We start from the raw sequence: 288,358 nt of genomic DNA, 5'->3' as shown, positions 1-288,358 counted from the left end.
ATGAGTGGGAAGAAGAGGTAAACAGATGCATGCAAATGAGGGTGTGGATGGTGGGGGGGTTAAGGGGAGAGAGGAGGGAGGAGGGAGGGGAAGGCAGGGGGATGAGTGTTCGTCTCCTGATAAGGGTGTTTGTATTCCACTACTGGGTGAAAAGCAGAGAGAGAGTGAGGGGAAGAGAGGGAGGGAGAGAATAGAGGAAGTAGAACAGTTGACTGACTCGGACCGCGATTTCTGGAAGATGGTCATCCACTGGTAAGATGGTGGATATGAAGGTGGATGGATATGAAAAATAAAAATGGTTCAATCACTCTTTGAGTTCCTCTGTTGGGAACTTACCTTCACAGAAATGGAGTTTCTCGTTATAGTAGTGATGCTCCAGGGGATTGCCTGGAAAAAATTATAAAAAAGCCAGTTGAAGGGTTAAATTTGGAATTTTTTCAGTATATGAAAACAACATGGTGTACACAATAAATGAGTATGTCTATGTGATGTAGATAATGAGGAACAGAAAAACAAAGATGGAGCTCCACCATCCCCCTTTAGCTCCAAGAGACCTTGTTGGCAAAGTGTAACCCATCACCGTGCCTCATGGCCTGGTCACTGTGAGCAAGAAAGTGGCCCGTCTGGTGGCCGGCCTCTCTGGCAGGCAGGAACACCTCCTGGATTAGTAGTATTAATCAGATAAGGGGGTGAGGGGCCAGACAGGCCCAGACATGGGCACCTGCTCTGGGGCTGGGGGGAGGGTGTGGGGGTGGAGTGGTTGGCTGCAGGGGACCCTCGGAGCTGCTCCAATGAGCCTGGGTCTACCTCTAGTGGGGAGATGTGGAACTTTCACAGAGAATAAAACACACATCACAAGAAAATGTTCAGAGACAGCAATACACTTAACTTCATATCGATTTCAATGATGTGGATATCCAGAGCGACAACACCAATCCATCTACCAATCAATGTAGTCTCACTGACATACACAGAACTGTTTTGAGAGAAGGGTTTATTCAACTGTAGTGCTGTTGAACTGTCATAAAGAGGTGTTACTTATTGATATAAATGAGGTGGGCAAAATAATAGACACCTGTCAATATACTGCTATACACCATAAACTGCAGCCTCCAAAACAGTTGAATCTACAGCTCTCTAAAACGGTTTCAACAAAACAATACATTATAACCTTCACAAAGGTAGAACGTATGGCAAGACTGTTATATTAGACATTAGTTTTAGCCAGGTGTACCTAATAAACTGACAACTGAGTGTATGTACAAGTACAAGTAAATAAAATTCTTAACCAGCTTCTTACTATGAGGGATTGATCCAACCATACTCACACTGTTCTGATAAAGCAGATAAGCTATTTTTGGAGCATTAAACTCTTAATAAAGAATGCTTACCGATTTGTTTACTTGCTTGTTACTTAGAAAATTTTATATTTTATGTTATAGAGACATTTTCAGGGGCTTTAAATGCTATATAAACTGTAGGGACTTTTGCGTAATAAGAGCCAAAAATATTGAGGCAGTATATTGTTTTGAAACAATATTTCTGTCTGAGCGCGCACACACACACATACACACACACGTTTTTGTTGACTAGTTTAAGATTAAGATGTTCAAAGTGTCCATTTAAAATATCAAATGAACAAATTTGAATCTAATCTACTGTATATGCAATCATATCATGACCTGAACTATCAATGCACCACTGTGTGAATATTTTGTGATACTTTTGGATGGTGATTCTCCCCTGCTCTGTCTCTCCCATCCTCCTCCTCCCCCTCTCCTCCCTCCACTCTGATATCAAGCCACACTTTAGTAATCCTCCAAATGAAAGGATTTGGAGCGAGAGCATTGTCTCTCCACTGAAGATTGGAATGAAAGAGAAGGCAGCTTCAGATGAGAGAGAAGGGAGAGAACCCCATGATGAGAGGGAGAGAGGAAGAGACATACTGTACACAAAATAAGAAAAAAATAAAATATATATGGTGAGAGAGAAAACTGAGACAAAGAGGAGGAAATCCATAAATCCAAAGAGAGGCGGAAGCATCTGAGACAGGCACAGTAACAAAAGGGAAACTTGAAGATGGAAAGAAAGAGACTAAAAAGAAAAGAAAGATATTTACTGTATGTTTTTAAGAAGAGAGAAAGAAAGGCAAGAGAGGGTTTATGCACTTTGGTAAATGCATTATGCCACAAAGTGAACTCCCACAGAAATGAATGATATAACTCAGCTTCGATGAAGAAAGCTCTGCATTTACTCTAAGCTTGGACATTCATCAGGTGGATACAAGCATAACTCCAAATAAATGATAATGTTCCTCGGTATCTTTATATGTGTAAACAAGCAACTGTTTGGTAACATGTTCATCACCATCATATAGTATCATATTAACCTATTAAAGTGATAATATACCAATGTTGTGTTCAGAGCTTGTTGCCAAAAGAAGAAAAAAAATAATACATGCAGGTTTAAATAAATGTTACGTAAAACAAACACCTTATCAATTAAATATAGTTCTTCCTCTGGTGTTGCAAAAGGTTAGTTCTCATAGCATGTTTAAGTTTAACCATACTAGTCTGGGACATGGGCTGCACTCTTCATAGTGAACAGTGCACACTGGTAGTGTATACCATACATTGACATTTGTAAAATGTAAACATTTTAACTGTAATTGTGGAGCGCCACCTTGGGCATGTTTTGGTGATTGACATTCGTACAAATCTATTCACCAAAGTCAAATTTTTAAGGTGTGGCACATAGATGAAGATGTAGCAATCCTCCTCGGTCCACTCAGTGTAAATTTCAAAATGCTTACAAGATGCATAATTTTCCTTTAAAAAATGAATACCAACATAAAAAGTGAAACGTGAAGGAAGAGATAGCTCGTCCCTACACTGCTAGGACCGTGGGGGAGCGATTTGAGCACTTTCTGATGGTAGCGGAAGCTTCCAGGCCTGAGGCAATATGAGGCTGGACTACATGGGGCCTCTTGCTATGTGATCTAGGAGAAAGTCAACAGTTTAGTTTCCCTATCGCTGTGTGGCAAGACCCCAGGTCAACAGGAATACAGGGAGTGTAAGAGATAGAACCATGGAGTCCTAATAACCTGTGTGTATGTGTGCGTGTGTGTGGCATGTGCATGTGTATATAAGGCTTTAGGGTGCAAATCCTACATACTAATAACCTCTGTGTGGACAAGTGTATCTGTGGCTAACAGGTGTAAGACACTGAAATACTCCTGACCAATAATTTGTGTGTGTACAGCTTATGGGAGCATGGAAGGTGGCAAAAAGCCCTTCCTCATATATAAGGAAATCACATACATTCCAAAAACAAGACAAATGCAACTTATCTTAAACACAAACAGACCTCCAATATAAACACTATTTACCTGGCTCTCCTTTATCATGGTACTGATAGGTGCCAATATCTGTATCTGTGGGGCGAGAGAGAGAGAGAGAGAGAGAGAGAGAGAGAGAGAGAGAGAGAGAGAGAGAGAGAGAGAGAGAGAGAGAGATGAACATCTAGCTGTCAGGGAAAAGCAGGAGACAGATCAGCAATTTCGCACCGTGGGATAAACAATCGCTATCAGCCAGTGGCCTGTCCCGTCTGCCAGCACCACAGTTTAGATAAGACTTTGTGAGGGAGGAGGAGATGGGAGGGTGGGCTGGGGGGGGGTCCAAGCCAGAATGGAGGGTGGGGGAAGGGGGGGCATTAATAAAGACAGGAGTGCACCTTAAACCATCCCACCTGAGGGACGGACTCTGATTTAAACATATGCAACATATACATTTAAAAGTAGACACACACAGACTCAGCAGGCAGCTACAAAACATATGACCAACATACACCCAGCAGGCAACAAGCAGACACACACAAGCAGACACACAAGCAGACACACAAGCAAACACACACACACACACACAAACTGCTGAGCCGAGCCGTTTTTGTCAGTGTTATTCCTGCAGGCCCAAAACCATAAGCAGCCTGACTCAGATTCGCACAACACATCGTTTCTTTATCGCTCCACTACTCTTGCTGCCACTGCTGCTGCAGCTCCAGAGGCCAGGTCACACTAATACAACAGGAGAGCTGATGGCAGACACACAAACACAAACACCACTGTTAGAAATGGCTTGATGTCACTTTTTCCATTTCTGACATGGATAGTGATTTTATAACCTTGAGTATCTGCTGAACTAATATTTTTTTTCTATTAAACAATATCAAAGGTGTTATTAAACCATTTGATTGAAAGCAGGTAATTCTGCATAAAGCATCTTTAGCATTAAGATTAAATCAAATGACCGTGTAATTTCAAGTGTCACTTGTAGTGTCAAATTGACTAAGAATTAACATCCAATCCTACAATTTAGTCAGGGGCGGCTGTGGCTCAGTGGTAGAGCGGTTGCCTGCCAATCGGAAGGTTGGTGGTTCAATCCTTGGCCCTGCAGTCCCATGTCCTTGTCCATGTGTTGGACAACTTGGGGTTCAGTGTCCTTGGGCAAGACACTGAACCCCAAGTTGTCCCTCTAAACATATCATTCACAACAGCCCTCCTAAACAGTTAGCAAGTTAAACCTAATCCTAACTGTAATCCAAATTCGGTGCAGTCTGTAATAAATCCTTAACCAGTCAAAATATTTTTTCTTCACAATAATTTCTGTTGAGGTCTTCTTGTGCAAAGCAAATAACTCATGAACTGTTATGCTGCTCTGTGTCCAACAGTAGAAGGCTGTGAGATGTCTTCTGTGGTGTGCAGCTGTACAAACGTGATTACCACATGTAGAGCATACAAACCACACAGAAAATATTTGTTTCAAAGCATTACACAGTAGATGCCATTTATATGAATCCATATTTTTGTTTTTGAGGCTGATGTATATAATGTAAAGAAGGTGGTGATAGGGAGCGTCACACCTCAGCGACCAGGCCTCTTCGCTCAGATGTATCCATCCACAATTTTCCAAGATAGTAGAAGAAACACACAGCAGGAAAAAACACAAACAAATAATATGTCACCATCACATGGGATATACACTCTGTTGTACCTGTGTATACACATAAACACACACACACACACACACACACACACACACACACACACACACACACACACACACACACAGTCAGTCAGCCTCCGAGAGACACTATCTTCGTCTAAAGCTCAGCAGACTGTGAAAGACAAGACAGAATGGAAGGGAGGAGAAAACAAGAAAATGGAGAAACAGAGCATTTACGTCTGACATCAGAAGATGGACTGATAGGTGGCGAGCAGGAAAACTCCAGAAAAGTCAAACTTACGCCACACCCACTCAGCCTCACAGGGAAGCATTGTCACCAGTTATCATTTCTCAGTGTATAAATTATGGTGATGTAGGTGGTGGAATGTGCAACTGACTTAAAGGTGCCCTGCCACACATATTGTATTACTTTGTGGTGATGTCTGAAGTTCTACCATGGACTCTGTAACATTTTTAGTGGAAAAAATCCCTTGGTTACCTTGTTTCAAGCAATTCTAGTTTGGTATAGAAAGCCTGCAGGAAAACTCATCTCGATTTCTGCCAGTTCTCATTAATATTCAACAAGCTAAGCTGTTTGAATTTGATTGGCTAACAGCTAGCCAATGAGAGCCTGGCTGTCAGAATCCTTTACCCAGCGCAACTGGGCGAGCTAATGAATAGTAATGAGCTCAGGCAATATGATGTCAGACTGACCAGCTTTTGTAATTGGCCTGATTTCTCTGCCTATTTCTTTTCAGTGGCTAGAGCTGACGAAGGAGGTAGCAGTTCATTTTCACATTCACAACATAACACAAACACATATGGACCTAACATATTTCAAAAAATACAAGGAAAAACAGTTTTGTGTGGCAGGGCACCTTTAACATAACTGATCCATGTGCGCCGAAATATTTTCTTTAAGTAGTGTACACTGTACAAAGAAAACAAAAGAGATAATTGATAGCTGTGCTTCTGGGAAAGTCCAATTAAATATGAATGTGTCTAGCATCCTTGAAAGGGGCTCTAGGAATACTACTGCATAAGATAGAAAAATTAATTGTATAATGCCTTTTGTGGCTTCGAGGGATCTCCAGTCAGCATCAGTTGGGGCTGAAGACTACAAGTTTGAAAATACAAAACATCTGTCTATCTTTAAACTATGTGCAAATGCAGTTTAATGCAAAAACAATACAAAGAATGTCATAGATAATGCAATAAACAGACACCGATAGCATGAGAATTTAAAAGAGCAAAAAAAAGACGAGACGAGAGTGAGAATTGGTGTTGACTGAGAGTCAGATTGATAAAATAGATATAGGTATGTGGGGAGAAGGTGTGAAAACAAAGTGAGTGATGACAGAAGGAGCCAGAGCAAGATGGAGTGAGAGGAAAAAGAAAAAGGAGAGAGCGAGACCGAGAGAGAGAGAGAGAGAGATAGAGAGAGACAGAGACAGACAGAGAGAGAGAGAGAGAGCGAGCGAGAGATTGAACATGGTGATAAGTGCTACCTTTGACTTGGAGTGAGCTCTTGGTGGACCACAAGTGCAGCTCAGCCAGGCAAAACGCCATCTGACGGAGGAGTGTAACCCGAGTCTGCAGGGAGGGAGTGAGAGAAAGAACAAATGAAAGAAGGAGAAAGAACCAAATAGAACCACAGATGCATATCTTGACAAGACAACATAATAGATCGACACAAATAGGCCTAAGAGTCAAACAAAAGTATGCATGTAGGCACACTTATATGACAGGCAGTTACTACCTGACCACGTACCTAAACTGGAAACATCTGCAATGTTCTGTAGCAGTATTTAGTTTAAAGTATAGCAGAGATGACATAGCATGACAAGTCAATATTCCTTTTAGAACTAAGTGTTAATTGTGTACAGTGATCATTATATGACAACATTGGCAATGCAAACAAACCAGATCAACATTCATCAATGGAGCAGAAAAGTATTATTATTATTATTATTATTATTATTATTATTATATAATTTTTGTATAATTATTATTAGAATTTTCACTCATTGTTGAATTTCAATCAATTTTATTTTCAGTCTAGGGCTTTCCTTAAAAAGTGTGACAACTGTGCTGCAACATAGTAGTTTGTTGTAGTACCACTTCCTGTACCTGTTATACCTGTATAACTAGTAAATTGGAATTACAGTAGTGGTTATGCTCTACAGGTTTGAAAGCACATTTTGACCAAAAAAACTAACTAAAAACAACTTAACAGAAAGTCAAACAGACAGACATGCACATGAACTCAGACTGACACTGAGAAAAGGTCACGGGTTGCGATGTTTGAACCTTCATTTGCACATCCCAGGTGAGCAGTGATGGACACACACTTTGGAGCTGACAGCTAAGACAAAGCAAGCAGCATTCCCCACACCAGTTAATAAACACAGGACGGGTCTTTGACAAGCTCTGGCTATCTCCGCATCTTTATTAGAGACTTTATTGTTCAGTCAGTTAACTTCTGTTCCTGGAGGGTTAAGCTTTTGCTGTCTTACGGTCTTCTCTGTTTGTTATTGTATGTTGCTGGTGTATTTTGTCATCAACTCCTTACTGCTATTACCTTTACTACTATTACCACTTCTATTAACTACTAACCAATGCTACAACTGTTCCTAGCACTACCACAACTGGTATGAAAACTAGAGCATCACCATTACTGCCACTATCACTGCTTGTTATCCTACTCCTTGAACTAGAATTACTGCAATGACTTCTAGTGCAAATACTACAAGTGTTACCACAACCCCCAGCACACATTTTAACACATCTGTTCAGTACAACATGCATCTACACAATAGAGTATGTTACTGACAATACATTTGAACAGAAATATTGTTTTTAATAGATGTCTAGATTTAAAAATAATGTGTTGTCAAAAATGTATTACAACAATTAAAAATACACCACTACTGTAGTCTTTAGCTGCAACTAACACTGCTGATCGTACTATTACTAATGTTACTACTATGTATGGTGCTATTGTTGCTACCACTGCATATGGAAATGTCTATTTGTATGTCAACACTGAAAAAAAAACAGCTGGTCAAGGTCAATTCTGGGGAAACGTTTCATCACTTGTATTAGATCATCTTGACTAGGACTATATTTTTTATTTCCCAAAATGCAATCTGAAGCAGGTTTGACAGTGAAGATGAACCTAGCATGATTTAAATTGCTTAAACTGCATACATAAAGAAGGTTTCGGAGGTTTGAGAAAACAGGTAAGAAGTACATTTCCCCAAAAGCAAAGAAATCTTTCAATGTTTCTTTATTGTCTGAAGCGTGAAGTGTCTACCATGTTGAACAAAGAACGCACACTGCTTTGAGAATATTATGGAGTGATAAACCGTCAGATAATCCACTCTGTAAATTGCCTCCTACATTGGATGGACTCAGATAAGCATACAGTAGCATGTATATGAGCGTAGTACAGTATATGCTCCACACAGGCCAGTGGAGAATATCTGTATATTGCAGTAGTATTGCTGTGCAGGCCATTCATTTCTCTATCTGTGCAGCTAATGCTCTGCGTCACTCCATCCTCTTTCTCTCTCTCATATTTTCTATCTTTAACGCTGAGAGGGGACTCTCTCTTATCTTTCCCCTCTTGCACCTCATGGTATGGGGGGGAAAAAAATAAAATCAAACCCCAAAACTACAAGTCCCAACAAAAATACACATAGATAACACTGGGTACCATGGAAACACTCGGGCTAGCATGGCATGGCAGCAACGGCGTAACGAGTTAACTGACATAAGAGGATTCTTTTATCCTCTTCTAACCAGCTTTTTTTTTTTTTTAGAGGAAGTCAGCCCTTTTGGAGGGAAAACCTCTTTTCAGCCAGCTTTCATTTAGTTATTGCCAGTCTGGCTAACCTACAAGTTCTTGAGACATTGTTCTGTGCAGTTGATGGGGTCTCAGGGAATTTACAGCAGAATAGAAGAAACAGAGGTTGACATCGATACAGAAAATACGGTAGCAAATGGGTGAGTGTGTGCTGGACAAAAATGATGTGCGGGTCCATGAGCTCTGTTGCCACATGTACTGTATCAGGGCAGGCGACACAGACATTAACAAAGGACAGAGAGAGGGTTTGTTCAGGACGAGGTGTTCTCGATATGTACTTAAGAGTTGGATTTCACCCATTGATGGCACCCCCACAACAGCAGACAGATTTATCTTACATTATATTGTGCTTTAGTTATAATCCTACTTTGTTTACATTCCTTCATTCGCTATGTGATATAGACAAACAGTGGGAAGCACACGTCTGTTTCCATCAACAATCTCGACAAGCATCCAAAACTTATAAGAGAAAACACAAGCAGTCAATCATAGTTCTTGCACTTTATCATGCACTCAGACTGAGTTAACTGAGAGTCCAATATTTAGTTTCAATATTGATGACTAAAAGTATGAAGTTTTGGTTTTTTCTAAAGAAATGGCTTGTTTTTACATTTTGTTGAAAGCTGCAAGACTGGTACAATGACTGTCCTCAAACATTTTCATGCACACACACTCCACACAGAGACATACAGTACACACACTCACACAGAAGCATGTACACACAAGCAGCATGCTGCACAGGTCCTGGACAGCTGCCACACTCATTCTGATTTCTGGCTGGGGTTGCTGTGGGTTACCCGTCCCCCCGCAGAGCTTTGTGGGGGTGTACAGCCAATGTACAGAGGGATGTGCAAAGGTTTGGGGGGTGTAGGTTATTGTACCCTGTCTTTACACTAGTAAAGAGGCTTCTTTAACATCAAAGAAGGGGAGGGAAAACATACGACTCCTCTTTCAAAGACAGTCCACAGGAACTATGACCTTGTCTGCTCTCTGCATCTCTTTCTCTGCTCTTCTTTCACTGTCCCCTCTGGGTGGTTACTGAGTGTGAGAGTACGTGTGTGTGCGTATATGTGTGCAAAGAGGAACAACAGCAACAGAAAGTGTCTTTGTATGGGTGTGCTTTGATATGTATGTGTGTGTGTGTGTGTGTGTGTGTGTGTGTGTGTGTGTGTGTGTGTGTGTGTGTGTGTGTGTAAAAGAACTGTCATTGACTGCTTGTGTTTTCTCCTATAAGTTTGGATTCTGGTCGAGATTGTTGAGGGCAACGTACGTGTGCTTCCCACCGTTTGTCTATAGCCAATAGTGAATGAAAGAATATAAACAATGTAGGATTATAACTAAAGCACAATATAACATAAGACACATCCATCTAACTCTAAACTGCAAAGTTGCCATGCCATAAGTATTTATGACAGGACTCCCGTTAACCCCTTATGTCTAGCATAAATACTACAGATGCCCCGAATCCAGGATTCGGCTTCGGCAGAACATTGGGCTTTTTGACGGGGGAATTTTTTTCCCACCAAACCGAACCCTACGCTTGCACTACGCGCGTCATGCTGGTCGACATAATGACGCCGCCGTTGATTACGGGAAGGCGTTTACGTAGGTGGACCTTTCAATGCAGAAAAATGCAGAAAAAGTGTTGTTTGGCAGTACTTTCAGTCAAAAGAAGGCAATTCAAGTCGAGCTACATGTTCAATTTGCAATGTCGATAAACAATACACAACATCGCCGCTGTTAAAGGAACACGCCGACTTATTGGGACTTTAGCTTATTCACCGTAACCCCCAGAGTAAGACAAGTCGATACATACCCTTCTCATCTCCGTGCGTGCTGTAACGCTGTCTGACGGTTCCAGCATTAGCTTAGCCCAGCACAGATCCTGCAGGTAACTGGTTCCAACTAGCCTACTGCTCCCAATTGTGACAAAAGTGACAAAATAACACCAACATGTTCCTATTTACATGTTGTGATTTGTATAGTCACAGCGTGTACAAAAAAACAACGTAACATGAGACACAGCCATCTTCTAACAGTAAACAAACCAGGAACTATATTCTCAGACAGGCTTGCTGCGAGCATATCACTCCGCCCAAGTACTATATTCTTCCACTTGAGAATATAGTTCCCAGTTTGTTTACAGTTAGAAGACGGCTGTGTCTCATGTTACGTTGTTTTTTGTACATGCTGTGACTATACAAATCACAACATGTAAATAGGAACATGTTGGTGTTGGCTGCTGCACGTTAGCTAACGTTAGCTTTCTAATTTCACCCACCCAACATGCATTCATCATACACTGGTTAGCAAAAATTTGCCAAACAAAATTGTCTCTCATCTGGTGATAGCGATTTGCTTTCCTACGATGTGAAAAGGGTGTGTGAATTCAACATTAATGTTGTTATATTGAACTATTTTAGAGGCTGTGGACGTTGTTGACTTCATTAATGTGTTTACTGTGTTAATGGACTGAGGATGGGAGTAGGATTCGGTATTCGGTTGACGGATTTGGCAGAATCTTAACCAGTGGATTCGGTATTCAGCCTAACCCCAAAAATCTGGATTCAGTGCATTCCTAATAAAAGTACCAAGTATCAAGATTTCAACCATCATCGACCAGTGGCTGGGGACTGGTAACTGTTTAACTGAGATAACGTTGGGGTACTTACAGTAGTGTAGTTTCTGTTGCATCAGATGTGAGGTCATAAACAAATAAGTTCAAATTTGGCAATTGCCCCAGGGTCTATTAGGGCCTTGGTGCAGATCTGGAGATCCACTGCAACGAGAGAGACCGTCCTGAAATGAAGGCAGGTTCTCAGACATTTTGTTTGACATCTCAATAATCCTATCTCACAGATACGCACTCTCTCGCTTCCCATTTTTCACTCTTTTTTTTTTTCACACACACGCCAGAGGCAGTGTTGTCAGTTGGTGCAGTGGTCCCATCACTGTGAGAAGAGTGATGTGGTAAATTACAGGGTTAAAGAGCTGCCATAGGGTGACTGACATAAGGACATCACAGCCTTGCCTAATTCCCGTGCCCTCAACACACACACACACACACACACACACACACACACACACACACACACACACACACACACACACACACACACACACACACACACACACACACACACACACACACACACACACACACACACACAGTAAGTTTGTCAGTTTTTCCTTCCCCTCTCTTATTTTTCCTCATGTTCCTTTACTTATCATCCCCCTGCCTACTTGTCCCAGGGCTTTTGTCTTTTTCTCCCCTCTTTCTTGTCTTCCATGTTTTCTGAAGTACCTTCCATTAGAAATACATTAAGCTTTCTGACCTGTCCGCAAGCTTTCACACTCTCTTTTACTGGCCATTTTTTTTAAATTATTTTTTTAAGATTGTTTTGGGGGCTTTTTCCACCTTTATTCAATAGGACAGCTGTAGGTGAGAAAGGGGAGAGAGAGGGGGAAGACATGCAGGAAATTGTCACAGGTCAGATTCGAACTCTGGACCTCTGCATCGAGGCATAAGCCTCTCAGTATATGCGTGCCTGCTCTACCACTGAACCAACCCGTCCACTTTTACTGGAAATTCTTACTCTCGTAATTCTTTGTCTCGTCTCTCTAAAAAGGACAGTATTTCAGTGTTTCTGCTTTTCTCGTTCTCTCTTGCAGTTTTTACTCTACTCTTTATTGTCTCATCTCTCTCAAAAGGACACTGTTTGTACTTTTTCCACAACCTTTATCTCGCAGACACTCTCTCTCTCTCAGCTACTGCCTGGTCTTGTTTTGACTCTTGAAGAGAAACTTGGCAAACATGAAGGACATACAAAAAGCGACCGGAAAGTATATCTATATAGAGAGAGATAGGTAAGGTAAGGCAGGCCGTGAGTGTGTAATTGTGAGTGCATATTTTCCAATCTGAGGTGCCTTGGAGTTCCTGCCAAGTCTCAATCACAGACTACACGAACACATACGCTCATGTATTCAGTGAATTCACTCAGGTACTCAAGTCAGTCCTACGTCCAATCTCTTAAACTTCTGATATGTGAACTCATACGGAACACAGCCACATACGTATGCATGGAAGGGCAGATACAGTATGATGCATACACCCCTATCTTATAACGGTGTGATACCTGAGGAAATGTACACATGCACACATTTACATACATATGAAACCATGCCCACAGACTCACACAAGCTCTTATCTTCAGTGTATCCTTGAGGGAGAAGTCCTCGAGCTTCCAGTGTCATATCAGACCAAAGAAAGGTGAGCAAACTCTGAAAACAGCATGCCTCTGAAGAAAGAGTGAGATAATGAGGAGTGAAAAAACGGATAAAACAAAGAATCCAATCCCTGAAAGTAGTCTAATGTACATATCACATGAGGCCTGTGACCACTGAGACAACAGATAGGATGTGTGTCCGTGTGGTAGAGAAGAGACTTCAGCAAATTCTCAAGAAAAAAAAAAAACCTACACATAATGATCACTTCACTCATGTCAGAAAATATTGATAATGCAACACAAATTTTGTTACTCTTATTATTATTATGCTTTGTCTTATTTCTATTTTGTGAATAATCATGCTCTTGGTTTTGAAACTACAGTTCCCAATATGCTCCGGGGACGTAAACAGGAAGTACAATGTATCCGTGGATGTACAAAGTACTATAGCTGGATGACTTTGAAAAAAAAACGTAGAAAAGTGACGATTCTTAGGCAAGCTCTCGAATTATAAAGGAGCTTCTAAGCTCTTTAAGTTAAAAACATGTCTATATGTTCAGAGTTATGACTCTTTGCCTCACGTCTTTCCCCTTGCACCTCTGGTGTTAGATAGAAATCTGAAAGGATGCAGATGAAAATTCCCATAAAACGCAATTAATCAGGGAGGAGCTACGCAATCTTAACATTGTTCTTCTTTTAATGACACTTTGACAATCTTAACAAGTATGAAGAAAAATCAGTATGACTTTTTTTTACTTTTACACCACTGGCTATCCCAATAATTACAGTAAGAAATAGTCCCGGGCATAACTTTTGTATTAAGATGGGAGACAAGAGTGGGTACCTTGTGTATCCTGCACCTTCAGATAAATTGAAGGCCCCTAACATGACATGGCTATCTACACTGAAGATGATGATAGAAAATCGTTGATTTCAAAGTTGTTGTTTTTGTACAATAACTCATACAGCTGCATCAATGCTCGTCACCATTTCTTTGTTTCTATTTTCATGAATGTAGCTAGCTATGTGCTGTAGGAAGATGACGTTCCCATTCTTAATCCCGCCTACTGAGGTCCAATTGGTCAACTGTTTCTCCAACAAGGGAAAACCGCCGTCAATTCATTTGCAAATTATATCGCGATATGTTGAAACACAATTTCCTAATCGCAAAGGCTGTGATTTGGTAACGTGACTCGCGAGAGCAAAGCAGTCTGCGCTCCGCAGAGAAAGCGTCAACTACATGATGTTACACACTCCTGTACAGTTAGGTGGCAGTATGCACCTAAAAGTTGTTTGCAATCCACCATTAAAGAAGAAGAAGAAGAAGAAGAAGAAGAAGAAAGCACCAACTTGGCTAACGCTACGCCGTACGTTGACCTGTTGTACAATGGCCTCAGGCTCGACAGAAACTTTAGTCCCAAATAGGAACAGTATGTCACTTGAGTGAGAATATTAAGATGATGCGCAGCTTCAGGTATTGTGCAAAACCTGTCTTGCTAACATTGCTACCCATGGATGTAGTTGCTACCTCACGGGGTAACACTACGAACCTGTATCAGCACTTAAAAAAACAACAACACAAAGCCATCTACGACAGTTGCATGGCTAAAATGCCGAACACCAGTTTGTCAAGTAAGAAAAATACCACCCGACAGGCATCACTCACCGAAATGTTTGAAAGCGTAACGTTAACTCCATGTGAACGTACTTTAAAAACGGAACGAGGAAATGAATCAAGCAGTAACAGAGTTTATCGCCAAAGACATGATGCCCCTTAGTACAGTCACCAAGCCTGGATTCACGGATAAAAGATGTAATTCATATCAATTCATGCATCACCTAATTTCATCATCACATACAGGCCTGGCCTCCAGGAAAGAACAGTTTGTTTAATCTATCTAATCTTGTGTTGTTCATACTATACAATGATTTATTGCTTGTCTTTGTTGAATAATGCAGAAGACAAAGATCTTGAAAACTAATCGCATATATTAAATCACAATCGCAATATTGGTGAAAAGAATTGCAATTAGATTATTTTCAAAAATCGTTCAGCCCTATTGGGGTATAATAAACACTGTAGCCTCTAGGCGTCACTAGCGGGCTTAGTCATGTTCTTGTCAAGTTCTCTTCTTTTCCACCTTCTCTTCCTCACTGTCCGTCTCTCAGTCACTCCAGTGACCTAAGGCGTTACTGAACTCAACACGCTGAGAAGAGAAAAAGAGAGGACAAACTGAAAACTATTTTCTTCAGAGTACACACACACACACACACACACACACACACACACACACACACACACACACACACACACACTTCTCAACTGTCCCGTTACGAGACACAGACTTTGGTGTAGGACAGTGGAGGGTGGGCAAAGTGGCGCCAGGCAGCAGGTTTTCATTCACACACACACTTAAGAGTCCCACAGGAGCCCATTCAGCTGTCGGCAGAAGAAGAATAGAAGTGATTGACAGGCAGAACAAAATGAGGTAAAGGTAATACTATTCAATGGAGGTGACAGGTACAGTCACTCTGTGTGTGTGTGTGTGTGTGTGTGTGTGTGTGTGTGTGTGTGTGTGTGTGTGTGTGTGTGTGTGTGTGTGTGTGTTTTACAGAACGTGTCAATCAGCAGGAAAATGAAGCTCGAGTGACATGACCGCTAGGCATGGAACTTTATCGAGTGATGTGTGTGTGGGCGTGTGTGTGTGTCTGTGTGTGTGTGTGTGTGTGTATGTGTACTAGTGCATGTAAATGTGTATGTGTAGATCACTTAAAACACCATTCCAGTTTTGGAGGGCATGTGGAGGTGAGGAGTTGAAAAGTTCAAATGTCCAGAGAAATAGTGCAAGAGAGACTCTTTTTTTGGTGCTAAAACAGTCTCATAAGTATTTGCAACTTGTAAAACACAATGCACAAATGAATGCAGAGTGATTTGTATCCGTAAATCTGTGTTGTATCTGTGCCTCTAATTTGTGACTTGTGAAACACAATGCAGAAATGAATGCAGAGCGATTTGTATCCGCAAACACAATTTATGCGTTTGATTCCTTAGACAGTCCCTCCAGGATTTTGCGATGTCATGATCGCGCCAATTCACGCAAATTCAACCAATCACCGTGACTTTGGTGTGCAATTTTGACCAATCACTGCAACTTTTCCGCAAATTTGACCAATGACCTGAGTTTCCCGCGACTTCAACCAATGCCAGCAGTCCCACGTGCCAGACTTTACGTCAGTATAATGTGACTCTGAGAGCCACTGACCAAGCGGGAGTGAGAGAGCTTGTTTCTGATATGAAGACGAGACTCGAACATCTCACATTTACCAACAAAAGTAGACCTACAGTGAAAGACCGTGCAAAACATTTCAGACCTCCTAACTGTATACATTTTAACATCAATACGCTGTAACGTTTTTTCACTCTAAAGTCTGCGGCTAACAATGTAAAGATCAACAAGCCACTGACACATATGTTCAAATTTGATTCATTCAATAAATTATTATTTTTTGTCTTAAATAAAAGGTACTTTATTTGTCACATACACGTACGTACATGTAGCGAAATTCATTCTCTGCATTTAACCCATCCCTCAAGGGAGCAGCGGGCAGCCAATCACAGCGCCCGGGGACCAACTCTAGCTGCCCACCAGCCTTTTTCATATATGATACCAACATTTGCAGCATCCTGAGCCTTTTTGGTAAGGTTACTAGGAAAACTCAGCCCAGAGTAGTTTTATTCTCCCCGAAACAAGTTTCCTTTTTATTTTTAAAGAACTATACAAAAAAAAAAAAAAAAAAAAAAACGTCTCCCGAAACTTCATTGCAACAAACAATCACAATTTTTTAGAAAAGCTCCCACAAAATCAGGCATTTTGGGCAGCAACAATCTCAAAAAAAGGCCACAAAATCCTGGAGGGACCACTTAGATCGTCTAGTTTCATATGATACCAAATATATTCACTAGCATCACTGTTCAAGCTGTACAAGAAGGTGAACATTAGCATGCTCTAAAATCTAGCATTTTGTCACTGCCGCTATAACAACATAAAGCAAATTGTAAATGCACTGCAACAATGATGCTGAAAACATAAATGTAATTTAATGACAAGTACCCACACAAATAGAAGGAGATTTACAAATATATGTACATTGAAATACGAGTTACAAATTAGACGCACGAACACAGATACGCATTTGCGGATACAAATCGCTCTGCATTCATTTGTGAATTGTGTTTTACAAGTTGGAAATACTTATGAGACTGTTTTAGCACCATATATTTTGCCCCATAACGAAACACCTTAAATAAGTACTTTTTGTGCTTAAACCAACTAAAATGCAAAGTTTCACAATATGAACGTGTCTGGTTTAGAAGATGGAAAACACTCCTGTGGGTCGTTCATGTATGAGAGGGTAGGACTAAATGACGTTTGTCATATGATTTGGAGGACTAGTTACAACAAAAAGAAAGACAAGCAAACTACAAACAAATTTTAAAAAACTGCAGTGTACATACCAGTGAGGGAGGATCGTAATTTTGTAACTATTGCAATACAGAGAATCTACTTTTCTAGGACAAACAAGTCTGTTAGGCTGCAACTGATTGTCATTATTGTTTAATCGGTTGATTATTTTCTCAATTAATTGATTGTTTTGTTTACAAAATGTCAGAAAATGAGAAGAATGCACATTACAACTTCCTAGAGCCCAAGGTGGCATCTTCAAGTTCCTTGTCCAAAATCCCAAAATATTCAGTTTATTATCATTAATGACAAAGAAAAGCATCAAATCCTCACATTTGAGAAGCTGAAATAGATACACATATTTGCAGATTAATTTTCTGTCAATCAACTAATCAATTCATCCACTAATCGTTTGAACTCTGTAATTACATTTGAGACGGTCATAGTACTTTTCTAGCTAAGGACTTATTTGACCATCCTAAAAAGTAAAAAACTAAAATTATTACTTTGACATTTTTTGTATTCTTCATGACATATCCGTCTCCTTTTATAGGCGTGTATGACTATCTTTGTTTTTTTCCTCAGAACATTATGTGTTTCTGAATTGTACTACTTCATTGAAATTAGGATATCAATTCAGCAGCCAAAAAGAAAAGAAAAAAAACAGAGAATGTAATAATCTTGCAGCCTCTGTGTGTCCCTTTGTGGGACAAAGGGAGGGAGAGAAAGATGGACACAGGGAGAGAGAGAGATGAGTGGAGGCTCTTCTAAGCAGATGTGTAAACGTCATTAGAGGAGGTAATGGAGGGAGGAAGGTGGGAATGGGGGTGGGGGGGTGAAACTACTCCAGCAGAGGTATTTACCCATAGCCTGGAGCAGAAACACAAACACAGCCCCAGTAATGACTGAGACAGAGGGGCAGGGAAAGATAGAGAAAAAGAGATGTTTAGTAAGGAATCAGGTCTTGATTAGGCAGACAATTAGTTGAAAAAAGACAAGCAACGTGAGAGAGGCAGACCTCTGGTTTAATCCAGAAAACAATATGTTTTACAAACCAAAATGTCCACATTTAGACCGGATGCCACTAAACCAGCGATGGTTGTCTTTCACCCCTGTTCAGCTAATAGACCTAATCCTGGCAAGTGTTTCACTAAAAGCCGAGTGCATCTGCCCTACAGCAACGCCCAAGGGCAGGAAAGACAATATTTCCAATCGCTGGCTGACTTCAAAGAGATTCTCGGGGACAATGTTCCTCTCTGGTGTCTGTCCCCTGTCACAGCGAAGGTGACGCGTGTCACACTGACCGTGGTTTTGTTTATGTTGTTGGATTTTCTTCTTTTAAAGCTGTTTGGTTCCCTGTTGTTTGCCCCTCACCTCCCGACCACAAACACACGTATAAAAACGGTAAACCCACACATGGACTCACAAACAAACACAACTGATGAAATACTGTATGTATATTTGTGTGCACTGTGCAGACATGCACATTAAACACACAAACATATGGCTCAAACAGACAAAAACCAACACTAAGTCCAAACGCTTGGTATTAATTAAATGCATATACACATACATATGCACACCAACTGGGCGCCTCGGTGCATCACCTTGATGAGTTCAGGATAAAATGGTACAAATATGTTAATCAGAAAATACTTTCCCCCCCCCTTCACGGTGGATCAGAGGGAATGCAGCTGGGGCGCATTGTGCGTCTGCATATCTGCAGTGTTTATTTTATGAAAATGTCCTCTAGCTGTATTTTTAAGAGTGTACACACATACAGAAACATACAGCTTAGTTAAAGCTTTTCACAATTGGTGTACACAACATAATGTGCACTTTCAGACACACACACACACACACACACACACACACACACACACACCTGTCAAGGGCTCAGGAAGACAGGGTCCTTTAAAGTTGTTGTCAGATGCACAGAGCGAGATGGACCCTGGCAAAACGAAAGGTCACGATAAACGTCCCCTAGACTTCTCCGCGCTCTTATTTCCCCGTCACACACTCACACACGCGCTGTCTGTCACCTCCCAGACGAGGCCATGACACCTTGGACACCTCTCAGCAGGCAGTGCCTCCATCTCTCTCTGACAGGTTGACGTGGCACAGAGTGGTCGGACGTCGATGGCACTCTGACCAAGAAGTTTGTTCTCTTTGCTGTGACCTCAGAGATGGATGCTGGTGTCATATCTCCCTTTTCCCCCCTGCTGCAGTACTCCCCTGTCTGGACTTTAAACCCTTTCTAGCGTCTACGCTCCGCTCTTCTTTCCTTTACCTTGCAGTTGTCTATCACACTTCATCACTGTCGTGTGATCTTGGGTCTGGGTGGTGGGGTTTTCCAAAGTTCTTTTCTATTTGGGGATTGCTATAACCTTCCAATGGAGATTTAAACAAATTCTATCACAGCCGCTAACAATTAATTTCATTATTGATGACAATAACATTTCCAGGATACAGGATTCTGATGAACATATGGGCTGTTGTGAGGAAACTGGAAACCCTTCGGTTTAGTTTTCCTCATTGTTCTCACCTCTCTACACTCTACCTGCTGAACCAAATGCCAAAACGGTTCACACACTGTAAAAAGAAAAGGATGATTGCATGTCTCTTTAACAAAGTTTGAGACACATCGGGGAAAAGTTCTTCCTATCATTTTCGCCTGCAGTAAGGGGGCAGTCAAGCTGCTGCTGAGGTTTGAAATTAGAAGAATGGAAGCACAAAATGAGACAATGAGACAATCACACACACACACACACACACACACACACACACACACACACACACACACACACACACACACACACACACACACACACACACACACACACACACACACACACACACACAGCTGTGCGTGGAAACAGCCCAGTCCTGCCCAATACTCCTTAGAGAGGACAGTCATTGTAGAACTTGTGTCCACCAACTTAGACACACTGCTTCTGTCTGTGTTGTGCTCCAGTTGCCCCAAAGAAGATCCTTGTTGCCTTCACTTTGTCAGATACACATACAGATCTCTCTCTCTCTCACATGCACAGAGAGAGAGAGGGAGAATAAGGGGAAATTCTCCAACACTGATTTTTGCTGTTATTCAGGACAATAGCGGGGCTCTGCCTCAACCGCTGGGTCAAGTCATGTCTTGTCAGACCCTGTATCCTCTTTCCATTGAGCATGACGGTTACAAGTACCACAGGGGCCTGCACTGGGCCTGTTAAACACATTCACCCTGCAGTTAGACCTGTCTGACTTAAAGAGAACAGGCTCGTCTTTCACATCAAAAGACCGTACAACCTCACCCCACGCCTACAATTCAAACAGAGTTCACTGCACTTAGGTAAATGGTTACAGTTGACTGTAGGAAATAAGAAAAAAAGAAAAATAAGGGCTATGAATTACTATGGATGGATGGATTCCTCCTCCTTTCATGTATTTTGACTTTCTCGCCAATCAGTGTACATCTAACAAAATGTCAAACAGAAAAGAAGAGGAAAAGACTATATTGTTACATCTACTGCCCACCTGCTGTGATCAGATTTCTTTCACTATTCTTTCTTGTAATGCTACCCAAAGTTAATCAGTACTTTAAAAACACAACAGAATTGTCTCCGAAGAAATAAGTGACAATGTCCCATGATTTTTCTCTCACCCATAATGCCATTTGTACAGTTAGTAATCTTCATTAGAGGGGCTCTGTGTGACAAGCACTTGGGAGCTTAGCAGTTAAAACAACACACCCCATTAAAACATCATCTGGAAGGGAAAAAGATTGCTCACTCAGAGGAAGTGATTTTGACAGATGATGTGCAACAGTTGGTTTAAAAGCCCACGTGTGTTGCTTTTGCAAAATTCACACCTTACACAGACTGCACTTGAGTTGATCAAACAATAAAAGTACATGTTTTTACATACATATTGAATAAGGCTGATCAGAAATTAATAAACCTATTTTAGAAATAATGTCCACCCACCACGCAGATACTGAGGGGTCTGGGCCTCAACAACTCTCACGTACTTCCCTGCCCTGATGTCACACATTTAAACACAACCCAGCATGAGACTAGCCATGTGAATCTCTTTCTATGTATGTGGACATGTGTGTGATGACGATCAGAGACAGTGTAGATGAATTAGTGTGGGACCACTGTGACAAATTTCCCTCCAATGTGTGACAGGCCCTTCACCGGACCACACCTCCCCCTCTACTCCCATACATGTACATAGGCTTAACGTCGTCTGGGCGGGCCGATCCCACCGGCTCACTGTCGGCACGGCAACGAGCACTATCCTGGCTAACATCTGCCGCGCGACCCGGGGCCACTCAGAATGGGCCTTAATCCCCACACAGCCATGTTGTGGGGGAAAACATTCTTTCCTTTTAGCGAGTGCAGACAAACAGGGACAAGCTGTGTTGCTGGTAACTTGCAGGCAACCGGCCTCTTGGTAGGACAGGGAATGTTGTTGGTTGCGTGGCCCCCAATTGTGCCACGGCCCATTATGGCTGTGCAGAGGGGCGTGACTGCCAGCATCGGCAGTGAGTTGCCGTCACTGGTCCAGTTGGATGGATTTGGGTTTTGAGGTTAATAAAAGGTGGTGCGAGTGAGCTAGGTGGGGTGGGTCGGGAGAGGGGGGGCCGGGTTGTCAGCCAGCCTTGTTATGCTAAAACAGTTGCATTGATGAAAATGTGAAGCACCTTACACCCTCTCCGATGTGAATTTACTGCCACATCAACTGGCAACTGGCTGTGGAACCTGGATACTGTTGCTGCCACATTTTTGGTCATCCTTCAGTGAGTTTTCAAAAAGTGTGTGTTGCTGTCAACAGCAAAGGGACTGGAGAGTGAGCTTTCAGTTAGGACAGAAAATCAACATGTGGCAGTTTGGTGCCCCCTTGTGGCCACTCGCAATAGAACAGGTGCTGTAGGAGCACACAAACACATTCTCACACAGAAACACTCTTATTTACACATACAGATACTTACACCAAGAATCATTCAAAGTCATAACACGACAAGTGAACAACTCCTCTCCTCCCTGAAACAAGCCGAGCTATGATCCTTCATATTACTGTGTCTGATAAAGATCTTCTTTAGCGGTGGCGCACAGAGGAAATGAAGACACAGCCCCATCAATCAGTCCATCAACTGCTATGAAATATGTATTTGTCCTAATATGGAGTTTGATTCCATCAAACCCATTTCACGGACCATTTCCCTATGCAAACACCTTTGGAAGAAAGAGGGAAAGAGAGAGTGGCAGAGTGTGGTTGAGGCTCGCTCAGAGGAGGAAACACACCTCCAAGGATGGCTCGGTGTGTGTATTGTATGAGATTTAATTGAATAGTTCTGCATCAGTGCCAGGAAGTTAGTTGGTGTGTTTGCAGAGGTCTCTGTTATTTCTGATTAAGGGCTTGGTTGTCTTTTTTTCCCCCACAGCAAAGCCAATATTGGCTAGAAACAAAGTCCTTCTCAGGTTTCAATCACAGACAGTCAGAGAGAGAGAAACTCAGAGGTAGTAGGTACATCACGGCAGATTGGAAACACTCGTACGCCTCCAGGCCTTGTCCTAAAAGTGCCAGAGCCACACAATAACAACAGCTCAAATGGATCTGCTGGCTATTTCTGGAAGCAACGAATTCATGATATCTCAGCTCAGCAAAGATGTGCTCTGCTTAGTGCAAAATGAAAATGGGGATTGGAAAAATATCTTTCAATAGACAACGAAAATTATTAAAAAAGCTACCTCATTACCTCGTTGAGTGATTAGATACAACTTTGGTGATAGAGGAATTCAATAGCAAAGGCCCATCCCATATCATTCAACTATCTGTGTAAGAATTTGGTTATAGTAGGTCTGCTATGGATAATAAGTCTGTTTCAACATGACATGATTGTTTCAGATAGATTACACTTTTTTTAAGCAAAATGAGCACACAAATTCTCAGAAAACTGCATTAATAATGCTAAAAAAACACTTCTTTACAGATGTATATTTTTTTGTTGTTACAGCACTTGGATCTGAAGAAAAGGTTGCTCCGGGTTATAAGAGAATTTAACAGTGTAGAGTATTATTATTATAGCCTTGCAAAAAGCTGATGATCCCACTCTGGTATACTGTACCATTAACATTTGTGTTAAACATAGCAAAAGGGAGTAAAAAATCACTCGGTTACCAAATTTTTGCATGAGAATTTGAACTGACAACCTTTCACTCACAAGCCCAGTTCTTAAAGGCAAGGCCACGGCTGCAGCAACAAGTGTTTTTGGAGAGTCTTCGCTACAAATCCATCAACACCAGCTTCCAAGTGCTATGTTGAGTGACATCCAAGAATGACTATGGTTAACTACAGCCATACACTGACACCTAGTGTATTATTATGGTTACTGCAAATAACAGCAAACGACAGGACAGAGACATAGGCTCATTTTACAGTAAAGGCAGCTACTGTCTGCATTACAGTGTAGGTAACACAAAAAGGAATACGAATAATCTGCTCCATCTGATCTAAAGCGGCATCAACTAATCAAAGACAGGAACATGACTAAGACAGATATGCCACAAAGTAAACAGGGTGATGGCACAGGGATACAGAAGTTGAATGTGATGGGAGATAGCAGTGACGATGATGTAATTATCTGTGTTTGTGCATTTTTTATGTATTTATGTGAGCGCGCTTGTGTGAATGCAACCTGCTATCTCACCGTGTCTGCCTGTACACTATGAGAGCTATTTGGTCTAGCAAGGCAGATAAGAGGGTGATATTGAGGCCGGTGGGTGTGCTGGCTATCTGCCTCCCAGCTGCCAACGTAACAGGGTCACTCAGGTGCACTCTGCAGGGACAAGTGGATGAGCAGAATAGAGGAGATAAAGTAGGAAAGGACAGAAAGGGTGGAGGTGAGGGAGGTGAAATGACAAGGGAACAAAAGGAGGAGGAGATGGAGTGGACAAAGGACAGAGAGAGGGGTCAGCAGAGGAGACAGACACTGTACAGAGAGAGACGTACTGCTGTTCATGCTGTCGTGAATTTTCACAGCTCGGAGCGTGACAGTGTACTCTGTTTGTGTGTACATGTATGTGTAAAATCCAGGCATTGCTGAGCTCCATGTGCATGCGTGTGTGTGCAGCTCAGGATTTGTGCATTGTGAACTTTGCCCACTCCCCTCGCTTCTGTGGGGCTCCAGGTTTCGCCTGGTTGGTGGGACAAAACACCCACAATGCCGATTGTTTTCACAGCACACACACAGAGGATCAGGCCGGCATGGCAAACTGGCACCAGATATTATCATGTGTGTCGCTGCTGTTTTTGGTTTCATTCGGATTTTCTTTTTACAAAGACGAAGTATGCCTAATCCCCTCATGTCAACCTGACTACAGAGACTGCCAGAGAAAAAAATAAACATTGGAGTCTAACTTGTCAATTAACAGTTAACAGCAGCAACAGGCTCTTTCAAATGTACGCTTATGTAAAGCCTGAACTGTCACAAGTCGTTTTAATAAAAACTTTAGGGGATTTTAGTCACCTGAAGCAGAGCGCACTGAAAGGCAAATTAATATTTCCAAGATAAGCAATATTCTGACAGAGCAAGCCTTGCCCTAAATCAGCAGATACAATCCCAGATATAAAGCTCAGTTTGGGCTCTCAAAGATATGGAATGGCCCTAAATTCATGGAAGGCTGGAACCACATACATTATACAGCTATATGTGAGTCATTCATTGTTCATTTCCCTCAGCTAGGATTGAATACATTTAGAAATTTGTGTTCTCAGAGGAGAAATAAAGACAAAAATGTGTGCCACAGTGATACTTAATAACCAAACATTACTAAACAATAACCTAGATACATTTCATGATATGAGTACTATATTGAAACCGGGATTTGAACCACCGAAGGACCCATTCTGCTGTCTGTCTTGTCTTGTCATGGCATGGCAGGCTATAGAGAGAAGTACTAAGAGAGTGATCAGCACTGGTCCTGCACATCATAAGAATAAATGTAATGCAATCAAATGGCTTTGACAAAAGATTAACCTCACGGTCACATTGTTCTTTTAATCTTCCCTCACTCGTAGATTTTTCTATTACGGATATCTCACTTTTGACAGGTGGCATTGAAATACTTTTACTCCTCTAAACCGATCTTTCCCACATTTAGTTTGCAATTTAATTCCAGCATTTAAATCTAAAGTTTTCCATAACTTTAAACTTCAGACTAGGGCGCCGGGATAGCTCAGTTGGTAGAGCAGGCGCCCATATATAGAGGTTTACTCCTCAACGCAGTGGGCTCGAGTTCAACTCTGACCTGCGGCCCCTTTGATGCATGTCATTCCCCCTCTCTCTCCCCTTTCATGTCTTCAGCTGTCCTGTCAATAAAGGCCTAAAATGCCCAAAAGAAATCTTAAAAAAAAAAACTTCAGACTAAAAATTTCTAAATGGCACAGTGAAATACATGAAGCAACCAATACATAAACTGAATATTTTGTTTGAGTTTTAAAATAGCGCTCTTTGTTTTGTCCAAACATTTCCTGTAGATAATCTTACAGCAAACTGTAAACACAACATTGTCTAATATTAACTCTTCTTTACTTCTGCATTGGTGTCATCGACTCCTGAGAGAAATATCTGGCTCCTTAGATGCTAAATGCGCCGCTATGTCCACCAGCTAGTTGCTTACTTTGCTACCTGCCCAGCATCAAACAGCAGAGAGTCATACTGTGGGTTTATCAGAGTCCCCCCCCCGCTCCCCACCCCCCTGAAAACAAGGTTGATGAAAGTGAACAAAACAGTAAAATAATGAGTTAAAACGCTCATTGGAGCTGAGAGGGAACTGCAGAGATAATTCTCTGTGGGATGGTCACAGCAACACTGTCATTTCATAAGAATATTGATTAGTGGAACATTAAAAAACTTTTGAGGCCTGGAAAACATGTTAACAATGTGATCCATTTAATCTAATTACTATATTAGGATTGTGTTGGCATGGTAGCCTTGATGGTGTAATTTAGTTGCATAGAGAAAAAGGCCGACATACATGGAAAACACAGGTTACTTAGATTACCACTTAGCTAACTGCCAGATACGAACAACAATTGTTAAGAGGATACCAATCTCCCCACACCTCTCTGGGCTGTGGATGAAAGGTTTCACTCACTCATTGCAGATCAGTTAAACAAAAATCTAGATAATCAAAAAGAAGTATATAAAGCCTATTTCAAGGCTCTTCAAATCAATGAAATATACCCAGAGTGTGATCACACATCACTATGCCAGCCAACAGACAGCTGTGAGCACATGTACATGTTACGTAAAATGTAACTGGAGAGGAGAGGAACACTGCCAGGCTGTGGCAGCTGCTTCAAACATCTCTGAATCACGCTTTCACACGGAGCCTTTTGAGAAGGGAAGGGTCTGTGTCAGCCCCTGTCACTGGCAGGTGGACACCCAAACATTAGGGCCAGAATGGGGCTTTGGATGGAGAATTGGATGTGGCCCTGGTTTATTTTGTGCCATTAGTTTGAGAGAGTACAGCAGAATATTGGGAAAAAAAAGGAGAAAAAAATTACGAAATAAGAATGTTATCTTTCACATGGCAGAGACAGAGTGGCAAATAATAGATCTAAACCTGGCACTCTGTGTTATTACAGCAGCACTGTCATTTAAAACCAAATTCTACATATCTTATAACTTAAGGCTTAAAAACATTTACTATTTAACTGTGTTCCATCAGTCTGCAATCTTTAAAACTTTAGTTAAAAAAGTAAAAAGTAAAATCGCAGCAGAGGAGGGATCTCTTTCCCTGGATCGACAGACATGCAACAGATGTCATGCAATGAATAGAAAAATTACAGAAGTCAATCAGGATACAAAATATTTGTTTAGGGCAAACCATTCTGAATGAAGTATTGTGGTGCTGCAGAGACATCCCGGCCTACAAATCCTATTCTACAGACTAAAGAAAAAAAATCATTGTTTGGTACAGATCCTCGCAAAAATCACACTATAATCATTTTAATTTTGATAATTTTCAATGAAAATGAGAATAGTGATACAAAAATGATCATTCCCTCCAATATGGTGAATCATATCGCAATCGAAATATCAGTCAAAATTAATTAATTAGATATTTTCCTTATATCGTGCAGCCCTGGTAAACATATAAAGAATAGAACTCATGAAGATGTCAAGCAGCAGAAAATGATGCTCATGCCACAACCACCAATACTTACAGAAGAATCTGTATTAACCACAATATCATTTGGCACAGTGTCTTAACCCTTCAGCCAGCCAGCCATCCAGCCAGCCAAGCCCACAGGAAGATCACAGTCTGATGCCAGCCAGGTAAAACACATCCCCACTGATTTCTGTTCAAGTCATGTAATGAGCCTGTAATGATGATATTAAATATTGATAACCATGCTCACCTAACACTGGGCCTCTATAGGGGTCATCTCAACTCAAAACAAGATAGAAAAGAAAGAAATACTTTACACCTCTCTTGCTGAAGAAACAAAGATGAGGAGACTGCTTTGAAAACAACAGATTAATATCTCAAAACGTGTGATGAAACAATAAAGAGATATTGGAAGTATTTCACTTAAGGATATTATAAAATGCTTTGTTAAGTCATCATTTATGCTTCTGGGAAACTGAAGATCCAATGACTTATTCATTTTTTATTGACTTTTTAAACCACTTTGAGAGCAAAACATAAAAAGTTCAAACAAGAAGCATTTTAAGTGAAATCCAGACAGGCATCCTATGTTTGACTGCTACAAATCATCCCCACAATATCTGACATTCTCATACAGATAGCTAGAGGAAGAGGGAGAGGACAGACAGGAAGAGATGAGACAGGTTAACGTTACTCACGTTATCAATAACTTACCTTGTTTTTTTCAGTCACGAAAACGGCAAAGATCTTCGTGCTCTGCCCCCCTTTCTTTTTCTTTTTTTTTTTAACTTAATGTCAACTTCAAAACATAAAACGTGCACTGCAAACATACAGTTTGCAATTTTCGTTTGATTAAAGACGACACGTGAACACCAGACGCTGTTTGCTCCAGGTAGCTAGCTAGTTAGCTTTATCCAAACTTAACAACCAGCTTTGCACTGAAAACGTTTACATTCAAACGGGTTAATTTCATCTTGATAACTTAGCTGTGTTAACGCCGTTACTCGCTGTTCGGTCAGTTAACTGTTGGTCTTCTGTGTATCTTATAGTAGCCTAACGAGTGGCTAAGCTAAAGTAACAAACAAACAGTACTCTCGATGCTAGCTAGCTGGCTCTAGCTACCGCTTGATACAGGTCGCTAAGCAACAACAAGCTGTGGCTATGCCATAGACTGTGGGCTATGCTTAGCTAACCAGCTAACGTTAGCTTAGCGAGGCGGTCCTGTATCAGCCTGCAATGCAACCGGTTGGCTCATTAGATAGCGATATCGTGTAGAAGCCTGTTTAAACAGCCTATGTAATAGTACTATTACCGATAGCCACGTTTTATTTAACTATCAACTGGATAACTTGTTCTTTTTGACTACTTCTTTAAGGACTACATTAATAAAAAAATAAAAACTACAATTACCGGATATTCAATCTGCCGTCAAAGGGTTGCAAGTGTCGTGATCAACGGAGGAGTTAAATACGAGTGACCTCCGGGTTGAGCGAGAGAAGTGGGAGAGAGAGAACAGTCCAAGCCATCGTGTGAACATGGTGAGTAAAGCCAACGGATATATCGATTATTCTTGTTTAATCATGCATGTATAACGCAGATAAAACCGCAGTTATTACAATTCATCCAGTGAGAAATTCACAAAGTTGTGCAAAGTTTGTTAAAATTGATTTTAACCATAGCTACTTGTCGTCTGGCTCGCGGCTTGGCGTGTAACCAACTCTCTTAGGACTCATAAGGTTGTTTTATTAAAAAATCTAGTCAATACTCGTGTCATATTCATGTAACGCTTTGGTAATGTAGCTAATACTGGGGATTGAATCAATGCTGTTGGATGAATGGTAAAGATGGCGGTGAACTTGGTAACCTAAGTATATCCTGATTTGAACAGTGAGTCCTGTATGGAAAGCACAGTCTATTTTTGATGTGACCCCTTCTGCTTTAGTAAATCCTGTTGACAAGAATAGACACCCAGGCACCCACGTGCGCTGGACAGTTAAACTGTCCTCTCAGTGAAATCAATGCTAATAGTAGTAACATCACTGTTCTTTGCCGTGTGTCTTGCAGTCTGAGCCTATTAGAGTTCTGGTGACCGGCGCTGCTGGACAGATTGCCTATTCCCTGTTGTTCAGCATTGCCAAGGGAGATGTCTTTGGCAAAGATCAGGTAAAGAAGGGCTTTGTCTTTCTCCCTTAACACACTCAATTCCCTAATGTCATTACTAGACAGTGTAAGGGCATTATCAAAAGACATACACAGTACTCAGGTTTTCCTGATCATACTGTATCTGGGGGTGACATTGAACAGATGTTGCCCCTGTGTGAAGTGATCAGATTGCACTTGCTCATCCGGGAGCCCTGGAACAGCAAGGATCGTCCTTGAAGTCAATGATATGGATCTCATACCAAGGCTCTTAGGCCAACTTGGAAACCACTTGATCCATTTGGCACATGCCACCGTAAGTGAGGCCTTCACACTCTGTTCCAGAGACTACTAAGTCCCCCCCAGAGACAACTAAGTCCCCCAACTGACATGGCATACAAGGGAATTGGGATTTTTTTCCCGCATGTTTTTATTAATTTCATACCATTCATCCCTCTGCCTACTTCCTTCCCTCCATCTTCTGTCAGCCAGTCATCTTGCTCCTTTTGGACATTACGCCCATGTTGCCAGTCCTGGATGGTGTTGTCATGGAGCTGCAGGACTGTGCCCTCCCACTTCTGAGAGGTAGGAATTTAAGGGTGGGACACTCACGTAAAATAACATTACAATATATATATATATATATATATATATATATATATATCTTACAGTATTGATACACTGGCCTCAGATATCACAGTTTTCCATAAACATGTAGACTATGCATTTTACTTTAAAATCTACTGTTTTTGTTTGTAACATTTAGTTATTATTATATTATAGTGTATATATTCCCGTTTTAGGGTTATAATGTCCTGTTCATTAACACAAATAAAAAGGTATCATAGATGATTGTCTTGCTTTTGATAATGTCATTTTTGTGCACAGAGTAACACAACACTCTTCCTAGTAATGGTAATAATAATATGCGTATGCTTCCCACCCCAAGTAAACGTAGCTCTGGCCAAGAATGTGCCATCATCATGCTGGCATGTTTTGTAAAGAATAAAGGCCTGTGCATAGATTTCAGCTTTCTGGAGCCTCTAAATGTAATCAGGGCAGCAGTAGCTACAATGAGATGCTGGGGTAAAGATGTGGTGGATAGTTTAATATGAAGTGCTTTACATTTATAAATGCATTAAACTTCTGCATGGTTGGCCCCAGAGCCTTCACTTTTGAAAGGAAGGAGCCAGGGCTAAATTCGTTAAGCATCTCAAAATCACTCCTTTTCTACACAAACTCTTATTTATTTAATTGTTTGTTTTCTTTATTTGAAGTCCTATTAGATGCGACCATATCTTGTCTACTTCAATAATTAGGCAATGCTTTGCCACTGATGGTGGTCCACTCGTGATCTCCTGGGGTAGCTGAGCATCCTATAACACCCAGGCCATTTGGCCACATCAAGGACTGTTGATAAATATGGGCACTGCTGGTTTCCGTTAGGACTTTTGGTGTCATCACTGTAACCGATGTCATCAGTCGTGAGGCGCCATTATGTGCCATCTCCATTGTGACCTGGAATTTTTCCTTTGAATTGGTGCTGTCCTTTGCTTTGTTTGGGCAGGGGCTGTGAGAGGCCCCTATGTTAACCAACTGTGCTGCAAAGACAACGCTTCATACACTGAGATGGGCCCAGCCATACTGTAAAATACTCACACATGGGATATCTCCAAAGTACATTTCTCAAAATGGTATGCCTGTATGATTTAGAAAGGATAAAAAACTTTTGAAAAAAGTTTTTGTTTTAACCTGAGATGTCCTAGTGATGTATTGTCAGATGGACCACGTGTACATACAAGACTTTTGCTTCCTACTTTGTGTACTCTGGTGTAATTGTTTTAGAAGTTGTATGAAGTTTATTGTTAACTTCAGGAATTCCAACTGAGAACTTGTTTCTGTACTATAGTTGAGACGGACCAAACTCACATCCACACTACTACGTTTAAAAAAAAAAACTATCTATCTCCGTCCAAGACACAGCACTAATATGAGCTCACCAGTTACACAAAGGATCGTTACAAACATGCATCGCATACTTAGTTCCTGTCATGTGGGAATCTGCCCAGAAATCTATTTGATTTTTTTTTTGTTCTAAATAGTAGATGGTGACTTATGAATCTGTTGAGGTCTGGCAGAGTAGTTTTAGATGCAAAATGTCATGAAACTATATAAAGTATATAAACATTCAACCATTACCAGTTATGATGTCACTTTCTCTTTCCACAGATATTGTCCCCACTGACAAGGAGGAGGTGGCCTTCAAGGACCTGGACGCAGCCATCTTGGTGGGCTCCATGCCCAGGAAGGATGGCATGGAGAGGAAGGACCTGCTCAAAGCCAATGTGGCCATCTTCAAGAGTCAGGGCGCCGCACTGGAGAAGTACGCCAAGAAAACCGTCAAGGTACTGACACGCAACTTCATTTGTAGAGCCCTCATGTTGGCATTTTTAAGTTTATTTTCTAATGCTCAACCATATCTCTTTTTGCCCTTTATGATTTTAAGCATATTACAAGTTTTCAAGTGCCTCTACTCTGGTAAGAGTAAGATATAAAACCTACAGCTACCTTTTAAAACGAGCAAATCTATAGGACTATTAGTGAGCTGTAACAATAATGAGTTTACGTTGGTTGAGTTAGATCAGATGAGTCACTTAGGTTGTATTTTAAAATGTGTGTGTGTGTGTGTGTCTGTGTGTCTGTGTGTGTCTGTGTCTCTTTCAGGTGCTGGTTGTGGGAAACCCTGCCAACACCAACTGTCTGATTGCAGCCAAGTCTGCTCCCTCCATCCCCAAAGAGAATTTCTCCTGCCTCACTCGTCTGGACCACAACAGGGCTCGCTCTCAGGTGCGTTCCCTTACGCTCCCGTTTGTACTTGCAGTTCTTTTCACTCTTTTCTTTACAAATTGGGCTCAGACTTTGAGCTGCTACGTTGTCAGTTCTTTGTCTGAGCTGATTGCGAAACCCGATTTTGCTCTCTGTTCCTGTAGGTGGCAATGCGCTGTGGCGTTCCTGCCACCCATGTGAAAAATGTGATAATTTGGGGCAACCACTCGTCCACCCAGTACCCAGACGTGCATCACTGCTTGGTCAACATGTCTGGTAGCGAGCTCGCCTGCTTTGACGCAGTCAAGGATGATGCCTGGCTTAAAGGAGATTTCATCGCTGTGAGCTAAAGAAGATTTACTGTAATCTATAGGACTGTGAGATACATTTTGCATTTCTACACAGTTCCTGTGGCAGCCACTCAAAAAGTGCACAGTTTGCAAAAATAGGAAGGACAATTACAAATGACAGTGTTTCAGAAACACAGACTGAGGTTTATTTGTTGTTTTTTTCAATTCCAGAGATAACTGCTGCAGACATCTCTGCTTTTATCTCAAAACCTTGACAAATGAAACCAACATTAGCAGCACAACTCATTAACACAAGCTAGCCCTATAAGCTCAGTTCTTCTGCTCACATTCCCATTGACTGCCACTACGTCTTCATGTAATGGTCCATGTTCTTGTATTGCAGACAGTGCAGCAGAGAGGCGCTGCAGTCATCAAGGCCAGGAAGCTGTCCAGTGCCATGTCTGCAGCCAAGGCCATCTGTGACCACATGAGAGACATCTGGTCAGGCACCCCCGAGGTAAACCGCATATTTATTTGTGCTGTAGTTATGGTGTGGGGATGTTTGTCTGTTGCCACATTCTGTCAAGGAACCATGCGTATGCATGGCTTCATAAATCTGACAAAAACAGTGTAAATGCATATTTCTGTGTTTGTGCTCCCACAAAAGTTTTAGTCATGAATATACACAAACTTTTAGGAGTTTGTTTTGCGAACAAGTGAGATAGTTAATATTTCTGACTTATGGCTCTGTGCAATTTTAGTGTTAACTTTTGTATTATTGAATACTCATTTTGATGATGGTGATGACAAAATATGCAGTTTTAACCAGTTTTTCCTTTTTTTTTTTTTTCCTTTCTTTCAGGGTGAGTTCATCTCCATGGGTGTATACTCCTCTGCCAACTCCTATGGAGTCCCAGAAGACCTCATCTACTCATTCCCTGTCCAGATTAAGGTGAGACTGATCTGACCTTGTGTTCACTCCTCTATCAGCCTAATGTATTGAAATCAGCTAATAGCTAGCAATCAACTACAGTGTGTCTGTCCTTAAAATGCGAAACAGTGTGAACATATGCCATTGAAGCATATGTTCCAAAATACAAAATTTACGAAGGTTTGCTGTTTCCTCAGGACAAGAAGTGGAAGATTGTGGAGGGCCTGGCCATCAACGACTTTTCCCGAATGAAGATGGATGCCACAGCAGCAGAGCTGATAGAGGAGAGAGACACAGCTGTGGCTTTCCTAGGAGTATGACTAGATCCTGCAAGGCCACCCAGCCAACACTTAGACAGACCCAACACTCCAGACGCACGCCTGTGACGAAGCACTCCACCGACCCCTGTATTACTGTGTGTGTGTCTGTGTGTGTCTGACCTTACACAAACACAGTGAGTAAGTGTTTATGAGTGTAAAGTTGGATTTCAACTTGTGCGTTGGGAGGCTACGGTGTAGAAACTAATCCTATGCACATAGCCACCGGAGCTTTAGCTACGTTAAGGTGCACCTTTTAAAAAATGTACACCACCTATGGAGATGTAGACAGTGATTGGCTAGCCTGGGTTTCCTTCACAAGTTGTTGATACCGGTACAGACATATTGTGTTTACTTTGGCGATACATGAAGTCTCCTTTTCAGTAGACATCAAAGACACCTACAGAAGGGGCACTTTACACTATGACACAATGGCACAAGTATAATTCCACCTTAAGTGTATAGTATATACTGAAAGTCCACCAAATTTGTTACCAGCTATTTTTTTTCTCTGGTTTTAAGTAAAACATGGATGGTTGTTACATAAAATCAATGATGCACTAAGTCCTTGAACACTGGAATGGATAACGTTTAAGCTAAACAATAAAAAAAAAAAAAAAAACTGTAGTAAATACAGTGTAGTTGTGTTTTTTTATGGTTTTACATTTGTTTTCTAAGTGTGTTTGTTTTGCAGGCACATAAATAGGTACAATGGGCCTCATTCACCAATATCTTAAGTTATCTATAAGTTTTTTTCTTAAGTTCTTAAGAACGTTTGGTGAATGAGGCCCAATGTAGTTAAGTTGTGATACTTCTATCTTTATGTGGCACAGAGGCTGAGTGATTAGCACTGTCACCTCATAGCAAGTATTTCCAGGTTTCAGGTTTTCGGCCTGCTGGACAATTCCTGTGTGTGTATGTTTTCCCACATTTCAACGTCCTGCATGTTCGGTGAATTGGTGTCTAAATTTGCCATAGTTGTGAATGTTTTTCTGTATCAGCCCTGTGATAGAGAAATAGATCATATTTTATTGTCCCTGTAGAAAAATTGGTCATGGACTCTGAACTGCAGTTACAAATACAATTAATACAATATACAAGACTGACAACTTCACAAACCTGCATTAGATTAGTAGGGATATACAGGTGGATGGTCAGACAGATGTCCAGTTTTTCTCAATGTTTGGACCAGGATGTACTATGCAGGCTGGAAGGGGTGGAGTTTAGAACCATTACATTCTGTAATGTAATCGCAGTCTGTAACGGGTATAGAAAATAATGTCCAGTTGTTTAGTTAATGCTTATAACACTCAACTACATGGTAATGAGAAGTAACGTAGTACTGTCATTTACTAGCAGGAAGTATTTCAGACATAATTCTGCAAAAAAATATTTTCAATAACCAAGGATTTGATAACATAGCATTATATCTAACAGACATATTGTGACCTGTATTGTCAAGACCTGGTAAAAGTTCTTTGCAGACCGTTAATACTAGTAGAATACTATGCATCAGAAGCTGAGGTACAGCGCAATGTCACAGTTTGACCAGGCAAGGGCAGTATTACCCAGCAGCACAAGGGTCGATTATGTATCATTTGTAATTAGTTAAATTCAAGCTGTCATTGCTGATTAAATAGGTAAATCATTAAAGGGGCCAAATCTACCAAAAAACAATCACCATTCCAACATTAATGAGGTAACTCTACTAGAATGCTGAATGTTACGCAGTCAGTGAGAACTACTTTATTTTATTTCGTTGCAATATTAAAAAGGCACGACATATTCAAGAGAAACAGATACAACAAACGAGAAAAAAAACGAGCGAAAAGGAAATCACATAACCGAGATAAATAATAATGAAATGTGTGTCATGTGTCATATGCTTCAACGGGAATAAAAAAAAATAAGAAAAACACAAGTGGTCAGTCAGTAAATACAGATATTAACGCAGATGTAGGGCTTTTGGAATTTTACAACCTTTTTCGTATATTTTGTACCATATTATTTTGTTTAAATTTGCAGCAAATATAAGAGTATGTTTTGGGAAAAACGACATTTGTGTATAATATTGGTGGCCAAAATAATGACATTATTATTCCAAAACTGCTTCTCCTTCCTCCAACTCCAAATTGTATATGTTCGTATGTTAGAATCTACTTGATCACTATTAGTCATCCAACATTAGTGTTGACGAACTGACCGAAGAGCCGGTTAAATCAACCGGCCGGCCCGCTTGAGTCTAATGTAACCGTGCAACCGGCCGGCCCGCTCGACTCTAATGTAAGCGGTGTCTTGGTTCTCGGCAAGTTTGAGTTATTAACCTTATTAACTTATCTGGTGCATCTTAGAGGATTGTGTTCACGGCAATTCACACATTATCGATGGGGAAGTACAGTACATCACATACAAATACACGTCATGTTATCTTGGTAGTTATGTTAAGTTAAACGTTAGAAAAGTGAATGTTGCTACGTGGTAGCTAGGCTAGGCTGTCACAAGGAGACCACGCACCAGGCTACTGAACGAGACCGTAAGGACCGTAACCGAGGCTACTGCACGAGTCTATATTCAAACGGGTGTCTAGTTTCTCGGCAAGTTTGAGTTATCAACCGATAGCAGAAGCCTTTATGTCTCGTGCATTTAAGAATTGTGTTCATGGAAATTCATATGCTACATTACCAAGGGGAAAGTATTAGGCCTATATCCCATAAAAATACACGTAATGTTATCTTGATAGATATGCCCCCACCGCCGAGGGCACGCGAACCGGTGACCGAATCTATTAACTCGTAAAAGAGTCGGTTGTCCCATCACTATCCAACATTGATAGGCATCCTAAAAGCACTTAGCAATCTACAAGACAACGATGTTCCATGGTTTCAATGTCTGACTAAAGAAAGTACAAACATTCAAATCCAAGTTAAACTTTTGACGCAAAAAGTCATTACACGGGTACATCAGGTACATTTTATTATTTTAATACATCCATTATACATTTCCTGTACATTTCCAGCATTCTTTAACCCGGAATTGTCAGAAACCATATCTCACGTTGCAGAAATATATTGGTTGTCAAATCTGCGTCACGGGAATACAGCTTTTTCATTGGCTGCCAGCTTCCTGCAACGTTCCCATTCGCCCCTTCCTGGAATGGCACTGTTGTGTAAAATATCATCAAACTAACTACCATTTTTTTTAAAGTTTATTTGAACCCTTTTCAGCGATGTCGAAGGGAAACAGAATCCTGGGGTATTAAGGCGTATACCGGTTAAAAGCAAATAAGCAAAACATATTATACCTCGCTGTCTCCTCTGCGGGATTGCTGTGGTCCTTCAGACCCGCAGGACCAGGCCGACCCCATCGACTTTTCTTCCGCCAGTATCCTACTGTCACACAGTAAGAAATGATTTTAAATCTAATAACAGTTGATCACTTTGCCTCTTGACATTATCAAGGTATTCCCAAAGCGAGTGGTGTCGATCGTATCTTCAAGATAGCTATTAGCCCACCGGCTAACGGTTATTTTTTTTATTTTTATCGAAAGCGGGTCTTTTTTCCCCCGTCTGGCGTTCATCGCACCGTCGTAGACATGAGTTTTCTTTATGTATATGAAGGGAGCGCACACTGAATGCAGCGTAACTCTCTTGTTTCTTGAGCACAACCCGTCCACCCATCCATCATTCCTTTCATTTCCGCAGCCTAGCCTCTGGAGTTCCCCGTACGTCAAGCAGGTCATGCGGATGGAGTCACTCGTGTATGCATCTCACCGCTTAATAATTTACGTTTATTGGCAGTGTAAAAAGAGGCTGAAAATCGCCGACTCTGTGGCAATACGCTGATCCAAATGAAAGCAGGGGGCGAGGCGAAAAGAAAAACATAACGAGAGGTTGGGAGTCACAGACATGAATTGTGACGTGGGCAACAGTATTGGGGCTGGAAAATGAGAGGCAGGCACCGCAAGCAATAAAAGATCCTCCTAGACCAGATACAGCTTCATGTTCAGGGACGGCATCTGGCATCTGTCCATGGAGATAAGTGTGACTGTCCTTGTTTTTATTTTTCTAAGTACGTGAAGTAGAAAGGACGTGTCATCCTCCAGAGCTTCAGTGGTGAATTGACTGCACAGGCTGTACACCTCTGAGTAAATGAACAGTTGGCTTTTTTTTTTTTTTCAATGGCACTTCGGCTTTCACTTTGAATCCCCTCTGGAATATTTAACTCGAAGCTCAGTTTAGGATTAACCTTATTATTTAACCGTATGTATTGCTGAACTGGTCGCTACGTTACTTGGCATCTGAAAAAAAATGGCACTTTATGTAGAAGGTAAGTAGTGTTGTGGAGGGTGTATTCAACTCTTAACTTTAGATGTACAATTAGCCTAGATACATTGCCTAGCCTACGTCTAAGTGGATTTAAAGGACCATACCTGTGTTTTTTTTATTTACCAAACCATCAACATTAATGTGTGCTGCCAGCCCAATTTTCTAATCTGTTTTTAAAAATGTATTCATACTGCCTTCCATACAAGCACTTGTGTATATTCATTTCAGTAGCCTACAGTAGAGAGAGTTTGCCTCACATACCAACTGATCCATCACATGTGACTAACCGTGCCATACCACACTGTTTCATTTCTGTCAGTTTAAAACACTGACTGATTCCTTCACTTAAAGGATTAAAGCTTGACTTTCTGAAAAGTTATTGAATGCAGATTATAGTTTTCCTTACATTATCCTTTTTATTACTACATGACCATTTTGCCAACTACATACTGTATCTTTTGAATGCATTGGAGATGGGTAGTAAACTCTAAACACTTAAATGATTATGTACAGGATGGGAAATCTGTACCTGAACACACCATGCTGAAACTGACAAATTCAATACAAATATTTGTATGGACCTTTTTTTAAGGAAAAAAAGAAAAAAGAAGTGAATTCTGGTCAAAGTTCTCCAGTTTTCTCCCTGGATTTATTTCACTACTTCAGGCTTATATTTCATCAGCTACCCTTTAGTTTTTTTGTGTTTGTACTTTTTCTGTTATAGCATGGATATGCTGTCTAATAAGCAACCAGCCTGCCAGTAATTTACACGTTACTGCCATTAAAAAAGCATTCAGCCCTCAAGAATAAATCTGATGTGCCAATGCGAGTGGATTTTGGGGCACAGTTGCAGGTTATTTGACTAAATTCTGAAACAACCACTATTGCTTTTAAGTATTTAGAAGAGAACCAGACCTCCAAATTGTAGCTGTCAAGTTGACTAACTACCTAAAGATGCGATAAATCGATTTACTCAATCAATAAACTGTAATTTCGATTATCAGTAAATCATTTAAGCGGAAAATGAGGTAAAAACTGCAAACGTGATGGATACAGCTTTCACACCATAGGCGGTTGTGATCTGCATTTGTCATTATCACACGTTTATAGACTAAAAAAAACAGTGAATTGATTAGTTAAAGTAGTTAGTCCATTAAAACAATAAAGTAATGGATATAGATTCCAAAATGCCCTTGATGACAAACGCTGGCATGTGGCAAATTCCTTTTGCAACTGTTGCCAAATCCGTGGTGACATAGATATGGCTTGTCTTGCCATATTTAACCAGAAATACTCTAAAATACTTTTACTTTTTATATAAAGCCAATAGATGGTCCTTAAGCTACTAATAAATAGTGGTATGTTTGTTTGATAATTTTATCCAGCGTCAACCAGCATGTCTTATTTATTACTTATCTTTAAGGTCAGCCACCTGGCTTTGCCACCACACACTTGCATGTTGTAGGCTAACTAGTTTTTTTACTTTAAGTTTGTATTTTTTGAGAATGTGCAAACAATTTAGCCTTAGGTCTCATCAAAACATTAATCTCACACACTACAGAAATCAGAACAGGCTCAACAGGTTCATTTTGTCACATTTCTTTTATCTCATCCAACCTGCGATTACACTACTTACATTTTGTCGAAGCCGTTAATTGGTCAGAGTTTGCCAGTCATGTTGGACAGCTGTGGTGACTACAGAGCTGTTGAGGTCTTTTGCTTGCTTTCATTTATTTAATTTTTTTTTCAGATCTCTTTATTGAATTTTTCCAGGACAAGCACAATATACATTACAGCAGCACCCCACAAACTACGAGGTAGCAGCACAAGAAATGTCCAGATAAACAAGCAAACCATTGCAGAACCAGTAATGAAACATGGAAAAACCAAAATCAAAAAGGAGTGGTTAAATTGTAACGGAAAAATAAAAAATATAACACCTGAACTAACATGGCAACAACAGAGATTTGGGGAAAAGAGAAAAGGTGGCGACACACTTGTGGCAACAACTCGATAGGACTAATCAGGCACATGAGATGTGCAATCAACTCACGACTGCTGGGTTTTGCTTTCATTTTTACCATGGCCTGTTTGAATTGGAGTTTAGAGGCCAATACTAGATTTTTTTTTTTTCTGTTGATGGACTAGTTGATTAAGCTTTGCAGCTCCATATTAATTTTTCTGTACTTTTTCTGTAGTACAGTTTAGGACTTCTATTTTTCCAGCATCTGTGATCCAAATTAGTCAGATTTTTAAGATGTATAAGAATATCAGTAGAACTTCAGTTATCCAAATATTTAAAAAAAAAAAAAAAAATCCCTTTTTATAGCTGTGTTCAGACAAGGATAAAACGGATAGTTTGAGTTAATGGAATGAGTAAAGAATAATTTTGAGGATCTAGAATATGTACAAATTCATGTTGCTGCAGTGTTAATCCTTGCCCCATATCTTCCACTAATTCGCCTGTTCAGGTCTGAGTAAAGGAGTGGCCAACGGAGAGATGGCTCAGTTCCAGGAAATGATGCGGCAGCAGCTGGAGAGCTCCATGCACACTGAGCTAGAGAAACTGCTGGACACCACTACAGGCGCAGAGAGAGAGGTACACTAACACACCCTTTCTCTCCGACCATCTGGTTGTGATTTAGAGGGTGATTGGGTCATGCACAAGCACTGGAAAAACACAAAAGTGACACATACTGTAGCACAGTGCCAATGAGGGTCCCACCTACATGCTTACAGACGCACACACATACATAAAATGTACGTCATAAAATTGCAATAGGCGAGGTTTTTAAGCAAACATCCATCTGTTTTATCAGCCTGAATCATAATATAATGCGTCATTAGAGACTTCCAGCCCAACTGGACACAAAATGTATTCTGGTGTTGGGAGTGGACCCAAATTAATTATGACCTAAGAAGAAGACTTTTGTATAAAGCAATCAACAACATTCAGACAAAGATGTCACAATAAATTGCTGAACACAAACCTACCAACACACAGGCTTTGACTCTTTTAGACATTAACCAGGCACTCTCAAACTGCCAGCAATCACAAAAGATGGAAATGATACACAGAAGAAAAAAAGGGTGCGAGGGGTCAGTCGGTCACACAGTACTTCACACACACACACGTGTTCAAGTGTGTTCACAGTAAAAGCTTTTGTACTTGCACTAAGCACAAGAAGTTATGCAAGCCAATAAGCCATGAAAAAAAGCAACCCAAGACTTAGAGTTGCAAACCACTAGATTTTATAAATAAAACACATAAAATCAAACAAATCATTATAAGGAAGATTGCAGAGAAAGACATAACCTTATAGTCAAATATTTAGGATGGCATATTGTAGACCTTGTTCAGATAATCTGTGCATTTTGAGAAGCAAGCTGTAAACTACTACTATCTTTCTGGACAAATTAAAAAATTTCTGATTGGGCAAAATTGTACTTATGACTGAAAATTTCAGCCCGCCTTTTTAAAATGTATGAAGCTTAAAATAAAATCCTTGTGTTTTTCAGGTGTCCAGGAAAGACTTTGAGGGCTTCAAGAATCTTTTCCACAGATTTCTGCAGGTGAAGGGGCCATCAATAGAGTGGATCAAGATACAAAGACCTCCAGAGGACTCGGTGAGTCAAGTTTGTGGAGGTTTTTTGTGTGTTACTGTGCGCATGTGCTGTAAATGAGAGAATAAGAACATTAGGTGTGTTTGTGGTGAGAAAGAAAACCCTGGATTTACATCCCTTTGAGCCCATATAAGAACTTGTTGTTTGCCAGTAGCTCTTCATGTTTCTGCATCTTATGAGTGTATTCTCGAAAATATTTATTTTTAAATGTGTGTGTTGTACACACATTATCTTTGGTATTGTCTTGTCAGAAGACAAAAAGCAATCCCTAATACACCAAGAAGTAATTAACATCCAACACAAAACATGAACAATCTCTAACCAATGGGCTGCGTTAGTGGAGGGATTTTGCTACTGGTACAGATGAGATAACCATCCAGGAATACCAGTTTGAGTGATACACCCACAAGTTTAAAGGCTTATCAGATGCTAAAACACTGCACTAAAACTATGACGCAGATCTTTACAACACTGGAAAGTTGTCAACCATTTATGCTCATTCTTAGGATTAAAAGATAAACAGAAGAAGGACGCTAATGGACACATGTTAATTGAGTTTAAATCAAGTGTTTTAACAGTGCACACAATCAGATATTGACCTTGCAACACCTTTTGTATTTAAAAATATTCACCATTAAGTCCCCCTTTTGTCTTGTATGGGCAGCTAAAGATGTGGTGCACCAAGCAGGTTAAAAATGCGAAATGAAAGCAACAGTATGCAGCTTTTCACCTTGAGTCAGTCGTGTGTTAGTGCTCCACTTAATATGTACAACTATATATCAGCTTACATCAGGCTGCACCCACAGCAATAAAACATACAGCCTGACTGAAAATATCCTGGACCACACTGAGAACAGGTAAACGGAGGATTTGTGCTTGGTCAAGATATTTTTTACAAACAAGGGTAATATCCTATTTAATTACCAATGTTTCATTCAGAAATAGATTTACAGTATATAACCAACTGGAAATGCAACTTAAAAAAGGACTGGATTTCCTAGAAGGAAGTATGTTCCAATGACTTATTTCTATGAAATGGAAAGGTGACTTATTGATAAAATCATGACGTCAAAGGCAATACTGTTAATGTATTATTATTATTATTATTATTATTATTATTATTATTATTTATTATTATTATTATTATTTATTATCATTATTATTATTATAACCTTTATCTATTCAGGGATGGCCATTGCGCAAATAAAAAGAAAAGAAAAAAAATCCCAAAATTACAGTACATATAAATAATATGATCATTAAAACAATACCAAAATTACAATAGGTAAAAACATTGATGATCGAACAATCCAAAAATTACAGTACATATAAACAATAGAATCAAATGAGAATCCCAGATATAGGCAAATAAGAGGGATATTAAAAGCAAGAGCAGTCCCTATGTAACGCATCACCCTGAATGTCTCAATGGAAGCCAGTCGGTCTAATTTGAGTGAGTCCCAAAGCCTGTTTTTAATCTTTTTGATAAAAAATACAATGATGGATAAGAAACCGCAGAGTGCTATGATATACCGCATCAAGCAGCTTCAATGTGGCAGATTAAGCATGCATGTAAAGAATGTCACCACAATCAAAAACAGACATTATGAGTGATTGCACCACAGTTTTTCTACTGAAAATTGAAAAACAAGACTTATTTCTGTACAGGAAACCAGTTTTTCTCCTCAGTTTTTGGTTAGATGTTCCACATTAGCCACACTGTATTGTTTGACCAAGGTTTCAAAAACTGTGGCCAAACAACACAGTTTGGAAATTCAGCGGTAATTATTTAACTAACTTGGGTCACCACCTTTTTATGTAAAGACACAACCTGAGCAGATTTCCAAACACTAGGGATTGTACCAGAAGTAAGGGATTTGTTAAATATATGACAAGTCTGCGGGTCACCGGTACGTTTTTTTACTCTAAAATTATTATAGGGGGCATCCTTCTCGCTTAGTGTGTGCTCAAGGTTCACAAATGCTATGTGCCACTCAACCATCTCAAATTTGTGGATCTCTCTGTGTGTATTTAGGGTTTGAATAGTATAATAGTAAGTCCATGTGGAGGTATTAGAGGCAGTTCTCTGGAATTGGAATTGTTTTGTTAGCGTAAAGACTTAAGTATTACCTAAACTAGTGATGCTTTGTAAGAGTCACTATTTTTCAAATGCTGGCTCCTTACTTTCCAGTAACCAGACCAAAGCCATGTTTTTCATTATGGCCTGTCGAATACTTGACTCTGGTTTCTGAGTTTTACTTGACTCAGACAAAAAAACTGTAAATCATTCATCTGTTTTATTGAAGTACTATAAATTACACATTTGGCTCATGGTAAATTCTTTTATTATGTGGTTCATTTTCAGATCCTAAGAGTCTTTACTGGGGCAATTGTAAGCCAAAATCTCCAATGATGTAGACAGAAGAGTTTGAAGTGTTATTATCTTACTTGTGACAGGTTAAGTTAAAGATAAGCTGGTAACCAAGTAGTATCAGTCTGTCTCTTTTGAAACCCTTAACACACCGGAAGCAAGTGGTGCATTGCGTGGTATTGTTTATTTAAAGCAAAGAAGCACTTTAATCTAGAAATAGTAAAGTGAAGTATTTTTTTTTTTTTGCATCAAAGCTGCAAGTAAAGCTGCTAACCCTGTTCAACAAGTTCTTATCACTTGAATTAGATGACGTGGGATTCAGGACACCTCGACTGTTACAGCACTTCCTTGTCGGCTCAGTTGCATGTTAGAGGGAACATCGTGTCCATTGTTCTTTGTGTCCTATTTGTTCCATGCCACTGCCATGTGGAATATTGCTGGATCGGACAAAGTAAAAGCAAGTCATAAACGCATACTGCTCGATGGTGGTAATGCTGTCGGAGGGATTTGATTCCCACTATAGCCACCAATAATACAATGACCTCCTCTGCGCATTTTAGGAGTTAGTGACAAGAATGTCACATTAAAATAAGCTGCGCTTCTGACTGCGTGTGGTTATCCCTCTGGATGTAGTAATCAAGTCAGGAGGTTTAAGGCAGGCCATTTTTAGAGCCCTTTTTCTAGCCCCGTCCCTAGGTGGGGGGAGCAGAGTGGATCCTTAAGAGGGCTGCTCAGTCATAGATGCCGAAGGGCTGTTTCTGCCTCATTCCAAGAGCCCAGCGACTGACTCTAGCACTCATGACTAGGGCTTCCAGATCTCACAATCCTGCCCTCATCGCCAATTGCTATTTGCCATTGGACTTACCTGGGGTGTTAGGGTGGATTTCCTTTTTAAGGAGGGCAGCTGTGCATGATTTTTGTTTAAGGTGAGGAGACCGGTGCGCGGACAGCAACCTCAAAGTCCTTGACAGATCAGGGTCAGGATCCAGTGGCAGGAGTCCACCACAACTGAGGTCTCATTTCTGTTGCATGCTCCACCTGTTTCACTGTTGAGGTCTTGGTTGGATTGGTTGGATTGCTCTTTGTCAGGGACCGCAACCTTACCGCCATGGGTGACCCTACTAGAAGCATAGCTCCAGACATCGTTGCTCTTGATATCTCAGGAACAAGCGAGCTTCTCCACCATGACAAGGTGGCAATCCACAGAGACCAGCAAGCCCCTAATGGGCAAAAGGAACATTTCAAAGATAATATCAAGGCCAGTCTGAAGACCTTTTACACCACATTGAGCATCTGGGAGAACCTTGCAAGGCGCTCCCAAAGAAATCCGTGCAAGGAGCTGCACGTCATGAAATTGAACTCTGCCGTGCCGCAGAGACAAAGCACCAGTTTGACTGTTCACTATCCTCCTACCAGTAAACTCGAGAAATCACAGGAGTCTTAAGTTTCATTTTCTGTGGGTCGGTCACCTACAAATTCAATCAAAGTGCCAAGTCATCGGTGTGTCTTTGAGTTGGTTGTGCAGGATTTCCTTTTTTGCTCATTTTGTAAGTCTTCTTTAGTTTTCAGTCACAAGGGATGCTTCAGTTTACTGGACACCATGTTATGTGTGTACTTCAAAGTACAAGACAGCAAGGTTTAACAGATTGATTCGGGTTGATCTCAAGGGAGGATCTTTGAAGTCTGAACACAGTGTTGTGTATCAGTCAAAATGTTGAGCCGTCAGGAGGCAGCATTTGGGAATAGCCAGTAGGTAAATGGAGCAGCAGAAGTACATGAGTGTTGCTTTGCAGGCTGCATTCCAAACCCTGAGAAAGTTCTTGCTTTTTCTTCAGCTGTGACTTTGTGTTGAACTCAAAGTCAGTTTATGTGAAGCAGCTTGAGAAAGAGAATTGGTTATGATGAAATATCTTGTGTGTGCCCAGATATGATCATTTATTTTTAATTCACTGTGAAGTATGTCAGTCCTTCTTCCTTGTTTACTGTCTCATTACAATATTCCGCCTTATATAGAAGAAGGGCCTTATCCTTGTGTATTTTTTGATTTTGTTAAAGAAAATATAAGAAAATATGACTCTCAAGATAATAAAAAAATAGTGCAGCTGTGAATTGTTAAGGGGTAAAATGAGGTTACAAACATTCTGTTGAATAAACAGGATCATGTTGCATCCAGATGCACATTGTTTTATGATCCTACACAAGTGACCATTTTCAACATTGTATTCTATCATTAAAGTGACAGAAGTTCACATATATAAATACCATCATGTGTCTAAAGGCATAAGCGAGTTTCTGAAGCTTCTTCATCCTCTAAACTAAAGATTAAACCCCTGAATATGAATAAGGCCCAATGTGACTTAGATTGATGTGTTAAAAACTTTACCAGGCAGCTGTACTACATGTGTTTTGGCAGAAGTGGTGACTAGACAGTGTTGCCCAAACTTTTCTGATTTGTCTGCTTGTGTCTTAATATGGATGTCAGCAGGGAACAGCAACTATAAGTGTGTTTCCCATCTTAGATTGTTTAATTTAAGCATTCTTAGAGGTCTGAAGAGGTGAAAGTATCCAGTACAAGTAAAATAGCAAAAACTAGAGAAAAGTCATTAAAAAAAAATGTAACTCATTTTGTGTAATGTAATCTTATTCTTTCTCATTACTTTATTAATTGTGTGATTAAACACTAGTGATTTATTTAGAACTTCATGGAGCGATCAAAGCATTATCTCAAAGGGCAAAAAATCTGACTGATTGGTAAAATCACAAAGGATGAAAAAAAAAACACATTGCAGCATTGTTATCAAATAGAAAGCATACACACTCTAAAAATTGTCCTAAGATTTAAATGTTAAAAAATCTACTAATTTCCTCATTCATTCAGTCATTTTACCTGCTGCACTCCTATATCATATTTGTCAGAATCCTGCCTAGTGGTACTACTGCTGAGCAAGGCATTAAGGTGTATTTATTCTGGTGACATTTAATATTGTTCGCTCTGTCAGTTAAAACAAACAAGATTTGCTGCCCAATAGGATGTTCCACTTCCTGTTGGGAAATACATTCTGCAATCCAAATATTCTTTACAAAGTAATCTTCAGCCGGTTTCATAGCAGAGATGTTGCTGCATGGCGTTTGTTGGCCATGTTTGATTCTATCTCACTGAACATTGACAAAACTACCTCCGTTGCTCGCCTGGCACTGGACTCTGTAACCAAACGCACAAACACAAAGCCTGATCTGTCTTTTTCTCCTCAGTGAAGAGTAACTGCATCATTCCCCAATTCTGAGCCGCCTCATTTATTTGAGAGAGAGAGAGAGAGAGAGAGCGCGAGAGAGAGAGAATCAAGTTTAAACAGGGAACGTTGTGTGAAATAGAAAATGACAGTGACACACCGTAATGAGATGAGGAAACAGGCTGAGAGAGAGAGAGTAGAGAGAGTGTGTGAGATGAGAGGAAGAGGGTAAAGATGCATCATTTGGCAGCTTCTAATCCCATTGAATTAGAGTAAAGGAAATGGCAGAAAAGTAAACTACATTTTTATTTTTTTTTTAACAACCACTGCCAAAGACAGCTGCTTGATTCAAAATCTTCCCCCAACCAAATTAATAATTCAGTAGCTTTTTAGTCTATAAAGCCAGTTTTGACACAGATTGCCCACTCACTACTGCAGCTAGTGGAGTTGACAGGCTGACCTGCCACAGCAATAATAAATTGGTATATTTTTGGCATTTAGGCTAAGGCATTTTTCAAGTTATGCAGATGTATAAAATGAAATAAGAGTGGGGAAGAAGGAGATGGAGCTCTTTTTACAGCCACTTCTTCCCCAATCACTGGATAATGAAAATAATCATTAGTTGTAGGCTTGCAGCTCAATTTGAAACCCTAAAAAAAGGGGCAGCATTTGGGAATAGCCAGTAGGTAAATGGAGCAGCAGAAGTACATGAGTGTTGCTTTGCACGCTGCATTCCAAACCCTGAGAAAGTTCTTGCTTTTTCTTCAGCTGTGACTTTGTGTTGAACTCAAAGTCATTTTAGATAATGTGAAGCAGCTTGAGAAAGAGAAATGGATATGATGAAATATCTGTGTGCTAAGATAGGTCCATTCATTTTTAATTCACTGTGAAGTAAATCAGTCCTTCTTCCTTGTTTACTGTCTCACTACAATATTCTTCTTTTTGAAGAAGAACGGCCTTATCCTTATTAATTCTTTATTTTGTTGTGATGGTAGAAATTATGACTCCCAAGATAATAAAAAAAAATAGTGCAGCTGTGAATTGTTAAAGCAACACCAAAGCACTTTTCCTCTTCGGTCCTCCTACAGGTTGGAAGCGGAATTGTCCATGTCTGTCTCATTTGAACTACAGATCCGCTACCCGATCTGGCAAACTTGCATAGCGCGGTTATAGCCGATAGAGGGGCGCAAAGCGAATGCAGAAGTGCCGTTCACCCTGTTACGAGTTGATGAACAACTGAAACGATTTTGGAAACATTATTTTAAGGTACAAAATAGTCTTTGGTGTTGCTTTAAGGGGTAAGGTGAGATTACATCCATCCATCCATCCATCCATCTTCGTCCGCTTATCCGGTGTTGGGTTGCGGGGGGAGCAGTTCCAGGAGGGGACCCCAAACTTCCCTTTCCCGAGCAACATTAACCAGCTCCGACTGGGGGATCCCGAGGCGTTCCCAAGCCAGGTTGGAGATATAATCCCTCCACCTAGTCCTGGGTCTTCCCCGAGGCCTCCTCCCAGCTGGACGTGCCTGGAACACCTCCCTAGGGAGGCGCCCAGGGGGCATCCTTACCAGATGCCCCAACCACCTCAACTGGCTCCTTTCGACGCAAAGGAGCAGCGGCTCTACTCCGAGCTCCTCACGGATGACTGAGCTTCTCACCCTATCTCTAAGGGAGACGCCAGCCACCCTCCTGAGGAAACCCATTTCGGCCGCTTGTACCCTGGATCTCGTTCTTTCGGTCATGACCCAGCCTTCATGACCATAGGTGAGGGTAGGAACGAAAACTGACCGGTAGATCGAGAGCTTTGCCTTCTGGCTTAGCTCTCTTTTCGTCACAACGGTGCGATAGATTGAATGTAATACCGCACCTGCTGCGCCGACAACACAGTCTCACTCCCTACTCGTCAAATGTATGACGCATGGTCAAGGACCCTGGCGTCAAGTTTCAACGAAATAGGGGTACCTTTGGCGTTATTTTTCGACGAGGGGGTCCGTCAGATAGACATTCATGTTATTCCCTCACCGTCGGATATCGACGAAAGAAAAAAACACGCCCCCCGCCCCTTAACTCGAAATCTGTGACAGTTATTGGTATTTTTAGCCCAATAACCGCTGTTTTAATCAACATTATTCACGAGATAGTATCATGGTTTATATGTATTTCTTTTTATGTTATTATTTCGGTATATTTCGCCAGGGAAACTGGATTGCTTTTTGTTGATTTATATTTTTAAACTATAATGCTACATCTATCAACATTTATTTAGATGTTATCATGGTATTCATTTCTTTACTTTAATAATATTATTTCGGTCTTATTACCGGTGAAATATTACAGTATATGCTGTAATACAGAACATTACGATATGATCCGAGCAGGAAGCATTCAAAGCCGATAGGCCTATCCCCCAATGCAATGCGGCCATTCATTTCAAAGAATCGGGCAGCGATCAGCTGGTCTTTAACGCCAGGATCGCTTCAATATACATATATACAGTCAGTGATTGTGTCACCAGCAACAACACGTTGCTCAGTTTTGTTCCAGTAAGTTATGAACCATAATAACGTTTAAACGAAACCGCGGAAAACTCCGAAGTGACGTGAGTACGTCCGCTCGGGCGGATACGAAGATAAAAATATATAGGCCTAACATTCGTAATATTAATGTTTTTTTCTAATGTTGTATTTGAGGAGTTAAACAATAAAGATAGTTATAATATTAAAATACAGTTTCATGTATTTGTCTACGTTTAAACGAATCCGCGGAAGTGACGTGGTCTGTGAAAGAATGTTCCATGTTGTACGTGAGAATTTACACAATAAAATACTAATAATGAAAAAATTGTGTTTTATATTTAGCACTTTGATTTGCCTTATATATACTATATAAAAAACCTACAGTTGAGTGTTTAGAAATACAGCCTAATGGCTTGTTTGACTAATTTGCATTTGTTTTGAATTGTACTGTTGTGAAAAACAATAAACTATATACAAAGAGAAGCATTTTTTATTTTATTTTCCATACATAGTTATTTAAAAACGCAATTCTCTAATTTTGCAGTTGATGAATATTAATAGCAAAGACTAAAGGGGTAAAACATGAGTATATTTATGTGTGGGACTTAGTTATTTAAAATCACACTGCATTATAGTTGTTTTAAATAAATTACTTTTTTGAAATATCAATTTATGGTAGGCCTAACATATTCATTATTATATTCAGAAGATGATCCTCATATCAATCACCGTGGTTACAGCTTGTAGCCATCCTAACATTTGTAGCCTTTACTGAGACTACCTGTTCAAAATTAAGAAGGGACTAGTTTTAAGAAGCATTTTCAGGAAATTAAAAGGATAAGCAGATTGTTACCAAGGTTTTTGTTCACTGAGTAAGATGTATATAGCTTTGTTTGGGTATGTATACATATACAACATTTGTATATATATGGCATTTTTGGCACACTTCTACCTCAGCACTACTGCACAAAGACAAAACTCACACATCTCATTCAACCATTTCACAAGTTGAGAAAAGGGTCATGACATGGGTCAGAGCAGTGGTTCCCAACCTTTTTTCCTTGGTGCCCCCCCCACTCATGTCTAAGAAAAGCTGACCCCCCCCCTCCCTTTGAAACTGAAGTTGAGGTAACTCTCGAGATAGAGCTGGGTCAGAGGATATCAGAGGTCATAAATGATGAACCAATCATCGGCTCTGCTCCTATAGGCCCAATGGTGTTCATATGGACAACATGCACCTTTGGCTGGAAGGCCCGTGTTGAAAGTGTGTGTTATCATTTAGAGCAGACACCCACGGTGAATCAGATGGTTTATGTTATACAAGGCTGCATTACAGAGAATTTTATTATGACTCTCATGAAGGTTGTGTAGAGGAATAGAAACCAGTCTCTCCAGGCAAGCACACAGAATATGGTCTGCTCTATCTTTATTCTCCATGCCAAGTATGAGCTCTTATCCTCTGGCAGAAGATATGGGTAAACTTAACATTTCTAAACTATAAAAACGTTGATGATGATATAGGCCTAATTCGGACCTACCTCAATTAAAACTTTAAATAATGTTGCTTGAGATTGAGGGTGTGAATAGCTTCATGATAGAAGCATGGTTGTGTTGCTCTTGTCACTGTTTGTGAAAGATGAGCAATAGATTGTTGCTGTGTGATGTGCTTCAGTCTAGACTATATCACTTAGTTCATGTTCTTTTTTATTTTAAGTATGTCAGCTGTATGATAAAACAATATGTCAAGTGTTATTTGTGAAGCATTTGAACTCAAGGCAAATATCCCTCTGGGGACAATAAAGTATCTCCTGCTAAGTGGTCTCCATGATGTGTAAAAATTAAAACGTTGTTGTAGGACTATAGAAAACACATCGTTGGAAAGGTCTCAACCTGGAGAGGAACATATGTCAGTCTGAAGAGGATACATTACTCCTGCTTTGAAATATTGACCTCTGAACCTTGAACCCAGTACATGTATGAAGGCCTGTCATTTAGCAACAGAAGGTTCTACACACATAAAACCAGCTGTTATAGAAAGCTCTGGACCTCAGCTGTCATGTAGATATGGTCACCAAATTACCTACTGTAAGCACTGTCAAATATGGTAATAAGCTATTTTCACCTATTTAACGATTCGATTTTTAAAATCTGATGACACCAGTGTGTTCTCCATCCCAAAAACCCCAGGGTGTATCCAAAATTATACACTGCCAACTTCTACTTATGAGAAATATACCAATATACTTTAAAACTACAACCCCCATAAGAAACGCCACAGAATCTGTTACAAAGCTTGAGCACTTGTAGTTCTTCCGGGGTGGGTGGGGGACCTCGTTCGCTCCTCTTTCTGCTGTCTGCCGTGAAATGGCTTGATTCCATTTCAGATTGAGGCCGCCCGCCGCCGACCGACCGACACAATAATATATGAGACAAATACATGAAACTGTATTTTATTATTATAACTATCTTTATTGTTTAACTCCTCAAATACAACGTTAGAAAAAAACATCAATATTACGAATATTATATATTTTTATCTTCGTATCCGCTGAGCGGGACGTACTACGTCACTTCCGGAGTTTTCCGCGGATTCGTTTAAACGTTATTATGGTTCATAACTTACTGGAACAAAACTGAGCAACGTGTTGTTGCTGGTGACACAATCACTGACTGTATATATGTATATTGAAGCGATCCTGGCGTTAAAGACCAGCTGATCGCTGCCCAATTCTTTGAAATGAATGGCCGCATTGCATTGGGGGATAGGCCTGTCGGCTTTGAATGCGTCCTGCTTGGATCATATCGTAATGTTCTGTATTACAGCATATATACTGTAATTTTTCACCGGTAATAAGACCGAAATAATATTATTAAAGTAAAGAAATGAATACCATGAGAACATCTAAATAAATGTTGATAGATGTAGCATTATAGTTTAAAAAATATAAATCAACAAAAAAGCAATCCAGCTTCCCTGGCCAAAATATACCGAAATAATAACATAAAAAGAAATACATATAAACCATGATTATATCTCGTGAATAATGTTGATTAAAACAGCGGTTATTGGGCTAAAAATACCAATAACTGTCACAGATTTTGAGTAAAGGGGCGGGGGGCGTGTTTTTTTCTTTCGTCGATATCCGACGGTGAGGGAATAACATGAATGTCTATCTGACGGACCCCCTCGTCGAAAAATAACGCCAAGGGTACCCCTATTTCGTTGAAACTTGACGCCAGGGTCCTTGACCATGCGTCATACATTTGACGAGTAGGGAGAGAGACTGTGTTGGCGCCGATTCTCCGACCAATCTCCCGCTCCATTGTCCCCTCGCTCGCAAACAAAACCCCAAGGTACTTGAACTCCTTCACTTGGGGTAAGGACTCATTCCCTACCTGGAGAAGGCATTCCATCGGTTTCCTGCTGAGAACCATGGCCTCCGATTTAGAGGTGCTGATCCTCATCCCAACCGCTTCACACTCGGTTGCAAACCGATCCAGTGAGTGCTGAAGGTCACAGGCCGATGATGCCATCAGGACCACATCATCTGCAAAGAGCAGCGATGAGATCCCCAGCCCACCGAACTGCAACCCCTCCCCACCCCGACTACGCCTCGATATCCTGTCCATAAATATTACAAACAGGATTGGTGACAAAGTGCAGCCCTGGCGGAGGCCAACCCTCACCTGAAACGAGTCCGACTTACTGCCTAGAACCCGGACACAGCTCTCACTTTGGTCGTACAGAGATTGGATGGCCCTGAGTAGAGACCCCCTCACCCCATACTCCCGCAGCACCTCCCACAGTATCTCCCGGGGACCCGGTCATACCTTCTCCAAATCCACAAAACACATGTAGACCCGGTTGGGCATACTCCCAGGCTCCCTCCAGGATCCTTGCGAGAGTGAAGAGCTGGTCCGTTGTTCCACGACCAGGACGGAATCCGCATTGTTCCTCCTCAACCCGAGGTTCGACTATCGGCCGAACCCTCCTTTCCAGCACCTTGGAGTAGACTTTACCAGGGAGGCTGAGAAGTGTGATACCCCTGTAATTGGCACACACCCTCTGGTCCCCTTTTTAAAAAGGGGAACCACCACCCCAGTCTGCCACTCCTTTGGCACCGTCCCAGACTTCCACGCAATGTTGAAGAGGCGTGTCAACCAGGACAGCCCCTCCACACCCAGAGCCTTGAGCATTTCTGGATGGATCTCATCAATCCCCGGGGCTTTGCCACTGTGGAGTTGTTTGACTACATCAGTGACTTCCGCCTGGGAAATCGACGACAATCCCCCGTCATCCTCCAGCTCTGCCTCTAACATAGAGGGCGTATTAGTCGGATTCAGGAGTTCCTCAAAGTGCTCCTTCCACCGCCCTATTACCTCCTCAGTTGAGGTCAACAGTGTCCCATCCTTACTGTACACAGCTTGGATGGTTCCCCGCTTCCCCCTCGTGAGGTGGCGAACAGTTTTCCAGAAGCACTTTGGTGCCGACCGAAAGTCCTTCTCCATGTCTTCTCCAAACTTCTCCCACACCCGCTGCTTTGCCTCTTTCACGGCAGAGGCTGCAGCCCTTCGGGCCCTTCGGTACCCTGCAACTGCCTCCGGAGTCCTCCGGGATAACATATCCCGGCAAGACTCCTTCTTCAGTCGGACGGCTTCCCTGACCACCGGTGTCCACCACGGTGTTCGTGGGTTACCGCCCCTTGAGGCACCTAATACCCTAAGACCACAGCTCCTCGCCGCAGCTTCAGCAATGGAAACTTTGAACATTGGTGCTCTGGTACCAGGTACACTTATGAGCATCCCTATGTTCGAACATGGTGTTCGTTATAGACAATCCATGACTAGCATAGAAGTCCAACAACAAACAACCACTCTGGTTTAGATCAGGGAGGCCGTTCCTCCCAATCACGCCTCTCCAGGTGTCTCCATCATTGCCCACGTGTGCGTATACATACATGCTGTGGCAAAACATAATGCATGTGACATCCAGATAGGATATTTTAATCAGATCCAACACCAGTGACCATGTTCAACATTGTATTTTATCACAAAATGTTAAGTCAAAGAAGTTCACATAACCCTAACCCTATCGGGGGGCCAAAGCGCGTGCTGATTTGTATATTATAGCTGACGTCACACAGTTAAATAAGAAGTCTGATACAGTTAGTCAGTTAGTTATTGGATTGTAGTTGAACCTTTCTTGGTGCGCATAAATGAGAAGAAAAAACACACACACACACACACACACAAAATGAAGAAGAAATAAACAGAATACAAACCATCTCTCAGCTCTTCATTTCATACTCTAGAATACTTGGCCTTAAGTGGTGTTCTGGCCAACACACCTGAGTGAACCTAGTGATAAACCCAGAACTAGCGTCTAGAATAAGCATCTACCTATTATCTTCACTACATTTAACCTTTTCTCAGATCTCTGCAGGGTAAATCCAGACAGCTAGCTAGACTATCTGTCCAATCTGAGTTTTCAGTTGCCCGTATTAAACAACTTTTGAACGTACACATGTTTGAACAAAACCAGTTTCTTCCCGAGGCTATTTCGCAGAGGCGGCGTTGCTCCATACGGCGCTTGGCTCCGCCCAAATGCCGACTACAGACCCAGGTGTTTTTGGTCGGGTTGAAGTCATCCCTCCGGTTTTTCTGCATCCACTCAACCCGTACCGCAGCATCAACAGGGAATACATGAAAGCTAACTTCTTTGTTGTAACGTGATGAAACGGTACATAACGGCACACAACAACGAAGTGCTGAGGCTGTCACCCTCTGAAAGGCAAGTCGCCTCTCTTGAATCCTAAAAAACACTCATATATTATTAATTGTGAAAAATTATCTCTCTGGTAATGGAAGTTGGTCGCTGTTGTCTCTCACTCTCACTGTCTCCCGCTCTCGCTGTCAGATCACCGGAAGTTTTCACCGGAAGTACTGGCCCACACACTCAACTTCGAACGTCAGCGGTTGCCATATTGTGCACGGAGTGAATTGTGATTGGTTTAAAGAAATGCCAATAAACCAGAGCACGTTTTTCTCCCATCCTGGAATGCTGTGTGGACGAGCCAGACCTTCCTCCGCAGCGCTGTGGAGGAAGGTCTGGCAATGCAAGACTAAAGGCCAAGCAACTAAATGAGTAATAGAGAAAATAATCAACAATTAAAAGATTAGATTAAACAATAATTAAATAATTATTTGCAGCCTAATTCATTTCATAGATCTGCAAAACTAAGTTCAGCAGTGGAGGAGAAAGTGAAACATTTTCACATAGTCCACGCCACATGTCCCATCTCTCCATCAGGTTCAGGGCACAACACCTCAAAAACATTTCTATACCTGAAATCACACGTTTGGTCTCAGTCACACATCTGGCTTTTATCGGATGGCTTTGACTCAAATACACAATGTCAGTATCTCTCAAATAGCAGTGTGCATTAAGTGACACTGACGTTTTTCACAACAGCAAAAAGCAGCTGTCCATTTTATTAAAAGGTGATCTAGAACTATTTCCAACCAACTATCAGAGTGCTGGGAGAAGATCACAATTAAAAATTGGGCTGTGCAAAAGACATCTGCATACGTCCAGTCTGTGTTGAACCAACACCAGCTTCACCTTTGCCAAGTTTTACTGTAGTAAAACAGTATTTTATGCGATTATATATTTAGCACAGTAACCAAGTCTTCACGGAAACTTACGGAGCAGGTAAATCCACTCCTTCTGAAGAAACTAAATCAAATACCTGTGTCACGTACCCACACACAGCCACATCCTAAAAACCAACTACCATGCTACTTACTATAAATGCTGGTGGAACAGCAAGTCAAACAGGTTACACAGTTCTCCTAGTTACATCAAGCATGTGCTTCCACTGCACTTAAGTGATAGTCGGTATCCACGACGTTCCACTTCCGGGATTGTTCAGGTGCTGCCGGAAATTCCGGTCTTTCATTTCGGCCGGATATCCGGTACCTTCCGCTTTCTTTGTGTTGGCATTTTAAACTCCGGTGGATTTTGGCTAGCTGCTCCTCAGGTCTCTGCAGGCTAAATCCAGACAGCTAGCTAGACTATCTGTCCAATCTGAGTTTTCTGTCGCACGACTAAAAACAACTTTTGAACGTACACATGTTCCGCTGAAACAAGTTCCTTCCCGAGGGTATTTTGCAGAGGCGCCGTTTCTTGTGTGCGTGGTTCTACAATAAACAAACGAAAAGAAAGTATCAGCATACAAGTACAAACGACAGTGCTGACAGGATGTGATTAGCAAGGCTAATAAATGATATTAGTATAACTTTAACTGAAATAGCTATCTTATGTCTTATATAAAATAACTGAATAATGAGCTCCTTATTAGATTATACAACCTTCTTGCTGCTGTGGTCTCAGTAACAGCAACTCAAAACATAGTTCTCTATTACTCAAACATTGTAAACACTCCAATAACAATTATAGTATTATGTAAGTACACACCTCATGCAGACATATTCCCTCCTGCACTGATGCTGATTAACATGTGGTGCAAACCATATTTTAGTTGTATAACATTTGTAATCCCTCTGGCATGTATCTGTGTCGATCTAAAACTGCAATCCATGTCTGGAATCTCTTTGCTCTAAAATGTCCTGCAGCTTTCTTCCAGGTGCTCACTCTCACCCCTGACAGCAGCTTGTCAATCAAAGTGAAAAGTAAAAAAAAACAGTAGAACCGATGGCTTTAGAATTAGTAGTTTTTATCCAGCTGTCTGGTCAAACCTGCATACCACTGAGTGCTGTGTTAACTTGGATGGAGTGCAGTAGCTCAAACCTAACACACACAGGAGGAAACAAAAATGCAGCCCCCATCTGTATTGTTCAGAAAAGGAAATGAACATCTGGGAGTGGAAGCTGTTTAACTCCGGGGGTACAGGGGAAGGATGGCGATCCCAGCTGAAAAACATTTTTCTCAATATTACAACACATTCATTCCCCCTGAATTTCCTGCTTACTCGCTGGATTTTTTTAATTTTTTTTTTTATTTTCCATTACCTTCAGGGATTTGTATCAGCCACTGCCGTAATGTATGTACAAGTGAACACACTTTACAACTGTTGGCCATGAAACATCTTTGGTTCTTCGTTATGATCACTTCCCATCTGTGTGAAGAACAGGACAGGGAGTGGGCGGCCGCTTTTAATTTTCTAACACATACACACCATCTGAGATCATACATTTATTGTTATTTTAAGAACTCATACAGAACTAGACTTTATCACTGACACGCTCACTCACTTCCTGACAACAAAAAGCTGTTGTAACATCTGGTTAGAATTTGCTGTCCCTGGATGCTTCTGCACATTGCTCACAGTTTTTAACTCGATTTTAAAATGTTCCCGAAGGAATGAAATTCAATCAAGCTGAATGCAACTTGAAGAGAAGCACAACTGTTGAAAAGCAGTGATTCTGCGGCGGTTTCACTTTTAATTTGAAGATGACATTCCTGTGAAATTGTGTACCTGGTTCACAAAGGTTTATTGACTTAGACGGCCACATCCTCTTTAATAACCTCCCTTCACTCCTTCCCGCGAGAAGGAAGTCAATACGTGATGTGTGAACACGCTGATGTAAGAGCTGTAGTATTGACCAGGAACGTGGCCACACACACACACACACACACACACACACACACACACACACACACACACACACACACACACACACACACACACACACACACACCATACTCTCTGCCTTGCCAACAGAAGTGCTTTAGACTACTTTGAAACAGCTTGGTTGTGCATTAAGCCATCGTAATTACGTAATTACCTATCTGCATCATTCACACATAAACGTGCCACAAAATGTTTAATGTGTCTCCATGGGTTTTCAGGTAAAAACACTTCTAATGTGTTTGCAATAAGCATTAAAATCTGTAAAAAAAATCCAGGAAATATAGACATATTACTAGGGGTGTAAGAAAAAATGTATACACTTCACACTACTATCACATATTTCATTTTGCAATACTGTATAGATTTTTCAAAAACGCAATATAGATTCTTTTTTTTTTTATTACATATTTTTTTTATTTTTTATTTTACGTAAAAAAATATTCATATAAGACAGCGGTTCACGTTTATGTTGTGTTTAAACCCCCCACCGCTAGATGGCTATGCTGAGACGCACCACTAGTGTCCTTGCCTAACAGTGCCTAGCAGTGTCTGACTTTTTAATAGATTCTAACAACGTAGCTATGGCTGAACTTTGGCCAACATTAGCATATCACAATTTGCTCACAATCCCAAACTGGCAGTTTGCACATCATGTCTTTTTTTAAAATATATTGCAATATATTGAATCCTGACCCATGTATCGTGATACGTATTGTATCGCCAGATTCTTGCCAATACACAGCCCTACAAATTACCACCAACACTGTTGATTCACAGGAAGTGCAGTTCACAGTAATAAACACTTTAACAAGAGTAGAAATTATAAGAGGAGTAAAGTTGTTTTTAAAAGCACTTTATAGGTACACCTGCTGTTTCCCTGACCCCATCTCCCCCTCTCCTCCAGATCCAGCCCTACGATAAGATCGCTGGCCGAGGCCTGCCGGACAATGTGGCTGACTGCCTGAACAAACTGGTGGTGGTGAAGCTGAACGGAGGCCTGGGCACCAGCATGGGATGTAAGGGCCCCAAGAGCCTGATCAGTGTCCGCAACGAGAACACCTTCCTGGACCTCACAGTGCAGCAGATAGAGGTACAGAAACCTGTCAATACCCAAGTTTAAGGCCTCGGAGAATGTAGCCGATGTTTTTTATTTGCGTCCTCCTCACATCATGTCATCATGACCTAAGACATATTATCACTTATTGAATGTGATAATAAGTCACTGTTTGCCAACGTGTTTACCATATGATAAGTGATAATATGTCACTGTTGTGTTCACAGCATGTCGCGCTGACAAACCACAGCTTTTTTTTAAAACTTTTTTACGTTTTTACAATTCACATCCTTACCGTGACCCAGATTTGGCAGCAGGATGCAGTTAGGTGTTGCCTAACTCAGAGGTGGCCGGCTGCCACAACGGTACACACGGGGCACGTTCAATCCCAAAATGCTGAGTACAGTTTTGCTACAGTTTCCTGGCTGAACATGTTTTCTCGGAATGGTGTGAAACGGTGTGCAACATGCTTTGAGTTATGTTTTCTCTCGTTTGGTGGGTGTATCTCTCGTTTATTGGCTGTGTCTAATGTGACTAATGTGTAATCAGGCCGCCGTTGTAAATAGGAATCTGTTCTTAATGGCTTGCTTGTAAAAATAAAGGTGAAAAAAACGGTGATACCCAAACAGCAGAGACATGTCTGTAAACGTGGTAATAAAAAGGCAGAGCGCTTGCGCACACGACAGGGTGTTCAACGCACCCCAGTTTCAGTTTTAAAGGTCCCATGACATGGTGCTCTTTGGATGCTTTTATATAGACCTTAGTGGTCCCCTAATACTGTATCTGAAGTCTCTTTCCCGAAATTCAGCCTTGGTGCAGAATTACAGCCACTAGAGCCAGTCCCACAATGAGCTGTCCTTAGTATGTGCCATTTCTGTGTCTGTAGTTATTGAGGAGGAGAGAGTGGGGGGGGGGCCTTGATCAACTTTGCTCGTTTGAAAGCCATGATGTCTCTCTCTCTCTCTCTCTCATGGGTGGGCCAAATTCTCTGGGCGGGCAAAACAGAGAAAGGGGAGGTAACCTTGCTCCTTATGACCTCATAAGGAGCAAGGAGCAAGATTCCAGATCGGCCCATCTGAGCTTTCATTTTCTGGCTGGGGGAACGCATATTAATGTTAAAAAACATCATAAAGTGAAATTTTCATGCCATGGGACCTTTAAAAAAAGAACGTGTTGCTACGTCTTGTTGGGGCTGAACGTGGCTGTGATGTCAGAATGGGTGGGGCAGGGAAACAGGAAGTGATGTGTTGTCTGATGTAATACCATGGATTTATTATAAGAACAATATAATACTCCCAGAGGAACTTAGACTTTTGCGTATTAACCCAAGCTAGAAGAGTACAGAACAATGTGTTTGTCAGGGGATTTAGGGGAGAAAATAACACCACCTCTCCTTTTCATGAACAGAAAATTACAATTACAAGCAAATAGGTCTTGTCCTCTGCCTTTCTCTCCATTATGCTGCTGTGTGTGTGAATCATCCTCCAGGCACAAGCTTCTATTACTTGATGTATCTGGGGTGCAGGGAGAGAAATGTGTTTTTCTGGAAAAAGAGCTGAAGTGTCTTTGAAAGGAGTTCAGTGTGATACCTGGGGAGTGGGGAGGGGGGGGTAGTGAAAGAGGATCTGTTGGCGTGCAGGCCGGTAGGTCTGTGGGATTGGCAGGGAAATGAAGAAGGCTGTGTGCTGGAGGAAAGGAGGGTGTGTGAACATTTGTGTACGTGTGGAAGGGGGTTGTGGTTATTTGTGCCTGATCATAAATCAAGACGTAACATAAAAAAGAAAGTATTGCATACATCTGCAATCCAAGTAATTCCTTGATTCTTTTATGTTTGTTCAAACTTATATAATGTCCCACAAATACATAAATAAACAGTAATCGCAGCATCACATATTTTAGCATTGGAGAGCTAAATTAAAGTTTCAGCCTCAGTACAAAGAAATCTGTCATGAATCTGTCAGAGACGATGATGCCAGAGCTTTGGTGTGTACAGTATTGTGTAATGGAGTTTATATGTGTGGCCCTGTGGTATTTGTGTGTTTCCCTCATGGGACGCCTCTCTCCTCTCAGCACACTGCTCTCTGTGTCCGAGTCACTGCTCTCCATTTTCTGCTCAGGTCTGATCAGATTACCTCCTGACTGAATTGGGCTATTTAGAAAGAGAGAAAATGGATCCCATACACACACCAACCTCTAACCAGGTCTCCTGTGTGACAACGCCCCTCATGCATATTTATTTTGGACAATTTTAGTGCAGAGACCTGTACACTCACAGTAAAGAGGTGACATGGAAGAGTGGACTTACTGGAATGGTGCCACCTGGCTGCTGAAGATTTACTGCTTTCACCTGAGCGACTGTTTAGTTACTACATCTGTTAAATTACGCAAGTTGAGTCACGCAAGTTTAAAAGAGTGCAGCTCAACGTTACAGAAGCAGTCCAACTGACAACCACTTTTATTCTGGGAAACAGGGCCATAGCTTCCACTCAGGACACCGAGGGATAGTTTTTCAGGTAACGTTGATATTGTAAGGACCTGAGGGGTTTTTGCAAGTCAAAATAATACACGTTGGGTATTTTAAAGGCTTTTTTTTTTAGAGCTGAAACGATTAGCTGATAGGTGGAAAATGAATCCGTAGCAATTGTGGTAATTGATTTACTGTTGTCATTTCTTAAGCAAAAAAATCACTGGTTGTTCTTCAAAAATGTGAATATTTGCTGTTTTTTTAGTCTGCTATAGTAATAAATAAATAAATATTTTGGTTTTGGACTGTTGGGCAGAGAAAACAAAACATTTGAACAATTGGGCTTTTGGGAGAATGTGTTTTTCACTATTTGCTGGCAATTTTATAGACTAAAAGAAAAGTTTATGAATTGAGCAATACTTACAATACAGATTAATCAATAACAGCAATAATCGTTAGCTGCTGTCATACTAGTGCAGTGCCCGTTTGGAACGGGCCGATTGCTTGGCCTGTGGTATTGCTGCTTGTAGAACCTCCCCCCCAAACACGGACACACATATATACGGATACGTCTTGTATAGCCTGCCTATAAGTGGGATCACGCTCTGTCTGCACTTGTTTTGTGGTTTTGCCTTGCATGTGTGGGATTCTGATACGTCCTTAAATTCAGGAATTGTCGTTTGTTTATTCAAAGACTGTTTATGTGTAACTTTGCACATTTTTGTGGGTCTGAGGTGTATGCCACATTTTAGCTGCCAAAGCTCTGCTGCTCTCTGTCTGGTCCTCAGGGTGAGAAGGGGAGTGGCAAAGGCCAATGTGTGCTTCTTTTTTTATATACAGTACAGGCCAAAAGTTTGGACACACCTTCTCATTCAATGTGTTTCTTTATTTTCATGACTATTTACATTGTAGATTCTCACTGAAGGCATCACAACTATGAATGAACACATATGGAATTATGTACTTAACAAAAAAGTGTGAAATAACTGAAAACATGTCTTATATTTTAGATTCTTCAAAGTAGCCCCCCTTTGCTTTTTTTGATAACTCTGCAAACCCTTGGTGTTCTCTCAATGAGCTTCATGAGGTAGTCACCTGAAATGGTTTTCACTTCACAGGTGTGCTTTTTCAGGGTTAATTAGTGGAATTGTTTCCCTTATTAATAAAAAAGCAAAGGGTGGCTACTTTGAGGAATCTAAAATATAAGACATGTTTTCAGTTATTTCACACTTTTTTAAGTACATAATTCCATATGTGTTCATTCATAGTTTTGATGCATTCAGTGAGAATCTACAATGTAAATAGTCATGAAAATAAAAAAGAAACGCATTGAATGAGAAGGTGTGTCCAAACTTTTGGCCTGTGTATATATACGTATGTGTATATGTGTGTGTGTGTGTGTGTGTATATATATATATATATATATATATATATATATATATATATATATATATATATATATATATATATATATATATATATATTGCATTTCTAATCCATACAACGTCAAAATTGGCTTGCATTTACTCGTGCCCGTAGCAAGACACCTGTCAAGTTTGAAATCCATCGGATCCATCGGAGATATGCACTTAACACACACAGAAATCCCATTGCAGTGTGAAAAACACTTTGAAACAACATTTAGACCCTTTGTGTAGGGAGATAACACTTACAGAAAACGTAATCAAACAGTTACAGTAACTGCAGAAATAAAATGTAAAAAATAAATGACAAAAATCCAAATAATTTGACCATTTTGCGGGCCACACTCCCCCTATCACCACATATTGCCTTTCTATATTGCTACTACCACTATTACATACAAACAAAAAGATAATGCTCTCATTTCTTACATTTTTCTACAAACAATCGTTTAATAGTTGAAAAGGTTCAATAATAACACAACTTCTACCCATAGGGGCTTTAAGATTGCTCGGGGATCCAGTGGATGTTGTTTTCTGTCACAGGCTGGAAATTAAACTATTTAGCAACTTCCTCACGTCAGCCACTCCCCACTGATTCACATCCCATTTCTCATCATTCTCCTCTACTGACTTTAATTTTCTCTTATCTTGGTAAAATCAATGCTTCTCTCTCCTCAGGTATTATTTTCCTCCTTTTGTATTCATTGTAATCACACAATCAAGTAACAGAAACATTGTTTCTTGGGTTGTTCTTCTTAGTATTTATTACGTGTAATACGCTGCAGGAATTCAGATGTATTTAATTATTGCTGTAGTGTCAGATAGTGTCCCTCTTTTTACTGTCAACAACAACAACATGTTTTAAGTTCTAGACTTTCAACTTTAATCCTTTTTTGGTTATCATTTATATTGTATTGATTTTGCAATATTAACAAATAAAAAAAATCTCTAATAACATTGAATACATGAAAAGAACGAAAAAAGAAGAAAAAGCATACTTACACATACAGTACATGCACCTACTCTACATATAGATACAAACATACAACATATGCACACACACGTTCTGTACTGTACACATGCACATACATACCTGCAGACACAAATTTGGTCTGTATTGCTTTCCATAGCCTCCTGTCTTCCAAGGTTACGTATTCATTCTAATATAATTTATCTTCATTATTAATCTATACTAAGTCCTATTGGTCCTATGTTGCATTTCGTTAAAGTAACACATCAAAGCAAATAATGCACCATCTCACCTGGTCACATGATAATCTAAAACTTATATAAATGAAATGACCATTATAAACTCTAAAGTTCACTTGAACTTATAAATACTGTATGTACCAGTGTGTATATATAGTCTAGGACTGAAATCAAAATTGTACCTTGAAAAATCACAAATGCTGCTGCTCAGTCGGTCTCAACAAAAATAAACAATGCAAAAGGTTGCTGCCATTTACTACATTGTGTTTGTTGTTTTTTTTATTGCCCCACAGCACCTGAACAAGACTTACAACACAGACGTGCCGCTGGTTCTCATGAACTCCTTCAACACTGACGAAGACACCAAGAAGATCCTGCAGAAGTACACACACCACCGTGTCAAGATACACACCTTCAACCAGAGCAAGTGAGAGAACACTCGTAGAACCATGTCAAGCAAATGCCATGCTGAGTAACAGTTTAAGGGTCTGGCGAGTCCACACAGCATTTCGGGACGGGATAAAAACGTGCTCTGGTTTATTGGCATTTCTTTAAACCAATCGCAATCGTCTTGGGCGGTGCTAAGCACTGGACAATGGGGTCTCTGCAAAATAGCCTCGGGAAGGCACTTGTTTTGGTGGAACATGTGTACGTTCAAAGGTTGTTTTAGTCGTGCAACAGTAAACTCAGATTGGACAGATAGTCTAGCTAGCTGTCTGGATTTACCCTGCAGAGATCTGAGGAGCAGTTAAAGGCCGGCGCAAAATGAACATAGGGGTTAATAACACATGGGTACCGAGTCAACTGTTTTCTTGGATATGTTTTCATGCTAATCGAATGCGACCAGTTTTATCGCAAACCACTAATTAGCTTATAACGCTAGTCGTTGGGGGAAGGGTAAAGTAAAAAGAAATCACTATTTATATACCACCAACGAGGCTCAAAATAGCACCACACTTCCACGGTAGCATAATGAGGGTCCCTACATGTAAACTGAAGCATTGAAACTTTGTAAGTGTACAGACAGTTTATTAAAAAGATAGTTTATAAAGACAATACCGTTCACGTATACGGTCGGGCGCTATCTTGGGAAAACAGTCGTGGAACGTCGTGGATATAGACTAGCTCAGAGCAAACACCCCTGACAAGCACTATGCTGATACACCGTCACATCCACCAACACCAGGGGCCCTATTTTAACGATCGAAGCACACGGCGTGAAGCGCCTGGTGCAGTTGGGTTTTGGGCATAACATGCAATAAACCAATCCGAGTGTCATCTCCCATTCCCTTTAAAAGCCAGGCGCGTTTGTACCTTGGAACGTTGCTATTATGATGGCAGATTTGCTAAGCAGGAAGGACAGATTTTCGGAAAAAGAAACTGATCTGCTCGCGCGTGAAGTGAAAGCACGCGAGCAGATCATATATGGCACGAGCACTCTGCCACCAAAACAGCATTTTGCTAATGCACTGTTAAAATAACAATGAAATGCTGCGTTATTAACTTTAGACCAGGTTTTTCTTGGTCAATGGCGTGATCACTTTCCGCTGCTTCAAGAAAGCAATACGCCAAGAATGCACCTGAACACACCTCCCTGTAAGCCCAGCACACCCATGGGTGCACAGGTGGACGGGAAATTGACACTTGCGTCGGGCTTTGCTCCGCGTTGCACTGGGTGCAAGATAGGGCCCAATGTGTGTAGGCTGAGTTTTTTTCTCTGTCACGCCAGATATTAAACTGGACAGAAGACTTGGAACTAAAATCTTAAGATTCGAGAAAAAAGAAAAATCTGTATCAGTATTGGCGGATTTAGACACTCCAGATATTCACTACCAGTTGGCAGTATTAAACCCAAACGTGCTGAATGAACTCTAACAATGAACTGGTCTATATTCGGAATCTGAGTAGCCAGTGGACAGTCCTCTGCTGTGTGCTGCTGATCTGTTAAGAGCAGGAAATGAGACAGGAAATGTCATGTAATGTTTGGAGAAAGCCATTAATGTGTAATGCCTTGGTGTCTCCAATTTGTCAGTCAAGTGGAACTTGCTTTTTCCTGTTTCCCTTGAATTATTTAAAGCACTTGTATGTTCTGTGTGCCAGAAGGAGTGTAGTACAAAGCAGTGGTGTGGGGGGAGGTAGTGTCGCTCTTGGATTTAATGTCAGTGCAGCGAGAGTGGTCGAATAGTTGAAATGTCAATCAGTAGGAGAACAAAGAGAAGTCTGTGGTGGAGTTCGTGACAGTAATTTATAAAAGGCCAATTAAATTCACAGCTCATCACACTATCTGGTGTTCCAGTTGATGAGGGGAAAACAATTTGTTTTATCCCCCAGACAAATTGTCCAGACACTTTTATTATTTTTTAGCCAAATTAAATTCCCTGGTTACCAAAGTGATGAGCAGAATGAATAACCGTCCAGTCCAGCTAAATATAGCTAAAAAAAAAAAAAAAACACTAGCAGTTCCCTTGTATTAACTAACAAACAAAAAAATGAAGTAGGAAATGAAATAGCTAGAAATGGATAAAAAGTATTTCTTTTTTTGGGGAAAGGTTTGATGAAATGAAAATAATTTACCACAATCAGTGGATGAGAACAGATTTGAAAACCATAGTTTCTTCCTTGTACTTTAACTTTAGGAGGAGGCATTTAAAAAAGCAAATTCACTGCTAAGATCAGTTAACAACTCACTGGTTACAAAAAACTAATCCTTTGATAAGATGTATGTTCATTCCCCCTGTGTACCATGGAAAGAATAACTGTTCCTTCTGAGGCAGTAATATTGGATCCAAGAGTGGCCGGGTTGGCTCAGTGGGTAGAGCAGGTGCGCGTATACTTTGAGGCTTATACCTCGACGCAGAGGTCCAGGGTTCGACTCCGACCTGCGGCCCTTTGCGGCATCTCATTCCCCCCTCTCTTTCTCTACCCTTTCATTTCTTCAGCTGTCCTGTCAATAAAGGCCTATAAATGCCCAAAAAAATAATCTTAAAATACAAATATTGGATCCAAGAAAGGAAAGGAAAACACTTGTGTGGACATAACATGTTCAGGACTTAGGAGCTTTAAAGTCTCATCTAACCACTCATTCTCTGAGTCATCTTCCCAGAACAGTCAGCTGGACTTAAACCTCTGTTAAAAAGGCCTCTACTTTGCAGCTCCTCTCACCTGACCAGCTCATCTGCGCTCTGAAATATCCTCAAACTGCCAAAAACACAGCCAGCTCCCACTCAGCGGTTTCCCCGGATGAGGTTTGTCAACTCAACCTGACGCCAATCCTTCTCAGAAACCCTTTGATCACTTTAATGCACACAGAGATGATGGCATGGGCTCTTTGGCTAGTTGTCTAATCTCCCTTCTTTGGTGTTGTTTGAAGTCCCGCAGTGATACGAAAAGAAAAAAATCCACATGGCACTCTGCACGCTATTTAGTCACAAAGTTTCCATGGCTTTGACTCGGCTGTGGGGCGAAAAGATTTCACCTTGTCTTTGTTTTGTCTTTGTGCTGTTTATCATTTATTAAATGAAGCTAAACTATGATGAACCCTAATCTTAAAGGAACCCGTTAGTGCTACCCAACCCAGTACGATACGGCGAACAGACAATAAATCATGACATTGAGTTATCATTTGGTTTGTTTCTAAACTAATGATCACAGAAGTGTACTTAAAACAACCAAAAAAAAAAAACATGATGTCTGATCTTATTGTGGATTTGTTTTTTTTTTTGGTCCTGTCCAGGTACCCTCGCATCAACAAAGAGTCGCTCCTCCCTGTGTCCACGAACTTGAGCACGAACGGGCAAAGCGCAGAAGGTTGGTACCCTCCGGGGCACGGCGACATTTACGGCAGCTTCTACAACTCGGGCCTGTTGGAACAGCTGATCGCGCAGGGCAAGGAGTACATCTTCTTGTCCAACATCGACAACCTGGGCGCCACCGTCGACCTCCACATCCTACACCACCTGGTCAGCCAGCCCAACGGCAAGCGCTGTGAGTTCATCATGGAGGTGACGGATAAGACGCGCGCCGACGTCAAGGTATGTGGAGGAGGAGGAGGTTTAAATGTATTCATACTGTCCCGATATTTACATAGTGTATACAATGGTACAACATGGATGGGATGTTCTGGCTTTGTTCCATGTAGGAGTTATTACAGCATTAGTTGTTTCTTGGTAGACATAAGATATCTCTGTACTCATACAACCACAACAAAATCGGAATATAGTAGCAGCGCAGTTGTTAAATCCAGTAAACAAAGAGATTCAGAATTCAACAGAAGTAGTCTTTTTGTGTGGAATTAATGGAGAGCGAGTTGCTGTGGGAGAAAATGATCACAGTTGTGTTTTTATGGGCTACGGTTTTGAGATATCTCTCTCTGAGATTTCTACCTCCACCCTCAATGCAATATAATTTAGTTTGTGCCGCTTAAACCTAACCTGACTCCGCCAGATGGATTGTTTCGCGTTTCCTCGGCATATCCATCTGGGAACTTTCCGTGGGAGAACTTTTTTGGGAAGGGGCGAAAATCCTGGTTAGCTGATTGGATAAACCACCTATGTTGGTGATAGACGGGCCAATTCAACCAATCAGATCAAACTCTTGCCGAAACCAGTCGGGAGAAGAGCAAAAACATCTTTTCCTCCGAGAAAAGCCTCCAGTGCCGTTTTTTGCTCTTCTTTCAATGAAGGAATACTTTCTAATTCGGATAAAACTTGCGCGATAGCTACGCTCATCTCATCCGTGGAAGCCTGAAGACTGAACAGTCGCTTCTCGTTGCGTCACACCTAAACCCGCCTCAAAACCAACGCTGATTGGTCGGTCGTTTGGCGAACGGCTCCAAATTTTCTCTATCGAAAACTGGAGCTCGCGAGATCAGGACGATCTCACGAGGCTAGCTTAAACCATTAAAAAAAAATGACATCTGTAAGATTCAAAAGCAACGCGTCTTTCCAGAGGTGTCCTCATTACTCAGCAGTTTTATTAGAACTACTTTGAAACTTCCATCTGTATGGCCAGACACTACAATAGAAAATGTTGTTTTTGTAATTTGGGTGAACTGACCCTTATTTATCACTGGAAAACAAAATCAACAAAATGGGAGGAGGTAATACTAATCTCAACACACAGCATTTAAGGAGCTGATGTGATAACATTTCACTGGAATTGTACCTCGTATGATTTATTCAAAGAGTCATTCAGGATTCAAGATTGAAAATCCTTTATTAATCACACACGGGGGAATTCACACTGTTGCAGCAGCAAGGGACGGGGGGGAGTACAAGACACAGATAAACAAACAATGAATAAATATAAGTAAAGATAATAAATAATAAAATAGAAGTATAGTTAAACGTGAGCAAGAGCTGCTGCAACAGGCTGCCCCCCCTCAGCGGTGGCATTTTCACGTCTAATGTGACAAATAAAGAACGTATCGAATTGATTGGTTGTATGATGCATCTGACTTGGTCTGGGACCCTTTAGTTAATGGACTACTGTAGATGTAAATGGCCTCTTCCACAGTAGTATTAAAGGTAGGTGAAAAAAGACTTGTTTTCATAGATTATGTTTTAATATATTTTGGAAGACTGGATTGTATTTTATTGATTGCCACATTTGTTCATTAAAAGTATTACATGTTAGGGGTTGCTTTGCTTTTGGGTCTAGCAGGGTGGAAAATTACTTAGACCAACCAAAAGTTAATGCTGTAAAGAATCCCTTTCGGCAATCATTGTTAATAAAATGCAGTGGCATTATGAAAAATGTATATTTCTGTCAGGGAAAGTTTCTGTTGCACCTTGCAGTCCATTCCTCACATACTGAGAACATTTTGTATAAATAGCTGACTCTGCTAACATGCTCACAGTGACAATGCTAACACAATGACAATGCTAACATGCAGGTACAATGTTTACCATCTTTGTTTAGCTTGTTTGCATGCTAATGTGCACTCAACAACACTAACAGTACAGCTGAGCCTGATGGGAATGTCATTAGTTTACAAAGAAGAAAAGAAAGAAGGAAGAAAATTCTCTCACACACTTGTCACCTCTGCACTGGTTTGTAGTCGACTACTATATGTGTTGAGAAAGGTCCTTGTGTCCCAAAGGTCAACACCTTGGAGTCCATTCCTCACATGCTGAGAACATTTTGTATGAATAGCTGTCTCTGATTTTCAGGGTGGCACGCTGATCCAGTATGAAGGTAAACTGCGTCTGCTGGAGATCGCCCAGGTGCCCAAAGCCCACGTGGACGAATTCAAATCGGTGTCAAAGTTTAAGATCTTCAACACCAACAACCTGTGGATCTCTCTGGCTGCTATCAAGAAGCTGCAGGAACAGAAGGCAATGGACCTGGAGGTTATAGTCAACCCCAAGGTCAGTGGAGGGGGGGGGGGGCTGAAAAATACAGTCAAGGCGAAATACCACAAACGGTACACACACTCCTCAGGCATAGCCAACACCAAATTACAGAACAATTCAGATTTTCATGGAGTAGCTTGCTTCACGTACAAACATTGCTCAGCTCAACAGTTCTAAAGCCAAAAGATGAAAATGAATGAATCTAAAGGAACCGTAAAAACAACTGAGGGAGACATAGATTAATAAAAAAAGGCAACACAAAGGAGCCTAGATAATCCCACCCTGTCACCAAAAACCTAATTTTATATGCATGATTTTATACTGTGAACTATTAGGAAGGTGTAAAATGTAGTTTTGTCTTTTAATTTTCAAATTTAAAGAGCATAATGAATCTTCTCTTTACGTGGGTAATAATTAAGTCGACCAGCCACAGTTTAATGTTTGGGACAGCAGTTTTCTTCATACATGTTATTATAATTTTGTGTTGCTAAGATAAGGGAATAAGAAAGTTTTTTTAATTGTAAAAAGGTTTAATCGTTGATTCAGATGAGCCGATGATGATCAGTAAAGGATTTGGTCCAAGAATAGAGGTAAATACCTTTTTTTTAGAAATGATGTGAAAACAAACAGACCAAAGTTACTTCTGAGGACTGGCATCTAGCACACATTACCAGCAATCATTGCTGTGAGAACATGTTCCTCACCGCTACATTAAAAAGAATTTGGTGACTAAGCCTGATTACTGTAACACCGCTTTACAACCGTGTTTTATGAGGACTACTAACATGACTCGTAACCCTGTTGAGTCAACAACAAAATAAATCCTCTATTAAAGACGTTTTCCATCTGGGAGTCAGTCAAATCTGAACCTTTAGACAGGATACGTATTTGTTGATCCAGCGGGACTTATACTTCCCGAGGATATCTTTTAACGTACTGTAGATAAATCTGCTTAAAAATCCTATAACTCCAGAGCCTACCTGGGAATCATCACGTTTTTAAGTTTTCTTAAGTATCAAAGTAATCCAGTGATAGTTGTCTGGACATACATGGGTACACTGCAAACAGGAACTACTAATGCTGAATTCTGCAAACTTGTAATGGTGCCAAAATGTAAACAAATATAGCCTTTAAAAAGAAGGGCTCAAGTTGTAGCGTGCAGCAACATTGTACTCTGTTTACAACACCCAAAGCCCATAACAAAGGGGTTGTCCTACAGAAAAGAAATGTACATGAGGCATTAGAGAGAGACAGAGACACAAGTGAGACAACACAAGCTCTTCTCCTCTGTCATCTAAATCAGACAAATACCATCAGCCTACTGAATTCTGCTCCATGGAAAGATGCTCTAGTCTTTATATGTTTCTTCCTCGTTATTCTCTTCCAGTAAAGTATGGAGCCCATCAGGGTGAAACAACTCCTAAATGTATTTTTATCAGTCGGCTGTTGAAAGCCTTGTGGGGGGCAATTCAAAGACGGGCCACACCAGGATGACTTGACTTTTTAATAGATGCTCAGGTGAAACCATTCACTTTCAATAACCCGCCAACAAAATAACGTAATCTGTTCCGTTTTACCACTACCATCCTGTCGCGTTTGACAACATAGCTGTGAATAGAGCAGAGAGATATCTGCACACTCTTCTCTACAGAGACCACCACTTCTGAATAAATCATATCTTGCGAAAAGAAATCCAAGTGTGCCGAGAATTCCTATATTTTAAAGCCCCTCTATGTGTCTGTCGTTTTGCACGGATCAACTCTCTGAGCCGTTTGTTGTTGTGCGAGGTTTTTGCATACAAAGGAGAGAAAAGGAGTTTCAAACCAATCCAGTTTTCTGGTCTGCTCTCTGGTGGCTCATCTGCTCCACTTGGACTCCAGTTTAAGGTGTGTGTGTGTGTGTGTGTGCGTGCGTGTGTGCGTGTGTGCGTGTGTAGGGAAAGTGTGTGTGTGTGTGTGTGTGTGTGTAGGGAAAGTGTGTGTGTGTAGGGAAAGTGTGTGTGTGTGTGTGTGTGTGTGTGTGTGTGTGTGTGTGTGTGTGTGTGTGTAGGGAGAGGTGTGTGTGTGTGTGTGTGTGTGTGTGTGTGTGTGTGTGTGTGTGTGTGTGTGTGTGTGTGTGTGTGTGTAGGGAAAGTGTGTGTGTGTAAGGAAAGTGTGTGTGTGTGTAGGGAAAGTGTGTGTGTGTAGGGAAAGTGTGTAGGGAGAGTGTGTGTGTAGGGAAAGTGTGTAGGGAGAGTGTGTGTGTGTAGGGAGAGTGTGTGTGTGTGTGTGTGTAGGGAGTGTGTGTGTGTGTGTAGGGTGTGTGTGTGTGTGTGTGTGTGTGTGTGTGTAGGGAGAGTGTGTGTGTTTAAGGGAGAGTGTGTGTGTGTGTGTTTAAAGGGAGAGTGTGTGTGTGTTTAAAGGGAGAGTGTGTAGGGAGATTTTGTGTGTGTGTGTGTGTGTGTGTGTGTGTGTGTGTGCGCACTTCTGAAACTTTCAAATGTAAAGCTGCCTCTCATTCTACTTTTCTTACTGAGCTTGTTTGTCCAGCTCAAGTTCATTTTCACACGTATTTTTTAAGAACGCAAAGAATTGATCCAAATTAATTAAAAGAAAAATGAGGCAGCAAAAATGTAGCTGCCTAATTTAGCATGAAGGAGAAGTTTGAGTAAGCTTGAAGCTTGATCAGTTGAATTTAATCTTTTTTTTTTTTTCCCTGATGTGGATTAGCATAATTTTAAGGCTCCATGTCTTCCCTGCGCACATTTATCCTTTATTGCCCTCCAAAGCAGACAAATTCGACGTGATGTGACTTGATGTTGTTTTGGTTGTGCTCTCTCAGAGGCAACACGCTATGCCTCTGCTCCCCCTCCCAACCCCCCATCAGTGGAGAAACAGCACCTCAGGCTATGCAAAATCTGCAACCAGCGTAATAAATTCACCGCTGAACCCCAGCCCCATTCCTGATTGCTTTCTCCGCCTATAGATGTAATTTTCCAGCCCTCGGCTACAGGATCCCACACCTGTGACGTAGCAAGTGTTATGTAACTGGTCATAACAGGGCAGAGCCGTGTGGCTTTACATTAATGTGTGGTCCCATCTGGGTAAGAGTGCGGCACTAAAAGTGCAGAGTTAGAGGGGCCCGCTCCTGTTATACACCACTGTGGACCCATGCATGTCAAAACTGTGTGCACTTGTGGTACTGAGAGGCACTTAGATTAAAAGCGTCCATGAAGTGATGGCTGTTACATAACTCCTTCTGGTAGTTATACCTGAGACCCAGATCATTAAATTCTAACACTGTTGTTATATCACTGTTGTCCTGTGAAAGCTTTCAGTCTTATTTCAGGGTATCATGTTCACCTCTGTGCTTTAGGAAAGAGTCTTCAGCCATGCGAGCAGCTCCGTAAAGGGTTTACTTAGACACAGCAGTGCTTCAAACCTAATGCTAACATGCAGGTACAATGTTTACCATCTTTCTTTAGCTTGTTAGCATGCTAATTTGCACTAAACAACACTAAAAGTACAGCCGAGCCTGATGGGAATGTCATTAGTTTACAAAGAAGAAAAGGACGAAGGAGGAAAATTCTCACACACACTTGTCACCACTTGTCACTTGCATTGGTTTGTAGTCGACTACTACATGTGTTGAGAAAGGTCAACGACCAATAAACTAATCCAAAGGTGATTTTAATTTTTTTTTCCTTTGGAAATGGATCTTCTTGGGAATCAATTCCATGCACCACAAAGGACACAAAGCAAGTGGTGTACGTGTGGCTTTCTATTCATAATGTCTTGCAGTTTTGCAGGTATTTATTCATAAACCAAAGTATTGGACAAATTCAAATGTTGACCTGATGATGGCGCTAGAGGGAAGGCCAGGGGATCACCAAAGTTATTTGGATTCATCTTCTTGGATCACACTTCCTTCATCCAATATTAGTTGAAATATGGACCAAAGTGGTGGACTGAGCGTCAGGGTTAGCATGGAAGGATAAAACTCCCTGCTGATGGGAGTGAAAACGACCACCAGGTCCTGCTTGGTTGATGTTGATGGAGAAACAGGGTTTCAACCAAATGAGACGACAAATATTTGTGATCTCAGTGAATCGGATGTTTAACCCTCCTGTTGTCCTCGGGTCAAATTTGACCCGTTTTTGAAAAAGTTTCTATATCAGAAATGTGGGTTTCTTTCAACCAAATTGTCAAAAGAAAAAACCGCGCATGGTTCAGTACAACGCTCTTCACAAGAAAATTTAATGATCAGCTCACTGCTTCCATTGAATTTGGGTGTTTTAGACAATTTTAATTATTTATTTATGCGTCTAGATTTCTAGGCTACAATTTTATAGCATTTGGAGAAAAAAAAAAAAAAAAAAAGGATAAAAGAACGTCAGAAAAAGAGCCGAAAAAAATCGACAAGAACATCTGAAAAAGTGACAAAAAAAGTGACTAAAATGTCAAAACATTTCCAAAACCTCAGGAAAAATGACAAAAAGTGTCAAAAAAGCAAAGTAGCGCGGTCGGCGGTGTTATCGGGTGATAACTCAGAAATGTTTTTTTTTTAGAATTGTGGTTTGTTTGTGTTGGATTATTTTGGTTCTTGTGGGTTTATTAATTCAGCGAGAGAATAGTAACTTCCTCTTGGTGTTATGAATCAAATGCACTAATTACAAAAAGCTTCTTGTTTTTCACATTGCTGCAGCAACAAAAAATGTAACCCTAATGTTGTCAAATTTGACCCGTTATCAAAATGTCTATATCCGAAATATGGGTTTCTTTTTAACCAAATTACCCAAAAATAACATGGATGGTTCCCTACAACGCTCTTCTCAGGTACAAATAATGATCACTATACTTTCATTAGTTTAGTCATTGAGTGTTTTCTTCAATTTTATAGCATTTGAAAAAAAATGTAAACGGTTTCTAAACAGTATTCGGACTAAACTGACATACACCAGTCTGTGATTATCCATCAACATACATTACTCTAATATTAGTCAAAATAATTCATAATTTCAGCTTTTTGACTCAAACATTTTGTATAATTTCCTTTTTTAAAAGAGGTTTATTGACCATGAATTCCAAAAATAAGTGTAACAGTAGTGGTAGTAAGTTGGTGGGTGGTGCATATACAGTACTTGTGGTAGTGGACAAAAGCGTCAACAGTCAAAAAAAAGGGACCAAAAAAAACAGACCTAAAACATTTTAAAGGAAATGTCAAAAAAGGAACAAGAATTGAAATAATAATAATAATTTAAAAAAGTGTTAATTTTCTATTTTGACCCGAGAGGACAACCAGTGCATGGTTGGCGTGAAGACAACATGAGGGTTAAAGGACCAAGGTACTTCTTCTGCAACAACCAACAGGTCTCTTCTCTTCTGTTGGTCCGTCTTTAGACGCTCGACGGCGGGCAGAACGTCGTCCAGCTGGAGACGGCGGTCGGCGCCGCCATCAAATGCTTCGACAACGCCCTGGGCATCAACGTGCCTCGCAGCCGCTTCCTGCCCGTCAAGACCACGTCGGACCTGTTGCTGGTCATGTCCAACCTGTACAGCCTGGACGCCGGCTCTCTCACCATGAGCCCCAGGAGAGAGTTCCCAACAACGCCGCACGTCAAACTGGGCAGCTCCTTCACCAAGGTAACCATGAGAACATGTTGCTCGCTCTGTGCATGTTGATGCTTGGGGGGGGGCTAGTTGTATTCTACTGAATGAGACGCTCTGTGCTGATTTTAAGGTGCTATGTGTCCTTTTTTTTTTTCGAAATGTAAAACTAAACAGCAGACATTAAAAGTTTAGTTCACCCAAATCACAAAGAATTTTTTTTAAAAATCTTAAAAGAAAAGTGGGCACCCACTTTCCTCTTCTGCTATAGAGCCACACAGGTAGTTTCAGTGGCATCTAATGGAAGTGTACAGCTTTCATTTCCTAACAACCAATCATGTCTTTTTGGAAGCTCATACTTGAAAAAAGGTCTTAAAAAATAAAATACAAAAAATATTTTTTTTATTGTGACTTAATAGTGATACGGATGGGATAAATCTACATACATACATACATACATGTGGGATTAAATAAATAAGAATTCAATTAATTCAATGTATTTATTTATTCATCATATTTACTGTATTTATGTCACTTTTGTGCCCCGATGCTATATGCTGCATTTGTGTTCTTTTCTTTGGCTTTACCAAAGAGGATAAAGATCTTTTCTTTTTTGTGATTAACAATTTTTTAGTTTAATATTTTAACAAAATACAAAACATACAGCTAATAAAGATGTTTTTCATTGTCGCCTCACTCCCTCCATCATTTTGTTTTTTTCATTAAAGTCTCTTTATCATAACATTTCAAGTTCAATCTAATCTGATGGTAGTTATATAATTACGTAATGCTAAAAGTTTACACTTCTCAAAAGTTCATTTTCTAGATGCCAGTATGATGTTTTTTGGTAATGTTGGAATAATTGGGATCTTTTAAAAAGAGGATTAAGTAGGTTTAAATGTTTTGCCAGAAGATCTACAGGGCTGAAATAATTTAAAGTGATCCTGAAAAGACTCAAACAAATGCAGTAGGTTGTTCACAAATGTCCTCGTTTGTGCGTCCGTGTTCAGGTTCAGGAGTACCTGACCCGCTTCGAGAGCATCCCCGACATGCTGGAGCTCGACCACCTGACGGTGTCTGGAGACGTCACCCTCGGGAAAAACGTGTCACTCAAGGTAAAAACGTCTTTTCACTGGAAATAAGCATCTGTCGCATACGTGATCAAAACCCAACATTAGAAACGTTCATGTCAAATCAAATTTGGTTTTTAAAAGGTTTCAAGGTAGTCTGGCTATCACCAGATCAAGCTCAGTCTTTTAAGATTGAACATTAGTCTGGGGAGTCTGCTATTTTCTACTGCACAAGAGGCCTGATCAACGGGCATATTTGAAATGACTCTGTACGCAATTGGATAGTCCCTCAACCAATCCGAGCAACGATCCCGGTGACATAGCAGCGGCAGCGGCATCAACGGGTTGCTGCGCTTCGGTGGCCGCCATGTTGAATGTAAACAAGAAGCTGCTTGGTCTATCGCCATCGTGTTAAACCCGCCAATAGCGCACCAGGTGGATAAGCCAGTTTGTGATTGGTCCCCGCAAAATTGTAACGGAAGCAGGATAGAAAAACTTACAGGTTTCAAGCCTGAGCTGCAGGGCGAAATCAAATCGCCGGCAGATCGGGCTCTAGTTTCAAGGGAATAAATAGCACAAAAATCTATTTGTATTTAATCTAAATGTACAGAAGTCTCTTCGGTTGAGAGTGACCCAGAAAGACCATCGCGTTTTTTATTCCGGCGCCCACACTGAGATACACTGTGGGAATTAAAAAGGCCACAAAGTCAGACTTTTTTCTTGTTTCCATCTCCATTTATGTGGAAGAGATGAAGTGCAAGTGGGGGAGGGCAGATGGAGAAACCAAATTACAGAGATAAAGCTTTAGATTTGACTGACCTTTCTCTGTAAATCTGAGTGACTACAATCCCTCGGGTCATGTACATTTTCAACAAGGACGTAACGGAAGCTTCCAGTGTTAATGACAGTAACTGGCCCTGCTGGCAGGTGGCTGTCATTGATTTATTGCTTTAATTAAATCCTGCCTCCCGTTCTACGTCTGACAAACAAAAACTAAACCCATCGCTCTTCCTCCTCCCAGGGCACCGTCATCATCATCGCCAACCACGGAGACCGGATTGATATTCCGGCCGGCTCCATGCTGGAAAACAAAATCGTATCTGGCAACCTCCGCATCATGGACCACTGACGCCTTTTTTCACACACAAAAATCGCCCTCACCCCGTGACCTAGTCGGCTTTATCCCAGCGATGTGACCCGTCATTTTTCACCGCATTGTTCTCCCTAAAGGGTATGTGTGATTGTATGTGCAGTGCTACTCTGCAGCTTCAACATTAGGTAGTACTTTACATGGTTGATGGCTTGTAGCTGGGATATCCTGCCCCCTGCAGGCTGTTTGTTATAAAATATAAACCTCAAATATTGTTAATAATACCCTACTTTTAGCGGTTATATTAAACAATGACTTAAATCCATGGTAGAGAGAAAAACAACAAATCAGATTCTATTTTTTATTATCTTTTAACTGTGATTTTGACTGTTCCTTTCTGCCAAAACAGACTCAAAAAAGATACTATAATAATAATAATAATAATAATAATAAATAATAATAATAATAATAATAATAATAATAATAATAATAATAATAATAATAATGATGATGTTAATTTATCATCCTCTTCATCCTCTGTGTGCTCTTTATTAGCACTGCTAATGCAATCACACAGTGTACTTACATAGAGAGGTAAAGTCATGATGAGTTTTGACCATTTATTTCAAGCACTAAGATCTCACTATCAGACTCAGCATGGTTCCACAAAATACAGTGGTGACCAGATCAGTCCAACTGAAAGAGATAACCGATATAATGTGCAGTTGTCCAGTGTCTGTACCTGGGGCTGGAGCCAACCATTGACACTCCCAGGAAGTTCAGTTTCCAGTTGATCGTCCACGCAGAAAGATTTGAACCCTTCACTGAGACACCATACCGCCCTGTGATAACTCAAATGAAAGATAAAATAAGTGGTAAAATCACTCCTAAATTTGTCTTTTTACCTCAGACGTATCATCCATTCTAGATGAACATGACTGATATGAAGCATGTTCAAGCGTCTTCAAGGCCCAATGAGGGTGGCTGTAACGTTCCTCAAATCAATACATACAGCAGACCACATGTTTGTTTGTTTTGTTCAGTTGAGGTTTCACTGGCGCTGTTTTTCATTACGGAATCTCGTTGTGCCCTTTTTTTCTTCTGCAATGTTCTACGGAAACTGGACAGGAGAATTAGTGCCAGTAGTGGATAGAAAACGTGCATTCATTTCCCTCGTTGCCTCGTCGTCGTTTGAAGCTGGCAGGTAGCATTAGCGCAGAGTGGGTTCATCGGAGAGTTTTTGCTGTCAACGGCTGCCTGCTGCATCTGAAAATGATGCTGGTGATAAGAGCGGTGGCACGGTAAAGTTGCATGCCAGAAAACCCAAACAATCAATTGAAATACGCTAAAAAGCTCCGCTGAGGTGAAGTGAGAATTCTCTGAGTGACACCTTTCACCTGCAGGTAGTCATTTGATCCATTGTTAATATAAATATTTAGAGCAGCTTTAAATGAATCCATTTTTTTTTACAGGACAATACATTAGGAATTTGCGGAACCATGCAGTAGTCAAAGGGAAATTAGTCCAGAGCAATGGCAACTAAGACTTCCACCCAATAGAGCGTCAAATAGACTTGAACTAGTTCTATCTACACCTCCAGTGTCCAGGCTAACCTTGGGCTTGTCTTGACCGAAAAGCTCCCAAGAGTTTGTGGCATAGAGGAGATGTGTGAACAGCCTGTTGTCTCTGTGCCTGTTTGGTGCCCTTTCAGTATATTTCAAAACCGTAATAATCATGTTAAAGTGAAGGCCTTTATTTGTTCAGTCCCTGTGTGACGTAGATTACGGAAAATATCACAATGTCGTGCATTATTTTTGTTTTTGTATGTTTGCTTACATTATGACCTTAATGTTGAATGAAACCGCATGCCTCACTACGGTGTCAAATCTCTCCTGTTGCCTCTGTCCATCACATGACTCAGCGTTAACTCTTCACACAAAGCAAAGACAAGAGGTGCAATACTTTTCTGAGGGTTGGTTTACACACACACACACACACAAAGTTCCAGTGTAAGAATACTTGAGATGGGTCCGACGCGCGGACCAGAAGCCTGAAAGCAATAAGTGTTGATTTGTGACGGTGACGAGGTCTCCATCCTCAGAGCTGAATAAAGTGCAATATGAAATAATGAGCTTGCATCATCTGTTGTCTCTACACCCACAATCACTGCATTCATCAATAACCTAATCCAGAACAGGAAGTCCAACAGCAAATTGTCATTTTTTACACTCAAATTCCTCCAAACACAAGATAAAAAGTACAATTGAAAGCTGTAGTTTATTTCACATCATGTCTTTGTTCATACTGTTCGTACAAAGTATGACGACATAAGTACTCAGGAAGGAAAACGATACATTTTGTATCTCCATTTAGTTTTTCAACCATCCAACATTTTAGTTTTCTGGTGTGAATGAGCATTACAGCTTCATGTGGAAGCTAATATAACATCAGTTCTGTAAATCAGGAAGAAAAAAAAAGAAGATGTAGCTTATTTCCAAACAGAACTTCCCATTACCACCCACCCAACTCCGAAACAAGAGGGGTTAACCAGAATTCAAAGTGGCTAGCTTGGAAATAAAGCAAAAAGATAAAACATGATTCTGAGATAGAGTACAGCACACATATGAAGTTAATATTACTTTGAATCTTTATTCAGAATTAGGATTTTTGGGAAGATTATAAGCCTCCTTATTAAAATACCATAATTTAAAATGTATTGTGGTAATTACAGAGGTTGAGTTTAGCTATGATTTAAGATCTGGTTAACAGAGTTGCGATTTAGACTCAACTTTTAGGTACAAATAAATGCATTGCCTTAGTGTTGACTTTAAACAACCCTAATGTGCACATTATATGTGAACCAAAACTGAAAAGCGAGCGTCTCTACAACACAGTGCCACACCTACTGCACTCAAATGGTGGTGGGATGTTTTTGAGTGTCCACTCTGGACAAACTGGCAGCTTAGCTGAGTGGTGGTGCCATGTCCAGCTCTAAATCCATTATTTGCTTCTGTGTTGCCAGCATTGTCAATCAAATCACACCCACACACTAATATGCAGATTAGCTGAGGTTTTTCTTTTGTTTAAAAGGTGCAGTAGGTCATATTTGCTGAAACTGACCCTATGTTCCAGTAGAACTACATGAAGCAGGTCATTTAAAATAAAAATCTGGCTCCTCAAAAATCCACCGCTCCCTGTTCAGATGCACCAATCATGGTGTCAATCACTGCTCATGGACATGCATTCATTCTCCCTTGTGGGGGGAGGGGCTTAGGAGAACGTTTTAGGCTTTAGCAGAAAGGGGGGAGGGTACTAAGAAGTTGTTGATGTTCACATTTTTTTGGCTAAGTCCTGGATCTTCACAATCCTTCCTACAGCACCTTTAACTCTTAATAACAACTAGCATAACCACTAAGAATGCTTTTCTCCTTATTTTAAGTTTTCAGGGGCTTTAAACTAAGACAAGAGCTTAAAGGTGCCCGGTGGAGATTTCTTGTAAACAAACTAAACTTAGGTTTACATTCAGTGCTTCTCATCAAAGCAAAGTGTGTCGATCCTTGACGGCTAACAAAATGTCTTGAATGCATTTCCTTCCTTACAAAACCCAAAGCACTGGAACATATACTTTGCATATCCACCTCACTGTTACTATCCCATTATCATTAAATATTTCTAAGCTGCGAAACAAAGAGATTTAGTTAGTTTTTTTTAAATCATAACCCAGCACACGGTGAAATGTCACTTTTACACTTTATTGTTTAAAGTTGTTACAAAAAAAGTGTTTGTTGAAAACATTCTTTGCTTTAGCCTTTACAAGCACGAGGAGACTCCGGACAGAAGGAGGGAGGAGAAGAAGAAGAATAAGAAGGAGAAGAAGAAGTGGAGGGGGAGGGAGGCGGACATGTGTTGGGGTTAAAATAGGGTTGAGATAAGAGTACAGAAACAGAGTGAAGCCCTTACTCGCACACTTTATCCACAGAGTCCATAAAACAAAACAAAAACTGGGTGAAAGAGACACAAAACTTTAAATCCACAATATACTTTTTGTTACTTATGAGGTATCCTCAGAAGATCTTAGCAGTGTGTGTGTGTGTGTGTGTGTGTGTGTGTGTGTGTGTGTGTGTGTGTGTGTGTGTGTGTGTGTGTGTGTGTGTGTGTAGATGTGACACAGGCCATTGTTTTCTCCCTGAGGTGAGTTAGTGTGTTGCAGTCCAAGCACTGGGGTGATGGAAAGGATACTGTGTGTATGGAGAACTTCAGTGTGGACAGAGGAACACACACAAACTGCACACATACAATCATCATGAACACATAAATTACAATCTCTCTCTCTCTCTCACACACACACACACACACACACACACACACACACACACACACACACACACACACACACACACACACACACACACACACACACACACACACACACACACACACACACACACACACACACACACACACACACACACACACACACGCCTGTGTATAGTGACGAAGGTATTGTGAACAGTTTGGAAGTGACTCTAATCAGTGAAGCTGCTTCAGTGTTTGGGAGTTTCTACAGTACGAGTGTGTGTCTTGTTCTTTTGAGAAAACTGGATGCAGGATGGGTTGTGTACGCGGCGGGAGACTGGGACAATTTGTGCTTTTACATCGTGTGCAAAATATCGGGACTGCCTTCTCTGCACTCATTACTCTGTCTCAGTCTGAGTGTTATTGTGGAAGTAGTTTGATGGGTCTACACTACAGCATAGGATGTCAGCGGTTGACATAAAGGTCCATTTAGTCGCCGTACTGTAATCCAGCTTTCGATCAGATTGTGTGATCTTCCTCTGCCCGGTTTGTCATGAGATTTCGATTCTCGGATTTCCATTTTTCTAACAATTTACGGACATCCGGTTTGTGTTGGCTTAAAAGTTGAGATGAAAATTCAATTTTCATATTTCTGTTTTTGTCTTAGGTTTTTTTTTTTTGCACGTCAAATCAAATTATTTATGCATTCAAGAAGTGCCCTATGACCTAAGTAAGTTCCCTGGGAGCGGTGGGGCGCAGTGCTTTTTGTAAATCATTACAAATTTGAACAAAAAAAATGATGTACACTTTGTTTTTGTAGAGATGGATTTTGGAAAAGCTGAACGATTTGAGGAAAATATCAAATCCAACTTTTTCAAACAAATTGAGATTGAAATTAATTTTTTTTTTCTATAAATCTCCAGGCTTTTATTTGTTGTAAACATAGTTTTAAACCAGATAGGCATGTACCGAGCATTATCACAAAGTATTCTTCTTTGTGCCTAAGTGGAATAAGATAACAATACAGTTGCTTGTTATTTAGGTCCTCTAACTACAGCTGAGTAAATGGGTTGATGACAGCTGTCATATCTGGTTAAATCTTACATAATCATTTAAGTTCTATTTAAAATCATAGCCGGGTGGAGTGGCCTCGGGGTTGAGACGCCGACCAAGAACTGCAATGTCAGTTTGCGTCCAGATGTTCCCCATCTCTATCTCCCCTAATCTTTCTAATAAAATCAGAGCTCTTGTGATTAACTGCTCTCTTTCAAATTCAAGTACAGATTTTGATATAAAAACAATTAATCATTTAGCCCTAACAGGCGCTAAATTAGTCAATTTTCTATAGAAAATTAGCAGACTTTATGCAGAAGTTGACTTTTCTCTGACTGACTGGTTTGGAGGACCATATTAACGAGACAACAGCCAAGAGTTTCTTTTGGTTGTTCGGGCCACCTCACAGAATTAACGTTTTATTAAACTACAGACCTTTATTAGTGGTCTACATAGTTTTAAACAAGATACACTTATACCACATTTATCACAAATTCATCTGTTGGCGACCTCGTCAATATAGCAGGCGAAATGAACAGCCCCTACAGCTCGTTAAGACACCTTTAACAGCACTCTCGTTTAGCCCGAGTGAGTGTTATTAGCAACGTTGTTTGAATATAAAAACGTAAGTAAATGAAAGAACAGGCAGTCCTGACATTTTTGTACTTGCGTTGTAGAGCTCGTTGCTCCTAAAACGCTGCATAGGGACCACTTCACACGGTTTGAAAAGCACAAATTGATGTAAAGCCCTGATGAGTATGCACGCATCCATAAAGAGAATTGTGTAGCTTGAAGCCATGCATGTGTTTGTGTGCATCAAACCTGAGTCAAACAGCCACAGTTGTCTTCATCTGAATGTGTTCAGATGGATGGGACTTTCTGCACTGTCCCAATTCAGGTGAGAGAGAGAGAAGCACACTGAAATGACCTCAAGTCCTCCTTACAAATCATGACTAGTATTTAGAGTCAGGCCTGAAATGCAGTGCAGTAAATCAGTGTTTTTCAAAATAAAACACGTCATTATCAGCCTCTGAAAGCATCTTACAATATTGGGTGAAGTGAAAGTTTTCATTTCATTTAAATGTCTAGTTAAAGACAGTCAGGGTGTTGTTAAGCGTTATGTTTTTGCTATTTCTCAGCTCAGTGCTAAGAAGATTAATACAGATAAGAATACTGTGTCTGGAAAAATAATTGCTATCATTCATGCTGTAACTGTGCAGGTGAGCCCCAAACATCACAGCAGAATAAGGAAGAAGCAGCACTTTCTCTTTTTTCTTTAACATCTGTATTCTTCTTATTGTAAATTGAGTTAATGTGTGCAAGTTTGACCAGGTCTTGTTCGAGAGTGTGTGTGAGTGTGTGTGTGTGTGTGTGTGTTTGTTTTAGCTACATAGCTGCGGTATCATGGCTAACCTGTGATCAGAAAAGATTGACTCACCTGCGAAAACGCTTTCGCTTGGACTTTAAAGGGAGGGAGCGGCCCATTTAGGCTGACTGAGTGTTACAAAGACGCCCAAAAGACTCCGTTTCCCATAATGCTGCAGGAGGTTTCCGTTCCAAATCTATTGCTTTGAATGTGAAAAGGCTGAGGGGTCAACACACAAAGTGAGAGCACGCCAGAGAACGGGGTGTATAAATACGACAAACCGATCTGAGGGGGCAAACATGGGGGAAAGACACGGAACCCTCAGAACACACCTAGAACTTTATATCTGATCAACAATATACTGTATTTTCAAATAATTAAAATGCTAAATAGTATTGAAGTTAGAAATATCTGACAGATAAAGGATGAAGCGATGGTTCCTGGGCCATAAATAAACATCTTTGTTTAAATTAGCTCTAAGAGATGTACACAGATGTATATTGCAACAATAAACATGAATAAAAACCGTTTGTACTACAGTATATTAGTGATTTAGAAAAATACTGTTGTTGAAAGTTCTTTCCGAGAAAAACAAAAACAAAAGGTTTACCCAGCAGTGTTCTCCGTTTGGTTTTTGTGTCTCTGGTTTCACATGAAAATATAGAAATCTTTGTTGTCATTCATGAAAAAGCAATACAAAGGTCACTTAAAAATGAGAGAGAGACAAAAAGTCCAGAAAAAAGTTTATACCTTAACTGCAGAGGGGGAAAAAAAACCAAATCTGTGTAGCTCCCTCTTTTCATTGAAGGGTCAGCGTCTTAACAAAAAAAAACTCCCTGCTCTGCTTCACACAAGGGATGCTGGGAAGTCGCCCCTGCTAGTCGAGGGGCCCCTGGAAGATGAGTCTGACGTAGCCCTGCTCACCAGTCAGCTGTTGGGCACAAAAGGGGCAGGCGGCGTGGAAGGTGTGCGTGCCGTGCGGCAGCGGGATCTGACTCCAAAAGGCTGCCGTCTTGTCTGAACAAACGTGGCCGCAGGGGTTAAAGGCGTGAGTGGGCGGGGCGGCGTCCACGTAAAACCCCGCCTCGCAGCCCAACCACAGCGGCACGTACGGCCCTTTAGCTCGACACATGGGACACTCCCTCTGCCGGCCCTCCCGGCCCTCCATCTCCTCGCGGTGGTTGCCCCAGTTGTGGTACCCGTGCACGTGGCCGCACTGGAGGTAGACCCAGGGCTGCTTCTCGTCCGGCGTGTCCTTGCGACGCATGGAGGGGAAGGCCAGCGTGTTGAAGCCCACAGGGCACTGCGGGCGGGCCGCGTTGATCTCCTGCCGCAGCGCCTCCAGGTGTTTGAGGGTGGGAGTGCGTGACAGGCCTTCAGCGGTGCGCCACAGCAGAGTCGCACCGCATAGGTCGATCAGAGAGCCGTCGACCAGCTCCTGACTCTCAGTCTCCACCTGGAAGAGAGAGACGTAACAGAGATGAGCTGCTACAGATAACAGGAGTATAAAAATAAATAAAAAATAGGCTACAGCAGGTCATAGGCCTACTCTGAGATCACTAAATACCAAACAAGACAAGATGTTACAATCTGGGCCCGTTGCCAGGATTTTAGAAATACTGGAGGTCATGAGTCCAAGTAGCCCGTCCACCTCCAGATATTTTTCCATATTCTTTTTTTTATTTAACTGAAATTTTGTATTCATGTAAGTTTCTCAACATGATTTTCTAAAGAACATCTCTTTGAGTTTCATCTGCTCTACCAGGCCTGACCTTTGGTATAGGAAAAGTTTTTAAATTGTTGTATTTATTCATTTCTTACATTTACATTGTCTAAATGTAAGGTCACTGCATCTAAAAGAACCTTACTTTAAATTTTAGAAATCGTAAACTGCACTTTAAGTCAAATTCACAGAAATAACACCTACTGTAGTACTTGACCTCGGTTTCCCTCAATGGTAGCTACAGGCTATTTATTATTCATTTTTTGGAGAACATGGATTATGTGTACATGATGGTGTTAGATAAAAAGTAAGGAGATAACCAAAGTTAGTATATTTTTTTCATGGCAATACATCTACAGCAATAGTTGTTGAGCTATTTCCTGACTGACCCACACTGCTATACCTGGAAACCCACTGCTGGCTTGGCTAAACAATCACTATAATACATACACTGACTTTTAACTTTTCTCTATTAATTTATTCCAGCTTTACTTCTGTCAAAATAATATGAACACTCAACTTTGATATTAGGGTGATAGTCTTGAAAGATAATTGTAAAACAATATTAGGAATGCTAAAGATTATTTCAGATTATATATGTAAAAAGTTATTATTGATTTATCTGTTGATTATTTTAATACATTTTTTTTATGAAAAGTCCACAAAAAATGTAAACTGCCCCTTTAAACCGACATCTTTAAATGTCTCTTTATAAAAATATTCAGTTCAAAATTCAAAAAACACAAAAGCTGATGATTTTTTTTTCCCCAGGATTCTCTAAATATTCCTACTTGTTTTATTTTTCTTATATTGAATGGATTCCTACCCATTCAAATTCGAGAGAGTGACATCTTCAGTGACATCTCCAGCCTCCCTCCCCCATGACAGTAAATAGGATAAGCACTTTAAAGAATGGATGGATGGACTTATAGTAGTATTCATCTGAGCACAGTAGGTGGCAGTGTAACACAGACATTTCTCCCTCAAGACAGCTGTGTAATGCAGGGAGGAGGCAAGAGGCAAGATTTCACTAGGAAATAATAAAATATATATAAAAAAACAACAACAACGGGGGTGTAAGTAAACTACAATCTTGATCTCGGTTTGGCTCGGTCAGATCAGACGCAGAGGGGAAATTCCACTTTTAGAAAACCAGACAGGGACACAAATGAGAGGATGACGAGAGAAAGACACAGCAGAGAGGGAGGGAAAGAAAGGACTACTACCCACTAACTATTTGAGGAAAAAAAGAAATGAGGGGAGCTCCCAGGGTTTTTGGTGAGCTCATTCATACTAACGCTGGTGTTGATGCCACTGTGTTGCTCGGGGAAAACACATTTCTGATGCGGCAGCACAACGCTGCCATGGGTTGATGCGTCCGTGACCGTTTTTAACCTTCATTTGTCCACGGAAGGTTCGCTGAGCGCATGTGTGCTCTTTATGTCACACACTGATGCAGTAACACACATTCACACATCTGCCCAGTCAAACTGGAACGGGTAAGAGTTCGGTCAGGGTCTCTCTTCAGGAAAAACTGTTTTGTTTTTTTTCCTCCCAGCTGTTTAGGTGATTTCAAACCAGAAACCTTTTGGATCACATGGCTGCTCCTCTAATCAATAACCTAACGCCACATCTACGAAAAGAGGACAATGTGAAAAAATATTTGTCTGGTCAATAAATAACCACACTCAAGTTTAATGATGCGAGCGCTCAGGTGTCGATTCAATTTGTGTAAACATCCGCACACTTTCACTCTCGACACACAGTTATAATTTAATTACACAGAAGCAAATCATTTATCGACACAAACACTTTTATTAAACACAGCAGGAACTCAGACACTGTACTCATTTATTATACTTTACAACAGCCCCCACAGCAGGCTCACTGCAAACCGCTGTGTGTGTGTGTGTGTGTGTGTTGCACTGTAAGATATTCCTAATTAAGCTGGCTTCAACCTTGTGTCCAACTGTAGAAGGGCAGGCAGCTGCCCTGTTGGCGGGGCTGTGTGAGTCTGTCCGCGAACTGAAACGAACCTGCTGCACATAAAATATCTCCTTATGTTTACTGCTTTAGAATAATTAAAAAAATCCTCTAAAAACACAAATGTTTATTTTATTTTATTTTTTTCAGGCTAAATCGCTTTCTGGTGTCATGTTTTTCTAATGATAGATGGGGTTTTTTAAACAATCTAAAGACAGGCAAGATTACAAACAGGGAATTTTAAAGCCCTTAATTTATTCAACAGCACACTTCAGCTACCTATTAACACACACACACACACACACACACACACACACACACACACACACACACACACACACACACACACACACATATACACAGAACTTGCTGAGACAACTATTCCCCCCCCCTTCCATCAGAAAGTCCTTCAGCTGTTAACCTTCACTAACGCAGGGCAGTTATCCCATTTAGAGAGCTGTGACGGGAGGGTGCAATACACTAGAGTTATAGAATACACTTAGCTGAAAGAGCTTTGTCTAAAATGACTGTATATTGTTAAAGACCAACTGAAATCACATTTAGTCATCCATTTTCCAACGTCAATATGTTTTTGAATGTATTGTTAAGAGTTTTTATTATTAAAAAGATGAAAAAAATGAATCTGAACAAATTACCAATTTTTTTTAACCTTTATTTATCCAGGTAAGTCGATTGAGAACAACTTCTCATTTGCACCGACAACCTGATCACATTCACACAGTTATACATTCCTGGAATCTGCCCAGTACAACCACAGTCTGATCTGCTGGCCACTGATCAGCTCCACTGGAGCGGTTGAGGTTAAGGGCCTTGCTCAAGGGCACCTCAGTGGTGGTAATGAGGGATTTACCTGTAAACTGACATAAGAGGTGCACCTTTCCCAGGTGAAGGTTTGTTTGGTGGCTTGTTCAACAGGCTAAGATGTAGGACTAGACGTGTGTTCATGTTTGTTAGTTAGATAAGAAGGAGACGTTAGCAGAAAAGCTAATGTGGATTGTTGTTCAGAGTCTGTGGCTCTTGTGTTGTGTAGTAGGCTGCTGAGATTGTCTGCCTATGATAGAACGCTGATGGCTTGATGTAAATATGATTTAAAATCAAGCCTTTTGATTGGCTGTATGGACACAAGGTATCCATCTACTTAGATGAAGTATTGTGAAACTAGGGGGTGCCATCATGAAACCAAAAAATATATAAAATATGAACGTACTTTTGGTTTCTGATTTTTCTCAACAGGACTTTTGATTCACAGAGCAGATATGTAAAGTATGCTTAAGCAGCTTAATTATAGTTTCCAATTCTGATTCTAGTTTCTGCATAATAGTACCTACAATAAACTAAAACTAATCCTTCAAAATCTTCTGTGACAGCATCACCATCCCCCAGAATGACACAAGACTCCCCTGGGTTGTCTCCACTCCTGTGTGCATTCAGCATGGCAATTAAACCCCCATCATGTTCTGTCAGCGTACATAATGAAAATAGGTGCTTTCCCAATAGCCGACTATCTAAATTGTCAATCAACTGTGGAATAATGAGTGGTTTCTATAGTGGTGGATAATGCACACACAGTTAACTCACTGGATGGTAAAGGGCAGGTGGAGATAAGAGAGCTGTTAATTTGTGCTGCACTGGAAAGACTTGAAAACAGGTGGGACACCAGATAAAGAGACGGATTAATGTTAGAACTGCTGACTGTGTGCTTGTGGTTGATGAGGTGTATGTTGTGGGTGGCAAGATGGAGAGGAGAGGAATAGAGGAGGAGAGAAACCTAATCATACACACCACCAATAACCTAAATGCAATCAGACAAATGCCACATAACAGCGGGAGCATTAGGATTGGCTCAGAGGCTCTGACGTCAGCTGGAGGATCCCCTTACAAGGTCCTGTTACACACAGCTTTGACAGCCGGACCTGTTGCCATGGGGAAGGCATCCCGATAACCTCCTGGTGGTGTTAAGCTCTGACTGACCTCCTGCTGCCTGAGCGACAGAGTTGGTACAAGAGTGCGAGTTGGAGTAATGGAAAGAAAAATAAGCTTTTTTTTTGTAGGAAAAGCTTGACTTTTTTTTTCTCATGATGACAGGATTTGTTTTGTTCATTGCTTTGTTCATTTTTAAAGCGGCTATAATCAATATTTGATTAAACAATAATATGACAATGTGAAGGGGGTCGCTCATTGTGACGAAGCTACAGAGAATTATCAGTCACAGCGTAATTTCGGCTGCAGCAGCAGACAGCTGTTTTCAGAGAAAAAGCTCTAAAAACCCACTGTATACTATCTGCCCAGCAGCAAACCGAGACAGACACAGTTAGAGACTAGCTGCTGAACACTGTGGAGCATTTAGAAGCTAAAGTTGGCAGCGACTAAAAACAGAGATAATACTGAACACTTACATTCCACCAGGTGGACACAAACATGACTCCGAATGAATGATAATGTTGCTCTGTAACTGCTGGATGTGTAAATAAACAACGGTTTGTTAAAGAGTACACCATATCAGCTTAAAAAGTGATATGTCTATGTTGTGATCATAAAATCCACTGCACTCAAATGGCTACAGAAATCAGTTATTACAGACTGTCAGCTGCTATCCCGTCTGTCCTTACCTTTTGAAAAGCCACAAGCACAGTTCCTTTCCAAAGCAGCAATGTTTTATTAGCACCGTGTTCAGTGAATGTGGCGCTACATGTTTAGCATCTTTTCTCACCATCTTTCCCCGCTGCTGTGCTGAGCGGGTCTCCCGCAGGGTGAAGACGTTGCCGCAGACTGAGATCTCCCTCCAGACGCCTGGTTTGGAGTCCTGGGTGAAGCCGTTTCGAGGGTGCATCACGAGCACGCCGTTGGTGGTCAGCCCGTCCATTTGACCATCTGACGTCTTCCACTTAGCAGCTTTCTCCTGAGGAAAACGAAGACATCGGAGGGTGTGATCAGAACGGAGACGAGTTAAAAGTTTATTATGCGGTCCTGAGTCAGAAATCTGTAATATCTTGTCACTCAGTTGTTTATGAGAAGTCAGTATATTGTCAATCGTATATTCTTATTTATAGTGGGACATGGCCATCTCTCTCAGCACTCAACACCAAACATCTGAACTCAACAGGGTGCAAAGCACAATATAGGGTTGAGAGGGACTAGTGGAAAATGTATTCCTGACTTGTCTAGCAGCAGCATTTTGTTGTACGCAGTAAAAAGTGTTGCCAAAATGTCTGAATGACGTGCTGCAGCTAGAAAAAAAACAAAACTGTAAAGCAAATTATCAAGCATCAGTTCCTCATATACTTTCATAGACACTTTTTTTTGTGCATCTTAGGCCTTTTTATATAGGAAAGCTGAAGACATGAAGGCGGGGGGGGAGGAATGACATGCAGCAAAGAGCCGAGGTCGGAGTCGAACCCGCTGCCTCAAGGAGTAGACCTCTGTACATGGGCGCGTGCTCTACCAGGTGAGCTACCCAGGCACCCTTTCATAGACACTTTGACAGGACATTAGTTGTTGTCCCTCTGCTGTCATGACAATGTCAAATCAAGAAAAATAATGTTTGCTTCTGACATTAAATGAAAAAAAAAATATTATTACAAAGTAAAAGCAAACATGATTGGGAAAAAAACATGTTAAAGGACAAAGTTTTATCTTTCATGTTACCAGAACACAAGCTAAATGACTCTTTCTTGTCTTATCCCCTCAGTTTTTTTTGTCATATGGTTATTTAGTGCTTTCTCCTTTCATCGTGCTGCCTTTTACTGTCTTATACTCGCCTACACATGTCTTAAGCACCAGACAAAACACAGCTCACCCCGAGGAAGATGTTCTTGGAGGAGTCGAAGCCGGCGGCATAGATGCGTGCGGTGTAAGGCGGCGTGCGCTGGCACATGATGCGGCAGGCGAAGCGGGAGATGGTGCTCTGGACCGACTGGGTGTCTGCGTTACTCTGGCTGCCCGCCACCGTGTCCGTCACTACAAAGTCGATGGGACCCTCTGTTGATCGACCGATCTGGTGAAGAGAGATGGAGATGTGTTCTAACATGTTTCAGACGAGATATCAAGAAAACAATGCATTCCAGCTATGAGGTTAGAGATGAGATTAAATTATTGCAATATTACAAGTAAGACATGTTAGAGGGAGTGAAGTGGGAAAAAATAGGGACTGTAACTGGCTGTAAAAGCTGAGGCTTGTTACCTGGAACATGTCTGTATTGCTGTCATGGGTGTACTCCACCACCACCGTCTGGGCTCGAGACAAAGTGTAAGAAATGCTGTGCTGGTCTTTGTTGCTTATGGCCTGATGGGACAGTAAGGAAGAAAGGATAGATGAAAACAGAGAAGATAGAGAGACAAAAGTAAATGTTATCAAATCCAGCCCTTCACCTAAAACACGTGTCAAACTCAAGGCAAATCCGGCCCGTTGCAGATTTTGATCCGGCCCGTATATCACTTTGGGTTCACAATACATTTTGGCCTTCCTAGTTGTGCGCCAAACCAAAAACACAGTTACGTGTTTTTTTAAACTGCAATTACCTGACATTCAAAGCAGAATATGGCAGATTTGCCAACTCTGACACTCAGAAATTCCCCCAGAAACAGAGAGGTTTTCATATTCAGGCTGTGAAACATGTTGTTAAAAAAAAATTTGCTAAATTCTACGATGGCTAAGGAACTCTTTGGATGACTTTTGTAGAGCTTCATGTCAACAAAAAATTGACAAAAAGCGTACAAAAATGTCAGAAAAAGCAACAAATTTACAAAAAGGTGACAAATGTCTGAAAAAAAAGCCACAAAAAAGTCGGAACAAAAACAACAAAAATGAGGAAAAAAGCTACCAAAATGTAAAAAAAAAAAAATAAACGTGGCATGCAGTAACAAAAGCTCGTCAATAAACTCTACATGTCTGGCCCTTGGTGTGATTCTCTCTTTCCATTGTGGCCCTTAATAAAAATGAGTTTGACACCCCTGACCTAAAATGTACACAAGGACTGAACCTGAACATGCTTTATGGCAAAAAAGCCTGCTCACAGAGAACAATAGGTACAAATAGGAAGGGTGGAGTGGGTGAAGAGTTCAGTTATGTAGTCACTGGCTGGACTTTACACAGCTTCAACATCTTTTCAGTCAGTCAGGACCACCCAACAGACAGAAATGAGAACAGAATTTTGAGACTCTTTAAATCATTGCAGCTAAAACCCTGGCCTCTGTGTGTGTGTGAGAGAATACAAAGGTGTGTGTCCAACCGCCTGTTCATTTAACAGATGTCTGGGCGGCCTTATAACTGACAATGGAAACACACGGACGTGCTCCCCAGGCTTTTGCTAGAATACGCTCAGTTACCTTCCACTGGACCGTTCACATGTTTCTCCTATAAACCTTCAGCGTGTTCCAGTTAAACTCTGTGTAAAATACATTGTTCAAATACCTTTTAAACTTCAACAGAGCCTTGTATCTGCTTATTTTCCCTTTTCTGCTAAGTCAGGGAAGCTTTGCTAAACACTTTCCATTTCCTGTCTTGTTGATGGTGTGTGTGTGTGTGTGTGTGTGTGTGTGTGTGTGTGTGTGTGTGTGTGTGTGTGTGTGTGTGTGTGTGTGTGTGTGTGTGTGTGTGTGTGTGTGTGTGTGTGTGTGTGTGTGCGTCTGGTACTTTAATATCAGAACAAAAAGCAAACCGAATTTCAAAAAAGGCTTTCGTGGAGCAGCGAGGCCAAATCCACTGAACTTTGGGTTTCATTTGATGTTGTCAGACAAATAAAATCATACCCCTACAAAGATTATCCTTTTTTAAGAGAAGGAGAAAAGAATGATATTTTCTAACTCGTGCATATGTCTTTTCTTCATCATTTTAATGACCACTATAGCCATGAAACTCACTTAAAATCATCACGTAAACTTTCAGTTCAAGAAGAAAGGGACTGAAACTGCTGATGTGTAGGGTTTTGATGACTGCAGTTTTGGGATCCCTGGGATGACTACATGATACTGTATTGTGTGTACTGTACTGTGTGTTTATGTCTGTGTGCTCACCTTGGCTGCCTGTGGAGAGCAGGCGATGTGAACTGTGCTGGGTTTCACCCCGTTTGCCTTCGGTCTCTTACAAAGTGCAAAACGACTCTTACGTCGGCCTCGGTCCCCGTTGGGCAGAGAGCCATTGTACCTGCACAAACACACGTACACAAAAACATAAACACACACACACATACATATACAAAACAATAGGGCATTATTGTCTGAGCAGCCGTATAATACACTGGAAAAACAGTCATTGTGGAAAATGCTTGAGGCATTTTGGTGCACTCCCTCCATGCCCCTAAGACCATATGCAAACGCACGCAAGTGTGCGCACACACACACACACACACACACACACACCTATACTTTCATGCATTTTTGTCTTCTTTTTTTACAAAAGCACATCATGTCCCCATAAACAACAAAGCCCTCCAAACATAACCCCAGAAAGGCTGAGAAAATAAACACACAAAGAGACTCATTTAGCCTGATACATGGCCGAGGAAAGAAGGATAAACAGAGGCGTTCCCTCCAACAGAATGGAGTCTCTGTGACTCCCGGCTGCACCGTGACTGTGCTGTTGTGTGTGTGTGTGTGTGTGTGTGTCTTGATAAATATCCTAAAGTAAAAAAAACATTCAGAAAACATTCATCATCTCCAGCTACCTTTCAGTATATCAACCGTGTGTTTCTGACTTAAACTGACCCATCTGCAGCTGCATTATAGTAGAAAAGGGGTTCATCCCTCGAAAAAAAGTTGCATTGCATTCATAAAAATCAAGATATCTCATTCAACATAGCAGAAGGTACTAGTTGACAACACTAATACAACAACAAAAAAGCGATTAGTAAGAGCAAAACTCGTGGATATAAGCAATGAAATTAAAAAAAACCTGGATGGAGAAAAAAAGTGCTCATTTGCTATAGCAGCCAGTGATTTAAACACTGTAGCTGTACTTTGGGTTTCCATGTATAAATGTATACACATTAATTGCTGTCAACAGCACGCACACCCAGGTTGCACAAGGTTTTGTTCTTCATTGCACACACATGTTTTAGATAAGCCATTACCAATGTGACGTGATTCCTGCTAACCAAACCACCTTTATAAACATTACCACATGCATAAACATCGCTCACTACTTTAACATTGTTATGACACCCAGAAGCCACAGGAGTTATGGACTCCTCTGGATTCGCTGATATACTGTAACTATATTCAACTGCAATAAATACAATGTGATAACTCAAGAAAAACACAGCACCAGACATGATCAGAGATTAAATTGCTTCCTACAGCTTTTTGCTTAGCCATGAATTATTATATCATTCATTTTTGGGGTCTGTTAAAAAGGTTAAGCCAAATAAAAAAAATACAAAAGAACAACATCTCTTGACTTTCTGAGCATGTACCATTACCCAGAACGTTTCAAAGCCAACTTATGCTATATATTATATAATGTATCAAAAGATTTCCATAAAAGCAGGAATCCAGTGGTAAACTTCACAAATACTGGACAACACAGCGACAAAGTAAAAAAAAGTAGTAAAAAAACAGAACTGCAGACGCAGGACTGTGTAATGTCTGAAAAAGTTTTCTTTAAACATTAATAAGAAAAAACAAGAGAAAACGCTTTGACTACAGCAGAACTAGCCATGCTCTATAGGATCTCAGCCTAGCTGGAAAGTGCCTTTGACCAATCAGGCTCTTAAAAATGTAACCACCCATTGTACCGAGTCCAGCAAGGAAGACACCAAAAGGTTGTAAGGATGCCCAGCCTACAGTGAAATGTTTCTCTGAGAGAGCAGATCTTCTGGGATCAACACTGGGAGGGATTATGAGTAACCATGGTGAGAGAACAGAGCCACAGCAACGTTTGAGAGGAGTAACCATGGCAAGAGTGTAACCATGGTGAAGTTTAGCCCGTATCCGGAGAGAGGGCAGGGCAGTCAGCTGGAGAAAGCTCAAAGTGTTGCTCGCAGTTCAAACCCAGGTTCCCATGAATAGCAGTAAAGTGTGAGTGTACATGTATCCAAATATTCTCAAAACGGCCAAAGTTAGGAACAAGTTAGTGTGTGTTAATGCGTGTGTGCATATGCGGGTTGTTCCTACAGTGAGGTAGGAAGGTCCAGAGTTAGGAAAAAGTTAGTCTGTGGGTGCAGACACGTACTATATTCTTTAATATCCACAATTAGCAACACACGTGTGTCTGAGTGTGTTCCCTCCAAACACTAGTAAACTAAAACTCGCAGTACAGCAAAAAGCTACCACTGATGCAGTAACCCTATAAAAACATTACGACAGGTTGTGTCCGTAATTACAGTCTATGGCTGAGTTGCATGTGTTAACATTACAAAGGTTATTAGACTGAAGGCAGAGACGTTACAAAGCAAATATTAAATAACAAAATAGATGTTGAAATTTGTCTTAGTGCCAAACTAAATATATACGTGGTAGGGAGAGAATGTTTCTTTCGGTGTTCTCCATCCCCATGGAAAGCATGGGACACTACACTTCATGGCAGACATGAAAAATGCCTTTGCATAAACCGGGAAGTGGACAAACAACTACTATGTTAATACGGAATTACACACATACACAGATGGACAGAGATGGATTTGAAGGGCCGGCAATGTATCCAGTGACGTCACAGTTGTTTAAAAAGCCACATAGATGTCTAGTATGCCCTCCTGTAAACAGATTGTCCCCAGAGACACCGAGCATTCCTCCGGATTAGGCCATTAACATCACTGGGCTTCAAACATGGTAATGTTGGACTGGCGTTAGCGAGGAGGCCAGATATAACACTTAGCTATGTGTTGATGGGGTTCTCCATTAGTATTTGCATGTGTGAGCCTGTTCATTGGTCACACAGGAGTCTCAATTAAATCCTCATCCTTGTTTTAGCCTACTGGGAGATCCAAATGGCTGGAGTTCACTACAGCTGAGCAGTTTATTGTAGTTAGCACATTCATGAAAACAAGTAATTTACCGCAATTGTCCTTCATCTAGTAAACCATAACCAACTAAGTAAGTATAATTACTGCCTACAGAAAACAGATTGTATAATGCCAAATCAGTATTAGTAACTTGTTTTTTTATCCTCTGAAACACTTGTCTGGGTCTGCTGAGGTTTCTTCCTAAAATGGAGTCTTTCCACGCCACTGTTGCAACAGCCACTGCTAATGCTTGCTCTTGGGGGAATTACTGTAATTGTTGGAGTTTTGGAATTTATAGAGTGTGGTCTAGACCTACTCTATCTGTAAAGTGTCTCGAGATAACTCGAGACATGATTGTGATAATGATGATAATGATTTGATACTATAAATAAAATTGAATTTAATTTAATTGGTTTAGCTCATACGCTATTCCACGGTTAGCCTGGTTTTAGACTTGAGAATTGTTGTCCATATCCATATATCAGTCAAAGTGAAAAGGGAAACATTCTATTATTAGGGGCACTCAATGATCACAGTTTTTGGCATTCCTCAAACAAAATCTGATGTGAAGCTAGATGGCCTTATTGTACATACCTGTGACATGACTCTTTTAACTGTTCACCCACCATTCTAGTTTCTGTACTGTGAGTAGTCTACTCCCTACCAGTCATGCCTCTACAGGAGGCAGTGATTCAACCTAAATAAAGTGTCAATTTAGGATGTGACTGAGTAGTATAATAATTTGCAAAACTGGAATTATTAGGGGCTCAACTCCCACTGAAGCCACACACAAAATGCACTGTAATGCGTATTAAAGTGTTCACTACACTTACAGCAGCCTTACCTGCAGCAGAGTGTGTGACTACTCATGTCATCCAGCAAAATGGGACCCTTTAAAAAGCATGGCCTGACCTCGAATAAAAAAAATAGGAGTGGAAAAAGCAGAGCAAAACGGAAAACTGGAGTTCTCCCTTGTAAAGGCATGGAACTGTGTTTACTGCTTAGTGCTGCACACTGCTTTTTTTCACTAGGGAAAATTTCCACGGTCATCTCCCTGACAATACCGCTGCAGCACAACCCAGAACAACAAATTGTGAGTCAGCTGTGAGACATGAAAAATGTGTGTGTGTGTGTGTGTGTGTGTGTGTGTGTGTGTATACGTGTATGTGTGTCAGCGTTGTACGTGCACAAGAAAGTGTGCGTAAGGAGTTCTTTCCGACATCTGGATTCCTCTGTGGAGTGGGCTGGGACGAGGAGTGGAGTGGAATAGCCCTTTGGGGAATAAACAGGAGACAGACAGATAAAGGAAGTCCTTCACTGTCAGTTGTTATTGGAGAAAGTGTGTGTGTGTGTGTGTGTGTGTGTGTGTGTGTGTGTGTGTGTGTGTGTGTGTGTGTGTGTGTTATATGTCTTCTATGCTGATGCAGGGTAGGGTGGAAGGTTTTTCCTACAGCTGAGTATGTGGACTTGAGTCAAACCAAATCTCTGAAGGAAAAGATTTTGCTGCCCGTGGCCATAATTGATCTCATCTATTATATACTAAATTATAACCCTTCAACAATCCTATCTGTGTGTACTCCCAGTGCATGACCCCGTGCAACTGGACATAAATATCACAATTGTTTATGTTGTTTGCTGGAAAGGCATTTCTGGTTTATCTCCTGGAACACTGCATGTGTTCACATATTGTGCTGCTGTGTTCTTGTAAACAAGCATAAATTGTTTTTGCATTTAATGATTTTTTTACCCAAATACAATGCGTGCATATTTGAGGTCTAACAAATGTGCCAAATCACCATTTCACTCCCCCCAAAAAATATTGAAAGCCAATTTTTGAATATTTTAAATCATAGATTGTTTACATCCATGCCCATGATCCAGCCAAGCAGTCTTCCTTCCTGTCTATGTTGACACATTGCTTCACTTCCTCTATTGTGTGATTCTTGGTTTAATACAGGTCGATTAAGAGGTCAAAAACTTGGTTTGTGGTTAGGAGGTGAATTTGTTTTCAAAAAACGCCTGGACTGAGATAAAACAGCTATCAACTGCCACCAACACAATTAACCATTATCAGCCATGAGTCATAGATCCAACAATGACCAAAACAGTCGAACATGACCAATACACACAGGCGACATTCAAGCTACACAACATAGAGTAACTACAGTTCTGACCCTTGCACTTCTTAATTGGTACTACTTGTACTTTTTCAAATACACCCATTTAGGATAGGACATCAGGATACATTCACAGGTGTGTTTTGGATGTAAAGATGAGTATCTGTAATGTATTGTTGCTTACCCCAGCACAATGAGCTCTCCATACTTCACTGGCACTTTGGTGGAGGCGGTGGTGGAGATGTTTTCCTGCTCCGGGAAGTACATTGGGCACGGCTGATTGAGGTTTGGAGGAGGAGGGGAGGCAAGATTGGTGAGATCCAACAGGGTGAGGGACACAGGAAGGGAAAAGGAGGGGAAGGGAGAGGGGGGAAGTGCTGATCGAATGGAGCACGGGGAAAGGAGGAGAAGGAAGGGGAAGGGTCAGCTGAGCCTCAGCTCCACCCTCTCATGCTTCATGTGTCCGTCTCTCGCAGCACCACTCGTCCTGCCCTGCACGGTGACAAAGAAAGGATTAACACTAAGATTAGAGTGTTTACTCAAGATGGCCTGAGTGGAGGAAGCATTATTCAAATGTAATTTCTGTCTTAAAATTCTCTGTGTTTTCAACATTAAGAATTGCACAGCTTTGTTGAATACTCAATTCTGATCGGTCAATAACGGCATCTGTTATTTCAGAATAACAGAGCACCGCATTGGACACAGTCCTGATCATAGACTCCAGAGGACCATTTTAAAATCATTATTTTGTGTCAAAGTAGCTGTGTAATACGTAAGTGGGATAGTGTAGAGCGAGCGGGTTATTTTTGCGAATTAAACCCATTCAGGTTGATTCAAGACCCCTCCGCACCCTGTCTGGGTTTAATTTGTAATAATGACCTGTTGGTTCTACATTATCCCTTAATTAGATTTCTACAGATATCAGTTGATGTTTAATTTCACGCATGTGAATAGCTCGCACAAGTTCTCATCTCATCGCACTAGCTTTTGGGGCAATTTTGGGAGGGGAGGGGAGGGGTGCTGGTAGATTACTTTGTAACATTAATGTCATAATTTTACCGTTTACCTCACGATTGTCATGACGAAAGACAAAATGATTGTCACCGTGATAACTTTCCAGAGATGTAAAATCCTGTCTCATAGTATATTAATCCTTCAAACTCGTGGATCTGTTACACAAGACAGACTTTCTGGATCGCACGACAGGTCTCCATTAATGCAACCAACCCCTTGCATTTTCTGGGCTGTTTATGTGGGAAGTACTAGTTACTACTACGGGTTGGTCAGGGGGCTTGCATGGGGAGGGATGGGACCTAGAAGACATCATGAACCCCCCTCGCACTATACCGTCCAAGTAAAGGTCCTCACTGACAACTGTATAAAGGGTCATTTTAAATAGTGATAATAGAAAACGAGGAAAAAAAAACTATCCCTTTAAGCCCTACACAGCCTCATTTTAGAGCAACTTTAAATGGCTGAAATTGCTCAATAGTCCCCCCACACACATCCAAAGATTTTATTGCAAAGTTTTAAAATAAAAAGACCTTCATCAAAGCATCAGGGACATGACTAAGGTCGGGAATACAAGGCTTGTTGTTCTTGCTGAGTGAGGTGGGTGTCTGCAAATGCTGACTTCAGAGAATGACTCAAAAACACAGACTCAGCTTTCTAAATACACAGGAAATCACAGCGAGGAGAAGAGAAAGAAAGCATGTGTGAGAAGAAAAAAAAGGCATGAGAAAAAGGAGAGGATGGACTTCCGGTTATAATAAGCTAAGGACATCATGGGTTAAACTCATTACCTTTTGTATGTCCCATCGCTTCCTCTCACTTGACGAAAAAATAAAGCAAAACTTAAATGGGCTACGCTGTCTTTCAAAACAAGAGCAGAATAGAAACATCATCAATTCACATTCAGGCAGTCCTGATATAAGGCAGAATATTTCTCCTGCACTTGTAATGATGAGTAGGGATGGGGGGGGCTTTAATCCAAACACTCTCACTGAAGAACAGGAAGGCGGATAGTCCCATTAGACCGAGTGGGAGAAGTTCATACAGAGGCCCTCAAGTATCAGACACAATGTCAGACAGAAGCATTGTTCAGCACTACCTAACATGTATTGAGATACCTGTGTTCAGTGAGAAATTCTAAACTTTACCAGAAGTCTTCTAACATGCCTGATTTAAAGTGTTATTCTACTACCAAACGTACCAACTGAACTGTCACAGCCTCACACTTGAAGAAATAACACCTTTGAGTTAGAACTCACATCCCGGTATTTCGCTCCCCAAAATGTGTTAACAATAGATCTATATTCAGTGTATCACACCATAGAATCAGTATAGCACGAAATGATCAACAGCTTCATCACACACAGTGAAAGGGAGAAAAGAGGGTGGAGGTGAAACTGTGGTGGCACAGACAGAAAGTACAGCAGAGTTCAACACATTCAAGTTGACATTTTTTGACAAGAGTTCAGCAGGTGGTACGAATGGTTGTTAACATTTCCACTTTTTCTGAGGTCAAGGTGGAGGAGGTATGTTTTATCCTGGATGGAGGCGATAAAAGCAAAATGGAGGACCTGGAAAAGTGTGCAGGAAGAAGGGGGAGGGGAAGACTGGTGTGTTTAAACTGCAAAACTGGACATAAGCCTCAGCCCCACCTGCTCCCCTGACAGAAGGGGTTAATCCCACGTACTCACACATACACACACACGCACACATGCAGCATTGTCAGTGCATACTAAAACACTATGCTCTAAGCTGTGTGCATGTAAAATCATCTGTGTACAATCACATGTGCACACATTCAGTAGTGCCGAGGGAGCTATTGGCTGACTTGCCAGGAATTGATTTTGACCTATGGATCCAGAAACTGAAGACCACAAGAAAAAAAAAAAAAAAAAAAAGGTCTGAGTGCAGTAGGTCCTACCGTTATTGAACACATCAGAGTCCAGAGTGCTGAATTATGGGTTTGTCTCAACTCTACGGTTATCAAGAACTCAACAGCAGCAGCCTCTCCAGAGCCCGAGTCCCCCTAATTCGTCAATCACAAACAAACAGTCTTCCTTCTTGTGTGCTCAAGTACATGAACTCACCCAGCCCAGTCTCCCTGGAAATAAAGTTCATACTCAACCATTATTTGGTATAGCATCATATATGCAAAGCAGCCAAAAGTATGGTGAACATTAGCCTCTAACATCAGAGACTGAGATTTCCCATGAACTAATCATGAATGATGTTTGTTTTTATATTCTAAGCTACAGTAATCAACACTGCAGTGATCAGGAACAATTTTGAATGACAGCTTTAATTTCTTTAATTTCTTTAATTCAACCTTTGATTCCTCTACTTACTTCACTTAATGCTGAAACAAAATCAATTCATCAAATCATTGATCATTAAACTGGCTGAGGAATTTGCTTAAAATTGGCACTGCTAGTACACACGTTATATGTATGGGCGTGTATATCATTTTTTAAGTGTGTGTGTGTGTCTGACTAAGCTCCCGGCCTCTGCAACTCTGCATGACACAAAGCTCGGTGTGGCTGCATGCCAACTGCTGCTTAGCTACCGAGACACACAGTCCTACAACAGTGGATCTAGAGCTCAGTGAGACTGACTTTGCAGGCCGAGGTCAGGGATTGTAACAGCGTGCTGCTGACAGCAGGAACAGCAACCTCACACTTACAAAAGCCCTCGTAAAACTTAACTGGAAGGAGGCACGGATGACACCTGCCATTCCCACTGGCTACCAACAGAGCACAACACATGACAAGCAAATGTACATGCACACAGGCAGTCAACACATAAATATGTCTTCATGTAACACGGAATCAGGGCAACAGCTGCACTTTTTTCTCATGAATCCATCGCCAACCGAGACACAGTGCAACATGTCAAACTGTCCTATTTAGCGTACATATTTGCCAAAGGGCAATACATAACACGCCATGGGATTATAAATCGACCAGGTCCCACCCAAAGTTAACAGAGGATCTCTGCAGGATTTGAGACCTGCACGATGCATTCATGTTCAGTTGAAAGGTGTGTAATGCTTGATGCTGGTAAGTGGTAAGTCAAAGGATAACACTTTCAGGAACAATTTAACCAGAGGCGGTGTTGGCTGGTAGGTCAGAAACCAGAAATGGGTCAGAAGAAACTCTTAACAGGGTGGACAAAGAGGAAGTCAAAGAGGGAACTGCAGTATGGTGGTAACTAATCTCCTAAATCAACTATTAGATACTTGCTACTTTACTGGTTTTGTGACGACAGTTCCCACACCTCCATAACACTAAAATGTGCCAATGATATATGATACTTCTAATTTTCCCAGTTTTTGTACCTGCAATTCTTTCAACTCCGTTTCCTTACTGAAATTACAACACAGTCAATGACAAACATTTAAAATGTTAATAACATAAAAGGAAATAAAAGTTAACTCCCATATAAGGTAAGAGTAAAAGAAGTATATTATTTTAAATAATGATTAATTTGCCAATTATTTTCTCAATTAAACGATAATTTTTTATGTCAGAATATGCCCAGAGCTAAAGATGGCTTATTCCACTTACTTGTTTTTGTCCAACGAACAGTCTTACCCAAGGATATGCAGGTTATTGTCATAGCATATGACATAGAAAAGCAGCAGAAAAAGTGAGCTTTTTATATAAACAATTAAAAAATTGTAGCAAACAAGGACAAACTCTGTGAAAGAAGAATGCCCACATCAGGGACCAGGACAGGTCAGACTAGAAAAGAAAACCCCAACACAGTGTGACATCTTCATTACTGGAAAGTGGTAATGATATCCCTCTGGTGAAGTGGGTCATCAGATCAATAAATAATAACAGATGCTTGGCATAGACTCAAAGAGGATGATATGTTTCTGGCTTTCTGGACATGTGGAGTTTAATATGAAGCACACCTGCTAGAGTCACATTTTTAACAAATTGCTTGCTGAAAACAAATCCATCTTGCTTGGGTTTTCTCATATTTATTTTCCTGCAAATTGACCAGCTGTCTCCAGAATGTGTTTAGCAACCTGTCGGGTATATATATTTACTTTTTCTGTGTTTTGTCATGGCACACCAAGAGCTACTGAAATTCTACCTGCTGCGCTAAAAGACAGTATCAATAAAATGTAGGCTGAAAGAGGATGGTAGTTTTGTTAGCGAAAGTATGGAGGTGTAAAAAATGCAAAAGCTAAGTTAGGAAAGATGCTGCTCATCTTCCTACTTGTGGCTGCTGTGATCTTTATCAAAGCCCTTCATCAAGAAGGTCATCGGATAGCTTTATCATTCCAGTATTACTGGCTCTCACCACATCCTCAAGCACTCTGAGGCTTTTAGGCGTTTCTCACCTTTCATGTTCACTGTGAGCGGCTTGCGAGCGAGAGGCTCTGAGCTCCCCAGCGGTTCCATGCTGAGCAGCAGAATCGCATGTCTTCTTCAAAAGCTTACATAAATTATTTTCCAAAAACAGAAAGTCTCTCTTCTACCTATCCCTCCTCTTCAGTCTTTTCATCTTTGCATCCCTCATGACAAATGTCTTCCTTCCTTTATCACAAATAGAGGGGGGGCATAAACATCTTGGTGTTATGTGTACCCAAAACCAATAGCTCTATATTGCATCACTGTAGTATGAATGTCGTTTTCCTGTTTTATGCCCACAGTTCACTTTACAGAGAGGTGATCAGTTCTAGGTAACAGACCCCGATAAAATTACAGAAGTACCAAAGCCTAGTCTGCAACCAAAGAGAAAGAACATTTTCAAAGAACACTGAGTAGTCTGCTGTCAAATGAAAAATGGGCAGAGCGGGACTTAAAATGGACAACTGACATTCAAATGGCACTGCCGAACGCCACCTGTGAGATAATCTAGAACAGACATTTTTTAATTGTAAGGCGCTTCAGCTTCTCCCCCCACTGATACACACATTTCTAAATTTAGTGAGACTTACACTTAACTAAGTTTTGATCTCCAATGTCCTTCGCGTATAAACGTCTCTAAATCTGCTTTTTTAAATTATATAAAAATGATCAATGAAATCATGTTTTTAGGTCAATTTTAGATTGCATAAAGAAAATAATGCCATAGCAAAATGCAACATTATTTTTTATCTCCATGGTCATTTTATAGTTTTTTTAGATTCTCTTGCCAGTACAGATGTGTCTTATCTTTTCTTGTCTGCAGATGTGTATTATGTTTTCGAAAATCCCTTAAATTAAATTGTACCTGCACATGTAATCTTCAACCGTGATTTATAACCAGCATCAAGACAGGACACATATTTTAAAATAATAATGTTTCTGATGTGTAAAAAGAAACCCAGCAAGATACCAAATAAAGAAAGTAGATGGTTGGGTAGATGGTAAAGAGGTTAAATGTGAACTACAGAGTAAACAAGACATGGCATGCTCAGCTGATCTATCAAAAGCTTTCTTTGTCAAATTCCCACTCCAGGAAGAACTCCACCCAACTTAACTCTTGTCCTGTTTGGAAAACAACGTTGAAGTTATTCAGCTCAGTGGAGGAGAAAAAGCACCTCCATGTGCTTAAACTCATGGCTTCGAGGGAAAGAGGTGATTGCTGCCACAATCAAGCTCCAATTGAGCAGCAGTGAAAAGGTCTCTTGGGAGGCATAACTGCAAACTACACCAAAGTACAACAGCACATTTCCGTTACAATATTCAATCCACTGAAATACAAATATAAATTCCATTTTAACTACAATGACACTATGCATTACAGACATCATATGATGCATTGTTATGTGCATTTATTCAAGTCTCTATAGAACCATTCATTACTCAGTTAATCTTGAAAAAAAGGACAAAAGCATCTATAAAACAGGTCTCACACACACACACACACACACACACTTCTCTCATGTGCATAGGACAGCATAGGTATTCTCTTCTCCTTTGATTAGATTTCCTCTCAATATAACAGCCCTGAACTCCGTTTTAAGACCTTTAAATCAGTGAGGGGTGAGGGTATAGCCCTCTGCAAGCTGGTTATTTAAACATCATAAAAAAAGGCCCCTGGTCTACTACAAAACAACCTCAGTTTGAGCTCCGCCATTAACTTAGAAGGTGGACTTCTACAGCATCTACAATCAGCCTAAAGTTTCTCTAATCATCATACAGAGCAAAATATAATAAAAAAACAGTTTGTCTCTGAGAGGAATTCCATGCCAAGGGAGGCAGAGCCACGTCAATACCTCAAATCAGAAAGCTCAACTCCCTGTGATAAACACCAGCTGCTTGGTGGGAGAGTCTTCAGTCAGTCCGCCAGTCAGCTCACAGACAGACCACTCGTTCCTCCGCTCAAAATGATCCAGGTGAGAGCTCTAAATAAATTGCTAGCTTGTCAGCAACATATTTGGGTAAATCATTTCATATGAGCGGTTCTGAAAGTGTGGTCAAAAACCCCAGCATCACGTCAAAGTGCTATAAAGCAAGACACTGTACCCCACGGCAGATACAAACTATAATTTTAAACAAAATCTAAGGTAAATTTGATGCAGGTGGCAGGGTAAAAAAAGAAACATTACAGAATTAAAAAAAAATCCCTGTGGATCTGGACATCAGTCATTCATTTATTGGCTTTTAAAGAAGGAAAGTGCATGAGATAAAAGGCTTCCTACAGTTTCTTTGTCTTTGTCTTTCATTGCTTTTCCAAATAGTGAATAAACTGGAGCATTATGCAGCATATCATGCAGGAGGTTAGTTGTTGGAAAAAGGGAAGACTGCTCTGTCTGACCATAAACCTCATCCTTGTACCGCAAGTGGTTATTGTCTAAAAAAGTATTCAATCTTAACAACACTCAATAACAAGTCAAAGCATGTGTTAACCATACAAATTAAGTAGTTTGGACATTTCCGTGTAGGTGGCTGTGTGTGTAGATCAGTGGGGATTTATTTTGTGAAATGCATCTGTGTGCATATGTGAGCATTTGTGTGGGCGCGAGCACGTTTCCAGACGCCCTGGGTCTGGTCTCCAGTGTGTAGAGTTGCATGGTCGGGTCAGTGGAGAGGGATTGGGTTTGCACACTGTGAAGATTAGACGCTCGATGACTCGGAAACTGATCCGGGGGGGGTCTGACCTGATGCCAGATTTTCCCCTATCTTCCATTCTGTCTCTTATTCTTGCTCAAACTTGTCCGATCAATAAACATGAACAGAAGGCATCGGCATCGCAGAACATGAAAATAAAGACGGGTAGCATTTTTCCCAGTACTTAGTGTGTAAGCATATGTTCATTTGTCTTGAACAGAGGGATTCCACTTGGTTTACTCCTGTTGCATTATCAAGTGTGTTGATTAATCCGATCAAGACCTCTACATCACTACTACTCTTATGACTGACTCACTGTACCTGAGGTGTGTAGCAAAGGTTTACTTAATGTAAAAAAGCAGATGCCAAACTTTTATATATATATATATATATATATATATATATATATATATATATATATATATATATATATATATATATATATATATATATATACTTTTCTAAGACATAGCGCACCTGCAAAATGTTGCTGAAATATAGGGAGTGTTTTAAACCCAAAGCAGCCTTCATTCACATCATTGGCTGACCCGTGGTGATGATGATGATGGTGTGGATCAAACTAATTATAACTCACTTATTCGCCCCTATCTGAAACTTGCAGACTGGCTTCAGAGTCTGGACATCTCGAGATAGCTGTAAGTCTTTTATTATATAAATTATAATAAAGGCCTTCCTGTTGGCTGACCGGATGAAAACACACACTTTGAGACAAAATTTTAAATCTGCCGGTGTTTGGCAAACGGCCAAACACTGGCAAAAAGAGTGTGAGAAGGCTGGAAAGTTAACACGGAATTTTCCAGCCTGCTCCCATTTTCTTTCAGTGGTGTTAATTGTATTTCAGAAAAGGTCTCCAACACCCTTTTTCCTAATTTTCACTGAATATAAAGATATTAAGTAATTTGATTGGATGTGTGCTGCGATGCAACTCTAACTAGCCCATCATCTTTTCATCTCTTTGTAGCTGGCTGTAGCATATTTTTATTTCTATTTAAACAAAAACTCCAAACTACCATCTCAAAATAAACCCACAATGTGTACTGGTACACATAAAGCATTTCCATCCAGAGGAATGATAAAACCAACAGAGAAAACCACTGCTGATGCGACATTCTAGAAAATTAATGTAGCACGAATTGAATATCCTGAAGCTCAGCTGGGTGTACACAGACAGATAAGACTGCATTATAATACAAAATAATACAAACCAGAGTGTGAACTCCTGACATGAGTTACTGCTGAGTGTTATCTTAGACAGTAGAAATAAAATATTTTAGTGTTTCATGTGTGTGAGTTTATTCATGGTTTATATTTTCATTTTGATATTTTCCTAAACACATACTGGAGCAAAGACATAGGAACATTTCTGTCTAGCCATAGACATGCCTGTAGCAGGTCTGCTCAAAAGTGATTTAGAGTCAGCGTGTCGATGCACACACCAAGTCCCAATTCCCTACCCACTCACAGGCAGGCACACACCTCTCATGTTCAATGGTCCCTGGAGGTGTTCTCCAGTGTATGTGCGTGTGTGTGTGGTCCAATATTTCCACCAAGATGGATGGAAACATACTGTGTGCCAGAATCACATGAGCCCCATGACACATTGTATGAGAGGAAGGAAATAACAGTGGACACAAAGACACAGACACACACAGACACACAGACACACAGACACACAGACACACAGACACACAGACACACAGCCAGGTTAGAGAACACTTGAGGCAAACAGGTGTGGGTTCAGTGTCACCCCCAGATTTAACTTGAGCCTACTGTGAGATGACCCCTAAAAACACTAAAACTGCAAAATACAAACTCCTGTGTCGGACAACAGGTAGAAAAACTTTAGACTACACTAAAAAGAAAGAGCAGAGCAGTTGTGGTCAGGTCTACACAACACAGAACTATCCTAAAAACCTATTTAATAAAATTTCTATGTAATCTAAAATAAAATCCTCAATCCTTTGGTCTTCTAAATGTCGGCAAATTGCATTAAATGCTCATCAAAAGTTCCCAGAGCCTATATCTTGTTTAGTCCAATCGACAGATTTAACCCTGAAGATATTCAGTTTTCTATCACAGAAAAGTGATAGACGCAACGATTTAGTCAATTAAACGATTAGTCTTCAGACCGAAAATTAATCGGCAACTACTCTGATAATCGATTCATAATTTCAGTTATTTTTTTTTAAGGAAAAACACCAAAATGTGACATTTTAAAGACAAAACAATTATTCGCTTGAACAAAAAAATATCAGCAAATTACTTGATGATGAAAATAATACTTAGTTGCAACCCTAGATTAATCGATTATTAAAATAGTTGCTGATTTATTTCTGTCGGTTGACTCAATCGATTAATAAACTAATTGTCTCACACCTCACACTTTGTCTACAGAAAGAAAAGTTTGTAGTGAACAAATCATAAAGAATGATTCGAAGATAGTAAGTCTAGTCATCATATTTTCTCCCTGCTGCACCTTATGGCTACCTAATTATTTAAAAGGATGATTTGACGGCCACCAAATATATATCTTCACAGGGTGAGGACAATACACATTAATCAACATTTCTGTAATTGTGGCAGTGTTAGCCAGCCGGCTTATTCCCAACTGTAGTCCTAGTTACCTAGCATGCATGTCTTTATGGTTTGGAGGAAACCGGAGCACCCCGAGGAAACCCACGCAAAACACGGGGAGAACATGCAAACGCCACACAGACAGGCCCTACCCGGACCGGGGGTCGAACGGTCTGATTTTGTTTTGTTTGTCTGAATCATGAAAGTTGAGCAGCACTGTAATTCGCTCTGCCTGAGAGGGTCTGCCAAATGTGAATAAACAGTAGACTTACTGTGTGATGAACAACCTGCTTACTCAGGGTAAGAGCACACATGCCTTATAACATGGCAAATAAAAATGAATTAGCTTTAGCCCATCTGTCTTTTTTATCACCCTTTTTACAGAAACGTATTACAAGACATGCACACTCTGTGGTGTCTGGGCTCTCTGGAGTAACTATTAGCCTACACTAGAGAGCATATAAACTGGTACTCAAAGCAAACCACTTCCCCATGTGCTGTTACCAACACAGTGAGTCTACACAGACACAAGGTGGCCAATATTAAGCCATGCTGAGCTACTTTAAAGAGGATCTTCCATAGATGTGACTATGATGGAAAAAAAGGAGTAGTCGGTAACAAGGCAGATTAGAATAATCCACTTGGGCTCAATGCCAAACACTTGACCTGAGGAAGCGTTGCCACAACAATACTCACACTCATCAGCTATAAACAGCAAGGCATGAAATATGCGGAGCAGGTCAGGAAAAGGACGTGAACATTAGAAACAAGGTGAGGAATGTAAACCCAAACTGTCTTGTTGAAAGCAGATGTGAACATAGTGAAGATGGCATCAAAAGCTATTGGGCCTCACGCTTAACAAAAACCAACACATGCCGAAATGTGCAGTAAACGTGTTCTAAGCTGCTGAAAAGCCAACACACATCACACCTCTCTGACCAATTTCAACTATGAACATCATACGTCTACCAAGGCACGATCCCCTTAAGAAAAAATACACACTTTTAACTTCAAAGTATGCTAAGTGCACAAGGACCAGATCTTTCCTAGTGCATGACAGCACCATTCACACCTACACTATTCACTCCTAAAAAGGAAAACTGGTGTTGGAACCTTTCGCGCCAAATTCCTGCTGCTCAAAACTAAATACAAGTTGCTTTGGGGTCTTAAGCCCAGTTCAGACCAAAGATGAAACCGTTTTAGAACGTTGGAGAGAAAAGTTGCAGCGGTCTGAACCGGCCCGTCTCAGCTCGACTCAAACCAGCCGATAGTGGCGCCTGGGACTCAGCTTGTCGAGTCTCCAGAGGCTGGTTTTAGAACATAAGGGACGTCACCTGTTTGAACAGCCAATAGCAAAGTCATCTTGTAAAGTCAGCTACAATAAAATTATCCATAATCCATTTTATTTCTGTTACAAACTGTTAATGGAGGCTCAACATGCGCCAGCAAGCACGTACGGTCGAGCGAGCGAGAGTGTGACTGAAGAGAGGGAGAGCCTAGGACAAAGCCTTGAATCAGATAAATAAAATGAGTTTTCAACGATTCATCACTTGAAATGTAACTGTAAAAAGTATCTCAAGGTGTACGTGCAGTTTAGTGTCCCAAATTCCCTGTAACATAACCCTAACCATATCCTAACCTTAACCACTCAAGGTCAAATGCCTAACCCCAACCAAATCAACGTTATCCACATTCTCATTTAATGAAATATTTAGCTACAAAAAGCCTGGAAGTTAGGATGTAAGTACAAAGAGTCGTTGCTATGGAGATGACTGTCTAGTCGCAGTGGTGTGACTTGGCAGGTTTCAGAACGCTGCAGACCCACGCGCTGCAAGTAGTTTCAACTCGTCTCGTCGCAAATCTTTGGTCTGAACTTGGCTTTAGAGACTGGCATCTCCAAGGATCCAGGATGCAGGACCAGTCCCACCAAAACAGGGTCCTCAGTTTGAGCCAGAGGTGCTAGACTTGAGTCCAGGGTCAGCCTATTTGGAGGCTCAAAGGACTAGAATACATGTCAGGGTACTCATTTCACTGTGAAGAGAGGTGAATCTGACTCACAACATATGGGTCAAGTCATCCCAAAGTTTCCTTCTTTCCACTGTTGGCTTTACTGCCTAATAAAAGCAGCTTAGGAAGAGAATTAAAAACAGTGGCGGTGGTTCCTGTTTTGTATTTCTTTTTTGGGGATAACTTTTGAAATATGCATGTGAATCAGACTTCCCAAAATCCAACTTAGGCTGCTTGAATTTAAAAAGAAAAGTGGCTGAAACCTCATTTTGTGTGAGTAAAAGGAATGAATTTAACATAAGGCCTCTAATGTAGTGTAGAGTAACACCAACACTGAAAGTCAAATATTCAAATCATCAGTCTGTGACCCCTCAGTAAACTGAGATTCTTTAAGTTTAATTTTTATTTTTTTATTTAATTCTTTTGACTTTGACTATGACTGTGTCCTGTGTTTTATTCTATTGCCTCCCCCACCCATTTCCCTCCCTAATTAGTTATGTCAGTTTCCCCATAGTGCAATCCTTGTTGCTTCCAACTTTTGAAACTATGTATGTATAACTGTAACGAGTATGAACCAGTGGGACATTAATAAAAGGAGTGAAATCCAGTTTTTAGGGCTAAAACTAACAACAAATATTTTTTTCTGGTTAATCAATTGATCATTTGGTCTGTAAATGTATGTCTTACTTTGTTTTTTTGACAAAGAGTCCAAAAGCCAAAGATCCTTCAACTTAATATTATTTAAGACTAAGATAACCAGCAAATATTGAAATTTTAAAAACCACAACCAGTGAATTCTTGGTATTTTTGCCTAATAACTGACTGAAATGATTAATTGGACATTAGAAAAGCTTCCCTCGATCAACTAATAGATCAGTTTCATTTGATAGTTAAGAGTCAAGATTGTTTTTAAAGTATCTGCTATTTTTTTGGGGTAAAATTTTGTTTTATGCCTACAAGCATTCGATGACTGGAACAGAATAGCGTGCTGATCTCCAAAGGACTGTGCCACAAAAATATGTGAATAAATGTGTGGACATAAGGCATGATGAACTGCCAAAAAAGTTGAGTAACCGTTTCTTTCATAACAGTTTCATCATTAGTGTGTGCTTTAAAATATAAATGGAAAAGTTACTGCAACTGTTTGTTTCTGTGGTGCTTTTAATTTTGTAATGGTTGCTTTATTAAGTTTGCACGGCAGAGCTGCTGTCTGTGCTTTGTCAGAACAGCCTACTGGTTTTTCCTGTAAGCGACGCTGGGAGGAGGCTAACTGAAGACAGAAGGTAGGGAAAGAAATAGAAGGGCCAGCGTTCAAATTACAATCTCATCAATGATTCAGTGGGAAGAACACAGACCGGCTTATGAACACAGAAAACAAACAGCTCTGTTGACGGATGTGCAACAAGATGCAAACACATAGAGATGTAGACATATAAGCATTTGAAGGCCTGTGCGCCACTTACAATCAAAAACTGAAATTGGTGCAATCAGCACAAAAATGAATTGCATGCAGTCATGCACACAAAGACGTACTGTACACCGACTGGCTAGCTAAACACATGTGGGTGTATGGTCATATGGACGAGCAATTATACATACTCTCACAAAAACCTTAGTGCTTCTACAGCCAAGCGCCATTTCCTGATCGTATACAGTAGTATACAATGTGACCTTCTTAGAAGCATGGTACAGCAGAACAGAGCTTTGTTTCTTCACAGCCGATATTCCCTCTCGGAGCTGTTCTGCTTTCTGTCACTTTAGCCCTTTGCCAGTTTATGTCTATTTGACACGTGAATGGTGGCAAGTGTGTGGCAGTGTTTTTAAAAAAAGCTCAAACACACCGTTTAATCTAAACTGTCTGTAAAACTATGTCAACATAAAAGCTATTTATAATTCATTATACATAGAGGCTAGCTGTAGTCAGAAACAGTCAGGGTGGCAGTATGAAATGCCAAGAGTGGTATCAGACAATTTTGTTCCCACATACCCTAAACTAAAGGTCAATATTACAGAAACTAGAAAACATCAGAGGGAAGACGTTTTCTACAGCTGCGTGCTTGAGGCTGATTCATGTTTCCGTTCACCGTCCGTTCCTGTTTGGGTCCTTGCAGTGTTGGTAAGGTTGCATTTCTCTGGGGAATGAAAAAAACAGTGGTCTATGTAGGCCTAATTGTGCTGCACCTGGTCATAGTTTGTAATCATTAACCTCTTGTCCAGCCGAATAACACAAGCTAGTGCTTGGTGCTGCTAACATTGAGGCTTCAGTGGAGTTAGTTTGGGTTTTGGCATTGCTTCCATCTCATACTTCTGGCTCTATCTCCTGGACCTTTTTTTAAAATAAAACAGACTTAAGATTTCTGGAAATGAATGGGACTGTCTAAACAACTGTTTCACATGTTATGTAATCAATTAAATTTCAGAATTGCCAATTCTGCTTGTGTTTCACATCTCAGCAACTGTCTGCTGTTGCTGTGTTGAGCACAAGGACTCTCAGACTTTAATTATTTAATGGATTTTCAGCGACTACTGCCCAGTCTTTTACTCCAGTCGCAGAAACAGCAGTGATCCCTTGGGAAGCCACAACAAGTTACAGACACACATTCGTGTGTGTGAGGATGTACACACAAGATTGTTTGAGACAGGAAGGTTGGAAAGTGAAGCAGGAAATGGCAATCATGCACGATCAGAGGGGATTTGATAATTACAGGTCTGTGTGTACATATGAATATGTGTGTGCGTGTGGAAAAGAGAAGGTGCCAAAATGTATCAGTAGTTTTGGGTGCAGTCGCCTGTATGAACTACACAGCAAGGAAAACCATAGAGATGGTATCTTGAGAATCATACAAACACACTCACATCCTCAAAACACTTCCTTACTTTCACATTTCATGTATAACCTCAATAGGGCTTTCGGTTCTTGCTTGTAAAAGTGAAAGATTGTGCTGATACAAAGGGAAATTAAAGTGAAACAGGCTGGGCAGAGGTGCTGAACACACAACAGAGGAGGTAAAAAAACAAGTTTCTCAGGGGAACAACTATCACTGAAAGTAGGAAATGACCAGCATCTACCACTTGATAACTTTTGTCTACATCTTGGATATTTCAGTGCCTTACCAGCAATTTTGGTACATAACAAATTATTGTCAGGAGGTCCTGCTCTAATATAAATCTAGTTGGGTGGTAAAACAGGAAGTAGGGTGAATTTTTGGGGTGTATTTGCCCAAATTGTAGAAGTGGTCCTGTTTTGGTGTTACAGCTGAACAATATATCCATTCAGTAGCCACAATGATGTGCAATGGTCAAAGGATGCAATATAATAAGGCAAAGCACTGTAGGCTGGCCCACCACGGTACACTATATAAATCATTTTACTGCATGATATAAAATTAAACTAGCAACGTTTTTTTTGCCCATCTCGTTTTGGAAAAAAACACAAATCACAATTGTTTTCAGGGAAGACTGATTAATCTAGCATGCATAGAAAAATACATTTAAAGGAACACTCCGACTTATTGGGACTTTAGCTTATTCACCGTAACCCCCAGAGTAAGACAAGTCGATACATACCCTTCTCATCTCCGTGCGTGCTGTAACGCTGCCTGACGGCTCCAGCATTAGCTTAGCCCAGCACAGATCATGCAGGTAACTGGTTCCAACTAGCCTACTGCTCCCAATTGTGACAAAAGTGACAAAATAACGCCAACATGTTCCTATTTACATGTTGTGATTTATAGAGTCACAGCGTGTACAAAAAACAACGTAACATGAGACACAGCCATCTTCTAACAGTAAACAAACCGGGAACTATATTCTCAGACAGGCTTGCTGCGAGCATATCACTCCGCCCAAGTACTATATTCTTCCGCCTGAGAATATAGTTCCCGGTTTGTTTACAGTTAGAAGACGGCTGTGTCTCATGTTACATTGTTTTTTGTACACGCCAGACTTATAAATCACAACATGTAAATAGGAACATGTTGGCGTTATTTTGTCACTTATTCGGAGCAGTAGGATTACTGGAACCATTCACATGCATCTTCTGTGCTGGCCTGATGCCGCTGGAGCCGTCAGACAGCATTACAGCACGCACGGAGATGAGAAGGGTATGTATCGACTTGTCTAACTCTGGGGGTTACGGTGAATAAACTAAATTCCCAATAAGTCGGCGTGTTCCTTTAAGAAAGTTAACAAGGACACTTCTTCTAGATTTGCATCTAACATTAGAGTAGGGGTGAATTAAACAATGAATCTAGTCCATAAAATGTCAGTAAATTGTTAAAATGGCCAAAGGTAAAGTCTTCTAATGTCTCATATATTGAAGTTTAAAACCTAAAGGTATTCAGTTTACAGTGAACAGAGAAGAGCAGCAAATCATCACAATGGAAACACTATGGACAAGCGAATGGTTTGTTTTGCTTTAAAAAAAGACCTAAACACTTAATTGATTATCAAAATAGTTGCGGATTACTGTTCTGACTATCAACTCATCGACCAATCATTTCAGCTCTAACAATCAGTAATTAAAAACAAGAACAAAAATAAGATTTGTTAAAAAAAATAAAATAAGATTTGTTGATGAAAGGACTTATATTTGTAAGTATTATTTTGGCTTTTTCTTTCTTTCACCCTTTCCCAGTTGAGCTACAGAGGTAAAGAGCTGCACATATACGGTGACATTATTTCATTTGTTCCATTTCTCAATGTTTATTGCAAAAAGGTCAAATAAAATACTGCAATTTTATTAGTTTCTCCCTAACATGTTTCAGCTCTTCTTGGGTCAGCATATCTCGGACATTAAGAGATATTTCTTTCCCCCAGAACTCCGTCAACATTTACAAATAAGGTTTCTATTCATGAATATCAGCTGACTTACCGTTAAAGTAAAAAAGTCAAAGCCAAATTGTGCACTCCCCAACAGCTTGAAAGGAGCTGAACAGCCTCACTATGTTTCAGTTCTTCCCCTCCCTTACTTTTCTGACTCAGGTATTGGCAGCAGGGGAGAAGCATTGGCGTTACTTTCAGTGACTGAGAAGCAAACGGGAGGAAAGAGACAAATACAAACTGGATAAGTGTAAAAGATAAATAATAAGAAATATATTCTTCATTTTTATGGAACAAAATGGGTGACCATACTCACCCCTTATCATAAATATACTACTACAATAGCTCCTTAAATAAATGATGAATAGTCTCCTCAGAAGCTCAACATTAAAGTGCTCATATTATGCTCATATTCAGGTTCATAATTGTATTTAGAGGTTATATCAGAATAGGTTTACATGGTTTAATTTTCCAAAAACACCATACCGGTATTTTTGTTGTACTGCACATTGCTGCAGCTCCTCTTTTCACCCTGTGTGTTGAGCTCTCTGTTTTAGCTACAGAGTGAGGTATCGCACTTCTGTTCCATCTTTGTTGGGAGTTGCACATGCGCAATAGCTAGGTAAGGACTACTAGCCAGTCAGAAGCAGAGTTTGAGGGAGTGCCACGCTAGCAGCTAGGCGAGCATTATAACGTGTGTTACAAAGTGACGCATGTTCATCACGGAAGTAAAGGCTGGACTACAGTAGAGCTGTTTGGAGCAGTTTGTGAACAGTGTTTTCTGTTGGAGATGGTAAGTCCCTCTGGGGTGGACTTTGGGCTTTTTCACTTTGTAAACCAATTACATGCACAAAAAAGATATAAAAGGAAAGGTAAAAAGCCAAAAAGCATAATATGAGCACTTTAAGAGAGATGGTGTGATGAAGAAGGTACACACTCAGAAAGAGAAAGGACTACATTGTACAATGGACATTCAGCTATTGTGCAGGTACTTCTCTACCAATGTGCTTTGTTCTTTTTCATTATGCATTCCTTACATTACATATTATTACTCTGAGCAAACCAGATTTATATAATTTATAGGCTTTACAATAAACAGTTTGTACTGTACTGAGTTTACATAATTCATATTATAACATGGATGTGTGATGAACTACGGGAGGGATTTTATTTTTACCAGAAAATAACAGGAGGAAAATGTTTTTCTTACTGATGAATTTCACGCAGCACCTTTACACTGTCACACCACAAAACTGAATGATGCTGCAGTTTTTTTTGCATCCCATCTACCAAGAACAATTTCCTGTCTCTTTACCATTGATCTGGGTACAAAAAGGATCGATGCAGGTATTGTTTGATTGGGGAAGTTTTGATGAAATTCCGCCAGATGTCAATCTTTTCCAGCCGCTTTCTTTGTGTTGACATTTTAAACTCCGGTGGATTTCTGAGGACTATGGTTAACTGCTCCTCAGATCCCTGCAGGGTAAATCCAGACAGCTAGCTAGATTATCTGTCTAATCTGTCTTTTCTGTTGCACGACTAAAACATCTTTTGAACGTACACACGAGTACAAGTTCCTTCCCGAGGCTATTTTGCAGCGGAACTGGGGCTCCGTGCAGCGCTTATTGCCACCCATGACGATTGCGATAAAAGAAATGCCAATAAACCAGAGCCCGTTTCTCTCCCATCCCGGATTGTTGTGGGGACTAGCCAGACCCTCCTTCGCACCGCTTGTGGAGGAAGGTCTGGCAAAGCGAGACTAAGAGATATAGTGTGTTCGTCCAAAAGAACACAAGATCAATTTTAGGCAGCATGATTGCACGTAAAGTCAATGCAAAGACACAGGTGGACACGAACAGCCTGGACCAGTGCGATTTGGGACAACAACAAAAAAAGGCGTTCAAGTGTCCAAGCTTTTTATTGCATTTTCAACTAGCAATAATTGAGCTAGTTAAAAATGCTGTAATTTGAGAAACAAATATGCTCTGATCCCAGAGGCATCTTTAAGTTTTCATTTTATGAACATATGGAGACAAGAGGAAAAGGGAGAGAGATTGGAGGAAGATAACACAAAGACGTTCCTGGTGAGATCAATCAGATTGTCAGGACACGGACACACACACACACACACACACACACACACACACACACACACACACACACACACACACACACACACACACACACACACACACACACACACACACACACACACACACACACACACACACACACACACACACACACACTAACATCTTTACATTGGCTGTTTGGGGCGGATAAATACAGTGGTCAAATTCATGCGGGTAACGAAAGGCAAAAATGCACTTTGTGCTCTGCCTGAACACACTAGAATGTACTTGACAAAGCCCCTCACACCCCTCAACACAGGATCACCTAAGATGCTTGCAGTATGAATGCCTAGTTAGCAGAGGTACTGTATCTGATCTGAGAAACTGATTGATAAATGATTCTGACAGGAGCGAGAGTATAAGAGAACTGTACCGAACACAGGCGGCCTCAAGCAACACGATGGAAATTGAGTGGTGGTTTAATGCCCCCCTATTCTTTCCTTCCCTACCTTGCAAAAACAAGGCCATAAAAACGTGCCTACTGTCTGACCCACTTTCCATGACAGACGTAATCTCCCTGCACGAACTTCAGCCTGTTTACCAGCCCAGCAAAGAGTAAGCCGTCCGGGAGGAGAATGCCAAGCTCTAAACACACAGCGGGGGGGAATCTGCCGCTCAGCTGTGCCGAAAATTACACCCGCAGATCCCCACTGAGCTAAGAGGCCTTCCATGGTGAAACTACACACTATAAACACGTCCATGCAAAAAGATAAAATGCAAACAATTACAAAATAAAAGTATCTTCTCATGAAAAACCTGCTGTTAACATCATTAAGGTTTAAAAGGGTGCAAACACGCACACACAGCCGTTTGGCACCTTGGTTTGAATCTCCAACACACTCGACAACACCAAGGTGTTAACCACCAACTGTTACCGATTGTTACAGCTTTTCATCTATCTAGGAGTCAATATGCAATCAAAGTAAAGTAGGTTTCCACACAGTTCACACTTAGCTCAGGCTAGTACAGAGCACATATATATATACACAAGTACAATATCAAGGTTAAAATGTTTGATAGTTTCTTTTAACTATTCATTTTTTCTCACAAATTAGTAATTTGTCGCCTGTAATTAATTCCTACCCTCAAATTACTTGAGAGCTATGTATATTAGGGGCATCAAAGGGTGAGATGAGGTGGCGAGGGTGTTATGTGGTGTGTGTGCGATCACTGACATTTGTCATTGTCTTTTGATCTTACAACTAGGATTTAGAAGGACATCGTGAATTGATGATTTATAGAAGCGATATTTGAGAACAAAATCCTGTGCTGCAATTTGCAACTAATGCAGCATAGATTTAGCATTTTTTTCCATCCTGAAAATGTATATAAATGCTAAAGTAAACTTAATTTTTATTTTTTTTATATTATAAGCCATACTTATTGGACTGATAGGAAGCACTTTTGTAATTCTGTTTCAGTATTTTAAATGTGTTTCATGATCCTACTGGATCACACAACTTGCTGAGCATGTACAAGACCACAACGCTTTTAATTGAAATAAAAACAAAAAAATTAGGGCCGTCAGCATTAACGCATTAATCGCGATGCGATTAAGGGCCGAGCATAAAGCGGTATTTTTTTTTAAATCGCATGCCACCATTTATTAATTTATTTTCACTTCACTGGGCTTCGCGTCATGCCTAACAGGCTACTATTTTGACCCTTTGCCATACTTCCTCGTAACACATCCTGCTGCTGCAAGAATAGCAACGCGGATTTTGATGCCTCATTCCGGTGCTTCAGCGCTTCTCTCTGATGCTCTGAAACAGACCTTACAGGCAACAGAAACATCTCTGCACGTGACGCTAGTTAACGCTACACTCGACAGCAGCTAACGTTAGCCTACTGCTAGCGAGTAGCTGGATTAAACACGGTTACAATGCTGACAGCTAACGCTAAACAGTGTAAAGTTTGTCTGTAGTTCACTGTAGAGGATTCCGACACCGGGATGTAACAATGTGCAGCTGCTGTTCTCGGAAAAACACAGACGGTGCATTCAATGAAAGTGGTAACCTACAGTCTGGTGGTACATTCAGAGTTATTGTTAAATGCCCTTTTCCCATCTGGTGGTTGTTTTTGTCGTTCAACAGCTATTACTAGTGAAATAAGCTATTGTTATTACATTATTATTAAATAATTTAATTTGGACCATATGGCCTTAGCAATCAACAAGCCGTTCTTTAATGTCGCCAACTGTTGTTTAGTACCGTTCTTTTTTTAACTTTCTTAAAAAGTACCAGTTCAGGCACAAAAGTAAAAAAAAGTACCGCTTTAGCACCGATATCCAAACTAAACAATACCCAACCCTAATACTGATGCTAGATTCAAATTTTTCTTTTGTTTACAGTAAATAAATAATAAACAAATACAAATCTTAAAATTAAGTTTATAAAGTCACTTTCTTTGCATTAATTTGATTCCCAATCAAGATACACCGGTAATAATTGCTTTCCATTGTTAATATGTACTTAAAAACTCTGAAATGCAAAATAATAGAATATTAGGCTAATCATGTGATAAACATTCGATTAATCGCGATTAACTATAGAAATTCAGCGATTAATCGCGATAAAAAAAATTTATAGTTTGACAGCCCTAAAAAAAGTAATTGATGACATTTGGAGTTTTTTTTTTATTCCTGGACAACAGTGATAGAGCATCCAGCACAGGCCGAGACTAGGAGGCTTCTCTGTGTCCCCACAGACCAGGTTACTAAGGATATGGGCAGCACTGAGCCTCCATTAAGACATCAGAGCTCTCTCTGTACTCCCGTCTGACACAGTCAGCTCCGGTTTCCTCCCAGAAACTGAGACTCTAAACCTTGCTAGAGAACACACAAACGCACACACACTCAGGCCTGTCGGCAACACGCCCAATGCAAGCCCTGTGTCCCAAGCACTTCACACAAGAAGTTATCACTATTTATAGGACTGCGAGAATGCAGACTTGAAATAGTCTGCACAAAAATATAATAAAGATTCTTCAGCCTTTTTATATACCAGGACAACACTGTTTTAGCAGGTATCACTGTTGCAACTTGATTCTTCTATAGCTCTCTACACCAGATTCAGTTTACTGTTATAGATTTGCCATGGATCCAAAAAATGAAGTGTAGCCTGATACACTAGTTATTTTTGCAGGACGTTGATGAATCTCAAACAGGGATAGTTGCAACAGAGTGCGAGTGCTTAAAATACATGGGTTCTAGAGTATGTTTGTTGCTCTATAACCTTTTCAAACAAAAACTAACAATTCCCTTTATCCAAACTTTGTGGATTAATTTTCTCCTGTGTTTAACTTTCAGAATATACACCAAATAGTAAGAAAAAAAAAAAAAGTTGTTGCATTGTCTTTGTCTTACTCAACCGACTGTGTTTCTTATGGAGCAGTTGTTGGACTGAGGTGACAGAATGTAGATGCAAAGTTTCAGTATTAAATGTAGGTCTCCTGCTAGCATTGATACTTTGTATTCAGTGCGGGTAACTTCTATCATTTGAAAATCCTAATACAAATGCATCTTGTTGGGTTTATTAAAGTCATACTGAAAGAATGAAATCCACTGCAAGTCCTGATTAATCATCACATTGACAAGCAGACAATGGAAATAAGGCCTGGAGCATCGTGGTGGAGCAGATGGAGTTAATGCCCGTCTGTCTTTACTGTGACATTTCCAACACAGAGAAGGGAAGTCAGCGAGATCCCCTTTGGCAATACACTTATCACATCATCGCTTACCAGTACAGAGTGAACAAGACTAGGGTGGAGGGTAGGAGAGGAAAATAAAGAGAAAGGGAGTAAGGGGGTTAGAGACAGAATGATATGGAAGATAGAGAAAGAAGGGAGGGGAGGGAAGTCATTAACTTGCAATCAAGCTTCAGTAATGGCACGAGTGCATTTGCTTGATTCCTTATCAGACAATGTTCTCCCCCCCACCTCTCTCTGTGACAGGTCAGCATGCAGCCTGGAAGTGATGTAAACTAATACCTGCATCTCTGAAGCCTAAACACACACACACACACACACACACACACACACACACACACACACACACACACACACACACACACACACACACACACACACACACACACACACACACACACACACACTAGAACCTTCTGATTTCCACCAAGATAAAGGCAAAACAGGTGCATGAGTATGTGCAGAACACTGACAAAGATCAGCACTCTGCAGCTGCACCGCTCACAATAAAAGCCCTGTGAGGACTTACCTTGCCGAGTGTATGGGCATTACTAAATGAGGTAATGTTAAAGTAGCATTAATAAACGAGCAGCTCATGGTGTCAGAGCCGTTGGCAGGACAAAGCAGGTGACGGATAATTACAAGTAACACTGGCTAGCGCTGAATTAGCCTACTAACGTTCGTGTTTAACTGCCGTTATAATCATTCAGAGAAGTCAGGTGTAAACATGTACTCACTGCGATATAAATGATGTAGTCCTTTTGTTGTCTTCGGTGCTGCTAGCTTCTCCACCAGCTGCTGCCTGGCTTTCCCCCAACTTGCTGAGGCTAGCAAGCTAGCTAACGCTCCACCGGCTTAAAAAAAAAGGATATTTCGTCCTAATTTCTCCCCTCTTGGCTGGTTCTTCCTTTTCCAAAAAAAAATCAAAGTAAACCGTAAAAAAAAATGGAAGCAGATGAGAATTTGTGTTATTTGTTGCTCCTCTTCCTGGAGTTATGAGTTGTAAATGCTCACCGACTAAATATCACGGTGCTTTCTTTTAAATGACAGCCTATCCGCGGTGTGCTGTCCTTTGTTGTGAGCATCTCAACGTAAACACGGAGCTGAGCTGCTCTGCCCGTTCGGTTAAACTGTCTATGGTTCTCTGGCTGCCTGGTAGCGTACGCTGCAGGAGGAGACAGCATCGCCGCAAAGGATTCAGGGACGTGTAGTTTTACTCGCTGCTAGCCATATGACTCAAGGTATTTGTTGTGTTCACATCGTTTGCTATTAAATGAAAAAGTTGCAATAACAAAATGTAAAAATACCCCGTTGCAAGTAAAAGTCCTGCATTCAAACTTGTACTGTCAACAAAATTCAGCGATGTAAGATAACTAAGTGCATTTACTAGTTGTGAAAGAAGTATTGAGATATTTAAATTAGGTAAAAGTAGAATTACCACACTGTACAAATACTCTATTAAAAGTGAAAGTCCTGTTTACAAAATTTTACTCATGGAAGTACCTGGAAATTGTACATAAGTAGACAGTACTTAGATATATAGGCCTACCCTACTTAGTTACTTCCCACTGCTGCTGTATAGTACACGATTCCACAGTTTACTGTAAATTGAGGGAGAAGTAGCTGTGTCATCTTTCATAACATTGTAGTTTAAAAAATGGACTTGAGTAAAAGTAAAGAAGTAGGCAATCAGAAGTGAAGTTAAAAAATTAATTTCACCCCTTTCAGAGAGATGATGGGCCTATATTACTGTGTCAGGATTGTTGGTCTATGAATCAGGTGTCTGTACATATTGCACTTCACTGTGGACTGGTTTATACTCTAGCAATCATTTTGTTTAGCATTCTGAATAGAATCAAATAACACAATTTGCAAAGTAGGCTAGTCACTGCAGCTGTCAGATGAATGCAGAGGACTGAAAAGTACACTATCCCCAATAGCGTAAAAAATATAGACTAAAAGAATAAAGTCTCACAAAACGTCACTTATCTCAAAGGTCACAGCCTCAGATCTCACAAGGCCACAGTACTTAAGTAAATACCTTGTTGCAGTCCACCTCTGGGTAAAGTCAATGATCACATCTGTCAAGCACAGAGTGTTTTGATTTGACACACACATATAACAGCTTCATGAACTCACCTTGAACACCAGCAAGATCTTCAGCAGCGCGTCTGCTTCATGGCAAAGCCTATGTTGAACTTTGATGGGAATCTGTGAGAGTCAGTGTCCACAGACATGCGTGATTCTCTCTCCCTCATATGCCCTTTCATGCTCGCTTTTATTCAAAACACCTGACATACCATGAGTGCTTACATTTTTAGCCTCGGTGGACCCAACTGGAACGAAACTTGCCTTGTAGAGTTGTTTCTATGCCTGTGTTGCTGCCGCCTCCATCTTTATATGTATCTATAGAATTATGCATGCCTTCTTTCTGCTGTATACAGGTGTGTGGGTGCTAGTAAATCATAATTTAGTTTCTTTTAAATGCCACCTTTACATTGTTCAAGGTGATATCGTGAATATGCTTGATTTTACTTCTTCAAATATATAGTTTGCATCCAAAATAGTGCATGTGCATTACCTGGACTCAAAAAATAGTATGTGGATCTGGATGAAACTTCAGCAATTCACTTAGATAATCCAAAAGATGCAGGAGTTTCAGCATGTTTATGTTCAAATATTCTATTTAAGTTGGGAAAACAAAGATAGTTCACTAGACTGCTTGTGTGTGAATGTTCTAGTTTTAAAATAGAACTAGAAAAAAAAGAGAAAGTCATCAGAGACTGCACATCACACAACACATCACAAAGAAATTTGTTTGAATTGTTTAATCTGCATCAACATATGGATTTGCATAAAAACACACACACCATCATATGTGGCTGTCAAAATATTCACACTCTCAATGTTAGGCAATGTCCTTCATCCACACCTGGATCCAGATCCACACCAAGAACTAATCGCATGCTCCTGACCTATGGCCCTAATGTTACACCAGATATCACTGAAAACATGTTTACTAGTTCTTAAATATAGCCAATAGCCACAAAAACTGACCAGAAACCTCCAGAGCTCCACTCTCCAAATCTTGACTTGCACTTGTTAGCTGCACAGGTGGAACACACAAACCAAGTGGGATAAACCATTTATTTCTACTAAACTTTCTGCCCTGTGGTGCGCCTGGTAGTCTGGTGGTTATGGCATACACCTTACGTTCTTGGCTTGATTGTAGCCGGGGAACTTTGTTGCATCTTCCATGTTTCCTGTCTGTCTCTCACACTGTTTTAAGATTTACCCCCCAAAAAGCACATAGCCACTAAGTAAAAATAAAGTACAGTATTATTTTAATATCAGATACAAATGATCAATTACTGTAATAAATAAAAGTCTGGCCATAAGTTTTGCACCTGACAACTGGACCAGTAATACACTTATAACCTTTAAAATGACCAACTGTAGAACTTAAAAAGTGTGTGTCCAAGGAACAACCCATATCTCAGATAACAAGCAAGTATCAAATGTCATAAGAAGTTGTGGGCACAGCTGTGGGCACAGAAGACTGTTAAAATCATTCATATTATGACCTCCAAAGACTTGAGAAGTGAATCCATCCCAGATGTGGAGCAAAGAACATCAATACAATACAGCTCCAGCTGTGTGTATATAATCCCTGGAAGATCAGTTTTACCAGAAGACCTCTAGTTTGTGAGAGTGTCAACGCATTCTGTGTTGTGTGTGTGTGTGTGTGTGTGTGTGTGTGTGTGTGTGTGTGTGTGTGTGTGTGTGTGTATGCGCATAATTGATTTGAGTTGGAGACAACTCCTTCAATGTGAGAATGAGTGGAAAAATCAGGTGAGGCCAAGAACACATTAAATAGAAGTTAACTTCCCTCATGCTAATCACACACACACGCACACACACACACACACACACACACACACACACACACACACACACACACACACACACACACTCTCTCTAACGCAAATGCACACAGAGACAGACCTATTTTTTACACTGCTGAGACGCTGTAAAACACACACTTAACGTTTGCTAATAAAATACACGCCTGCTGCTATTCTGAAGGCCAGAAGTGAGAAGTGGGCGTTGTAAGTTGAATCGACTGGACTCTGCCTTTAAAAAACCATGTGTGCACAAAAACACACACACACACACACACACACACACACACACACACACACACACACACCTTACATCATTTTAATCTGTGTTTGAACTCTTCTGTTTACGTTGCTATGGTTACAACACCAACACCTTTCCAGGGCTGGAAGCAGACACACCTTCCTTTGATTCCACGGGTGAAGGCAGCCGGTTCACTTCACTCCTGATGGATGTTTTGACAAGTGCTTCTCTATCCAAGAGCCAATGAGCTGCACTTCTGTGTGAAGCGTCAGGAAATGATAAAAAATGTGGAGACTCACACACACACACACACACACACACACACACACACACACACACACACACACACACACACACACACACACACACACACACAGTGCGTATAGTCTGATTTCAACACTCAGGTGCACGGTGGTTCTAGGCCTACTTGTGTTTTTGAATCCTTGCTTGAGTGCAAACCCATGTTACACTGTAAAGCCGGCTGCTTTTTTTTTTTTACCTTGAAATGAAAATAATTTAACATTTACAGTCATTCTTATTAGCACTTATCTAAAAGTAGAGTCAATAAAGTGCTATAAAAATACATGAAATAGCAGAAAATTGTAAGATATACAAAGACAATAAAACAGTTAGGGGTGACAAGTAGGGATTTGAAAGAGGCCTAAATTATTTAACATGAATTAGAAACACAATATGACACATAAGAAAAGTAAAAAAATACAAATGTTCACAGTTTTTGTGTTTTTTTTTTATTGTCAAAGATCAAATGTGTACCATTAATTCCCACTGGTGCTGCTTTGCAGTAAAAGGAATGTGAACTTTAATTTGATATACCTGCAAAAAACTGTTTGTAATGAATGTAATAAAACTTTATTTTCTTTATTTCTTAATATTTTGAAAGTGCTTAATAGAAAATTGTTAAAATAAAATGTGAGATGCAAGGGAATATACATTTCGAAAAAAAATTAATAACAGTTAACACATTACATTCAACCAGGTTTAGAAAAGTTAGAGTAATTGAAACTAGTTAGGAACTTGTGTAATCATTTTTGATTCCTGAAACTAGATTGCAAGACAATCTTAAGGACCTGAAGAGGAGTGCTGCTGGTTGCAGTGCAGCTGGCTGCTGAAGTCTGCAGTGAAGCTAAATACGATCATTAAAATATTCAAATCAACATTGTAATCACAGATGTAGAAACACGGTCTCTTGGCCTGCGTTAAGTTAAGGCTCTGCTGCTGCATTCTGATTGAACTGGAGAGTAAAAGTTACTTCTGTCTGCAGAAGATGAAAAAAGTTTTTGATTTTGATCCAGTTCATCCCCAAAATACTGCACCATAAAAGATTTTCATAGCACAGTATAAAAATTTACAGTCTTAGCTTTTGGCAAACATTCTCGTGCAAGTTAACAAGTTATTGCAGGTTCTGTGTTTGACAGGACACAGGTCGGCTACTGAATATTTTGACAGAGATTGAACTATGGCCTCAGGTTTATGGAACAGTGTGTAACTAATTAAAAAAAAGAGAGTTTTCAAGCTCCAAAATGTTGCTATTTAAAAGAAAAATGGGGATCAATTGATTGATCCGATTTGTTTCTGCAGTTGCAGTCTTATTTGGGCTCCTCACACAGATCTGTTTTTGCGCTGACTAACTTAACTTGATACGTTTCCTTTATATGATGTACCCCAAATCCCAGCAACAGCATCTGCTCTGGTCCCATGTGATGCTGACAGTGGACAAAGTGTGTGGGATTGCGCTGAGGGCAGACTGTTCTCAACAAGCATTTTATGCTTAGTTGTTGTTGTGCGATAAGACCAAAACATAGCAACAGCTGTGCTGCGTTCAGCTGCACAAGGGAGTCAGGATGGCTGCGAGGAGAACTCTTTGCTGGTGTGACAGGATTATGTGATAGAAACATGCTGTGCTCATGCGTAGCCAAATATTAAATAACACTACTGTCCCGTGTTTGAGGGGCCGAGCTAAGCGCTGTTGTCATGCTGCCATGGTGACAGTAACCATGCACAGGATAATGTTTACAGAATGTTTAGCATATCACAAAGCAGGCACATGGGGTGACTGGACCAGATGAATCAAGTGTGTGTGTGTGTGTGTGTGTGTGTGTGTGTGTGTGTGTGTGTGTGTGTGTGTGTGTGTGTGTGCGTATGTGTGTGTCCTGCATTCTGTATTTGATTTACAGACTAAAGCCAATTGCTCATATTGTGAATGGACGTACTGTGGGACTGGCAGTGCTTAACATTACTTCATTTCCCTACTGAAGTACCAAGTATTCAGTAACATGTCTGTGTGTGAGTGAGAAAGTTGACGTGATCTGTGCATATGTTGCAGTGTGTACTCCACAGTAATATTCTCCAGATGTTGTTTTGTAGTAAATGAAACAGAAGTACGCTCCTCACATGGTAACAGCATTGCTTAATCGCGCTGACTAACAGTTGAAATCTTTTCAAAAAATCAAGATTTCAAAATTCCTGCACCTGCCTGCACGCATCATGAGACACTTGTCAACTCTTGGTTGTAAACTGGTTATGAGAAACTAAACATGCCAAGACAAGAGGCAGACAACTGGCAAGATGTTTTTCTATCTCAGCTGTTGGTAGCCCAGCTGGCTGTACAGCTATGAGACTGAATTCATCCAAAACTGTCCCAAAACTGTTGAATAAAGTGCTTTATACTGTCCTTGTGTATGACAAAGCATCTTGATTCTCTCATGGCAGTTTTTTTTTTTTTTTTTTTAAGATTATTTTTTGGGGGGTATTTTGGCCTTTTAATGGATAGGACAGTTGTAGAAAGGAAAGTGGGGAGAGAGAGGGGGGGGCGGAGGAGACATGCAGCAAAGAACCCTGGCCGTTGTGGTAAGGACTGAGCCTTGGTACATTGGGTGCACTCTATCAGGTGACATACCAGGGCACCCCAAACTCATGGCAGGTATTAATTGAACATTAAAAGCAATCTTTCTCTTTGTGCAAATGTTTTAGTTTTTTAGAAAAGCAAGGATAAAAGATGTGATGTTTTGGTTTTTAGTCATGCTAGCTGTGCCGCTCTATGGATTTCAATGTCGGTCTATCGGTTGGTCCACTACTTTGGTTCAGACTGAAGAATCTCAACAACTGTTAGAGGGATTACCATGAAATGTTCACGGACCCGAAATTCAATCCAAATTTGACTTTTTCAGTGAATCTCTTTGATTGACTAGCACCAAATTATTTTAGACATTTATGGTTCCCAGATGATATATATCCTAATGACTTTTCCTCAAGTGCCACTATGATGTTCACATTTGTTTTGAGTGAAGGTCTGGCTAGTCCACACAGCATTCCAGGATACTGCTCTGGTTTATTGGCATTTCTTTCAAGGTCAAAGTCAAGGAGTCTTTATTATCCCCGAGGGGCAATTCGTTGTGCAGCAATAGAACGCAACATAAACAACACATAAGCCATACAAACAACAGACACTATCAATAGAGGACACAATTAAATACATACTACACAGAAGTCCACATCTCACATTGAATTATTATCAAAGCCTATAGCAGCAGGAACAAAAGAGTTTTTGTGTCTGTTTGTCCTGCATTTAGGCAGACAGAATCTGTGGCCAGACGGCAACAACATAAAGTAGCTGTTCAGGGGGTGGCTTATATCAGCCAGGACTGACTGGGCCTTCTTCAGGGTCTTAGAGAGATTTTAAGTCAGTCAGAGACTTTAGTTTTTGTTTTTAAGAGTGAGGGACCCAAATCAGCTCACAAAGGCAAAAGATAGAATAGTTTCAATAAAACAACCATAAAACATCCTCACAAAGGTCTTATTGACATTAAAATTGCGAAGTTTACGATAAAAAAACGTGCGCTGGTGTGATTTTTGACAGCGTCAACTTGAGGCTCTTCTTTAAACCAATCACAATCGTCTTGGGGCGGCGCTAAGTGTTGGATGCAAGTATGGTGCTTCTGCAAAATAGCCTAGGGAAGGAACTTGTTTTGGTGGAACATGTGCACCTAGGGAGGCGAACTCTGGAATCAAAATGACTGTCGAGTGTGTGATGAGAATATAAAAAAATAAAATAAAAATGAGGGACATCCGACGGAACCTACAGTGGCACCAGAACTAGCCCATGAATGAAATGTCGTCGATATCGACTAGATGAATTGTAATCCCTTTGGTGATCTCTTGACTTCACTATAGTACTACTAGTAATAGTAATAGTAATACTGGCACCATCATAAGGTCAAACATTCCCCCTAAGATGGTGACACAGTATCCCTTCGGTACTCATAAACTCTGCACTGATTGAATTACTCTGTTCTGTCTAAATCCCTTTAGATAATTCAAACAGATGTAAACATGCACACATGGAAATCACCATCACCATTACAGTCTCCTCAACACTGAGGTGATAATGACATTTTAAATCTGGCATCCTGCTGGTTGCTCACAGATAAAAACAAAACCACCAGATGGACCTTTTAGGGAGCTGTCTTTGTAATGATGATAGTGATGTAGCAAATTGAAAAAAGTGGGTAATCTATAATAGACTGCAGTCGAGGAGCGCTGAATCGGCTGTAGCCAGGAGGTAACAGAAGGAGCTCTGGAATTGGACAAGGTGCTGGTTAAATTCCTGAGACAGTCTTGGTAAATATTGGCCATTTTTATTTTAACAAAAATAGCCACTGTTTGTGTCCTTGAGAAAAGCATTTAATGTCAAATTCTCCAAATTTGCAGATCATCAGCAAGAGAGGAATGATCAAAAATCAAATAGAGGACAGACAAGTAACAGTGTAGATTCCCCCAAACAAAGCCTGTAATTGACCATATCATAGCCACTGCGAACCAATAGATTAAATAGGCTACTTTACTATCACTGTATGTCTGTTCTTGTACTTTTGCTGCTGTGACATTTCAAATTTGGGATCAATAGTTAATCTCTAAACCTTATTTTCTAGGTTTGTACTTCCATCTTGCTCTTCTCTTCATTCTTAATGCTGGCATTTGCAAGAAGACAAGTCTTCTGTAGCCTCTAATGTCAGTTCAGTGTACAAAACAACTTTAAAGTTTAATACAATCCATTACAGTTAATGTAAAGCGTTCATTTGGATATTTCCGGTCAGTGTTTGTTGATCTCGTCCCGGTTAAGGGGATGAAATCATGCCCCAAATACTGTATATCATAACCTTTATTGCCATATGTACAACTGTATACTCTTCATGCTTTGTGCCCCTGTGTTAGCTGAGACAGCAGTTAATTTGAAGCCAGGTTTAATCTCAAGTTTTGCAGAACAATAAATTATGGAAATTGTTGTAAATATAACCACATGACGTGTTGCAAAATGATTAGGGGAAACGTAAACCAGATGATGAGCTGTAAATTGGGTTCAAGTTTAAATGTTACTGGAATTCTGTGTTAATTAAATTTTGAGAAACATCTGGATCAGTTTAATCAATTACCTTCCATGCTCTTTTACCGTGTTAAATCAATCATCTTGATTTTTGACTCCCATGATAACAATTTAATGGAACATTTTGTAGCCTACATTCTGTCCATCTCTTGTTCTATATATTGTGACAGGAACACACATTATAGTCCTACAAGACTATGGGTGTCATCGCATGTAATTACAGAGTCACTGACTGTAATTAGGTATGGTGTCGTCACTAAGCTCACTAAACACTGTAATTGGCTGTTGATAGACAACCACATTCTTATTTCACACTGAACTAAAGGAGCTTTTTAATAGCAGCCTGTCAGTAAGGCTGTTATCTATTTTACAGTGGTTGTACCATTTTTGAAATGTTAGACATACACAAAGGAAAATGTCTTGGGGATTTTTGCAACAGTAACCGTAGTCTTGTGCACACACCACAACTCTGCACAAATATTAAAGGATTCACACACAACTATTGGTGTAATATTGGGTCTTTCCCATAACGTGTCTCGTCTCCGGAAATGCATACTATACAAAAAACCCAAGCGCACACACAAACACAAACAAATTGTACAAATGTACAAACTATAACACAATGGGTTCAAATACACTTCACTAATCCACTCAATGTGTGCTCAGTTTATGAACACACATCACTGAAAACATGAGCAAGCACAGACTCATTACCCACAAGACACACCTACAGAACATATCAAGGCACGCACACATGCGCAAACACACACACACACACACACACACACACACACACACACACCAAACGGTCAACTAGACGATCTAGATTCTACTGAAGGCAGAAGGGTCATCATCATCACCATGGTAACAGGCAACACAGTGATGCAAGTGAGCATGATGTCATTGAATGAATCTGTCGTCCATGGCCTGCGGGTGTTTTTGTAAACACAGGGATTGTAGGGGAGATTTTGTGCTTTTGGTATTGTGTAAAATCTGGCAGTGCTCTGAAATGCCGACCAATGAGACAAAGGGAGGATTTCTCAACGAGGTTTATTCTTTCAAAATACAAGAATAGAACTTCATTAAAGCATGTCTGCTATCACAGTGCATACATGTCACAACACAGGAGTGTCCTTTGGGGGGAGACAGCGGAGGTAGTCGACTGGAGTTTGGAGCAGAGTGGAATTTATAACATGACATGTTTACATGAAATGCAATATCCCAATATTAAAGTAAAAAAAACTGAATAAAAAGTGGCTACATACAGTATCTCACAAAAGTGAGTACATCCCTCACATTTTAGTAAATATTTCATTATATCTTTTAATGGGACAACACTGAAGAAATTACACTTTGCTACAATGTAAAGTATTAAGTGTACAGCTTGTATAACAGTGTAAATGTGCTGTCCCCTCAAAATAACTCAACACACAGCCTTTAATGTCTAAACCGCTGGCAACAAAAGTAAGTACACCCCTATGTTAAATTCCCATAGAGGCAGGCAGATTTTTATTTTTAAAGGCCAGTTATTTCATGGATCCAGGATACTATGCATCCTGATGGAATTAAAATAGCCTCACATCACATGCCCTTCACCATACCTAGAGATTGGCATGGGGTACTTTCCATAAGATCATCTCTCAATGCAAATCAAACCAGCTATTAGGCTAACCGACATAATGGCTGTGCACCCATTAATAAACATTAATGGCTGTGTGTTGAGTTATTTTGAGGGGACAGCACATTTACACTGTTATACAAGCTGTACACTTAATACTTTACATTGTAGCAAAGTGTAATTTCTTCAGTGTTGACCCATTAAAAGATATAATGAAATATTTACCAGAACGTGAGGGGTGTACTCACTTTTGTGAGATACTGTATACAGTTCTGATTACCTTAATCTGAATGAAGAATATTAAATATTCCAATTTTATTTGCTTAATGAATAGGCATTTTAGGCTTCTATTCAACATGAAGCTCCAAAAACATTATTTATTAAGAGTTTACCACTCCAAAACTCTGTGTGGCTGTGCTTTGATCAGATTTGACTAGCCTCGCTTGCTAGACCTATCTCCAGATTTGACTGACAGTGCCCTGCAATCAACCAAACTGGCATCAGATTTCCAGTTAAATATTGCTAAAACAGGGCTCCACACTAACTTTTTGCCTTGGTTGCACAGGTGCGCCTAACTTTTTTTATTTAGGTGCACCAGCACAAAATTTAGGTGCACCCAAATTTTTCCTTGCATCGCCGTAACGCTGAATGGCGATACAAGATATATAGCTCTGTATTTTTTTACAAAGTGGGCTAAATGTTCAGTTTTAAGTCAAAGCCACTTTTCACAAGCTCTTTTATTAAAACAGATTGTGATTAAAATAAAAATCAAAGACAGGGTTTCCTTTACCAGTTTGAAAATATACAGCTGCAACACATGTAAATGAAAGTTATCTAAAATAAATAGCCTAGGATATATAAAAAAAAAATACATATCTGAGAAAGCTCCTTCATAGGCTTTCAACAACATTAAAAGAGAAAGAGGACGCCCGGATTAACCTGACTCCGCCAGATGGATTGCTTCGCATTTGCTCGGCATATCCATCTGGGAACTTTCCGCTGGAGAACTTTTGGGAAGGGGCGGAAATACTGGTTAGCTGATTGGATGAACCATCTGTCTATCACCTATGTTGGTGATAGACGGGCCAAATCAACCAATCAGATCCACGAAGCGTATGACAATACAACCACAAGCCCGCCCCTGCTGCTGCAGGCAAAGCATAGCTCGTTAGCTCAGCATGCAAACATGTCGGTAAAGGAGATTTGCCGTTTGTGTAACGAGAATTTAGGATAAAAGGCCCCATTTCAGGTTCACGGACCATATTCCAAAAGAAGGATCCAAGAGAAAAAAAGCATTAGCGAGCGGCTACCGCTGTCTGAAAATACTGGTTAGCTGATTGGATAAACCATCTGTCTATCACCACCTAACCCACCTCAAAACCAACGCTGATTGGCCCGGTCGTTTGGCTAACGGCTCCAAATATTCTCTGCCTCAAGATGCCAGACTGATCTGCGAGTGGAAAACTGGAGCTCGCGAGATCAGGACGGTCTCACGAGGCTACGCCCGGATAGCTCAGTTGGTAAATATAGAGGTTTGACCTGCGGCCCTTTCCTACGTGTCATTCCCCCCCTCTCCCCTTTCATGTCTTCAGCTTTCCTATCAAAATAAAGGCCGAAATCTTTAGAAAAAAAAGAACGACCGAAAGACCGAGGGAGTGCGATGGACTGAAGCATATGCTAGGCTACTCAGAGAGTAACGGCTGACTCATTAGCAGCGTTACACCCGTCTTGTGTAGGCTATGAAATGTCTGTATCGTCGTCACTGCGCTGCATTTTTATGAACTATGATCCAGCAGGCTCCGTCTTACACGCTATATCAACGAACTGAATTTAGTTGCATTTAATAACTTCTAATGTGTTTTTCGCCGTGGCGGCCGCAGTAACAGAGAGTTACCAGCGAAAACACTGGTACCAAAACAAGCTGTGTTAATAACAATTAAAACTGTAGACAAATGTCGGGAGCTTGGACCGGCGGCGCTGTGTCTCTCCATGTTGCCGTGTGTGAGTGAATGGGGGCTGCGCGGAGGAGAGATCCAAACACAGGCACAGCTTTCCAGAAGGAACGGGTCATGTAACGCAACATTAAACCATATCGATATAAACAACATTGCTTCGTTAGTGGAGAGGCAGCGGATGCGAGGACGTTAGGTGCACCGGTGCGACCTAGGAAAAATCTTAGTCGCACCCTTACAAATTTTGGTCGCATTTTCGACCAAATTGGTCGCACTCTCGAGCCCTGTAAAAGTCTGATTGTTGCACAGAAATATGTGACATCCCACCCTCTTGAAACCACAGACAAAACAACACAGACATAAATCACACAGAGAGGGCATCCTCATTCATGCATGTAGTAGCATTATAGTTATTATAATTTAATAAGAACCGTCTAATCAGCTTCTTTTTTTTAAATAGTGTCTTCAGCAGTATAATTGCAGTTCATATAAATCTTCTAAAAAGCTTTATGCATTAGGGGTCTTGCTCCAAGATGTTTACTTTTTACGTAATGGTTGGTTGGTTTTGTAGGCAGCTGGAGCATATGTATATGTGTGTTAATAGTGAACAAAAGTTTATTCCTTGAAAATTAATATAGAGCACTTTAGAACAAAAGTCATCACATGATAATCTTAAACAGATTAAACATCCAATTGTCCAGAAATATTCAAAAAAAAAAAAAAAAAAACAGTGAAAATCACAATATTACCAAGTAATGTCGATACGTTCACATAAGCGTTGACAATTTTACCAGAGATTGTCCACCATTTTAAACTTCATAAAGGTACATTACTGTGTGATGGGGGTCAAGCGGGGCACGGAGGCAATCTCACCAGAGTGTGGGATTCATCTTCAACTTTCTATCAAGGTAAGAATATAAACAGAGCTACAGTATATATACTCACAGTTGGCTCTCCTATCAAACAATAACACAATATCCCTTAAAATGTGCGACAGGAACACTGAAGACAGCGCAACAGCAGATTTACAGTGCACGGAACTCTCTCCTTAAGATTCAACATCCAACAGCTTACTGTACACCCAACTTTACCATTTGACCACAACATAATCCAACACAAACCAAGCAGAGGGATTTACAGACATTTAGATTCATTATTTATCCTGTTAATGGACACAAATTCATAATTCACCACATCTTCAAGTGCTCATATTATGCTCATTTTCAGGTACATAATTGTATTTAGAGGTTGTACCAGAATAGGCTTACATGGTTTAATGTTAAAAAAACACCATATTTTTGTTGTACTACACATTGCTGCAGCTCCTCTTTTCACCCTGTGTGTTGAGCTCTCTGTGTTAGCTACCGAGTGAGGTATCGCACTTCTATTCCATCTTTGTTGGGAGGACTAGGTCTACTAGGACTACATGCTAATAAGAAGCAGAGTATGAGGGCGTGCCACGCTAGCAGCTAGGTGAGCATTATAACGTGTGTTACAAAGTGACGCACGTTCATCACGGAAGTAAAGGCTGGACTACAATAGAGCTGTTTGGAGCAGTTTACTGACAGCGTTTTCTGTTGGAGATGGTAAGTCCCTTTGGGGTGGACTTTGGGCTTTTTCACTTTGTAAACCTATGACATGCACAAAAAAGATATATAACACAATAAAGGAAAGGGAAAAAGCCAAAAAGCATAATATGAGCACTTTAACACAACACATGCTGGTATATGTGTTTAGTCCTACAGCTAAAATGGAAAAACATCTGATATTAAAGACATGTTCATGATGTTCAGTATTAGGCAGGCATCCAGATTAATGTAAACATTTCTAAATCTTTGAGATTGGCACAACATATGATGCATAGTCTGGAGTCTGCTGCCTTTTCTACACTGCAGGTCTGTCAAAGGTTCTCCATTTCAAAAATATAGTTTGACATTTTGGGAAATATTAGCTTTCTTGCTGAGAGTTAGATCTCATCTTACTCTTGGCAAGAAAGCAAATATGCATATTTTCCAAAATGTGGAACTATTCCTTTAAAGGCAGAATGCTTGTGGTTAAGTCAGAGAGCTCATTAATCTTCACAGAAATGAGTAAAATGCAAAGAAACAAACTGGATATAATTTATTATTACCAGAATACAGTTATCTTTTTCTAATTTGGTTACTTTTTTCTCGTAATTAGCCTTTTCAACTCTATCATCCATTATTTTACCATGTTGTTTCATGTTTGTTTAAAATATATATTTAAAAAAGCTCATTGGAAAAATACCCCACAATCTAAAGACTAGGCTACTGTTTCAAAACAAATACATTTTATTGTGTTGTATCTTTTATAAAGATATCCGATAATATAAAGTCAAAAGACCCAAAAGAGTTATTTTAAAATGTAGCCTTCTTCATGAGTGATTATTTGTACAAAAAAAGGAAGAGAAATCAAGTTTTTGACTCAAACTCAGTCGTTCTAAACCAACGGTGACTTCACTCACCAACTACATTCCAACTACTCATTGTTTAGATTTCAGTTATTCCTCATTTCTGGATATTTCTTCCCTTTTCCAACACAGTGCAGACACCACAGCGTCCCCACATCACCGCGACATGTTGAATCCAAAACAGCATTACTCCTGTGTGCTTTTACTCTGTGCTATTGTTGGTGGAAGATTCATTAAAAAAAGTATACTGTGTAGAGTATGAGCAGTTTGAATTTCTTTTTTTTTTTTAAAGATTATTTAATTTCCAGCTGGGGACAGCTGAAGAAATGAAAGGGGAGAATGACACGCAGCAAAGGGCCGCAGGTCTGAGTCAAACCCGCGGCATCAAGGAGTTAACCTCTTTATATGTGGGCCTGCTCTACCAACTGAGCTAACCTGGCCACAGCTTGAAACTTTTGTGTAAAAAACAGAACATATGTTGCATGGATGCAAGCGGCTTGAAGAGCATGACACACCTGACCTGAGAATCTATCCAACATCCTCCACTCTTAATTATACAGTACCAAGTCTTTCCCATCACCAACATCAAACCACGCTCATCCCTCTCACCGGAGATGCAGGCTCATAAACATACGTTTTGGAGACGACCATCAACCTGAACTAAGAATGAGGACGACCGTTTGCAGCTGAGAGCCTCGTAACACACCAACATGAGTTACCACTTCCTGTCACACACCAGATAGGGCACGTACATATCAACACAGACTTGACTAAAGAAGATACTGCTGCTGTGGGAAGCCTGAATGGGTGAGAATTTCCTGAACAATATGAAGCGATCAGCACTTTGAAACCTATTCTGGGTTCCCGTGACATAATGCAACAACATTAAGTGTTCTGCTTAGCGAAGCAACTGGAGAAAATGACAGTTTTAACATGTTCTGGTTGTGCTCAGACTCCTTTTCACATTTCCATACAATTTCGCTATAATGCAAATATAAGGTAAGCAACAAATACTGTGCGGACACAAGCATTGTCCGACAGCTATAGTCAGTATATTCACCACCAAATCTCTCTATAAGCATTGAGAGCGAGAGCAAACAGAAATAAAAAAAGCGACCCTGAGTTGGTACATGGTCCAATCTGGTGGTGAAATGTTCCAACAAGCTGCACATAGAAGTAAAACAAACCATAGGACTAAACACTTTCCTCAGTTATCATTAACTATTTAACATATTTTCATTTTGTGCATGTACATATTCTGTCTTGCATACTTCTACGTGTAGCATTTTGAAATTTCACTCTTGCAGGCCAAAGCAACTGTTGCAGAATCAGGCAGCTGATAGGTGTTTGTGTGTGTGTGTGTGTGTGTGTGTGATGGATAATGTGAATGAGAAAGAATGATGCATCAACCTCATCAGTTCATTAATCTACAGTGGTGCCTTCCCTCCTCCTGCTCTTTGCTGCATCCAGTCCCTCCACGGACACGAGGCCCAGGTGAGTCGTTGTGCTCTTGGGCTTCGCCTGACGGCTCTGTCCCAACACTAAAAGAAGGTTCTCTGGGACGAGGCTGTCACGTCCGCAGCTTTAAGATGACTGTGGCCAGGATGATGAAGAAAGTGTTCCAGCCCAAGGTGACCGCAAATCCTCGCCACACCATCATCCGCGACAGACCCCAACCTGTTGGAAAGATTTATGTTACTGCTCACTATTTAGATACAGGAGGCCAAACAGTTGGCTATTGGTGCTTGTCAAATTCTATCAGCCGTACAACAACTTTGGCAAAATAAAATACACTATTAAAGCTATAGTGCGTAGTTTGTGCCGCCCCCCATGAGGAATTCTAAGTAATGACGAAAAAACTGTTGGCGCGTCCACATGATACAGACGGGTTTCATAATGTCTCTAGTTTACATGCTTACCATGGGCAACACATTTTGAACTCCTCTCAGATTAGTAAAATGTTGTCGAACTCTATTGACTTTCAACACCTGGTTTTATTAAATGATGCAGGTTTGCATCATCATTTGGAACATGCAGCAGAAAAAAATTACCTTACATGTGTTTTTATTGCCTCTACTCTAGTGTCACTGTGTTTTACTTTTTTTCACAACAATTTCAGTGCATGTATTCTATGCTAAAAATTTATTCCTGACCTTGGAAACAGCAGATGATATGAGATGATAATCCAGATAATATATCTCAAACATCTGGATACAAGCTGATCCATGCTGTAGTGATTTATGCATGTAGAAACATTAAAATACCATATGGCATGAGACACCAGGGTTTAGGTGAATCCAATCAGTGAATGTGGCAGGATGCAGTTGAAAAGAATCCGTTAATCCAGTTAATCCCCCGAATTGAATTCTGACACTGTCGACTTCTGCCTGTGTCTCATCTTCCACGTCACCTCTACGATAAGGTTTTCAAACTAGAAATGGCTCCTCTGACTTCCTGTGCTTGGCGCGTGTCATGTAACTTGGAGGGAGCTCCAACTGTTGTCAGGTCTTATATTTCGGAGACAGGGAGGTCAGGAGAAAGAGAAAGACTGGGAGACAGCGAAACCACTTTACCTAACCTATCCCAGGAAGTTGCACAGGATCCAGAGCTGATTAATGATTTAGACGCCTGACTATGTTGTGTATAACAATCTGTGTGCATGCACCTGACCCTACATACGCTAACTACACACCAGGCAATAGCATTATGAAACTGATGAGTGTTGTGTAACGTGTGCGTGTACGTTACCTCTGTACATTATACAGCGAAGGGCTTCTGAGGCGTAGGTCTGAGGGAGAGCCAGGCTGACATAGCGGAGAGGATACGGGATACACTCTACAGGCCAGATGATACCTGAAGTACAGGACAGAGAGGATACTGTCATTTATACCTGCTGTTAAAATACAGTGTGCATCGGGATGTTTTCTCCTCATAAAGCATTTAAACAATCTCTGTTTTCTCTTGTCTTGTTGCCCTGCTGTGATGAGAACAAAGCAGGCAAGGAAGTGAGGATGTTGCAACAACACACACACAAAAAAAAAAAAAAAACACAATATGAGGTTCAAAAACTTGTAAACAACTCACCACAAGGTCCAAATTTTTTGTTTTTTAGAAAACCACTTTAAGGACTTCTGAGGTTCAAATATGATATGACAGAAAGTCCCACAACAGCTACTAAATGGACCTTGTGGTAACATTTTCTTCAAAGCTCAGAATATTTATTTTGAGTTAGCGACAAAATATTTCTTTTCAGAGAGAAAAAGGCTGCATGAGCTGGAGCATTATGGGCAGTATATTGGTCAAAACACATGCACACACAGGCCTACCGCTGAGGATGAGGTTAGGGTAGAAGATGCCCAGGGCGGCCTGGTTGGCATTCTGCTCGTCGTCGATTGCGGCTGAGATGACGAGGCCAAACGAGATGCCGGTGATGCCCTGCAGCACGATCAGAACTATGACCAGCGCCAAGGAGCCTTCATTAGGTATCTGCAGAGAGAGAGAGAGAGCGAAAAGATAAAGATAAGAGGCTATTTTCAGCTGCAGTGGACCTAAAAATGGAATAAAAAGGTTTTAAAAAAAGAGTGAGATAAGAGAAGTTAAAGTCAGAACAAAATTGCATTTGCACAGTCATATACATTATTTTTTACATGTACAACATATAAATGACCATTAAAAACAAAACAGACAATATTACAACCAACTTTGTTCTTTAGCGAATACAATCTTTCATCTTAATCCATTCATTTGTGAAAACGGTATATCTTGGTCAGTCTATGGTTGACTTTAATTCATTCACCCTTTAAATACTTTTTCTTGTAAATTTTCTGATGAATAAAGTCTAGTAAATTGCCTCAAGTGATGTCACTTGAGTCAGCGTCGGATGTGGCAGAAGAGTACAAAGCTAACATAGCTACTATCAGAACTGTGGTTGAGTTGCATTGTGGGTAATGTAGGTGCCAACAAGAAAGAAAAATGCATGTAATATGAAGATATGTTTTTGTAAGGCGGTACTGGAAGAATGCGACATTGATCAAGCGATGCGTTCCTGTTCCTGTCTCGGAAGTAGAACAGTAAATGTCGGAGGAAGGTTATTGCTTCGGAAAGTTAGATTTATTGGCTAGATTATTCCTTCAGTTCTGAAAAGTCAGGGCTCTCACTCTTCTTAGGAACATGAGAAAAGATGAGAAGATAAGATCAAGAAAAATAGAGAAAGGAATAGAGGGAACAAGGGAGAGACCAGAGACAGAAACACTGATGTTCTGCACTGATCTTCGGCCAAAAATACAAGAAACAAAATAAAATGTCACTGCTGATTGAGTCTGGTTGTAAATCACACAGATAGAAAGTGTGGACAGAGCAGAGGTGTGTGTGTGTGTGTGTTGGTGCACATTTCCACTATCCGTCTCCCCTGACAACGTGCAAAAATAGACCCACACCGATAGTCCACATGACTGCCCGGTTGCCACAGCAATCAAGGGCTGTTGTCGTGGCGATCCCACAGTGATCCCTGGATACGGCCAATGCAGGAAGTGATTTATGGTGTTGGTCTATTTGGACTTCAGCACCTTAATTAACACACGCATGGATGCTCACACACACGCACACACACACACACACACACACACACACACACACACACACACACATTGACAGACAAAGCCGAGAGCACACATATAAAACATGTGCCTGTATCGACTCAACACACAAACACACATACAAATGATATCTATCCTCTCTTGTCTGAGTGCCTTCTTCCTGTATTGATTCCTTACACTTGTGTATTGGCAATCAATGACTCACACGAGAACATTCACACCACATTTCCCCTCCTGTACACCGTCACGTGATACGACATGATCTTGGAAAATTAAAGGTCTGTTTGATGGTTGAAATGAATTACTATTAGCATAATTGTATACCGTAGGTAATGTCAGATTTGTGATGATGTAGTAAAAAATGCAAATGAACAGACCTGCTAGATTTGTGCCACATTAACCTTCAACACGTCAAACTTTCCACAAACCAAATCATATTAGGAATCGAGTGACCTTATTCAGAGGCTTTTAATTGGCCTCCCAGTCTCAGAAAACTGGCTTCAACAGCAGCTTTGGTCTTTAAATGGTACAGGAAATATTCTCACTGTCACTTTAACATTAACTGGCAGTGTCGTGGTCTCAGGAGTGAAACAGGATTGACTCTATGGTCTGTTTTTCCAAACAGGTATTGGCATTACAATGAAGAGCAAACCACAGAGAAGAACGATTAGCCCTTGTGTTGTCCTCGGGTCAAATTTAACCCGTTTTGAAAGATTTTTTATATCAGAAATATGGGTTTCTTACAACCAAATTGCCCCAAAATGACTTGGATGTATGCATGTACGTTGGATGGAACCCATACAACATTCCTTACAGGTAAAATTAATACTTCCATATCATAGCATTCGAAAAGAAAAATTTAAGAGGTTTTAAAACAGTATCCTAATTAAACATAAAATAAAATGGTTAAACTTATACCAGTCTGTGATTCATTCAACATCCTCTGATCTTAACTATTAGTCAAAATAATTAATAATTTTTGCTTTTTTAAACTCTAAAATAAGGTATGATGTCATTTAAATTAAGTTAATTGACCATGAATAAAAAAAAATCGTCAAAAGCAGTAAAAAAAAAAAAAAGTTCATGGTCAACGGGAAGACAACACAAGGGTTAAAGAAACACACGTGTGTACCCGTGTGTCTGTGAAAAGAAATGGTTATACACTATAAAAACAGTGAGCTTTGTTTCTATTATCAAACAATTCCATGATTTAGGCTATTTATTGATTTATATTGTTCATTTGATTGTTTTATTACTCAATCCATATTTTCCTGCAGTTACTTTCTTCCCTGCAGATCTTATTTTTGCTGCTGCACAGACCTATTTCACAATCAATGAAGTTTCATCTTGTCTGAAGAGTGTGTTTGTGTTTGTCAGTGGAGCTGTGTGTTTTATCGCCTGCGTCAGGTCGGGAGTACGGACCTTGAAGACGAGCAGTATGAAGAGGAGCAGCAGGAGGATCTGAACGCTGATGACAAACAGCTGAGAGAAGAGGTGAGCCAGCATCGTCTCCAGAGAGCTTACACCTGGTGGAGAGACAAAAATAATAACGCATTATTATTCAATCACAAGCTCTGTCCAAAATCTCTTAAACATATCAGAAGTAAATCATCACGACCCAGGTTCATTCAATTTCATCTGAATCTAAACGGCTGTAACAATTCCAATGATTATAAAAAATACAATTTACAGCTTCCTGTTAAGTTTTTAATCCAATAATTCATAATAAGTAATCAAAAACCAATACAGATACAGATAGCTTTATTTATTAAGGGCAATTCAGTTTCTACAGTCCACCAAAACATACACACACATTCAGATAAAGATAAAAATAATAAATAGTGCTTAGTGTATTGGACATAAGAAATTGCAATCGACCAGTTTCATATACATAACCAATATGAGGTTTGTGAAAAAACACGTTTGGTCAAAAAAAACTCCCTTATGTTTGCTGGTAAACCCTAACCACATCTTCAAATTCTGCTCTGATGATGTTACTCCCTCTCCTGGTCACATCTCAAATTACACTAAAATGACACATCTATTGGATCCACATCAATATTAAAGGTCCCATGACATGGTGCTCTGGATGCTTTTATATAGACCTTAGTGGTCCCCTAATACTGAATCTGAAGTCTCTTTACCAAAATTCAGCTTTGGTGCAGAACTACAGCCACTAGAGCCAGTCCCACAATGAGCTTTCCTTAGGATGTGCCATTTCTGTGTCTGTAGCTATTGAGGAGGAGAGTGGGAGGGGCAAGGTGGAGGGTGGGGGTGTGGCCTTGACCAACTGCCACTTTTCTCGTTTGAAAGCCATGATGTCTCTCTCTCATGGGTGGGCCAAATTCTCTGGGCAGGGCAAAGCAGAGAAAGGGGAGGTAACCTTGCTCCTTATGACCTCATAACAAGCAGATTCCAAAACGGCTCATATGAGCTTTCATTTTCTCAAAGGCAGAGCAGGATACCCAGGGCTCGGTTTACACTTATCACCATTTCTAGCCACTGGGGGACCATAGACAGGCTGGGCGAACTCATATTAATGTTAAAAAACCTCATAAAGTGAAATTTTCATGCCATGGGACCTTTAAATGTCTATCACAAATGCATTATCACCTACAGTCGATGGATTTAAATTAATTTGCATTATCTGCCCAAAAAAGGTCCATAAAAACCTCCCAAAGCAACCAGAATAATGTTAGAAAATATGCATTTTCAGAGGATGTCTGTCATTTCACCAATAAAGCTGTCCAAATTCAAATGTACAGTATGTTTCCTGCAGCTGCAGAAGAAATGTCTTCCCTTCTATAAAGGTAAAATGTGCATTTGAACAGGAATAAGTGACATACATTTTTATGTCTGCTTGTGAAGCAGCAATGATAACTACAATCATGTTATTTGGAAGCCTTTTAAGGACAAAAAAGATCATGGCTTGCATTCACTCTTCACTACTGTATCATGTTTGGTCAGAAGGGAAGCAACCAATTCAGAAATGAACAACTCCATACCACATACTAATTGTACACAGTATGCACTGTATAATAATTCTCATAGGATACTGGTTTTGCAGTTGTAATACAAAAAATGTTTTGTACTAACAAGAAATGATGCAATTCATGCACCAATACACAATCACCGCTGCCAGTACCATTTGACAGAAACAAAGCTAAACGTTTTTCCAAGATCTTCCTGGAGCTGTCTCACCAATATCCACGATAATTTTTTTTTTGCAGCTGAGTAACACAGTAAACATTTTCATTTTACATCGCAGTGTAGGAAAATAGTGTTTTTTTTGTAATATGCATACTGGCTTCCCTTTTTTTTGCCTTTAATTGACAGGACAGCTAGGTGAGAAAGGGGGGGAAGACATGCAGGAAATCGTCACAGGTCGGATTTGAACCCTAGACCTCTGTGTCGAGGCATAAATCTCAAAGGATATGTGCGCCTGCTCTACCCACTGAGCCAACCCTGCCACACATACTGGCTTTCTTGACTACAATAATTACTTTGCTCTTTCTTCACACAATGTGAACGCACTACAACCCCAAAACCTGCAAAGAATTAGGATGTACAGTGGTAGTAATGTACACGGGTCACAGATTTTCTGTTTGTGTTGCACTGAAGGAGCAGTGTGAACTTCAACCTCTCACCTGCGACCCAGCACCTGTCCAAAAGCCCCTCCTTCCTCTCCAGGACAAAGGAGAGAGCTGTCAGACCCACTGCCAGGTAGAAGGTGATACTGGAGGGCCAGAGAGGAAAAGGAAGAGAAATAAACTAGTCATTCCCTCAGGGTAACTTAGCAAAGAGATCATCACATTTTTCCTCCTAGAACATTACATACAACATTATCTACCATTAGCAACATGTGTTTTAATACAGTCTTAATCAAACCGTACATGAAGTAACAAAAGGAAAGTGAACAGTCGATACAAAGTTACTACATCAACCACCTCACATCACACTAGTCTCGCTTTGCCAGACCATCCACACGCTGCGGAGCGGAGAAGGGTCTGGCTAGTCCACACAGCATTGGGATGGGAGAAAAATGTGCTCTGGTTTATTGGCATTTCTTTAAATCAATCACAATCGTCTTGGGCGGTGCTGAGCGCCTGATGGAGCCGCTGCAAAATAGTCGTGCGAGAGAAAACCCAGATTGGACAGATAGTCTAGCTAGCTGTCTGGATTTACCCTGCAGAGATCTGAGGATCCACCGGAGTTTCAAATTCCAACAAAAAAGAGAGCGGAAGGAAACGGAAATCGGCGAAAATACATGCATCCGGTGGAATTTCTTGCAGCATCGGAGCAATCCCAGAAGTGGAAGGATATAGACTACTTCACACTGACCTGAGCACAGCTCCAGGTGTCACAAACGTAGTGAAGTCTGTGTCTTGGCTGCCATAGATCGGCTCTTCAAACTGCAAGATGACAGAAACAAAGGATTAAAATTGACTTGATCAGACAGAAACACACTACTAACACACACAATCCCTGCTACAAATGCAACATTCCTGAGACTTTTATTGCTGTATTGCATTTAATAAAAACATTTTTTTACCTTTATTGGCAGCGCGACCAGGTATGCCATGCTGCCCAACTTATTCTCCACAAAGGCCTGCGAAGAGAGGACAGAATGACAATCTTAACAAGTTAAAGAATACTAGTAAATCAAATTCAGTATAAGGATAGGAATAGTATTAATAATAATAAACTTTATATATACATCACTTTTCCAAACAAATAAAGTGCCTTACTTGTTGAACCTGGATTAAAGTTTTGTTTGGTGTTTTGGAATACATTACTACGGAAGCGTGTTACATTCACCATAGAAAAAAAAAGTAGACACCTTATCTCGTAATATTGAGAAAATAAGTCCATTTTGAGAAAAGATCTCGTAATTACAAGATCCTAATCTCATAATTTTGCTTTTACTTTTAAACTATAAAGTTACATTAGAAGTATCACGCTAACTTAACCTACTGACAACTAGATATGCCGCCTTCCAGGTGTTTAAAATTATCTCATAATTACGAGATCTTTTCTCAAAATTGAGTTATTTTCTCACTATTACGAGATAAGGTGTCTACATTTTTTTTCTATGGTGAATGTAATACGCTTCCCTAGATTACAGTAGAAACCAGTTAACAAACATAATGCTGCTGTAGTGCCCTAAAGCAAAGGCAATCAGCCAAGTGTGATGTATTAAGGGTGAGTGTTTGCTGTACATAACATAACTTGTCCTGAACGTTTACACAGGAATGTCTTGTATGTTGTCAAACATCTTGTATTTTCTGGATGTGCTGAATGATTTCTGATTGTATCTCTCCGTGGAAGATGACAACTGAACATTTGCACGAGGCTCCAGTTGACAAAACAAACATAAGAAGAAACATATTATGTATTTATACCTGAAAGGCCTCATGTAGTTTCTTCTGGAGCATTAAGCCAATTTGTCGATCTAGACAAAAACATTAACAGCAAATATTAACAACTTTTGCTTCTCAGAGTCACAGTAGGTGATATCTGTGTGTAATGTGTAATGCTATTTCCACTGGGATTCTGTTTTGGATATTGTACATGCACAGTACGTGTTAATAAAATATAAATCAGATGTGAAGGATTTAATTCCAAAACAATATGTTCGATATTTCCACAATATACCAATAGTACAATATAATATTTGGCAAGAAATTTCACATAACACATGCTAGAATATCACTTGAGTTATAAAACTCTTTAAATTGCACCCATGTGTTAATTGCCATGCATTGTAATGGCAATTATTCAATGCAACTGTTAAATTGCACATTCCATATATCCTGAACTTTTTCACATCCCTCAACATTTTTTGCACATCCTGCACTAATCCACACAGCCTCTTTTTCTCTCAATGTTAAACTGTTTTATGTATTTATTGTTTGTTCATTCCATATTAATGTTTAATATGTTTATGCGTGCAACAACCAAGTCAAATTCCTTGTAAGTGTTACTTACTTGGCAATAAATCCTTTCAGATTCTGATTCTGAAATTGACCCATTTCAGCAAAAACACTAGTCTGGCTATCACCAGACCAAACTCAATCTTTTAAGACTGAACATTAGTCTGGGGAGTTTGCTCTTTATTTTCTACTGCACAAGAGGCGTGATCAACAGGCATAGTTCAAACGACTGTGTACGCAATTGGATAGTCCTTCAACCAATCAGACCAACGATCCGGGTGATGTAGCAGCGACAGCGGCAACAACGGGTTTCCACGCTTCGATGGCCGAATGTAAACAAGAAGTTGCTTGGTCGCTTCTCTTCTCTATCGTCATCGTGTTAAACCCGCCGGCAGCATGCCAGGTGGATAAGCCAGTTTGTGATTGGTCCCCACAAAATTGTAACAGAAGCAGGATAGACAAAAGTACAGGTTTCAAGCCTGAGCTGCAGGGCAAAATCAGGTCACTTTAGCAATAGGGTACCCAGTCTACAAAAACACTACAAACTATGAGAAATCTTACTTGTCAGGTCCAGCCAGACGTGTACTGATCCTCCATCAACCACCTCTCTGGAAACCTGCCGCTGAAGCATCCTGTAAAAATCAGGGAAATCATTATCATAATCTCAAATGTATTTTTATTCTATTTTTAACATTCAATAACAAACAATAAAACTGGAATGTTGCATACAAGCAAAAATAAGAGGGATAAGATGCTGAAGATGCAGATTTTCTGAATAGTATCTTGAAGTCATCTACACAACACAAGCTTTTTAACAGACAAATTACAAGATCAATATACAGAGATGTAGCAGGTTGAGATGTATGTGATCAACACTTTTTTTAAATGGCTGTATTTTGGCACCAGTCATCCTACATGAAAGTTTTACTCTAAAAATGTGAAAATTGTTGTCTGAAAAAATAAATATCTCTGCAGGCAACACAGGGGACAGTTGTTGAATATTCAGGTTTCCACAGCACGTCACAAATACACCTCAAAGGGCGAGGATCAGAAATAACAGGTAAGGCATGTAGCGTGACTAACAAATTCAAAGAACTCCTTTTTAATTTTTAATTCATTAGTGACAGCATGACCTCCGGGCTACTCAGCAGCCAGGCCAATAAGTTGACAAGGCTACGTGAGTACAGGCTAGTATCACTAATCTAAATACAACTGGGAAGGTTAGCTCGGCTCATTATTTCTCTTAGACAAATCCAGCAATGCTCATGGCCTCGTTTAGACACTGAGGATATACAGTATAATGGATATAATGGATGCAATTTAGAAAAGGTAACTTTGTTTAGAAGGTGCTGGACTCCAGCCAGGCCTCGAGTTTCTTCCAGCTTCAGTGGACACAGGTTTTAATTGTTTCATGCCTTGCACCCCTAATTTGTAACAAACCCTTAAACATATCTGCAATAACCATAATACAAATGTGTTGTTCCAGTGTTTGTGTTTGCAGGAAGTCTAAAAGCAGACAGATGTACTTTAAATGAAAATGTTTCCACCTCTAGAACAGCTCTACATGGCACCAACTAATGATTTATATATCGATTCATCACTTAATCTAAAAAACATTTTTCCCAAAGTAATATTTCCCTTTACAATTAATACTAGTTATCCATCAATGTTTTTTTTTTTAAAAAAAAAGGTAGCTTTGCATTAACTCCTTACCCATCATGCCTGGTCCACATAATGAATAGATGCAAACTTTTAACCTTATAAAATCCCATCTGGTCTATATGGATAGAACGCTGAACAGAAACCAAGGTTATTGTCACATAAGCAGGTGACACCTTTGTTTACCTCAGGTCGGACTGTCACATGAACGGCACATGATTCAATAAGAAGGAATGTTTGCTTGGTTGTTGCTAAGCTGTGACCTGCCCAGTTATGTGAGGACCACATTGTCAAACGCACAAACACATGCGATTCACATCTAAAACAACAACTTTTCAACTCTCATATGACTCAACTCATTTGACATTTGAGAAAGAGAAAGAAAGAGAGAGAGAGAGAGAGAGAGAGAGAAAAAGAGAGAGGGAGGTAGATTCTAAAGTTTTTATGCTTGAAGGAAAAATAAGGGTAATGCTTTATCCAAACCTCCTTAATTTAGTCCTTTTATCAGTAAAACACTAGCTTAGCCTGTTAGAATGCTAACATTTGCTAATGAGTACTTAATCAAAGTATTGGACGAACTAACAGTTTGACCTGATGATGGCGCTATATAAAAAGTCACGGGTTCACCAAAATTCTTACAGTTCATCCTGAGAAGGAACATGAATGTCTGAACCAAATGTCATGGCAATTCATCCAATAGTTGTTGAGAAATTTCACACAACAACATAAATTTGAACCTCATGGTGGTGCTAGAGGAAAAGACAGGGGATCACCAAAGTCGGTAGGCTTTAGCCTCTGGGCACCATACGTAAATAGAGATATTTCAGTCTGGCCCAAAGTGGTGGACATCTCTAGAGTCAGCGTGGCTAAAAACTTATCTGCCAAAGATAATGCATTGTTGTTGTACAATGTCCCCTGTGTAATTCTTTTCACCTAAGAACTGTAATGTTATTGAATGTCGGTTATTATCTGTTTTTACCTGTGCGGTTTGGTTTGCTATACATATTACACAATTGAGTAAAGTAAAAAATAAATAAATAAATAAATAAATAAAAGGTTTTACTGTACCTCTGCAATATGTGAAAATGTTAAAATATGTATGCAGTAAAGGTTAAAAGTGAGTGTCCGTGCGTGTTTATCATGTTTCTCTGCAGCTATAATGCATTTTGGTGGCACTGCTCTGCTTGCTCTCGAGTATCAAAGATGAAAATTCCTTTGTCATGAGCAAACACAGTCTTCTGTACAGACATGTACAGTGTATCTACTGTTTATTTTGTTTGTGGGATATGAATGAGGCAGACCACTTCTACATGACAAGTGTGGAGGACAGAATTGGTGTGCAGATGAGCTTATAGTCTAAATATAGTGTATAGCAACCTAACATGACATGGCATTTATTGATTTATAATTAAACGATGACTGGGGTATAGAACATAAGTGCTACTGTCACCTTTTTGTCAGGTAGCTGGTGAAGTTCTTGCCAAAGCCGATGACACCCCAGTACTCTCCGTTATAGATCCCATCCAAAGCTTCCGTATGGGACAAGGGCACCTATAGATATATGAAGAAAAATGTATATATGTCATACACTGTTTCAGTTTATATCAGGTGAATGCTGACTTATGATACTTGATGATACTTCATACTTGAGTGACATTGTGCTGCTGCTGCACATTTCTAAAGATTCTAATGTTTGTTACTGAGCAGCTTCACAAGAGCTGTGTGTGTTTTATACAGTATATTGAACGTTTGCGGTTCAATGTCACACAGAGAAACTACCTTCCCCCTTTCACAGATTTCCTAGAAAATGAAAGAAATCTTCTTCTGTGAACAGAAGTGAAACCTAAAGGTCAAATTAAATACAGAAACTGGGTGAGACGTCTGTTACTTCCTTTGTAGACTGAACGATTCTAGATACCAGCAGTCCCTCTGAGCTCTGTGAGCCTCAAAACAAACACACTTCTGTGCAGTCTGATTGCAAAAATTAAATGTCAAAATCAATCGGCAACAGAAAAATGCATTTGAATCTACTGACAGTTTTACAGAAAATGTATTTGGTAAAAAGAACAAAAACAGAAACTACCCACTTCCTTTGCTTGACAATACTGTAAATACGATAACGGATGGTTGTCACACATGATGTGTATTAATAAATACCTGGTGCACACTGGAGTTGTCCAGGAAGGAGAGCAGCAAATGGCTGTAAGCGGAGGGGGCGGTGTCGTTGTTCACAACGGCAACCTGGATCCCATTTGGGTCTCCTCCGATGCACAAACAGATCAGCGAGACTTGGATGACGGGCAGCAAGAACTGGAAACACAATGAGCTGCAAACGCAGGGGAGAGGGTCAACCTCAACATGTGGCTGACAGATATTTGCACATCATCACTTCTGCTATTAATTACTCCATGTTACTATGAATTACTGCAACATACCCTGGCATTCTCTTCATCCGCACCATAGTTTTGATCATCAGGGCAGCGATGTTTCTCCATTTGGGCAGAACATGTCTGGCACGCACCTTCCAGTCCACTAAACACACAAAAACACACTCTCAAAGGTCATTGTTCACGTATAATTTCAGACCAGTCATATATTTATCAGCCTGCAAAAACAGGCGGATTGTAAAACTGTGTGTCAACATCTGTATTTCATCACATGCAGATCATATTTGGTGTTTTGGAACTTAATATTTCTAATAAACTGAGATAAGGACCTGTACTGCATGTTTCAAACTAGTACCTGAATATTTTGGAACTTCTTCTGCAGATCCTGGTCCGACCGCGAGAATCGGCTGACTCTCGTCCCGCCCACTCTCGAACGATTGGCTGTTCTCCAGCGCCCCACCCTGCGGACTGGACCCCCGTTTAGAGAGTATCTGGTCCGACGTCTCACACAGCTGCAGGAAGGCGTGCTCCAGGGTCTGCAGCAGAAGGTAGCGTGGGTAACCATCGACCAGTATGAATAGTTTGTATTCTCACCTGCGTGTACATCTGCAGTTTTTCGGTGTGGCCTCACCCCACTTCAAATCTCTCATTCCAGCCTGGTTTTGTTTTCTTTTAGCTTTTGGATTTTTTTTTACTTAATATGTTGTTTTCTATAATTGGTCTTTCATTCATCTTTATCAACATGTATCTAACTGTACTTCACATCTTTATTGTAATACTAAATATAAAGCACCTTGAATTGTTTGCGAGATGTGCTACAGGATATAAAATTGCCTTGCTTCGTGGTCCCATGAACAACCTCCCTGCCCTGACTACCAGCTCCCCTGGGTGTCCATACATCCCGTGGGAGTCCTAACGAGTTGTCTACTCACTGTCGCATTGTGCTGCTTCATGAGTGCGTCCGGAGGTCCTTCAGCGAGCAAACGGCCGTTCCTCATGAGACCGACCTGGAGAAATAACAGCAGTGAGAATATCTGTCCAATACGTAAGTGTTATGACATGTGGTGGGGGGTTATTGAGCAACAAAAGAGAGGTGTAAATCTCAGATAATGTTATTTAAAAGAAAAAAAAAAAAATTATAATCTTAAAGGAATAGTTTGACATTTGGGGATATAACACTTCTTTGCTTTCTTGCCAAGAGTTAGATGAGAAGATCAATACCATTCTCATGTTTTCACATTAAATATGGAGCTCGAGCCTGTGGGCGATTAGCTTAGCTTAGCATAAAGACTGGTTCCAGTGGGAAACAGCTGGCTTGACTCTAAACAACTTATAATTTTTACATTTCTGTTTCCACGGGAACGCTAATAAGCACATTTCCCAAACTTACGAACTACACCTTTGAACAAAAAGAAAATGGTCAGCCTTATCTACAGTACAAACTAATCTACAGTACAAACTTGCACCTTTTAAGCAACCGGTTTCATGGACTTCATAAAAAAGATTATGGGTGAAACAATAACTAAACGACTGGATTTATGCTGAGCTTTAGTTTGATCAGCAGTGAATGTGACATGGGTGTTAAATGAAATGTAAAAGTGTGGGGCTATAGGCTTTAATTTATACAGAGAGTCCATGTCCTTTGTACTGTGTGTGGCCCTGTTGTTATTATCTGTGATCATTCACCATAAAACTACTGAGATCTGACAAATCTGCACAAATGAGAGCAGAAAGTTAAAGGTGCGTCTGCATTACTTCCAGTTCTCTCTCTCAATTTCTTGACATTGTCTGTATTTGAACGTTTGCTGGGTGGGGTTCAGACTATGCAAAGTTTTGAGCACAGATTTCCATCACTGGCTGCAAAGGTCTAATTCAGACCAGTCGTTTAATCTATCAGACCATGATCTGATGATAAAAACCATGTAGCCAATAAACTTCTTTAAGATAATGACTTTTCTAGCTATTTGGTTTTATGTTTTTCTGTGTATGATATGGCTTAACCCTTACTTATCTGTGTAAATTAAACAAACCGTAAGTATCAGTGTCACCGAAACATATTGTTTCGTTTACACAGACTAGTAAATAGTTTTGTTAAAATAAAAAAGGCTAAATAATATCCCATTACAGCTGGACACTGTAGATGTCAGCAAACTTTTCTCAAACAGAAGTAAATTGTGCATATCAACAAATCAACATAAAATAAAATCAACATCAACATAAGATCAACAAAGTGTCCTACACAAAAGAAAGACAGACATGACAGCACAGACAACACAACATCCTAAGAATTAACTGTAATAATTAAAGTGCGAAGTGCCAAAAGGGCTGGTGTATTTATTGCACCGCTGCTCTGCTGTGCTAAGATTTAGGCCAAGTCCACACGTACCAAAACAATCTTTTTTTCCCTCAGTCTTCCCTGGCATTGTTTCAAGAATGTTTGCGTTCAAACGGATCCATTTGTAAATGACTCAACACGCTACTTCATTTTCCAGGCCTATAGGTGGCGCTGTTTCTGCTACAGATATTCACCAAAAACGGAGAAGAAGAGGCGGAGCGTGCGCATAAAGCTTGCGCGCTGTATACAAACAGACAGTAGAAGAAGAGACCAAACAGCCCTAGTAGCCCTGATTGGCTCAATATCTTCTCCAGCAGGAACACAAGCATGTAGTCCGCCATTGTTGTTGTTATGAGACGTCGTCGCAGGATAAGAGGTCGAAGACTAGAGGTCGAGGGGTGTGGCGATGACATCATCGATACGCAAGTATGAGGCTTCGCCGTCCAGACGACGACGCAAGGGCAGCGTTTTTGAATGTTTTCACCCTGGGACCAGGTTTCAAAAAGTGCGTCTCCAGGCAATGCGTTTACACGAGTTTGGACGATCGGCCGAAACAATGCAAAACATGTGCGTTTGCACCAAAAAGCGTCTCCGTGTGGATGGCCCCTTACTTTTGGAGTTCTGCAGCTTGATGGACGTTGGGATAAACGATAACTTTAGCTTGTTCTACATCTCGGCACACGGAATCTTCTCCCTGATGGCAGAAGTTCATATTCAGGAAAGAGAGGGTGTAGAGAGTCTGCAGTTATTCGTTCTGTTTGTTTTCTAACAGCTTGCTCGTACAGGCTCTGTATGGGCTTGTGCTCTCTCCTCCCTATTATCCCCATAGCTGTCTTGTGTGTGCTGACCAGCCTGCTTTTTAGCTGCACTGTTAAGTTGCCAAACCATGCTTTGATTCCATATCTGATAATGCTCTCCAGAATCGCCCGGTGGAACATGAGTATGAAGAAGCCTAAGAAAGTATAATCTCTGCTGCAGTCTATTTCACAGGTGGTAAATGTGTGCTTTCCAGCAGAGACGATTGTCTATATGGACACCTAAGTATTTGAAAGACATTACCTGGGTGATTTCCTGTCTTACAAATACTTAGGTGTCCGTATAGACAATCGTCTCTGCTGGAAAACACAAATTGATGTGATATGTGAATGGACTCAAAATAAATGACTATTTTTAACACTTTGACAATAATAGAGCGCCATGGCACAGAGGAATAAGATTGTGAGTAATATGACAATACTTGTTAGTAGGATCAATTCAGGTTGGTTTTGTATTTTCATACGATTTGTTGACAATAAGAAAAATATAGTATAAAGAGTATCACCTTGGGGCGTCAGTAGGCTCTGTGAGGACTTGGCTTGTAGCTGGAGAGGTGCCAGTTCACCTCCTGGACACTGCCGAGGTGCCCTTGAGCAAGGCACAGAAACCCCAACTGTTCGGAGTGCTGATAATGTGGCAGCCCCTTCGCTCTGACACCTCTCCATTAATGCATGTCTATGGTCCTGTGTGTGCATGTGTGTGTGTATTTCGGGCTTATGTGTGTAATGTTACAACAACAGAGTGTAAAAGAATAATAATATTTGGGTAATGTTCATATTACTGTTTTAATGTGTTCTGTCCGAATATTTGGACTAATTATATTTTAATGCTTTGGCAACATTGTTATTGAAACTTTCATGCCAATAAAGCACCTTTGAATTGAATTGTAAAAAAAAAAATAATAATTTCCCCTTTCAGGGATTAATAAAGTGCTTCTTCTTGTTGATCGTCTTCATCTTCGTCTTCTTCAAACTGATTCATGAATTGAAAGGACAAATTATGTGAAATAAAGACACAAGAGAGCTTCTATACAAACTCTATAGGACGTTTTTTCCCCCATTTTCTCTCATTCCTTGTGAGCTTTTGTCCCTCCTGTCAAGCTAATAAAAACTAAACTTCCTCTAACATGTTGACATGGACTCTTTGTTTTTCTATGAAACATGGGGACCAATGTGGACGCTTTGTTCTATTGATTTTGGAGCAGTATTTCTGGTTCTTGTTTGAGAGTTTGTATTTATGCTTATTTTGTCCTTGTTATTGTAATGTAAATGCATGTGGCCTCTCTCTCTCTCTCTCTCTCTCTCTCTCTCTCTCTCTCTCTCTCTCTCTCTCTCTCTCTCTCTCCCATCGCACCACATTGGCTTGCCTGGCCTCCTCTATGTAGTGTGAAATTATGTGAAATAAAGACACAAGAGAGCTTCTATACAAACTCTATAGGACGTTTCCCCCCATTTTCTCTCATTCATTGTGAGCTTTTGTCCCTCCTGTCAAAGCTAATAAAAATAAACTTTCTCTAACATTTTGACACAGACTTTTGAAACATGGGGATCAGTGTGGGAGCTTTGTTCTATTGATTTTGCAGCAGTATTCCTGGTTCTTGTTTGAGAGTGTGTATTTATGCTTATTTTGTTATTTATTGTAAATGCGTGTGGCTTCTCTCTCTCTCTCTCTCTCTCTCTCTGTCCATGCATGTACGAACTATCTCACCACATTGGCTTGCCTGGCCTCCTCTATGTAGTGTGTGGTGATGATGACCGAGACTTTCCCCGTCTTCACAATCTGCACCAGATGCTGCCAGATCCTAGAAAGGAGACCGAAAAAAAACCAAAGCAAATGACATGACACTCGACCTGCTTGCTAATCAAGTTTTTCTAAAATCTCTGGGAAAGCTCACAGCTTCGCCAGCAGCAGTTTCCCTGCCAACTGTCTGATCTGTTGATGCTATGTGGTGCTATTATACAATGAGACTGGAGCAGCATACTGAGGGAGAGCAGGTTTCTGACCTATTTTCTAGAACAAATGCATGAATTAGAAACATGGACATTGTTGTTAGATGGATGCAGAAGTTGTTAGCTCACGTGGAAATGTAATTTAAGAGAATCCTTCATTTGTTTTGCATCAAATAAAGCTAAAAAGAAATATAAATAGTGAGTACTGGATGTAAACAGGATCTTTAATTGTTTAAAGACATTTAATAACATGTATGCAAATGGTCATTCTGCCAGGATTAACGGTCAGAATAAAGTAAGTTTACGTGCAGTGTGGAAGAGTGTTAAGTGTCTGAGGTGAGTATCTGTCCATTTTAAATGGAGTGGTATTACTGACCCCGTTTGTCGTGCATTTTTAACTTGGACCAAATACAGAAACAAAATAATCTGTACATGTGTGTTACATACTTAGACCTAAGAACAGGGTCCACTCCGACTGTTGGTTCGTCCAGGATGAGCAGCTGTGGATTCTGAAGCAGAGCCGCACCGAGAGAAACCCTGCGCCTCTGACCCCCACTGTAACACACACACACACACACACACACACACACACACACACACACACACACACACACACACACACACACACACACACACACAAAAGAAAGAATGATATGAAGCATAAACAGACTGACGAGTACACAAGCCACATGGTGCGTGTTCATTCATACCAGGAATGTCTTTCATATTGTGTACAGTGCACAGTTTCGACAACCTGTATGTCCTGAAAGGCTGCAGCAGAAAAACCTGTTGCAAGATCCTTAACACAAAAGATCTTTAAAAACAAAAACACAAATCATGTGCATAGTGAATCCTCTTTGACAGCTTTTTCATGTAAGCTTCACTTACATGACAGGCTGTTATGCCACAGATGACATAAATATTACATGAGCTGCTGCTAAAAGCTGGTTCAAGGGGCCACATTGGAAACAATTCAATTTTCAATTCAATTCAATTTTATTTATAGTATCAAATCATAACAAGAGTTATCTCAAGACACTGTACAGATAGATAGGTCTAGACTAGCCTGGTCCTAACAGATTCTCATACATTTAAATTTTTTCACAGACAGTCTGGCCACTCTCCATTGACAAGTGTTAACTTCCTTGAAGGCGGGTACTCTGTTGAAGTTTAAAACTATTGGATCTGCCCAGAGCCACTCTGGATCTGCCATAACCAATCGCTAACGTTTGGTCGTGACGTCAGCTTAGCATTACTCAGCCTTAGCCAACTCCTTCACCACTAACGGAGCAAGCTGGAAAATCTAACTTTTCCCGAACCCCGTGGGGAGGAGGGCCACAACATCATGGCCAACAACACAACTCAGCAAAGATTGTTCTTGCTCGGGCTTTAACTTCTGGATATTCAGCAGCGTTGCTACAATGGACCGAATGGCTTTGCTCGCATCTTTCTCCGCCGCCATTATGGAACTACAACTCAAACTAGTGCACAACCTCAACGTCATCGTTCTCAGCCACTCCCACTGTTCACTGATTGGACTGCCAAATATTTGGCTGGAGAAAACCCAAGAATATACCGCAATCCCATTCGGAGTACTGAAGGAAAATGGAAATTGAGCGGAAGTACATAGGAGGGCGGAGCCAGTCTAGGTCTATACCACACTCTATAATTTACAAAGACCCAACAATTCCAGTAATTCAGATGGGTCTTTGAAACAAATCAGGGATTTAAATCTAGAGCTGTAACATGAGTTCATCGAATAACTGCAGAATATAAAATGGTTGGAGAGACTGCAACAACATTTTCTCTCATATCTTGGATCAGCTTGGTTTCACATGAAGACTAAAGTCACATTTTCAAAAATAACTTTTAGGCAGAGATCCAACAGAAATATTCTGTGAAATACCAAACAATCTATTTTTATTGCTGGATTGTTTCCTTTTATGGCTTGAGAACCAGGCTTTTTTGGTCTTTGTACAGTATCTTCGTCTGCAGCAGAAAGTTGGCAGAAAACAAAGCTCTGCAGATATGATCATTTGTTTAGTGGGACAATAAATATGGTATTCAGAAGGGCTTTACTGATGCTTCATTATCTTACTATGTATGTCTGTGCTGACTGTCTATGATAAATAAAAAAAGAAGTAAAAAAAAAAAAGTTAAAGAGTTACAACAGAACAAGTTAATATATAACAAGTTTAACAACCTATCGAGACTTTGCAGCACAAAGAGGAACTTCTTCACAGCACATAATCTGTGAGGCATGCAGCCATATACTGGCAGCTTCACATGATGTTTCCTAATTTGAGGAAACATCATGGATGTTTTCTCAGATCATGGACATTTGCTTTGATGGCTACACAAAAGCAGTGTTGCCTTTACGTTTGATTGGGCGGGTAAAACTTGTTTTAGGGGGCTAGTAAAAATGTGGGCTACTTTTTTGTACCATTTCCTCATATGAAAAGTTAGATAAACAGCAGTGAATAAGTCACTTATCTTCTCTTATTAAGGTCAAATGTTTACTGTTGTATTTTCGACCAAGCTCTAGTATTGCAGTGCATGTTAATGCTGGATGGACATAAAAAACAAAAACAAATCCTAAATGGAGATTTAATTTGATGACGATTGGGTAGGTTTGAAACTCTGATAGAGCTACTTGGCGTCAGTCAAATCTGGCAACACTGATGATGATGAATAACATAACAATATTTGGATGGTGAGAACATTCAGCAAAGTGAATATTATAATAAATAGGATGCTGTCTCTTTATTTGGCGTTTGCTTGTTTTGCTTATCAGACAGTCATATTGTTTCATGGCCACTGGGTTTACTACCTGTGGAGGAGAGAGGGATTATGTTTGTCTGTGTGTACGCATTAATTTGGGTAATTCAGGTGCCAAAGTCCACAGGTATCTGTAGTCTCACTTCATAAACTGGCTAGGGATATACTGCATTTGGCTTCAGTTCGCCACACCTGAATTTAACATCTATAAATCATCTTGTTTTGACTCAGCACAAAAAAGTCTAAAATAACTTACTGCAAAGAGCTGCAGAAATAAAGTCAAAACATTTTTCAGTGAGCAGCTATTTTTTCAATAAAGCGACCTCATTGCATCATTTAAAGATGGAATTGTATCCGCAAGCTATCACCAAGATAACCTGTGATTGCTGAATATCTAACTGTACTGATTGGTTATTGATTGACAGTGTTGTACAAAATTCACCTTGAGGAAATTACATCAAATCAAAGAACTTTAGATGAGTAGTTCCACAACAGCTTCTGGTGTAAATGCAGTGGCACGATGCACAATAAAACTGACCTACATTCAGTCCTGCATACATTATTATGTTCCCAAAAACAAAACAAAAAACAAAAACCTCTCTGGAGAAGCCCTGTTCTAAGTCACTGCATATTAAAATCATTCTACTTCATTGGGGTTTTACCTGAGATTTCGGACTAGACTGTCTCTCTGAGGTAGATCAAGGAAGTCTATGAGGAAATCCATGCGTGTCTTGGTTTCCTTTGACGTCAGGCCGTGGATTCGGCCAAAGAAGGTCAGGGTGTTGCCGATTGTAAACTCTCTGTACAACGCCAGCTCCTGTGCAACACAAAGACAAAGATGTAAAAGGCTGTGTGTCTGTAGATGCTTTATCATAGATGTCACAGATTAATCAGTGAGTTTGCTTGAAAGAATTGCTTGAAACTCATATTTGATAGTTTTAGCATTTTGTTTTAAGTTCCAATCTCCAAATGTACCTCCATCATGTACCTGATCTTACCCAACAAAGATACTTGTAGTAACTGGAGGATGGAAATGTAGTAACTGAAGAACTGAAGGAATACGACGATAGAAGCATCAAATACGTTTCAAACCCTCCCTCTCTTCATTGAAACATATGTGGCATCCACAAACATAATACATCAATTCACAATACATGAAGGGAGTCACCTGAGTTTTGATACCGATACAAAAACAATACTTTGGCAGATATCTTACTTTCATGAATAACAATTATGTGCTCAGAATAAAAAAAAATGTACTTAAGAAAAGAAACCCAATTTATCAAATGTTAAAAGCTGTCTAAACACAAGTGGCTGTACAAATCCTTTACCTAAATAAAATAATGAAATTGGCAATATTTTGATTAAAATCCAAAACGCTTTGATTACAGCTTTGCTAAAGAAGAGTACAAATCTGAACAAGTATTCAATGTAGATAAGATTAGCCTTTAAATTGTCTCCCTGAGGAGAAATTTGTCTTGGGCATTCAAGAGAACACAGGTGAAGTAGCAGCTAACAGCCTATATACACACACATCTATCAGTACAATAAAGTAACACACACAGATCCATATACACCAGAACATACACACCAAGATTTTGCACATTCCCAACAATAAAAAGTCTTTTTATTGTCTTTTTAATAATATTATTATTATTATTATTATCATCATCTGCAGCTGCACTGCTGCCTTCTGAGCACTTACACCAAGACCTTTGACTTTGCGTCTTGTAATAATCTTGAAGTATTAACTGCTTAGATAACAATGGTCCATATACACATCTTTCTGTAACAACAAACAAATAGGATATATTATATATTGCTAGCCTCTCTGTTTGAGTCAAAACAAGTCATTGAATTTCTCTGCATTGTCATATCAGACAACAGTTGCACCGCGGGGAACAGATGAGGTGTAACATTTCTTCCTGTCTGGGTCACAGATCGCTTCCTATCAGGGACGTATGTGATGCAAAGGCTTACACACAGGGGAGGACACGTGCCATGTGTGTTACCAGCCTCATCAGGTATCCAGTCTGACAGTAATGAGACACACTCACAGGTTACTGACAGCAACAGAACATAAGCTAAATTAAAGAAGTCCCTGAGAAAGGCATGTGGAGCGGAAGGACGGAGTAATTGGACGTAATGCTGACAAAGAGCTGCAGGGAATTGTAATTGGAAAAAAACAGTTTCAGACCTTTTAAACTCTACTTAAAGCTGAATTTAATTTAAGATCAGTTTAGCAACCAAAAGAAAGCTTTCTGACAGAATATACAGCAAAATGTAAGGATAACAGGAAGTCTTTTTACAAAAAAAACATAGACCTCATGTCATGTTAAAGGAACACGCCGACTTATTGGGACTTTAGCTGATTCACCGTATCCCCCAAAGTTAGATAAGTCCATACATACCCTTCTCATCTCCGTGCGTGTCGTAACTCTGTCTGACGCACCCACCGCTAGCCTAGCTTAGCACAGATACCGGAGGTAACCGGCTACATCTAGCCTACTGCTCCCAATAAGTGACAAAATAACGCCAACATTTTCCTATTTACATGTTGTGATTTGCATAGTCACTGCGTATACAAATAACAAGGTCACATGAGACACAGCCATCTTCTAACCATATACAAACTGGGAACTATATTCTCAGAAGGCAAAGCACTGCTACTTCTGCTACTTGGGCGGAGTGATTTGCTCGCAGCACACGAGAAGCTCCATGGAGAGGATCAGACAAGTAGAGAGTAATAACGGTGCTCTTCAGGTGTTGCGCTAATCACTCCGCCCAAGTAGTAGTGCTTCGCCTTCTGAGAATATAGTTCCCAGTTTGTATGTAGATTTAGCCAACACTGACAACTTTTAGCCCTGGACTTAGTCGATTTTCAGGGAATAAACCTGCTGAAGAGAAGGGCCAGCAAGCCTTAGGCTAAAGTCAGGTTTGGCCCACTTTGGATTGTGCCAGTGTAAAAACGTACTTAGCCCCAAGTGCAGTGTGAAAAGCCCAAATTATACATTTTAACATGTGATGTTTACCTGCGGCATGTACCCGACCATCTTCCCCGGCACATCATGACCAGGGAATGCAGGTGGCTTCCCCAACACGGCGATGTGACCACGCGAGATTTTCAGAGTTCCCACTATGCATTTCAGAAGTGTGGTCTTCCCACATCCACTAGGCCCCAAAAGGCCATATCTGCAACACAGAATCAAGAGCATTTTAGATCATAGAAGACGGCTCTCAATTTTACAACTAGGAAAGTTGTGAGACTTGAGTTGAGTAAACAGCATATGTTTTCATTCACTGCAATGTTGCTGTGATAGACGTCACAGCTCTAACTAGCATGTTCAGTCATTACGAATGTGAATTTAAAGAAAACTAGTACATGTTAGAGAAACTATAGTTTCTGTTCACATGCAGTCAGACATGGAAGGAAGAGTTCCTTTGTCAGTATTTCCAAATAAGGAAGTAGATGTGGTCTATGTAAACACCTAAAGATAACCAGATGACTATATTAGATCTGCAGACAGCGTAACAGAGTTACAGGCCCTACAGTGAGATTGTGTGAGTTACTGTCAAACAACACAAAACAGGGGGTCTGGGGGTCCTCCGCCAGAAAAATGTTTTCGATTTGAATCATTTCCAGCATTTCTACATACATTTGTAGGGAATATGGTGATACAAAATCAAAGAAATAATTAAGTTGATTATAATGAAATGATGCCAGAAAGAATAGTAGGCTACTAAACTATGTACAGTATAAGAAAAAGGTGTCTTAATGTCTTTAATGCTTAAAATAGGGGCCAATCACCCAGAATTACAAATAAAGAAATATGAAACTAATTTCAAAGTTGGGGGGACACAAATAAGATTTTGAAAAGTGTGTGGGGGGGACATGTCCCCCCTGTCCCCAGTGGAAGTTACGCCCTAGCTGAAGACACAGGAATAATATCTAGTGTCTCTTATCAGGCTCCAGGCTCTATCATTCATCATCAGTCTGTTGTTCAGGGTTCATCAAGCATTACAGGAGTTATTTTGTTGTGGTATATACGGAATTGTATGTCTGCCTCTTTGATGCCTGTTTGTTGAACATTGAAATCGGCAAAATAGCAAACCTCTTTGAGTCTGAAGAATAATGGGATTTTAATGTCTCCATTTTATAATTTTGAAAGCTAGAAATGATCACTTGTATACTATGACGTGGCAACATGTTGTCCCCTTATCCACAGGAATAGGAAAAATACATAAAACAACAAAATGGAAGAACACAATGAACATGGCTTCTTTTTGTGTAACTATAACGGCGTTCAGTGTCCAACATAACAGCACTAGGTTATGACCTGTCTCTGGCAGAGTAGTCGTTCAACTCTATGTCTCCATAGATAACGGGAGCAGATCAGACAGCTGTATGATAAGACAGTGCTGTTAACACATAACATACTTACAAATGCACACACATCTAAAATTCATACACACAGAAACTGCAGTAGTGACGCTAACATAGAAACCCTGAATAAGACGTTCTTTGACCCAGATGGTCATAGATTAATGTGCTGCATGTGAACAGGGGTAGCTACGACATGACTTGTTATGTAGGTAAGAAGAGTTGTTGCATATGATCCAATAGCATCTTCACACATGCATACATGAGTGAAGAAGGATCTTATTTGGTAATCTCCAATTGCGTATGTCCAGCATGAGTTTAAATACTCCTTCAGGAAGACAGGAACTCCAGAGTTGGTGTTATACTCTTCACGGTTTCATGTTACTAGATATAACAATGATAACCCGGACTATGACGGAATATTAACCATTTATTAGCCCAACAGCATGTCTTTACAGCAGCATGGCTAACACCAACAACGGAAGCTAAAGTTAACCACAATCCATTAGGTCAGGGATCTTCAACAGGGGGTCTGGGACCCCTAAGGGGTCCTCAGCGTGAATGCAGGGGAGCCTCCAAATGATTAATTTTTTAATAATTTTTCAAAAAGTAAAAAGTCTTAACATGAATCTAACATAATATATCCCAAACATAAATACCCACTGCTAACTGGTCTATAGGTAAATTAGTCACTAAGGTAGCCATCCACAGATACAGTAAATCCTAAGGATTCACTGTACCACATGTATGTTTAACATTAAAACATGAATTGTAAAATCATACCAACAATTATTAGCCATTTTAATAGCTTATTATTGTATGAAAAAAATATATAAAGGCTTTAGGCCGCCCTACACATAGACCAGTTTAATATGCAACTTTTTGCATATTGTATTTTATACAACAAGCTCAGCGCAAATTCTTTCAGGAAGACCTAACAAGTAATCAGGTTCCCCTAAAGCGAATCAGCACTGGAGGCGTCAACTTCTGATAAACCAATCAGGAACGGCCAAGGATCCCATAGGCCAATCACAGCGTTACATCACTGTTTTAAAATCTGCTTCTCTCCCTGTGCTATCAGCTGTCATTCCAGGAAAGGCGTTCAACCCTCCTCCTCCCCTCCTGCCTCCTGTCGTAGTGGTTCTCTGGCTGTCGCCCCAGTACCTCCTCAGTCTGGTCTTCCGGCCTTTTTCCGCCACCACCGGTGTCTGGATTCCATCGGGGGGTTACATCATGGTTCCCTACCCCTATATTAAATGTATTAATATAACGGTAGAGTTCAATCTCCAATACACTGTACAGCTACATGCTCTTGTACATTAAACCTTTTGCATATCTGCAAACAAGTCTCTCCTTATTGAAATGTAGTAGGGGGTCCCTGCTCTGTCTCTCTTTCAGTTAAGGGGTCCTTTGCTTAAAAAATTTTGAAGACCCCTGCATTAGGTGTATCTCATCTACGGATCTTATAGTAGCCCAAAATACACAACGGTTGGGATAGCACTAAACAACACTACATTGTGGTTAAACTGTACTGCTTAATCCTAATTCTCCTGAATCAAGATTCCATTAAATGCTTCTGTGTAAATCATCAAAGTCTCCCAAACATTGTTCACATATCCAGAGTCGAGCTGCTCTTAATCTTTTCTAAAACATAGTCAATCAATGAAAACAGTCTGAAATCACAACCATGTTGACAGGTTTGAGTCAAAATGTCCACTTACATGTGTCCCTGTGGTACAGTCAGGTTGAGGTTGCTGAGAACTTTCAGCTTGCCGTACGACCGGCACACATCTCGGCACTGGATTGCGATATCCTCCTGGCCAGCAGGCAGAGAAGCCTCCAAATCAGCCTTCATATTTCCCTCCTTCTGTTGGATGAGAGGACAACACTTTTTTAAGCAGCAATAGCAATCTTCATGACTGTGTGTCAGATTTTGACCAAATAAAACTGAGCAAATGTGACAGAAGGACTAAAGAGCGCACAAGGCTGATGAGAGAATTCCCTCTCTATCATATCACAGCACAGAACTACAATAATAACTCATGAGATGGTGCACTTTGTCCTCACTCAAAGTGTCACACCTAATTGAGCTGCTTTTCAGAACTGAATCTGGGCTGTTTAAGATGCATCTTTTTGCAGGTCTGGAATGCAGTTTAGAGCAAAAGAAAGTATGTTTTCTGCCACCGAACATGAAATATTGTTTGCAGGAATTAATGTAACTTTTGTAGTCCTTTTATATGAGGACATATCAGTTAAATAATATTGTCAGTTTGAAAAAAAATGTCACTGATTTAATTAATTATCCTCCATGGAATTTTTTTGGGAAAAAAAGATCAACCTGTGAGATCTTTGGTTGTTTCTTTCTAAACACTTTTTGGTTACACTTTACTTGAAGGTATCTACATAAGAGTGACATGACACTGTCATGAATGTGTCTTAAACATTATAAACAAGTCATAAACGTTTATGACATAACGCTTCTTTTAGTAAGTGTCATTCGGTTTTTGTCATGACAAGTTATGGTTATGGTTAGGGTTAGAGTTAGGGGTAGGGTTAGGGTTCATGTGTCATGACTGAGTTATGACTCAGTCAGGGCAGCGGCATTTGGTGGTTGAGTAACCCAGAAACAGTGACTTTGCGCCGGTCGTGGAGCTCCGCGGGCCGCCGATATCTCTGTGCCCGAGTAGCAGTGCTTCAGCTGTAGCCTACTTCCACCCAATATAGTCAATATCTGCCTACGAAATTGTCAAATCTTAATCTGCATTGCTATTTTTACTCGTTGTGAATACACAGGCCACAAGAAGTAATTAGTTTACCTAATTGTTTTTGTTGTTGTTGGGTCACTTCTACTCACGACATGCTAACGGCAACAAAGGATTCCATTCATTAGGCTAAGCTAAGCTAGCGGCGCCGCCACTGGACTAAGACAATGCATGCACTGAGACAAAAATGCGTTTGCCCACCTATATAAATATAGAGGAGACGGTGAATAACCCTATTTCAACAAACGGCGGCATATTCCTTTAAAGGAAAAAGCTAAATACATTTAAGAGCCTGTCATTGGTTACTGGCAATTGTTGAAAAACCTTTTCATCGGTTTGTAAAAATATTAATTTGGCTGCTTTCCAATAAGCATAGACTTCTTCTTTTTGTCACATATATATTCGCAATGTGTTTCTGTGTGTTCTTCAGAAGCTGCCAAGGAAAACTGAATTGGTTTGAACTTGATACTTTTTTCTCTGTAACTTCCCTGTAATTAATTATTATATGTATATATATATATATATATATATATATATATATATCTCATTACTATATTATATGTGTTTGTATATTGAGTCCTAAAGAACACTGGAATGTTATTTCCTTAACATTTGGAGGCCCCAGCGAGGATGCTAAACCTGAAAGCAGCTCTTCTGATGCGTTGACCTTTGTACGACGAGACTAGCCAGGCTCTGGGGAACCTCTGACTCCTCGTTTGATCAAAAGGGGGTTTTCTGAGACGCCCAGGAGGCATCGCTCAGAAGAACTGACATAAGTAAATTTTTTAGGGCAGAAAATTTCCATAACATTCACTTTACTTCCATCTTTTAATATCTGCATGTTTGTTTTACTCTCAATTATCAGAAGGGAATGAAGTTATCTCTCTCCCTGTTTGTTTTTAACTAATGCCACCTTTTTGCATCTGCTTTTCCCAGATATTATATCTTTAACACACACACACACACACACACACACACACACACACACACACGCTTGAATTAGGAGGAAAGGGAAATTCCCTCCTCCTTTTTTTGTAATCCCACATAGGAATGGGCTGCCATACATTTGAAATTAACTTTTCAAATGTACAAATCCTCGATTAAACAATGTCTCAGGTAATAATGGAAACAACTATAACAAGAGGTTGCTGTGAACATCCCCAAAAACCTTTAAGCAGTATAACATTCCGTCAGATAGATGGCGAGAACACATCAGCAAACACTTCAAGAAGAGTGGGGAAACTTACTTGGCACTGCAAATTCTGATGAAAATCTTTCTAAGAAACAATAAATTGAACTACAATTCAACAACATTTGCATCCTGAGTACGTTTTACTCCTGTGCAGAAGTTTGTAGCTCCCTCAGTCTGAGTCGTGGTGGTTTAAAAAGGCATTACTGCCAAGTAGCTGAAAGAAAATGGAAACCAATCTTTCCAAGTAAGCCAGTCAGGGCAACCAGACTAATCTTTTTTTTTAAAGTAAGGAAGAGAAACTACTTTCCCCTTTAACCCAAAAGTTCACTTCTGCACAACATACTGAAACAATTCACTCTTACTCTGATATTTCTAGCGGTCTCTTTGCATCTTGTCAAGCTTCAGCAGACAAAGTATTTGGGTCGTAAAACAATCCTTTGCCCAGTAATCTCTAATAACAGCTTTCTTTCACGGGTTTCCCCCGGCCTCCAACTAACTCCCTCCTTTAATCCAGCATCTCTCATTTTCCACTGAGGAGATTAGGGGACTTGAATTGCATAACTGACGCATTTGGTTGGCCTCACCTTTGGCCCTATAGCCTACATCTGTAAAATATACACAAAGTAAGATTGCATGCTTGTTCTGTAAGAAATTATGAATTAGCATGTGGCTGCTGGAGGTTGTGATCATTTTTAGATGACAATCTGATTTCAAGCCCAGAAGATCCACTGTCTGAGATAAAGCTTGAAGTAAGATAAAGTCAACTACACTGACAGTAAATGTCAACTTGATGGAAGATAAAGCAGCAATCTAAGCAAACACTCACCCTGAGACAAAATGCTGGCAAAAATGGGAAGAAGTGGAAAAGATGAAGAACAGCTGATGAGTGAGTCCACAGCCTGAAGACGACTAAACAAAAATATTACAGCCCGGTAAATGCAAAACTGGAACAACAGGTTCAGTTCTCTCAGTCCAGTAGGTGAAATACACCCACACAGACACACACGCGCGCACACGCACACACACACACACACACACACACACACACACACACACACACACACACACACACACACACACTCCACAGTCTGTTACAGGTGGCTTTACCATTACCACAAGGCCATTTTTCACAAAAACATAAATTTGATGACAAATTGATGGTTATGGCTTCACAAGTTGTCAGATGCACATGATCTTCACAATTTCATTTGATAGAATGAATACTTTGGGATTTATTGGCTGTAATTCTAAAGTAAGGCAGATAAACACGTCATGTTGGGCTCTGGCAACTGGTGATTTTGACATTTTAAGTGCTTGATAATCTAATCCAAAATTGTGATGAAATCAATACCATAAAGAGTGCAGTCCCACTCTTCCTATTGATGAACAGGCCTATAATAACAGAAAACACAAACACAAACACAAACACACACACACACACACACACACACACACACACACACACACACACACACACACACACACACACACACACACACACACATTGGGCCTCTCTCTTGATGGACAATTTCCTCTGATAATGGCCTCAGCACAACAATGCCTCTTTTTTCATCCATGCTCAGTTCTGCTCTGTTGATCAGGAAAAAAAATCCTACCTTGCCTGCCAAGTTGTCAGCATGCGTCGCCGCCAAGTGGAAGAAACCCGGCTTGACAAGCGCGCTCAAACCTCTCCGGATTCAGCGGCAAACAAGGTGAGACCCAAACTGTTAAAGCATCGCCACTGTCCGGCTAATTATAAGCTGCACCTCGGAAGCCTACATGCACCGACCGACCAACCGACCGACCAGCTGCTGCACTTTCACTTCTCCATTTGACATCAGCGCGTCACACATGCGCTGCAGCAGCAGTGCGACGACGGCTCTCCCTCTCTCTCTATTGCTTACACGATAAAGCTCATTCTCCCTTCCTCTACACTAATAGTCTTGCTGAATATTGTGCCAAAACCAATGAACAGACATCGTTGCGGCTACTGCGGCGGTATGGATCCTGAAGGGGTTCTCTCCATCTTGCTGCAGCAGCGTGTCAGGGACTGCCTGGAAAGGCCCGATGTCAAGGGACGGTCTCAGTCCTGAACGTTTTCGCAAAGAGAGCATCCCGTATTACCAAAACGCATCTTACCCGTTCCTCCATCTCGGTGCAGACTGCAGGTCCGGCCGTCGCAGCATCACGACCGGCGGCCATGGCAGCAGGGAGGATGGGCGACCGGACAGGAGGCTGGGTCTCTGCGAGGAGAGCCAGCGAGAGAAGGAGGGAGAGAGAGGGATGGATGCGCTGTGGGACTTTTTTATACTTAAGTCGTATACTCTGTTCTCTCTGTTTTAAACACTGACTCCCAAGAGCAATACTGGATTTGGAAGTATTTTCTGATCTTTTTTATTTTATTTTATTTTTTACATTTACTGTATGCGCCACAGAGTGCATGCACAGCTGACCACATGCACTAACCTGTAGTTATAGGGGCTGATGATGCTCCACTGTAAAATAAATATCAATTGACATTAAATGCAATATGCAGTGACGACTTTTTTGTGAAGTAATCTGCCTTTGTCCGTTTCATTCTGACTTTTTATTATGCTTTTTTGAAAAAGAAAAGAAAAGAAATCAAGGAAGTGAAATCTGGATACAAAGGAAATTATCTTAATCTGCTGTTATGCACCTATATTAAAATAACACCAAATAATTGATTTGATTGATCTTTTTTGCAGTGTAACCTGCCAACCTGCTGCCATCTCACCTTCAGTATTATGTGTCTGTTGCCAGAGGTCTTGCTGGGTTGCATTTCTCCTTTACTTTCTCAAGGTGTGAACATGTATCAGGCTGGTTCCTCTTGAAAGAAGTAAAAATGTTCCAGCCTTCCATCCCAGGCATGTTTGAAATTTTTTTTTTCATCAAGACTCTGCAAAGAAGATTCATGTCTATTTCAGTGGAAAGCATTTTCAAAATATGGTTTGAGATTGTGCTGTAGTTCTGAAAGAAACCACAAGATGGAAGCACAAAAACAAGAGGCTTTCTTAAGTCTTAAAAATGAAAAAAAACCTCAAGAGAGAAAATACAAAGAGGACCCCGCAATCCTCCCTCTTTGGACGACTGGGGGTGTGATAGGAAACACTTTTATAGTCAAATTTAAAAACAACAACACTGCTTTAAAATGCTGAAGTGTAGGAATAAAAATAGCCTAAGTTTTTGGAAATAATCAGGACAAACAGGCATAAGTGGTGGCTCCTGCTGTAATTGTGGTGGAATTTCCAGAAAAAACAATGTTGTGGTATGAGTCTAAGGGAAAACTTATACAACACAAATTTGCACTTTTGTTTTTAGATAATTTTTTTAAATTATTTTTTAGCACCATTTATCATTCAGACATACAGAACAAATTCCACAATATGTGCCAGGTAATGTCAGATGGTGCATAGAACAGATAAACAAATTGAACGAGAACAAAAAGTCTCTCCCACCCCCCACCCTCTGCGGTCTCGGGGAAAACAAAAGAAAGAAACAAACAGAAATCACACCTTGCCTAGTTGCTCTCCTCTAGTTCTTGTGGCGTTGAGGTCATTAGGTCTGATATTTGTGCTGCTGTGCTTTTCCATAGGTGGAGAGTTGATGATTTGGCTTTGTTAATCCTTACTGTGTTAATCCTCAAGCTTAATTATGTCTAGAAAATACGCCAACCACTGTTTTATACAAAGCGAGTGGGGGGGTGGGGGAGCCAGCGTTGGGCTATCATTTTCTTGGTTGCAGTTGAGCCGGCTAGCCAAATCTTCCTCTGTCTCTCAAGCAGGTGTAATTTAGAGTCATCATTAAGTAACAAAACAATCGGGTCAGTAGGGATTAGATATCCTATCACATCAGATAGTATTGATGTTGTTTTATGCCAGAACTCATGAACCTGTTCACGCTCCTAGACAATATGCAGGAGAGTTCCAGTTTGTTCAGGTTGACAGAATGTACAATAGGGAGTGGGAATGGCTTTTGAGATGTATTTCTTCTGAGGAGTCCAATGTGTCCTATGGCATATGCTGAAGTGGATTTACTGGTGATTTGGTTTCTTGGAACAGTGGAAAATGTTGTCCCAAACTGCCTCCCAATTAATTGCGTTCCCCTCAGGGCTCAGCTCTCGTTCACATTTCTTTACTACTGGGAGTTCTCCTATGGAGACTTGCAACAGCTTAGCATTAATGTTGGACACTAATCCTCTCACAGGGAAATGTAATGACTGGGTGCACCAAAATTTGCACATTTAAACATTCATTTTTTTAGCTGTATGAGTATAAAACGTGATACTACTGCTGCCATGAGGTGCGCTTTATCCACTGTGGCCACACATGCTACAAATGTACGTTTTCCTGCTTTAAAGCACTTTGGGTAAAGAAAAAAAACAACCTCACATGACAATGATACATTAAGACTCTAGAGGGATAAATAAAGATAGAATTTTCTAATGGGACTATGTAATGCAATTTAAAGTATTAGGCTAAATCCCTGATATAAACTGCTTTTTAATTGGCTGATGCATCAACTACAGTATATTTATGGAAAAGGACTTTGACATGTATGGGTTGTAATGCCTTTAAATGTCCACAGAGGGGCAGAATGAACCAAGAGAAAGACAAACACAATCAAAGAAAGTGCGAGATGTTTGCATGCACAGGAATGGACAGAGAGGGGGGTGGAGACCATGTAAATGTCCACTTCATTCAATGAAAAGCAATTAATGTTCCAGGCTCACAACTGAGCACATACTGGTCTATTTAAAGCTATATGTAGCCTCAGAGGAGAGGTTGAATCAATCAGAAATATTGAGTGTGAACACTTTCGCCAATTAGGCCAGAGCACGAGCACCACCCTGTTACATTTTTAATGAACACAGGGCACTGTAGACAGCTGTCTGGCGCTCATATAATAACAACTTATTGTTTAAAAAAAAAAAAAAAACTAATAGAGTCCAAAAAGCGCGTTGCCTAATTGGGTGAAGGGTTGAGTAAAATCTGTGTGATTAGCCTTCTCCCAACAGACGGGGATTAAGCTTTTAGTCCGTAATTATGATAAAGCATACGTCAGCAGATATCCACCCATTTCCGAGAGACAGTGGAGCGGAGGGATGTCCTGCTAGGTGGCCGTGCTCTCTGTGAGACCCAGAAACAGGAATATCCTCCTGAGTCAGTGCCACGACGCTGACACACCACAGGCAGGCTGCCTCTGCTCCCATAATAAGCATCCTATGCTATTCTGCTCAAGATGGCGGTTCAGGCAGCTGAAAAGGACGGGATAGTGAGTATTTTGGGGCTTTAAGGGCACCGGGGAGGGATGTGTGGGTATTTATTTTCTGCGCATATATCGCTGTATGCTACTGCGATGTAATGCCGATTATCCGGGGCTTATTGTAAATGCGGAGCGCCGTGCGCAGCTTTATTCACAGCGCGAGGCGACGTCCTCTTTCATCTGTGGCCGGGGAGGACCTTATATATATATATATATATGTCAATGGGGAGGACATCCAAAATGTTCGCGGTGAAATGTAGCCTCTTGGCGGTGTGCTCAATGGGTGCTCGTTTGGGCTACCGCAGCGTGACATTTTGAAGCGTTCAGTTTGCAGTTTGTGATGCTAATTTTTAAATATCAAATATGGCACACGACAGGTACCAACCGATACCAACGTGACAGGTCTGCTGCTGCCAACTCGTCATTGTTGGGGGGGCATGCAAGGCCACCCTGGGTGTATTTAGCATCAAACAGGCCTGCAGCCTCATGCTGGGTGTTTAAACCTGAGCCGGGCCAGTTTATATCCTACCTGATAAGACGAATAGACATGGCCGTTTTACATCTTGTGTCATTTGTCACTGTTGTTGAAGAACGTGGAAAATGACTATCTGAACGACTCGCTGGAGAACCCCGCCGGCCTCATCTCACCTGACAAGGAGGATTTATCTCATCTGCTGGTATGAAATCTGCATTAACGGTCTCCTGTGTATTCCTTGTGTGTCATTGTTTGTTTGCTCCGGGCTGCGCTTAATACAATTCTACTTGCTTTGCATAGACGGTGCCATTCAGCGGGCGAATCCGTGGCGGCATGCGGCCGGGGAAGAAGATTATAGTGATGGGCATTGTCGAATTGGAGCCAGACAGGTAAGATAACCCTTAACAATACATGCACACCTTAGCTGGAGCTTAGCTTTACCTCCCCACGTCCTCCAGAGTGATTTTTAGAGATAGGCTTTTTGTTGTTAGGCCAGTCGTACTTGCACAGCCACTCCAGGACACACTGTCTGTGGGCAGCCAGAGAGAATGGTGGCTTCTTAAGTATGCAGAGTCAGGGCGTTCCCCAACCAGTAGGGAGAAAACACGGGGAAATTTGGGGGGGGAAGAAGACCAAGTGAGGCAGACTTGTTTGGGTGTGTCCTTATTACCCTGCATGGAAACTTGGAAGAAGCCTCCCCATGACCTCATCATGTTCAGAGGCTGCTGTGGGCACAGTTTTTTATGGCAAAGTTCATGTGAATGTCCTGGCTGAGTTGCTCCAAAACCAGATTTCCTTTGTTGTATCTCAGCAAGTTTGTTACTGTAGTCATGTCTACACACTCACACAAAGAAGGTTGTGTGTAAACAGCACAGCTGCAGGGGAGGGAAGGTGGGGGGTAAACCAAAAGGGATTATACATAATTAAAACACAATAGTTTTTCCCCTCACACAGCAGCCACAGAATTATGCATTTGACTTATCCCAGATTATTCATATGCTGCCTGTCTGACTCCCCTGCTTCCATTCCTCCCTCAGCTTTGACGTGAGCTTAACCTGCGGCCGTGACTCGGAGAAGGAGGAGACTCTGCATGACGTGGCCCTGAAACTCACCGCGCGCTTCACCGACCGCCAGTTCCTGCGCTGCGCCTGCATCTCTGGGAAGTGGACACAGGAGGAAGTGTCCACCGACTACTTTCCCTTCATCCCCGATCAGCCTTTTAGGGTAAAGATCCTTTTTGTGTTCATGTTAAATTTACATGCCAGATGGTTCTGGTGCCCTGCCTGTTTGCAAGTAAGTTCAGGTTGTTGGTTTTTGTTGTACACGTGTTTTCTATGAAGACTGTGCGATGCTCTCTTTGCCTCCAGCATCCTTCTACTTTTGATCTTATTCACATTTGTTCTTTATTATCATGGTTACAGTTAAGGTAATTCTTTCTCTTACACACTGCATCTTATTTCCTTTGGACCATTATTTTTTTATAATTTGATTTGGCTTCACAGACTTACAACAAGAGTCCATAAAGGCAAGCAAACCCCCAGCGAAACCATATTATCTTAACCAGATTCACATTGGATACAATAAGTTTAAATGGGGAAACCCACCCTAAAGTGCTTCAGGCTGCGTTCACATACGCTCAGCCGGTCGCCAGGCGGTCCGGGGAAAACGCAAGTCTTCCCATTCATTTTAAATGGAGGTAGTGTGTTTTTAGCCTGTGGAGGTGGGGGCATTAGGGGAGCTGAAAAAAAGTAATATAACGGAGCAGCCTGTCTTAACGAGAAGTTAAGACAGATTCAACTTTTGGAGAAACGAAACCTGATGTTACACTGCTGTGGCCAATCATGTAAGCGGTGATCAGACTTAACAGGCCATTTTGAGGCAGTATGAAAGTCCTGTACAATAAACAGGAGACGTCTCTGTCTCTGCCTCTGCCACAACAAAGTTTTAAAATACTATGAAGGTAAAAAACGAAACACAGCAGCTGCCCAGGAGTTTGGGTAACAGCTGACTGTTTCCTGCAACAAGCTACAGCACAGTCTATCCTCTTTTCTTTCTCAATGAAATGAAGCTGCCTTCATGTACAGTCAGAAATGCAGAGATCTATAAAAGATCTGACAGTAAACAATTATTGTGAAATGTAAGGTCTACTTGTGCTACATTGGGGGTGGGTTATGGTAAATGCTCATACAATGCGTTGGTCAACCACGTCAGAAGGCCAAAGTGTTTTCATAGCTGTTTTGGGGCCAGTTGTGATACATTTTAGCAGTGCGAACAAGGCAGTCAACATAAGGTGCCAAGACAAAACAAGTGCAAAACAGTGTAAAGAGTCAAGAATGTAGAATGTAAACAAAGCAGGTCGAGTCGTGATAATCATTCAAATTTGGATAGCATGCAGACTTCTTGGAAGTCTTTCCTCGAAGTCGATCATAGCGGCGCACACAAAAAGGGACGGTAGTGGTTTTGTGAAGAAGAACAAAAGGGAGAGCTTGAAAGAAGTTGAAACCTGGCTTGCTTTCGAAACCTCCGGGAACCTGCCACAAATCTCTCTATGTGAAATTAGATTCTCAGGTTGTTGGTTTTCAGATGATGTTACACAATCCAACTTATGATGCTTAAGAAAGTAGCAATAATTGGTGCTGTGAAACATTTAGTTGAGTAGTTGACAGAACTACTACTTTTTCTTTTTTTTTTTTTTTTTTTTTTCAAGTAGGAATGCTCCAACGTATACAATTCCAGCTTTGTTTTTCATCAGATTTTTGTGAGACCAATTTAGTATTTCCTTTTCTTGTTGGTTGTTGTAACATTGTTGATGTGCTTTTGGTTGGAATATTTCTTTTAAAATCCTGTCGTGAGCATTACAAGCAATCCACTGTAAGAGAGATAAATTGCATCTGGCAGTTGCCTTGCAGTAAAGAAATAAGAGACAAACAGGAAATGTTTCAGTATCTATCTACTGTAAATACAGTCTGTATCCGGTGTGGTGGTCTCTACTGCAAAAGGGGGGGGGCAGCATCAGCTGTTTGTGTGTTGGATGAGGTTGGGGGGAGGGTGGAGCAGCAACAGCAGTACATGTGCATGATGATAATTCCCATAAGACCTGAGGACTTGTCCGCTCTAATAATTCTGAATATGCACAGGAATAACACATATGGTGCTCGACTAAAAATAAATGATGACGTGTGAGCTTTTCACAAGATAATTCTACTGGAGGAAAGAAGGTTCAGTCCTAAATTTCTTTCAAAGACAAAACAACGACCATCTTTGGCTTATTTTTAGAGTTGATCCCTGCGTCTGGTTATGTAAAGTCAGCTCTCTGACACAGTATCTTTTGTTTGTGGTCGGAGCGTGACCAAGCAGGTCAGCACAGTCCTGACTCAGTCAACAGCTGGAGGCTGGAGATTAAGGCTGTCGTACAGATGTCAAGAGACACGTGGACAGACACATGATGTGCTGTGAGGTTTCACAGGAGGAAGACGGTTTCTGTTACTTAGTTCATCGGAATAATCCGCCTCGGGGAGTGCGATCACTCTGGCGAAGTTTGTTTTCTTTAGTCCAAACCATAGGGAGGTTTGTTGAGGTTCCGTGTTCAGCTGCAAGCAAAGCCGGTGTCTGTAAGCACAAGTGGCAGGGACTCCCTTTTAGCTTATTAGTTAGACAGCGTTTGGATGGTTAAAACGCATTCCAAAAACGGCAGATATATTAAGCTTCAGTCCAGGTTGTGATTTGCTCTTGTTAAACGTTTTACAAGCAGGAATACCAGATGGCTGGTGAACACCCTTTACATTAAACCCATAAACATATGTGTTCAGTAAATGCTTCTGTATTTAGTGAAAGCTGCACTTTTATTTTTAAATAGTTTTTATATTGAAAATGGAAAAAAAACCAACCTGATGACAAGTTATAACTCGCTTTTTGGCCGTAGCGGAGAGCTGTTGAAAACGCCTCATCGACTAATTGTTGCAGTCGATGAGTCGATGAGGCATCGACTAATTGTTGCAGTTCTAGTGCTAAGCTAACATATCCTGGCGGTAGCTTCATATTTCCGGTACATTACTCCTCTCGCTCTCCACAAGAAAGCAAATCAGCCTGTTTCCCAAAGTTGTCAAACTATTCCTTCCGTATTCATCTGCATTTATTGCAGTTTGATGCTTCAGTGGTATTGTCATTGCTTATTTATGGATTGATTATAATTTGTAAATGACTTTGCTTAATCTAAACTCTTTCTCTCCCTTTTTTTTTTCTTCCCTCCCTGCAGATCGAGATCCACTGCGAGCACCAGAGGTTCCGGATATTTGTGGACGGACACCAGCTCTTTGACTTTTATCACAAAGTAAAATCTTTGTCCTCTATCGACACGGTACGGATACAAGGAGATCTACACATCACCAAGCTCGGTTAACATCCCACTCGTGTGTGTGTGTGTGTGTGTGTGTGTGTGTGTGTGTGTGTGTGTGTGTGTGTGTGTGTGTGTGTGTGTGTGTGTGTGTGTGTGTGTGTGTGTGTGTGTGTGTGTGTGTGTGTGTGTGTGTGTGTGTGTGTGTGTGTGTGTGTGTGTGTGTGTGTGTGTGTGTGTGTGTGTGTGTGTGTGTGTGTGTGTGTGTGTGTGTGTGTGTGTGTGTGTGTGATCCATAACCCATCATGCAACACTGCATTAGCATAACAACTGGGGGGGAAAGCTCTGGCGGTGACAAGTTAGAGTTCTTCTGCTACATTTTCATTCACTTCTTTCCATTCCTTTCTGTTGAACCAGGGTCTGATGATGCTTTGAGGGTGAATGTGTTTTTCTCTTTGTAGCCCCAGTTTTGTCACATCAGGGAACTCGTGGCTTATTAATAGCACTTTTCTTTTTTTTTATGTTGAGTCTTTTTAGGGATGCTAACGTAGAGGCAGGTGTGAAGTGCTTTCAAGGATGGAAAAAAATAACTTGGTTGTTATAGAAACCGGTTACTCAGGAACAATATCTGGTTCTGAGCAGCAAATGTGCAAGCAAACTGTTGGTTATGGATGAAAATTTGGGGAATGATTTTAAACGTTTTTAATTCTGCAACTCGTGGGCTTATGAAAACATTCCAAAATCTTTTGGATAAACTGGAAAATGCATGTTGATCAAGCTAAAAAGAGACACTGGTCATAGATTACCTAGCCTGACAAGCCAGACCCACATCCAGATGTTGGGTCTGGGAACTCCCCATTGGCAGGGCTCAATCCGAGGGGCGGGATAAACTGTTGTCTTTCAAATTCCCTCTGCACGCAATAGGATAGCGCTACAACCAACCGGATCAACACTAGTTGATAGATTAAACGTATCCGGTCGGCAAAATTCCGAACACATCTTGACTTCAGTGCCGTTCTTTGTTCTTTTCTCAAAGAAAAGCTCAATTTCAAGTCTCCAGAGTTGCGGTCAAAGCCAATTCGAAAGACCGCTGTTCGCCAGCAGCTGCTAGCTGCCTAGAGTTTGGCTTTTCCAGCTCGCAAGCCAACGGAGAGTTGCTAGACCCCTCTGGCTACAAATTGCATTTGCTGCCGATAGGGTGCGTCTAGATTTCTAGGCTATAGATTACCAGGATTTTAACCCAACCCGTGTGACAAATATGCTGTAAAATCTCCAGTATCTGACCTGAGCAGTGTTAGGCTATTCAATCTAAGCCTTGACTTACTCCTACAAGGGCTGAAACATGATTTACATATCCGATAAAAACAGTTGTAAAGCATAATGTTGCAGGTTGTTGGCGCTTTTTAGAATTGAGTTTACTCAGCTGTAATTATTGTTGCAGTTATCTTTGAAAACTCAATCTTCAGATCACAGTAGAGTGCAGTATTACACCCTGTTTTCTCTGTGCTGATGCATCTGCATCTCTGTAGCCACTTCTCTGCCCCCGCCCACCCCCCTTGGGCTTATCCCAGTTGTCACGGTAACACACTGCAGTCTCAGCGACCTAAATCCCCCCCAAAATGAGGATTATATCATAACATGATGTAGCAGGGAGTGTCCCGTACTGTACACTGCGTGTGTTGGTAGTTTTTAGCGATTACTGCAGCCATTCTCGTGTAGGTAGGAAGTCCAGTGTGCTGAACAGGAAGTACAGTTATGGCTGTTTACTCTGGTGGAGCAAGGCGAGAGGAGAAATTAAAACATTTGGACTCTGCTCTCTGCTGTCACACTCACAGAACACACGTGTTCAATGCAAACCTCATCTGAATGGTACACTTAACCAATATGCAACTAAGTCTCATAAAACACTCTCAGTGCATATTTAGAAGAAACTGTGCTGTCAAAGTGTGCTGGTGTTAAAAGAGATGCACCGAATCCAGATTTCTGGGATTCGGCTGAATTCTGAATACACTGGTTAAGATTCTGCCGAATCCTACTCCCATCTTCAGTCCATTAACACCGTAAACTCATGAATGAAGTAATGACTGTCCTTTCTTTGCCGTACCTGAAGTTGCTGCATTTTGGATGCTGTCTGTAGATTCCTTCATGCACAACTCGTATTCTTTCGGATGTTTCATACGCAAATGTTTTAACAGCGGCGATGTTGTGTGTGGTTTAGGGTCCTCGCCACCACGAGACAAATCGACATTGCAAAATGAACATGTAGCTGGACTTGAATGGCCTTCTTTTGACTGAAAGTACAGCCAAACACTTTTTCTGCTCTGTTCCATTTTCACTTTCTCACAGCCTGCTGCATTGAACGCTCCACCTACGTAAACACCTTCCCGTAATCAACGGCGGCATCATTACGTCGACCAGCGTAGCGCAAGCGTAGGGTTCGGTTCAGCAGGAACCAAACCCCGTCAAAAAGTCCAATATTCTGCCGAATCCTGGATTTGGTGCATCCCTGGTTAAAACTAAACTCAAACTAAAACCTTCAGTCACATTTACTGTAATAGCTGTTTTCTTGGAAGCGGGATCAGATCCTGGTGGTATTTTGACTGTATAGTATTCATGTTCCTATAGTAGCATAGAAGATATATGGTGATGCACAAAATTAATACTTACTGTCAGTTTTTTGGTGGTATGGCTGGTGCTGTTATAGTCCATTTTCAGTCCTACAGTAATGTCTCGTGTTTCCTGAATCATTCCACGTCATTGTTTTGTCCACACTGAGACAAACGATGTTCGAAAGCAGTAACAGCCTTGTGTAATGCAGCCAGCAGGTTTTTACAAGTCTAACAAACTGTAATGTCCTACATGGTTTTGTCTCTATAAACCATTCCACTCCACTTCACTGAGGCAGAAAGGAAGTTATAACTCCACAGTAATAATACAAACGTATCTGCAAAGCAAAACTCACAGTATTAAGAGTATTACAGTAAGTATTTAACGGGGCTCTGTTTACACCTCATACACTATCAGCATTCACTATGATCTGTAAAGTTTTACACATACAGTAGAATTGGGTAAGAATTTCACTGCATAGATTTCTGGGTCCCACTTTCTAATAAAGATGTCGCTTATGGCTTTATTATTAATGTATTAATGAATTAACTATAGCTTTTTTTTAGTTCAGTAATAAGCGATTTGATAAGAACCGCTTTTGGGTTGCAAGGTTGTGAAAAATTCCTTCTTTTACATTAGTTGTATATTTATTAACTATAAATAAAGGCATTATTCAAACCATTTCATAATCCCCTAAAGGTTGACTTATTAGAACATTAGAGCTTGGACCAGGTTGGAAAAGCTTAGATTGTGACAGATGTTATGCTTAATATCAAACAGAAAATTGAATGCATGCTTTTAAAGCCGTGCCACAGTTCATATCCACTTTTTGAGCAGCTCGACACAGTGAAGAAGCAAAGTGTTGTACACGGTTTCTCAAGGATGCACACAAGTACCATTACGATTTTGACATTTCTACACTTCAGTTTTGATCTAAACGAGCTATTCTTTTTCCATCACCTTTTGCTGCTGTGAATTTGGAGTAAGCCATGACATCTGTGCACAACAGTTGCGCTGACTTCCCTGCAAACTTTAAGGAATCCTCTTTGTTGGACATCTTGTTACTGTCTGTGCACAGTGCGCTGCTGCAGCTGTGTGCAGCATTTGTCAAAAATACAAAGAGGCTTTTCTTACATGCACTGAGTATTTATTAGCTCCTTTCATGTAGTAATAAGCTGCTCTGGAGCAGAACTTGTTTTCTCGTGGTTGGTCAGACAGGGCCGCTCGTTTTCGCTTGGCAAGCGATGTTTGTTTGTTTTCAGACACAAACAGGAAATGAGTGCAGTTTGGTATGAGAGGGCAGTGAGAAGTGCAGTTTGAAAGGATGCGTGCCAGTGCAACGCATCGTTACTCTAGTATTACAACAGAACAAATGTGTAATTGTGTTGACCGGGTGTGTTTTTTTGGATACGGTTTATTGTGTTCTTTCTATTAACTGGTGACCATCCATTTATAACTCTGCAGTTTCCTGTAATCATGTTAATAATATACACAATGTAAAGTAAATGGACATAACTCAACAGTATGGATGTGGAAAAAAGATGTGTGTTAAGGTAAAGTTGTAGCTCCTCAGCTAGGAATTATGGGGGAAGGAGATGAACAATTTCAGACTTCCTGAATTTAAGGGCTCAAACCAGGGAGTGCACAATGTATGTGTGAGTATGCAGGGAGCTGAGCTGGGAGTGTGTTTTTCTCAACAAAGCACGGATAAACTCTACATTAATAGATTGTTGTGGGTTTTCCAGCTGTCTATTAGGTTTTTCTGCAGGTACATGATAAGCTGGCATGGTACTACATACTGATGTGGTACTGTTGCACTCTAAAAAGAAGTGCGTTGGTGATCCGCGTAAGGGACTCATAACTGCTTAGTATTCCAGTAAAAAGTTTTCGGTACATGTGCTTAGAAAACCTCAACATATGGGTTTCTTCTTGAAATATGTTGTTAAATAAAAGTCCACTTTCCTGCTATTAATTTAATTGTGCTTCAACCCTTTAAAATTGCAACTGAAAAATGAATGTTCTTCCTGATTGTAATCTGATGATAATTACCTAAGTGAAAATACTGGTTTTTTTTTTGTTTTTTTTTAATATATGAAATAGACCACCCTTCATACCCTCATGTTAAAAATGGAGGGCGTCTGATGTAAACCAAGTTTGTTTGACCGAAGGTCTGTATGTTACTCTGCTTTTGGACTTTGGATGTACATATTTATAAAGTCTTTGTTTTTACATGAGGAATACCAAGCTGAGTTACAAGCAGAAATCCTTTGGTTGTGCATGTAAGCTAGTACCATTTGTATACATGAACAATTGAGGTATTATAATGCCAGTTTTCATTCCAGTCAAGCATGCTTTTTCTTTCTTTTCTTTCTTTCATCTGCTGTGTCAGGTGTGGGCAGATTTTGCTTTGGCCTGTTTACCTTTTTTATAGCCTAGTATTCATGAAGTACCTACCAAATTTTTTCTTTTTTTTAAATATTATTTTTTGGGGCTTTTCCCTTTTATTACATAGAGACAGTGGATAGGCATGAAAGGGGGAGAGAGATGGGGGGATGACACGCAGCAAAGGGCCGCAGGTCGGATTCGAACCCGCACAGCTGCAGGACTCTGCCAACATGGGGCGAACGCTCTTACTGGGTGACTAAGAGGCCGCCCCGGTACCTACCAAATTTCAATCTTTGAACACCCCTGACACTAACTTATCTAAATCAAGCTTTTTTTTTTTTTTTTCCCACAGGACTTTTAATAATTAGTAGAACAACACAATGACTTTCTAAAAAGTGCTCAAACCTACATGACATGTTGTGAGAACGACTAAATCATGATGTCCATTTATGAAGTGTCCTCTGAGTAGAAGTAGGTTGATCTGTTGCTAATGTATCGTGTGGTTGTACAATCATGTTATCATTTCTATTTATTACAGTGTAACCAGCAGGGTTTTGTGTGGTAACGTCATACCTACTGTATTGGTAACGTACTTTATATGAAGGCATCTTGAAAAGTTGAGTTTTTTTTTTTTATAATGATAGTAACTGAGGTCAAATATTTAAATATTGTACTTCCCTGTGTGACACAAGGAAGTGTATGAAACCAGTATTGGAATCAAAGATTCTTTTCTTTTTATCGCAAAACCAAGTTAACCATCATTTTGACACGTGTGTTTTCCGGGATGTACCAAACCTGAGGATCTCCAGGGTGTTGGCTGTTGTGACTTTGATCTTCTGGAAGTTGGCTGTTTGATCGGCTGTTTTTCAGACGATCAAACAACTTTCTAGCAGATTGCCACAGAGAGCTGCTCCATTTAATAAATAAATAAATACAGGAGCTCTTCCCTGAAATATCCTGAGATGGCCCTGATTTTGTGTCTCATTGAGACTATCCACTGGACCAGTGTTTAGATGAAGACCGTACATTCAACCATTATGTTAGACTTCTCGAAATGTCGTTTTTTTTTTTTTTTTTTTTTTTTTTCTCATGCTTTTGTAAAAACAGCTACTTTGTAAACCAATAAACTTCTCATCTTGGAAATGTTCTTGGGCTCAGTGTCTCTGCCTGAATATTCACCAAGACAACCAATCAAACCGGTAGCTACATCTTTGTTAAACTAAAAGGTGTGTGTACTTTTTTTTACACAGGGAATTAACTTAATAAATGCATCACTAATTGCAGAGAATCACTGACGTTTGCTCAGAAAAAGTGGGCAACTGCTCCTATCGTATTTCAGTTATTTACATATTTAGAGTTAGTAACTTTAAGCATTTTACTACAAGGAATATTCCTAATTTAAATTATGAGTGATGTAATTGGGTATGTATTCAGGTGTCTTATTTGAGGTACATAACACCTACAGCCTACTGAAAAATTACAAACTTCACGAGAATGACTCCTGATTTCACTGCAATCAAAAAAACCTGTACTATATTTATACACATGTAAAGTTCAAACCACACTCAAAACTTCAGTATTAAATAAAATATAGGCCTATTTTATTTAAAGACATTGTCAGGCTCAAAAAGATTATGCTTTTATTGATTCGAATAGATCACAATTAAGTACTTTTCTTTTAGGAAGTGAATGAAATTATTTTGTATTTGCTTATAAAGCTTTGGGTAAAGTGTCCATTCGATATTTAACCTATAGGGGGCAGTGACACACCGGCATTGATGCGTTTAAAGGCACTGACACACAGACCCGATTATCGGCCGTCTGACGTTGTCAGACAGTCCGGTGAGGTCGGTGACTCGAGTCTGTGCGGTGCGTTCCGTGGCCGATTGGACATGTTGAATCGGCCAGTGGGCAGTCGGACTCAATGACCAATCTGATTGGTGGAGTGCTAGCCCTTGAATAGCGAATCGGTGCACGACAAAAACCGGAAGTGACGATGGTAAACCTACCAGATAAACCGTGACGGCACAGACGATGGCACCACACTGTGAACACTGATGATCTGGGCATGGTGATCTGGTCCTCCATTCACATGTAACCTTTCATACAGAAACCACATTAACATTACATTATGGGGAACTTGGTGAACACATTCCATGATCTCCTTCCCCATTAACAACTTATTCAGCAATAGGCTGTATAAGGCCAGTCAGTGTTCCATTCCACTGATCCTGATAAATGCATAATTATGAGAACATTATAATTAAACTTTGCACATTCCATTATCCCCTGACCAAAAACTATGCATTATGTTTCCAACACGACTTTATGGTGATAATGATACAGGAGGCCATTATGATTGATATGATTTTTATTGATCCTTCTCAATAATCACAATTGAAACAACAAGATATCTTCCTTTACACACAGACAATCTGTCCTATATCTTGCCCCATTGAAAAGGCACTGCACCAGTATCAGACATGAAATAACGACATCGTTCATCCCTGATCTGTTTGGCCCTTACTGCTGCATTGTTGCTTTTTGGCAGGGGGGCTTGTTGTAGGACAGAGTCTTGCCTCCATCTTCCTTCAATAATGTCTCCATCTGGTCCTTCCTGGTCCACAATGTCTGCCATGTATACATTGCTGGCCTCACTCCGTAGAAAGTTATGCAGAGCACAACAAGCCAGGACAATGTACTCCACTGTGACAGTGTCCTGGATGTTGATGGTGGTTAGTAAGACACGGAAGCGGTTGGCCATGATCCCAAATGCATTTTCCACAACCGTCCGAGCTCGCGACAGCCTGTAGTTGAAGATGCGCTGCTCTACAGTGAGTCTGCGGTTGACATATGGCTTCAACAGGTAGTCTGTCAACGGAAACGCCTTATCTGCCACAATGCAGTATGGAGCCAGCTGGTCAGAACCTGGAAGTGGTGCAGGGGCAGGGATGTTGGTGGTTCTGTTTACCAGGGCATCTGCTAACGTGCATCCACGAGACCCTCCACCATCAGAAATTCTCCCATTACAACCGACATCCACATACAGAAACCTGTACGAGCTGTCGACCAGTGCCACGTAGTATATTGATCCAGTCACTGGTGGGGGGCGAATGTTTACGTGTTTCCCATCCAGAGCACCCAGGCAATTTGGGAAGTTCCACTGAGACATGAATCCACTGGATACCTGCTGCCAGTCATGCGCTGTGTCTGGACACTGAAAACAAGAACAATAACAAAAAGTGGATACCAAAGGCTGATCTGTTTATCTGGTTAGAAAAACCAACAACATGCATGTTTGCAACAAAAGTAGGATCCGTATACGTATTGTACAGCTCGATGACTGACGTTGACACAAGATAGTGTATATCACACATACCTTCAGATATTTCTCTCTTAAGACCTGGTAGATGGCGTGACAGGTTTCAGGAACGATTTGCCGAATTGTGGAGACCCCCATTCGAAACAGAAATGAAAGAGTCTTGAAACTTTCCCCTGCAATTATAAACAAAAACGTGACTTTGTTAATTATACGGAAGAGCTCCTGTACAGGCTCCGAGAAAGGAACCGAAAAACTGAAAGAAAAAAAACTAACCAACAGCTTACCTGTTGCGAGGAAGCGCAGTGTGACCGTCAGACGTTCACCGACAGATACACAATCACGGTTATTGGTGCTGCACCGCTGGATATTCGGTGTGACCAGTTCCTCCAACATGTGGAACTGGGCAGGAAAGAGCCGAGCGAAATTTTTGAAATCATATGGCTCGTCCAACTCCAGTTCCCGACACAAATTCGGGAGAGCTCCCTGAGCCTGTCGCTGTGAGATCCACGACTTCGCCCGCTTAGTGCGGTTTCTTCTTATTTTTCGCCTGCGACGTCTTTCTTTTTCCACAAGAAGAAGCCCGAGAGCTGCCAACGCCAGTATCGTCGTATTACTAGCCATCGTATTTCCTTCCTTTCGGCGAGTAACGAGAACAACGATCCTTTCTGACCACTATCAAATCTCTCTGATAAAAACCATAGACAGTATATATAAGAAAACCACAGCGTTCTCTGTGGTCTAGAGAGATGTTCCGTCATTTCCGGTTTTAATTTTTTTTTGCGAGACAATAGGAAAGATTAGCGCCGCCTGCTGTTATGGAGACGTATTATGTTTTAGGTTTCTTCCTAAAAAGGGAGTTTTTGTTTTCCCATGTTTTTTTTTCCTCGCCACTGTCGCCAACAGCCACTGCTAATGCTTGCTCTTGGGGGAATTACTGGAATTGTTGGGGCTTTGTAAATTATAGAGTGTGGTCTAGACCTACTCTATCAGTAAAGTCCTTTTCTGCCGACGGTCGGCAGTCGGGTTGCATAGGCTGTAAAAAAAAAATGAGAGTAACATAATAAAGGTGAGCTGGATTAGAATATGTAAAGGTGTAGAATAAGTATATACATACATATACATAGGCCTATACAAAGTTTAGTTCAATTTCAGCTATTATAGCTAAAATGACACTGAAAATAGACATTGATTTAGGGTATGTGTCGGGATATCTTAATGCTGGATCTGTCACTAAGGAAAACAGTTTGGGCAGTGGAAAAAGGAAAAGAGGGTTCATCATTTTTTTTCAATTCAAAATAGGCTACAGGCAGAAAAGTGCTATTTGGGCAAAGAAAGAAGACTTGGCTGAGAGACTCGGACATTGTGGACTTGCATGGGATCCAGCAACTATGGGCTAGCATGAGGATGGACTTTGTGGAACCTGCAAACAGCAACAAACTGTTCAACATGTACTTTTCGATTGTCTTCAATACAAAAATGAAAGAGAACAGTTATACACTGCGCTAGAACGTTGACATTGAGAGACCTCAATTTGAGCATCAACTTGACATAGTGGAGAGGAAGCAGTCATGGATTATATCTCTGCAACAGGATTAGATGTCCACCCCTCTGAAATTGACGCTACCTTCGAATGTCACCAACTGTCCTGTGGGAGGGAGCAATGTGGGCCGCAAGCCACCTAGTCTACCGGAATTCAGAAGAAGAAGAAGAATTTCCACAACTTTGCTTCTTTTTTTTTTTTTTTTTTTTTTTTTTTTTTTTATTGCAATGCTAAGAACATACCAAAAACAATGCCAGGGGTTAATACAATTGAAAGCACAGTTACAGGTTATAAAGACAGGAGAATATCAAACAAATGACATAGTGAGATAGTTTTAAGGGCTTTAGAGTTGCTGGATGTACTTTGCTTCTTCCAACCGCTTCCAACGGACCGTAAACGCAACACAGAATTTCTTCTTTGTGGGATCTCACATATGCCGCCAACCTCCGGTAGCGGTTTTTATGATCGCCACGGAGCCTTCAACACCTGACTGTCTAATACCCTCCGTCATGTCAGAATCGCTGCGGGGCTTTGTCACTGAGCGGCTCGCGGTGGCTGCACAGGAGATTTTGGGTTTGGTGGAGAAAACGATCGCTGACTACCGGGAAGAGGTTTTTCGGTCAAAGAGAGAGATCCTGCAACTGCGCAGAGAGCTGGACGAGAGGAGATCCGAGAGCATCGCTGCTGCAGGTCTGAAGGTTTCTCTCTGTCTGTCTAACGTTAGACCGTTTCAGAGCCGTTCAGTCTCTCTCTCTCTTAACGGCTCTGGACCTTTCCAGTGGAATGCCATGGTTACAGCCCCGGCCCCTTGTTTACTTCCTGTCAGTTCACTGCAACAGGAAATCCACTTGGGGCCATTAAGAATGTTTATGTTTACAACTGTGATATGGTAGCCTATATGGTATATAGTAGGGCTCGACTATTAGCGATAATCAAAAAGTAATCGAAACCGAAATTTTTTTTTTAAATCCTGTCAATACTACAAACATACTACTACCACCGCGTGTAGTCACGTGACTCTGCCCCGTCCAGTCTGCAGTCATGCAAACGAAAAAGATGAATTCCTGCGCCTGTCATCACCAAGTTTATTAGAGATACAACATTTAGGTCACTGACCTTTATCAGGCATAAAATGCACAATATGAAACACAAATATATCTATACAAGAATCACAGGTTGCAACACAATATCAAAAGGAAAACACCTGAGAAAAATACAACATCATTCAGGGATAAAAATGAGACAAACAATATGTGATTATGTCAATGATGTTCCCAATCAGAACAGACAGTCAGAAAACGAAAAATGACTGACAGGAATTGAGAATGAGAGGTGAAACTCTGCATATTTTTATTCCAGTGCTTAACTCATTTACAAGATCTGAGTAAGATGTTGTTTCGTGTTCAACAGATGGCCCTGAAGTGTCAGAAGAGATGTTTCCCCCTCAGCAGGAGTGGAATCCCAACATGGAGCCGCAGCAGAGCCAAGATCTATTTTTCCAGCAGATCAAAGAGGAAAAAATGGAGCTCACAGCGACGCTGGAGGCCGCTCCCTCCCACTGCGTGCAACAACTTTATAGTAATACAGACGGAACTGCCAACTGCCAGGACTCTTCATCACAATACCCTGTTGCCGCACATGTAAATAAAGAAGAAGAAGAGTGGAAGCTAGACATGACTGCCAACTGCCAGGAGTCTGCATCAAAATACTCTGCTGCACATTTAGATAAAGAAGAAGAGTGGAAGCTAGACATGACAGCCAACTGCCAGGACTCTTCATCAAACTACTCTGCTGCTGCACATGTAAATGAAGAAGAAGAAGAAGAAGAAGAAGAAGAAGACGAAGAAGAAGAGTGGAAGCTAGACATGACTCCAGCTCACAACAGTCATGAAGCCTCCTGTCAGGCTGCCTCTGTTTCTCCAGAGTACCTCGGCTCACAGGAAGTGCCCAGTGATAGTGTCTGCAACTTCTGTGGAGACATATTTGAGACCAAAGAAAGTTTATCAGATCACTTACAATCGCACGCTGAAGTCAAGTTCTGTCACATTTGCTGTGCTTGCTTTCTAAAGGATGTTGACCTGATACGACACGTGGGTGAGAGCCACCCTGGGGAGAAGCCTTTTAAGTGCAACGAATGCGGAAAGGCGTTCCTGCGTAAAGACTACCTTGTGGTGCATCTGCGGACCCACACGGGAGAGAAACCTTACAAGTGTCCGTTCTGCGGCAAATCTTTCGCCCAGAGAACCTACCTGTGTGTTCATCAGAGGATCCACACAGGAGAAAAACCCTATGGTTGCAGGGTCTGCGGAAAACGTTTCGGCAGCAGCACAGCAGCAAGACATTGTGTGAAATATCATAGAGCTAACGCAGTAAACAGCTAAAGAGTTACTAGTAAGTCTACTGTGCGGGCACATAATGGAAAATGAGGAAATGGTTTGGCAAACGGGAATTTGATGTGAGTTCAGTACAAAACAAGTTCTCTTTTTTTTTAAAAGTGTGTACATTAAAAGGCACATAGTAGAAGTGTGCCAGCTGACTCTAAGGTCTCTTTAGCGTTTACTGTATGTTTTTTTTGTAAAGGAAATTGTACTGGGTTAGCTACAGGTCGCCCCTTCAAGGAGCAGAGTTAATGGCTTCAGTACATTCGCTAAAAATCAGGGTTAGGGTTACATTGCCTATGTTATCGCTGCTGCTACGGTTAAATCGATATTTCACTGTATTTTGTTGCGTTTTCTTTCGTTTATTGATCACTTACAATGTAATAAAGCATATTTTTCACTTCACTTGTTTGTAAATAATATTTGTGAAGTTCCTGAAAACATGGAAACAGCAGCAGCTTGGGGGGGCCAAAGTGTTCAATGCCAATAACCGCTGTCAGTCGGGGGTCATCAGAATGCTAATCTGCAATGGCCCAATATCCAGATTTCTTGTAAATATATTGAGATACAGGTACCAATTTTGGTGCTTTTATCACAAAATGAACAATAGGTTAGCTATGCTGCCCCACTATAGTAATTTGTTTGTATTTTTAAATTAATATATACTTATTTTGTTAATGTTTGTGTATTTCATGTAGTTGTTAATTTATTTTTTTAAATACACACCAGTGGTGAAAAGTAACTATGTATATTGCACTGTACAACATGTATTTGATAACTTGCAGATTCAGATTAATGACTGCTGAATGCTACAACACATAAATCAACTACCAAGCTGTATTATAGATAAAACTACCCACCCAGCTGTATATAAAGTAATTAAAATGAGCTCCCCCTATACCAACCAAGTGAGGTACACATAATACATCAACAATTATAATCCAATTATATAATTTTCTGACATTAGTCATTCTCCATTATGAGTGACCTACTGTTACCTGCAGTTCTTTAAAAATAGCCTATAAATTATGTTCATTCGTATTCACCTTATTAAAATATCTGTTAGCTTAACGTTAACACCTTTTCGCAACATTTCTCCGGTAGTTTGGGACTACTTTTTCTGTGTGCGCATACGCCATTAAGGGAACCAACCTGAGCGGCTGAAGCTGCTTGCCCTGAACATAGATCTAAACAGTGCCCTGGACCATAGATAAATACATCTATGGCCCTGGACGAGCAATGAAAAAATATTGTATGCTCAGAGCATTTTGTCCCGGAGGACTACACAGTTAACGGACAACCGAGGACCGAAACGATGCACCGTTTCATGCTATTTTGAAATGCAGATTGCACATCTCCATTCACATGTGCAAGTAGGCTACCTTAAAAAAAACAAGAAGCTTCCAATGTCTCTCATTCAAGCTGACTTTTTTTTATTGTTTTAATCTAAAGGAACATAAAAAGTACAACGTTTTTTTGTTTAATGCTTTGTCTTCAGAAAAATAAAGGTAACATAGATCAAGTAATTTAGTAGATATAGCTATAGCCATGAAGTATTCATTTAAGGCGCTGTAGAATGAAGAATGTACCCTGTGCGTCATGACGTTAAACCGGAAGAACTAAATCAAGTGTTCCCATCCAGCTCATTGTTGGTGAATGTTGCTTTCGGTTCCCGAGGAGTTGATTTCTTTATTGAAAGTTAGTGTGCCACCCTCTGGCTACATTTACCGGTAACGTTAAGCCGCCCGGTGCTCCATCATGTCGGGGACGCAGCTGCTCAGACTGCTGGTCAACGAGCGACTGGCAGCGGCTACGGAGGACATCTTTGGACTGGTTGAGAAGACAATAGCGGAGTATCGGGACGAAGCTGCCCGCTCCAAGAGAAAAATGATCCATCTGAAACAGCAGATCCAGCAGCTGACCCTTTTACAGTCTGAAGTTACGTTAGTCAGAGCAGGTTTGTGTCTGATTTAACGTTAGACCCTAGCCAGAGAGATAGAGAAAGACATATATCTCTATTGCTCTGACCCTAGCTAGCCGATTGACAGCTGAAAAGCGTTGCTTGGCAACAGAGTGGCTATATTGATGTTAGCAATTAGGACTTCACAAGGTTGTGTTTTTGTGATTAACCCCCCCCACACACACACACACACCCTAAAACAAAACACACTCACCACTAACAGATTTGCCTGGGTTGCACATATAACATGTATTGTGCATGTTAGGAAGAAACGAAATTAACCTACCAACAATAACAAATAGAAGGTACAAACGAGGTTATGTTTTGATGAATCGGCCCATGTTTAATTAAATTAAACTTTAATGGCTGAAAAATAAAAACAAGGTTGATGCTCCACCTTTGGTCGTTTGAGCACACATCCTACTTGCACTTGTACAAATATATTTGTGATAAACATTACCTGGTTATTTAATAGGTTATAACATATGTCCTTTCTCTGTCTTTTAGACATCCCGTCAGTCTCTGAGGAGAGTTTGCCAGACCAGCTTCCCAGTGTGGAGGAAAATGAGACCCGTGACTCTCAGCAGGTCAAACAGGAGCAGGTGGATTGGTGTATAGGTCCACACGTGGAGGCCCTTACTTCCAACGATGCTGAAGTCAGACATCCTAAATCGGAACCAACGGCTAACTGTGAGCTGTTCCCGTCTTTCACGGCTGAAACTGTGAGCGTAAACGCAAACATAGATGACCAATGGAATGAACCAGATGATACGTCGTCGCCTTGTCACAGTCAGCAGGTGCATCGGTGTATCATTCCAGACCTGAAGGGTGACTTGTCCCAGGATGTAAATGTCAGACTAATTGAATCAGATAACACTGCTGAGTCAGACTGCCAGCTCTTCCCAACTTTCGGCACTATACCTCTATACCTGAATGATGATCGATGGAATGGGGGTCCCAGTGACGCTGCTTTAACAGAGCAGGAACCCGCCCAGAGGGACGAAAAGGCTTGCCGTTTCTGTGGCAAGCAGTTTAACAGGGACTCTGATCTGATAAGACACGTTTATAAGATTCATATGACTGCGAAGGCCTTTAAATGCTCTGAATGTGACAAGGAGTTTTCGTGTAGGGGCCATCTGGTTGCACATTCAAGAATTCACAGAGGTGAAAAACCACACAAGTGCTCTTTCTGTAGGAAGTCATTTGCTCAAAGGTCAAATCTCAATGTTCACCTGAGGTTGCACACAGGGGAAAAGCCATATTTTTGCAAAACGTGCGGCAAAATGGTTGCCTATAGTTACCATCTCCAAACGTGTGGTATGAAGGAGCAAAAAGGGAAGAAGTCATTTTGCTGTTTGGTTTGTGGTAAACAATTTCACTCAGCTTCGAAACTGGGGGTCCATAAGAAGAACCATGAAGAAAGGAAACCCCACACTGTTTTGTAGTCCTTTTGCCTGATCATCAGACTGAATTGACATATGTTTCACATCATTCATTCATTTTCTATTTATCATTTGAGTCTCAGGGCAAATGAAAAATGTAGCCAGCGATTCACAGGTCTGGAGGACGAAGACAAACAATCACAGACGCCTAAGAATATGTCTTCCGTTGCAGACCTCAACCTTATTCAGTCCAGATCTCTGACCAGTTCAAGCCTGACCTTTTAGTTCCTGTTACCGCTCATGAGTCATGGTTATTGCACTTCTTCGTAAATAAAATAAACATTTTTTTCTATTTTGTAATGATAAAGAGCTTTTGTGATACATGTAGACCAGCATAACCTAGTAACAAACACTTAACAATGAAAAGTGTGGATCCAGCACAAACTCTTTAAATTTAGAACCTAATTTCAGATCCATGTTCATCCTTGTTTACTTGCATGCTTAATACTGTAAACAACATCAACTTCTCTACCTGTCTGAAAAGGTTTTCTCAAACAGGATACATGTCAGATTGGGGAGGAGTCCATGATATTCCACTACCATTAGGGACAGCAGGCAGCCACATTGATTACTTATCTACTTACTTTTTTTTTAAAGATATGGTTTGGGTATTTTTCTGCCTTTAATGATAGGAAAGCAATGAAAGGGTGAGAGAAAGAGCGGGGGAAGACATGCAGGAAATCGTCCCAGTTCGCTGAGTTCGGGCTCGAGCCCCGGACCTTTTGCGTCGAGGAATGAACCTCTGTCGCGCTACCGACTGAGCTATCCTGGCCACCTTATCTACTTTCTTACCCTAAAATGAACTATAGAGTCACTGGAATTAATAGCAGCACAGAGACTGGAACATGTTTTATGTCTATTCCTAAATGTCACATTACATTTCTGTATTGGACCAAATGTAGTGTACTACTGCTACTAGTACTTATAACTATGAAAAATCATAACCATAAAAGCAGTGGAAGAAGTACTCATATCTGTTAAGTAACATAAAATCCTAAATACTAAAGTAAAGTAACTCCAAATTGTACTTAAGTACACTACTTGAGTAAATGTACGTATAGTTACTTACTTTCCACCACTGCATAAAACAAGGGAAGAAGGTGAATAAGTAGGTTTAGGATCAGGTCTCTCCAGTAGGTGGCGATATTGGTTTTAATTCGAAGATCGTTTATTTTAAAGAAGAGTCGCTTTCTGGTTCTAAAAAAAATGACCCGTGGTATTTTCCCAACTCCCCTGCTATGAGTAGCCTAATAATGTCGTCATACTCAGATTCTAGTCAGAATATGACTAGAATCCTTTTTTTTTTAAACAGAGCTTTATTAAAGTTGTTCAAAATACAAGTTATAACTAGACAAACAGTAGGCTACATATCATACCAGGGAAAACAAGCAAACACAAATAATGCATAAAACAATAACAAACTTAACTAGGCTAATGAACATACCAGTGCTAATGTGCAAAATGAGCTAATAAAGTGCATCCAGTGCATAGAGTCCTTCATAAGGTGCTGTAAATCATAAGTTCAGTATGTTCCAAGGAAGGATCTGTTTATGGTCTTAATTCTTCTCCTGAGTTCAGTGAGCGCCTGTTTGCGCACGTCGTCACTGTTTACAACAGTCTGGTGTAAAATCATACAGCATCTCGTCTTCCATAATTTAAAACAAACAATACATATGGTTATTTGCATTAATTCCTTGTGCTTGTCTGATAGTACATTATCAGTACACAGTAACCTACAGACTTATATGAAAGATGAAAATGTACACCATACACTTAATTTGTCCCAGACTTGTTTTGCTCTGCAGCAGTCCATTAAAAGATGCTGTTGAGTCTCATCATCGTTGCAGTGAATCATTGGGCATTTTTGTTGTTGTTACATAGCAACCCCAAAAAAACAACAGCTCTAACAGGAAGTCTGTTTACGGACATCAGCCATCTCACACATGATCTCACATCGCGAATGCTCTCTGAAAGGTTCTTATTTTTATTTTTTTTATTCAAAAGCTGGGTATAACCCGAACTTACCTACCTCAAATGTTGTGGGCGGCATAGTCTTTATATATATCTATGGTGGGCGGGGCTAAGTTCGGCTGGCATCCAGGCTAGCTAAGTACTTACAGCGCCTTGAAACGGAACATAGTGAGAGGTCTTTACTTCTTCCATATCCCAGTTAATACTTAGGGAGAATGGTGACAGAGGATGGAGAGACAAGCTGCGGCACAAGAAATAGACAAGAGGTGACGAGAAGGCAAAGTGAATGAGTGTTGGTAAATAAAAAGCTGGCACTTTGTATTCTTAGCTAACGTTAGCTGTTAGCCACGTTTAAATAGCACGTCAACGTTTGCTTTTGACAGATAGCTAGCGTTAGATACCGGGCTACACTAGCTAGCCGGTGTTAATGTAACGTTAATGTTAAGCTGGCTGGAGAAAATGGCAGGACATCAGTGGTTGTTTCTGCTTTCCCGACTATATCACAAAGCCAAATAAATACCTTAATCTGTTGTGTAATAATACTTTTTAGGGATGTTTCAGTCAGCGTTGTAATGCTGTTTTTGTGGGTTTAACTGTTGAAGGTTTAATACAGGTAACGTTACTAATCCATGATCCTGAAGTGGCTGCAGGTCTGAAATGTTCATCCCTAGTAGCACAAAGCTGCGGATAATGTTCCAGTATCAGCTTACTGCCTGCGGCCAGCACTGGCCACTTTTTCCACTCCGGGATCAGCGCCCGAAGTGGAGTCAGAAAGCTGGCAATATCTCAAAAACATTGTCAACATTTGACAATATTTTAAGAGACACAAAAAGAGAACGTTCGAACATCTGAGTGCAATAGATTTACAAATAAAGTGCAGATTTTTTAAGCTTCTACTTTGCGGAACAATCATGTTTGAAGGTTCCTCTATTTTAACGGTCTGCTGAATGTCTGAAATGAACCAATACCACTAACGTTAGTGCCTCACATATAAATCAGTACAAATAACTGATACGTTCGTGCATTGTGCGAGTATTGTCTCTGATGCATGGGGGTTTGACATTTTGAATTATGATGATGATTAAGTTTTGTATAGCAACCATCAAAACCAACATTACAAAGTGCTTCTCATTAAAGAGGAATGGAAACTGCAAACCTGAATGATACATACATAATAACATGCATGATAGTATATAAAACATAATAATAATAATGAAGCAGTGGACCCAGTGTATTAATGCCTTAAAAGTAATAAGTAAGATCCCAAAACCAAAGCCAAAACAAATAGGCAACTAATGTAAGGGTGCTTAAACTGTCAATGTGCAGTACGATGTCAATTGAGGTGGTCTTGAGGGTCTGTGCAGGCAAGGGGATGAGCTGCTTACACTCCGTCTGCATGCATGGCAAGGAGATGCCAATCTCACCATTGTACAACTGCTCTCAAAGAAAGGCCAAAAGACAAGGTTGCCCTACCGACAACACCACCGTACATTAACTTTCATAGTTGGCTCAATCCATCAGTCTCGGAAAATATCTTGTGCTGAGCAATTGCCGTCATCAACACACTGAAACAATGTTGTCTGATTCTCAGGAAGCTGTTTTTCACGATGCTCTCCTGCTCTTTTCACTTTCCCTCTCCCAGGTGCATGAGGCCTTCAGGTGCTGCTAGGAGAACCCATGGAGCCGGACATCATACCCTTGCACCCCTCCTCCCCCCCTCCACTGGATGATGACGATGGTGATGGGGAGGCGGGGTCAGAGGAGGACGAATTTGGGGATTTTGGGGGGTTCTCTGTCGAGGTGTCCTGCTCGCCTCTTGGCTTTATTGATTCTACAGATTCGCCATCCAGCCTCAGGCAGCCTTCTACCACCACAAAGCCAGCCACACATCAGCCCAACTGTAGCTTGAATAACCCAGTTGAACAGTCCCAACCCACATCCACTGTGGACTCGGGGTCCGGCAGGGGCAACATTTACGTGGAAGGTCAGGATTGTAATGCAGAATCATGTGTGCACCTCACAAATGGTTACTCTGAAAGAGACCACAACTCTGGGACCCACATAGCGTCTGCAGTGGGTGCATGCTCTCCCATGGAAGAAACAGGGTTTGCTGATTTTACTGTGTTTACAGAGCAGGCAGCACATCCCTGGTGCTGTGGCTTCTCTCCCATAGGCAGCAAAGAGCAATGGGATAGCAGAGGGGATGGGACAAACTCTTCCAACAGCTTGGGTGAACAAATCTGTTATCCAGGACAGGAGGTTGTTATGGACTCTGAGCCCAGATCCCAATGTGCATGCAAGGCAAAAGAAAACGTTTGCACTAAGGTCAAGCACTGTGACAAAAGAGATGCAGCACTCGTGCAACCATCTCAGGACCACCATCAGCCTCAGGAAGCTGCAGCAGCAGCTTTGGATTTTCCACCCGAAGAAACTCATTATGGGGAGGAGGAGTTAGGCAAGCCTGGAGACGGCCTGGAGAGGGAAAAGAGGCATAGTTTCAATTCTTTACAATCCACAGGGGTGCAGGAGGATGGAGTGTCAGACGAAGATGGAGAAGATCGGGTAAAGAGCACTTCTACTGTCCCCCAAACATTTAGTGTGTATGAGTCTGCTTCAGAGGACCTGGCGTCCTTCTCTGATGATTTATCATTTGAGGGTCCTTCTGCGGACTTGGAACCAAATGTTTCATCTCTTGTTTCACCGGAGGATCAGACTGACTGGGACCAGACTGATGATGATGATGATGATGAGGAAGAAGAACTGGGAAATAACAGGCATTCTGACTGCTTTTTCACCAACAGCATGGCAAATCTCAGACAGTCTAAGGCAGAGGAGGGTTTTCATTATTGCAACCCATCTGCGACTCAGGAAACTTCTGCTACCTCCAACCAGTCACAACCTGGAACACATACAGAAGACGAATTTGCAGACTTTGAAGACTGTAGTTTTGAGCATCACAGGGACCAAGGGCGTGTGCAAAGTGCAGACGCAGTGGTGCAGAGTCTAGGAAAGCTCCCACCGAGTGACAGCTTTGCTGATTTCTGCTCAGCGCCCACACTGGAGGATGGAGAGGGGTCGTGGCCGGAGTTCAAGGACCAGAGGGCTCAGGAGGAGGGAAAAACTTGGACGCAGTTCAGAGAGCCAGTCAGCAGCCTGCAGACTGATGGGGACACTGAGGAGGAGCAGGACAGGGCAGGGCAATATAGGGTTTCCAGGAGGAACAGCTGTCAGGTGGGAGACATTTCCCTAAAAAACGGCATTATTGTTGTTGCTCTTTATGATGATAATTAAAGGCCACAGATAATAATTTTGTTGTTGGCCAGAAGTTGTTTTCAGCAAATGTATTTTTTCAGGGCTTGTCTTGGATTATGTTTTTCTTTTTCTGTCATTATTTAGTTTTCTTATTTATCACATGCTGGACAGAGTTTTTAAAGGTCCCATGGCATGAAAATTTCACTTTATGAGGTTTCTTAACATTAATATGCATTCCCCCAGCCTGCCTATGGTCCCCCAGTGGCTAGAAATGGTGTTAGGTGTAAAACGAGCCCTGGGTATCCTGCTCTGCCTTTGAGAAAATGAAAGCTCAGATGGGCCGATCTGGAATCTTCTCCTTATGAGGTCATAAGGAGCAAGGTTACCTCCCCTTTCTCTGCTTTGCCCGCCCAAAGAATTTGGCCCACCCATGAGAGAGAGAGACATCATGGCTTTCAAACGAGCAAAGTGGCAGTTGGTCAAGGCCACACCCCCACCCTCCACCTTGCCCCTCCCACTCTCCTCCTCAATAGCTACAGACACAGAAATGGCACATACTAAGGAAAGCTCATTGTGGGACTGGCTCTAGTGGCTGTAGTTCTGCACCATGGCTGAATTTCGGGAAAGAGACTTCAGATACAGTATTAGGGGACCACTAAGGTCTATATAAAAGTATCCAAAGAGCACCATGTCATGGGACCTTTTAAGTGCTTCACAGGCAATTCAAAAATATATTTTATAGACAGTAAAAGCTTAATATCAAAGGAAAGTTTATCACATATTTTGAACATTTGATTCAAAAAAGAAAAAGAAAAAGCCTCTCCCTTTTTTTTTTTTTTTTTTTTTTAGGTGTCTCTGTCCTGCCGTGTCCAGCAGCTTCTCCTGGCCAGTTTTCCAGAGGTAGCGGTCCCAGCGGTGGAAGGTGGGGAGGAGGGGCTCAGCCTCGGTGCTCTGCTTCACGCCGGACATCTCCCTGAGAGTGAGGAGGAGGAGGAGGAGGAGGAGGAGGAGGAGATACCCAAACTCTGTCCCAGATCTCAGCGGTGAGGACTCCCTGCCGATGATGGTTGATATGTTGACAGTCTGTGACGTTTTCAGGATGCTGCAGTTTTCCCTTTCTCCCTTTTTTTAAACAAAAATATATATAGTCTTTGAATACACCAAAGTGCTGCTTTTTCATTTTCTTACCCTTTCTCAGGATTCGGCGCGGGGTGTGGTGGCCACACCAGGACCTCCACGATGCAGTCGGCCTCCAGTTTCAGTGGGGAGGTTCCCACGCAAATAGGACTCTGCTCAGGTGCCTTGGTGTGGAGACGAGGAACATTGTGAGTTTGGCAAAACGTAACAAATACGGTTTATCTGTGATCCAAACGGCATCTTCACCAGTAACTGAATAAACACGCTAATACTACAACATCAAAGGGCAATGTCCCCCATAGTGCGTTTCAGGCCAGGTCAATGACTCACAGTATCTTATGTATATCTAAAAATATAGAAATTCAGTTTAGTTACAAGCTGTTACACTCCTATTTCCTTCATTCATGTTTTATTTTAATGCTGTTTTCCTTTTATGTGTCTTTACCTTGTGAAAGGTGTTCATTGGCATGAAGAAGCAGCCAGTGGCTGTGCCTGCCTTTGCATCCAGCCTGGTGAGCAGCATTGTAATGGTGTAAGAGCAGCGGTGTCAGTGGTCATTACCATTGACAGTCCATGTTTCTTACCTTGTTTTCTTTCTTTTTTTTTCATTTCCATCCCATTTTTACCACTCATCAGGGAATGCTAGAGCCCACCAAAGACTCTGTGCCAGCTGTCTGTTCTCCAGGACACACAGCAGTCACAACACTAGCACCTCCAGGGCCCCGGGACACACCGGACCCCTCAACAGATTCAATGCCGGTAAATTTGTCTTTTTGATTTGAGTTGATTTACTGCAGCTGTACATAAAGCTATAGTGCGTAGTTTCTGTCGCCCCCATGAGGAATTCTAAGTAATGACAACATCACTGTCGGCGCGTCCACATGATACAAGCCTTCCGTGATCGCGCACAGCCCCCCTACCTCCTCCACGCAGCTGCTGGTAGCCAAGGAGGACACGGATGATTAAAAAAAACATGATGGACTCTTCAGAAGAAGAAATCATCTTCACTCGAGTTTCTGCGCGGGAAAGTCGCCAGACGCCACAATCTTCTGAACATGGCCATACTGAGAAATCCAGAGAGAGTTGTGTGGAGCTGATAGTCTTAATTAGCTTTGTAGCAACTCATTTGGCAACGGCTTGAATGTAACGGACGTTCGTTAATATCCAAAAGTTACGCACTAAAGTCTAAAAGAGCAAGAGACTAGATGACGACACATGCAACTGCTACGTGGGAAACAGCCACCACTAGATATTACTAAAGACATGTATTTTACTGCTCACACCATTAACCTTGCTCCACTGTTGCATTCTGATAAGTGACAGTTTTAAATGCTGTTTACTTTTCTCTGTGTAGGAGGCGCTGCCTTCCAGCCATCTGGACTGGAGCAGCCGTGGCCTTAGCAGCTCTCAGGACGGTACGTCCCCTCGCCGAGCCCCTCACTTCTGGGGCTGGAAGTAGACTACAGTATCAGCCGCCTCCTGCGTGGCTAAGCCTAAACCTTTGACTTTCCTCTGGGCTCCTCTGGACTCCTCCTCACTTCCTCCAGGGCATGTTCTGCTTCTTTTCATTTCCGCTGTGTTTCCCCTTTATTCACTCAGCAGTATTGGGTGACCACAACATTTTTGTGATTTGAATGAATTTCCACTCGTGAATAACACAGATAGACCCGGTGTTCAAAAATCACGTTTTTGTCATTATAGTTTGTCCAAACTTGAAAACTAACCGAGTATGTAACATCCAACAGACCCAAAACTGGGACTCAAGTAAGCGAGAGGTGAAACCAAACAGAAGAATGACCCCAACAGTTACAGGGGAAACACTGTACTGGCTTCCCTTTTCTCCCTCCCTTCAACTACTCTAATTTGTCATCTTCAGCTGCTGCCACCTTTTACAAAGAATTTATCAGTCTCAGTTGTTATGGGGAAACCGGGTATGGTTAAAGGCTACTGAAAACTAAAGTGAAGTCTACTGAAACGAGATGTGCATTACTGTTATTGTACTTGATGATTCTGAAGTTGTCGTTTTTTAAACTACAACACAAAACATCTGAGGGTAATATGCTAAATTAATGTCACATTTGCAGAGAACACATGGAACCCGTCATAATGTGTACCATGTTGATTTACCAGATGGGTCTGTTCTAAGGACCATTTTAATTTCATGTATTGGTGGCCACAGCTAACTCTTCCAGTATTAATACCGTGGTTTATCTTTTGACCAGTGCTGTAAGCACTTTAGACTTAGCCTATAAATCTGACCGCATTATCCAATATTTGGCTTTATTTGACACTGAAGTGTCTTTAGTTTTTTTAATGGAAACTATTTATGTGTTCACATTAGCTTGTAAAGTGTTTCTGTTAGAACTCTTTTGGTGGAGAAATCCATCAAAAAATGTTAAAAAAAAGAAAGAAACCAACAGGTATTAGTCATTATTTGCTCAGGAACAAATGTGATTTAATAAGAATCCGATTTAGTACGGTCATGTTTAGATCAGTATTTACCATAGACTGTTAAAATGAATGGACAGCGCATGTGTGACGTCACCCATTGGTTTGTGGAGATCTGCTATGAGTGAGTTTGCCGTTACGGGCGCAGCCATCCTGGTTGCGGGTGTGACGATTTTAAACGAGAGGGAGGAGTGAGGGAGGAGCTGCTTACACTCTACGTTACGTTACACACTTTCACTGGCCATCGCATCATAGCCACGCCCTAAAACACCCCCTGCTTTATCGCCGATTTTAAAATCAACGAGACCATAATTTAAAAAATTAACATCATTCTGTATTGCAGAAGATTTAAAACTAGCGATTGAGACCATAAACTCATTATGAAAATGTTTACTGAGGTAATAAATCAAGTGAGAAGTGGGTCACTTTCTCATAGACTTCTCCAGAAACCGACCTCCTTTGGCAACCGCACGTGTCGCCCCCTGCTGGAATTCAGATAGAATGCAGGTTTAAGGCACTTCCGCATTTGCAGCTCTTCGCCGAATAACAGTCTATGGTATTTACACAGAAAGGATGTGTTTCTAATTCCTCGTAAAACTTCCAAAAATGTTATGTCGCAGCGATTATGTTATGAGTGAAATGACTGTATACAGGGAGTGTTCTCTGGTATATTAAATATAATTCATGGAGGCGATAAAGCTTCATATATGGATTCGTCAGCTAATGACAAATGACCAAGGAGCCTAGCTTGCGTTCGGTGTCCTAGTGAATTTTTATAGGAAGTGTTTAAAGTTTGAATTTCAGGACAGTGATAGACAACAATCTTTGTCACACAACCTGTTTTGCTGCTGCGTGTTTCTTAAGTGGGTAAACACAAAAGTATAAAGAAAGAAGACGTATAAAGAAAGGCTTTGTTGCATAACCATTGCTCATAAACATAAGTGACTAACTTAAAGAGGCAAAAAAATCAAGGAGTGGTAAAAGTCACTCTTTTTCTATAGGCTGTAGGAACTGTTTGCTTGACTTGTCAGCTCCATGTTTGGTGTTCCACTGTTGATTCGTCAGCATGCTGACATGTTTGATTTTCAGCTCTGGTCTGCAGCATGCAAGCTGTCAGAGCTGATAAACATATTTCATTCATTTTACCAGTAATTTCCTAGAAGACACTGAGTTGAGATCACAGACAACGTTTATATGGGTTAAAAAATGGGCTTTTTGCCCATTCTGTTTTCGTGTTTGACAAGATTGTTTCTGACAAAGTTGCAGTGATCAGATGTCAATTGTAATAGTAAAGTATGGACAGCAGAGGGCACTGTATTCTCTGTAGGTGGTGCTGAGCGCAGCAAAGAGGTCAAAACACACTTAATGTATTCACTGTACGAACAAATCCAAAGAATTTAAGTCATTTAAAGTCAAAACAATCAACCATGTATACAAAAAGATACACACTTCATATATTTAGAAATATTTGTTTGCAGTCTTATATTTATTTCTTAATTTCCATATTTTTTCATGTGGTTGGTTATATGAAATCTGTTTGATTTATTCTGTGATTAGGTTAAATGTGTGGGAGATTATTGTCATAATAGAAAGAATAACTACTGCTGTCACTTTATGCTGCGTCTATTGCTTTTTCCTTCTTTCTTTTTCCCACTCCCTGTGCACTGGCGCATAATACTTTATGCTGAATAGGATAAAGGAGTGTTTATTTCCAAAGCACTTCAGTTTAAAAAAAAAAAAATATTAAGTGAGATCTACTCAGTATTTCATTACCAATCAAAAGTGTTGCTACAACTGAAGTCACAGTATTTCATGATTGAGTTGTGCCTTTATGCCAGCAATAGTTTTTTTTAAAAGTACTTGGACTTTGGACCTACTTTGTTTTATTATTATTATTTCGTCAGATTTACTGCTCAAATCCAGATTTAATGCACTGCAATAATGACTTGTAGGAAATTCTTGTAAATGCTGAAATAAATCAGTCGATCCTTTCTGCTTGGTTTCACTTCTCTTCCCCTCAGCCTTCCTCTCTTGTTGGAGGTTGTGTCCATTTTCTTTCCTGTGGTTGAATGCAAAGTTGGGAGTAGTCAAACAGCTACGCAGCTTGCCGGGATGTAGTGTCAGGCAAAGGATGTCAAACAGTTTTCAAGTCCACGCTTTTAAAGGTGATGTCATTTTCAAGAGTCTAGGCTAGACAGCAAACATTGTCATTACAGCAAAATACTAGATGATGAAGATAAGAAAATGTTGAGCAATACAATATTAAAAAATCATTTTAGCATTTTAACAGATTAAAAGGTTTTTCAGATAACTGCAACCCTTCTGTTACCTGTTATGTAAGATGTTCTAATTTGACTTTCATAACCACAAAATCAGACTCAAATGTCTGATTTTTATGTTTGCATATAATTATAAGTCATACTTAAGAACTGACTTCAGCAGCTCTTTGTACCACTTGTCACCTGAGCGATGTGATTTCCATGTGAAGACGGTTTCAGTGACCTAGTTGCTGGGGGGGTGGCTTGGATACTTCATGGTGACGGGGTCTCTGAATGATGACAGAACAGCTTTGCATTGCTTTGTTTGCTGTGTCAGCCACTCTCTCACTCTCTTCCCACTGTCTCAGTAAAAGAAGCAATCATAGCTCTCCTTTTTATGAATAAGAAATCAAGCTAGCCCATCCTTCCTCACCCTGCAACAATCCTTACCCGCTGTCTCCCCTTGTCAGCACAGGCTGCTCTGCTCTCAACCTGGATTATTTTGGTCCTGAGGAGGAGCGCAGATCCTACTGCAGCAGCAGCAGCCGTAGCAACAGTCCTGCAGGTCAGCGTGTGAAACTGCAGAAATGTCGATTTTATTATCATTCATTCAAGGTTTACGGTTAAAGAAACAGCCATCAGAAAAAAAACAAGCAAGCCAGTATACAGTAATGTTGCTAGATTTAGCTCGTGCTGTGGGTGTGTAAGTCCTCTTGACGCTCACTGAGTTTTATGCGTTTGTTACGCACACTCGCATGAAAAGGAGTTGACCGTGAGCTGTACGAGTTGACCATCCGCAAACTGGAAACCGCCGCTAGAAGTAGCCACGTGGAGGACACCTTGAATCGCCTTATGTCCACTGCAGAGAAAACCAGCACTTCAGTCCGGTCAGCTCAGTTGCACTTTTGCATATTTTCATTCTTTTTTTAATCCTTTTCAAGCATTCATTCAATGAAACTTGGATCTAAATCATTCACAAGCTTCTCTTAATGTATTAATGATGCAACATCTCCTTGTCGTTAATGTCTTTAAATAGTGTTTGTGTGTGTGTGTGTGTGTGTGTGTGTGTGTGTGTTTTTTTCATCAGGAAACCTCAGCAGAATGAGGAGCTGAGTGCGGAGGCTGGCAGGCTGATCTCTGAACTGCCTAACCTGTCCTTCATGCAGGCCAAGGTCCTCATGTTCCCAAGCATCCTCCTACCCAAAGCCTGCTGTTCTCCATAACAGTGTTGTGTGATCTCCACACACGTTCAACCCTAACGTACTGTACGGCTCAAATGTGACCTGTTTTGACATTTGACAGCAGTAAAAACATCCTAAATGCTATTCTTTTAGCCTAAACTTTTATGACTTTTCCCAAAGTGACCCAAAATGCACAAACAGGAAAATATTGAAAACTGTTAGACTTATATACGGGTGTTACAAATTGTTGTACATTGAGGCTGTTCCTGGTCAAATTTGAAATGGACTTTCGATCCACCAGTGTACAGCAGGTGACATCAAGTGAAATGGTGGTTTTAAGGAATCTTGAATGTTACTAAATAAACCAGATTAAGATAAAACCCATCCATTCCCCGCCAACCAACAGAGCTCAAAAGAGGAGTTGGGGGGGTCATAAGACTATAAAGCTACCTGAGCTGCCATTTCAGTGATTGAGGTTATAGCCAGTGGTGAAAGAAGTATTCAGATCTAGGGCTGCACGATATGAGGAAAATATCTAATTATTTTGACTGATATTGCGATCGTAATATGATTCACAATATTGAAGGGAATGATCAAGTTCGTATCATTATTCTCATTTTCATTGACTAATATTAAATCTTAAAAACTTATAATGATTATAGTGTGATTTTTGCGAGGATCTGTACCAAACAAAGATTTTTTTCTTTAGTCTGTAGGATAGGAATTGTAGGCCGTGAAGTCTCTGCAGCACCACAATACTTCATTCAGAATGGTTTGACACATATTTTGCCTTTAACAAATATTGTGCCCCCTACCTCCCCCCCTGTGATTTGGATATTGCACTAGTCCATATTGCGATTTCGATAAAATTGCGATTAATTGTGCAGCCCTATTCATATCCTTTACTTAAGTAAAAGTACTAATACCACACTGTGAATAGACTCTGTTACAAATAAAAGTCCTGCAATGAAAATGTTAACTTAAGTAAAAGTATGTATGTATCATCAGGAAAATGTACTTAAAGTATTAAAAGTAAAAGTACTCAATGCAGAAAAATCCTCACATTTTAGAAACTGGAAACAATCAAAGCAGTTCTGTCAATCAACTAATAAGTGTTTAATGGTCTAATCATGTCAGCTGGACTTGTAGGCCTTTAAATTGTTGAGTAGTTTAATTTATAATAAAACATTGTATTTTATAAACTACATGTGTTTTAATTTCTAAAGTAACTAATTAATGTAATGAAGTAAAGTGTACAGTATTTCCCTCTGAAATGAACTTGAGTAAATTAACTTAGTTTACATTCCACCACTAGTTATGGCAGCGAGGTCATTGATCTGGTCTACCAAGATGAGCAAGCAGACAGTGATTTGAGTTAACCCTAACCCAGTGAGGACAGCATTTGATGCTTGTTAGGGTTATAAATAATGATAGAACAATCCCCAGAATGCTCTTGCCATTTTCACTTTTGATAAAATATTATCTAAATCATTAAGGCTCTTATGTTTTCATGTCTAAGGTAAAATATGACATGATATTGGGTGATTGTAGACTTTTTTTCTCCATAAACGAGTGGTGTTGAACCTAAAAGATACACTCTCCCCGCTCTCTGAAACATTAATTAAGGATTAAGCACCTGTGGTTCAAAATTTGGTGTAGACCATAGACCGTTAATATTAATGGACAACACATTCGGTTTGGCGAAGAGCTGCAAATGCGGAAGTGCCTTAAACCTGCATTCTATCTGAATTCCAGCAAGGGGAGACACGTGCGGTTGCCAAAGGAGGTCGGTTTCTGGAGAAGTCTATGAGAAAGTGACCCACTTCTCACTTGATTTATTACCTCAGTAAACATTTTCATAATGAGTTTATTGTCTCAATCGCTAGTTTTAAGTCTTCTGCAACACAGAATGATGTACATTTTTTAAATTATGGTCTCGTTGATTTTTAAATCGGCGATAAAGCAGGGGGTGTTTTAGGGCGTGGCTATGATGCGATGGCCAGTGAAAGTGTGTAACGTAACGTAGAGTGTAAGCAGCTCCTCCCTCACTCCTCCCTCTCGTTTAAAATCGTCACACCCGCAACCAGGATGGCTGCGCCCGTAACGGCAAACTCACTCATAGCAGATCTCCACAAACCAATGGGTGACGTCACACATGCGCTGTCCATTCATTTTAACAGTCTATGGTATAGACACTTATGAGTGTTCTTGGGCCTACCGTGCAGGTATACAATATTAAGAGTATGTAAGGGTTAACACACTGTATTTTATTTTGACTCAATCAATACATATCTTTTGTTGCATGTCATTTATTACTGTGTTTTTGGTGTGTCACTTTACTGCCTTGTTGGCTATGTGATGATTTAAGTTGATTGTGAAGGGCTTATAAAGAAACAGGAGGCATTGTGGACTCTAACAGTGAGTTCATCGTTGTGCTGGCTTGGCTATCTTCAGTCTTTAGCCTAAAAATTCAGTTCCGTCAGTCGAGAGGCAGAATCCCCCCACATGTATCAGCTCATGCGTTCATTTCAATTTACAATAATCTGCAATGTGGAAGAAAAGCAGGTCTGCCGTTTTAATCGTGTTTGTTTTACACCAAGTATTACTCTTCTTAAAGTCGTGTGTTGTGGTTTATTTTGATGAATTATAAACATGTCATCTTATTTGTCTTTTATTTTTTAAAAGGTAAATTATTATAGACAAATGTTATAACATACTTAAGTGATATGGGAGAAAGAATGTACTTTCTGCATGGTTTGATAAGACCTGAGGAAGTAAAGTGGCCTTCATGAAGATGCGTGAAAGAATATTTTTCTTTCATTGAAAATGTTCAAAGGTTGAGATTTCTTCTCATTTTATCATATGGTTGTCGATTGTTCTCTAGTAAAGCTGGTCATTTGGCTTTTGATTCACGTTTTAACCTGCTTTCTTCCCCACAACAATCAATAGTGTTCCACAATCTGCGTGAGCAAAAGTAAAAAATAAAACAACTGAACTGCTTCAGGATGCCTCTATTTCATCCCTACAACTCAATTATTTCAGCTGCAACACACATCTGTCTACAGTTTACACACCTTCATACATCTATTAATTAACTGATCAATTACTGAGGGTGTAGCATGTTCATCATCCTGCAAAAATCAAACTTGTCCTGTATACAATCTGAGTTTGAAAAACTAATTATTTTTAGTTTGCATGTTGCATCTGCTAATACTGTTCACTTATGGCCTAATATTACAAATCTTGAATGCATATACTGATCTATCTCTTCATTCAAATGGACAGAAATGCTTTGCATGATGATATATGCAACACTTTCCTAAAAATGCTGTAGATAATTTTTCAGTTTCCTATCAAGTGTTATATTAGGCTTTATCAAGTTATTTGTCAGAATCAGTAGGTAAATTGTTATAAGTAGCTCTTCACATACAATGAATTTGCCTGGGTGTTTGGTGCATAACAATAAACACAGTAAGAGAAAACTAAAATAAAAAATAAGTACTGCAAAAATTGCAAGATTATCCATTTTCTGCTTAATAATTTGTCCATGATACATGCTCTAAAGATCCAGACTGTTCTAGGGAGAAAGGATTTTACATTTTTAGGCAGATGAGAGGCTACTTGTCTCCAAGACACTACACTTCTTTTTACATGTTGCATGTGGAAAATGAATTAGGCTACACTGCGTTAGAGCTGGGCAATATATCGATATTATATTGTGATATGAGACTAGATATCGTCTTAGATTTTGGATATTGTTATATCGTAATATGGCATAAGTGTTGTCTTTTCCTGGTTTTAAAGGCTGCATTACAGTAAAGTGATGTCATTTTCTGAACTTACCAGACTGTTGTAACTGTTGTATTATTTGCCTTTACCCACTTAGTCATTATATCCACATTACTGATGATTATTTATCAAAAATCTCATTGTGTAAATATTTTGTGAAAGCACCAATAGGCAACTACAATATCGTTGCGGTATAGATATTGAGCTATTTGGTCACACATATCGTGATATTCTCCATATCGCCCAGCCCTACACTGCATACACATATCCAGGACCTTTGAAAACTGTGTTTCTAGCAATGCAAGCAGTCAATGCATTTGTTGCGATTGTAAAAGTAAGGAGTTTGAAGCTGAACATTATTGGAGGGAGTGACTGACATTTGAACGGCTCTGTCACACACCGGATGAGCACCCTACCCTTCCTCCTCTCGCCGGGTTGGTGTGTGTCTTCCTTCCGGCTTGCCGAAGAAAGTTGAGGGAGGTTCAGCGGCAACTGGGCTTTAACATAATGGACAGCCAGGGAAGGAAAGTGGTAGTCTGTGATAATGGGACCGGGGTAAGTTTGCTGCTTTGGTTTAACACGCTCTCCATCCGTGGCTCTCCGCAAACGGTGTCGTTATGTCGAACGATTTGCTGAAACAGGAAGTGGGGCTGTCAGCGGCCAAGCTAGCTAGCGTTAACTGGGTGGAAGGGTAGTTAGCTAGCCTGTTAGCCAGCTAATTTTCATTCATCCAGACCCGACACGGAAACAGCACGTAGAGTGGGTTTAAATGTCAGTATAAAAGCTGAATACACCGATCTGGCTATATCTCTCACAGCGGCATAAAACGCACAATTAAGGCTGACGAGTAACTGCTCATTTGCTACCGACGGTTACGAAGCTAAGGCAGCTAGCTAGCCTGCTAATTTACTGCTAGCATTTAACAGCTGGCTGTCTGGTTAGCGATTATTCTTTTTCCAGGATTATGAAGGCATGTCCCGCCTTACTCTACCTCTGATTGGCTTACTATGACATTCTTACCCTAACCCTGAGCAATCCCACTCCTCTTGCCTAAACCTAACCAACCCAAATAGAGCAGGTAACGAGTGCTAGCCAATCAGAGGGTGAATAGGGCGGGTCATGCCTTCCCAATGCTTTCGCCATCCTAGAATTTTTTTTCGCGTTTGGTTCACTGTCTGGCAGCTGCGTCGGTCATTTCAGGGATTTGTTTTGCAAACGATGCCGGATTTTCAGATTTGGTATTTCTGTTGCACATTTGGTTTATTTATCAAGCACAGTAGCTAGATTGTGTCCTGATACTCAACGTCCGGTTGGCCGTGTCCGGTTAATGATGAACCACCTTTATGTTTCCCTGTTCAGCAGCTAGCACCAATTTCACGGATATAACGTTACATTTCAAAATGTATTGTCACACCGGTTATACAGGTACTAACTAGATCTAAATAATTTTTTTGTCGTCATCGCGATATCAACTTGTGCTAAAACACATCGCCAAAGACACTCAAAGATTTTTTTAGTTAAGTATTAATAGAAAACTGCACTTTGGTGCCCTATGTGATCTGTTCATGTTCAATTTGTTCAATAAAATAATGTTGAAAATAATTTAGTGCAGTATACTAAAAGCAGCAGAAAAGCGAACAGAGTACATTTTAATATCTGTTTATCCTAAACAATAATGTTATCGCGATATTCAACAACGTTATCTCGTATTTTCCTCATATTGTGCATACCTATAAACCTCTTTATAGAGTATGGCACAAATGTGAAAATCTAATGCTGGAAGGCTCATTAAAAGAAAACAACTTAAAAGTAAGTAGAAAATGTAGGGGGCATATTAAAATAAGTAAATAGCAAATCTAGTTCACTACTGCCTATAGACAACCTCCATGAATAAAAACCAGTCTAATATGAAACTAATAAATAACCTTTACACTAGTACAGGGGCTCCCAGAAAGTCGCCATCCTCCTACAGCGCCATATGAAATTTCACCTAACGTGCAGTTAGCAAGGTCTTTGGGCTTTGGAAAGACCACACCCCATTCCTTTTTTTCATATGCAGATTTGTTCTTAATCTGCTTTATTTGAACATAACTTTAATGGACAGATGAGGGTTGACGTATACTTTATGAACGTATAGCTATGTAATGAAAACCATTGCCAAACAGTTTCTACTCCCATCCAGTTTCTAACATTAGCTTTAAGTAACTGGGATCCGAAATAAAGAAATAACATGCACTTGGCTGATCTGTGTTTACGTTAAGGAATTACTCATTGCACACAGGTAATACGGCCTCTTTTTGGATCGTAAGGACTTCCTTTCTAAAACTTGCCAGCAGTCAAAGAGGATGTTGGCTCAGCATGTTACTGACTAATAAGGCTTTTTTAGATGTAACTTTTTACAGAGCCTTATGCAAAGCTAGAAAAAAAACTCTCCTGTGTCAGGGTTGAACTGAGAAGTCAAGAGGAAGTGAGACGATTCTAAACCGCAGCCACATACATCACCAGCACATTTTCAGAGCACTGATACATGCTGTTTCACCTCATAGTCAGTTATAAAATCTGAACGTTAAACCTTGCTTTGCAACATCTATCCTACCAAGCTGCTAAACAAGACAACTGACTTGTTTGGTTCACTCGTAAATTTCACAATTTTCCACTAAAACTCACCACGGAAGTTGAACTGGTTCCGTAAGATAATTAATCAAAGAATCCAAAAATTGCACTAGAGACAGAATCAGGTCACTCCGCCTGTTACTCTTACAATCATCTTTATCTAAATTCCTTTGTTAGGGCTATAGACTTTAGGTCAGGGCATAGGGGTAGTGAACTGTTTACGGATTCTAAAAGTCTAATCTAGTTAGTTAGCTTTGTGGCTCATCTTTGAATGTACTCATTCACACTAGCAGTGTGGGAGGTAGGGGGGGGTAAGTCATTCTCTTTTTTTTTTTTTTTTTGTTTGAGGTCACACAAAAAGTACAAAGGCAGAAGAATCCAACATGCAGTATTGCGATAACAGGCGTACATTAATTTAAATTAAATTAAAGCATTGCAGAGGAAGGACTGTGCATAAATGTATGCAACTTGCATGCACGGGAAAAGGTGTTAGCACTGGGGCAAAATGTTAACACAACAGCGTTCAAACTAAGACAATACCATGATACAGCTTATAGCTGCTATCTTTTCCTGGTCTTACAGTTCAATGATACCATTCTTTGAGCTCATGTAACTTTTATAGCTGAGTGACCTGCTTGTTTTTCATGTCCACTCCACACAGTACTAACGATTGTCTCTGTGGCTATATGTTTTCTAAAAAAATATATAGATTTCTGATAGGACTTTATAAGAATAAGAAACATTGATGACCCAGGAACTTCATACTAACTTCCTATTAGGGATTTTTTCATAAATTATAATATTTGTTTATTAATAAAATAAAGGATTTTAAGATGAAATTAACCAAAATTGTATGTTTATTTTTTCTTGATTAAAAGCTAAGGATCAGCCTTAAAAAACAAATACATTTGATGTTTACTACCTTTGTGCTGGAGAAGACATGTAAAGAAGGCGCTGGCCGTAGATGATGGTACTCGCACACACACGGAGATTCCGACACTGTAGCGTCGGGGGTTACATTTTTATCTCTCTCTGAATGCTAATTAAGCCCACTGTTATCAGCAGGATGACAGTGACGGCTGGCTTTATTGCACAGTTTATCTCATCGGTACTTAAATGTATTTCCTCACATCACTTCCTCTGTGCTCTGGTTTTCTTGTCTCTCTCTCTTTTAGTTTGTCAAGTGCGGCTATGCAGGCTCCAACTTCCCAGAGCAAATCTTCCCTGCGCTTGTTGGGAGGCCCATTATTCGCTCGACAGCCAAAGTCGGAAACATTGAGATCAAGGTACGAACTGGTCCTCCACCTGATGTGGCTGGAATGAAAGAAAGTCTTGGTTTTGAAGTTTGAACCTGGTCAGGAAACCACTGATAAGACAAAAAATAGAACCTGCTAATGTGTGAAAAAGCAAGACGATATGAAATTGCGCGCAACAGAGCAGAGTCAGTTTCTAATGTAAGCACTATGTCAAAGCCACAGAGTGTCTAATTCCCCCTCTAAAGGATCTGTTATCATTGTGTAGTGAGCTCCAGTAAGAGTCCTTCAGTTATGACATCTGTTACATAACAGAATCAATCTTCTAACCACAAGCTACACCAGCTTGTTGTCGACATCCTCCCAGTACCAACTACAGTATCTCTAGTGCATTCCTGCAAATGTGAAATATTGAATAGATCGTGGAATCTGGGTAAAGATCTGTTGATTATGCAGCTGAAGTCTAAATTCATGACCGTTTCCAATTATTTTCATGAAGCCTATATATTTCTCCTGTTCTTTCCAATTCTTTTGTTTATTCATTTTTATATATATATATATATATATATATATTTTTTTTTTTTATCTACCTTCCTCTTCCTCCATGTTTTGTTCCCTCCCGATGAAGTAGAATGCCCAGAAGATGGTAAGTTCAGGTTGGTGTGTGCCTCCTGTACTTGCCTGCTCCGGAGAGTTGTGTAATGTTTTGAGCTCAACCAAATTAAACTCTTTCTTTGTTTTAGATGGGTTTGTTTTTGTGTCCAGTGTCTTTTCTTCATTCGTTTTCTATCGTGTTTTCTTACTCACACAATGATCCCATTCTTCTACATCCCAACTAGTTGCCATTGAGTTTGAGTGTTTGCCAAATGAGTGGCAGAAAGTGCGATAGATATACAGCCCTCACGTTAATGCACTCCTCTCTCCAGGCTGAAAGTGTTGCAGAAATGGCTGTGATGAATCATAGGCCAGCTGTTATCGATGGAGTGCTAAAAGAGATTTTGGACCGATTCCATTTTCAGAGGCCGATCTGCTGGCGCATCCCGACAGATACATCCCCCACCCCCACCGCTCAATCCTGCTGCTATTTAAGGACTAAGATAATCACAACAGTTTTCTGTTAAAAAGAACCAAAATGTCAGCTGCAGCTAGAAAGCTTGGTGCTAAATGATAAATGTTGTGTACCTGTGCATCACAGATCTGTTTACCTCACTGTGATGACACCACAAACATATCTTATTTAAGGAACGTCTGTCTAATTTAGAGCATTTGCTTTAGTATCTCTGGGTGTTTTACCTTTACAAGTGCAGAGGAAGTGTCCACGCTTGAGGGTGCCTGGCAGACAGCTGAAAGTGGGAGACGGAAACACATCTGTTTTCCCTTTTTTTTTTTTTTATTTAATTGAGACCACATGGAGGCAATGCCTATGACTGGTACTTTGTTAATGCCAAAGCACACCGGATGAACCCATAAAATGGCTGCCTTCACTAGGCTTTTGATGTGTCCAAGTGGAACGTGAGATGCTTGACTGTGTGGCTAACACTGAGCTCTAACCCAGCGGTTGTTTACATTGCCAGGCTGCCTTGCATGCAGCTAGTTGAATGGTGCTAAAACAAGTGGTTTACTGTAGCTAGAGGGAAACACAAGTGTTTCCAGGTGTGTAGATGCATGGTAAATAATGGCTTGTTTTGCATGCTGGGTAACTGAGTTTTTAAAGTAGTTTTTAAAAAAAAAAACTACTTTGGGCGAGGACATTAATGCAGCTGTTGCCATCTGACCGAGGACTCGGCCGGATGATCCAGTTTCTTTGATTTCATGAGACTAGCAGGCCAAAGGGACAAGTTGAAATGACTGATTTTATTGCCCTCATCCAATACTCAGTGCTCATCCCCACGCTCTGATCCTGAATGATCCCAACTGGCTTTCAGATGTGGAGGGCTACATTGCAACAACGTCGGGAGTATTTATCCCTGTTGACCTTTTGACCTCTCCCTCCAGGACTTGATGGTGGGGGACGAGGCCAGCGAGCTGCGCTCCATGCTGGAGGTCAACTACCCCATGGAGAACGGCATCGTCAGGAACTGGGATGACATGAAGCACCTGTGGGACTACACCTTCGGCCCAGAGAAGCTCAACATCGACTCCCGCAACTGCAAGATCCTGTTGACCGAACCGCCCATGAACCCCACCAAGAACCGCGAAAAAATCATTGAAGTATGTTGACATTTATTTTTGTGTGTGTACAGCTTGACAGTATTTTTGTACTTGTGTGAAGGGAACAACAAAAAGGGGAAATTTGCTAGTTTATGCATTTCTTACTATGGGTTTGAAGATCTTTTCTACTCTGTATCACTGATGAATGTTACACTATACTCATTCACTCTATATCCAGTTAATCAAAGTATAGACTTTATACATTAAGGATAATGTTTTTTTTGTTTTGCATGTGTTCCCAGCTGTACTGTTTTCATCAGCAAGTAATTGTACTGCTGTCTGACGTTTTCTGGCTTCTCCTACAGGTGATGTTTGAGACCTACCAGTTTTCAGGAGTCTACATTGCTATACAAGCTGTGCTGACGCTGTATGCCCAAGGTAGGAAGTCCAACATGCCTGCTTGGGCTGCAAGTCTAAGTTTCAATATCACAGAGTTTTCCAGGTGTCCTATTCCAACAAACCTCTCACCCACAAATTTGATTTCCCCTGACACCAGAAGTGTATCTTGTATGTTATGACGGGTAAATTATTAGTAGTTCAGCAGCTCAGCGACAGAAGACTTCTCATTTTAATTGCGGGAAAATTCTGGTGTGGCAGTGTTTAACTACCACACCTTTGTCAAATAGTTTGTGCAAAGATTTGTTTTATGACACTACTTGGATACCAGACGTGTTATTCTTTACACCAGAAAGTCTAGACTGTCTCGTGAACATCACTTTACACTGTTCCACTGACACGATATCCTAACATTATCTAAAGTGTTGGGATTAGTTAAACCCCACCTGTGTGGTGCTTCAAGCGGGATTAGATGAACTCTGAAACTGTTTGCCCCTACACCGAGACTCCGACTCAGTTTTGAACACCGAGCCCTGCATTAGGTCTGTGCACTGCTCACTCATTTTGTATCGGAGTCTATTACACACTGAGCTGTTATTAGCAGTTAATTGTTACATTAGATGTGTTATCTTTCCAGGATTTGTTTGTTTACCCAGCCAACAGCAAGATAACAATAAGTAGCCCAAAGCACACACTGGACAAAACTTGGACACAAACACACCTAGCTTGGTAGAATTGTAGATTATTAACAGACTGATCTCAATAAGTGCCGTATTTATGACACGCCAATTCGTATGCCATTTTGGCTTGTTATCAAGATACATAATCACTTTTTAGCGTGTTTATCAACGCCATTTGGCCTCCATTGACTTACTTTACCTTGGGATTGTGTGTCAATTTACGCCAAGTTCTCCTGAGAAAATGACGTGGCACTAAGAGCGACTATGGTAGCGAGTAGTATGAAAGCCCGAAAATCTGCATAGGGAGGTTGGTTGATGGGTCAAACAGCACAGGACTTTCACCCAGGAGACCGGGGATCGTGTCCCGCGTGTCACGTTTCCTAAACCCAACCGTGGCTTTCTTCTTTTACCAAACCCAACCGTGGATTTCTTCTTTTACTAAACCCAACCGTGGATTTCTTCTTTTACTAAACCCAACCATCCCATTCTTCTTTTACTAAACCCAACCATCCCATTCTTCTTTTACTAAACCCAACCATCCCATTCTTCTTTTACTAAACACAACCTGTTCGCTGTATACAGCGTAGACATACACGCGAATAGATCAAAATTCGTACAGCACAACACACCACTTGGCTTTAGAAAGTGCTGTGTATGTTTACATACATGATGTCACGTTGATTATTAACGTGTGTGTGTGTGTGTGTGTGTGTGTGTGTTTGTGTGTTTTAGGCCTTCTGACTGGTGTGGTGGTGGACTCGGGTGATGGTGTGACACACATCTGTCCAGTGTATGAGGGCTTCAGCCTGCCTCACCTGACAAGACGCCTGGACATCGCAGGCAGGGACATCACCCGCTACCTCATCAAGGTATCCAGTCAGTCATGACAGGGCGAGACAGAGTAGCAAAGAACTCAACCAAAACTAGCAGTGCAAACAATGTAGTTGTATATACAGTAGAGTATATACTGTATGAATGTGTCATTTTGATTGTTTTAAAAAAACATTATGTGGATTGATCTTCAGATAGTAGATTCTAGATAATAGGACATAGTGGTGCTGCACTATCATAATGCACAAGAGAGCCATTGTTCTACTTGATTCATAATTTATTGCATTTGTATTAAAACAAATACGTGTCAGTCCAGTCTCTTTACATGGGCTAGAATTATAATTTAACAAAAATAGAAATCTTGTTAGTCTTGTTGCTGTTTAGGAAGGGGAAATTGGCATCATCTTCTTTGTAAAAGGAAGTAACAGGGTCTTAACTAGTTCTTGTTTAATTATTATTTGAATGTATACTTCAGTGGTAACTCAAAAGAATTAGGCTTCTGACCTTCCTCTCTTTTCTGCTATTTCTCTACCATCCTCTTCCTCCCTCTCTGGGTGCAGTTGTTGTTGTTGAGGGGTTATGCCTTCAACCACTCTGCAGACTTTGAGACGGTGCGTATGATGAAGGAGAAGCTGTGCTACGTGGGCTACAACATCGAGCAGGAGCAGAAGCTGGCCCTGGAGACCACCGTGCTGGTGGAATCGTACACCGTAAATATTCATGTTTTTTTAATTTTCAACATAATTAAACGCTGACAAATCTGCTTAGGTTCACATTTAATAGAACATTATTTTAATAAAAGCTACCAGAAGTGAGCTACATGTACAGCATCAGTGCACAGATTGTCGGTACAGGCACTCTATTAATACGTAAAAAGTTTAGGATGTGGCTTTTTGTTTGTAAGGGTCATTTCACTGAGCTGTTTAACTGTTGCTGAGCTAAAACTGTAACCTGGTGTTTGTGATTGTCGTTTCATCAAGTGTGCAGACACAGCAGCCAGTGTGAAGCCAGACTTAAAAGCGAGTTGCTGCCCTCGCATGGACATTCTGTGCACTATTCACTCAGTCGGCATCAAATAGGGGGGGAAAAAAAGGAACTGGACAAAAATGAGAAACGTAACAGTAGCAAGCCCAAACATTTCAATAAAGACACGATAAATAATTTCTGCAGTTTTATTAAACTCCCAACATGTCTCCCCTTGGACGATCGTGAGGCAGCATGCCATGTCACCTATCTAATAAATATACCATAAAACAATAATAAAAAAGAACTCCCTTTGAAGAAATAGAGGAATGAACTAAATCAGAGACATTAACTCAAGAAAACCAGTCAGGACACTCTGAGACTGAATATAAGGATAAAGAGGACAAATAACGTCTTTCGGATACAGATGTGCAATAACTGCTAAAAACATTGAGGTTACTCCAAAAATGGAAAAATCCATGTTTGTTAGACACATTAAGCAGCTGTTGGTTTTTTTTTTTTTTTTTAAATACGTTGGCCATTTCACCGTTAAATGGCAACATATTTCCAGCCCTACTTTTTTTGGTAAAATGAGTTGCACACAAGTTTTACATTTCTGCTCAAAATAGCATCGCAGAATGGGAGGGATCCCAAAGGATTTGTTATTCAAAAGTGGCAGTATTTTGAAGTAATCAAAACTAATGGGGTAACTAAATCTGTTTCTGCACTGAGCTAAGTAGCCTACCACATGCCTGTTGTTGGTTCTGTTGGCTGCTTTAGGACAGGGCAGTGCTGCTGACTAACTGTTTTCTCTGGGACTCAAACATATGGGGGTGCCGAGCTCCTCCACCAGACTTGCTTTTCTTTCCAAGGCCATTTTCCCTGCAGAGGGAACCACAGAATCTAAACGCAGGTCCTGAAGTCTGTGTTACTGCACGCCTTACCGAGCACATGTTGTGTCTCAGAGCTCACTGACCGTGTGTGTTTGGGTTAGTGTAGGCGACCGTGTGTGTGTAGGTGTGTGAACATGGATGTGTAAGTATCGTTTTGTGTGCCAAAACAAGGAGGGCAATGTAACTGTGGCCGAAGGGCCCTGAACTGTGCGTTACATCATTTCCTGTGCAGCCACTTTATGGCAGTGGCTGGGCTCTGCTTCCTCCCACTGCCCTCCGCTGAATGAAGCCTTTTTATAGTCCACACACACACACACACACACACACACACACACACACACACACACGCATTCACTCTACTCAGTTTGGAGCCTACACACTGCACACTGTGCTTCAACTTGCTGTACAACACTATCAGAGTCTTGGAGGATTTTATCTACAAGACATGCATATATTTTTCTTTTAAAAGGGTTTATTGCGAAGTTATGACATCCTTTCATACATTGAAAACAACCATTGAGTAGTATCATTTTCAACTCCTACATTCAGGATTTATGACTATTGAGTCACATATTAAGTCCTACTTCTTCAGTGGTGTCATATTTTATTTTTTCCGTCTATTTTCATCTCTTCCCTCCCACACATCTCCAGCTGCCAGATGGTCGCGTGATCAAGGTGGGAGGAGAGCGGTTTGAGGCCCCCGAGGCTTTGTTCCAGCCCCACCTCATCAACGTGGAGGGTGTCGGAGTGGCGGAGCTCCTCTTCAACACCATCCAGGCAGCCGATATAGACACCAGGTGAGGCCAACGAAAGCGTACGGGTGCACTCCGGTGCCGATTTTAAAGACGCATCAATGTATGCTGTACTAGCACACATTACTACACAACATTAACAAGCCCCAGCACACAGCCGGAGACATGCAAGATGGTGGTGTCGCCCAACAGTGCTCCCACTGAAGCAATAGAGGGTTTTAGACATCAAAGAGTTGTGTATTGAAAGGAGGAACGTTGATATTTGGGTATCTTAATGAGTGGAAATGTACAAGAAAATAGATTATCATGATGTATTCCTTGCTGTTGGAGTTGAATGCTGTATTTTGTAGAATATACCTTAAGTCACTGAGGGACTTAAATCTGCCCTCGAAGTTCATTTTCAACGTTTGTCGACTTAAAATGGGAAAACTTCCCGTTGGGGAAGGAAACTAGCAACGCTGCTACTTCTCTTCTTATCTGCGTGTTGTTGGGTCTCTTCTTGCTCTCACCCTCTTTCTGTCTCCCCGCCATCAGGTCTGAGTTCTACAAACACATCGTGTTATCAGGAGGATCCACTATGTACCCGGGCCTGCCCTCTCGGCTGGAGAGGGAACTCAAGCAGCTGTACCTGGAACGTGTGCTCAAGGGAGACGTGGACAAGCTTTCGGTGAGATATCAACCCTTTTACAACGCCTCATTGACACAGTAGTTCTAGCTGTTGACTGTGTGAAGCGCATCACGGAAGGACTCTGAGCTAAAACGGCTCAGATGTGGTTTACAGTTTGACTTTGAAAACAGGTCACGCTAAATTAATTTGAGCTCAAATTAGAATTTGATTAGTGCCAATTGCACTGCGACCACTGTCATCTAAAAGAAGCAGTGTGTCATTGAACGTTCTGTCTGGTTTTACTGCACCTGGCCTCTCGGTTGGTGTGAAGTAGTATTTCCAGCTGATGCTCTGGGTTTGTTTAAGTTGGCCTGGGCGGGGTTTGCCACATGTGAGAGAGCAGTAAAGTGCCAGAGAGCTGCAACTAACCGCAGGGAACATATTTGGGCCAGTTTAGTGTGCAAACGGTGACCGACACCTGACAGTATTCCCTTTGTCCTGATGAGGTTAAATCCCACACACTGAGAGTTCACAGCGGAATACATTAGACACCTTGAATTATGTCTAGTTACTACTTCAACCGTGTCTGTCTCTGTACACGTCCGCGAGGTTTAGAGCAAAGTTTACCACCGTGTTTGGTCTCAGACTGGTGCAGTGTACGTAGACCACCACCAGGGGGCGATAGATGTCAACAGACATTCATTTAACTTAAACGGAGCACTTTCATAACAACATACTGTATGTGGGGTTCACTTCCCAATGATAAATATTTGTTTAGGAAAAAATATCCCTACATTACTTACATTTCCGCTTCATAATCCCAAAGACCCTGATGATTTTACTCAGCGCTATTTTGTAAACAAAAGTCTACAGATGACTCATACGTTTAAACGCAAGTCATTATGTCTTTATATGTAGTGATAGTGTTTTCACATATATCTTTCATGAAAAGTAACAAATGTTTGCAATTTGTAACGAGACAGAGGACCTTTTTTATTTATTTATTAATTAATTTTTTTAGCAAAATCCCCAAATACTTTTTATACTAAATATTAGAAAAATGGCTGTTAGGAAGTTTGTAGTTTACTCTTTCATAGTGTTTAGCTTGAATTTCTGTCCGTTTCAATGGAGGAAGGCGGGGGATTTTAAAATCATCCCTGTTGCATATTCCAGTTCACTGCTAATCAGCTATAAGCTCCGGCTGATCTTCCAAACACTCACAATATGGTTTAATACACTACCTTCATTTGTAACATGCACCTTTTTATCTGTTTGTTTGTTGCTTACAACTCTGTTTAGACAACTAGCCACGTGAGCACCCAACAGAAGCCTAGCTTTTGCCCTATTTGGTGAAAATATGAGTGTTTGGAACGGAGAGAGCGCAGAGAAGTGGTTTATGCGGCAGGAGTGGTTTGAGAAGTTTGTATTGATGTCTTGATGCTTCTCCCATCCTAAAAACTTGTCAGTAAGTTATATCTGACCTAAAGTGAAGGCACCTTTTTTTTAAGCTGATTTTGAGTGAATTATCCCTTTTTAAAGCTGCACTAATATTTTGACATTAACAAAAGATCGAATTATGTGTAATGTGTCGCTCATAGTGATAAACCCACAGATAATTATCACCCACCAATGCTGTAGTTTGTAGTTTCCTTCAGCTTTCCAGAGCCTTTTTTAGCATCTCTAAGTTTTATGACCCTAAATTTGTTGGTGGAGACCAAAACTGAGCTAAAGGAGAGTGAATGTGTAACTTCCCAAAAGAAAGACTAACAAATAGATAAGCTAATATTTTGCCCTATCTACTGAATGTTGAAATAGCGACTGTTTGGTAATATCTGAACTATTTCAACTTCAGAAGGTGATACATTTCGTCAATACAGTATTGTGTTTACAGCTTCCCATGTGGCCAAAGAAATTTGCCGATACTAATTCAGGTGGAAGGACTGTATGTCCTTAATATTTAATGTCAAAATTCTACATATTCTATTAATATCCTCATACAAAATATCGCATATCCAGTAACAACATGACACTGTTACAATAATATACACATATAGTTTTGTTCCCTGAATTTTTTTTTTTTTTTCTGTTTCAAACCCAGTTCAGTCAGGAGTTTTAAGTTTTACTCCAAAAATTAGTCCCTCCAGCCATTTTGGGATTTATTTAATATTTGAGCCAAGCCACCTTGGGCACCGTAATTATGACAATTGTTCTAATATTAGCCATGGCACCAATTCCATATTTTGATTTTAATATACAAACACTAGCAGGGTATTTGCATGTCTTAAGTTTCATTTTCAGAGGTGGTAAATATTTGTTTCTTGCTGGCGGTCATGTTAGTTATGTAATGTTTTTATTGACTGCAGGCTGTTGGGGCTATGCACCACCTATAAATTTAAAATTGGGATTGTTTTGAAAGTGGATCGCTCATGCAGGAGGCTGTTTAATCCTTCTTTTGTGGAGTTTCAGTTGGCAACATCACCTTCAAAGCCCTCCATAATCTCGCTCCTCCATACCTCTCTGAACTCCTTCAGGCCCACACTCCATCCCGTACTCTCCGATCCTCCTCTTCCTCACTGCTTTCCACTCCTCCTGCCCACCTGTCCACAATGGGGTTTAGAGCCTTTAGCTGTTCTGCCCTTCGCCTTTGGAACTGCCTCTCGCTATCCACCATAGAGTCTCTACCCACCTCTAAAACCTCCCTCAAAACCCACATGACTCCACTCTCCATCATAAAACATGGATAGATTGCTTTCTCTTAAATTTCTATCTCAAGCTTTTTCTATCTCAATGTATTTGTTTTAATTATATTTGCTGTTTTAACTGTAAGGTGTCCTTGAGTGCTATGAAAGGTGCCCATAAATAAAATGTAGTATTATTATTAACATCAGACCTGTGGCAAACTACTGTCACTACTGCTCATTGTCTCATTATGGGCAATTTTAGCAAAAACCTAAATAGAACTTTATTTGATTATTTGAATGATCTATCGGATAGATCATTCAAATAATCAAATAAAGTGATAGATTCTATCCGGTTTTACGTCACATAAATAGGAATTATTTTGTAATGACAATAATAATGTATATGTAATGTAATAACTTGGACTACTCGTTGGCTACATAGGGCCGTCTTTTTACGTCTCCGTGTCCCCTTGTCTTGTAGAAATTTAAGATCCGGATCGAGGATCCTCCCAGGCGAAAGCACATGGTGTTCCTGGGCGGAGCCGTGCTGGCCGACATCATGAAGGACAAGGACAACTTCTGGCTGACCCGTGAGGAGTACCAGGAGAAAGGAGTCCACGTGCTGGAAAAACTCGGAGTCACCGTCAGATAAAGCACTGGACGGACAGAACACACACACACACACACACACACACACACACACACACACACACACACACACACACACACACACACACACACACACACACACACACAACATAACATACACGATCCCCCTCTCGCCCACATCGCAGAGTATATATCTATTTATCCCTCTTCTTCTCTCTTTCGGCTCTTGATACTACTCAAACATCAGAGGGAGTCAGGCCGTCACCTCCTCCTCCTCCTCCTCCTCTTCTCTCTCCTCTGCCTTTCTTCTCTCCTCGTTTGGAATTGGCTCACGCTTTTCCTTGCAAGCCCACGAGAACCAATTCCATCTTTGCAGATTTTACACTGAAAACCCACCTTTACTTAAACCATGAATCGAAAAGGTTAATGTTGCCCTTCTGGTGTATTTTTGAATCCGATTTTCACTGAAGGTTAAAACCAGGGTGGGAAATGTTAATAACTCTGCTTGTTAACCTCCAAATAGGTTTGTTGTGAGTTAAACTTGGCGGGTTAACCCACCAGCCGCTGCAGTGAGTGTTTTTAGGAAGTTGAGTTTCCTCCCTTGATTAAACCTCCCGGAAGGGGATAAATTGATGCAAAGCTTCTGTAAATCTGTAATATCACAATCAGGGTCCACCACAAACAGCCACGGGCCGCTTTCAGCATCTGTTCCAGGTGAGCGAGAACTGATCACATTTTTATGTCTGTTTTTTATAAAATAATATGACTTTTTCTTTTCTGGGAGAGGGATTTCTTTTTATTGTGCTTTTCCTTTTTTTTTTTGTTGGAGTTCATTTTTTTTTTTTTTTTTTTTTTTTTTCCATTGACATTTTCTTTTGTTGCTGTGCACTACTACCATTGTAAATGGAGTGTATTGTGGTAACCGAAGTTGCTCCACGTTTTTAGTTTTTTGAAGAATCGATGGTTGATTTATAAAGGGACAAATACACAAAGGAAAGCCCCTGAGTTCGACATCGGGTGTGTGGCAGTACTTTGGAGTTTGTGGGCGGTGACACGATGATAGGATGTTGGGGGGAGGGGGGGCGGAGTGGGAGTGATGCTATTTGTTCCTCATCAGACAGCCTCGCCTCTGCCTCCTCTCTCTGTGTAAATCTCAAGCTGAATGAACGGGTGTGAGCAGTTGTAGCAATATTACAAACTGACGACAACATAGCACCTCACCCGTCGTATTCCTTCAGATCCACCACAGCACGGAGGCAGTCGCGGGTTGGCGATGAGATCGATTTGAATCTGGGCGCAGAGCACCACAAAAGTGGGACAAAATAAAACGGTATTTTATCGACGTTGAAATACTGTTGAGACCGTATTTAAGTTCTCCAGTCTTTGGCCCCCCCAACGGTTGACTTAATGATTACTGGAGGCACTTCTACTTTGAGTATGAAAAATGTGTTTTGTTTTGTTTTTTTCTTCCTCTTTCCATGAACGTCTATCCAGTGCCAAGTGCAGTTAATGTTAACTGGATCTCATGAGTTAATGTCTTTCTTTTGTCACTGTTTTTGTTTTTTATTTTCCTGTGTTCATAGCATAACTGCCTAACGCTGATTTAAATAAAGAAAAGTGATTTATAAGGATGTTTGTGTGGCAGGTCCTTTTTTTTTTGACGACACAAGAAGCAGGTGTATGAGTTCTATGAAAAGGAATAGGAGTAAAATCTGGAACCAGAGTGATATCAAAAGACTTGTTCTGGGTTTTACTTAGATTAGATGCTTTAGTACACATGTAAACCCAGTGTAGTTCACAGTAAGGCTGCAGCTAACTTTTTATTTTTATTTTTTTGCAATCGAATGATTTTCTTGATTGTTCAGTCTACGAAAGTGTTAAAATGGCAATCATGATTCTTCAGAGCCCAAGCTGTCTTTTTGTCAACAGTCCAAATCCCAAAGACAAGAAAATATTTGAAATTATTGCTTGAAAAATGACTAAAACTGTTGACTTATAATCAAATGATTGGTCTAACAATCCTTAGTAATCATAGTTCACAGATAACTGTGTTTTGATGGTTTGTAAACAACCATTTCCAGTCCCCTTCAAAAGATTGGTAAGAATCATGTGTACATGCACTTAATTCTATTCTTATATTTCATTAACAAGAATAAATCCTGTGTACGCACACAAGTCTTGTTGCCCAGACACCATGAGCAACCTATGTGACACCAATCAAACCCGAAATCAAGCATTAATGTTTATCAGCCTTGACCTTGGAAATCGTTTAACTAAACAACCCCAAGTAAGATATCTACTTAGCTCCCATGTCAACATATCTGTCTCCATGACAACTGGGCTCTAGAAAAAGCAATAGATATTAAGTGGACCTAAATAAGTTGAGATTGTTTTCTAAGTCAAAAAATCGTTAAACAGAAAAAAAAATCGTGCAAAGCCTGGAATGACATGATCCACTTGTTGACATGCAGCCAGTCACGAGTTGTGAGTCATCTTTGGGCTGAGCAGAACAAACTGATAAAAAAAAAATAAGAGGAAAAGTTCAGTGATTAATATCAGCAAAATCACCACACCGAACCGATCGCTATCCACTGCTGCGTCTGTTTGGTGCTCCGGCTGGCTGCTAGCTCGATGCTGGGCTGTGGTGGCCTAAAGGTTAAAGAAGCCTGGGACCCAGGAGGTCGCTGGTTCAATCCCTAGACCGACAGGATAAAATCTGGGTGGGGAAAGTGACCCCTTTACTACTTTTACTACCTCTTGTCCCTCCCTCATTGTCACCACTGAGGTGCCCTTGAGCAAGGCTTAGCCCCAACGGCTCCAGTGGAGCTGCTCTGCGGCCAGCAGATCAGACTGGGGTTGTACTGGGCAGCTTCCAGGTATGAATGTGGAACTGTATGAATGAGAATTTGTTCTCAATCGACTTACCTGGATAAATAAAGGTTACAAAATTATATATATATATATATATATATATATATATATGTATATGTATATGTATACAGTGGTGTGAAAAAGTGTTTGCCCCCTTCCTCATTTCCTGTTCCTTTGCATGTTTGTCACACTTAAGTGTTTCGGAACATCAAACCAATTTAAACAAAAGTCAAGGACAACACAAGTAAACACAAAATGCAATTTGTAAATGAAGGTGTTTATTATTAAAGGAGAAAAAAAATCCAAACCATCATGGCCCTGTGTGAAAAAGTGATTGCCCCCCTTGTTAAAACATACTATAACTGTGGTTGTCCACACCTGAGTTCAATTTCTCTAGCCACACCCAGGCCTGATTATTGCCACACCTGTTCACAATCAAGGCATCACTTAAATAGGAGCTGCTTGACACAGTAAGGTCCACCAGAAGATCCTTAAAAGCTACACATCATGCCGAGACCCAAAGAAATTCAGGAACAATTGAGAAAGAAAGTAATTGAGATCTATCAGTCTGGAAAGGGTTATAAAGCCATTTCCAAAGCTTTGGGAATCCAGCGAACCACAGTGAGAGCCATTATCCACAAATGGCGAAGACATGGAACAGTGGTGAACCTTCCCAGGAGTGGCCGGCCGCCCAAAATTACCCCAAGAGCGCAGCGACGACTCATCCAAGAGGTCACAAAAGACCCCACAACAACGTCCAAAGAACTGCAGGCCTCACTTGCCTCAGTTAAGGTCAGCGCTCATGCCTCCACCATCAGGAAAAGACTGGGCAAAATGGCCTGCATGGCAGAGTTCCAAGGAGAAAACCACTGCTGAGCAAAAAGAACATCAAAGCTCGCTCAATTTCTCCAGAACACATCTTGATGATCCCCAAGACTTTTGGGACAACATTCTGTGGACCGATGAGACAAAAGTGGAACTCTTTGGAAGGTGTGTGTCCAAGTATATCTGGCTAGAAGGAACACTGCATTTCATAAAAAGAACATTATACCAACTGTAAAATATGGTGGTGGCAGTGTGATGGTCTGGGGCTGTTTTGCTGCTTCAGGACCTGGAAGACTTGCCGTGATAAAAGGAACTATGAATTCTGCTGTCTACCAAGAGATCCTGAAGGAGAATGTCCGACCATCTGTTCGTGTACTCAAGCTGAAACGAACTTGGGTTCTGCAGCAGGACAATGATCCTAAACACACCAGCAAGTCCACCACCGAATGGCTGAAGAAAAACAAAATGAAGACTTTGGAGTGGCCTAGCCAAAGTCCTGACCTGAATCCTATTGAGATGTTGTGGTATGACCTTAAAAAGGCCGTTCATGCTCGAAAACCCTCTAATGTAACTGAATTAGGACAATTCTGCAAAGATGAGTGGGCCAAAATTCCTCCAGGACGCTGTAAAAGCCTCATTGCACGTTATCGCAAACGCTTGGTTGCAGTTGTTGCTGCTAAGGGTGGCCCAACCAGTTATTAGGTTTAGGGGCAATCACTTTTTCACACAGGGCCATGATGGTTTGGATTTGTTTTCACCTTTAATGATAAACACCTTCATTTACAAATTGCATTTTGTGTTTACTTGTGTTGTCCTTGACTATTGTTTAAATTGGTTTGATGTTCCGAAACACTTAAGTGTGACAAACATGCAAAGGAACAGGAAATGAGGAAGGGGGAAAACACTTTTTCACACCACTGTATATATATATGTATATGTATGCCCTCCTTCCTGCTATATATATATATATATATATATATATATATATATATATATATATATATATATATATATATATATATATATATATATATATATATATATATATATATATATATATATATATATATATAATATATATATATATATATATATATATATATATATATATATATATATAAAAACATCATGTAAAATATCAGAAAGCAGTGAAAAATGCCCATCACAATTTCCTCTGGCTTAATGTGGCATCAACAGTCCAAAACCCAAATATATTCAGTTTACTATAATTAAAAAAAGACAAAGAAAAGCAGAACATTCTCACATCTACGAACCTGGAACCATCAAATGTTCAACATTTTTGCTTGAAAAATGATGAATGGTTGCTGATTAATTTCCTCTCAGCGTTCTACTTGTCAATGAATTGATTAACGATTGCAACTCTAGTCTTTTGCAGAGAGCTGGAGGTGAGATTAGACGAGTTGACAGACAAACTGCATCACCAGAGGAGAGGATGAAGGTCTGGGTGTATGGAGGTCACTGAGGCTCGGCCACAGAGGAGGAGGAGGAGGAGTACTCTGCACACACAGACCAGAAGGAGGAAGAGGAAATGGAACAGTGGCAGAGGACTGGCGCCACCAGAGGAAGAGGCTCTCTTTTCGTGCGTGAAATAAAAATCTCACCCAGACTCTTCCGGCCTTGTTCCATTTTTAATCCCTCGACTTCCCTCTTAACCGTGGACTGTCACGTCTGAAGCAGCGTTTGAAGTTCCCTCCCCATCAGAGCACAAACAGAAACATCACCGGGTCTCAACAGAGAGGACATTTACTAAAATACCTTGGTGCCGTTTTAAAGGACCGGTACTTTGTTTGAGACTTTCATCATTACCTTGACTACCTCTCAGAAAGAAAATGTGTTCTTTTTACTCCACTACATTTAATTTATCTGACAGCTATAGTTGCTTTTGACTCTACACGTTCAGATTATACATTCAATATCAGATCAATTAGATGCATTTTGCCCTCATCAAGTAAAAATCGCACTGAACGCACTTTAAACCTGAGATTTCTTTGAGCCAAAGTGCTCCGAAAAATGGCAATTCTAGGACAACTGGCCAACATTTTAGAGATTTTCTTAACCTGTAGAGTAGAGGAGCATATGATCTAGGAACAAAATACCCTCTCCATTTGTTTCATTTTACACCTCAAGTTTTGGGGCTTTTTATTACTGATAAGTTACCATGTAACTCATGTTAATACATCAGTGATTTGCAGGAACCGTTTTTCACTATCAATACTTTCACTTTGGTGTTTTAGTACATTTCAATGCTAAAACATTTACTTGTAATTTACTTTTTGGAGGACTTGACAAAATTACTAGTATTACTAGTATTTATTGTACTTTTCTGATATGATATTAGATAAACAACTTTGCACAAACCCTTACCAGCTAAAACATTTTCCACAGGGTGGGAGTAGAGAGAAGTTTTCCTCTGCATTTTATCTCAGGTGCAGGGTTTGAACTCAATCAGGCAATGCTTAAACAATTATCTGGCTCCTTGTACGTTTTTCTTCTGCAACATCTCTGCTCACTCAGTGTAATTTAGACCTGACAGGGAAACAGGCTGAAATGTTGCAAACGCAATACTCCCTGGGTGCAAACGTAGAATACAAACTCAGACGTGAGGAAGAAAATTAAAATTAAAATTCTGCCTATCTTTGGACATGAGACCACAGCACTGGTGTGGGCCGAGCCACCCAGTCCTGTAAATTTCACTGGGAAGTGAGCGCCGGTGCTCCGTGCACCCAGAGAGGGGCCACACTGACCCCATTACATGAGCAGATATCTTAAATGTTTGCACATGTGGACTGTGATGCTGTTTGCAGCCGTTGAGCTGCTTAGCAGGCCCCCAAAAGCCCTCCGGGACCTTCTTTTTCTTCTCTTTTCTCTCTCTCCCTCCCCCTCCCCCCCTCTCGCGCTCCATCATTATCGCCCACATGCTTTTCCAGAGACATCCTGAGTGAAACAGCTCGACGTCCTCAATGGCTATCACATGTTCTGCTGAGGAGGGAGGCAGCCGGGGAAAGACATCTTGAAGAGAATGAAACTGTGTACTCGGCTGAGGTTATTTTCTTTGTGCTTTCTTTCATTAAAGACTTTACAAGGAGTTTTGGGAATCAAACTATGGTAGTTTTTAAAACATGATAAGAAACTTCAGAACCTTGATTGACATCCTTTCTCCCTAGCAATTTTATTTCTCTAAACTATTTGTTGAATGCGTATGAGTCTGTCTTTGTTCAACATATACTTTCGATGGACCATAGATACTTAATAAGGGACTTTAAGCAATGAACTGATGTCTATTTGTCCCTGCAAAAATGCAATTCATTAATTCAATTATCTCTTAGATTTGCTTTGCCACAGGAATTGATGTTTAGCCATGTGAAATTAGGATGAAACGTTCCCTTCAGGATTATTCCTACTGGCTTGGTTCCCCCCCCCTGACTTTTGTGTCATCACCACCAGCATGTCAACATTTGACTTTTTTTCAATTCTTTGGTTCATGACCAAATAGCTACCTGCAAAACTGACATTCACATCATCTTGCACTGTGTTTCGTGCTAATTTAAGCATGCTAATGCACTTAACTTAGATGTTGAACATCAGCATGTTAGTATTGTCACTGAGAGCATGTTCACATGAGTGTAGACTCTTAGTCTTGTTTTTGCCACAATTTCTTCTTCTGTAAATGAGGATTCTTACATTTTTATCTTCATTGTTAATGCCCGTTTACAGTAATATCCTTTGATGCATTTTGTTCATTTAAAGAGCCGATTTGATGCACAGATAGAAAATATAATCTAAATAGGTAGAATATGGAAGTTAATGATAATGCATGCAGCAGAAAAGCTGTGGTTTGTTACTGTAGACATTTATGGGGAAGTTCATTCAAACCAAGAGTAAAATTAAGCAGCAGACTCACGTGTGGTTTCACGGTTTTATCTCGTTTTATTGGAGGCGGAAGGTAAGACACACATGTCACTTTAGTTTTCTCACAGACCTGGCCACCCTTCAGTATCTACAAAGTACTTCCTGTTCCTTCTTGAAAGCAAGAGCTACATCCATCGTACATGTTAGAAACAGTTATTTAAAAAAACAAAATACAAATAAAAATGTACAACATACACTTGATATATATATATATATAATATAATTTTTGCTCTTTTTTTTTTACAGAGGTAAAAATACTAAGCGTAAAAAAATGGGTCTAATTCATTACAGGGAGTCATTTCTTTTAATTTTTCAATTTAAATACACAAGGAGATAAAGAGGATGCGTTCAGGCACTTGTAAATGGCTCTGACATGAGAGAACAAACTCAAACACCAGAAGACACAGAGAAAAAAAGATTAAACACTGACACACACACTCTTTCAAATGTGATTGGTCCCGTCCCTGATACATCACATCATCGAAGGATCTGATTATACTGGATAGGTGTTCGTATGTGATGGCATATTCAGCTGATCCCAGTAGTGTTGGATCAAGGAGCAGGAGAGGGGAAAAGGATGTGAGACACACACACACACACACACACACACACACACACACACACACACACACACACACACACACACACACACACACACACACACACACACACACACACACACACACACACACACACACACACACACACACACACACACACACACACACACACACACACACACACACACACACACACACACACACACACAAGGACGTACATACTAGTACACAGGACAGGATGTATGAGAAAGACACAACCAGGGAAGGGAAAAGGACATCCTCAGGAATTCTGTATTTCAACTACAGTAAGTGACATTTCCTTGGCAAAACAATCAGGAGTGGATGTTTGTTTCCAGCATTTCAGCTGTCTTTCGGACTCCCGTTCTTTTCCAATGGGACCCTACTGATCTACTTCTCCCCTAATGATGCCATCAACCGGGCTTAGACAAAGCATAAAGCACCCAAGCGGTTGTCAGTTTAGTGTTGTGCTGTCACTGTGAGGGTCTGATTGACCAGCTGCAGTGTCACTCAAACAGCAGGTGACACAGGCAGGTAGGATGGCGTTTTGGGTTTCCCTCCGACGCCAGAGTTTGTGCGCACGCACACACACACACACACACACACACACACACACACACACACACACACACACACACACACACACACACACACACACACACACACACACACACACACACACACACACACACACACACACACACACACACACACACACACAAAACAAACAGTAACGGTTTCTTTCTCGGTTGAGCTGTTGCGGAATATCTCACATTACCCTTTGCGGGCGTGATGACGTACCAAGTCTGGCATGGAGGAAAACCAATATGCTGTAGGACAGAAGGATAGCGCCCGCCAGTCACATGCAACTGTGGTTTCAGCAAGTTGTCTCTTATATTTGTTTTTATTTTGGCCTTAAAAAGGAAGTTTGCCATTTTTGGAAATAGTCGTATTATTTGCTTTCTTGTTAAGAGTTCGTTAAGAGCAAAGCAGCCAAGAGGCAATTATCTTAGCATTAAGACTAAACAACTAGCTTGGCTCACTAATTAACATGTCATATCTAATTTGTATCTCGTTTGAACAATTTCTAACTGGGGGGAGTTACCGTGCCAGTGCCGGGCCAAGAAATAGTCCGGCACATAATGTGTTTGGCACAGATTAAACAGGTTAGTTAATGAGCTTTTTACGAGTAGTTGGATTATGGTACTTTTGGACAGAACAAGGCTAGATTTACTCGTTTCCAGTATTTATGCTAAGCTAACCACCTCCGGGCTCACAGACATGACAGTGTTATTGATCTTCTCTTCTAACTCTTAGCAAAAAAGAAAAGACACATACTTCCTTAAATGTTAGATTATTCCTTTTACAACTAAAGAATGACATGTAGGTTCACCTTTTATAAATAGGTTTGAAATAAGTTACTACATTGCTGTAGCGGCATTGTACGTGTCAAAGGTCATTCATAATTATATGTTTTTATACTCATTTTCACTAGTAAACAGATTTGAAAAGCTATATCTGTTTTTTTTAAACATACATTTTGTGGGGGGATTTTATGTTTCAAACATTTTATTCATTGAACCATTCAGATGACCATCAGTTAGGACGTTGCTGTTCCACATCTGTGACTGGTGGGCTCCATAGGTCGACGGGGCTGATTGTACATCGCAAAAACTCGAGTCCTTAGTTTACACACTTGATGAGAAGCTTTTTAAGAGTTCCTTTTCTTTACAAAAAGAAAGTAGTAAAGAAGTACGCGGTGAGGCGGATTGCTTGGAGCCATAACTATGCTCACGCTTTTTCATTATAGCAGACATCTTCAGAGGGACGGGGGTAAAGTTTGGAGCAAGAGTCCACATTTTAAGGCATAATGGGCACCAAGTTTAACGGTATCTCTGGTTGATTTTTCAGTCCTTGACGTGACACGGACTGCTGTCTGAGGTTCTGCAAAGAATGAGGAAATCAGAGCCTTATAATCTCACACCACTTTGAGTGTACGTTAAGTAAAATAAGCCAAAAAACTGACAAGAGTTATAAGACTGGATGGGGTCCTGGTTTAGGTGATAGTTTAGGCACTGTTTGAAATAACGTGAAAGGAGCAGGGAGACGGATGCTGGACTATTGTAGCAGGACTTGGACTACCGTCTCATTCAGTGAGTGAATCACAACCCAGCACCTATTTGCTGGTAGGTCAGTTGTGGGAGAAAATAAATAGGATAAAAACATGAATCTTTGGGATATTAGAAAATTAAGATAAGTACCACGTTTGTTTCAGTTAAAGAAGATGTCGATGGTGGAGAGCTATGGAGACTATATACATGAGCTTTACTATAAGCTGCAGTACAGACAACAAAAGGCCTCAGCACACATTGTAAGCATGCACATATACCATCCACACACATCCACACTCACACACACGCAAAGAGGTGTAGTGTCTGATTTCTCTTTGTAGCCGGAGTTGAGCTGAGCAGGCCTGATTTTGGAATAGAATATAAACAAAATGGCCACACGTACATAAAGGAGAGAACAAAAATAGAACAAAGAAACAATTCAAGTTCTTTGACGCCGAGTCAGTGTACAAAGTATAAAGTACCTGCATATGTGATACATGACATATAGGTCAGCTATAAAAAAAATAAAGGCCCCCTGAAAAAGAGTGCTCTCTCACTAGAAACAGAGCGTGAAATGGCCACGTGGAGAGCTGAGAGAACTGTCTGCCGTAAGGGGGAGCTTATCTTCCCAGGCCGTTCAGAAAATGCACCAACAGTTGTTTTTTTTTGGCTTATTTCAGTGTCTGGAATTTGTCGACAATCCCAGAGAAACCAAGGCAAAAGAGTGAGCAGCCACTACCACTTGTCCCCTCTGTGTATTACCCCATCCTTCCCTTTCCCTGTGCTTGCGTTGGGTTTAGGTTTTTGTTGTTTTCCTCTGAGAGGTTTCCAAGCGCGGCTGCTCAGCTCAGGGCCTTGTGTCGGCCTCCGCAGCAGCCGCACCTGAGCCCCGCCCGGTGGCAAGCGTGGAGAGGAGGGTAGAGGCACAGGCAGGGCGCCACCAGAGACAAGCCAAACAGAGCTAACCACCGCGAGCCGAATCGGCCTCCCCCGCCGCCCTCGCCCCCGTCACAGGAGCAGGGGTCCGAGTAGTCCCCTTCTGGGTCGGACATGCAGTGGTATAGCATGGTGTCTGCCAGCCACATGCAGCTGGCCCGCTGGATGCACGCCCGCACAGGGTCCGGCGCATCGTGGCACCGGCCTCTCCGGTTGTCGGAGACGTAAAAGGCCTCGCCGCAGTGCTCGCACTGAGCTCGCTCCAACCCTTCCTCCTTCCGCCCCTTTCCGCCATTGGACGATGAGGAGCTCGGGAGGAAGGAGCGGGGCTGAGCGGAGACCACAGGGGAGAAGCCCTGGCGATACGAGCCGCCGGGGCCCTTATTGACCAAGGGTCCGAGGGCGGGGTCAGAGTCTGAGGGCGACAGGGACGGAGCCAGAGGATAGGTGTAGTCATGCTTCTGCGCCTCCGTCTTGGCAAAGTGGACGTAGGACTCGGGGTCGTCCATTTGGATGAACTTGTCACGCACGGTGGCGTGGCGGTAGTCCTCGTAGCCCGTGAGCCAGGAGCGATCGGACTGACGTCCATAGTGACGCTCGGTGGTTCGCTCCCAGCTGCGCTCCCGAGGGTTGATGCGGACGATTTCCTCGTCTTCCTGGAAGGTGACATGACGGGGAAGCCGAGACAACGGCTGAAGAGAAAAACAGAATAAAAACTTAAACTCGGCTGCCAGTAATCAACCCATACGGTTTATTCAGGTGAGCAGTAAATGACGAGAAGGAATCATTAATCGTCACTATTTCAGAAAGAAATGTTCAGGGTAAATAAATAGCTGAACAACTATCTTTTTTCACTCTCTTAGCATCCCTGAGCGATATAACCAGATGTTTTGTTTGTCTCACCTGGTCCATGAAGTAGTGGTCTGAGAGCCGATAGGGGTCGTGGAGGTCGTGGCGATGTCCCAGCATGCACTTGTGTCTCTGCGGAAGGGGCGAGGACTCGAGCGGCTGCAGAGAGCTCTCCAGTTTCTGGGAGGAGTTGGATGAGCTGTCTGTGGTGTTCTGAGGGGACAAACAAACACAGGATGCCGGCTTAAAGCTGCAGTCTGGTTGGATACGCCAAACAAATAGTTATTGCGAGAGGGCGCCACGATTGGACAAACAAAAACAGGAAGTCTCGGCACAGCTCTGATTGGGAAAACAGGAAGCGTGAGCTCTGTTTTTCGGAACCACTTGATCCACATTTGGATCACCATGTGTGAGTTAAACTTTTAAAAACAACATCTGCTATAAAACATCTGCAACAGTAGCTAAGAAAACATTGTAGTAATCAAAGTAACATGTACAAATTAGGCTACCCTGGGTCTACCCTCGTTAATATAAATGGGGTGGACGAAATATTAGAAACAACTCGGTATATCTTCATAGAAGTCAACAGCAGCACAAACTGCAGCCTCCAAAATCCCACAGTCCAATTAATACCTCTAAAGCAGTTTCAACAAAAACTGAACAGCATGACCATCATGAAGGTACGATTCATCGCAGAACTGGTGTATTAGACTGCATTCGTTTTAGCCAAGTGACAGCTCAAACCTAAACCAACTGTCTGAAACCCAAAAAGATTGAAAGTACGATGACATAAAACTTTGGCTAATCGCTAATTCGACTAATCGCTTCAGCACTAAAACAAACAGCCATAAAGGAAATGGTACCCACACCTGTTAAATCTACTTCAGCAGAGACAATGTTGTTTGACAGGTTAGAGAAAGGTTTTTTTCCACTCTTGAGATGAAGGTGGTGTTGCAACTTGATATTAGGAAGCCAGCATTTTGCACACAGTTTTTGCAGCATCGCCTTTTTTGGCCTCTCTCCCCCAAGTCTTTTCCCCCTCCTCTTCACCCCAACAACCTGTCCTCCTTCCCTCAATCTCACTTTCTACACATTCCACCTTCTCTTCTCTCTTTTCCACAATTGTGTGCGTGTGTGTACGTGTGCGTGCGCGTGTGTGTGTGTGAACAGTATCCTGTCCCTTTTCCGCTAAAGGCTGTCAGGGCTCCAACTCAAACCTTGGCCAGACACTAGACAGTCGGATCTCTGCCGTGTTGCGCTCAGAGAGACAGATTTCAGACAGGCACACTGGGGGTCAGCCTCTGTGGGGCGTCGCAGGGTTACCAGTTGATACGACTCCTGTCTCATCATGTCATCTTGGTTATGTGTGTGCCTATGGGTGAGATATTCAAGATGTGTTTGACACAATGAAAAGGGTGCATGAGCTTTTGTGAGAATAACTGACTGACTATCTTTTAGAATATATCTTATCTTAATGATGACTTGTTCGGTTTGAAAATCACTCTCAGCATTTTGTTTAATCTTACTTTAAGCATCGCCAAGAATCAAAGCCATTGTAACTTGTATCAATGGTCAACAAGCTTGTCCACCAAAGAATAGTTTTACATGGTCATCTTCAGCCAGCAGCTCACAGCAGCTATGAGATTCCTGTGCTTCCTTTGCTTTCCTTTCCTCCTGTGCTGATGTGATTTCATTCCATTAAAAGAAAATCCACCTTGAATGTTCCCAGTTCTCTTCAACCTTCACAGGAAAGACAAAAAGAAATACAATGCCTCGGAAAGTGGTGGCTGTAGCTCAGTGGGCAGAGTAAGTTGCTGTTTCGAACTAATGTCCTCCTACTGAACACATGTTGAAGTGTCCTTGAGCAAGACACTGAACCCCAGATTGCTCGCAATGTACAGTATGCCTATGACGAAACACATACTGTGAGGCTGTAGCATAGACAGTATATACATGGACCAACAGATCCCGTTGCTCTGGACGGAGACCAGCGAAGGATATTAGAAGCACTTTTCCAGTGATGGCTGAGTGTTACTGCGCAGCCTCCAACTGAGAGAGACAACGTAAATGTTATGTGAGCAACCTGTCTGAAAGTTGGAAGTCTTCTGGTAGCTGCGCCAAGAGAAATCTCAATCATTCCCAATCTTGCAGAGATGGAAAGCGTAGGTATAACATAGGCACAGGCTAATTATTGCTAACTAAAATGCTAGTTAAAATTAGTAATTAAACTTAAACAGCGAATGTAAGTCGAAACTGCCTGCAAGCTTCTCCTGTACTATACGGTAATTCCTCTACTATGCGACAGTAAGTCGTGTGGTTATGACACAATTGTTAGCCTATTTTTACAAAAACGTCTGCTACGGAGCCATAACGTGAGATACAAGGTAATGGAGCCTTTTATACATTTTTGTGTTTCTTTAGAAAATAAACAATGGACAAATAGTCTTTAAATGCTTCAGATGTAAAATTATTCGCTGTCAAAGTGACGTCAAAATGAATGGGAGTCAATGGGATGCCAACGGCGGGTGAGAGCTAGGTAGCATCAAAATGGCGCAATAGGAGCTACGTGTTGCGGCGAGAGGCTTACCCCCTTGGGCTGTAGTAGGCACAATGCTTTGAGCCAAATGCTAACACTAGCATGGCACCATGCTAACAATGGCATTTCTAAAATGTTTAACATTTTCACCATCTTAGTTAGCATGATGACATTTGCTAAATAGCACTAAACACAAAATACAGCTGAGGCTAATGGGAACGTCATTAGTTTTGCGGGTATTTGGCCATTAACTAAAGTATTGGACATATTGAAATTTTAACCTGGTAGTACTAGATGATTTTTTCTTATTTTTTTTCAACTTTATGTTTATTGAACAATTTTATACATAAAGATACATTTGCGTTGTTACAATATTTCTTCTATGTTTGAAATCCAGTTGTTTCTTATTCTCCAGTCCATCTCTGTACACTGAGTTGGATGTTACCTACAACATTACTTATGCAAACACTTCTTACTCAGATGAAAGGTTAAGGGATCACCAAAGTGATTGCAGATCACACTGAGGGGAACATGAAGGTGTGCACCAAATTGCAGGGCAATTCATCAAACAGTTGTTGAGACATTTCACTCAAAACCACAAATGTCAACCTCATGGTGGCTCTACATGAAAAGTCGAGATCAGCAAAGTCATTAGGATTCATTGCCTCGGGACACAATTTTGTACCAATACATCTGAGAGATGTTGAGATATTTTACACATTTTGAGACTGACATTGCCATCCCTAAATATGCTAAGTCACTTTCGCAAAACAAATAGTCGCATCCATTATTGGGGTCAGCGGGAAGCTCTGAATGTTGCATTTCCAAATTACTTTCAAATGATTCAACATCTTTATCACTTGCCAGTCATCTAATCAGTGCTATAGTATATTTGAAAACCAGCATTTCTTGCCCTCAGTAAAATGCTCCAACCCACAATCAATCCAAACAGAACTGTATTTCTTGCAGTGTTACATTGTCCATTGTCATCTCCGGAAATCCTAACAACATTTTCTTAAACTTTGTGAAACTGACAAAAATCCCCATGTGTCAAAATCTGGCACTCCAACAAACCTAAAACCAATGCTATGAATTATTTGCCAGAGTTTTATGACCCAGATCTGATGTTTGTGTCTGTCTGTCTGTCTGTCTGTCTGTCTGTCTGCTGAAGCTATCCCTATTATATCCTGCTCCCCACATGGATACCGCCATGCTGAGAATTTCGCCTAGCTTTCTTACAAAGCCCTCAGAGCAGCCAGCCAAAAATAACATAACATGCTGCCTCCGCTCCGGGCCCCGCCCCCCTGGAGAAGACATTAGGGGAGAGAGATACGGTTTAAAACCAGTCCGACTCTGGCCTCCACGGCTACAACTAATTCAAAACACAGACCAGACTTTCTGCTGCATGCTCAAACTGCACAAGCGGCAGAGACAGAAAGGAGTTGAGGGGGAGAGTTTATATTTCTGGACATCCTCTCTCTATATATTCTGGCCCAAGGCTGGACAGAGGGCATTTCAAGTTATTTTCTGACACAAAACATGGCCCGACTCAAAGCTCGGGAGGATTCATCCTTCAACAGCCCCGTCTCGCACTCCTGGGATGAGCCCAGAATTGCTTCAATAGCTCTCACTCCCCCTGTTGTGAATGACCGCACATTGAGACAGAGAGAGGAGACTGAAAGAGTGCTGAAGGGAGGGACGGAGGAAGGGTTGGGTTAAGTTTAGGTTTGACAAACAAGGAATAACTTAGGGAAGTATGTCCATCCTAGCTCCCCCACTTGCCCCCCTCCTCTGTACCATCCTCTCCCGTCCCCCCAAAGGCTATAAATCTGCTGCAGCATTTCCCCCTGTCCACGACTGCCCACCTCGCAAACTCTGCCGCCACCGCTAACTTTAGGAAAGGTCATTAGCACAGGCTGAGAGGAACACAAGCAGTACTGAACCCATCAGTGTATCCCATAGTTGTCAACTTGTGATTCTAGTGTCACTGTTAACATTAAGTCTGATGATGCTTATTCACAAGACAAGATGAGGCTTGTTGCAGTCCTATTAGGAGAAGGAGTGAAATAAATTAGCTTTCGATCGACTTTGCAAAACCACATATCCTCTACATACTTTTTAGGTGAAACTCTGTGCTTTCCACCATGTTATCCACCTTCTTCCACAAGCAGTACACCTTACAACGACTACACCAGTGCAAAGCTAAACTCAACAGTGTGAGCTTTAGCTTTATCGGACACATATGACAAAGCAGTTTAAGCATCAGGAAAAATGGTTGAGGCCACTGTGTTTTTTATGGTTTACAAACACAGACTACTGGCTGGTAATTCCCATACTGCAGGTGAAGACGTTCTGCTGGCTGTTAGCTGCAATCTTTGTGGTGTGTTCAAGTACATATTTTAAAAGCAGACACAATGAGAAATATATTTCTCAGTCTTTGTTAGTTCTTGGTGTGTCAGGGCCATTAGCGCTCAAAACACCTGACAAGGTGAGCCATTTGTGTTGCTTAAAAGATTAAGCGGTTGTGGCCAGGTTGGCTCAGTGGGTAGAGCAGGCGCACATATACTGAGAGGTTTATGTCCAGGGTTTGAATCCAACCTGTGACAATTTCCTGCATATCTTCCCCCTCTTTCTCCCCCCTTTCTCACCTAGCTGTCCTGTCAAATTAAAAGGTGTAAAAGCCCCACAAAAAAACTGAATTCAGTAGTTTAAAAAGGAGTGTTAAATAGAAATATGGAGGATATATCACTATTTGTTTTATAATGAACTTTTACAGAACTTCAACTGAAATATAAGTGAGCAGCTGAATCTAATTTTGGATGAATATAGTGGCTTTTAAAAGAAACAACACCAAAGGAATTGGCTTTCTTGTTGCACTGAAAGCTTCTACTTTCCTGAAAAACCTGATGCTCCATATCGGGGATTGTTCCACCCTCTGACAGCGCTGTAGCCTCCCCTCCATCCCTCCTTATGTGTTTGTATGCGTCTCTGTGGTGGCTGCACACTCCCAGCAGAGCACCTATTAGTCTTGGCCCTTACAGACAGCTCGAGTCAAAGATGAACCACGAGGCACTTCCTCTCGTAAATCACCGGCACTGCACTAAGCTGGGAAACAGCTGCTAGCTGCTAGTTTGGTGGCAGCTCTCTTTTTCAAGTGGGAGGGTTGGTGAGGGGGGTTGGGGTCTGCCAGGAGAGAGCGAGGTGGTGGGATACAGGAAGTGACCTTGTGACCCTCCCTGCTGCTCCTGGTGTCAGGTTACAGAGTGGGGGGGAGGGGTCCTTCATGCTAACTTAAGGTAGAGCGAGGCGCACACACACACACACACACACACACACACACACACACACACACACACACACACACACACACACACACACACACACACACACACACACACACACACACACACACACACACACACACACACACACACACACACACACACACACACACACACACACACACACACACACACACACACACACACACACACACACACGTGACAGGGAGGGGATCCTGAGTGCCGAGTTGAATACTTCCTGCAACAAAGTCTTAAGATTTGCAGGATGCAGAAGCAGCTGAATCAGTGTGTGTGATCAGCGAGTAGTAGTACTTACATTTTAATGATGAATCCTACGGGTGTTTGTTGCCATCAACAGCTTCCCAATTCTCTATGACATGACTTTAATGACCTACCCAGACGTGAGTGGAAATTCATTGCTTGGAAAATGAACTTGTCAGTTTGATTCTGACAGTTTATGTCAATGCCCTTTTTTTCTAGCAAGGGCATTTTGTTCAGACTTGAAACATCCTAGTTATTGTACCTCGACGCTTACAGCCGTTACAATGGGCAAGTTGTTGTTGTAGTATAAAATTGATGGATTCTCTTGGAATCCGTAATTCTAACTTGGATAGCACATGAATGTAGGAAACATGCTTACAGTGAAGACGTCGTCGTCGCCCAGCTCGCCCTCATTCTGGAGTGCTGTAGAGGAGGTTGTGGAGCCTACAGAGAAGAAAACCTCCTTTAATTCAAGGATCCAACACTTTACTGGATGATGCATTTGTGAATCTGGAGCTCATCCACTGACAGTGAACAGGAGATGGACTATGTGGAAAGAAATAACAGAAGCCAAGGGGATGTATCATGGTGATACAGGAGCATCTCAGGTGAAATGAACATCAGTGGAGTTTAAATCATTGCTTCGTCCATCTATAAAGTCGGTGTCCGTACCTTCAGCCAGGTCCTCGATGGCTTTCCGTACCCCTCTGTCGAACGCTCTGGCGTCAGCTGGACTCTGGAAGGACAGGCCGCACTTCCTGTCCTCCACCTTCCAATGGTGAAACGTGGGCGTTGCTATGGTGTACACAAGGTCCTTCTTTAACGGACAGTCCATGATCACCTGTTTGGAGAAAAATTTCCAAATACATTTTCCACATCTTATCCTTAAATGAACTTTCAATGTGCTGCTGTTGATGTCTTTGTGTGTGTTTTACCCGTTTGTCCCGCAGCCGCTCACCACGGATGAGGAACTGGGAGCTACAGGAGGTTGGCACGGGCGCCAGCTCTGGCGGAAGGAGGCGGCAGACCCCGACCCTGCTCAGAGCTCCCCCGTCCTGGGCCAGCCAACCCCCGCTCGAGTCGTCCCGCGTCATCACCACAGCTTTCACACGCACGATGTAGCTGTCACTGCATGGAGAAAGAGAGAGGGAGACAGAAAGAATTATTAGCATGACAGTCCATAGCCACGACGTTCCACTTCCAGGATTGCTCCGGTGCTGCCGGAAATTCCGCCGGATCACGCTCTTTTCACCTGGATATCGGTTACCTTCCGCTTTCTTTGTGTTGTAACTTTAAACTCCGGTGGATTTATGAGGACTGTGGTTAACTGATCCTCAGATCTCTGCAGGGTAAATCCACACAGCTAGCTAGACTATCTGTCCTATCTGAGTTTTCTGTTGCACGACTAAAAACAGCTTTTGAATGTACTCAACAAGTTCCTTCCCAAGATTATTTTGCAGAGGCACCGCGGCTCTGTCAGGTGCTTATGGCGTTTTTCCATTACATGGTACCTGCTCGACTCTACTCGCTTTTTTTGGTTTTCCATTATGAAAAAAGTCCCTGGTACCTTCCAACAGGTACTTTTTAATAGTATCACCTCTGTCGAGGTTCCAAGCGAGCTGAGGAGATACCAAAAGGTGACTTGAAAACCTGCAGACTACGGATTGGTCGGAGAGAATCGTCACTAATCACTGCGTCACCATTGCTAGCGACAGACGGAGGTGTCCTGAACAAACCCGCCATTTTTTTTTTTTTTTTTTTTTTTTGGCTGCCTCCAGCTTCTTTTGAAACAAAATTTGTCTTCTGGCTGTGACAACAGCCACATGCAGAGAGTCAAAAACAACACACCTTCAACGCTGTGTGTGTGCGTGTGTGTGTGTGTGTGTGTGTGTGTGTCGCTATGACGACCAGCCACGCTCGCCTCACGCATGAGGCGGTACTAAATCTGCAATGGAAAAAGGAGGATGGGGCACCGCGGTCGAGTCAAGCCAAGTAGAGCTGAGACTAGCAGTGGGTAAGCGCCATTCGTGCCGCCCAAGACGATTGTGATTGGTTTAAAGAAATGCCAATAAACCAGAGCAAAGTTTTTCTCCCATCCTGGAATGTTGTGTGGACTAGCCAGACCCTCCTTTGCAGCGCTGTGGAGGAAGGTCTGGCAAAGCAAGACTATTAGCATGATAATTAAAATGTGTATGTTTTTGTTTTATTATTATTTATTAGTATTAGTAGTAGTAGTAGTAGTAGTAGTAGTAGTATACAGTAGGGAACCTACATTCACATTACAGGTGAAACCAGCTAACGGACTTCCAATTTTAAATGAAAGCTTGATACATTACTTTGCCTCTAGTCAAAAGGTTCTCATACCACTAGTTCATGTTATTTCGAATGCACGATAAAATCTTGGCGGGTGTTGCCATAAAATGCCACCCGCAGAATTTCCTGTACATTTCTTTTTTACCAAGCTAGGTGCTGTAACTCATTTGCATGCAACTCAACTTCAAAATACTTTGCATCTACTTCCTATTATCTACATGCAAGGACACTTCAAGGTTTCAATCAATAGTTCGGAGCATAAGTAGCTCAGCAAATGTGTTTGGCTGCAGAAACTCCACCTACTGACTGCATGTTAAAATGGGTAGGCACGTAAATCTCACAGTTCATTAATTTGCTGGTTAAATAAACAGCTAAATTGATATTAAAAACTGAGTCCAAAGTCATATTATATTTTGTTACAGTATGGTCCAGTTTGAGTTGTATCAGGTACAATGCAGAGAAATAATTTCCTTCCACAGCAAAACCACAGAAAACATACAATACATTTATATCCAATAGATAATATCAAGATGTGGTGTGCAAGTGTTTGGTATTAATATAAAGAATTTGCAACTACATATATAGCTGTATAAAATCCAAAGATTAAATGATGCAAAAAACGGAAAATGTTTTACTTCAAAAACAACACTCCGAGAAGCTACCAGGCAGGAAGGTGAAAATTTGTACTTAAGCCTTGGAAAAAATATTTTTCACGTAATGCAAAAACTCTTCAGGCAACAAGATTGTTTTGCAGGTCGCAACGAACATTATATCTCCACTTGTGAAAAGACTATCCTGTATTCTCAAACGTCTCTTAATCAGGCCACTGCAGTTTATTTCAGAGCGGGATTCACACAGTGGCAGAATGTTTGAGGGCGTTTCTCAAGTCACGACTTTGCCTGCTCCCCGATGTGCTGAGGTGGGAGGTGTCGCACCAGGACAAGTACACACACACACACACACACACACACACACACACACACACACACACACACACACACACACACACACACACACACACACACACACACACACACACACACACACACACACACACACACACACACACACACACACACACACACACACACACACACACACACACACACACACACACACACACACACTACTAATGTACTTTGTAAATGTAGCTTGGTGTTTTATTTTCTTTGGTGGTACTCAAGAAAATTTCAACACAAGATGATTATTCAATTAACCAAATACTTGGCCACCAGGAAAGCAATTTATGACAATTAGCAAAGTTGAGCCACCTTGCCAACAATTTTTGTAAAAATAACAAACCGAACAACAGAGTTGAATTTGTATTTCAAAAAGCAAATGCCTTATATTTAATATATGTGGCTGTTGTTTATGCCGTCATTTACTAACTACATTTATAATGAGACAAGAGGAGTCACAATCTGCATGGCTTACCACCTTGGCTAAACATTTTCCTGTGATTATTTATGGAAAAAAAAAGCCCCTTATCGGAGCATCCAGTGGCCTAGTGGTTATATATAATCATCCATATTCTGCATTTTCTTACCATCCTACAGTTTCACTGTTTTTACTTTTATAGACTAATTATTAATCACTTCATCAGAAAATTAAATATATGAATTGATAATGAAAATTAGAATTAGTTACAGCCCTGTTAGCCTAAACCTTCTTCCAACTACACACTTGATAATTAGTATACTTGTAAGAGATGAGAAACCAGTAGATTGATCAGACACATAATACAGCTACAGTTTTGTCTATACAGCAGTAATACAAAACAATACATGACAAAAACTCCCTCTGCAGTTCACATAGTCATCATTGACTATAACATGAGACAATATAATCAAGGCTGAATGGTAAAAATACAAGACATTCTCTAGCATTAACAAGACAGCCACCACCCTAACAGGGACACAATGAAGACAGCCAATCCACATGAATGATCTGACAATAACAGGATGTACCTCTGTGTACTCCGTTGATGCTGCACCGTGTGTGTGTGTGTGTGTGTGTGTGTGTGTGTGTGTGTGTGTGTGTGTGTGGAAGCGCAACCCTTGATGGTGAATCTGTAGTCTGCTTTTCTGTGTGAGCCGTTTGTCTGCTGTCACCCAATCAGTCTGTCATTCAGTCAGTTTTATGAATGTGTGTGGGCGGGAGCTGGTGAACCAGTTTTGCCACCTGTGTGTGTGTGCGTGTCATCCCTGGGACTGTCTGTAACTAATTATATAACACCTCTCTCATTCACTCCCACTCTGCCTCTCTTTCTCCGTCCCTCTCTCCCTCCCTCTTGTTTCTCTTTATCTCACACACACACACACACACACACACACACACACACACACACACACACACACACACACACACACACACACACACACACACACACACACACACACACACACACACACACACACACACACACACACACACACACCTCAAATTAGACTTTTCCATTCAGATATAAGGTTTGTTGCGTTAGTGCATTGAAGACACACTTGCCAAAACCTACCTTTTTAAGTATCTTTTAAACAAATTACATACATATAGATTCAACATTAAAGACAATAACTGGAAGAGTAAAATTGTTATTGCCAGACTGGCGCTTTAAGAGTTCAGTTTGTAGGCAGGCGTCATTTCATTTGTCATGCCAAACCACAATGGGTGGAGGCAAACAGTCATTCAAGTTCTATTTAGCCACGTGGGAAACTTGAATGGCAACAAAGGAAATAATGGAAATTCAACATAGCAATGTCACTGATCTATTTATAATTCCATTATTTCTTTATCTTGAAAAGAAGCAATCTAGCTTTCCTTAAAGCTGCTAGCCAGAGGCTACAGTGGCTATATTAAATATGAAAGGTCAGCTAGGCTCCCGGTAACTGGCTTTTTACAATTACTAATTAATGTTATTTTATGTCTTCATGGTCGACTACTGTTACGGATGTTGAAATGGCTGGTTATATACAGCTATGCAAGATTGCTTTGAGTAGCAGTGGGCTAGTTTTCTGGAGAACAATGTATTTGTGCCATTTTTGTAGTTTTCATATTGGTTGAAAAGCTTTCCGCGCAACAACTAAAGAAATAGAAAGGGATTTATGTTTGAACTGACTCAATGATACAAATTGGGGATAGTTATTGAGATATATTACCCTCATATTGAAATAAATTTGCTAGCCAATGTGTGTGTATATATTATTTTTGAACAATTTTGGTGTTAGTTAGGTTTGCTGACCACTTAGTCCTATCTGACAACAAATATTGTAATGAGAAATCACTAAACAGACGTTGGATTCCTGTAGGAAGTCATAGCTTGTAGGTTTTCTTTGTCCGACACAGAAAAGTGTTTAGTGTGAAAATCCACTCTGCTGCTTCTATATCAAAGCACCACAGCGGTTTAACATGACTCATGTACGACACCATTCACATACAGAACCACACGTCCAGTCCACCCACATACAGAAATAACACAAAATTCTGTGCTATATAAGCACACGTGCTTTAAGATACACGATACCGGCTATCAGCTCTCTGAGACGATCTTGTCACATTTTGGGCTGTCTTGTGACCCATGTTTAGAGCCCTGTCTGCCCACAGGCCCTTTAATCTGTGGTCGGAACACACAGACAGCCACAACCAGCAGCAACGCGCTACTTTAATACACTTGGGAGCGACCACACATTCTGGCACTAATACACGCACGTACATTTGGGAACTGTGAATCTAATTCGGTCCACACAAATGCAGCACGAGGTACAGATGCTGAAAAAAGGACTGTGACGTCCACCTAAAGAAAAGGTGGTTGATGGGACTATTTATAATCACCTGTTTGTGCGGAATTGACATCACTTATTTGTGCGGAATTGACATATATGAGGATGTAAAGTGTTGCGTCAGAGGCTGAGTGATGACTCAGTTTAGAAGGAAGATAGAGGGGGAACTCAACACCTCACCGATAAGGAAAGAGCCAGCAATTCATGTATCACATCCTCTTCTAATTTAATGTGAGTGGTTGCCATCAGGTCGAAGGTTCAGGGTGTGTCTGGATCACACTTCTTAAAAGACAGGCACTACACTCTAGCTGCACAACCTCTTTCACTATACCACAATACTGTATACTGTTGCCTGTTGGTGGCCAATGTGTTGTGAATGTTGTTGTGTGTCTTAAGGCCACATTTCTGATTTACTGTCTGCTGACTTCCTCCCAACCTGACTCACAAGCTCCCCCAGCTAGTGGAGGCGCCATTCAATATAATAATACAGAGTTACAGTACAGTGATGTATTACCACCTCACTGATATATTACCACCTCGTAAAGTTGTTATGTCTTACGTGTTGCCTACTTACACATCCAGCAGACACAGAGCAACATAAGCATTCATTTGCAGTCCTGTCTAATTGACACAACTAACTAACAATGTGTCACTTGGTTAATTAAAATCCAATATTGACTGTGCTTTCAGCTCAGCTTTGGTCTACACCAACTCCTGAGGGAAATATCTTGCTACTATGTTGTCTAAGGTCACTAACTTTGTCAATCTGTACTTTGGTGCTCTGCAGGTGGCGTACAGTGGGCTTTTTAGAGCGTTTTCACCGAAAACCAGCTGTCCTCTGCGACCCCTTTCTCTAAGTCATGGCATCCATTGCTAATCTAAAATTTTCACTATAGCCGCTTTAACAAAGGCAGAATTTAAGAAAGGGGATATTCAGTGGTATTTCTTAATCTTGGCTATAATGTGAAACCAATAAGCAAACTTTGCAGTTGAATTAAACCCGCATCTGCTGCAGTAGCTTAATTTAGCAAATGTATGGTCTCCATATGCTCTGTAAATGAGGAGCAAACACTTCACACAAACTTGTACTAGAGGTCTTAGTTTCTGCGTTTCACATGGTTATTGTAGTGCTGCTGTATTTGAAGCATTGATTCTACACTTTCTCTTTCTATGCCTGGTCGACACCTTGCAAACAAGTCCATTTCTTAATGGAGGAAATGAGCTGTGGGTGGAGTACACACCTGTTGATTCCCTGCCAAGCCACATAGGTGCACCATCAATAAACTCTTCCATTTGTTAAATTTATTTGTCTGTAAGCCATGTCAGCACCCACATTCTGTCCATATTTACAATCAAAACACCACAAAATTAGAGCTGGAACACATAACTTTTTGAAGAAATTCTTTTAGAACATATACTATTAGGGTGCTACTTAGTGAGATGGACCTTGTAAATACCTGACATGGTCTGTGTCTAACAATTTTGCAATACAAATGTAAAAGGGGGCTGGGGAGCAGTCTGGTTATCAGGTCTGGAATCCAGCTCATATGTGACCGATAAAAGGGCCAGTGAGGGCAGCCCAGCCATGTGTGATAAGGGCGGCTATACTTCCTCTGATAAGGAATGACTGGCCGCACCTCTGCCTGATCAACAGAACCACCCACCCACACACACACACACCACATGCCTAGTCGGCAACGATCAGGAAGTGACTCAAAGGTGCTTCACAATCAAAATTATTTAATTATTGATTTGTACTTTTGATGCACTGAACAGTGTTTCTCAGCACGGGCTGACACTCCTGGTGCAGACAACAGCAATGATGCTCCGGAAAAATACTTTAATAGTTTAAATAAAGCACACGGTGTGACTTTTTGGCACTATTAAATTATTTTTCTGTAGAATCAAGCTGTTGTGCGGACTTCACCTTCTTTGAACATTCACTTTTTCGTCCTGCACCAGCAACTACATGGATGTGCACAACATCGCCTTTTTTGAACAGACAACAGCAATAACACATAATGCAGAAATATAGAGTTGATTAAATGTTGTTTATCAAGTAAAAAAAAAAAAAAAGGGAAAAAAAGATTTTGCTGATTTTCTCTGTTTCACATCACAATTTAATATCTGGATTTTTAAGACTATTGTTTAAATTCTATTAGCATGTGTAAGGCCTTACTTGATCTATTTCAACGTGATTCATTAAATCATTGTCTTCCCCCCTCCTCCTTTTATTTCTACCTCCTGCTAAAAAAGTTCCAGCACTCGTTACAAACAGTTTAGATAAAATACATGTAAAATAAATAAAGTAAAATAAATGCCTATGAGAATACACAATTTCTTATTACTTACAACTTATTGAATATTTCAAATATAAACTCCAATTCTATGTAGGTTTGTATCAGTATTTTTTGAAGGGACAAAGAGGAGGAACTGATCAAAAGTGTGGGTAAAATGTGTTATATTATATAATTAAAGAATTAAAAAAACAGCAGATTTTGACAAAGTTAGACCAATTAAATACAAATAACAAATATTTGTGACATTTTAGTTATACGAGGAATTAGCCCAAAACTTTGCAAAGACAATTTCATTTAGTTTCATTTCACTGTGGGGATGTAAAAGAGAGGAATAGAGAGAGTGGTGTGTGTGTGTGTGTGTGTGTTCATTCACAACTAGTGACCCTGTAGGCTCATGAGGGGAAGTTTGATCGGCTTCCTGTCAATCAGCCACAGTTATATGGAACGCTCCCATGTCGGTCTGGGCAGCACGGGACTCAGGCTGCTGGTGTGAGAATAACTTCCCATACCCAAATCGCAAACGCAAGTTCAGACCTAATCATGGTTATTAATCTCTTTAAAATGGATGAAGAAAACGCTGTCATGGATTGTTCTCAGATCTACAGTATAGAAAGAAATTGCTAGATGCTTCTAAAATTGGAACTCCAAAGCATTATTTCTGAAGCCTCATTGGCCTATATGGACAAAGGAATTGTGATACTGTTTGGTGTGAAAAAGAAACTGTTCAGGGCCCAATTGTGTTGCATGTTCCAAGACGCTTGCCCTCATCCTTGAGGGGCCTCTGCACCCCCTCCATCTCTATCGAGGAGGAAACTGTACTGAAAATAAGCTAATTGGTTCTAAACCTCTTACAAGTGACTGAAAAGCCAAACAAAACCCTCTATAATGCTTCATATCCTCTTATACTGTAGGCTTACCGCTTTAGATCGAGTGATGAGGGGCTTTCTATAATGCGCTCTGCATCAGTGATCGACAACCATCAAAATGTCAACCTTGGTGTGTTTAATCAGGTAGTTTTCGTTTACATAAACTGTCAGATGTCACTGGTTTATCTTGTAATTGGATGGCCTGTGGTCTAGCTCCAGGGCTCCAAACGAACTGAAAATTATTTGCATAATGAACAATAGGAACACGGTTCTCTTAGGGCTTCCCTTGTTTAAATATGCTGGTATATTTACCACTACACGTGATGGGCTGCAACGTTTCCTGATGCTATTTGTGGCTAGTTTTGAATAACCCGTAGTCTTTCTCCATTACGTATTGTATGAATAGTTTTGTTAACATGAAAACATCCAGTTTCCAAGAAGCATCCGTCTGACATAACTTCAAATGACTGTGAACCTCTGCATTAAAACACAAAATGAGAGTACTGTTTAAAGGGGGGCACAAACCTTTTAGTGTAAGTGAGATCACCAAAAATCTGAAGCTGTGGAAGAGTGACTAAACATAAACCAAGACAGGGAAGGACTGAAAGGCCATCCGCACGGAAACGCTTTTTGGTGTAAGCGCACGTTTTGCATCGTTTTGGCCGATCGTCCAAACGAATCCTGTAAACGCACTGCTTGGAGACGCACTTTTTTGAAACCTGGTCCCAGGGTGAAAAAATTCGAAAACGCTGTCCTTGCGTCTTCGTTTGGACGGCGAAGCCGCATGCTTGCGTATCAATGATGTCATCGCCACATCCCTCGACCTATAGCCTTTGACCTCTTATCCCGCGACGTCTCATAACAACAACAATGGCGGACTACATGCTTGTAGATGTTGAAGATATTGAGCCTATTAGGGTTACGAGGGCTGTTTGGTCTCTTCTTCTACTGTCTGTTTGTATACAGCACGCAAGCTTTATGCGCACGCTCCGCCTCTTCTTCTCCGTTTGAATTTCTGTAGCAGAAACAGCATCACCTATAGGCCTGGAATATGAAGTAGCGTGTTGAGTCATTAACAAATGGATCCATTTGGACGCAAACAATGCCAGGGAAGACGGAGGGGAAAAAAATCGTTTTGGTACGTGTGGATTTGGCGTGAGACTGCCTTGTATGTATGTAACAGGAACAAACTCTTTAGCCTGCACAGCAAAATAGTTTCAGTCAGCCAAGTCATCACACACAAAACCAAACAAGATTAACTTTAAAATGTGTCCTACAAAATGATCCGCTTTCCTTTTAAATGTCATATTTGGAGAAATAATAAGCTAAATTATAAGAGCTATGTTACTGTCTCATCTCTCTTATTAGAAATTGGCCAGAACAACAGTGTTTGTCCACTTAAGCACACACATTACATGCACACGCAACTGAACTGTATGTGTTGATTTATGCCAAATCGTCTGGGTACTATGATGTCAAAGGTAACCTGCATTGGTTACTGAATAAGTGAAGTTCAGAGTTTATTCACTGACGAGCTGAAAAGAATGTGAGTCTTCAATAACCAGCAACAGTGGATTGTTGTATACTTGGTGTGACTGGGGGAAAACACATTGTCAGTGAAATGAATGAAAACTCAAGCTATTATAATATTGGTCATCCAGTCAGCTGATGAGCAGAGATTAGTAAAAAAAAAAAGAAAAAAGAAAAACCAGGCAAACAATCCAGGTCCATTGTTTGGTCTCAAGATATAAACAGCTCTGGCCATTATATAAAGGCTCCGGATAGCAACCAGTGATGAGCTTCTCTGTAAAACACAGGAAACTCTGTGAACAAGGATCTCTTCCACATGATGTGCGTGTGTAGAGGGAGTACAGAGAAAGAGAGAGGAAAAAATGCAAAGGAAGTTCATTTGTGGACATGGAATATGTATCCATATTTGCTTTGTGTGTGTGTTTTGTGTTACACTTACATCATTAGTTAGGCTAATTATATTGGGATCCACATATATCATCTTATGGACAGGAGTTGAATATATATATATATATATATATATATAGGCCAGAATCTGCCTTTGGGGAAAGGGAGGCATATCAGTGTGTGTGTGTGTGTGTGTGTGTGTGTGTGGGGGGGGGGGGTTCTGGGTGTCCTCCCCCAGGGAAGTTTTGAGCGTCAGCAACTTAATTCTGGTTGCATTTGGATATGCATTAATGCACCAATTTACGGTGGAAATACCTTTATTTATAGCCTATGCGAAGAAAAAGAACACAGATGACAATTCAAAATATATCAAACATATAATGGAAAGTATGTTCAATGTGTCATTGGGCATTTTAAAGTGGGTATATGGAAATCCTAGAGCTTTCTTAGTGGGTATACTGCGTATACCTGCGTATCACATAGACGACACCACTGGTAAGGGGGCCTTGCTTTTTGAGTACAAAAAAAAACCCGCCCTCGCAATCCTTTTCCCCCACATATATGTACAACTTACAGATAAATGCAACACATTCAGGTCCTCCGGCTTGTTGTTGTATTGTGGAAATGTAGGAAATCACTTAACAAAATAAGAGACAGGGCCGATTGAGGGCAAATGGGTACAAAAGGAAAAGTAAATCACTTTCAACACACCGTGACTTTTATAACAGTGTCACGTGTATCTACGGATGGATTATTCCTTTAACAAAATGTGCAATTGCTACGTAGTTGAATGATGCTCCAATGTAGATGCAGCTTTATGATAGCAAGTTTTTTTCTGCTAATTATGCATCGTTTTGTTCCATTGTTCCAAATTCCACACCTGTCCAGTTTATTATAATCTCAATATCAAATGCCGCCAACGTAGAAAAATATACGGGAGGAACAGAACAGTTCTGCTGAGGAAACCTGCAGACCTGCTAACTCCTCACTGCTGTGTTCGCCAGTTGATGAGTGCTTTTAGTTCAGGGATGGATTATATTTCGTTTGCTACGTTGACCTTAGCTGAATGTCACCGGACATCTCCTGACAGTGCACATGCTGACCCTGCAGCAGTACACACCAGATCAATACATCCTCTGCTTGTGTTGTGACTCTACAGCGTGTGTGTGTGTGTGTGTGTGTGTGTAAGACAGATTTTGTACTTCTATAAAAAAAAAGGTAATAAATGCCCTCAGAAGGACAGGGCAAAGAGCAAGGCCCATGCTCCAAATTGAGGACATGATGGCTGAGGTTATAATTTAGTTCAGGACATGTAGTCAACAAAAGGCCCTCACAAACAATACGTACGGGTGTACGTGCCTGGCCTCAACGTGCCTGGCCTCAACTGCTCAATGGACCAATCTCCATAGCAGGCATCATCCGAAAAAAAGTCCACTATACAGACACAATTAAGCCCTTAAGAAGTAAGAGAGGTTGTTAAATATCTGTGACAAAGGCTACATAATCAGAGGAAAGCTACACTGCTGCACCTTTTAATATGACACAAAATGTATAAAAGGTGTGTCTTTTATTTCCTGACCCTGCCTTAATCTCATAAAAAACGGATTTACTTCTGATAAGAAACCCACACACACACACACACACACACACAACACACAAACTAGCAGATAACTGCACAATGATTCAATTTCTTCCGGTAATAAGACAATAAACGCTTTTGTATGATGCAGCATTTAGTTGCATCAATAGGTTACTATTACACTTTACAGAGAATAGCATATATTTGTAGAGAAATATTGTTGAAATCTACTCCTACAATGCCAAATGAATAACAATAGATAAACCTAAACTGAACATTGTGTACCACTGCAACTTAAATAGCCTACATTTTAAAAAAAACAGTAGCCTATGCCAAGTGTTCTTTTCCCATTATAATTTACAGTTGCACATTACAGTTTTGAAACAAAACAGTTCAATACTCTTCAGCTTAGCAATCTTAGGTTAGCTGGCGTAGCTAAGTGACATGACACAGCAGGTAAATGATAGGCGACTCTGTAAAATGCATTCATTTAGATATGAATACAGATCTGCAGCTGTTGGATGTTTTAGGTCAACCCAGTCTGGATAAACGTTAGCCAATGAGAATCCAAAGATAAATTGACACCGGTCAGTCAAGAGTTGGCATCAGCACTAATTAAAATTAATTTCTACTGTAGATACTAGCATTTATTAAACTTCAATTTGCAGAAGACTTAAGATATCAGTTTAAGTTACATTTAACAGTGAAATTAAACGATTAAATGAAATGTTTTTGAACGTGTTTGACAGATCTATGGAAACTTTTTTTTTTAACCAATTCTTAAAAAACAAAAACAACATTCTCAGGACAAAACGATTCGTTTTGCTAATGAATCAATCAACGGTCGTGGGCGTGGTCCAATGTGCACACGACGTCATGAGAAAAGAACCACACGTCATCACCATAGAAACGCTTCTTCGCCCGGAAGTGAGGGGCAGTTTTAAATTCAGGGTTAACCTTTAATGTCAATAGGGTTAACGCAACTGTTTGTTGAGAAATATATGACTCAGAAAAGGCCACACATGTGTAGCTAGCCACTGTCAGGGAGGAACCCGGGGGACGTTTAAACCGTCAGACTGTACAAGACACTAAAGAGTGAATTCAGGTTGGTTCTAACAATCTCCTAACGTAACGTGGTTGCAGCTAGCCCCAGTTGGGGTCTCTCATTTCAGTCTGCAGTGCTAGCAGTAGCCTAGCTAACACATGAGAGGCACAAACTGGGGCTCGGTTTCAGCCCCTTTTCTCCCGTCTGTTCTCTTAATACATCCGTGGTGTAACCGAGGAGAGACAGACAGAGTCGCTGTTTGCTGGCTTCACAGAGCGGAGCACGGCCATCAGGCATGAATGGGGACGCGCTGAAGGTTAGAGGGCTTTTATGAATGAGACTGCGTCACGCCACAGCAGCGCAAACATCCCCTACAGTGCCCTTCGCCCTTCCACCCCCGCCGACAGAGATCTGCAGGCAGACATTCCTACCGAGCACAGCCCCGTGTAACGTTAGTCTGACTCTGGCAGAGACCGGGGTTGTCGATATAGGCTAATGCAGTTGTAAAAAAAAAAAATAAAGCAAACCGGGAGCCCATAATTTAAATGGCTCTGGCACCCCTGCTCAAATGTCTGCACATTTTCATTCGAGCCTCCAAGAGATTGATTTTGGCAACGGCTCGTCTGCATACCTACATTGGAAAAACACCATCTGCCCGTGTTTAAACCTGGTGGTCTATTCGTGTTTGTTTTGATAATGTTCACATAAAAGACTGAAAGCGCTGTGCCACCTGCCATTATTAAATTTAGTAGCCTAATTCAGATTAAGACAGGCTACAGTTCCTTCTCGGCGAAGCTAATTTTAAGCTTCAAGCGCTTCCAAATAGGCCGGGTGTCGTTTAAACAGGTCGGTGGGCCTACACATTGTAGCCTACGGCTCTATATTAGCTGCAGTTCGTAGGACGCAACAGCACGACCCACAGGTCTGTCTGTCAGAGCTTACGAGGTTCGAATCAAAAGAGAAACTGACGCGTATTTATTTATTTTTCCAGGAAAAGTCATTTACAATCTGTATTATTCCTTCTTTTTTTTATGAATGGAGCGCGGTAGGCTATGCAAATGAGGGCGATTGAGAAAGAGATGGCGGATGAGGCATATCGGATATCTCATATCCTGTGAGACTTCCCCCTTCGGTTGGAAGCAAACACACAGATGTGGCCGAATAACGATTCGAAATTACCTCTGTAAACGCGGTCGGGTTGTTCATTTTTTTTACTGCACAAACAAGGAGCTGCGTGAGCTCGCTGCTATTTGTGTATTTATGAAAGGTAACTTCGGGGCGTGTTTGAGTTTCTAAGTTACGCTGCAACAGGGCCTGCTCTCTCGCTTCAGATCCTTTCAGAAAATGTTTCCGATCCACCCACGCTTATTCCCCTCCTCCTCCTACTCCTCTTCTTTCTCTCTTGCCTTCTCGAGACTAGTCTACATCAAGGTGGGGGCCCTGAAAAACCCTTTTTCTATAGCACTGTCAATGCATCATGCTACTTCGCAGCGGCACCAAAATACCATCGAGAGAATATACAATAAATGCAAATCATACATGAAAACCAGCTTTGTAGCTGGAGTGTTATAGGCTGCACATTCCACCAACTTGCCCCAGTCATCTCCAACTTGTAGGCACTGGGAGAAGCGAAAAAAGAGAGACTGATAGAGAAATATCTGAGCCACAGTACTTACTCGTTTGGGTGTGTTTCTTCTATCATTTTCTCGTTTCACCTCAGGTAATGTACCACGGCGGTTGCATACTTTTCGCTCGTCATTCTTTCACCGCTGCTCCTCCGATTCTGTCTCCAATTCCGCATAAATCCCCCAGCGCCTTTGTGCGAGTGTCGGTTCTTTGGCTTTGCCTTCGACTGGCTGAGCTTCTCGTCTTCTTTTTCCTCACTTTCCCCCTATTTCCCCCCGAAGACACCCAGTTTCTTCTGGATCGCAAATGCACCGTTCTTATACCTTTTTAATACCCCATCGCCTTCAGTAGGTAACGTAGCCTATACAGACAATTTAGTAGCAGAATCCAGCTCTTCTCTTCGCTCCCCCCCCCCCCCCAAACACACACACACGCGCACGCACGAACGAACGAACACACAAGGCACACACTCTGTTTTAAATCCTAAGGCGCATGTTTTCACCGACGACTTCGGTTCCAGTTGTGCGTAAAAAGCGCGTCGTCGCTGTTGTTACCGAGGGGTGGCCCCGCTAGAGCCCCATCTCTCTCTACTCCATGTTGGATTGCAGGCAGCCGAGCAGCTCCAACGACGCCGGGGGAGGGAGGAGGGGGATTCAGGGCGGAAGCGGTGACGTCGATCTACATTTTGGTGGAGGGCCCACGATGGCTGCAAGCCATAGGGGCCCTTGATAAATGACCCCCCTCCTTCCCCCCTTTCTCTTCTACGGATCCTTGATTTCATGTCACCTTTTTTCTCAAATTGACATATCCAATTCCTATCCTTATAATAGCCTACATATAAGATAAGATCCTATTGGGATATGATAGATATTTCATAGGAAATAAAAATACAGTGAGGTGGTCACTGTAAACTCGCCACTCAGTGTGTTAGATTATAAATGAGGTTACTATAGGTAGCCTATACATCACAAACAATGCCAAAGGCACACATTGCTTGTCACTTGGAGATATTTTGCTAATAAAATAGTATAGATTGGATGATCATTTCATTGAATAAACGGAAAAAACAACAACTAAGATTTGTCTTCTCAATTCCAAATGCACGTCTGATGAAACAAAAAAAGATTAAAGGGATTTTCTAGTTAATCTTGTTAACTTTTTACAACCATATCTGTGAGAGCCTCTCAGGTAATCCATAGCAGCTGTGTGTAATCTCTTATTGCCTTTGTGAAGTAAACTAGCCTGCGAAAATCTTAGTTTGAAACTGTGGTCGTGTAGCGCCCTCAGCTGGTGTTCCCTATGCCCTACATGTTAGAAATAAAGGGTTTGACCAAAGGACAGCAGTATAACAATAATACTGTAACTCCTTTTTAAAAAATATTTATAAAAAGAAATCATTAAACTGCTGTTTTCAGGGGCACCAGTACTTTTTATTTTTAAAATACAAATTAGGCTTTTTTAATAAAACCATTATAATAAGTAGCCCATAGTAGCTTTCGACTCATGAAAGTTATTTGATAATGATATACCTGTACATTAGCGATTTGAACATGACATAGTTTATTGTTTACACACTGTTACCGCAACATTGTTGATTAGGCATTAAACTGTGGCAGTAGCTCAGTCCGTAGGGAGTTGAGTTGGAAACCTGTTTAAATCCCTGTACAGACCGAAAGTACGGACCGGTGACTGGTAGCTGGAGAGATGCCAGTTCACCTCCTGGGCATTGCCAAGTTGCTCTTGAGCAAGGCCCCCTCACTCTGACATCTCTCCATCAGTTGGTAGTTGCCGTAAAAACAGCATATTTTGTGTCCTACACAGTTTAACATTTTACAGTAGATTGCTTGGTCCATTTGATTTTTGTCTCCAGAAACATTTGGAGAATGCCTGGTCCTGTCTGTCGATCTGGATGTTAGAGTTATCAGTCAACTTTGAAGCAGGTGATAATGCCCAAACTTGTTTTACAAGGCATAACTTTTAATTTAGCATAATTTATGAAAGTGCAACCTTGTGGACTGCAACTGCAACCAGACATTTACGTTTTACATTATCTTTCCTAGTAAATGGACATTTTTGTAATTTGAGAAATTATGACATCACCCTTAAGCAATCATTTGGGGTCTAGGCTGCCACCGTGTGGTTTAAATGTGAAAATTCAGACTAAAGCCAGTCTGAAGTCTCCTTTTTAAATGATGAACTGGAATGAAAGGAAAATGTTTTCTCACGCTGCCAACCTATATTGTTTTAGATGCTAAGAAACAGATAAACATTAATATACATGCACACCATTAGTATATACCAATAGTAAACCCAGACTTTTTTTGTAATGAAATGTCCAGTTTCACTATGTCCCATATCGGGTAAACCTTCAGGTGTACATGTACAACTTATTATCATTGTTACAGTTTATAAAACAAGGTATAAAGTTAAAAAGAGAAGGCACATTAGTATACTGCATTTCAAACCTGCAAAAAACCTGTTTTTGACTAGGAATTAAAAAACATGGTAAATGCTATTTAATTATCAAAGAGCATGTCCTTAAGTAGCAATTTCTGTTTGAGAAGTGTCTTTGTTACCATAAAAAGTACTACTAAGTACTAAGTTTTTTAACTATGTCTGGTTTCTGTCAGTGTATGTGTGTGTGTGTGTGTTATTTTTGTATCCTTATGCTGTCCTAATATTTGCTTTATATTCTGTATGTACTTCATGCAGAAGATATTTCCCCTTAGGGTATTGAAGGGCCATTCATCCAAAGCTCCCTTGTGTATATGAAATGTTAATAAGTCCACACACACAAAGTCAGCCTCCCATTCGTCATCACTGGAGTAAACACTACAACTTCAGTCTCATTTTTCTGTTCCCCAGCTCTGGGAGACAGATATTCATAATATCCCAATTTTACAGTAATATCACATAACATAATTGCTGCAGCGTCTTCAATAATGTCCCCCTAGAAATCAAAATAATATCATGAACAATAATAACAAATACTGTGTGACCAAACAAAACCCCAGAAAAAAAAAACAGCCTTTAAAAAACAGAGTTCTTCTAAAATATTCCCCTTCACTCAAAAAAGTGCCTCGCTATAGTTAGTTACTTTGTTTGAACTCCAGTGCACATACACTGAAAACTGACTTTTTAGGGAAGCAGAAAACAGCATAGCAGGTCAACTGTTAAAGTTAAAGATATATTTGCATGTTCATCATTGTTTTCAATGAAGGAGAAGGGAAATGGGTGTGCTTTGACCACGTTTTCAACATTTGATTTTTATTGTGGGAAAACATATCAGACACATTTCTTTTCAGATTTTTTTATATGTTTGTCTGGAGGAGATCTTGAAGGCGTGGAAAATAGATAAAAGCTGAAGTGTAACTCGAGACAGAACAGACTTCTTAATTTCAGGCGGCCTTTTAAACCCACAAGTCCCTCCCATAGGGTTAAGAATAAGACAAAGTAAGTCACAAATAAGTAGGATCAAGCATACAGTATTACGGTTACAATCAGAAGTAGAAGACACTTTATTGATCCCCAAGGGGGAAATTACATTTGTTCACTCTGTTGGTATTACATATTACAGACAGGCCCAAAATACACACACACATGCACAAACAGGACCTATACATGCATTAATGGAGAGATGGCAGAGCGAGGGGTCTGCCAATGAACCTCGAGCACTGGTCTGGTGCCTTGCTCAAGGGCCCTGCAGGTGAACTGGCACCTCTCCAGCTGATGAGGAGTAATACCATTCATAAAGACATTAAATAAAATTTTCTAAAAGCATGTGGATCCACTATACATAATAGAGACATAACATGAATTATTATTTTATATTTTTCTGTCGAAAACATTTTTTTGAAATTTTTTCTCAAAATCTTTGATAAAAGTATATATTTAATATTTATCTTGACAGTGTCAGATATGCCATATTATTAGTATCATCAACATATTGTTAATACGTGATAATCACCTGTAGAGGTTCTGTGTGTGTGTGTGTGACACACACACACACACACACACACACACACACACACACACACACACACACACACACACACACACACACACGATGAGAACGTAAGGTAACGTAACCCCATTTGTTCAGGTCCTATCCCCTGACCAATCGGCTATCCTAACCTTAACCACTCGAGGTGAAATACCTAACCCCAACCAATCGAGCTGCTTCGTAGGGCGGGTCTTGGCGTGGCCATAGTGATTCGTGGCCATAGTGATTCGTCATTTTATTTTACAATTTATCTCCAACTTTAATGAATCATTCGTCTAGTCACCAATCATAGACTGTATATAAAGAGCCAATACAAGTAAATGTGATGATTCATAAGCACTTTGGTGATAATGGTAGGTCTACTGTGCTATTTACCCTTTTTCAGTGTAAATGTGCAAATGAACAATTAAGTTCAAGTAGGCCTAGTCATCTTTTACAACTTCTTCACAGACACTGATAACAAGTTTCCCTTTCTTTCCATAAAGGCGGGCGCGCCTATAGGCCTGCGGGCGCGCCTATAGGCCTGCGGGCGCGCCTATAGGCCTGCGGGCGCGCCTATAGGCCTGCGGGCGCACCTATAGGCCTGCGGGCGCACCTATAGGCCTGCGGGCGTTTAATCGGTAGAAATGTTGCGTCATTGTTTCGTCAACATCAATCGGAAAGTGTGGCAGGTGGGGTTGACGGAGTATCATACATACACATATGATATCAACAAACATGATAAAAATTCGCCATCTATAATAAAATTGCTCTAGATATCAGGCTTTAATATATGCCACACTGTAACGTAGGCCTAAATATTCCCCTTCCCCGTTTTTACAGGTGTACTGGGTTTTGGCTTGCTGTTGGAAAGCTAAATGAGCTAAAGCTAACTAGGCCTACTTGCCAATGAGCTGGACTATAGCTTCAGGTGGAGTCTACACGCGGGGGTGCTACAGTCTACTTAAGGTAAGATAGTTCCATCTTTAGTTTGTCACAGTTCACAGTGCAGTGTTAAATTATAAGGCCATATTAACAACATTGATTTATTGTTTTAGTGGTTCAGCTTATCAAGAAGGCTAAACATACAACACATTCACTGAGTCCAGAGGATTTTCTACTTTTTTCTGTTTTTAATCACTGCAAACTGAATATCTTACCTAGTTTATCTATCGAGTTTTGGACCTTTGTTTGGACAAAACAAGCCGATTCAAGACAAAACTTTGGGCTCTGAGAAATTGTGATGGACGTTTTTCACTATTTTACAGACAAGAAGATCAAATCCACGAATAGTAGGCTACAACTTATCAACAGATGCATCAAAAGGGAAAATGATTATTAGTTTCAACTTTATATAGCCTAAGTTACAGTATATTTTAGATTGGTTTACGTTGTAGCTTTATACACACACATAGCACAATCAAAGACTATTCTCTAGTTTTTTTTTATTATATCCTGTAAGAACTTCTTATTACTGCCACCATGTACTTTAAGGCCATTTAATTTGATTTCTTTAAGATATGTCTTGGTTCTAGATCTTCATTATAAGCCTATAGATCCAAAGTAGGGAAGCTAAGGGAATTAGGTTTGGCAGAATATCATGTATCTATATATATGCCTATGTATATAGATATCATGAGGACTAACCTTGGTTGGGTTTTGTCTGTCAGACATTTTGACTTGTCATTGTAGGAAAAGCACAGATGTTACTAATAATATCATCAACATAGTTATGTTCATTTCCAGTGTCTTAGTAAGCTGTGACTGTGAGCAAGCATGCACAATGGAATTCCACCATCATTCAATTCATTATTTCCAGCTGTGCTTTTTTCTACTGTGACATGTCAAAATTTGTTGAAAAAGGGCTGCTAGTTTTCGCTTGTCACTTCTGGGGAATGTGCATACCTCTGTCATACTTACTTTCTCCCTCTCACTAGCAGTTTTTACTCTTCACTGTAGTGTTTTTCCTGTGCGTAATTGCTGTGGCTGCTTTGAAATATGTGGTGTGTTCATTAATGTTAGCATTTTGTTGTGCTGGTGGGTGAAACAATTTAGCATCTTAGCATTTCAGACAAACCTAGCATTCAGCACTCCCTTAATGGGAGTATTTATGTTTTGTGTGTGTACTAATTAGTGATCGGCCGACTGATTCATCGGGCCTATATTGCCATTTTGAGATCATCTGCATCGGCCAATGCCTGTGCTGACAAGGCTGATTAACAAAAAGTGTCTGTAGATATATCTGCAGTCAGCCTGGTGAGTGTGGCTGCTGTAAAACAAAGTTAGCGCTTCCCATTGTGTCAATTTCACCATTATACAGGCATACGTTAGCGTCACGGTAGCAATCCTTCAACCAGCTAAACTAGTTTACAGGGCTCGAAAAACTCCCCAGCCCCCACTCCTACTCCTGACAAGTAAAACATTTATCAGATTTGTCATTTGGGATGGTTGTGGGACAGTAAGCAAGTGTAACTGTTTAGCCTTTTAGGGGCCGTCCACACAACAACGAAATGTTTAAACTGCAAGTTACAGCCGACAACTAAACACAGACTAAACGGAGCCGAGGCAGACAACAACTGTGTTAAATAAATGTTCATTTAAATTCAGCAATTTTGAACTTATTTGTTATTTTATTAAATTGTAAATATATATTTTTTAGATCCAAAACAACAACAACATGATATTCACATTATATCAGCCATCGGCCACCCTGTTCTGTTAATATCGGCATCGGCCATTGAAAAACCCATATTCGTCAACCACTAGTGCTAATGTTGATATGTGTGCTACATGCATGTGACGAAGTTCCGCATCACAACAATCCATTTTATAAACTAATGTAATTAGAAAGCGAATGGTGTTTCTCTTGATTTGGAGGTGTTTAAAACTCAAACTGAGGAACTGTTTAAAAGGGAAGAAAAGGTTTAGCTTAGAGGACTTACTGAGCAATTTTTCATTTCTGTAGCACCGACTGAATTTCAGTATTTTACAAAGTCTTTTTCACTCAGAATTAATTCAAACACAATTTGTTGGTGTTTTTCTTGAGATTTTGCTTGTCTCTCAAAAAGTCCATATTCGATCTTATGTTGGTTGAAACATTCAAGCCTGTTGCACTTTAAACTAAATCTGATTGTGTTCCTTTGTTAATATTTGGCATTCAGAGCATAGGTGATATAAGGTTGGCAGTGACAAGGATGCTGTGCATAGAGAAATGGGCATCCCAAATTGGAAGAAAAAAGGTGAACAATTGGCAGAAGTAAACAGAAATGAAATTGTTGGTTATAACCATGACGTCTTTCACAACATTTTCTCTGCTCATTTCAGGAGCAGCCCTAGCCACAACAGTAAGTACAAAGGTTTTTAAGGGGTCAATTTGTCTCTAATTCAAACCACACCACACTGTGCTCCCCCCTCATGGAGACCCCTTCTGAGTATCACAAAACATTAATCAGGCCTGACTCCCTGACCTCTCTGCATCCTCCCCCAGCCAATCAGAATCTAACCAGACAGCGTCTCTCTGTCTGTAACTTTTGTACATGTACATAAAAGCCTCCTTTCCATTCAAGAGTACTTACACCCCCAAAAGCCACACTCTCCCTTAAAAACCAACATAGGCATATACACTCCTCCAACCCCCTCTTCCTCCCTCAACAACCCCCGCCCCCCCTATCACAACACTCCACATCCAGGTGATAAATGAGGTCGCCCCAGTGTGTGGTATCAGGTCAAAGGTCGATCTAACAGTTCTTGTGGAGTTTGGGGGGCAAATTGAAGTCACCGGGACTTGGGTTACCAGGCTGGTCAAACTGCTGCCTTGCCTGCACCGGTCTGTTCCAGCAGAGGGAGACAGAGACTCTCATAACTGCTCATTCCTTCTCAAACAATGAAAATGGTTTCACAGATATGATTGATCGAGCTCTTTGTATTTCTATAAGAAATGTGCGTTAAATTGCAGATTTAGCATATATCAACATTTCATCTCTTATGCTCCCTCAATTGAACTATGTCGATTAGGGGAAAAAAAAAATTCTTTGCCCCCTTTGGCATAATATAACCAAAACCTATTAATTTAATTAATCACTTTTAGAGCTTACTGCATAGTGCGTCAATGCCATACAGGAAAATTCCAATTAATAGTAGTAGATTACTGGACAATCTCCAATTAGTCTTGCTTTTTAGAGCCGAAAAAGAGTGGACGAGTAAGTCAAAAGTTGACCAGGCAATGCCTGATGATGTTCTAGTACCTAAAGGTTGATAATAAATGTATTTTTGCAAGTCAGATAGTTGTGCAGGAGCTTTTTTGGAAAGTGCATTTTTCACCCAGCTAATTAATTGGTTTAAACATTGCTCCAATAATATAATATATATATGCACTGGCACAGTTTTTAAGAGGAACATGATGTTTTTTTGGTTTCCCACCTCTGAATATCCTGAAAATGAAATTACTAACGGCTTCTTATGATATACTGACATTTTACTCTGGTTTGCTTTACTAGCTAGACCAAAACTTAACCATTGGGACAGCAGGTCAGAAAGTGTGTGTGTGTGTGTGTGTGTGTGTGTGTGTGTGTGTGTGTGTGTGTGTGTGTGTGTGTGTGTGTGTGTGTGTGTGTGTGTAAGGTCAACATTGGGGGTCATCAGTGTTTAGTCTGTTTTTCTCCAGAGTGGCGACTCCAGCTTTCAGTTTGCGTTGCAGAGATTTATAGCTTTACCTTCTTAACAAAGACTTTGGTGATGTGTAAAAAAACACTTACACAGTACACATGTACCCCCATACAATATTAATCCTTTCTGTGTAATCAAAATATAGACACAAGCACACAATAATAATTGATTTTGGTTCCTTAATCTTAATTAACTGTAAAGAGCTGAGATGGAGAGATGGAAAAAGAGCTTGTATGTCCTTTAGAGATCAAACCTAAACAACAAAGCGCAAGCATACATTGTGAAAAGGATGTAGATTCAAAAGACGAAGATTTAATAACATTACATCTTTTTAAGCCCAAATAGAATACTATCACAAGTACCTAGACCCTCAGTTACATATCCAACCCGTGTCCAGCTTGGCCCCAAAAAGCTTGCAGTACTATCAAAATACACATTCATTCTCACACACAGCTTGGCCTCCGTGGCTCCAGCAGGCATAGTAATGGTGCTGGGAGCCAGACTCTCCTGTCTCCGTCGCCTGGCCCCGGCTCCAGCCCCTGTGTGTGCGACAGCAATTTCCTAAAGAATCCACAGCCAACGCAACACTTCTCCTTTTTTGATTTAAACAAAAACATCACTGAACCCCCCCCCCCCACACACACACACACACGCACGCACACACACACACACACATGCACGACCACTTCTGAGAAACACAGAACAGTCACTTGTAATTACAGCTCATCCAAGAGTATGATCTACAGTCCTGTCAAATAGCCAGCAGGCCCACAAGGGAAGCACAGGGTCATTTTTTTCTCATTTGACCATACGCCGTCTGTCTATATCTGCCTTGTTCATAGACATAGGCCTATAAACTCTGAAATAGGTAGAAAAATACACCAATACTCAATACTGTTAGTTTTGGTGAAGCCGGGTAACTGAAATAAATCCAGGGCATGTTGACCTTGCTTTGTACTACAGGCCCCAGGTGTAGAGCCTGATATTCATTGTTTTTTAAATGATGTTGATGATGCATATTTGATGTACTCTCAAATTTAAGGGCCCAAATGGTATTGAAAGTAATTTTAAAAAATGACACAATTTCTGATTGCTTATCTACACTGATGGAAAGCCCCCATCACATGTGGGCTATCATGTCACACACATTAGAAGCCCCAAACATTTGCAATTATTCATGACAGATCTGACATAAAAAGCTTATTATCTCTGTCTAAAGCCTGCTGTAAACAAATCCACTGATGATCAACCAACCTGACTTAATCTCCCACTTAGATTTCCAAACAAACCCACACACCCACCCACCCACCCACCCACCCATACGCTTCACAGATCTTAAATCTTGAGTCCGTCAACAGAGAACAAGCAGAAGTTTATGAGATTAGACGTTTGGCATCAACTATCAAAGCGAGCAACAGCAGAAACTGTTCCTTTTTAAAAGGAATCTGTGTGTTTCTCTGCATGTGTGTGTGTGTGGGACTCCATCTAAACAAGACCCAACATCCCCTTTGTTGGCGAGTTGCTTCAGGAGAGCGTGTTGATGGAACCGCATCGATGTTCGGATTAGGGCACGCCTCCGTGATCAAGTGCTCAAACACTAGATAAGAGCGACAGAAAACACCCTTTAATCCTGGCTAACCCTTTTCTAAATAGGATGGGATCGTACCAGGCTCACTGGAGGGGAGGAGGGCTTTAAAAAATATCTCTCATTTTAGCCTCAATCTGGTGTGGATACTATGATTTATTTTATTATAAATAGCAGTAAAGAGGTTGTGTACTTAAATTAAACTGTAAATTAGTGATTAGTGTTAGATATGAAAAGGAAAAGCTAACTGGCTGCTGACTCCAGCTACATATTTACCATACAGAAAAAAATGAATGTGGAATCATTCCTTTAAATGTTTAATCAACTTTTTGTGATCAGCGCTGGTCGAAAAAGAAAAGAAAATCAGAGTATAACATTTTGCTGCTTTGTAGTCTTTTTCACTTTAATTTCATAACTTAAACAGAATAATTTAAAGCATTTTGTCCAGTAGTTTTCTGCCTTACGCCATGCTTCCATTGTTGTTATTATTATGCATGGTGATCACTTGGCAGTTTAAACATTTGTAAACAAGTTAAAAAGTTAAGTCTTATTCTCTACTCATATATTCTAGTCCTTAGGACTTAAAATGTTGTCAGTCGAATCGGATTTGGCTGTTTGATACTAATATTTGACTATTCTTTCCTTTCTTTTTATATAGCGTAACAAGCTACTACTTATTGAGCATCCAGATTTTTGAACAGGGCTTGGCGGGACGTGCAGGGCGTTTTACTCTGTTGCATGACTAAAACAACTTTTTAACAGACTCATGTTCCACCAAAACAAGTTCCTTCCCAAGGCTATTTTGCAGGGGCACCACAGCTTTTCCCGGTGCTTAGCACTGCCCAAAACGCTTGTCATTGGTTTAAAGAGATGCCAGTAAACCAGAGCACGTTTTTCTCCCATCCCAGAATGCTGTGTGGAGTAGCCAGACCTTCCTCCACAGCACTGCGGTGGAGGAGGCTCTGGCAAAGCGAGACTACATCAGGTGTGATTGTGGGTACATCAGCTAAAGGCAGCTCCAAAATGTTGCTCTGGTATTGTGGCTCGCAATCATCTACTGTATCACAAATCTCTTGGACCAATACCATCCAGCACTTTTAAAACCACTACTTTTTCTTTTCAGTATAGGTGAGAAATGACAGTAGGGAGATGCACAGTTGGTTCTTTTACTGGAGAAAATAAATGACATAGGAGAGAACCTCCATCCATTGGCAAGTTTAGGTCTCTCTCTCTCTCTCTCTCTCTCTCTCTCTCTCTCTTTCTCTCTCTCTCTCCGTTTTCATTTTCACCCCTAGTTTTGCACAATTGTGCCACAAAACTGTTGAAATTGGATGTTAAAATACCTTTGCTTTAGCAACCTGTCAGCTTCAGGCTGACGTGTGAAAAGGTAATACAAGCTAAGCTTTACTCTCACTGAGGACCCCCCCCTCCACCCACGCCCCCCATCCTTACTGCCTCAATAACTTCACCAAATTCACACTTTCCTCCAAACCATCCTAAACCAATGAATACCACAACCCGAGTGTTTTTAACACCTCATTAGAGGAAAAGAAATCCTGATAGTAGTTTATATTGATAACACTCAACTAAGGGGATTGGCCTTGTGTTGCCAGAATGACCGAATATCCAAAGAACAGGGAGTACAAATAATTAAATGTGATGCATTTATTTCCCACTGGCATGTCTGCTAAAAGAATCTACAGGGATGGACTGTGTTCAGTACAATAACCCTACAGTAAATGTTTATAATGTTAAATGAAAAGAGTTGTTGATACATTTTTTATTAATTAATCAGCAAACTATTTTGATAATGGCTTCATTGAGTCATTTTTCAAGTCCTTTATCAAGCAAAAAGCCGTCCATCCTCTCGTTCCACCTTCTCCAGTGTAATGATCTGCTACTTTTCTCTGTTAATATGATTGTACTTTGAATGTTTTGGGGGTTTGGAACGTTTTTAAAGACGCCATCTTGGATTCTGGGACGTAATGAAGGAGACTCAACGATGAACCAATTCATTAAGAAAATAATCGGACGATAAATCGATAATTAAAATAATTATAAGTTGCAGCCCTTAATATTTTAGTCATGCGGGCTTGTGAATGTTGCCGGTTTGATCACCAAACAACTGAAGTGTCTCTTCCCCATTATCACCACCGAGGGGATCATGAGCAAGGCCCTTGAGGCCCTTTTTTAACCAAGCTCAACTTTTGCTGCACTGCATTGGCCAGTCAAATCCATGCAAACACATTCCTGGTAGGTTACTTTGTAATGTGAATGTACTATTTCTATACTTCGGGATCACCATGACGACATTTTTTTTGCCTCAATAACTTTCTAATTGTAAAATCCTGCCTGTGAGCATTAGAAACCCCAGTGTTTGGGGCATTTGATAAGTATTTTAACTAGGGCTGGGCAATATATCGATGTTATATCGGTATCGTGATATGAGACTAGATATCGTCTTAGATTTTGGATATTGTAATAGTGTTGTCTTTTCCTGGTTTTACACGCTGCATTACAGTAAAGTGATGTCATTTTCTGAACTTACCAGACTGTTCTAGCTGTTCTATTATTTACCTTTACCCATTAAGTCATTAAATCATTTCTGGTGATTATTTATCAAAAATCTCATTGTGTAAATAACATTTTGTTAAAGCACCAATAGTCAACCATACAATATCGTCGCAGTATCGACATTGAGGTATTTGGTCAAGAATATCGTGATATTTGATTTTCTCTTTATTGCCCAACCCTAATTTTAACCTATTCATCTATTACTCCAACTGGACTTCCTGGATCATATTTCATTGTCTGCCATAAAACAACCTACCCTCACCAATGCATTGTATGAATTCAACCCCCTTATGAGTCTGTGGTTGTACTTAACAGAGGCAACTGTGTGTTTGGGTGTGACTGTTTAAGTGTGAACAGTTAAACAACTTAAAGGAATACGCCACTGTTTGTTGAAATGGGGCTTATCACGGTCTACACTGGCTGTAGATAGGTGGGCCAACGCATTTTTTTTGTCATTAGGTTGTTTTTTTTTGTCTTTTGTTGGCTCACTTTTACTCACAGCATGCTAACCGGCAACATAGGATTCCATTCACTACGCTAAGCTAACTAGCGGTGGCGCTGCCGGTGTTGCACCGGACTTAAACAATGCATGCACAAAAAAATGCTTTGGCCCACCTATCTACAGCTAGGGGAGACCGTCATAAGCCCTATTTCAACAAATGGTGGCGTATCCCTTTAAGGGCTGTATTAAACATCTACTGACACAAACTCATAGTGAACATCCTTAACACTAGGTTTGTGAATGTCCGCTAGAAACAACACTAATAAAGCATTTTTTTTTAAAAGCGCCTTGTCCTTTCTAAATCAATGAACTTAAAAACACTCAATTAGGATGACATGAGCTGTTGACAAGGAAAAAGTGCAAGTCATTAGATCTCAAACATGACAACCCCTGAGCGCCCTTACAAACAAGGATTGTTAATTCCTGTGTCTAGATTAAAAACACCTGTTGGTAAACAAGACAATTATTCTGTTCAGTCCAGTGGGGAGCTGTTCGTTAATCATACATGCATCCTCCCCTGTTAAAAGGCAACCTGATATTCCCCCACTGAATTCTCACTGATTAACTCGATACTCCTGACTGTTTAAAATTCATCCCACCAATGAGCAAGAAAGTGTGTGTGTGTGTGTGTGTGTGTGTGTGTTTTCTTTCCCCCAAGATCCTAGAAAGTGTATGCATAAAATATCCCAGTCCCTGGCGTAAGCACAATTAGCCGTTAAATAAAATACCTACTCCTCAACACTTTTGCAGCATTTTAATTAGACAAACCAGCTGAAGTGAGGGGGCCCGTTTTAGTAAAATAAACAGCCCTGTTTGCCAAGAAAAAGCTCCCTCGAGGGGAAGGCTCTAAGTGAGGTTGCTCGGGGCACGAAATGGAGAGATAGCAGTTTACCAGAGGAGTTAAAAGATTTTTGTTCCTTGGAGAACGAGAAAGTGTCTGAACGTAACTTCTTTTGTGCATCTGCCTCGATGTTACGTCGGAAATAGTGTCTGGTCTGGTCCATGTCCACTGTGGATTTTTGGATACTTATACCTCTTTCACACCACCTACCAGTGTTGGGCTAGGGTTGTCTGATCAGGGTTCAACCCTCCTTGTGGAAATTCAAACCAAGCCAATCTACATGGGTATATCCCTGGTCATGACAATTCAAAGATCACCTGGGTCAAACCGGGACCAATGCATAACAATTATCTTACGTACTAGTCATATTCAGTGAACAGCTAACATTACATACTCCAGTCCTGTCTGTATACCAGCAGATCTAATGTTTTGTAGCTACTTGAATCTGTCATTGTACAGTAGGGAGAGATTAATTAAAGCTTACTTTATGACTGTTTCGCTGTGATTACGTTCAAATAAACATCAAACGCTTCTCAGATGATTTTTGTGCAGAGTGACTTATCCTCTGGGCAAGGAAGTAGGTTACTCTAGTATCGATTTTTGTCTATTTTGAAACGATGGAAAAAAAAAAAAAAATCTTTGTTTGATTTCATTAAAAGTAAAGTTGGGCTTTTCTCTCTGATTCAGGACTCCTTATTTTTTTTTGCAAAGGGCCGCAGGTCGGAGTTGAACCTGCAGCCGCTGCGTCGAGGAGGGAACCTCTATATATGGGCGCACGCTCTACCAGGTGAGCTACCCAGGCGTCCCCAGAACTCAATTTTTAAAAAAGACAAAAAAGAAAAAAAAAAGAGAGATTCACGCTACCCAGCAGCCGCACTGAACTGCAGAGCAGCAAAGGCTGGGTTGTGTGGACTGAAATAGCAATTTAACACTTTTTTTAAAGACTTGAGGGGAAGGTTCTGAAAGTGAAGTCTTTTTTTCTTTAATCCGAGAATGGTCATTAATCCAAGAATGGTCATTAATTATTGCTATTAATTTACAATATATTGTCTCATTGTCTCTTTACTGTGTATTGGTTATTTTCATGCAGGACACTACAAAGTCATCCTTCTGACACTGAAGCTGAATTTAGGGTTTAATTGCTTAAGTCAGTTTGAAAGGCTTGTTTGAATAGTTCTGTGTGGAGAGAAATTAATTACAATAACTCGAGTACTAAAATAGTAAATTTGTATTTCTACTATTGCTATTTTTTTATGCTCTAAAAACAGGTTATGGTTAAATCAGAATTTTGAATTCAAGTTTGAGAGAGAGAGAGAGATGCCTTCTCACAGTGACCGTGTGTAATTACATTATTTATGGTGTTTTCAAAAGCACTGCTTTTCTACTGAAAAGTTGTCATCACATGTAATCTAACTGCACTTGAGTAATATTTAAATCAATCAACGCTCTCTATTTGTGGAAGATATTCTAGGACATTCACTTAACAGAATGTATGGTGCTGAGCTGAATTGGAGGAAGTATAGCTTCTAGTATATATTTTGAGACAGATTTGCTTACTCTGCTGTAATGGCTCAGGTTGGCATTTCCTGTCCCAAAATCTGCTTTTTCACAATTTCTTTCCTCCTCTTTATCACGCTACATATTATAGAGGTAACTGATAAAAGATAAAAAATAAATAAAATACTGACTCTCAAGAGAAGTAGTGGAGGTTTAAATCCGGACATAAATTATTACCACACAATTTGTATTCTCATCGATAAGAGATCAAGATTTACTCTCACACATCAGGGAGTGGCTCTGCATTGTGCTTTATTGTCATGGTGCTTCCTAATGAGATTTCTCCTGCACTTCTACCCTCATTCCTCTTCTTCCTTCCTGCCTCTTCATCTCGTTGTCCAACTGTGGCAAAGAGGGAATTAAATCCCCCATTGTCTTTCTTGTATGCCTGTATTTTAGCCAGTTAATTATACTTTTCATACCTCTCTTGTTTCATCCTGTATACTCTCCAGCTCTTGCGCTTCCATTCAAAGCATGTCATAACACTGTTTTCCATCTCTTGTCAGCTATTCTCACTCCTTTTCTCCATTGAGAGTGTCGTTTTCAACATGTTTTTTTCTCCCAATGACTCCGAGTCTCATTCTTGCATTCCCATTTCTCTCTTTGTTCAGACTTTTCTTGAAGTGACAACTGGCATACTGTCATATCTGTAATCACGCTGTCATGCCATTTTCAAACATTGTCAATCATTTTTTTCTGTAGAGGCTCTAAGGCGGGGTAAATGTTAGAGCTCCAAGAATCAAACAAGACTATTGTCAACACACATAAAAGAGAACTGTGTGTGTGTGTGTGTGTGTGTGTGTGTGTGTGTGTGTGTGTGTGTGTGTGTGTGTGTGTGTGTGTGTGTGTGTGTGTGTGTGTGTGTGTGTGTGTGTGTGTGTGTGCACGCAATTGTGTTGCAGAAATACAGATTACTTGTTTAAATATTTGTATAGATCTTCTGAAGCATAAGTGTCACCAATTCTGGGTTGCTTCTGACATCAACAAAGTGTGTGTATATGAGTGTTTGTGCTTGTATGTTTACAATAACAAAACTGAACAGGATCTGATAATTTTTCACCTGTAACCTGAACTGATAATTGCTGAGACTTACATTACATCCAATCAAAAATGCATTTGACGAACTCTGACCTGCACGTATTAGGGATAAAACCAATAATTCAGGCTCGGTGGACTTCATGATGAACACTTGCAACACCTAGCCGGCTACTCAACACTGAAGTGTTCTTAAGCGAGACGCCGAACCCCTCTCCTGATCACACAACCTGTAACATGAGACTGAACACGCTCTTAACTTATGCATGATGCTATGATGCTGATTGTCTTTCACTCTCTATGGCAGAGACTTGTGTTCACACCATGTCCACTGGGTGGCAGTATAGCCCCAGTAGTAAGCTGACAAGAACTCCCCCTGGATGTCCTCAAGTTTAGTGTTACCCTCTGAGGGACAAAGTGAAGGGGAATGTCACTTACACCAAGTAGGTCAACTTTCTTATATCTAATAAAAAATAGAGATTCCTCACCTATTCCGAATGAAAGCAATCTTTTCAAAAAGTGAGCATTAGACCTGTAAATTACATTAACTCTCCATAATAAAACATTATAATTCTGTGGAATGGACAGAATTGAACTGCTTGTTTGGTCCGTGTTGTTCACTGTAGATGAATTCAAGTCCAGTTTTGTATTTCAGGAGATGTTTTTTTATGTCCTTTTAGATGTTATTAGATAGTCAACAGTGGAGAGATTGATTGTGATAATGGTTAAAACTAATATTAACTTTTAACTCTGAGAAACTGGAGGATCAAACTTGGTTAGCAGCAAAGATGCAAAAGTCTTGTACCACAAATGTTTACTATTAGTTGTACAAATCATGTAATTATTTTGTTTTTAGATTTTTGTGTCTTTTGAGGAATGCATTGTCTGGTTTTGAGCTCCTGTAGCCAGTAAAATGCTTTTCCTTCTTTCTTTCTTCTCTTTGCTTACTTCCTCCCTCCCCACTTCTACTTTCTCAGTTCTCAGTGAGTGTGTCTCGTAGCTTTGCTGCAGCTATTTACAGCCACATAATACTAGCTAGATAAACTCTTTTGATGTATGGCAATCTCAGATCTCTTCTCTCTGTCTTTGATGGGAATAGGTTTAGACATGGTAATCAAGACGTATTCACGTGAAGGGCATTGATTGATTCGTAGATTATTTTTCAATGGAAAGTTTAGATTTTTCTTTAAAAGGGTTTATTTTGAACATGGACATGAACAATCAGCTGTATTTTCAGCCAAAATAGTTTCCGTGATGGGAATTCGCCACACACTCAAAGTTGTAGGATAGTGAATTCCATTTTGGAGTTCATGGCTGCCCAAAGAAGGTTTGTAGCTCAGGGGCTCTTAAGTGTAATAAGATATTCTATTTCTTTTTATTTTTTATTCAGCTTAATCATTTTTGAGTGATTTAGTGATTTTGAGAGTACTTGCAGAATCACAGGGCAGCTTTAAGATATGTTTTGTCACTGTAAAATTGCCACAAAAATGGAAAATTGCTAACTGGAAAAGTAACTAACCAAGAAAAATACTTGCACAAATTTCTCTTGGTGGCAGCGATGCAGAGACAGAGCACAATCTATACACACTATAGTGACGAGACAACCAAAATGCATATGGAGGCCAAGAGGCAGGACATATAACAGACAATACAATAGGCACATCAAGCTGCAAGTGTAGGTTCAGCATCCAGTGACAGATATTGTTTTTCAATACCGTGTTCCTGAGAGAGAGAGAGAGAGAGAGTGAGCGATAGACAGGGGTGTGTGATAGTTCGTCAGTCCAAACAGAGTCATAAAGCGTTGCATGGTTAAGCCTGATGAATTAATAACAGGGAGGCATATGGGTCCCAGGGGCACTGTGGGAGCAGAGCAGCATGGAGAGCAGAGAGAACACACGTTGCTATCACACACACACACACACACACACACACACACACACACACACACACACACACACACACACACACACGTCTGTATGCATCCATATAAACAGATACTCATTTGCATCCATATAAAGTGTAGGACAGACAGGGACACATATGCATGTACTAATACAGACCGATACAATCACGAGTCTTCTGCAATCGTTCAAGGTTACAGTGAACCAAACATTTAATTCATGACTCATGTCTCTCTTTTGGAAAGTTAAGCCCTCTACTTTGTTAACTTGACACGTAATTACAATGACACATATTCTTATATTGATGACAGTGTTGATCATTGCATGTTGAACACTATCTAATGAAGGCCAGCGGAGGTCAAAACATTGATGAATAAACCCATCAAAGAGCATCAATGCAGCATGCAGGCATATTTTTCACGTTAATTGTTTTGTCTTTTGCATCAAGCTCAGCATTTCAGTTTTTGTGAGTACTTATTGGCTGTGTTACTGTACCTGCAAGCCCGTTATGATTGAGAATGTGCGAGTGAAACTGGTACTCAGGTCTAATGATCAGCATCTGAATCACTTTAATTGCCAAGTTCAATTAAAGCTTGGGGTTACAATTTATTGTTGTTAAGATGCGCCAGTCTTATCAGGCTAAATCATAAATTGAGGCTCCCATTACGCTCTTATTTTCTCATTATCTCCTTTCCTTCATGACCTGGAAACGGTTGTTTTCCATCTTGCTGACGATCCCAGTACTGTGAGAACATGCAACTGTGGTTTTACTTTCCAAACACATACAGCAATATTTTAAGGTGACATCCGTTACAATAAAGACATGGTACGTGTCATTAATTGAAAGTTATGAAACAAAACTCAAGAACAAACTAGAGGAAACCTAAAAATCAGAGTGCAAGCACTAGAGTTAGAGAGAGGCTTTAAATCCTGTTCCTCTTTGCATCTTTTTAACATTTCTGTTGTCTGCACTTCATTTAGATTATGTAATAGGACTTCTCTTGAATTTATTTTCAATAGAACTGGCATTACCTGCTGCCATTTCATTGTGTGCATATGCTCCCAGCTTTAACATTACAGGTTTCCCAGTGACTAACCTTTAAAGCCTCTCAGTACAGAATTATACCAAAGCTGCAAATACAATTGTATTTCATATACATTGCAAAATATGGTTATATTAAATACAGTGGACTCACCAAGGCACTAATGTAGTGTAATGGCAGTTGTGGGCGCGAGCTGATAACACACCAGAATGAGGTGCCAGCGCAGGCTGTGTGGTAATTTACGATGGGCAGACAGGTCAAGGTTGCCATGTAATCTTCTGTCTGATGGAGGTGTGTGTGTGTGTGTGTGTGTGTGTGTGTGTGTGTGTGTGTGTGTGGGGGGGGGACATTAAGCATTTCTGGTTTAAGGATTTGAGTTAGTCTGTGTTCTCTTTTACTGCTTGCTGACAATCTAATCTCTTGCTTTGTGATTAAAATTTTTTTTTAGCAAAACATAGCACCTCGGCATATACTACAATGCATCTTATAGGGTGATTCATGGGGCATTATGGTTTATCCTCTAATATTTGATTTCACAGGCATTTTCTTTAAACTTTCAAAAGGTGTTTTGGTCAAGACCCCTTCATTTCTGACCCTGGCATTGACAGTACAGTTATATTAATAAAAGGCCTGTTATTGTTGTTCTTAAGATGAATGTGATATGAGGATATTATTTTACTTTAAAAAAAATAATGGCTCAACAATGGTTCACTTTGGCTTAAAGAGTCACCACCCCACCTGAAAACCATTCAAGTAGTCTGGTGTTATTGGAAAACTTTACTGGTGTAAATGGCATCTTGGAGGCTTCTCATCACGAAGATATGATAAATCTGGTTTTCCTTTTTAATTACAATTCACATGGCATGAAAGTTTTGGTGTCAAAAACATCAAATGTAATCAATACAAAGCTTCACTGCAATAATACTGGTAATGGGTTACATTTTCTTCTCTGAGCTGTGGTGGAAGGATAGTAACAAAAAAAAAGAACTTTGCACCAAAAAAGAAGATATCTACTTGATTTGACCAACTCAGACTTATTATCTTCAGATTCAAATGTATTTTTTACACAAAATGAGGACTGTGGATTTTGTCCCCGACCACTTGCATTGAAAGTGCACTGGGAATCTTCAAATTACATTTTTTTTAACTTATCCTTTAAAAACCCATGTCAATCAAACACAAGAGCCCATTGGTTTGTTTATGTCTATAGCCTTCCTTCTATGTTTGGCGGTTCATCAGATCATATCTAGAGGTTTGCGGCATCTGTCCCTCACTCACCTCAACTTCCTTGCTCTCACTTTCCTGGTGACATTTAAAAGGAGTGGATCTTAGCCTTTTCTGAAGCAACAACTTGGTAATGACAAATGAATCCACTTAGAAACAAAAACAAAATATCTATATTTTATCAGGCGGTGGTGACGGTCATTTAGCATTGTCACAACAAGTTACATGTTAAAAGGCCTTTGCGCCGTCTTTTCCTCCAATCCAAGTTGAATAATTGAAAATATTTTCACTGTCTGTCAGGCCCGGAGATGTGGAGATGAGGCACTATCCCTGTGAGTCTCACAGCTTCTTATCTCTTGTTTTCTTAAGCTCTGACATGGCGTTGCTGCATGCCTCTACGTTGGCGTGTGGGCAATTTCTCAGTTGGGTTATACATGGCATGGGTGTGGGAATGTACTTAGGCTGCCTGGCTTTGGCTTAGCCAGCCAAATGTCTCCACACAGCCTTGGATAAATATAGATGGACAAATAAAATGCATACTGCGGAACGTTGTGACGTAGGCAAAGCAGGGAATATACTCTGGCACACGGACAGGTGGATGCATAAAACACAACCGGCACATGCACTAACACAATCGCAGAGACTCTGCTGCACAAAACTTTGTGAGTCTGTCAAGCCTATGGCAGTCATGCATGTATGCATTTGTGTGCATTGTTTATATGCATGTGCCAGTTTCTGTATATGAATGTCTATGTATGTGTGTGTGTCGGCTGCCAAATGTGGAGAGCAGGAAGGGGATGAGGCTAGATGGTTGGAGGGGGTGTTTATTTATTCATTACCCAGCGGCCTCCGTGGTTTCAGGGGGACATGGCAACACTTGTCCTGGGCCCTTTAGTACTGGTATGTTCGTGGCCTGCTTTGGCCCCGCCAAAGCCTTCAGCTCCCACCTCCTCTGCTCTCTGCTCTCCTCTATTCCTTCTGCTTTTTGTTCTTTTTACTTTGGATCCTGCCTAGGCTTTCACTTTCGTTTCTTTTATAATGTTCTGTTGCCCTTCTTTTTTTTTCTTTTTGCACGTGGAAACAGATTTGTACTGATTAAACAAGACATTGCATGTTGATTAAAAATGTGAATTGATTTAGAGCTGCTGGTACAGTAGAGGCACATTTTGTTACCCTGAGAAAGCTGTTGCCCTTTCTTCCAGTCGTCTTGCTTAGCTAAGTGAACTGGCTGCTGAGTGTAGCCTTGTGTTTACTGGGCAGTTATCAGTGGTGTCAAACTTCTCCAGTAAAGCTTTGCAAAAAAAGGGAATTACTGTATTTCCCAAAATGCTGAACTATATTTATATTGATATACATTTTGGTCTCAAAAATCCAGTTTGGCTAGAAATCATACCATTTGCCTGAATCAAATTTTGATTGTTGGTTTGGACACTGATGGGAAATAGGATAGATCTAAATAGAAGAGTGAAATGCAAATAGTTTTCTAAACAGTAACCACAGTAACAGTGGAGTGCTGGTTGCTGTTGACTCCAACATCCTGTCAACAGGACGCTGTGTTTAGTTCCCTACACTTCTTTGGTTTAAAGCATCACTAACCAGTTTGTTTGGTAAACACGAGTGTGGCAATGATGCTGAATATGAGTCAACATGGCAACTTATGTAATTGATTTTTTTCTGAGGTGTATTTTCAACAAGGAAAATGATTTTAAGCAATAAAGAACCACCACATCTTTGTTTTGGAGAGACTAGTCTGTTTCCGAGATGCATGCACATTATTAGATGGCATGCTCTATAACACTCATTTACTTGACTATGTTGCAGTGAGGCGGAAGGTAGGGGACCCAAATGCAGGAGGAGACAGGCAGGCAGGAGATGGTTTGAACTCAGGGGTTTAATATAACAAAAAGCGGCAGTACAAAGACCGGAAAACTCACGAAGCAACGTATAAACCGACGGGCAAAAACACTGGCAGGAACACAAGACACGAGGGAACAAAACACAAGTCACAGGGAAGAACACCAGACGACCTAACAAGAGACAAAGGGAACACAGAGGCTAAATACATGAGGGGATGAGTAAGTCAGGAACAGGTGAGACAACAGGTGAAACACATTAGGGCGGGGCAGGACAATCGACAAAGGAGGGAAAACACAGGAAGTAAACTGGACAAGACAGAAAACCAGACTATCAAAATAAAACAGGAAACAGGAAAAACAGACAGAACACACGAAATCAACTGAACACAGAAACTTGACACAACACAAGACAACACAAGGGAGAACAGAGAACACAGGAATCAACCAAAACCTACACAACTGACCATTCGCAAAAGCCACGCCCCCTAGTTATTGTTACTACGCCCGTCAAACAATTGAGAACCAGACACATAGCCATGGCTGGGTTGAGCTCCATACCTTTTGGTATAAGTGATTGGTTTTGGAGTAATGCAGCAGACATATCCTCCAGGGCACGACCGAAAGGGCTGCAATATGCAGTGGAGGGATATGTTCAATGACAGTCAATCTCTTGCTAAATTATCTGTGTCGATAGCAACATGTGCTTGACAGGCTAACAGCTATCAGGCTGCCTGAATTTCCTACGGAATAATAAAGTATCTAATGTTCTAACTTTACTACTTTCGATAATAATGCTATATAGAACCACAACTGTTAACTTAAGTCCAGTTTTACAGATTGTAACTGCTATGTACTTAGCTACTTAAACTACTTATTGATAATTGATATAAGGTAGCTCGCTAGCTTTACTTACCTTGGAGCAGACATATGTAGCTATGCTTATTAATCTTCGAGGCATTTAGCTATGAGTGAGGTCTCCCACACTGCTTAATCCATTGTCGGCATCTTTCCGCTTGGGTCTTGGGCTTTGGAAAGGTGAAAAAAACGATCCCTCCCTCTAAACCTTTTGGGGTACCTGGTGTCAGACTTGCAGGTGCCATAGGCATATCGTTTCACCATCTTGCTGAAATCACAATGTTTGACGGGGGTCCTTCTCCTTAGTTACAGTTGCTGAGCTAGGATTGGACGAGGACCGTTCGAGGGCGGGTTTTTTTGCGAACGATTAATTCAGAATAACCAAAACAGGAAACATTACAAGACAGAAACAGAAAACTGGATACAGGCAACAGAAATGAACAAACAGGTAACAGAAATGTCCGTAGCCATCACAGACTAACCCTTCCCTGCAGACGATGCCTGTACTCTTATATTAAGTGTCAATGTATGAACTTGTATTTGAGATAAATGGCACAGAAAGTTGTATTTGGACTTAGGGAAAATATGTGTGTGTCTCTGCTCATAGTCTCACCCCCTCCTCCCACACCTTTTTATGAAGCCGGAATTTGGGAGGGGGGGCTGCGTCCGACAATTTCTGGAACTTTCCAAAACCGACAAGTCGACATTCACACTCACTTCACGCTGTGATTGGCCAGCTGTGCGGAGGTGAGAAAGGAGCCAGGATTTCAACTTCTCTCTCAAGCACTCTTTTTTTCATTCTTTACACAACTATTTCTGTCACCCCATATTTAAACGATATCTCCCCCTCTCTATGATGACCGGCTATGCCTTCGAGTAGAGGTATAAACACTTTTGTGTTCCGGCGTGGTCGGACAACACGTCGTACGAATTAAGTAATTATTTTCGAGCATATCCCAACCCTTACAATGATCCCTTTTTACAATATTGTTCTCCCTCTAGAGGTCTACATTTAGCTGTCACAATGACTGCAAGAAGACCCACAAAAATGAGTTGGATTGACCTGAAGAATTACATATTGGGGACAGGCACATATACAAACATAACATAATAAAATAAGCTCATGCTGTGCTCCGAATGACCTGACTGGGCTGATCTCCCCCATGGTGGGAGATCATCGATTCCCGTAACAAAAGAACTGAGCCAGGCACACATCTCGCTCCTGACCCTTCTCGCCATGCTAGGCCCGAGCGCGTGTTCAAACCCCAACTCGATCAATGGCCATACTGAGGGATCAATTTCTCAGTCTTTGGGGTGTCAAATGTGATATGGCATTACTTTGGCTGGGTGGCAAAAAGGAGCCTGGGCTGACTGCTGCTTCAAAGCTTCTGGTTTTCAGTCGAACCATTCAAATCAAGATTCAGATTGGTGCGAGGTGATGAGAGGGAAATAGATGAGAGGGCTTGATCCTGTCAGCCCTCCTTTTGTTTTTTAGAAGCTTGTTTGATTGGTCCAGTCATCTTTTATTGATTGGTTGTTGCTTATAAGTTAGTTTGGCAAGGTGATTATTTGTGGTGCGTTTGTGATTTGTGTGGTTTTTATTTTGTCTTCATCTTTGTTGTTAAGCGGTGGTGGTGTTTCTAAACGACTTTCTAAAAATCACCTCCGTGTGGAGTGGATTGTTCTGTAATTTTACTTTACCGGATTTCCTGTTAATTGAGTATGTTTATCCATTTTCAGCCAAAAAAACATAAAACACAAAGTGTCTATATTATCACTAACACATAGTGCTGTGGTGAAACACACTAGCCACACTAGTGGCTCTTTGATGCTATATTTGGGCATAGCGGTGCTCTGTGCTAAATGCTAACATCAGCATGCTAAGATGCTTACAACGACAATGCTAACATGCTGATGTTTAGCAGGCAAAACGTTTATCTTGTTCACCATCTTAGTTCAGCGTTTTAGCATACTAACATTTGCACAATTGGCACTAAATGCAGTGAACATAAATGGGTGTACCAGATTTCATGAGAATCTATCCAATAGTTGTCCAGAAATTTCAATGGAGACCACAAATGTCAACCTTGTGGTGGCGTAGGGGAAAGTATGTTGTGAGCTGATAGGGGTCAACAGTTTTTTTGTGTTGTAGATAGGACTGGGCGATATGGAGAAAATCAAATATCACGATGCTTTTGACCAAATACCTCAATATCGATACCGCAACAATATTGTAGTGTTGACTATTGGTGCTTTCACAAAATATTAAACAATGAGATTTTTGATAAATAATCATCAATAATGTGGATATAATGACTAAGTGGGTAAAGGCAAATAATATAACCGTTACAACAGTCTGGTACATCACTTTACTGTAATGCAGCTTTGAAACCAGGAAAAGACAACACTTATGCCATATTATGATATTACGATATCCAAAATCTAAGACGATATCTAGTCTCATATCACGATATCGATATAATATCAACATTGCCCAGCTCTAGTTGTAGATTGTCTCGGTGATTCTATATCAAAGTGCATGTGGTAGGGCTGCACGATATGACCTAAAATTAAGGATTAATTGCACATTTTACCTCGATAATAATAAATGAAGGATAATACAAAAATTTTGTGATTTGACGACAGACACTGCGTTTTTTTTATTTTTTGTACAAAGTTTTAAAAAACGTCTTTTGCATGATAAAAATGTAAATAGGTTATACAGTCAGTTCTTAACTGCTAATAACTTGTTAGTCCTACCTTTGAACCAGCCAGTTGCGTTTTTAGCTCCTCTTTTTTTCTGCTTGTGGAGAGCTACGTGAAACTATATTGATGAGGACCGGCGAGTTAAATCGGCCGTCCGAGAGTAAACCAGGCAGAGACACAGCTGACAACCTGCAGGTGGAGGCGCTGGAGACATTCTCGGACATACACGCCGCGGGCCGCTGTGGACTTGCGTCAGTCACGCGAGTGCTTTCAGGAAAGTGGCTTCATGTGTCCGACAATGCACAAAACATCAACACTGGTACAAGCCTACAGTGTGTGAGAGCCTCCCAGACGGGTGAACTGAGAATCCATTTCTTGCTTGTCGGTCAACGGTTAATGATCGGTTAACATTTTATTTCATTGTGCTTTCTTTTGGAAGGCCGGCTGCCAAAAATTGCCAGTTACTAGCTAATTAATTAGCCTTAGTTAAACGCTAGCTATCAGTAAACCGAAGTGGCTGGTGTCTGGTGTGTGCGCCAGTGTTAGTGTGTGTGCGTGCGTGTTGGCCCTCCCCTGCATTTGGCGACTGGCGAGAGTTAGGGTTGTGTATTCTGGCGATATGATTGATAAAAGTCAAAGAAGTTTACTTAGAATAGATAGATAGATAGATAGATAGATAGACAGATAGATAGACAGATAGATTTTTATTGAAAAAATGGGAAATAAGTGTTGCAGCAGCAAAATATCAGACAAACAGCTCACATACAGAGTATACATTAAATAATTGAATACTACACAAGCAATATTTAAAATGTATACAATTTGTAAATAAAATGTACAACTGTTTCAATTGTTTCAAAAAGTTGGGGAGTAAAGGTAAACAATTCAGTACACAGAAAATCAAACTGCCAGTTTGGGATTGTGGTTCACAGGTTCTTAGTGAGCAAATTTTGATATGCTAAAGTAGGCCAAAGTTCAGCCATAGCTACGTTGTTAGCTTCTAGCAAAAAGTCAGGCACTGTTAGGCAAGGACACTAGTGGTGCGTCTCAGCATAGCCATCTAGCAGTAGGGGGTTTAAATAAAAAAATAAAAAAATAGATATTGCGTTTTCGAAAATCGATACAGTATTGTTAAATAAAATTATCGCGATACTCAAGTGTATCGATTTTTTTTTTCTTGCACCCCCTATTAATTTCGGACCCTGCAGACGCAATGTTTTTAAGGAGAAAGTAGGCCTATCAACAGAAATAAATTATGAAAATTATTGTCATTGGGAAAAATACGTTGATAACAGCTTCAGAATTTCGATGTTGATAAATTTTCGATTCGTCCAGCCCTAGCATGTACATTTATATACTCTTAGGTAGTTTAAACTATAGCAATATATCATATTTAATGAGCTAGTTAAAATAATGCTTCAGCTGAAGATAAAATATTTAGCCTAATATGGATAGCGACGCCCATAATGCTTCAAACTCCAGTCAACAGCTTATTAGATTTAAAAAAAAAAAAAATAGTGTTATCGCTGTGAAATGTCTAATAGAATTAGTTTTTGTTGCTTTTTACAACAAAAATTGTGATGCAATCAAGTCTTTACTTGTTGTTTCGATTAATTCTTATTAATGGCAGTAAAACCAAGGTGTCAGTTTGGGACCAAAACAGAGTTAGCAACCAGCAATATTTCAAGACAAAGAGACAAGAGAGGAGAAAACAGCACATAAGGAAACTGTATGTGGAAAAATAGCAACCCTTTAAAGAAGAAAGAGGGAAAACACAAAAGTATGAAAATTTAATTGAAAAATAAAAATGATGTTATCCCATAAAAAACATTCTAAATGGGCTTGGTAGGGCTGTGTATGGCGGGAAGCCG

General features: G+C 40.7%; 11 protein-coding genes and 1 long non-coding RNA gene across 30 annotated transcripts in view; 6 read left to right on the top strand and 6 right to left on the bottom strand.

Moving 5' to 3' along the window:
- Positions 1 to 29,179, bottom strand: part of wdpcp (WD repeat containing planar cell polarity effector) — a 76,937-nt gene extending 47,758 nt beyond the window's left edge. For 3 of the 7 annotated variants that reach the window (XM_028602770.1, XM_028602776.1, XM_028602777.1), the window contains exons 1-4: positions 28,450 to 29,179; positions 6,509 to 6,593; positions 3,389 to 3,433; positions 337 to 387 (exon numbers count right to left, since the gene is read on the bottom strand). In XM_028602770.1, the coding sequence (XP_028458571.1) occupies positions 337 to 387; positions 3,389 to 3,433; positions 6,509 to 6,569 (157 nt within the window). In that variant the 5' untranslated portion in view covers positions 6,570 to 6,593; positions 28,450 to 29,179. Of the gene's footprint in view, positions 1 to 336; positions 388 to 3,388; positions 3,434 to 6,508; positions 6,594 to 11,540; positions 11,668 to 13,064; positions 13,167 to 28,449 lie in introns of all 7 variants that reach the window. The other 4 variants (XM_028602771.1, XM_028602773.1, XM_028602775.1 and 1 more) reach the window with 4 other exon arrangements.
- On the top strand, positions 28,407 to 34,870 carry mdh1ab (malate dehydrogenase 1Ab, NAD (soluble)). 2 transcript variants are annotated; one of them, XM_028602779.1, is made up of 10 exons: positions 28,407 to 28,627; positions 29,170 to 29,273; positions 29,800 to 29,898; positions 30,363 to 30,459; positions 32,104 to 32,279; positions 32,599 to 32,721; positions 32,865 to 33,041; positions 33,394 to 33,507; positions 33,853 to 33,942; positions 34,119 to 34,870. In XM_028602779.1, exons 2-10 carry the CDS (start codon positions 29,271 to 29,273, stop codon positions 34,239 to 34,241), a joined length of 1,002 nt encoding a protein of 333 aa, XP_028458580.1. In that variant the 5' UTR covers positions 28,407 to 28,627; positions 29,170 to 29,270; the 3' UTR covers positions 34,242 to 34,870. The 2 variants fall into 2 exon arrangements, with proteins under 2 accessions (XP_028458580.1, XP_028458579.1); XM_028602778.1 differs by having other exon boundaries at positions 29,111 to 29,273.
- A 377-nt stretch (positions 34,871 to 35,247) lies between these two features.
- Positions 35,248 to 38,271, bottom strand: LOC114572150 (uncharacterized). The gene is made up of 2 exons (XR_003694739.1): positions 37,540 to 38,271; positions 35,248 to 35,495 (listed from the first exon to the last, which is right to left on the bottom strand). It is a non-coding gene; the product is annotated as an uncharacterized LOC114572150 (long non-coding RNA).
- Positions 37,357 to 81,337, top strand: ugp2b (UDP-glucose pyrophosphorylase 2b). 2 transcript variants are annotated; one of them, XM_028603614.1, is made up of 10 exons: positions 37,357 to 37,637; positions 41,035 to 41,162; positions 42,083 to 42,190; positions 59,862 to 60,047; positions 65,402 to 65,535; positions 68,842 to 69,139; positions 71,279 to 71,476; positions 76,840 to 77,082; positions 78,057 to 78,161; positions 79,138 to 79,245. In XM_028603614.1, exons 2-10 carry the CDS (start codon positions 41,064 to 41,066, stop codon positions 79,243 to 79,245), a joined length of 1,479 nt encoding a protein of 492 aa, XP_028459415.1. In that variant the 5' UTR covers positions 37,357 to 37,637; positions 41,035 to 41,063. The 2 variants fall into 2 exon arrangements, with proteins under 2 accessions (XP_028459415.1, XP_028459413.1); XM_028603612.1 differs by lacking the exon at positions 37,357 to 37,637 and adding an exon at positions 37,789 to 38,564 and having other exon boundaries at positions 79,138 to 81,337.
- A 2,296-nt stretch (positions 81,338 to 83,633) lies between these two features.
- Positions 83,634 to 125,197, bottom strand: peli1b (pellino E3 ubiquitin protein ligase 1b). The gene is made up of 7 exons (XM_028602719.1): positions 124,759 to 125,197; positions 100,886 to 101,193; positions 95,661 to 95,790; positions 93,829 to 93,930; positions 93,445 to 93,642; positions 92,359 to 92,547; positions 83,634 to 87,377 (listed from the first exon to the last, which is right to left on the bottom strand). Exons 2-7 carry the CDS (start codon positions 100,966 to 100,968, stop codon positions 86,799 to 86,801), a joined length of 1,281 nt encoding a protein of 426 aa, XP_028458520.1. The 5' UTR covers positions 100,969 to 101,193; positions 124,759 to 125,197; the 3' UTR covers positions 83,634 to 86,798.
- A 14,332-nt stretch (positions 125,198 to 139,529) lies between these two features.
- Positions 139,530 to 172,664, bottom strand: abch1 (ATP-binding cassette, sub-family H, member 1). 5 transcript variants are annotated; one of them, XM_028604049.1, is made up of 20 exons: positions 172,493 to 172,664; positions 168,121 to 168,266; positions 165,051 to 165,210; positions 162,681 to 162,835; positions 159,688 to 159,795; positions 158,999 to 159,092; positions 155,073 to 155,147; positions 154,496 to 154,676; positions 154,189 to 154,285; positions 153,911 to 154,079; positions 153,204 to 153,304; positions 150,656 to 150,726; positions 149,564 to 149,613; positions 148,714 to 148,770; positions 148,503 to 148,573; positions 147,809 to 147,897; positions 145,584 to 145,687; positions 142,893 to 143,052; positions 142,315 to 142,419; positions 139,530 to 141,243 (listed from the first exon to the last, which is right to left on the bottom strand). In XM_028604049.1, the coding sequence occupies exons 1-20, from the start codon at positions 172,553 to 172,555 to the stop codon at positions 141,137 to 141,139; spliced, it is 2,163 nt and encodes a 720-aa protein (XP_028459850.1). In that variant the 5' UTR covers positions 172,556 to 172,664; the 3' UTR covers positions 139,530 to 141,136. The 5 variants fall into 5 exon arrangements, with proteins under 5 accessions (XP_028459850.1, XP_028459851.1, XP_028459853.1 ...); XM_028604050.1 differs by lacking the exon at positions 172,493 to 172,664 and adding an exon at positions 171,970 to 172,172; XM_028604052.1 differs by lacking the exon at positions 172,493 to 172,664 and adding an exon at positions 171,180 to 171,258.
- Positions 172,665 to 175,363: 2,699 nt separating this feature from the next.
- lgalslb (lectin, galactoside-binding-like b) lies at positions 175,364 to 196,367 on the top strand. 2 transcript variants are annotated; one of them, XM_028603094.1, is made up of 6 exons: positions 175,364 to 175,645; positions 176,227 to 176,313; positions 176,412 to 176,500; positions 177,149 to 177,335; positions 180,367 to 180,468; positions 195,144 to 196,367. In XM_028603094.1, the coding sequence occupies exons 1-6, from the start codon at positions 175,613 to 175,615 to the stop codon at positions 195,252 to 195,254; spliced, it is 609 nt and encodes a 202-aa protein (XP_028458895.1). In that variant the 5' UTR covers positions 175,364 to 175,612; the 3' UTR covers positions 195,255 to 196,367. The 2 variants fall into 2 exon arrangements, with proteins under 2 accessions (XP_028458895.1, XP_028458896.1); XM_028603095.1 differs by lacking the exon at positions 195,144 to 196,367 and having other exon boundaries at positions 180,367 to 180,543.
- On the bottom strand, positions 187,790 to 189,505 carry LOC114571858 (protein ALP1-like). Its single transcript, XM_028603093.1, has 3 exons — positions 189,043 to 189,505; positions 188,816 to 188,931; positions 187,790 to 188,653 (listed from the first exon to the last, which is right to left on the bottom strand). The coding sequence occupies exons 1-3, from the start codon at positions 189,377 to 189,379 to the stop codon at positions 187,877 to 187,879; spliced, it is 1,230 nt and encodes a 409-aa protein (XP_028458894.1). The 5' UTR covers positions 189,380 to 189,505; the 3' UTR covers positions 187,790 to 187,876.
- Positions 190,518 to 193,081, top strand: LOC114571857 (zinc finger and SCAN domain-containing protein 2). Its single transcript, XM_028603092.1, has 2 exons — positions 190,518 to 190,988; positions 191,709 to 193,081. The coding sequence occupies exons 1-2, from the start codon at positions 190,655 to 190,657 to the stop codon at positions 192,677 to 192,679; spliced, it is 1,305 nt and encodes a 434-aa protein (XP_028458893.1). The 5' UTR covers positions 190,518 to 190,654; the 3' UTR covers positions 192,680 to 193,081.
- Positions 196,368 to 197,939: 1,572 nt separating the features above from the next.
- Positions 197,940 to 208,715, top strand: aftphb (aftiphilin b). 5 transcript variants are annotated; one of them, XM_028604346.1, is made up of 10 exons: positions 197,940 to 198,052; positions 199,692 to 201,280; positions 202,151 to 202,344; positions 202,500 to 202,626; positions 202,894 to 202,950; positions 203,075 to 203,197; positions 203,793 to 203,853; positions 207,620 to 207,709; positions 207,908 to 208,031; positions 208,232 to 208,715. In XM_028604346.1, the coding sequence occupies exons 2-10, from the start codon at positions 199,727 to 199,729 to the stop codon at positions 208,365 to 208,367; spliced, it is 2,466 nt and encodes an 821-aa protein (XP_028460147.1). In that variant the 5' UTR covers positions 197,940 to 198,052; positions 199,692 to 199,726; the 3' UTR covers positions 208,368 to 208,715. The 5 variants fall into 5 exon arrangements, with proteins under 5 accessions (XP_028460147.1, XP_028460146.1, XP_028460148.1 ...); XM_028604345.1 differs by lacking the exon at positions 197,940 to 198,052 and adding an exon at positions 198,189 to 198,315; XM_028604347.1 differs by lacking the exon at positions 197,940 to 198,052 and adding an exon at positions 198,189 to 198,331.
- A 3,657-nt stretch (positions 208,716 to 212,372) lies between these two features.
- Positions 212,373 to 226,672, top strand: LOC114572143 (actin-related protein 2-A). Of its 2 annotated transcripts, XM_028603607.1 has the most exons (10): positions 212,373 to 212,669; positions 215,903 to 216,013; positions 216,612 to 216,626; positions 217,976 to 218,191; positions 218,497 to 218,569; positions 219,940 to 220,076; positions 220,599 to 220,748; positions 222,546 to 222,691; positions 223,181 to 223,313; positions 226,416 to 226,672. In XM_028603607.1, the coding sequence occupies exons 1-10, from the start codon at positions 212,622 to 212,624 to the stop codon at positions 226,584 to 226,586; spliced, it is 1,200 nt and encodes a 399-aa protein (XP_028459408.1). In that variant the 5' UTR covers positions 212,373 to 212,621; the 3' UTR covers positions 226,587 to 226,672. The 2 variants fall into 2 exon arrangements, with proteins under 2 accessions (XP_028459408.1, XP_028459409.1); XM_028603608.1 differs by lacking the exon at positions 216,612 to 216,626 and having other exon boundaries at positions 212,375 to 212,669.
- An 8,750-nt stretch (positions 226,673 to 235,422) lies between these two features.
- LOC114572299 (sprouty-related, EVH1 domain-containing protein 2) lies at positions 235,423 to 260,574 on the bottom strand. Its single transcript, XM_028603875.1, has 6 exons — positions 260,212 to 260,574; positions 245,678 to 245,870; positions 245,415 to 245,583; positions 245,122 to 245,186; positions 238,698 to 238,856; positions 235,423 to 238,486 (listed from the first exon to the last, which is right to left on the bottom strand). The coding sequence occupies exons 1-6, from the start codon at positions 260,235 to 260,237 to the stop codon at positions 237,701 to 237,703; spliced, it is 1,398 nt and encodes a 465-aa protein (XP_028459676.1). The 5' UTR covers positions 260,238 to 260,574; the 3' UTR covers positions 235,423 to 237,700.
- Between the last annotated feature and the right edge of the window lie 27,784 nt (positions 260,575 to 288,358).

The sequence above is a fragment of the Perca flavescens genome, chromosome 17 (genome assembly GCF_004354835.1).
Source record: "Perca flavescens isolate YP-PL-M2 chromosome 17, PFLA_1.0, whole genome shotgun sequence".
Lineage (NCBI taxonomy): Eukaryota > Metazoa > Chordata > Actinopteri > Perciformes > Percidae > Perca > Perca flavescens.
Note: the sequence above shows the minus strand (reverse complement) of the source record. Positions and strands in the feature narration are given on the sequence as shown.

Bases quoted from the DNA above. Each gene is read 5' to 3' on its own strand.
- mdh1ab (XM_028602779.1), top strand. The intron at 29,899-30,362 runs GTAAAGAAGGGC...ATCTTCTGTCAG, and splicing joins ATGTCTTTGGCAAAGATCAG to CCAGTCATCTTGCTCCTTTT. The intron at 33,042-33,393 runs GTGAGCTAAAGA...CTTGTATTGCAG, and splicing joins TTAAAGGAGATTTCATCGCT to ACAGTGCAGCAGAGAGGCGC.
- ugp2b (XM_028603612.1), top strand. The intron at 41,163-42,082 runs GTACACTAACAC...TGTGTTTTTCAG, and splicing joins CTACAGGCGCAGAGAGAGAG to GTGTCCAGGAAAGACTTTGA. The intron at 71,477-76,839 runs GTCAGTGGAGGG...GTCCGTCTTTAG, and splicing joins AGGTTATAGTCAACCCCAAG to ACGCTCGACGGCGGGCAGAA.
- peli1b (XM_028602719.1), bottom strand. From the start codon at position 100,968: ATGTACTTCCCGGAGCAGGAAAACATCTCCACCACCGCCTCCACCAAA. The intron at 93,643-93,828 runs GTAACAAGCCTC...TCTCTTCACCAG, and splicing joins GCAATACAGACATGTTCCAG to ATCGGTCGATCAACAGAGGG. The intron at 92,548-93,444 runs GTGAGCTGTGTT...CGTTTTCCTCAG, and splicing joins CCAAGAACATCTTCCTCGGG to GAGAAAGCTGCTAAGTGGAA.
- abch1 (XM_028604049.1), bottom strand. From the start codon at position 172,555: ATGGCCGCCGGTCGTGATGCTGCGACGGCCGGACCTGCAGTCTGCACC. The intron at 159,796-162,680 runs GTAAAACCCCAA...TGTGTGTTACAG, and splicing joins AGTCTAGTCCGAAATCTCAG to TGGGGGTCAGAGGCGCAGGG. The intron at 154,286-154,495 runs GTACTAGTTTGA...TTGTGTGTTTAG, and splicing joins AGAAGTTCCAAAATATTCAG to TGGACTGGAAGGTGCGTGCC.
- lgalslb (XM_028603094.1), top strand. From the start codon at position 175,613: ATGGCGGTTCAGGCAGCTGAAAAGGACGGGATA. The intron at 175,646-176,226 runs GTGAGTATTTTG...CTGTTGTTGAAG, and splicing joins CAGCTGAAAAGGACGGGATA to AACGTGGAAAATGACTATCT. The intron at 177,336-180,366 runs GTAAAGATCCTT...CCCTCCCTGCAG, and splicing joins TCCCCGATCAGCCTTTTAGG to ATCGAGATCCACTGCGAGCA.
- LOC114571858 (XM_028603093.1), bottom strand. From the start codon at position 189,379: ATGGCTAGTAATACGACGATACTGGCGTTGGCAGCTCTCGGGCTTCTT. The intron at 188,932-189,042 runs GTAAGCTGTTGG...TTATAATTGCAG, and splicing joins ACTGCGCTTCCTCGCAACAG to GGGAAAGTTTCAAGACTCTT. The intron at 188,654-188,815 runs GTATGTGTGATA...TCTTGTTTTCAG, and splicing joins TAAGAGAGAAATATCTGAAG to TGTCCAGACACAGCGCATGA.
- LOC114571857 (XM_028603092.1), top strand. From the start codon at position 190,655: ATGTACTTTGCTTCTTCCAACCGCTTCCAACGGACCGTAAACGCAACA. The intron at 190,989-191,708 runs GTCTGAAGGTTT...CGTGTTCAACAG, and splicing joins CGAGAGCATCGCTGCTGCAG to ATGGCCCTGAAGTGTCAGAA.
- aftphb (XM_028604346.1), top strand. From the start codon at position 199,727: ATGGAGCCGGACATCATACCCTTGCACCCCTCCTCCCCCCCTCCACTG. The intron at 201,281-202,150 runs GTGGGAGACATT...TTTTTTTTTTAG, and splicing joins CCAGGAGGAACAGCTGTCAG to GTGTCTCTGTCCTGCCGTGT. The intron at 202,345-202,499 runs GTGAGGACTCCC...ACCCTTTCTCAG, and splicing joins CTCTGTCCCAGATCTCAGCG to GATTCGGCGCGGGGTGTGGT.
- LOC114572143 (XM_028603607.1), top strand. From the start codon at position 212,622: ATGGACAGCCAGGGAAGGAAAGTGGTAGTCTGTGATAATGGGACCGGG. The intron at 218,192-218,496 runs GTATGTTGACAT...CTTCTCCTACAG, and splicing joins ACCGCGAAAAAATCATTGAA to GTGATGTTTGAGACCTACCA. The intron at 220,077-220,598 runs GTATCCAGTCAG...CTCTGGGTGCAG, and splicing joins TCACCCGCTACCTCATCAAG to TTGTTGTTGTTGAGGGGTTA.
- LOC114572299 (XM_028603875.1), bottom strand. From the start codon at position 260,237: ATGATAGAAGAAACACACCCAAACGA. The intron at 245,584-245,677 runs GTAAAACACACA...TTCTCCAAACAG, and splicing joins AGCGGCTGCGGGACAAACGG to GTGATCATGGACTGTCCGTT. The intron at 245,187-245,414 runs GTACGGACACCG...TCTTCTCTGTAG, and splicing joins CATCGAGGACCTGGCTGAAG to GCTCCACAACCTCCTCTACA.